This window comes from Pinus tabuliformis, chromosome 8 (assembly GCF_031772625.1).
Source record: "Pinus tabuliformis cultivar Carrire ecotype Pingquan chromosome 8, CPIR1, whole genome shotgun sequence".
Lineage (NCBI taxonomy): Eukaryota > Viridiplantae > Streptophyta > Pinopsida > Pinales > Pinaceae > Pinus > Pinus tabuliformis.
Window position 1 is genome coordinate 2,068,309,183 of NC_142294.1, and position 288,358 is coordinate 2,068,597,540.

Here is a 288,358-nt window from a genome sequence, read left to right on the forward strand (position 1 = left end):
CTCATTTTCAGCTTCTATGATGGGTTCAGGATCTCCTTTTTGATTGATGGTCATGGTTCGTGCTCCTTTTGAGTGAAGTTCATGAAGTTTGTCCCATTTATCATTTGCTGATGAATGTTTTCCTAGATTCTTCTTTACAGAATCAGGTAGCCCATTCAAGATTGTCTTTGCTGCTTTTGCATTGTACTCCTTGGATTCTCTATCCATCCTGCTATCATCAATCACTGATTCCCAAATTTCAATCCCTTGAGACTGTAAGAAAGTCCTCATTTTTGCTTCCCATATATTAAAGTTCCCATTGAGCCTTGGAGCCTCATCAAATTGATTGTCTCCTATTTTAGTAGCAGAGGGAGACACATCCTTAGGAGGATTGGAGACTTTCTTCCTTGACCTCGCCATTTGTGTTCTTGGATTTTTTTCTTGACTAAGTCTTCACTCTGCTGGAGAAGCTTCTGTAGTAAGAAATCTTTCCTTCAGTTTCTTTGACACCTTCAAAGAGCCTGGACTAGCTTTGATACCATGTTGGGAATTTCTGATGATTCCAAACAAAAGTGAATAAACTGAACAGAGATCAATGCTCTGTTTTATCATAGGATCTTAACACAGGGAGGCGAAAATTTGTTTTCTGAAGAATAGAGTTTCAGCTTGCTGAAGATAGAGTTTCAGCAACACACACAAAAAAAACTTGTATTCATAAAAAAAAAAATTGTTGTTACAAAATGGGTCTTCCTCTCACAGAGGGATTACACAAAAGACTGCTTCAGATGCAGTTCCAAAACCTCACTCTGTCTCTTAAGAAAAATTTACACTACCGCTGTGTAAATTTCTTCACTCTTCTGACATTCACGCTGCTGCGTATTTCTCTACATTACATTTCATTCTAAAAAATGACATTAGCGCTGCTGCGCATTCCCATTACATATGTTCAACAAAACATATTACAGTCGCACTATTGCGTGCTCCCTTTCTCAACAACAAACCACACTAAAACATATTCACACTGCTGTGTGCTGTGTTTCCATATTCACCAAGCGGGCTGCATATCAAAGTTTTAAGAACTGACAGAGGAGGTGAGTATATCTCCAAAGACTTTCTACGGTTTTGTAGAGAAAATGGAATCCATAAGCAGTTTACAGCTAGGTACACCCCGCAGCAAAATGGAGTTGCTGAAAGGAAGAACAGGACAATCATGGACATGGCGAGGAGTATGTTAAAGGAAAAGCATTTGCCAAATGATTATTGGGCTGAAGCTGTACACTGTGCAGTATATATTTTGAATAGATGCCCAACAAAAGCAGTCATGAACAGAGTGCCGGAAGAAGCATGGAGTGGGAGAAAGCAAGGAGTCACCCACATGAAAGTTTTTGGTTGTGTGGCTTATGCACACATTCCAGATCAGCTAAGGAGGAAGTTGGAAAGCAAAGGGGAGAAATGTATTTTCATTGGATACAGTGAGGAATCCAAAGCTTACAGGTTGTATATCCCATCTACCAAGAAGTTTTTTGTGAGCAGAAATGTTCAATTCATTGAGGAGGAAGCTTGGGATGGAAGCATAGAGGAAACAGTGAATGTTAAAAACTATTTGTCTCATGATGAAGATGATGAGGAGATGGCTAAAATACATCCCCAAACAGCAGCGCCAACACAAGGGCAGCAAGAGACATCCTTGAGAAAAAATGAAAGTGCTTTTCCAAGCACACCACAAGGAGGAAATTCAAGTGCGTCTTCAAGCACTTGTACACCAAATGAAAGAGATAAGAAATTCAGAAATTTAAATGACATTTATGATGAAGGTATGAACTCTTTGTTTGCTTTATATTGTCATGTTGATGACCCTATTCATTTCGAAGATGCAATTAAAGATAAGAAATGGATAGAAGCTATGGATGAGGAGATCAATGCCATAGAAAGAAACAAGACATGGGATTTGGTTGAACTACCAAAAGGAAAAGAAGTCATTGGAATCAAATGAATCTACAATACCAAGAGTAATGCTGAAGGCAAAATAGAAAGACACAAGGCAAGGCTGGTTGTCAAAGGATATAAGCAGCAGTATGGGAGAGACTATGAGGAAACTTTTGCACCGGTTGCTAGAATGGAAACAGTGAGAGCAGTGTTGTCCATAGCAGCACAAAACAAGTGGAAAGTTTATCAAATAGACGTGAAGTCAGCATTCCTAAATAGAGTGTTAAAGGAAGAGGTCTACATTGAACAACCTCTAGGCTATGAAAAGAAAGGCCAAGAGCACAAAGTGTGCAGATTGAAGAAAGCTCTTTATGGGCTGAAGCAAGCACCAAGAGCATGGTACAGTAGGATAGATTCCTATCTACTGGAAAATGGATTTGACAAATGTGAGGGAGAACCCACCCTCTACATCAAAGAAAATGATGGTAAATTACTAATTGTTGTGTTGTATGTTGATGATGTTATTTTCACAGGCAATGATGTTTATCTTATTGAAAATTTCAAAACAGTCATGAAAGAAGAATTTGAAATGACTGACATGGGTTTGTTGAGATACTTCTTAGGAATAGAAGTAGATCAAAATGAAAATGGGATTTTTATCTCACAAGCAAAATATGTTAATGAAGTATTGGAGAGATTCAATATGCAAGACAGAAAAGGCAGCAATCACTCCCATAGTGATGGGATTAAAACTCAGCAAAGAGGACAACAACAAGGATTTTGATCCTAGTTTGTACAAGAGCATAGTTGGCAGCCTCATGTATTTAACTGCAACTAGGCCGGATATAATGTTTGCTGTTAGTTTAATTTCCAGATTCATGGAGAGGCCAAAAGAAGCACATTGACAGGCAGCAAAAAGAATTTTGTGGTATGTTAAAGGTACTAAAAGGTTTGGCATTTTATACACTGTCTCAGAATGTTCAGATTTAATTGGATACAGTGATAGTGATTGTGCTGGAAGTGTAGATGATCAGAAAAGCACATCCAGTTATGTTTATCACATGGGTTCAGGAGCTATTTCATGGGCTTCTAAGAAATAACCTATTGTAGCACTATCTACATCAGAGGCTAAATATGTGGCAGCTACAGCAGCAGCATGTCAAGCAGTTTGGATGAGAAGAATGTTAAGAAGCTTAGGCCAAGAGCAGGCAAAAGGAACGGTGATTTTTTGTGACAATAGCTCAGCTATTGCATTATCCAAGAATCGGTGTTTCATAAGAGAACGAAACACATTGGCACAAGGTTTCATTACATTAGGGAATTGGTATACAGTGGAGAAATTGTCTTAGAACATTGCAGGACTCAGGAACAGGTTGCAGACATTCTGACAAAGCCATTGGATCAGAAAAGTTTTGAATTTTTGAAGAAATGTCTAGGTATGACTAATAACCCAGCAGTTGAAATTAAAGGGGAGTGTTGAAATATTAATTTCAACTGCCGTGCTGCATTTAATTCAGAAAACCGCTGAACCTTATCGAACCGCTTATCGCTAAAAGGTGGTTTTCTTCCGAACGGACGCGATAAAACCCTGTGCTGACACGTGTCCTCAGTATGTTTTGCAAAACAACTTTTCATCGGGAGGTAACGTTCGTTTGGTTTGGGCGAGCGATAACCGTTTGATTAAAGTGAAGACTGTCCACCGTTCGATTAAGTCAAAGTTGATATACAGGCCTGCAACAAGGATTTACGTGAAGTTTTGGGTTTGAGCGCTGTTTGTTTCAGTGAAGAAATTAATGGTATTTACTCATGTTCGTAGATTGTAGGTAAATGTTTTTTATTTTTTAATTTTATTATTTTATTATTGTTCGTTGAGCAATGAAAGAAAATTCGAAGCCGCGAATATAATGTAATGTTTTTTTTCGAAATGTATTGTAAAAAAAAAGTACAGCAGTGCGTATGTGTAGTTTTGAATATGCAAAAAAAAGAACACGCAGCAGCGTGAGAAAAATCTATGTGTAATTTCCACACAGCAGTGTGTTGATCTCTCTAGCAGAGAGAGAAGTTTTCTTTTTATTTTGTAATGCAGCAGCGTGAATGAAACAAGAGGATTTTTTTACGGCAGTAAATGTAAGAGATTTTTACACACAGCAGTGTAAAATCTCAGGAGGAGACAGTAATTTTTTTGTTGAAATGTTCTTGGTGTAATCCCTCAGGCAGAGGAAAAATATTTTTGTAACAGCAATTTTATTTTAATGAATACAAAACTTTTATAGGTGTGTGTAATATTCTGTTCTTAAAAAACAATTGTAGCTTCCCTGTCTTAAAGATCGAGAAACAGAGCATTCTCTGTTCAATCTTTTGTTTGAAATTACCATAAATTTCCAACAATTTCCAATTGAATGTTCTAATCTGACAAACCTAAGATATTTAGATCTATCTGGCTGCACCAATCTGACCAGTCTACCTAAATCTTTCTCTAAATGTTTGGGTCTCCAATATCTAGCATTGAGAGAGTGCAAGAATCTTTCCATCCCCACAGATATTCTCGGGGAAATATCGACGCTTCAGTATGTCGACTTCAGAGGTTGTGCTCAATTGATACAGCTGCCCAATGGAATGGCATATCAATCGTCTTTAAAATGCCTCAATTTACGCGATACTCGTGTATCACGATTACCTGAGAATTTAGAACTGCTCGACAAATTAGAAGAACTCAGATTAGGGAGTGCACTCTTGACAGAGTTACGGTTAGTCATAAATAACCGGCGATTTTCCTCATCACATATGCAGGTGGAAGCCTTCCCATCATCACTGGTAAAACTGATGCTGGTCAATTGCAGCAATTTGAAGGCACTCACAAATATTTCAAATCTTGTAAATCTTAAGGTTCTCGGTATCTTTTCGTGTCAAGAGCTGGAAACCGTGGATGTTGAAGGTTTGATACAACTGGAAGAATTTCTTGTGTACGGATGTCCGAAGCTGCAGAGAATAGAAGCATTGAGTCAGCGGGAACGGTTGAATTGTCTACGCATTTCAACCTACAATGAAAATGAAATCATTCGCAATGACTTTCTCCAATTTTTGGTCAGTATAGGTCAAAATATCATTTCTCCTTTTTTGTTTCCATGAAGAAAAAATGGGAAGTTTTACCGTTTTCGAAATTTCGAACCAACTAATATATTCATTCTCAAAACCAAATTTATATCCTGTAAAATAGACGAGTGATGCTTAAAGCATAAAATATGTTAAGATAACTCTATCATAATTGGAATTTGAAAACGATATGTTCTACATCAAGTTGAGTTTGCATTTGGGAAATGTGTGCAGGCATCCCCCTCTCAAATATCAACTGCTATCTTTAGTACAACAACTGTCAATCAGAAGGTGGGTGCAGTTGTCCACAAAGAATCGTCCAGAGATTTGAAATAATAATCAAAGGCTTTGAATTTCATTTGAGCATGAACTGAATTGACTTTATGGTATTTGTGCAGATCGAGTTCCAGGAAGTGGTGCGACGTACTCTGAGTGACATTGAAAATATTACCATCATAAATGTCCCTGCAACAACCACATGTGAAACTCCCGTGAAGGTAGAAAATCTCCACTCATTTGGTGCAATATTGATGTGCTTTATCCCTTGCACAGTGAGTTTTCATGTGAGATTCGAAGCTGATAACAGTTCTGGAGAATCTCTGGAATATCGAAGCGAAAATGGTACGGAATCAGATATGCTACACATATTCATGTGGACAGAAGATTCGAAATTGTTTGACTACGAAAATTTCTGCAACAATGTCACTGTATATTGCCCTTCACATGATTGTGCTTCTCGGAGGGATCCGGGTCAGGGGTGGATAGTGACTCTGCCAAAGAAAGAGAAGGGTTTAGAAATTTTCAAACAATTCATGGTTGAGTTAAGATCAGTGGATGGCACATGAGGGCAAAACTCAAAATATTAATTAATGCCGAAACTCCCCACTCCCATGTTATCGCGTTAATCAGCGTGCATATCCCCAGGCATTAAATACCCTGCAGATAGGTGGTTGTTATCGCGTTAATCAGCGTGCATATCCCCGGGCATTAAATACCCTGCAGATGGGTGGTTAGGCGTTGCTGCACATGAGACTCTCAAATTCACGGGTTACCGTACATATTTTTCTTTAATTTAATAAAACGTCCTATCAGTTGTTGGACTTCTCCGATCAATCTTTTTGAATAATTTAGGGGAATATGAAAATTTCAAAAATTAATGTTCGTTTTGTTTTCTAAGGGTGTAAAAAGTATTATCATTTGTTATTTGTAAAAGTAAGTTCATTTATCACAATTATTTGATAAAAATAGTGGTTCGTTTGGTGTTTTTAAGTTTTAAACCATTGACTTGTTGTGTTGTTGTTTTTATTTTTTTAATTAATATTGCGAAGAGATGAGCATTTAATCAATAATAACCGTTTTTTTTTTTCGATCGAGAGAGATACCACGTAGAATTTGTTTCGTTCTTCATTATATTGTTTCCTTTGGTTTGGTTGCTTTATAATATTGTATGAAGTTTGGTTATATTAAAGTTCATTTTCTATTATATTCTTTGTAACCTTAACTTTGTATGATATGGTTTAGTTTGGTTTTCATTGTATTGTGTATTTTTATTTTTTAATTTATATGTATTTAGAGAGTTTATATGAATATTGTTGAGATTTAATATATATTTTTTTATTAATGTATGAGTTTTAAAGAGTTGATTTATGTGTTAAATGTTCTAAGTTTTACATAAAAATATATACAAAATATTATGATAAAATAGAAATTATATGTTTTTCATTAATATAAGAATTTTTAAGGTGACGAAACGTTTTATAATTTTTTTTATAGAAATAATTTATTTCTATTCATTTGCCTTATCGCAGAAACAATTTTTTAATCTACTAAATTCCAATAATAATAATCTACCACACATTTTATAAGGAGTTTTCTATCTTTATTTATAATTATTAAGAGTGATAAAAATGACAATGTTGTATTAAAAGAAATAAAACTCATTGGTCAGCTCTACGAAAGAGAGTTTGAACCAGGAGAGTCTGGCTCTGCAGAATGCTCTACATTGCTCATGTACATTACACAATATATAGTAATCACAGATTTAGGGAAGTTAGAACCATAACCTAAAAAATAGAAACTAATTCCTATCCTGAGGTCTTGTGAACCAACTCACTATTCTAAGATATTCTCCATTATCTCTAACACTCCTCCTTAATGGAGAAGGGGTTCACAAATATGCCTAACATCTCCCTAAACATGTCAAGCTTGATTTTTCCAAGAGGCTAGTGAAAATTTCTGCAACATTATCACATGTATTACAATATACCAAATGGATTTCTTTTGATTGCACTTTCTCCCTAACAAAGTGGAATTGTGTATCAATATGTTTAGTGTTTTTGTTGAACATCGGATTATTAGCAAGTTTGATTGAACTCTAATTGTCGCATTTGATTGTTGTTGTGTCAATCTGTTCTTCCCCGACATCCTGGAAAAGTCTCCGCAACCAAACTGCCTCACACGTTGCTGCACACATGGCTTGATACTCTGCTTCCACTAAGGACAAGGAGACTGTGTTTTGCTTCTTGCTATTCTATGTGATCACCCCGCATCCAATGCTGAATGCATAACCTGTTATGGATCTGCGATCATCTAAATTTCCATCCCAATCTAAATCTGCAAATCCTTTCAATCTAACATCAGAAGAGTCAGTGTAAATAATACCGTAATCTACAGTACCTTGTAGATACCTCAAAACACTTTTCGTTGCATTTCAATGGCTTTCAAGTGGCTTGGACATATATTGGCTTAGTACACTAACTGCATAAGCCAAATCTGCTCTAGTGGTGGTTAGGTAGATTAGACTCCCAACTAGCTATCTGTAAAGTGCCGCATCTGCCTCCTTTAAGCCATCTTCACTTTGCAGTTTGATGTTCTGTTGTAATGGTACTGTTGCAGGCTTACGTTGATCCATACTAAATCTCTCTAACAGGCCTTTAACATACTTTCCTTGGGACAAAAATGTTTGTCCTAAATCTCTCCAGATCTCAAGACCCAAACAGTATCTTAATTCACCAAGGTGTTTCATTTCGAATACTTGTGACATCTGTTGCTTGATTTCTTTGATCAGATATGTAGCATCACCTGTAATGATCAAATCATCTACATACAGAGAAATCATCACTATGCGCCCTTGTTCATCTTGCATGGTGTAAAGATTAGGGTCATTTTTGCTTCTGTTGTAGCCAGCTTGTAGAAAAAATGAGTCAATCTTTTCATACCAAGACCTGGGTGCTTGCTTTAGTCCATAAAGTGCTTTCTTCAATCTACAGACTAAATGTTCTTTCCCTTTCTGGACAAACCCTTCAGGTTGCTCTAAATAAACCTCCTCTTTTAGTTCTCCATTTAAAAATGCAGACTTTACATCTAGTTGGTGTATCATCCAATGTTTCTTAGTAGCTAAAGAAATTAACATTCTGATAGTGTTTAGTTTAGCTACAGGGGCGAAGGTTTCTTCATAGTCTATACCTTCTTTTTGTGAATACCCCTTTGCTACCAATCTAGCTTTTAATTTTTCTATGGTTCCATCTGCATTAATCTTTGGTTTGTATAACCATTTACAACCTATGGTTTGTTTTCCTTTAGGAAGTTCAACTAGTTCCCAAGTGTTGTTCCTAATTATTGATTCATATTCCTGTTCCATGGTTGTTTTCCATTCTCTACCTTCATTTACTTCTTTATAAATAGAAGGTTCAACCACATTCATCATACTAGTTATAAAAGCATTTTCCTTATATCTTGCAGGCAATTGAGCTTTCCTACATGATCTCCTGAGAGGCGTGGTAGCTTAAAACCTTGTTTGATCATTATTTTCTTCCTGTTGTTGTTGTTGTTGTTGTTGCTACTGTTGTTGTTGTTCATCTTCTGCTTTTGTCTATTGCTGATCCTGATTGTTTTCTGCTTCTTCTTCCACCAAGTACGAAATATCCCATTCCTCATTGTGCTTATCAGATTCTTCATGATCCTGCTCATGGAATATGACATCTCTACTAACAAAAATCTTGTGAGTAGAGGGATTAAATAATCTATAAGCTTTATATTGTGAACAATACCCTATAAAAGTACATCTGATGGCTTTCGAATCTAGTTTTCTTCTATCTTCCTTTGGAATATGGGCAAATGCTTTAGATCCAAATACTCTTAAGTGTTTTACTGCAAGCTTAAATCCATATAATGCTTCATAAGGATTTTTAAACTCAAAACTCTTTGTAGGACTCCTATTTTTCAAATAAACTGTAGTATTCACTGCTTCAGCCCAAAAACCATTCGAAAGATTCTTACCTTTCAACATGCTCCTAGCACATTCCACCAGTGTTCTGTTCTTTCTTTCAGTTACTCCATTTTGCTATGGAGTATGGGGTACTGTGAACTGCTGCAATATTCCATGGTCTTTACAATACCTGATAAGCTCATCTTTCCTGTATTCTCCCCCTTGATCAGACTGGAGAATTTTTATCTGTTTCCCTGTTTGCCTTTCAATCATGTTTTTGAACTGCTTAAAGTATTCAAATGTGTGACTCTTCTTACTCAAGAAATATACCCAAGAAAACTTTGTGTAGTCATCAATAAACAGTAAAAAATATAGTGCACCTCCTAATGATTTTGTTTGCATGGGTCCACACAGGTCTGTATGCACTAATTCAAGTATATCCCTCTGTTTCTTTTCTACTCGAATAGGGAATTATTCTCTATGCATTTTTCCTAATGTACACGCATCACAATCATTATGTACTTGCTTTAGCATAGGAAGATCTCTTACCATTTCCTTCTTATATAGTAATAGAAAATCATTGTAGTTGATGTGACCAAATCTCTGATGCCATAGCTCTTCTGTAGTCAAACTCATAGCTGTCAAGGCTCGAACTAGTGCAGGTCTTACATCCAACTTGTACAGACCTCCTGTTCAGATTCTTGTAGCAATTGTCTTCATGCCATCTAGCAGATCTTTAATATAACAGTTAGATTTAAAAAATTCAACTTTAAGATCTTGATCTGTGATCATGGATACAGAAATCAAGTTCTTTGTTACACCAGGCACATACATGACATTATGAATTTGTTTTACATTACCATTAGGTAGAATGACAGAAATTTTCCCACACCCTTTGATCTAATGACTTCTATCATCACCTAGGTAAATTTGTGCTCCTTCGTTGATTTCTTTAAAATCTTCGAACCAATGCTTGTTCCCTGTCATATGTGTTGATGCTCCCGAATCTACATACCAGATGTCTGCATCAACATTCTCATCAAAATCTGCCATGAACAATCTGAAATTCTGCACATGATTTTCATTCGCGAGATGACTTGCATGTCGTTTCTACTTTTGTTGTTCTTCATGATATTTCTTCTTCTTGCACTCCCTGGCAATATGACCAAATTTTCTGCAATAAAAAACATTTAATTTCAGAGTTGTTTCTATTCGGATGCATACCTTGGGTCTGATTCGATCTTTTTTGTGAATGTCCTTTGTTTTGCTGTTGCAGATTTCCTTTCCCTTTGAAGAATTTCTTCTTCGCCATCAACGCAAGATCGACACTCTAGGGCTTCAGAGTCAATCTTCATTATTCTTCTTGCATCAGTATTCCTGTTAGCTCTTAAAACTTCAGGATTTTCTCTCTCGCATTTATCCCAGTGATGAACATTTGGTAGTCATCGGTCACATCATTCATGGTAATTGTGACAAGATCTGTATCGTCAACTGTATGACCAATGTCTGCCAATTTATTCTTCAGATCTTTGATCCTTGCTATGAAGGCAACAACTGTTTCATTCTCCTCCATCTTCAGGGATAAGATCTTTCTCTTAAGAAACAGAAGATGATTTGTATTCCTAATCTCATACAGATCCTTCAGAATTCCCCAGATCTCATTAGTTGTCTTACACTCTCTGATGTGTGGTATGATGCAGTCTTTCACTGACATCTTCAACAACGTCTTTGTTTTACTTTCTCACTTCTCCCAATCTAGGATCGATGTTGATCCAGTCACTGGCTTCAACTCATCCCCATTTATAATCATCCAAGCACTCTACACTTCTAACAGAGTCTGCATCTTGAATTTCCAATTTGCATAATTGGAACCATCGAGCTTGTTATGCTCATTCAGGCATGCTTCAAACATATTATTATTCATCTTGGCAATTTAGACAAAAAAATTCGACAGGTAAAAGAAGATGTTAGATTTACCCCAGATCTGTGACAAAGATAGATCAATGATCTTCAATGTTGTTTGATCTCACAACACACTGGCAGATCACCGTGGCTTCCTTCACAGCCTCCAGACAACCTTCTGTTGTCAGCCTCTGCAACCTTCTCCAGGATGTATCCTTCTCTCGGCCTCCATGGAGGCTTTTTTTGTTGTTTACACGATCGTCGTAGATGTACACCACTTATCTGAGACGTCATCGCAAGTGTACACCACTTATCTACGACATCGTCGCAGCTATACACCCAATATCCGAGATGGTGATGTTAAGTATGCTTTCGTAATCGTCGCGTTTATTCTCTTGAAACCTGCGACAATCTCCATTTAGTCACACCCTCCTCTCAGCGTATAGGTTCCTCAGCCCTGACGCTCTGATACCATGATAAAAATGGCAATGTTGTATTAAAAGAAATAAAACCCACTGGTCAGCTCTACGAAAGAGAGTCTGAACCACGAGAGTCTGGCTCTGCAGAATGCTCTACATTGCTCATGTACATTACACAATATATAGTAATCAAAAATTTAGGGAAGTTAGAACCATAACCTAAAAGATAGAAACTAATTCCTTTCCTGAGGTCTTGTGAACCAACTCACTATTATAATATATTCTCCATTATCTCTAACAAAGAGAACTATGACAAACTCTAATCATAAAAAACTCCTAACTATCAAGTGGACTTTCATTAATGAGGTCCCATTACATTTATTTAATACTGACTATAAAGTGGACTTTATTTAATAATATAGTGGACTTAGTCCACCTTAAATTGAATGACCTCCCTATTATTCGTTTTGAGTACCTCTCTAGGTACCCCTTTGTTGTCGCTATGACAAACACCCTCCAAAATTTGGTTTACACTTGAATTTTAGAGCCTACTGTGGATCTTATAATCATTCATTCCATAGTCACTTTATGGTCGATCGGTGCTTTGTTAAGTATTCTAGTCTTATTCTCAGTTTGTAAGTGTCAAAGTCACCTCCTCACACATGCTTAGTCAGCAACAAGTTCATGGGTGCACTCTTTTATATAAGCTTGAATAGGCATATCACAAGTCCATCAAGACATTGTTTGTGCAATGTTCAACCTATGTCAACAGTCAGTGCACACTCTCATCAACAGTGTCTCACTTTTGGTCATGGTTGTTCTCTATTTCGATGAGTTTTTCAAACTATAGCTTTTGCGTACCTTCGCTTTCACAAGTATAGCTTTCATGTTTACGACTTTCGTTTTTTCTTATTTTCACTTTAATAAGTGTCATTTCATGCTATCTTCATTCTGACATGTGTCGCTTTCAATGTCATTTGCATTTTGCAAGTGTCGTTTACACTTTCCTCTTACTGTAGCAAGTGTCGTCTTTTAGCATGGCAAGCGTACGATATCACACAAATGTAGTTTTGGTTTGTTTCAAGGGGTGACCTTGGTGCTAATGATTCATTATTATTATGTAGATGTGTATCACACTCATCCCCAAAGTTTCAAGCACTATCACACAAGTGTCATCACTATCGTCGTAAAATGTACCTTTGGTGTCACACTTGGGGAAAAAGGTCACAATGTCATCATATTGAGGGTATTATGTTGTTCATGTGTTCTGAGTGATCAATGTTATGTCGTCAACTATTCTAAGTATGTGATCATACTCAAGTTTTCTCTTTGTTCGCTTTGGCCTTACTAATCCCACACTTAACCAAATCTGGAAAAGTGTCTTCCCGAGCAACTTGACCTCACTCAACCTTCCTGAACTACGCACTATGCAGTCTCAACCCTCAGGCTTAGATCTTGTCTCTTAGAACTACGTAATGTGTAGTTGTTGCCTTCGAGAATTGTGCATTGTGTAGTCTCAGTGCTAAACCTTGACCCTTAAGCTCTAAAATTGCACAACCCTTACATTTGATTCACCTTCTTTTGCATATTTCACAGTGTCAAGCAACAAGCCTCCATGTTGACCTCTTGAATTGCGCAACTACGCAAGCCTTATGCCTCTATCGCTCTAGAACTATGTAGTAGGCAACCTCAAGCCTCAAACCTTAAGCCTGCCTCCTTGAGCCCCTTAATTACAAAGTTACCTTTCCCTAGCCTGCCTAAACTATACATTGTGTAGTCTCAGGGCTAAAAACCTAAACCCTAACCTCTTGATTTGCGTAACTACGTAATCTGTGAGTCATTCTCTTAGCCTATCACCCGATTGTAGCTCATTTAATGGTTTTCATGAAGCATGTTAGACTAGGGGTTTATCGGACTAATGTCATCTTTTCATGAGTGGATTTGGAGGTATTCTATCATCTTATGATAGGATGATGATGAAGGAGACAAAGAAGGAGACCTTGTTAGAAGACACCTCTGTAGCTGCAACGACAAGTTGATCAATCAAGAAAGATAAAGGGGCATTAGATTGCAAAAACACCTAGAAATCAAGGTCACATTTAAGACTCCCTACCTTCAAGCCTTATGGAGGAGGAAGAATAAGAACATGTTCCATTTTTTAAGAAGACATATGAGGCGGTTTGTGGTTTTAGGCAGAGGGTGTTAGGTCCCTATAATATTAGTGATTCCCCCATTAGTATTGTCATTGTAGCCCTTATTGTTATTATTGTGCCCCCATTGTCCCCATATTGTTATTATTGTGTCTCATAGAAGCCCACTATTGTTATTGTTGTGCCCTTATATTATTATTATTATGTCGGCTTTGATTATATTGTGATCCCCTAGACTCCTATATATAGAAAGGAGGTTTTGTCATTTGTATCATCCAAGAATTGTTCATTTGTGTAACGTAAAGGAGGTTTCCCCCTCGAAGAGGCTGATTTCTAAGATGTTGATCTTTCTTTTCTATCTTTTTGTGAGATGGTTTCATAACATTTGGTATCAGAGCTTTGGATTCTAGGGTTTTGCTACTCCAAATAGGTCATCGTGGAATTTTCGCTATAAGTTTTCTTCTGCGATGTTTCAGAAGCTGAAAACAAACCCATTTGAGCCGAAATCATTATGAACCTCGAGTCTGAATTTCAGATATTGTCTCGATATATATTCAGTGATACAGTCTGAGGAAGTTGGGGTTTTTGCAGACTCTTGAATTACATTCCAAACAGGTGACCTTAGTAAAATCGTCATAATCGTCTCTCTAAGCATCAGATTGAAATTTCGTAAGAAGTTAAAAAAGGAGGATGAACTGTAGTTTTTTGTGTATATTTTTCGGATCTGAAGGTTGAAACACTGACACGTCGCATGTCGTACAAGTTCTATCTACTGAAAAATTATATAATCCGGCCATCTTAGGAGATTGGGCATAACTCTTTCTTGGAAAAGCCAAATTTTATTAGACTGGTGGCATTAGAAAGAGGATTCAGAGGGCTACCACGGGAAGAAATTTCAGACCTTGGAGATCCGCAATTACAGAGATACAGAATATTCAATATCAAGCTTCTACAAAGCAAAAAAAGGTGTGTAGTCTTTTTAAAATTTTGCATAAGTTTGGGTTGAAAAATTAGTTTGAAGTTCAAAGGGCATAGTAAGGCGTAATTATCATTAATTGATGCCCCGAAGAAAGAAAATGGAAACACCTAGTAAGCAACCTAAAAGCTCTAGCATGACTCATGAAGAAGAGGAAGAAATGCAACATGATATATCAAAATTACGAGACCAAGTGCAACAAATTTCACTCTCACAAAAGGTAACAGAAGCTAAGATTGATGGTTTAAAGAAAGACGTGGAAGCTACGATGAATGGTGTGGAAGCTACGATGAATGGTGTGGAAGCTAATATGAATGGCGTGCAAGTTAAGATGGATGGTGTGGAAGCTAAGATGGATGGCATGGAAGCTAAGATTAATGGCATGGACGCTAAGATGGATGGTATAGAAGAAAAACTGAAAGGCAACATGGAAGATTTGAAGATAGATTTGACTAAGTTGCTAGAGTAAATGCTTACTAATGGTGAAAGGGTAGTAAAGGAAACCCATGATGAGAACAAAAGAAATGTTAATCATGATTTCATGGACTCTAATTTTGGATTGAATACCCACCATGTTCCAAAGATCAATATGAGGAAGTTTGATGGCGAGGTGATCCAAATTTAAATAGGAACACAACAAATTACAGATATAACCATAAATACAGAGATGCAACAGAAATAATACTTCATTTCATTAATGTAAAATACTGAAATATGCTTATAAACAGAAATTGAAATAAACCAGCTAGGGCAATGGTAGCTTATCTCTAAGAAGAGATGTGGCGGCTACATGCCTCTGAACTGTCTTACAATGAGTCTCGAAGACCTATTTATTGTTGAGAAACAATGGAAAACCTTAAACATCCAAAAACCTAACCCTAGGAGATGAAACGTCAAACTGTGGGCCCCGTTTTGGGTAAATTGGTACATCAACTTCCCAGGGTCGTAACTTTGGCATACGATCTCTGTTTGACACACACAATACTTCATTAGAAATATCTATCCCAAAAATTGTCGTTTAGGGCCTCAAAACGGCTCTGGAAGTTTAGGACCCAAAAAACTGATAAAAATAGTAAACTGTGCTATAATTAAGGAAACTGAAAAATTGAAAGAGACAATTGTGGAGATCCAAGTGGGATAGGTGGGTGGCCACCAACATCCACCTGGATCACAAGGATCCCGCAACATGGATACTACAAATGGAGCAATTTTTCAATCTCCATGATGTGAAAAACACACAAAAGGTACGCATTGCAACTTTATATTTGGAACCAAATCAGTTTGTATGGTATCAATGGATTTACTCTCGTAAACAAATTGTCACTTGGGAAATTTTTATGGGAGAAATGATAGCACATTATGCGGATACAAACACAACACTTTTTTAGCCAATTGATAAACCTCAAACAAAAGGGTTCAATGATGGAGCACATTGAGGACTTCCAAAAATTGAATATAAGGGTAAAAGATATTACAGAGGAGCATAGGATTGATGTGTTCATAGGGACTTTAAAGGATAACATCCAACATGAGGTTTTCCTTTGGGAACCTGACTCATTGGAGAAGGCATTCAGGTTGGCAAGAAAAATGGAAAGCAAAATTATGGCAACAAGGAATCCTACCACTCACAACTATAAGGATGGAAGTGTTGTTTCCCCTAGCTTGCCACAACCTATGTTGGCTTATTGGGGCCTAAACCAGGTTTAGAGTTGATTTAGCCAAACAAATCCCAGTACTAATGGCCCTTTCGGCAACAACCCGCGGATTGTGGACTGAGGTCTCACCTAAAGTAGTATGGAAGGGTGCTAAAACTAGGTTTCCGCACCCTGGAGATGTTTGATGGGTTCAAGTGGTCCGCGGTTTGGCCCTACGCCCACGTCATTGTGCGCACCTTCCCATACCTCACAGCCTGAGATACTATCTTCACGCAACCCTACTTGGGGGCCGAACGTTGTTATTACCCAAGTTCTTACTAGTAGTCCACTTTTAGTTGATTATTTTAGCCTACTTGCATGCTTTAAGTTATACTTAACAACATAAATCATTCATACAAGTGCGCGCAATAAATAAATAGTATATTTGCAAGTTACATCAAACATGCATTAACCCAAGAACAAATACACAAAATTATGATAAAACTTCTCTTTATTAATCTCTTCTTCAGTTACAGACTCGACTTCGCCCTGCGCACTTAGCTGCAGGGGTCCGCGCACTCAACTGCGGACTACTAGGCCTCTGCGCACTCAGCTACAGAGCCTTCTCCTACTCTACGACCCAAAGACACACTTAGTCACTTAGACTCTTTCTCTTCTTCTCTACTTCGCTTTCTTTTACACTTAGAGCCTCGCTCTATTTATACAATCCCATAGTCCATAGACCATGGGTAGGCCAACATTTCATTTCAAGACTAGGGTGGGCAACCCTGTGACTCTTGTGTGGTTCCAATTGATGATGTCAATTAGAGCTTAATTTAATGTCAACCCGGGAAGGTAAACTTAGAAGTGCCTATCTAAAATATATAGATCTAGAAAGATTCCTAATTTGTCCAAGATCTTAAAGTCCCCTTACAAGAACATATTCATTAAGATCTCTTTCAATAACTAATCAAACCTAGATCTAACAATTGTTTGAGATCTATGATTCTCTTACAAGAACATATTCTACAAGATCTCTTCCAAAAATTAGATCATCTAATAAGAATTTAAAAGCTGAAATGAAGTAAACCTAGATCTAATCATTGAATGAGATCTTATGGTTATTTTATAAAAACACTTTCAAATAAGATCCTTCCAATATTAGAACATTTAATAAAACTTGAAAGATGAAATCAAACAAAAAAACATAAAACAAATTATACCTAAAATAAGCAAATAAGCATGCAAGTGAGGCCATGGGGGCCCTCCATAACTCCACAAGCACACCACTTCAATGGAGACTCAAATGTAGAAGAAAAATAGAAGTATGATCCTTTATTTCAAAATCTCCATGACAAACCAACTCTAAGATTACAACTCTAAGCTTCTAAGATTACATACTCCAAAATTCTAAGATTACAAAAACTTCAAGATTCTAAGATTACAAATGGAGGAGATTGTACTCCTATTTATACAATGGGATGAGTAACAAACTCATAATGATCATCCACTAATCTCTCATTTAGTTCCATAAATCTCTCAACCATCTAGACACATAACCCCCTTTTGTCCTTGATCTTCTCCATGAGATCATAATCTTCTCCATGAGGTTTATCTCTTCAAATTCGAATTTGATCCTTCAAGGCCACATAAAGGTGTCTTGGAAGCTTCCTTGGCACCTACACATGTCACAAAAACAACCCACTTTCCATATATAAAGTAAAATATATTATTTTCTAATATTTAATCAAGAATTTCTCTTAAAAATGCTTAAAAATAAATAATATTTGGAAAATATAAATGAGACCCATTAATGGTGAATAATAGGGAAAATGAAGTGACATGGTGGTGAATAATGGGTGATATAATGGAAGCATAGGTGAAAAATGTATGGTAATGAGTGAAATTTCTATGACATTTTGAAGTCCAAACAACTCTATCATACATTTTGCACTCTGTGCCCACAATTCGCGGAGTCTTTACAACAATATTAGGTCAAAATTTGGGCTTTGAGTCCCAAACGATGCCTTGGGGGGGATTCCATGCCCAACAGGCCCCCAACACAAACATCGTGACTAACCCTCGAGTCACTCTGTCGACGCGGTGATCTTTGCACGGAGTCCCTCCAACTGTTCTCGAACTGTGCTGAGGTCGGCAACGCACTGAGCTGCTACTTTCTGAATCTGCTGCATGCGCTGTTCCGAGACTTCTGTATCCAAAGTGCTTCTCTACATCCGTACCGGTATCTATGGTATATGTTTATAGTCTCGCGCATTTGTCCGACTCCTTGGAGCGAGAAGGCAGTGCTTTTGCTAGCTAGTCAGATATGCGACCCACTCGTGTAGGGCTTCAAGCGACTGCCATTCACTTTTCCTAGGAAAGGTTCACCATTTAGTTTGACCAGCCGTACTGCGCCTCCGTCTGTGACTTCCTTAACCATGTATGGTCCCAGCCAATGCATTCTGAACTTTCCCGGGAAGTTTTCAAACTTACTGTTATACAATAGCACTAAGTCATTTACCTTGAAGGTGCGTAACTTAATATGGCGATCATGCCAGGCCTTTTCACGCTTCTTTTATACCTGCTGATGAAAACCAGCGAGGAACCATTCCTCCTCAAGTTCCTCCAATTGTGCGAGCCTTTCTTCGATAGCTTCGCGGTCCATCATACCTATGAGTGCGGCTATTCGTAGACTAGGTACAATATACTCCATCGACATGATAGCTTCTATGCTATAAACTGACTGAAAAGGTGTTTGTCCCGTTAGTTTCTTGCACGTTTTCCTATAAGCCCATAGTACTGCAAGTACGCGCATGTTCCAATTGTTTCGCTGCACGTTGCACACTTTGGTTAGCACAGTCTCCATTATTTTGTTGAATGCTTCTACTATCCCATTGGCTTGTGGGTGATATGGTGTGTTTTTCTGATGATACACCTGGAACTCTTCTATGAGCGCACTGATGGTTTCATTCAGGAAATGCGTACCGCGATCACTCATTAAGATCTTCGTACAGCCAAATCAGGTCAACATGTGTTCAAACAAAAACTTCGCAACCATAGCAGCCGTGTAGTCTTTGACCGGCTGTGCTTCTGCCCAGTGCGTCAGGTACTCCATCGCGGTGATGATGTAGCGTGCACCCATTTTTCCCATGAACGGGGTCGGAAATGGGTCATGCACACAGGCATCATTTAATTTCCTGAGGTCCACGTATATTCTTATCTCACCCCTCTGCTTCTTTTCCTGTACTACCATAGGGCTTACTCAGTCGGATTCTTCCACCGATTCAATAATTCCATCCACGAGCATTTTGTATAATTCTACATGGACCTTTTCCTTGTACTTTGGATTCAAGCAGTACGGCCTCTGCTTAATTGGCTTTGCGTCAGGTTTCAGGGTAATCCTCATCATCCCTAAATCGCCAACGATCCCTTTTAAATCTGTGATCTTGGTCGGGAATAATTCGTGGTACTCACGAAGTAAATCAACGACCTTATCCACTGTGGCTTTGTCCCAGTAGTCGCCGAGCATTGCATACTTCAGTTAAGCCTCCATCCTAATGTTTACCTGCTTTGTTTTTACTGGCGCGGTGACGTCAGGATCTTCAATCATTGGTCCTTAAACCTCCCGATATCCTTCAATTTCTGGAATTTTGATTTTTCATGGGTCTTCATCATCCTACTCAATGTTTACCTTGTAACACTCCAACACGCAGCTCAGCTGAGTCACCCATTCCGGCTGCAGCACTTCCATTGGCTCCTGAGGTATTTTGAAGTTAGATGCTTTTACAGCTTGTAGTGCATCATCAACAGTGTCCCACTAACGATCCTCAAATGTGAAGGTTAATAGGAATCCTTCGCGTAAGAGATCCCATTCGCTTTTACCATGGCGGAGCTCTGTCTCAATATACTAATTCATGGGTATGATATCCAGGGTGTGACAGAACAGATGCACCCATTCAAGTTGTGGCTCTTCCCCGTAGACCTTGGTCCATTTCACAGGTGTGCACGTGGATCATCCTATCTGTCATACTTGTCTGTTAGTCGTACCTAAGGCTTTCCAAACCGCATACGCATCATCCTTCTTCATTCGCGCCAATTCTCAAAACTTCTTTGATGCGTACCCCACCATCTTGCAGGTGTAGCATGTAGTTCCCACTTCAGAGAATTGAAACGCTGTTGTTCTCGCACTTCTCTTTCAAATATGTTCAGGAAATCATCTACCTTGGTGAGCCCATCATACATAGGCAGATCTCTTGCTCTGTTTCCACGCAGCGCAGCGACCTCGTCATCGTGTTGCAATTGAACGTGGTTACCTCGTGTAAATGGTTCTACCATCATTCTATCTCTTTGTCTGAATCTGAGGTGCAGGAGCTTTTTCACTCCCATGAAATCCTACCATACGCTGTTGGATTCACCCAGTCCTGATCCCACACGGTTATCTTGTAGATACTGTATAGATCGTCGTCGCTCTCGTAGTCGCGCACTAGCTTTGTGTAGCACGATCCTTCCACAGGGTCTAAAGGTACCACTATGCGCAACGACTTTTTTTCAAAAATCATCTTGCGCTTCTTTAGATTTATCATGCCATTCATGACAGTGGCCCAGTCTATTCCTAGTAGTGCGAGATAGGGATTATTGTCATCAACAATCTCTATCACTTCGAAATTTGAAATCACGCTCGCACCTTCGATATCCACCATTATTCCCTGCAATCTTCCCATGGCTGGGATCTTTTGCTGGTTCACCATTCACAATTGAATAGGAGACCATTACAATGCGGGCCTGCCCATGCGCTCCCATGTATACTTTGGCAAGACGTTCGCGTCCGATCCTAGATCCTAAATCACTTGATCCATTTCATAATCCCCGATCTGCGCTGTCAATCTCATCTCCCTTCCTGTTCACATTGTGTGCTTCCCAAGCTTTCGAACTACGTGTGATTCTCCTGGTCCAGCACATCAAGTGATGAGTTCTTCCAGTCCCTTCACCGCTTTGCTGTTGTGTAGCAGCGTTATGCATGTCTCCAGAAAGGTAGTGAGCATTGATGGGTCCATCGCTAGTTCCAGATTGTCTTTACTACCTGAAGTGGAGGCCTCCGTGAAGCTCTTCTTAGCTTCCATAAATGTCTCCTTCATGTGCTCCAAATCGAATTCTGGTTCCTTTGTTGGAGCCTTGCGAACCCAGGCACTTTCTTCAAGCTGCTTACCTTTGTCATCTCCTGTCGTGATACCACTCCGGAGCACGATATTTACATTCGGGTCTTCCTCGCACAGCTCAGACCTCATCATTTGCAGGTTTTGAGTCAGGGGAGGTTGGAGCGCTCCTTTATCGCGCAACTTCACTTTCAGCATGGGATAGTCCTCCGTCTCATGATCAAACTGGGTACAATATAAGCATGATGGTCTTGTCAGATTTGTACAATCGTGGGCATAATACCCTGGCCCTCTGCAATTGTAATAGATCAGCTGTCTGCGACCCCTTCCTGGTCCCATTCCACCTCGACCTCGTCCACGCCCCTGAAATCCAGTGCGCGCCATCCCTACATTTTGATCGAGGGCTCGAGTTTCGGTCTGAACGCTGTAGGTAGGATTCTGATCCATCATCAGTTCATAACTTCTACAGGTATGCTCGTCATGGCCTACTGACCTGTAGAAATTAAAGAAAAACAGTTGGGACGTCTGCGTATACTTCTGCAATAGATGGTTGTTATCTATAGCATGATTCCCTCCTATCTAACAAATCGCGCACCATAATACAGGTGTCGCGCTCGGTCTTGCTTGTGCCTCTGGTCTCGGCATCGACCCTCCTCCCGCCAGGTAGTTCATGAAGACTGGACAATGGTCCTTGTCATGTCCTTGGCCTTTGCACTTTATGCACCATACCTCCTTGTGCGCTTCTTAGTGAGTTGTCATGTCTTGTTTCAAACTCTGCATCTCAAGACACAAGTTCTTTAACTGCGCGTGGATCTGTTGGACTCCCAGGTTAGGATCTTGTATCGGGGTCTCGTGCAGTCTCATTGTGATCTCCAAGGCCTCAGCTTGAGTGGATAGCTTCTGCTGTGACAACGCGGTCCTTAGATGCGACGTTAGTGACGCTACAAACCATGTGTGGTGTTGCCCATCCATCAAGGTCATGTTGGCTTCACGAATCATACACTTCAGTCTTTGATCTAGCTCCCAGGGGGTCTCACCTGGAAGCATCATGATCTCCTTAAATCTAATAATCGACTGCGTCTCTGATTTTGGCCTGCTAAATTCCCTGTTTAGCGCAGCTTGGATATCCACGATCCTTGCGTTTGGATTGTCATTGGAATGCTTAATATACCACGTCAGTGCGCGATCCTGCAACGCACTCACCAGCGTTGCCTTCTTTATATTGTCATCCGTGACTCCTTGTGCTTCCCATACAGCCTTTACCATGAACCAAAATTGGTCCAGATCTTCATTCCCTACTCCTTTGAACACTGGCAATTTTATTGCACTTGCCATATTGAACTGTGGTGGTGGCGGAGGTGGTGTGGGCGAAGATGGGGGTGAAGATGGTGAAACTAGTGGTGGTGTAGGTGGGGGTGGTATGCACGGAATTCACTGTCTTATCAGACTGATCACACTTCTTGGTGAAACTTTCACGAACTCCTCCTCGCTCTCTTGTGGAGGTGAAATCAAGGAACTAGTCTCTAATTCTTTGCTACCTTTGTTTTTGTAGATCCTCCCACTTCGCGTAGACCCAAACATCAATTTATTCGCATAACCCGCTTTTCACACGGTAGCATTTTAATCCAAGTGTTCAAATATTTAACATACTTACCTCGCGGTCCTTTGAGGAAGCGTCGTTCTGCCTCGCTATAAATGACTAAAGTATCTACTGCAAACTAGGTGATAAACCCTCCAATAATTAGATCAAGCCAATGGTCCACGGTGCGCGTGATCTTATCTTCTGATGCTTCTAGTCTGCGCACCAACTCTGGAGTCCACACAATAGGTTTGTTGAGCGTACACCTTCCCTAACTGTCTGCTAGCTTCTCAATCCACTCGTATAACTCAGAGGGGAAGGCTGCAAATAAAATTTCATGGATTTCCGTATATAAGTAGCATTCTAACCACTCTTCCTTTGATAACCACAGATTCTTGTTTTCCTGTGCCGCGAACTTGTGAATTTTTCTGTCTAACCACTTTTCAATTTCTTTCTTTATCGGATTCCAGTGACATGACATCAGACATCCCTCATGCAGATCCCCGTCTCGGCAATTGAACCATTTGTTGGCTTATTGGGGCTTGACCCGGGTTCAGAGTTGATTTAGCCAAACAAATCTCGGTACTACTGGCCCTTTCAGTAGCAGCCCGCGGAGCACGGACTGAGGTCTTACCTGAAGTAGTATGGGAGGGTGCTAGAACCAGATTTCCGCACCCTAGAAATGTCTAATGGGTTCAAGTGGTCCACGGTTCAGCCCTACGCGCACCTTCCCATACCTCGTGACTTGAGATACTATCGTCACGCAGCCCTACTCGGGGGACGAACGCTGTTATTACCCAAGTTCTTACTAGTAGTCCACTATTAGTTTATTATTTTAGCCTACTTGCATACTTTAAGTTATACTTAACAACATAAATCATTCATACAGGTGCGCGCAGTAAATAAACCGTATATTTGCAAGTTACATTAAACATGCATTAACCCAAGAACAAATACATAGAATTATGATAAAACTTCTCTTTATTAATCTCTTCTTTGGTTACAGACTCAACTTCGCCCTGCGCACTCAACTCCAGGGGTTTACGCACTCAGCTGTAGACTACTAGGCCTCTACACACTCAGTTGCAGAGCCTTCTCCTACTCTATGACCCAAAGATACACTTAGTCACTTAGACTCTTTCTCTTCTTCTCTACTTCACTTTATTTTACACATAGAGCCTCGCTCTATTTATACAATCGCATGGTCCGCGGACCATGAGTAAGCTGACATTTCATTACAAGACTAGGGCAGACAACCCTGTGACTCTATCATACATTTTGCGCTTCGCGCCCACAATTCTCGGAGTCTTTACAACAATATTGGGTCAAAACTTGGGCTTTGAGACCCAAACCATGCCTTGGGGGGGATTCCATGCCCAACAACCTACAAGGTTGATACCCCAACAATTGGAAGAAAAAAGAGGAAAAGGGCTTTGTTACAGTTGTGATAGAAAATACACTAAAGGTCATAAGTGCTCAGAATAAATTATTTTGCATAGATTGTGAAGAGGAGGAAGAAAAGGAACAAGAAACGTCAAAAGAAGAGGATATACACCATGAACAAACCTTAGAGAAAGAAGAAATGAATCCGACCATATCTTGTAATGCCTTGGCAGGAATTACCACTCCTCAAACTATCAAGATAGAAGGACATATCAAGAAGAAAAAGGTAATATTGTTGATTGATTCGGGAAATACCCATAATTTTATTCATTGTAAGATAGCCAAGGAATTGAATTGCTTCCTATATCCAGCACTAGAGTGTCAAGTGATGGTTGCAAGTGGAGGAACCATAAATTTCTTTGGAAAGTTCCATAATATCAAGCTATCCATGGGAGAATAGGTATTGAATAGCCCAATGCTTTCCATTGCAATGGGTGGTGTTGATGTTGTACTAAGAGTCCAATGGCTACAATCCTTGGGTACAATAACTTTTAATTTTCAAGAACTTTTCATGAAATTTTATTCGGAAGGAAAGGAAGTTGAATTAAGAGGTATCGCAGGGAAACTGGGAAAGACAATCAGCTCTAATGGAATGACAAATCTTCTAGATAAAGAACAACGAGACGTAATTGCACAATTATGTTGGTTGGAGGTTCCTACATCGAAATCATCTATTTCTCCAGATCTCCAAAAACTCTTGGACAATCATTCCAAGGTATTTGAGACTCCCAAAGGTATCCCACCTATTCGTGATCATGATCATGCCATTCATTTGGTTCCAAGAAGTGTTCCTCCAAACATCAGGCCTTACAGATATCCCTATGCCCAAAAGAGTGAAATTGAGCGTATGGTTGCATAAATGTTAGAGGTTGGTATAATTCAACCTAGTCAAAGTTCTTTCTCTACTCCAGTAGTATTGGTGCACAAGAAGGATGGATCATGGTGAATGTGTCCAGATTATAGGGAGCTCAACAAGCTCACTATTAAAGATACATTTCACATTCTTGTCATTGATGAACTATTGGATGAATTGCATGGATCAATTTACTTCACCAAGTTGGATCTTCGTTTAGGATATCATCAAATTAGAATGAAGACTGAAGACATTTCAAAAACAACATTTAGAACTCATGAGGGTCATTATGAATTTTTGGTCATGCCTTTTGGCCCTACCAATGCACCTTCTACATTCCAAGGTTTGATGAATTCCATTTTCAAACCCTTAGAAAAAATTTGTGAGTATTTTTTTATGATATACTAATCTATAGCAAGTCTTGGAAGGATCATGTTCAACATATTAATAGGGTGCTCAAACTATTGGAGGAGAAACAATTATATGTAAAAAGCTCCAAATGTTTCTTTGGAGTACAAGATGTGGAATATCTGGGCCATATTGTATCTCATGAAAGTGTTAAGGTAGACCCTAGCAAAGCTAAAACCATTAAGGAATGGAAAATCCCCACATCCATAAAGCATCTGTGAGGATTTCTCAGGTTGACAAGGTATTATCACAAGTTTGTTAAGAATTATGCGAGAATAGCAGCACCTCTAACAACATTATTGAAGAAAGATGCATTTTTATGGACTCCGGAAGCAACGAAGGCCTTTAAGCATCTTAAAGAGGCAATGTGTCAAGCACCGGTATTAGCTACACCGGACTTCACAAAAACATTTATTATTGAATGTGATGCCTCAGGAAATGGAATTGGTGTTGTTTTAATGCAAGAATAAAGACCCATTGCTTTCGAAAGTCGTCCAATCAAAGGAAAGTATTTGCATAAAGCTAATTATGAGAAGGAAATGTTGGCAATACTACATGCACTTAAGAAATGGCGACCCTACCTAATGGGAAGACACTTCAAGGTAAAAATGGATCATGATAGTTTTAAATACTTTTTAGAACAAAGATTATCTTTAGAAGAGAAGAAAAAATGGGTCACAAAGATGTTGGGTTATGACTTTGAAATCATATACAAAAAAGAGAAGCAAAATGTTGTGGCAGATGCACTCTCAAGAAAGGATGAGGATGTGGATGCATTGCTTTGTGCCATTTCTATTATCCAACTAGATTGGATAAACGAAGCAAGGGATGAATGGAAGAATGACGAAGAAGTGTGGGCACTCATTCAAAAGATACAACAAGATCACAGTAAATCTTATAAATTTAGGTGGAAAAATAATTCGTTATGGTACAAAGATTGCTTATACCTATGTCATAATTCCCAACTCAAACAAAAGATTCTTATGGAATTGCATGCCTCTCCCTTAGGAGGGCACTCAGGATTTTTAAAAACTTATCACAGGGTTAAGAAGGAATTTTTTTGGGATGGCCTTAAATCTGATATTCAAAAGTTTGTGGCGCAATGTTTGGTTTTCCAACAAAATAAAGTTGAAGCAATTAAGACCCCACATCTATTACAACATTTATCCATTCCAAGTCAACGTTGGGAAGAGGTTTCAATGGATTTTATCATAGGTTTACCCAAGTCCAAAGGAAAGAGTGTCATCATGGTGGTAGTTGATAGACTTACCAAGTATTAACACTTTTGTGCATTATCTCATCCATTTAAAGCTAGTATAGTTTCTACTGCATTTATGGAAACAATTCAAAAGCTACATGGAAACCCAAAGATTATTGTAAGTGATAGAGATCCCATTTTCACTGGAAATTTTTGGACAAAATTATTTTCTTGTATTGATACTCAGTTAGCTCATAGCTCATCTTATCATCCTCAATCTGATGGGCAAACTGAGATAGTAAACAAATGTTTGGAAGGATATCTTCATTGCTTTGTATCTGATAAATAGAAACAATGGGTCAAATGGTTGCCTCTGGCTGAATGGTGGTATAACACTTCCTTCCATACTGTAGCAAAAATGACCCAATTTATGGCACTTTATGGATATCGCCCACCGTCCATCACATCATATTTAAGAGAAAATTCTAAGGTTCAAGCAGTGGAAGATCAGATCGATCATCAACAACAAGTTTTCCAACTCATAAAGGATAACCTAACTTTGGCACATAATAGAATGAAACAACAGGCAAATCAACATTGCAGTGAAAGAAGTTTTGATATAGGTGACTGGGTATTTCTACGGCTACAACCATATAAACAAATGTCCCTCAAGAAAGCTAAGAAGGATAATAAATTATCACCAAATTATTATGGTTTGTACAAGGTGGTTCAAAATATTGGTTCTATGGCATACAAATTGGAGCTTCCCGCAGCTTCCCGAGTGCACCTAGTTTTCCATGTTTCATGCTTACAGAAGGTTATTGGTGACAAGCTCCCAGTTCAAACAATATTGTTGGAACTTGACGAGGAAGGAAAAATCATATTGGAACATGAAGCAGTCATTGAAACAAGAACTCGACAACTGCGAAATCGATCAATTTCAGAGTATCTTGTCAAGTGGAAGAACTTACCTGCTGAAGATTCCACATGGGAGGATGAGAATTTTATACAGAAGCATCCATAACTACTCAAGCATTGAGGACAACACTTTTTTAAAGGAGAGGGGCATTTTAGGTCCCTATAATACTAGTGATTCCCCCATTACTCTTGTCATTGTAGCCCTTATTGTTATTGTTGTGCCCCTATTATCCCCATATTGTTATTATTGTGCCCCATAGAAGCCCACTATTGTTATTGTTGTGCCCTTATATTATTATTGTTATGTTGGCTTTGATTATATTGTGACCCCTTAGACTCCTATATATAGAAAGGAGGTTTTGTCATTTGTATCATCCAAGAATTTTTCATTTGTGTGATGTAAAAGAGGTTGCCCCCTCGAAGAGGTTGATTTCTAAGGCATTGATCTTTTTTTTCTATCTTTTTGTGAGTTGGTTTCATAACAGAGGGGTACCACAATCCCTATGAGGGTGCCACATATCCAAAAGCGGAAGCAAGAAGACTTCTTTGCGGAACCTCCCCCCCCCCCAAAAAAAAAAACTTTTGTTAATGTGAGGGGTCCCGCAATGTATCTAGGGTCGTTGATCTCGGCGAGCCCAATCTCGTCCATTAAAAACTGTGTGAAATTTAATTTCTCAACAGCAATCAATCAGATAAAATTATTGCAATAAAATAATCTATTTAAATATGCTAAGGATAAAAAAAATGAAAATGTGGCATTTAAATGTGCTCTCTATTATTAGGGATATGTAGGTTTCAACCCTGTATAGAAATTACCTATAAACGAATTCTTAAAAAAAAAATACAATGGAAAGAAACAAAAACAAATACACAAAGATTTTACCTTGGATCCAAAAATGGGGATTACCAGATTGATTTTTCATTATGTTCCTTTCAATGTTACAATGCATATATATACATGCTGAAGCATTCATAAACCCCAATCCATTAACCATGGATTAGAACATAACCGTAGTTCCCTTGTGTAACGGCTCAAAAATATCTAATTAACATTAAATTTAAAAAAGAGTGGCACTTACCTAGCCAAATAAACATGTAATTAATTAACTAAATTCCAAATTAATGAATAGTGCTTACCTGTTACTTGTGATAGAAGTAGGCTTACCGCAACAAGGTTTTGGGGACGACTCTCCACCCAACCGTAGGCTCAATTGTGCAACGTCTTGCTACAACTGGCCACCCCCGAGCCCTCAATCAACGTTCTACTGCCAGTGACTCCTAGGTCTTAGTATACCATTCTCCCAAGAGAATGAAAGATAGAATCTTGGAAAGATGGAATGCCGGAATCCTCTCATCTTCCTCACCATCTATTAAATAGAACAACATTGGAAGGGGAACCACATGCACACACTCCATGTGTCTACATGCAACTTTCTTTTGATTTTTAGCTTTCTTGTTTTATTTCTTTACTTTTCTTTTGATTTTTAGCTTTCTTGTTTTATTTCCTTCTTTTTGATAGTTTTCTTGTTTTATTTCTATTTATTCTGATTTATAGTTATTACTATTTTTATTTATTTTCTTGTATATTTTTAAATATCATTTATTATTTATGAATTTTTATTATTTATTATTATGTGATTTATTATTTATTATTTATTTGTATTATTTATTATTTGTATTATTTATTATTTATTATTTATTATTTTTATTATTTATTATTTATTATTAAGGGAAGGGATATTACACCTTGACCGGATCTACAAAATACCATGGCCAAAAATCCATCATGCCAAAAACCATGTGTGAAACCCATGCACAAAAACATAGGTAGGTCCGCCTACCTAATATAGGGTCCAAAACAATTTCCTAGGGTGTTGCGCCCGACGCAACAAATGGGGGGCTAGCCTTGCCCCATCTAATCCCCCGACTTCACACATAGGGCTTGTCATGGAAAGAATATAACACACACCCAACATGATATAATAATTTTTGTATTCTTTTATTCTTTTCTCCCTTTTATTTTATTTATCTTTTTATTTTCTATTTCTTTTTATTTCTTTTTCTCTATTTTCCTTCATTTTTGAAAATGAAGGAAAACTACAAATTATTACAAGGGTAAAATAAGTTACAACAGGCAGACCCTATCTTAGTTCACCATTCGATGCAAAATATTCCCAAGTAATATTCTCTGTTATATCCTAGGAATATTCGAATAAGGAAACTATTTTAGAATATTTTAGATTCTATGAGGGGCTAGAGTTGTAGGTGACAAAATATAGTCAAGTTTATATGCAAAATTACTCAAAATTTCGAGAGGATTTCACTGGTGCAGTCTGTTTTTGGAGCTGAGAAACCCATTTTTAGGTCACTGCCATGATTGGAGGTATAATGATGTATTTTTCCATGTACTCATTTTGATTTTTGTTGAGATGAATGAAGAGGCTTCCCCATTATTGAAGTAGGCTCAGAGATGTAGTCCACACTGAACGAACTACATTATCATTTTTTTTGTTGCATTGTCTATATGGTCTCCTTTATGTTTTCTTTTCTTTAAGTGTTTGCACAAATGGTTTTACATGCTCTTTTCATGCAATTCTAAGAACATCAATGAAGTAAATATCCTCGATCACCAATCCACATTGTGATATTTGTTTCGTTTCATATGAAAACAAAAATATATAAATCCCTCCTCCATTATGGAGCTAGAGACTCCTAATATCTTGGATATATTATCAACCATTTCCATCATAGCAAATGCATATATAAGTGATGGCTTGGAATATTTCATAAATGAACCAGATGCATCCCCAAAGTTCGAGATAATTTGTTGAAGATAATTATGTTGTTCTATAGAAACCTCACAAAAGATGAGCACATCATTGAAAAACATAAGATGTGTGATTAAAAAATTCCTTGTATGATGTAAACTAGGAAAAATTCTCTGTGCTCTAGCAACTAGAATATGTCTATTGAGTCCTTCAATGACCAACAAAAACATTAATAACATTAATAAATACCCTTTTCTGAGCCCACGAAATGCTCGAAAGAAACTAGATGGAACACCATTTATTAAGATTGCATAGCTAACCATCGTAATGCATACCATTATTCATCCCACCACTCCAACTAATACTTGTGCAATACGAGTCTTAGAAATGATATATCCATGATGTGATATTTCTTTAGTTTCATATGAAAACCCAAATATGTGAATCCCTCCTCCATTGGGGAGCTACAGACTCCTCATGTGTTGGGTATATTATCGACCATTTCCATCATAGGAGATGCATATATGAGCGATGGCTTGGTAGAGTTCATAAATAAACTGGAGGCATCCCCAAAGGTTGAGATAATGTGTTGAAGATGAGTTCATTATTCTATAGAAAGCTCAAAAAAGATTAGTACATCATCGACAAACATAAGGTGTGTAATTGAAACTTGCCTTGTAAGATGTAAAATAGGAAAAATGCCCTATGCCTTAGCAACTTGAATCTACCTATTGAGTCCTTCAATGACCAACAAAAACATTAATAGAGATAAGAAACAACCTTTTCTGAGCCCATGATATGCTCGAAAGAAACCGCATGGAACACCATTTATTAAGATTGCATAGCTAACCATCGTAATGCATACCATTATTCATTCAACCACCCCAACCCATAACACAATCATGTGGAAGACCAGTCTTACTGTTGGGCATGGAATCCCCCCACAACATGTTTTGGGGCTCAAAGCCCAAGTTTTGGTCAAATATGTTGCAAGACTCCGCGAATTGCGGGCGTGGAGTGCGAAATGTACATTGAGTCATAGGGTTGTTCGCACTAAGTTTTGTAATGTAATGTAATGTCATGTCGGCCTACCCATGGTCTGCGGACCATGGGATTGTATAAATAGAGTGAGGCTCTAAGTTGTAAGAAAAAAATGAGATGGATTAATGTAATGATCTAGTAGCGGATAGAGAAGAAGTCTATGTGTATTGGGACGTAGTAGTAGGAAGAGGCTCTGCAGTTGAGTGCGCAGAGGCCTAGTAGAGTCCGTAGCTGAGTGCGCGAACCCTTGCAGCTGAGTGCGTAGGGAAAAGTTGAGCCTATAACTCAAGAAGAAGAATAATAAAGAGAAGTTTGATTCTAAATACTATGTATCCGTTTCTGTATGATTTTCTATGCATTTATATTGTTTTGATTATCGCGCGCACTTATATGAATACAGAACATTATTAAGGGTAATTGGGCTCATACAAATAAGTTAGTAATCAGATAATATCAGGTTAATAGTAAGCAACTTGGGTAATAACACAGAATGTACCTCGAAAAGAGTTGCGCGAAGGCAGCATTGCAGGCTACAAGGTACTGATAGGTGCGCGTAGGGTCAAACCACAGACCACCCAAAAACCATCAGACAACTCTAGGGTGCAGAAACCTAGTTCTAGCACTCTCCCATACTACTTCGGGTGAGACCTCAGTCCGCGCTCTACAGACTATTGCTGAAAGGGCCAGTAGTACTGGGATTTGTTTGGCTAAATCATCTCTGAACCTGGGTCAGGCCCCTATAAGCCAATAAATGGTTCCATTGCCGAGAGCAGGATCTGTATAAGGCATGTCTAATGTCGTGTCACTGGAATCCAACAAAGAAAGAAATAGAAGGGTAGTTGGACAAGAAGATTCACGAGTTCATGGCGTAGGAAACAGGAATCCGCGAGTATATAAGGAATAGTGGTTGGAGCCTACTTATATACGGAAATCCATGAAATTTTATTTGCATCCTTTCCTTCTGATCTATATGAGTGGATCGCGAAGCTAGCAGACAGTCAAGGAAGGTATAGGCTCGACAAAATGATCGTGTGGACTCCGGAATTAGTGCACAGACTAGAAGCATCAGGAGATAATATTGCGTGAGCTATGGACCATTGGCTCAATCGAATTATAGGGGGATTTATCACTAAGTTCATGGTATATACGACCGTCAGCTACAGTGAGGCGGAGCGACGCTTCCTCAAAGGACCGCGAGGTAAGTATATTAAATCTTTGAACACTTGGATTAAGATGCTATTGTGTGAAAAGTGGGTTATGTGAATAACTTAATGTTTGGGACTACGCGAAGTGGGAAGATCTACAGAAGCAAAGGTAATGAAGAATTAGAAACTAGTCCCTTAATTTCACCCTCGCAGGAAAGCGAGGAAAAGCTCGCGAAAGTTTCTCCGACAAGTGTGGTTAGTCTGATAAGGCAGGGAATTTCACACTTGCCACCTCCACCTACACCGCCACCCATCTCACCCTCCTCACCTCTATCTCCACCCACCCCGCCTCTACCACCAATACAGTTCAGTATGGCGAGTGCGATCAAACTACCAGTATTAAGAGGAGTAGAGAATGAAGATCCAGGCCAATTCTGGTTCGTGGTAAGGGCAGTATGGGAAGCACAAGGCGTCGTGGATGACAATATCAAGAAGGCTATACTAGTGAGCGCGTTGCAGGATCGCGCATTAACATAGTACATTAAGCATTCTAATGACCATCCAAACACAGGAATCATAGAAATGCAGACCGCTCTAAACAGGGAATTTAGCAGGCTAAAGGCCGAGACACAATCAATTATTGGGTTTAAGGAGACCGTGATGCTCCTGGGTGAGACCCCCTGGGATCTGGACCAAAGAATGAAGGGTATGATTCGTGAAGCCAACATGACATTGACGGATGGACAACACCATGCATGGTTTGTAGCATCACTAACACTACATTTAAGGACAACGTTGTCACAAGAAAAGCTTTCCACCCAGGCTGAAGCTTTGGAGATGGCAATTAGATTGCATGAGACCCCTATACAAGACCCTGGTCTGGGAGTCCAACAAACCCACGTGCAACTGCAAAATTTGTGTCTGGAGATGCAAAGTTTGAAACAAAACAGGACACCTTGGCCAGAGGCGCGCGAGGAGGTATGGTGCATAAACTGCAAAGGCCAGGGGCATGATAAGGACCATTGTTCAATGTTCACGATTACTTAGCGGGAGGAGGGCCGATGCCGTTAAGGACCGAGGCACAAGAAGGACCAAGCACGGCACCTGCACTATGGTGCACGATCTGTCAGATAGGAGGAAAACACACTACATATAATTGTCATCTATTTTAGAAGTATACGCAGACATCCCAGCAATTGTTTTGTAACTTTTGTATGTTGGTAGGCCATGATGAGTGCACTTGTAGAAGTTAGGAAGTAATGATGGATCAGAATCCTGCCGACAGGGTGCAGACCGAAACACGAGCCCTCGACCCAGATACAGGAATAGCACATGCTGGATTTCAGGGGCGTGGATGAGGTCGAGGTGGAATGGGACTAGGAAGGGGTCGTGGACAACTAATTTGTTACAATTGCGGGGGGCCAAGGCATTATGCCCGTGATTATACAAACCCAACAAGGACATCATGTTTGTACTGTACTCAGTTTGATCATGAGGTAGAAGATTTCCCTACATTGATAGCGAGGTTGCACGAAAAATGGGTACTCCAGCCTCCTCTGACTCAGAATTTGCAGATGATTAGGTCTGAGCCGCGCGAAGAAGACCCAAATGTAAACATGATGCTCAGGAGCGGTATGAACACTGGTGATGATAAAGGTAAGCAGTCAAAAGAAATTGCATGGGTTCACAAGGATCCTACAAAGGAACCCGAATTTTATCTAGATCGCGCGAAGGAGATATTCATGGAAGCTAAGAAGAGCTTCACGGAGGCCTCCACTTCAGGTAGTAAGGATCAACTAGAACCAAGGATGGATCCTTCAATGCTCACTACCTTTTTGGAGACATGCATGAAACTGCTACATGATAGTAAGGTAGTAAAATGATTACAGGAAATTATCACTAGGTGCGCGGGGTCAGGAGAACTGCGCGTGGTCCGGAAACGTGGAAAGCATGCATTGCACAGAGGAAGGCAAATGAGGTTGACTGCACAAATCGGAGGGTATGAAATGGATCAGGTAATCCTAGATCTCAGGTCGGACGTGAATGTACTACGAACGCATGGGCAAAACCACGCTACAATGGTCTCTTATTCAATTGCGAATGGTGAACCAACAGAAGATCTTGCCCATGGGAAGATTGCAAGGGGTAACGGTGGATATTGAAGGTGCGAGCACGCAAGCAAATTTTGAAGTGATAGAGATTGTCGATGATAGCAATCCCTATCCCACACTACTAGGAATAGACTGGGCCACCGATATGAACAGAGTCATAAATCTGAAGAAGCGCAAAATGATTTTTGAGAAAAAGTCACTATGCGTAGTAGTATCGTTAGATCCAGCCGAAGGAACGCAATACACTAAATTGGTGTGCGATGATGATAGTGACGACGATCTCGATTGCGTCTACAAGATAACTGCACGAGAACAGGATTGGGTGAATCCGACTGCAGATGGAAGGATTTCATGGGAGCGTGAAATCTCCTGCACTTCAAATTCAGACGAAGAAGTAGAGCGATGGCAGAATCAGCTACAAGAAGTAACAACGCTTAATTGCAACATGATGGTTAGATCACTACGTTGCGTGACAACAGAGGCAAGGGATCTGCCTACATATGATGGGTTGACAGCATTGGATGAATTCTTGAACAAATTTGAAAGCACAGCACTAGAACAGTAGCGGTTCAATGCTTTGAAATGGGAACTACGCACAACGCCCGTAAGGTGGTGGGGTACGCATCATGGAAGTTTTGAGGACTGGTGCAGATGCAAAATGATGATGTGCCTACGATTTGGGAAACCGCAGATGCGGCTAGTACACAAGTATTACAGATGGGATGATCCACGTACACACCTCGCGAAATGGACCATGGTCTATGGGGAAGAGCCACAGCCTGAATGGGTACATTTATTCTATCATACCCTAGATGTCATACCCATGAATTGGTATACGGAAACAGAGCTCCGCCATGGTACGAGCGAGATTACTATTAACTTTCATATTTGAAGATCGTTGGTGGGATACTGTTGACGATGCGCTACAAGTAGTGAAAGCAGCTATCTTCAAAATACCCTAGGAGCCAATGGAGGAACTTCAACCAAAATGGGCGACACAGCTAAACTGCACGCTAGAGTGTTACAACGTAAATGTTTAGGAGGATGATGAGGACCCACGAAATATTAATATCCCAGAAACGAAAGGCTGTCGCGAGCTTCGAGGACCATTGATTGAGGACCCAGACATCACCGCATCGCTAAAAACAAAGCAGGTAAACATTGGAACGAAGGCGTAGCTGAAGTACGCAACGCTTGGGGATTATTGGGACGATGCCATGGTGGACAAGGTTGCTGAGTTACTCCGCGAATACCAAGACTTGTTCCCGACCAAAATTACGGACTTAAAAGGGATCGTTGGCGACTTAGGGATGATGAAGATCACCCTGAAACCCGACGTGAAGCTAGTTAAGCAGCGGCCTTACCGCTTGAATCCGAAATATAAATAAAAATTCCATGAAGAATTAGACAAAATGCTCGTAGCCGGAATTATTGAGCCAGTAGAAGAATCTGACTGGGTGAGTCCTATGGTAGTACAAGAAAAAAAGCAGAAGGGCGAAATAAGAATATGCGTGGACCTTAGGAAGCTGAATGACGTATGTGTACATGATCCATTCCCGACATCGTTCACAGATGAAGTACTCAAGAATGTTGGCGGTCAGGAAGCATACTCATTCACCGATGGGTTCTTAGGGTACCATCAAATCAAGATCACGCCGAAAGACAGGATCAAAACAACCTTCACAACAGAATGGGGTTGCTTTCAATACACCGTTATGCCATTTGGACTGAAGAACGCATCAGCCATCTTTTCGCTCATCGTTGTGGCTGCGTTCAAAGAATACATCCACAAGTTCTTGGAGGTCTATTTGGATGATTAGACTGTCTTTAGATTAGTTAAGCACCATGTAGCAAGCTTATGCTTGATGTTAGATACTTGCCGCTGACACCAGATTGCATTGAACCTTAAGAAGTGCACATTCCTCATCCCTTTTGGGAACCTGCTGGGACATGTGGTCTGCAAACAAGGACTGATGGTGGACCCCACGAAGATTGTCGTTATTCTAAATCTAGAAGCACCGCGAAGTGTTAAACAATTGCGCACTACTTTGGGACACACCGGATACTATAGGAAGTTCATCAAAATTTATGCCCAAATAATAGCGCCGATGGAAAAGCTATTGAAAAAGGATGTTACATATTGTTGGAATGATGATTGTATGAAGAGTTTGGATGTCCTAAAGGGGAAACTGGCCTCTGCTCCAATCCTAGTCTTCCCAAAATGGGATGTAGAATTTCATGTACATGTTGATGCTTCGTGTATTGTGCTGGGAGTAGTACTCACACAGGAGGGCACGGATCACCGGATCGCATTTGCAAGTCAAAGATTGTCCAAAGCAAAAAATAACTATTCCACCACCGAGCACAATTGTTATAGACATTTTTGTGCCTTACAGCTATAAGCATGAAATGTCCATAATCTAAGGGATCCAAAGTCCCTAAACATGTTGTTCCTACCCCTAGAGGAACAAGGCTAACAAACCACAGCAATTCACAGAAGTTCTCCACCAGAAACTGCTCAAAAACAAGTCAATTCAGGATCAATTCAGTGGCTCCACTAGCTGTCTGCGCTGAAATGCAAAGTCTACACTGGCTACCTGCACTGCAACGCAGGTAGAAGCACTACCAGGGTGCGCTGAGCGGGAATTGACAAATGGCAAGTTCATTCAACGAGGTGTCAAGACCCTGGAAGCTTCCAGAATCTTCCTCAATGACACTTGCCTCAGTGAATTCGACTAGTGATGAGTAAGAGGTTCTCAACCTCCAAGTGGAAGCAAGAACCTCCAAGTGGAAACAAGAACTGACAGAGAGAGAGGACACTAGTCAGATCTCAAGCTGACTCATCCTCTCTCCAAACATCTATATATGGATCTCTCACCCAGAGGATCTGGAGGCTAGAATTTTTTTATTGCAAAGAATTGCTGTTGGTTTGAGATTGGAATCATTGGGTGCTTAATGCTTTGAAGGGAGGTGAAGATAGGAATTTCATTTGCTGGGAAGGAGATGCTGGATTGGAACTCTCTTGGTTGTATCTCCTCCTGAACCTTGTTATTCATCAATAAAGCTATCTTGGTTTCTCCTATATGCTGATGTGTCTTTGATGTATGATTGCATTAGTATATTTGGTTTATTTCTAATCCTGAACTAGTTATGAATATGAATCTATGTCTTTGTGTAGTGTTCCCTTCTTGAGATCTTGCAGGAACCCGTTGAAGTTGGGCAAGCGAGAAGGCGAGTAGCTGGGAACTCCCAAAGAGAAGAGAAATCAGATCGGGGGACAAACGGAAGACACCGGTTAGTCCATCTATCTCTCTTCATTCTCATTTCATAAAGGAAGAATACTAGAATAGCTGTCTTTGTTTGTTGCTAAGGCACTGTCACACCTTAGGTGGATAGGGTCGTCCTACATAGGCATTTTTCCCCACAACAAATTGGTGACTCCGCTGGGGAGATCTATTTAGTCATTTTATTTGTGTCTCTATCATTGTTTGTTTCATAGACTCAACAACAACAATCGAACTGCATCTGCTATTCTCAGATGCAAAGTAGACAGCTGCTGCTTTGATCCAATCACTGGATTTGTCTATGATCTGAACAATGGACTCACAAATGATTTGATGATCCTTTGTGATAGATCTTAGTCCTCCCTCAAAGCATCCCTTTGATTGTACCTTGCTTGTTGCTTTTATTTGGCCTGAAAACGTAGATTAATCAGCAAACTGTGACCCAGAACCCAGTGAGGAACTCTCGTTTCTCCTTCAGCGCAGACTCTGTGAAGAGGTTCTGCATTTCAACGCAGGTTCCGTGAAGGCTACCTGCGCTGAATGTCAAAACCTCTGCGTTGAGGGTGCGTTGATCCAGTTAGGCCTTGTGCAGCTGGAGTTCTCTGCTCTATTTTGCCTTGTTTTGATCTCTGATTTTTGCAGCCTATAACCAGCATAGGTACCTGTCTGATAACTCCTTTTCTCTGCTTAAATTCCGTCTCCTTTTGTACAAAAAGACTGTGAGTGTTTTTATGTGTTTGTGGCGTCATTTACAGTTTTCCTTTGCAAGAGTGAAATAATCATCCTGTAGCCCTTGATTCAGATCTGTTGATTGTGATCTTAGGAGAGAGTTCATTGGTTGTTTACAGTTGATTATACATTTACTTTTGCTTTTGGTTTGAGTTTGTCTCTTTTAAGTGTCGAAACAAGTGTTCATTTTGAAAGTCGTAAAGTGTTGTATTCTCTTCTACCCTTTCTGATTTCGAAAAAGTAAACTTGTTTGTATTTTTCATTTAAAAGCAAATTCAAAGTTGTACAAAAAGCTTTCTTTTTAGGCATCAATATTAAGAAAGCGGAAAACAAACACCTGCATTGTGCATTTGCATCTTGATAGTTTGCATGCTTGATTTAGGAAAAGTACATTAGAGTGCGCTGATTGCTCTTTGAGAAAAGATGGTGTCTTTCTTTTCCCCTTGTAGCTAGGATTTTCATTGTTGAAAAGATATAAAGCTTGCTTATCATCTTTAGACTGCATTTAGGAATTGTACCATACATCTCGTGGTGATCCAAAAAGGCAAACTTCTAAAAAGATCAACCTAAAATAAATTGAATGAACTTAACAACGCTTTGCAACATAATGCACAACATAGAGGTCTAGGCTAGAGACGTGTTCCGGCGTCGTAAAGCCTGGTGACTGTCGATCTCGCTGATGGTGGGTGATTCCTCCTGAGGGACGATAGCGCCAGTACGGATTGTGCTCCCATGTACCGTCGAGTATATATTGGGAGACCCCTATAGGCATAAAACCTTTATCCTTAGGAAGCCGTGTCGGCCGCCCTACTGATCGCAATGCACTGAACACAGCATTCAGGAAGATCGACCGCCCGTACCCTAAAAATTATTCTGCGGTTTTGTGAAAAGTTTGGCACACCCTCTGCCTAGAACTCCAGAGCAGTTCCTTTTGGCCTTTTTCAGACTCTATAACGAAAAAAGTCCATCCGAGCATTTGTCACTTCGGGCTCGTTAAAACATCGAAGGAGACTAGAGTCATCTTTAGCTTTTTCTCGACTCTTTAAAATTGAAAAAGCAAGTTGTGTCTAAGTGTCGTTAAAATTTATTTTAAACGGAACAATCACCCTTTATTCTGGCGTTGATCTTTAGGTTGAGAAAATGGAGCCCACCAACCAAGGAATTCCCCTTGGTGGAAATCCTAGTCCCTTCTCCTCTTGGGGAGATGTTGGTGCGCCCCATATGGCCACATTGTCGCTTCCAGGACTGACAATTGGCCTGTCAGTCTGGCTCTTTTCAACCAATGTCGTTCAGAACACCACTATTCCTGAACAGTCGAATCAACAGTTAGACCATACCAGAGTTACCCACCAGCCTTCTACTTCATCTAATTCTTCCTCTCCTCCTTCCTCTTCGCTTGACGGAACTGGTAAAACAAAAAACCAAGTTCCTAAGGAGAAGAAGGAAAAGAAGAAGAAAGAGAAGAAAAAGAAGGAGCCAAAAGCGACTGGGGGCAAACAAGTGTCGTCTGACAAAAATCCACACACAGCACTGACTAGGCCTAAATCGCCATGTGTCATATGCAAGGGAGACCACTTCCACAGAGATTGTCCCTGCATCCCTCGGATACTAAGGGACTGGTCTCCCCATTTGCACAATTCGGTGACGTCAACCTCTGATAGCCATGTTGACAGCACACCGTCAACTAGTGAAATTGAAGCCACAGGATAAAGAGGGAAAGCTAGATTTTCCTGCAAACTGTGTGAAGGCGACCATGCCATCCACCGTTGTCCCTTCTTAGACGAGGCTAAAAGAGTTTTGGAAGATCGCCCGGTTTTACCAGCGCGACTCCCTCCTGGATATCAAAAACTCCTGCCAAGTCCTTCACCAGTTGAGAACCCGGCTGGCCCGCTCAGGTGGTCAGCCGAAGCACCTATCATTGAGGATGAACCATCCGAATCCATACCTGACGAAAGTCAAAAGGTTGAGGCGGCAGTTGACCCGGTATTGCCTTCAGAGGATTTATCTTCAAATGGTACAGTCACCGAAGAGGATAAGGATGACACCATCCAGATTCTTTTCATCAACAGAGACTCTGACGAGCATGGGGGCAATGCACCCATTCCTTTATCGCAGGAAGGAAGTTCGTCAGAGCGATATCCGGCCGTCTATTCGGTCCCACCGCCAAGCAACCTGGTTGTGTCCTTCGACTGGAACCAACTAGGCAGACCCCGGTTGCCAGCCAGTATACCATTCAGAATTATCATTCAAATATACAGAATGGTAATGGCTGGCACCATCATTGATGAGGGGGCATCTGTGAGTATCCTTTCCTCTATTGCTTGGAAAGCGCTTGGTTCACCAACGCTTTTTCCTGAAATGAGAAATCTGACAGGCTTCGATAAAGGAACCAGTCGACCTTTAGGGATTCTTCCCAATGTGCCAATCACATTGAAAGGGAAAACCGTTCAAATGAACGTGATGGTCGTTCAAGGACCCTTGGATTATAACCTACTCCTTGGACGAGACTATATATATTGCATGGGAGCCATCGTCTCCTCACTCTTTAGAGTAATGTGTTTTCCGCACGAAGGAAGAGTGGTCAAGCTCGTGGACCAACTTTCGTTTCCCGGATCACGCATCGCAAATAGTCATACACCATCCCTAAATGGTCTCTTCACGCAAGAAATGTCTCAACCCATGGTCCGTCCTCCCGATGAGCGCGAGTGATTCGGAAGGATGTGACTGGAACCCAGGGGTCATGCGTCCTGGTCTGCTTCGGCAGGAAAACTTTGGGTATAAGGTAGGTTTCCGCGGGAGAAGATGACTAGTCCGTACCCCGTTCGGCATGGAAGAGGGGTTGTTCTAGAATAAGATTTTTTTGTCAAAGTTATGTGAGTTGACAGACGGAGTCTCTCACCTTTGTCTATTTCGGTAGACATTGCCGAAGAAGTGTTTTGTTTGAAAGATTAATAGAACAATCTTTGGGTAACCTGAAAGACGTAGGCCTTTCCTGGTAAAACAATTGTTTTATCTACAAATTGAGGGGTAACCTTGAAATCGTACTTTATGCCTGGGGGCATGCAAACCTTTTTGAGTGCAAGCAAGGGGCGGCTATTTATTTTTTAAATTTTTAGGTCCTCCCTTTAAACCTGTAGGTCTAACCCTTTAAACTCGTAGGATTATTCGTTTCCGAACTTGCATAACGAAAGGATCCGGAGCAAAGCTTTGTAAGATCTAAGCTCCATAAAAAATAGCATCTTCCATGAGACATTCTTATCATATGACTAGATTAATCAAGCAGTTTTATCGTATAGTTCATGCTCGTTAAAAAATAAACATAAAATCGAGCAGTTTTATCGTATAGTTCATGCTCGTTAAAAAATAAACATAAAACTGAGCAGTGTTTTTCCGCGTTTAAGCTCGTTAAAAAATGAACTATCTTCTGGTAAATAACCACTGTGAATGTAACATTATCAGCCATTAAAGCCTTGGTCGTGTTTGCACCGTTACCTCCACTTTTCATTGGCCGATCGTTCACCTCCATATGATTGTTTACCCATTTTGAGGAACAGCTGCGAAGAGTGATTTCACTAGCCATCCTTGTGACACTGCTGTGCTTGGAAAATTCCAACCCTTACCTGGAATCAGCTGCTAACCCGTTTTATCACTTGTTCCTCAAAAGACGAGTCTTCTTTAAGCTCTTTTCATCTAACTCGTAAAATGTGAAAAGATTGCCGAGTTTTGGCCTTCCAGCTCGTTAAAGCGACCGAAAGTGCTATCCCTCCTCTAGATTTTAATCTTTTTGGACCTGAGGGATTATTGCACAAAAAGATCGAGCGCTTGTTTTGTTCGGCTCGTTAAAACTATCGAAAACTCATCCCTTCTATATTGTTTTATACTTTTTCGGACTTAAGGGATTAGATGACGAAAAAGGACTTTTCGGAGTTGACTTTACGTACCTTTTCAGACTCTCTAAAATTGAAAAGGACCGAGCTATCTTTGTCATTAGACTCGTTAAAATCATTAAATAGCGACAAACTTGTCTTTAGACGAGAACGAGTTTCACTATCGCTAGGCTCGTTAAAACATAGCGATGGGCTTGCCCGAAGGGCAAGTTATAGAACAAGCATATGTTATCCTCCTCAAGCTTGACAAAAATAAAGAGGTACTGGTCAGCAATGACTGGGGAAAATTGGGAGAAACTCAAGAAAACTTTGATGGTAGCAAGTCGCTCTTGAACATGACACTTTTCCTCCGTACCACAATTGGGTTGGGTTGTTTCATTCACCGATCACATCACCATGGTCTCACCATACCATCCATATTTGGGGTAATGCTACCGATCCATCGCATAAGTGTCGCCATATGTTCAAGAGAAGTCGTTCAGAGAAGTCAACCGTGTCCCATCCACTGCCGTACATTATCCTTCATCCTTTCATGACCGCCACCCTGAATCATATGTCATCAGATCGTTTTCACCTCCATCAAAATCATTAACTCTGTTCCGTGTCACTGATGTGGGATACATCAAGGCCCTCCTTTGACGGATCGCTTCTTGTCGACATCAGCTCATTATCCAAGAAGTTGATCTAGGAACACCCCCTTCAGTACTTTGAAGCTTGCATGCCTCAATGGCAAGTTTCTCACTTCCGGTGACTGGTATACATCAATGACCTTCGACCGAAAGATTTTGCGTGGTGTTCGACGCCAAGTCCTTTATTCACACCACGTGAATTGTACTGCAGTACCTTGAGGGTCATTATCATTATCGGTGATTCCTCTCGCGCTTGTTAACGGTTTACCTCATTGACCGGTAATCAAGCGATGTCTTTCCATGTTCGACTTCAGAACATTTCTCGCATGGATCGACTTGTACTTAGAGTGAAGATCGAATGAGTTTGAAGACCCCGGATCTAGTTTCATCCATCCAAGCTGCGATATATATTCAGGAAAGATAAAGACATTGACATGTACATCATTGCAGCAGATAATCATCCTACCCAAAGGATGATAATTTCATCAAAATTATCAGTCTACCATCAGACGATTGTCTGTTCTATGTACAGAAAAATGAATTTACAAAGTTGAGCATGGGAATGCCCGCCTCAGCTAAATCATGAAAGCAGTATGAAAAATAATGTATTGTATTGTATCTTATTACAGGTCTCCTCCCAGCATTGGATGAACTTCGGATCCTCCTAATAAAGCATTTCACCCAATAAACGGCCTCATACTTTAGGGGGCAACTGTTATAGACATTTTTGTGCCTTACAGCTATAAGCATGAAATGTCCATAATCTAAGGGATCCAAAGTCCCTAAACATGTTGTTCCTACCCCTAGAGGAACAAGGCTAACAAACCACAGCAATTCACAGAAGTTCTCCACCAGAAACTGCTCAAAAACAAGTCAATTCAGGATCAATTTAGTGGCTCCACTAGCTGTCTGCGCTGAAATGCAAAGTCTACAATGGCTACCTGCACTGCAACGCAGGTAGAAGCACTACCAGGGTGCGCTGAGCGGGAATTGATAAATGGCAAGTTCATTCAACGAGGTGTCAAGACCCTGGAAGCTTCCAGAATCTTCCTCAATGACACTTGCCTCAGTGAATTCGATGAGTGATGAGTAAGAGGTTCTCAACCTCCAAGTGGAAGCAAGAACCTCCAAGTGGAAACAAGAACTGACAGAGAGAGAGGACACTAGTCAGATCTCAAGCTGACTCATCCTCTCTCCAAACATCTATATATGGATCTCTCACCCAGAGGATCTGGAGGCTAGAATTTTGTTATTGCAAAGAATTGTTGTTGGTTTGAGATTGGAATCATTGGGTGCTTAATGCTTTGAAGGGAGGTGAAGATAGGAATTTCATTTGCTGGGAAGGAGATGCTGGATTGGAACTCTCTTGGTTGTATCTCCTCCTGAACCTTGTTATTCATCAATAAAGCTATCTTGGTTTCTCCTATATGCTGATGTGTCTTTGATGTATGATTGCATTAGTATATTTGGTTTATTTCTAATCCTGAACTAGTTATGAATATGAATCTATGTCTTTGTGTAGTGTTCCCTTCTTGAGATCTTGCAGGAACCCGTTGAAGCTGGGCGAGCGAGAAGGCGAGTAGCTGGGAACTCCCAAAGAGAAGAGAAATCAGATCGGGGGACAAACGGAAGACACCGGTTAGTCCATCTATCTCTCTTCATTCTCATTTCATAAAGGAAGAATACTAGAATAGTTGTCTTTGTTTATTGCTAAGGCACTGTCACACCTTAGGTGGATAGGATCGTCCTGCATAGGCATTTTTCCCCACAACAACAATGGGTTAGAAATAGTGTACGAGCTCCAAAAATACCGACACTATTTACTCGGTGGACTTTTGAAGATGTATACCGACCATTCCGCGTTGAAATACCTGGTGAATAAGCCTGTGTTGGGGGGGCGCATATGCAGATGGATCTTATTGTTCCAAGAATATGATTTTGAGGTCATAGTCAAGTCGGGACACCTGAATGCAGGACCAGATCACTTGTCACGAATTGAGATGGGCGAGGAACCAATGAATTTGGAGGAGGGACTACCTGATGCACAACTCTTTGTAGTGCACATCGCGGACGGACACTTCGAAGATATAATCCATTTTCTAACAACAAGTATTACGCCAAAGGAATACTCAATCCAATAGAAAAAGGAATTGGTGGTGCACATGACGGACTTTTCTGTCATCGCAGGGCACCTATACAAAATGGGCAATGATGAGATATTGCGAAGATACGTACCTGAATTTGAACGAGGTCAGATCCTCGCAGAAGCACATGGGGGTGCTGCAAGAGGACACTATGCAGGACGCACGACCACACAGAAGATTCTTCATGCAGGGCTATGGTGGCCAACCCTGCACCAGGATTCGAAAGCACACTGTAAGACCTACGATATTTGTCAAAGGACTGGAAAACCATCACGGAGGGATGAGATGTCGTTAAATCCACAAATGACACTGTAGTCGTTTGAAAAATGGGCAATCAACTTTGTGGGGCCGATCAAACCTCAGGGAAAGACGGGCGCACGCTACATCATCACCGTGATAGAGTACCTAACGCGATGGACGAAAGTGCAACCGGTTAAAGACTACACAGCCGCTACAACTGTGAAGTTTTTGTTCGAAAACGTGTTGACACGATTTGGCTGCCCGAAAATCTTAATGAGTGATCGCAGAACACATTTCCTAAATGAAACCATCAGCGCGCTCACAGAAGAGTTCCAGGTGTATCATCAGAAAATTACACCGTACCACCCACAAGCTAATGGGACAGTAGAGGCATTCAACAAAATACTGGAGATTGTGCTGACCAAAGTATGTAATGCGCAGCGAAACAACTGGGACCTATGCATACCTGTCGTACTATGGGCTTACAGGACAATGTGCAAGAAATTGATGGGACAGACACCTTTCTGGTTAGTCTATGGCACGGAAGCTGTCATGCCGATGGAATACATCATACCTAGTCTGCGAATAGTAGCACTCACAGGCATGATGGACCACGAAGCTCTGGAAGAAAGGCTCGCGCAATTAGAAGAACTCGAGGAAGAACAGTTTCTGGCTGGATTTCATCAACAGGTACAAAAGCAGCGTGAAAAGGCCTAGCACAACCGCCATATTAAGTTTTTCACCTTTAAGGTAAACAACTTAATGTTGCTGTATGACGGTAAGTTTGAAAAATTTTCGAGAAAATTCAAAATGCACTGGGTGGGACCATACGTGGTCAAAGAGGTCACAAACGGAGGAGCGGTCCAGCTAGTCAAACTAAATGGACAACCCTTCCCAGGCAAAGTAAACGACAGTCGCTTGAAGCCCTACACGGGTGGGTCGACTATCTGACTAACCGGCCAAAGCACAGCCTTCACAACCCGAGGAGCCAGAAAAGGGTGCGTGACTATAAAAATACGTAATAGATGCCGGTACAAAGGTAAGGACACAATTCAGACACGGAGGGTTCAGAAGCAAGAATGCAGCAGGTTTAGTAGGCAACGGCGCAGTGCGCTGCAGACATTCAGGCCGTTCGAGACCAGTTGGAGGGACTCCACACCAAGATCGTCGTGCCGACAGAGTGACTCGAGGGCAAGTCACAATGTTTGTGTTGGGGGCTTGTTGGGCATGGAATCCCCCCACAGCATGTTTTGGGGCTCAAAGCCCAAGTTTTGTTCAAATATGTTGTAGGACTCCATGAATTGCAGGTGTGGAGTGCGAAATGTACATTGAGTCAAAGGGTTGTTCACCCTAAGTTTTGTAATGTAATGTAATTTCATGTCGGCCTACCCATGGTCCGCAGACCATGGGATTGTATAAATAGAGCGAGGCTCTAATATGTAAGAAAAACAGGAGATGGATTAATGTAATGATCTAGTAGCAGATAGAGAAGAAGTATAAATGTATTGGGTCGTAGTAGTAGGAAGAGGCTCTGCGTCTGAGTGCGCAGAGGCCTAGTAGAGTCCGCAGTTGAGTGCGCAGACCCCTGCAGCTGAGTGCGCAGGGCGAAGTTGAGTCTATAACCCAAGAAGAAGAATAATAAAGAGAAGTTTGATTCTAAATACTGTGTATCTGTTTCTGTATGATTTTCTATGCATTTATACTATTTTGATTATTGCGCGCACTTATATGAATACAGAACACTGTTAAGGATAATTGGGCTCATACAGATAAGTTAGTAATCGGATAATATTAGGTTAATAGTAAGGAACTTGGGTAATAACACAGATCACGCCTCGAACAGAGCTGAATGAAGGCAGCATTGCAGGCTGCAAGGTACTAATAGGTGCGTGTAGCGACGTGCGTGCAGGGTCAAACCGTGGACCACCCAAAAACCATCAAACATCTCTAGGGTGCGGAAACCTGGTTCTAGCACCCTCCCATACTACTTCGGGTGAGACCTCAGTCCGCGCTCAGTGGACTGTTGCCCAAAGGGCCAGTAGTACAGGGATTTATTTGGCTAAATCATCTCTAAACCTGGGTCAGGCCCCTATAATCCAACACTTACAAATGACCAGTAAATGCTCCCATATGCTCTAGGAAAATTCAATTTAAAATAAGCACCTCTTTCCTTCTTGTTTTCATTGAATTCAATTCCTCCTATGTGATGGTGACTGCATCTTATATATGTTCGTTTGTCAAGAAACCAAATTGTTCTGATGAAATGTGGGATGAAAGGCATGCCTTCAACCCGTTTTCTATGATATTTGATATTAGTTTGTCAACGATATTACACAAGGATATTGGTCTGAAGTCCTGGAATTCCTTAAGGTTCAAATTTTTTGGAATCAATGCTATGAAGGTAGCATTTACTACACGAGATATACGCTTGAAACGTTGGGACTCCTCAACCATATTCAACATTTCAAAACTCATAATCTAAAATAAATGTAGAAAGATCTCCACCGTCCATCCGCCAAGGCCTAGGTACTTTTTCTTCTAGAAATATTTGGGAACTTTATGTATCTCCTCTGTGATTGACCCCCCAACCATCTGGTCATCTGCCTCTAAGAAAATCTTGGGATAATGTCTAATGTAATCCAAATTTTTGTCAATGCCTACATTTTCTTGTGCCAAGAAGAAATTCCCAAAATAGTTCACTGCCTTCCTGTGTATTTCCACTAACTTTTTAACCTTATCTCCCATGCCATCATTGATCTCCCAAATAGTATTGGATTTCGTCATGTTTATTGTAAATTTCTGAAGAAAAAATATATATATTATTATCACCACAGTTGACACAAATCCTGTGGCTCTTCATAAGCCATTCATTTTCCTACATCCACAGAATCTCCCATTTACAAGTTTCTAGTTCCATAAGCCTTCTGTGTAAAGCCTCAGATAAAAATGTCAGCTTTTTAGGGTCATTTATCAGGGCCGTCTCCGAGTCAATCCTATGTAGTTCCCTTCCGTGCATTTCGTTTTTTTCACTATCCATCGCCCAACCACCCATTTTATATTATTCAACTTTGAAACCACCACTTCCATGTCATATAGGCCCTATTGCAAGGCATGTTTCGTCCACATCTCACGAATCAGTTGGCAAAGTCTCGTGTCTGTGTTGTTGAACTGAAATGGGATACCTTTCTAAATACTATCACCCTATCATTGCGATATGGTTGGGGTGTGATTCGATAAGATCGCATGAGAGACCCACGATTGGATGACCCCCAATAGATCCAATATATTCTCAGGAATCATAAAGTAGTGTAATAACTTTGCGATATTGTGTGGATATAACTAACCATTCCTCCAGGTTGGCACTAAAGGACTTGGGCATATGTCTACCAAGTTGTTTGTGTTGAATAGTTTCGAGAAATATTTTCCCATGGGATCATTCCTACTCCATGTACCCCACACCTCTGTTACTTTAATCATGAGATTCATATCTCTAGCCATGATCATCGAGTCCATCTTCAATATGTCACATGCATCCATCTGATTCTAGAAATCATTCTTATGTCTGTATGGAGCATAAATGTTTAGGAAGTGGATACAGTTTGCATGACCTCGACGAAACGTACAATAAGATACATGCAAAAAATTTAAAAGCATAAACATTAATCATGGAAGGACCCCAGATTGATGCCATGCCACCCGATAGACCATTTGAATCAATCGTGACAATATTCCAATAGATAGGAAACATTTTTGGGTGTTCTCCCCAATTACCATGGTTTCCTAAAAATGAATGACAAAAGGTCCTATCGACCGGATAAGCGATTTGAGGGAATTTCTCTTGCAAGAATCCCCCAGACCTTGAAAATTCAGTGATAGAATCCTCATCATGAACACAACGAATTGGGCATATCCCCTCTAAGCACTCTAGAAACAATACCATTATAAATAACAATGTCATGTAGGTTCGTGCCTTTAGAAAAATACGGAGCCTATTCCACCATATTACGAGTAACCTTCTTGGATCTTCCTCTTCCCTTCCTGGGCTTTCGAATGGTCACATTCCTCATCGAGCCCAAGCTAAGAGATAAGCTAGTGCATGAGCCAACATCTTTGGGAATGGTCAGAGGAATTAGTTGGGGTTTTGAGCCAAGAAGTCCAGATCACTCCCTATAGAGTTTGTCGAGGAAAATGTCCCAATAACAAGGACATCACAAGTAGGAAGAACTGATGCCATGCCGGGGGGGCAGGATCACTAGGAGGGTTGGCGCCCCCCAACCCCCTCCAAATCTGGGATGGAATGTATTATGGAAACCTACCTGTCACCTAATTTGGATAATGTTTTATAATAGGGAGCATGTTTCTCTCACCTAGAACAAAGCCTTAGGTTTAGTCGTTCATGATTTATGCCTCGAGTCTTAGTTCATACCTTTCCCTTTGGGGCCTCCAAGAACTCAATCTGACTTGGATCATATAAAGGACAATGTTGAGGGGAAATGGGAAGAATCAAATTCATTTCTTGAGATTTGGATGGAGTCTGGTGCCTCCCCAACGAAATCTTAGTAATGAAAGGAGAGTTTCCTAGATCACTTTCCCACTGCTTAACATCATCTTGTTCTCTATGCTTCCCATCAACCCTAAAATTCCCAAGGAATTTGGCCAATACATGACTCGTTTTATGGCATATCAAACACCTAAATGGTATTCCCCAATAGTAAATTCTTTTCTAGTGAATAGTCATCCCCATACAAGGTCCAATTCTGTTGGCAATCCCTCGGTGAATTTTAGTTCCTACAATACCCAAGCCACTTGTTTGTCCATCGCTACTAAACCAGCTTTATCCACGAGTAGAAAACGTCAAATCGTATCTCTAATATCTTTCAATACCTTCCTTGTGTTGAGTTTGAGGGACAACCTAGTGAGTTTAACCCAAATCATCGTCTGACTCAGAATTGTCGACAACAGATTAAATCCTATAAGCCAATGGCTCAGATTAAGGAAAATATGACCTACCACCCATGGGGACTTGAGGATTTGTATTGCATTCTCCTCATACAAAAAATGAATGCTAAACCAATCATCCATGAGAATACTAACTTTTGGTTTATAGGTCAGTATTGGTGCCCATCCTCTCTCCACCCATCTCTGCATTTTTGGCCCATCAATCTTCGAAAAATCCAATCAATCAATGTGAGTTATTTTTTCATGCCTACCACACGATCCTAGAAGACGTCCTCCCCAAACAAAAACTTTCTTATTTTTTATGAGACCTTTACTGGCTTTGCCTATTTTGGAAGTCATGGCTCCCTCTCCATCCTCACATCATCTCTTATAGATGTTGAAAAGGAAAAAAACAACAATTAAGAGGAGATCGAAACATCTCGAGTTCTCTTATGAATAACCCCTAGTGGCTTGTACTCCCCAGAAGGACAGGTGTGTTTTAACTCTACTGCAATAGTTGCACGAATGAGTTCAAACCTCTGACATATCATGGGTGTGTTTTAACTCTGACATATTGTACGAGTGTGTTTTAACTCTACTGCAATAGTTGCAATAGTTGCATGAACCTTTGACATATCATGTATTTTTGTGACATACTAAACAATACCCTTAATTTGACTACATATTAGGAAATATCTCTAAAAATCACATTATTTAACTCGCTACCAATATGAACCCAATACACCTTCCCAATTTAATGACTCCCTACTAATATGAACCTAATACACCTTCCCAATTTAATAAACTCCCTACTGATATGAACTCAATACACCTTCCCAATTAAAAAAAACCCTTAACCATATTCAATAATGTAATTGTACTAATTTTATACTTGACTTATTATTATTATTATTAAATTTATCAATTATAAATTTAAATTATTAAAAAAATAATATAAAAGTTTAAATTATTCAGGGAAAATATAATTGTTTTAAAAAACTTGCGGAAAGGGAAAAAACATAAAAATAAAAATAAAAAAATAAAAATTCATATATTTAAAAGTATTATTTAAATTCTCCAAAATTACAACTCATTTCTGGAGACAGTTCAATGGATTGCAGCCCTGTTCGGCATTAACCAGGCATCGATTAAGGAAGGCTTTAAATATTTGGGTTTTATCCTGAAAGCAAAAGGAAATCACAAACAGGATTGGCAATGGTTGATAGATCGCTTCTACAAAAAAATATCAGGATGGGAGACGAGATTCCTATCTTTGGCGGGGAGGTACATCTTGGTACAGGCGGTTCTATCTCAATTGGTGGTTTATTGGGCCCACCTATATCTTCTCCCTGCTCCTGTTATAAACAAAATGTGTTCTTTAGCTGCCAATTTTTTATGGGGAGGAAGATCTTATCAGACCAAGATTCACTTAGTAAAGATGGATTTTATCACAAAATCGAAGAAGGCGGGAGGCTGGGGTCTTATGCACATGAGGACTTTTGGGAAAGCCCTCCTATGTAAATCTCTTCATAGAGGCATTTATGGTGAGGGTCCGTGGAGCAAAGTCATCAATAGAAAATATCTAAAAGGTAGAAGCATGGTATTCTGGTACAGGAGGAAATCTCTGGGCATTAAAAGAGGATCAGCTATCTGGCAAAGTTTCAGGAAAATTCAGTCTTTCTTCATGGGAAATTTACGGTGGAGAATTTTCTTGGGCTCAAGCATCTTCATCGGTTTCGATTCAATTGTAAATGGTTTGGATTCATTGCTCTCCCCTAGACTGATCTCCTTTTTCCACTCAAAGGGCATATTTACGTGGGACAAGCTGATAAAATCTTGGTCCTTCTCATCTCCAGTATGGAAGGACGGGGAGGATTTATCTTTGCCTCTATCTTTGCGGCCCTTATGGTTGTCTGTTGCTCAGAACCTTATCAGCAAGGGGATCCATCGATCTGGTTCAAAGGACGTTCTGGCATGGTCTCTACAGAATTCTTCTCAGCCTTTACGTGTTAAGGATTTATATACAGCAATGTCAACAGGCCTTACGTCTTACTCCGATCCGATCTTTCCACCCAGGCTTTGGAAGGCGACATGTCCTCTCAAAATGATTCTATTTTCATGGCTGGTTTTTTCAAACAGGAATCTTACATGGGAGGTCCTTCAAAAGAAGGGTTGGCAGGGTCCGGGCAGATGTTCCATGTGTCAGTTTGCGGCTGAAACTAACGCTCATATGTTCTTCCAATGCGCTTCAACTACTCATATCTGGTATGAACTGTCTTTGTCTTATGGTTTTCCTTACCGGGTTTTCTCCTCTGTACAGGATGGTTTCAAATGGTGGAGTGAACAGTGTTCATCTTGGCGAACCTTATTTATCCTTGCCTGCTGGTTTTTATGGAAATGGAGGAACGCTCAAATCTTTCAAGATTCCAGGGCGCCCCTTGCCTCCATTCTGTTTCACATATCGGCATATCTCGACCTTTCTGGATGACTTTGGTCTATGGTTTCTTTAAATAGGTTATCTGGCCTTCATGATCTCTGCTTTTTGTGGGAGTCAACATTTTTTATATTATCTCTATGCATTATGGAATATGTTTTTTTTTGGTTTCCAAAATTAAAAATCTATAAGTAATTTGGACTGACAAAGTTTTCTGCTTTATGGTTTTTCTATTTATCTGCCGCTTACTTTCCTAAACTCTTTTTCAGGATTTGGATGGTCTCTTTGTAATGTATTCAGAATATTATATTTTCTTAATATAATCTATGATGATTTTCTCTCTGAAAAAAAAAAAAATACTTACATTTTCAAATTTCAATAAAATAGGCATTTCATTATCATCATAGGTGTTTCATTACTCGTTTACAAACATTTAAGATATGGTCTCCACTTGCAAATGTGAGTATCCATCCCCTTTCCCCACCCTCTACATCGATTTTGTCCTCTTTGTAAATACTCACATTGTTGTACACATGGTCTTCATCTTTAAATGATTTCCAATCGTGTGTCCACATATACATGTGTAACCACAATCCTCCGCCTCCGTCTCCACGGCCGGTTTCAAACACCTCATATTGAGAACCACTATTGTAGGCTTCAAATCTTACCTTAAATTTGTTCCACTCTATGGACGGACCTGTCTCCACTGTAAGAAAGCACATCAATATTGCTCTGTGTAATTGTACATTCTTTATCAACATCGGAGATGCAGGTGTGGCTGTAGGAGGGACCTCCAGCACTGTGACATCATGAAAACTGTTCAGCAATTTCTCGAACTCCTGTACAAATTTCACCATACAATTTTATGTCCCTAATTTAATTTTAATAATATAAAAGTATTCATATTTAACCATAAAAATAAATTTCAAATAAATTTATTATTATTATTTTATATATAGTAAAAAAACAATTTGCTTACAGTAAAATGTTATTATCAAATTTAGGTATTATAAAAAAATAATTTAACTATAATAAAAATATTATCATCAAATTCAATTCACATTTTAAAATAGTTTAATTTCCCAGATAACTTCCATTGTTATCCCCATACAAAAATTCAAACTAAAAGCAAATAAAAACTAACCCCACTCAAACTAAATACTAAATTTCAAGCTAAATGTTAATAAAAACTAACCCCATTCAAACTAAATACTGCACAACTAAATTCTATTTGAAAAAAAAAAAAAATCTATTTGAAAATTAAATTAAAGAAAATAATAATAAAATAAAATAAAATTATTACCATTGCATATACAGCCTTGTCGATGTTCCTCCCGCTTATCCCTTGCATACATAAGCATGTGATGAGCATGTTCTTCATCACAATGGAAATGTGTATATTTAAAATTATTAGCTACAGCTCCCCCAAGAAAATATTGTAAACATGTTTTTTTCATAAAGAAAAAGAAGTGTGTTTATTGTCATGTTTTAGATTTGTGAGTGTTTTAATTCGTTGAAAAAATTAAGGTGAAATCTTGATTTATGTTATTTAAATTGGTTTTTTTTATTGTATATATGGATTCAGCACACTGAAAAAAATTTGTGGCATTTAAATTGTGCAAAGTTACCATCAAACTTGTGATTTCAATAAATTTCTATTAAATTTTAGAAAAAATAAATAAAAAATCCAAAAAAAACTTCCAAAAAATCACACTAAAAACCATTGGTAAAAAAAATTATATAAATAATTTTCGTAAAAAAGAAGATTCCATAATTTTAAGAGGTACGCACAGCACTGAAAAGAAATTTATTTGAAAAGCTGAAAAAATTTAGCCGTTCCAACTGATTCCATGCTTCGTCTCTCATCCGCAATAGCCAACATCTCTCCGCCATAATCTCCTCCAATGATCTCCAATCTTCAACATTCAGGCTGACGACGCCACATCCATTTATGCTGAGAAATTTAAGGCGTACAAGTGTTAAAGAAGACAGATTGGAGCAACAATCCAGATTTAGTTTTACAAGGGTTGATTGGAAGACTTGAACCTGACTCAGCTGAGGGTTACATGAAAGATCAACAATTTCCAGCCTAGGGCAAGCACCGGCAGGAATGGTTATATCGGATATGGATGTGTGTAACAAAGACAAATCTGTTAAAGCATCCATGCAGACATTGTTATCCAAGGCAAAATTTTTTATTGGACAACTGTATATAGTCAAAACTTTCAGATGTTTCAGCCGTGCAATTCCTGCTGGTAAAATGGGCACGTTGGAGCCATATATTTCCAACCTTTCCAAACATGTTAGCTGTTCAATAGGTGTGCTGATATGCTTTAATCTGAAGCATTCGACCAGAATCAACTCTTTCAAGTGCACAAAATAGGCCACAGAATATGGTAGCTCTGTCAAGCTTGCGCTTCCTAGTCTTAGTTGTTCTAACTCCTCTAGTGGTTCTAAGTTCAAGGGAAATTCTCGTAAACGAGTATGTAGTAAATTCAAGTATCGTAAACGCCTCTGAGAGGTGATTCCTTGTGGCAAGTATACCAATTGAGCACAGCCTTTGAAGTCGATATGCTCCAGTGTGGAAATTTCTCCCAAAATATCCATTGGGATGGATAGATTAATGCAGCCTCGCAATGCCAAATGTTGAAGTTGCAATAATTGAGAGAAGGAATTGGGCAATGTGGTTAGATTAGTAGAGCCAGATAGATCTAGATGTCTTAGGTTTTTAAGTTCCGAGAAGTCAAAAGGGAGTGACTGTGCAACTATGACACCTTTCAACACTATCTTATTCAAGTTTTTCATCAAACTGCCTATCGATTGAAGAAAACGGGAAAAATATGGCACGACGCTTTTTCCATCAAATGATTTCGACGAATGTTGAAGATCAACTGGCTGGGCGCTGCTGGAAGTACTTGAAGATGCGCCCTCTTCCGTCACATCAATGTTGACCTCACGCAATTCCAAAGGTATCTGCAACAACGATGATTAGTTAATTAATTGAGTGCATGAATGTTACCATCACGGATGCACAAAATCATTGAAACATGACGAATGTTGAAATTATAATTTCAACTGCAGTGAACAGAACAACAGCAGCTACTTTACTTATTTGTCCTGATCCGGCGCCCCACATTTATTCCCGATCTTTTAAATCACCGCCATTACCATCTTTTCACTCTTTAATTATTTTTGTGTTTCCAGAAGGAGGAAAGATCAGATCGAGTGCTACACCATTACTTCTCAACAACCATATTAATGAGTAGAATGGCTGAAAGAGAAAAGAACCAGCCTCGAGCCGACGCGGCATTTATCAGCCATAGATTTCACCACCACCGACTCAAGAAATACAACAAAAGATCAGATTTTGTTCATTATGAGCAACATAGTACAACAGAGACTTCATCAGCAAGTTAAAGCGGTGATGACCCTTTCCCACACTATAAAATGCAGACACAGCAGTGTAGAAAACATAGAAATAGAAGTAGAAGTAGAAAACAGAGGAAATAGATTGAGAGTTTTTTTTGTATTGCACAGCAGTGCTGAAATTGTAATTTTCTGAGATAGCTAGTTTGTGGAACTGAAGCGTTCCTGCTGTAATCCCTCTGTCAAGAGGAAGATGCTCTTTAGCATAATCTTTTGTGAAAATCCCTCTATGTGAGGAAGACTTATTTTTATCAGTTAGTTTATCATTTATAAATAGAAGTTTTTTTTGTTTTGTTGTTATACCATAAGTCAAAAATAGGCTTGACGTCAAAAATCACCATTGTTGTTACACCAAAAGTCAAAAATAGTGTTGACTTAAAATCACCGTTGCTGTTACACCAAAAGTAGTGTTGACGTCAAATCACCGTTGTTGTTACACCGTAAGTCGAAAAATACTTGACGTCAAAAAAATTACGTTGCTGCAACACCACGAACAACAACTAAAAATTTTACGTTGCTGCAACACCAGTTACAGCAAAGCAATTTTATTTTTTTTCTGTTTTCGCTATATTAAAACAGAGTATTATTTTGATCAGTTTTTTATCCTGTGGCAAAGTAGAGTATTATTTTATGCTCTGTTCTTTTGTTTTTGAATTATCAGAGATTCTGAAAACAAAGTATTACTCTCTGTTCATATTTTTTTTGTTGTTTCGGAATTTATCAGAAAATTCCCAACAGTGGTAACAGAGGATTTTTCCACTGTATTTTGTTTGGAATAACCAGAAATTCCCGACATGGTATCAGAGCTTGTCCAGGCTCTTTGAAGACATCAAAGAAGCTGAAAGAAGATTTCTTGCTGCAACAAATTATCCAACAGAATGAAAACGTTGTCAAGGTATTTTTCAATTTAGTTTTTGTAGCTGTTGAAGACAATTAAGTGTTTTTTTTTACACAGTCAAGTATTGAAAGAATGGCCAGCACCAATGTGGGTATCTTTAATACTCAGCTCCCACAGTTCAATGGGAAAAACTATGACTACTGGGCAATAACCATGAGAGCCCTATTTGTCTCACAAGATTTATGGGAACTTGTTGAATATGGATTTGAAGAGCCAGCAAATAAAGAAGAGTTTATTGGATTAACTCAAGCAGAGAAAGAGTTGTTGAAGCGCAATAAGAAAAAGGACTCAAAATCCCTTGTATTCTTATATCAAGCAGTGCATGAGAGTGTGTTTCCAAGGATAGCAGCAGCCAAGACATCCAGGGAAACATGGCAAACTCTCAAGATAGCCTATCAAGGTATGGAGAGAGTGAAGACAGCAAAACTACAGTTGTTGAGGAAATATTTTGAGAACCTGCGTATGAAGGAGTCAGACAATATTGACTCATTCTTCACACAAGCAATTGGTTTGGTCACACAGATAAGGTCTCATGGATAAACTCTTGAAGAAAGGAGGATTGTGGAGAAACTATTGAGGTTCCTACCCTCAAAGTTTGATGTGATTGTCACCACAATAAAAGAGACAAAGGATCTCTCAAATTTTTCAGTTGATGAACTTCATGCATCACTGATAACACATGAGCAGAGGTTGAGTAGAAATGAAAACTTATCTCTAGAGCAAGCTTTCAAGACCCAGATGTTATTTGGAAGAGGAAGAGGTCAAGGCAGAGGAAACAAGAGAGGAAGAGGCAGAAGCCAATACAGAGGTGGAAGAAATAGTTCAGCAAACATTCAAGGAAGAGGCAACAATTCAAATCAGAACCAAGGCCATGGCAGCAGCCAGCAAAGTGGACAACATCATGCTCAAGGACAAAGGTATGAAAAATCCAATGTCCAATGTTATTATTGTAAAAAATATGGGCACTATGCAAATGAATGTAGGAAGAAGCAGCATGATATGAGTAATAGATCTAGTGCAAATATCACTAGAGAAAATATCAGTCAAGATAATGTGTTGTTAGTTTGTAATATGGCTGAAACAATAGTGAGGATATATGGTTTCTAGATTCTGGTTGCAGCAACCATATGACAGGAAACTTAGCCCTGTTTTTTGCTTTAGATCAGAGTGTGCAGTCACAAGTCACCCTTGGGACTGATAGTAAAATTTATGCTATGGGAAAAGGAGAAGTTAAAATATTTACAAAGAAAGGTGAAAAGAAAACCATAGAAGATGTTTATTATGTTCCCGGAATGAAGTGTAACCTCTTGAGTATTGGACAGCTTGTTCAGAAGGGTTACAATGTTTTCTTTGAGAATGATGTATGCACCATCATGGATAGATTACCCAGCAAACGTTGTATTGCTAAAGTGAAGATGACAAGGAATAGGATGTTCCCTCTCAGAATAAAGGCAGATTTGAAAAATAAAGAAGTAATTGCAGCAGTGACACAAGAGGCTCTCCAAAGCATACCAAAGGATGAAAATTGGTTGTGGCATTTGAGATTTGGACATCTCAACTTTGGAGGTCTTAATTTATTGAGTAGAAAAGGAATAGTAAGAGGATTACCATTGATAGAAAAACCAGACAGCCTTTGTGAAGGTTATATATTGGGGAAACAACACAGAGAAAGTTTTCCAACCGGAAAAAGCATAAGGGCAAAAGCACCCTTAGAAATTATCCACTCAGATTTATGTGGACCGATGCAAGCTCCATCACTTGCAGGCAGCCAATATTTTCTAACATTTATTGATGACTTTACCAGAAAAACTTTGGTTTATTTTCTGAAGAATAAGAGTGAAGTGTTTGAAAATTTTCAAAATTTCAAAGCACTTATAGAAAATCAAAGTGGGCTGCGTATCAAGGTTTTGAGAACTGACAGAGGAGGTGAGTATATTTCCAAAGAATTTTTACGTTTTTGCAGAGAAAATGGAATTCATAAGCAATTTACAGCAAGGTACACCCCGCAGTAAAATGGAGTTGCTGAAAGGAAAAACAGAACAATCATGGATATGGCGAGGAGCATGTTGAAGGCAAAGCATTTGCCAAATGATTATTGGGCTGAAGCTGTACACTGCGCAGTATATATTTTGAATAGGTTTCCTACAAAAGTAGTAATGAATAAAGTGCCAGAAGAAGCATGGAGTGGGAGAAAGCAAGGAGTCACCCACATGAAAGTTTTTGGTTGTGTGGCTTATGCACACATTCCAGATCAGCTAAGGAAGAAATTGGACAGCAAAGGGGAGAAATGTATTTTCATTGGATACAGTGAGGAATCCAAAGCTTACAGGTTGTATATCCCATCCACCAAGAAGTTTTTTGTGAGCAGAGATGTTCAATTTATTGATGAGGAAGCTTCGGATGGAAGCATAGAGAAAACAGTGAATGTTAAAAATTGTTTGTCTCATAATGATGAAGATGATAAGTTGGCTGAAACACATCCTCAAACAGCAGCATCAACACCAGAACAGCAAGAGACACCCTTGAGGAGAAATGAGAGTGCTTCTCCAAGCACACCACAAGGAGGAAATTCAAGTGCATCTACAAGCACTTGCACACCGAATGAAAGAGGTAAGAAATTCAGAAATTTAAGTGATATTTATGATGAAGGAATGAATTCTTTGTTTGCTTTATATTGTCATGTTGATGACCCTATTCATTTCGAAGAAGCAAATAAAGATAAGAAATGGATAGAAGCTATGGATGAGGAGATGAATGCCATAGAAAGAAATAAGACATGGGATTTAGTTGAGTTACCAAAAGGTACAGAAGTCATTGGAGTTAAATGGGTCTACAAGACCAAGAGTAATGCTGAAGGCAAGATAGAAAGGCACAAGGCAAGACTTGTTGTCAAGGGATACAAGCAGCAGTATGGAAGAGAGTATGAGGAGACTTTCGCTCCGGTTGCAAGAATGGAAACCGTGAGAGCAGTGCTGTCCATAGCAGCACAAAACAAATGGAATGTTTACCAAATGGATGTGACGTCAGCATTCTTGAATGAAGTGTTAATGGAAGAGGTTTACATTGAGCAACCTCTAGGCTATGAGAAGAAAGGCCAAGAGCACAAAGTTTGCATATTGAAGAAAGCTCTTTATGGGCTGAAGCAAGCGCCAAGAGCGTGGTACAGTAGGATAGATTCATATCTACTGGAGAACGGATTTGAGAAGTGTGAGGGAGAACCCACTGTTTACATCAAAGAAAATGACGGTAAAATTTTAATTGTTGTGTTATATGTTGACGATGTGATTTTTACAAGTAATGATGACTACCTCATTGAAAATTTCAAATCAGTCATGAAAGAAGAATTTGAGATGACTGACATGGGTTTGCTGAGATACTTCTTAAGAATAGAAGTAGATCAGAATAAAAATGGAAATTTTTTTTTCACAGGCAAAATATGTAAATGAAGTGTTGAGTAGATTTAACATGCAGGACAGCAAGGCAGCAAACACTCCCATAGTGATGGGATTAAAACTCAGCAAAGAGGACAACAGTAAGGATTTTGACCCTAGCGTGTACAAGAGCATAGTTGGCAGCCTTATGTATTTAACTGCAACTAGGCCAGACATAATGTATGTTGTTAGTTTAATTTCCAGATTCATGGAGAAGCCAAAAGAAACACATTGGTAGGCAGCAAAGAGAATTCTGAGGTATGTTAAAGGTACAAAAAAGTATGAGATATTTTATACTGTTTCAGAACGTTCAGATTTAGTTGGATACACAGATAGTGATTGGGCTGGAAGTGTAGATGACCGGAAAAGCACATCTGGTTACATTTTTCACATAGGTTCAGGAGCCATTTCATGGGCTTCCAAGAAACAGCCAATTGTGGCATTGTCTACAGCAGAAGCAGAGTATGTGGCAGCTACAGCAGCAGCGTGTCAAGTAGTTTGGATGAGGAGAATGTTGAGAAGTCTATGCCAGGAGTAGGCAACAGCAACAGTTATTTTTTGTGACAATAGCTCAGCTATTGCATTATCCAAGAACTCTGTATTCCACAAGAGAACAAAACACATAGACACAAAGTTTCACTACATCAGAGAATTGGTGAACAATGGAGAAATCGTTTTACAACACTGCAGGACTCAGGAACAGGTTGCGGATATTCTGACAAAGCCATTGGACCAGAAAAGTTTTGAGTTTTTAAGGAAACTTCTGGGTATGACTGATAACCCAACAATTGAAATTAAAGGGGAGTGTTGAAATTATAATTTCAACTGCAGTGAACAGAACAGCAGCAGCTACTTTACTTATTTGTCCTAATCCAGCGCCCCACATTTATTCCCGATCTTTTAAGTCACCGCCATTACCATCTTTTCACTCTTTAATTATTTTTGTGTTTCCAGAAGGAGGAAAGATCAGATCCAGCACTACACCATTACTTCTCAACAACCATATTAATGAGCAGAATGGCTGAAAGAGAAAAGAACCAGCCTCGAGCCGACACAGCATTTATCAGCCATAGATTTCATCACCACCGACTCAAGAAATACAACAAAAGATCAGATTTTGTTCATTATGAACAACAGAGTACAGCAGAGACTTCATCAGCAAGTTAAAGCGGTGATGACCATTTCCCACACTATAAAATGCAGACACAACAGTGTAGAAAACATAGAAATAGAAATAGAAGTAGAAAACAGAGGAAATAGATTGAGAGTTTTTTTTGTATTGCACAGCAGTGCTAAAATTGTAATTTTCTGAGATAGCTGGTTTGTGGAACTGAAGCGTTCCTGTTGTAATCCCTCTGTCAAGAGAAAGATGTTCTTTAGCATAATCTTTTGTGAAGATCCCTCTATGTGAGGAAGACTTATTTTTATCAGTTAGTTTATCGTTTATAAATAGAAGTTTTTTTTGTGTTGTTGTTACACCGTAAGTCAAAAATAGGCTTGACGTCAAAAATCACCGTTGCTGTTACACCAAAAGTCAAAAATAGTGTTGACTTAAAATCACCATTTCTGTTACACAAAAAATAGTGTCGACGTCAAATCACCGTCGCTGTTACACCATAAGTCGAAAAATACTTGATGTCAAAAAAATTACGTCGCTGCAACACCACGAACAACAACTAAAAATTTTACGTTGCTGCAACACCAGTTACAGCAAAGCGATTTATTTTTTTTCTGTTTTCGTTATATTAAAACAGAGTATTATTTCGATCAGTTTTTGATCCTGTGGCAAAGTAGAGTATTATTTTATGCTCTGTTCTTTTGTTTTTGAATTATCAGAGATTCCAAAAACTACTCTCTGTTCATATTTTTTTAGGATTTTTCCACTGTATTTTGTTTGGAATAACCAGAAATTCCCGACAACGAACTGACTACATGATCTAACGAGAGCGTGGAACAAATACTTCTATAAATGTTTTTAGTTACTTACCTCATCATTGCACATAAAGAACTCTTCGAGGAGGCCAGCTTTAGGAGTCTGAAGTTCCAAAACTCTTAAACTTCTTAGTGAAATGGTACGAGAAAGGGAGATGAATCGAGAATTACGCCAACGAAGCCATACCAAATCCCCGTAGATGGCCGAACAGGGAAACCACGACGAGTCGGCGGGATGTTCAACAACCAGAAGACGTACACCCCTGAAGTTTATGTTATTTGGGAATTGAGGTGGTGGTCTACCATCTTCACGGATGCAAATGCCTCCACACAATACTGATCCACTCTGTCAACCACATTCAAAAACAAAGTCAGTCTTCTGTTACCACTTTTTCCGAATAAATAAATAGATGAACGGTACGGTCACGCGCAGGGATGGAATTTGATGGGGGTCATGGGTGATTTGCAAATTTTGAAAGCCTGTTAAGATCGTTTTTTTAAACTTTAAAGATGGTATGTGGAGGTGTGAAAACTTTTAAATTTGACGGTGTCTTGTTTGAAAACTCCAACCCAACCCTGATCCCTGATTTTATATGATTAAACTTTACTAAATCCTGTGAGCATACCTGAAAAAAAGTAGGCCTGTGGCCTTGTAGAATTGTTTTATGTTTCGGCTTTTATTAATAATTTTTTACAAAATTTCAAATCAAATTCATCAATCAATTTATTGAAAAACAAAATGTAATCTCTGATGGGTGCGAACAGGCAGCAGATGGTAGTTGTCTAGTGCTCAACGGTCGTGTCAGTTCTTCGTCTATGTTGCTTTTGTGCACGTTAGTTCAGGCCTTTTTAAAAATGTTGACCTTTGTGTTTTTTATATAAAAATGATCATGGGAAGTATGTTGAGTAACTCATATTATATGTCAGTTATTTTTGGTACCGTGGCATTGTGTTATGATTTTATTTTTATCAGCTGACACAACTATAGGTTGGTTTTTTATGCACTGTGGTATTCTGTTATCATTTTTTTTTACGTTAGTGTATGTGGTGTATTGTGTGTTTTTAATTTGGTTGATTGTTTTTCATCTTTTATATTGTTTTTTTATCTGTGAAAAACAAGCTATATAGTAGTGAATACCAGCATACTTGAGGCTTAATTTAAATATATCTAAATTAAAGTAAAAGACTTTGAAGATTTGTCAATATGGAAGTTTATATAAGTGTATGCAGAAACCATAGCCTAAAATTAGAAAAAAGAAAAGTAAAATTGGAAAACAAGAAATTAAAAAAGAAAAAAGATTATTCAATTGTTTATAAATATTGATCAACTAATTATTAAATGGTTACTGGGTTATCAACCATAAAATCTAATAAATAGTGTTAATACAAATTGAATAAATAGTTAAGAAGTTTGTAATATGAATATATGTGATATAGATATTTTCTTAATTTTATAAATTAAAGCCCAAAACAAAACTGGTTTCAATTTTAGCAAAATTCTTAATTATATTGGATTTAATTTTTTGTTGTTATATGAAAATTAAGTAATTTTTAAATGGTTATTAAATGTGTAAATTTAAAACCTAACATATTTTTCAAAGTTTATATTCTAGGTTGTAATTTGTGCATTTTATTTCAGTGTAATTTGTTATATGTATGTTTTTATTTATTATTTATTTTTGAATATATTTGTGAGTCAATTTTGTCTAAATTTTAGTAAGAATTTGTTGAAATTGTAAATTTAAGTTATATAGTTTTTACCATTCAAAAGTTTCAATTTTTTTGGAGTTAAATTTATTTGTACATTAAAAATGCAATTTAAATAACTAAAAATTATAATTAAATTATCATACCATCAAAAATTGTGTTACCAAATTTCTATTAAAAATTAAAAAAAAAAACATAAAAGAATTAGACTATATTTTTGCCTTTTCATGAAATTCAATTTTGGAATAACAAAGTTCACTGAAATTGAAATTGTATATGTTTGGTAGGAAAACATAAACATTATATCATTTATAAATATATTATTACATAGGACTACATTATTATTTCAACATAAATGTAAGTTAAAATATGGTCCATTATTTTACTTGCAAAAATATATGTGAAATGATCTGAGGTTGATGACATTGCGTGTACTATGGATAGTAGACTATTACACTGTAGATGAAAGAATCCCCAAAAGAGATAAGCCAATAGTTGTGTTTGTTTTTCTTTTAAGAAAGAGATCTACCTGATCTTCAGCTCACTAGTATTAGTATTTGAAAAATACTTTAAATTGTCAAAATGACAAGTTCTAGTCTTTGATTAATGTGGGCAGAATGGTTAAGAGCATGTGTTTTCTCCCTGCGGTACCCACAAACAAGAGGGTCTTATTCACAAACAAAAGGGTCTTATACACCAATTTGGTGTAGATAATGTGCCCACAAACAAGAGGGTCTCATACACCAATTTGGTGTAGATAATGTGCCCACAAACAAGAGGGTCTCATACACCAATTTGGTGTCTCCATACACCAATTTGGTGTCTGCCTTATGGCAGGAATTGCATAGACAATGTGCCCACAAACAAGAGGGTCTCATACACCAATTTGGTGTTTGGATTGCAACATGCCCACAAACAAGAGGGTCTCATACACCAATTTGGTGTTTCGATTGCAAAGACAACGTGCCCACAAACAAGAGGGTCTCATACACCAATTTGGTGTTTGGATTGCATAGACAACGTGCCCACAAACAAGAGTGTAACGTCCTGTGGTTCGTAAACAACCGGGCGCGCGCTCCTTCCTCCACAAGATGCGACTAAGGCATGAAATAACCAAGGCGAGCGACCAAGAACGGAATACATGCGATATAGACGGTATGGGCGCTCCATTGTTTATAGGGCGAGTCGAGGGGAGCTCGTCCACGAGCCAACTAAGGAGACGATGGCAAACGGTGGGTGAACCGGTGGGGCGGTCCCGCGCCATGGGCGAGCCGAGCACACGATGTTGTTGCAAATCGTTTGAAGGCGCGTTGGTTGGTGATATGTGGGAGAGTCGGCCGAAGGCATGACCGCCACGCATTGAAGAGTATAAACTCATGGAGGAGTTGGTCATTCGAACCATCAACCTTCGCTCATCTTCTATCACTCTAACAAGAAGTGCGAGTGAGTAAGGCCGCAGCTCAAGGCGCAAGGGATGTGCCCGCTAGCCGTGCGGTAGGCACGGTCGCACGAAGAGTTGGAGGGCGGTTGGAGGTGCGGGTGGAGGGCGTACTAAGGCGCCCGCCTGCCGAGTGATGTGAAGGAGTTTCAGTTGTGGTTTGTGCGGGTGTGCACGGGCACGCCCGCCTGTTCGGGCAAAGAAACTTGTATTGTTGTATTTCGGTTGAGGTTGAGGTGTGACCACCGTGCGCTCTTGCACGGGTGGGCGCCCAACCCTGGTGTAAACGCTGGTTGAGCCTAGCTCCCGGTCATTGTACAAAATCTTCATATATAATAAAATAAGTTCTCTTGCATATGACTGTATTCTTATTATTGTTCTATTATGTTGTTATTAATGGTTTCCGCACATTAATAATATAATCCATGTTTATAATGAACGTTAAGGCGTAGTTCGCAAAGTGGGCTAACAATGGAGAATGTTGGTTACTTAGGTGGTGCCGCACCCGGCCAATTCAAGGAAAAAAGAATTGAGGGCGTGACAGGTGGTATCAGAGCAGGTTCACGACGAGTGAAGCCGGTGTATGATGAAGCTGATACACACCTGCACTTTGTGACAGGTGGTATCAGAGCAGGTTCACAGGGAGTGAAGCCGTTGCTGGATGAACGCAGAGAACAGACATGTATGCAAGGAAACGTTACGGAGAAATCATGGATGAACAGTCTGGGTTTCGTGGACTTGATGGTTAATGGCAAGACCATTCAAGCTCTGGTGGACACGGGGACCACTCATAACTTCATGATGACACGGTTGGCAAAAGAGGTTGGACTGATGATCTTCCCCTCGAATGTGGAAGGCAAGGCAGTGAACTCGAGAGCTAAAGTGACGGGTTTGGCACACAAAGTGCCTGTGCAGATAAAAGACTGGAAGGGTCAGTTGGACTTCACAGTGATGGAGATGAACGACTTCGATATGGTACTCGAATAGGATTTCTTGAAGGGAAACAAGGCTATTGTTGTCCCCTTCTGTGATGAGATGGTGCTGGTTGGACAGACACAGACTTGGACTTTGCCCACTCATAGGCAAAGGAGGGAAGTCAAGGTGCAGCATGTTTCTGCACTAAGTTTGGAGAAGGCTATGAAGGAGTCACATATGGAGACATATGCGGTGATGTTCAAGGGAGTCGAAGGTGATGGATTGGGGACGCTTGTTCCAGCTGAGATTTCTGAGATGCTGACCAAATATGCAGATTTGATGCCTAATGAGCTGCCGAAGAAACTTCCACCAAGGCGTGCAGTGGACCACAGCATTGAGCTTGAGCCAGGAAAGAAACCCCCGGCTAAAGCACCTTATCGGATGTCAGGACCTGAGTTGGAGGAATTGAAACGACAGCTAAAGGAGTTAGCTGATGTAGGTTTCATTAGACCTTCAAGGTCCCCTTATGGAGTTCCGGTATTGTTCCAGCGGAAGAAGGATTCGAATGAGCTACAGATGTGTTGTGATTACCGTGCATTGAACAAGTAGACGGTAAGGAACAGATATCCCTTTCCATTGGCTGTTGATTGCTTTGACAAGCTTGCGAAAGCCCGAGTGTTTTCCAAGCTGGATTTCAGGCATGGGTATTATCAGGTGAGGATAGCTGAAGGAGACGAGAAGAAGACCATGATACTAACAAGGTATGGTAGCTTTGAGTTCCTTGTTATGCCATTCGGGTTGTGTAATGCTCCTGCTACGTTTTGCACTTTGATGAATGATGTTCTACGACCATACTTGGATTTGTTCGTAGTAGTGTACTTGGACGATATAGTGGTGTACAATGACAACATGGAGGATCATAAGAAGCACTTGGCAATGGTGTTCGAGGCACTGAGGGCAAATCAGTTGTTCTTGAAGAAGTCTAAGTGTGTGTTTGCTCAGACCGAGATTCCGTTCCTTGGGAATATTGTTGGTCAAGGGTACAGACGGATGGAGCCGAGTAGAGTGAAGGCGATCAAGGACTGGGTTGAACCGAAGAATGTCCATGAGATGAGGGTGTTCTTGGGCATGACCAACTACCAACGGAAGTTTTTAGAGGGGTACTCCAAGGTGACATCGGCACTGACAGACCTATTGAAGAAAGACAAGAGGTGGAGTTGGACGAACAAATGTCAAGAGGAATTTGATAACTTGAAGAGGAGGATGGTTACAGCACCGATACTGAAGTTGCTTGACTTCGAGAGACCGTTTGAGGTGCACACTGATGCTTCGAATTTTTCCATAGGAGGGGTTCTTATGCAGGATGGGCATCCGGTGGCGTACGAGAGTCGGAAGTTGCAGGATAGAGAACGAAGGTATCCGGTTCACGAGAAGGAGATGAATGCAATCATTCACTGCCTTCATGTGTGGAGGCATTACCTGATTGGGAATCCGTTTATTGTTAAGACTGACAACGTTGCAGCAAGTTATTTTGCATCACAACTGAAGCTTTCTGCGAAGCAAGCTCGTTGGAAGGACTTATTGGCAAAATTCGACATGACTATTGAGTATAGACCGGGAAGACACAATGCACTAGCAAATGCCCTTAGCAGGAAGGGTCAACTTGCAGCATTGGAGGGTGAAGACCGGGCAGAGAGGAGTAGGAGTCGAATTCAGATGTCAGAAGAGATGCAGAATAAGCTCAAGGAAAGTGTTGAAACCGATACTTTGGCGCAGAATATAGTGAAGCAGATAAAGGAGGGGAAGACACGAAAGTTCTTTCTACGGGACAGGTTCTTGTTCTTTGGAAACCGACTCTATGTTCCAAAGTCATCTGGACTCAGGAGGCACCTTTTGAAGGAGTGCCACGACTCACCATGGGTTGGCCACCCAGGGCAGCATCGTTCTTTGGCATTGTTGGAGAGAGGATTCTTTTGGGAGAAGATGCGGGAGGATGTAGAGGAGTATGTACATACGTGCATCATTTGTCAGCAGGACAAATCGGATACTTAGAGACAAGGAGGACTGTTGTAGCCTTTACCGATTCCTGAGAGGCCATGGATGAGTGTCTAGATGGACTTCATCACTCAGTTGCCACAGGTTCAGGGGTATAATGGGATTATGGTCGTGGTTGATCGTTTTTCCAAGTATGTCGTCTTTGTTCCTATAAAGATGCCTTGTGGAGCCGAGCGGACTGCGGAGTTGTTCTTTAAGAACATAGTGAAGTATTGGGGGATGCCATTGAGCATTGTGTCGAATAGAGATCCACGTTTTACAGGCAGATTTTGGACCACATTGTTCAAGCTAGTCGGGACAGAGTTGTTGATGAGTTTGAGTTACCATCCGTAGACAGATGGGCAGACCGAGAGGATCAACGCATTGCTGGAGGACTACTTGAGACATTATGTGACGGCTGATCAGAAGAATTGGCCTGAACTCTTGGATATTGCTCAGTTTAGCTACAATATTCAAAAGAGTTCTGCGACAGGGTATATTCCATTTGAGTTGGTGAATGGACAGATGCCGGTTGTACCACATACCGTAGTGACGGGAGGCTTCTTGAGGAGTCCTCATGCGAAGAAGTTCATGAAGGCTTGGGAGGAGACCTTGGAGTTAGCACGGTTACGCTTGCACGATGCTGCAAGGAGGATGAAGAAATGGGCTGATCGTGGAAGACGAGATGCACACTTCAGTGTGGGAGATATGGTGTTTCTCAGGATTACCGAGGAGCAGTTTTAGCCAGCCAAGGGGACTGCAAGCAAACTGACATGGAAGTATGAGGGACCATTCCGGGTGAAGAAGAGAATAGGGGAAGTTGCTTACGAGCTGGAGCTTCCGCACCATATGCACATGAAGCATCCAGTTCTTCACATGAGTCAGTTGAAGAGATGCAGACTTGATGCTGATCATCCAGAGAGAGATGAACCGCCAAGAGGACCAGCCGGAATTGTGGACAAGCTAGGATTGGAGTTGGAGAAGATTTTGAGCTTCAGAACTATAGGGATTGGTTGCCACATGAAAAGGGAATTTCTTGTCAGATGGAAGAATGCACCGGAGGAAGAAAGCTGGGAATCGGAGGACTCACTTTGGAGATGGAAGAAGAAGATTGAGAAGTATGACAAGAAGCTGTTGAGGCAGTCTAGATTGTCGAGGGCGACAATGATTTCACGTGGGGGAGGATGTAACGTCCTGTGGTTCATAAACGACCGGGCACGCGCTCCTTCCTCCACGAGATGCAACTAAGGCATGAAATAACCAAGGCGAGCGACCAAGAATGGAATACATGTGATACAGATGATATGGGCGCTCCATTGTTTATAGGGCTAGTCGAGGGGAGCTCCTCCACGAGCCGACTAAGGAGACAATGGAAAACGGTGGGTGAACCGGTGGGGCGGTCCCGCGCCATGGGCGGGCCGACCACACGATGTTGTTGCAAATCGATTGAAGGCGCGTTGGTTGGTGATATGTGGGAGAGTCGGCCGAAGGCATGACTGCCACGCATTGAAGAGTATAAACTTGTGGAGGAGTTGGTCATTTGAACCATCAACCTTCGCTCATCTTCTATCGCTCTAACAAGAAGTGCGAGTGAGTAAGGCCGCAGCTCAAGGCGCAAGGGATGCGCCCGCTAGCCGAGCGGTAGGCACGGTCGCACGAAGAGTTGGAGGGCGGTTGGAGGTGCGGGTGGAGGGCGTACTAAGGCGCCCGCCCGCCGAGTGATGTGAAGGAGTTTCGGTTGTGGTTTGTGCGGGTGTGCACGGGCGCGCCTGCCCGTTCGAGCAAAGAAACTTGTATTGTTGTATTTCGGTTGAGGTTGAGGTGTGACCACCGTGCGCTCTTGCACGGGTGGGCGCCCAACCCGGGTGTAAACGCCGGTTGAGCCTAGCTCCCGGTCATTGTACAAAATCTTCATATATAATAAAAGAAGTTCTCTTGCATATGATTGTATTCTTATTGCTGTTCTATTATGTTGTTATTAATGGTTTCCGCACATTAATAATATAATTCATGTTTATAATGAATGTTAAGGCGTAGTTCGCAAAGTAGGCTAACAATGGAGAATGTTGGTTACTTAGGCGGTGCCGCACCCGGCCAATTTAAGGAAAAAAGAATTGGGGGCGTGACAAAGAGGGTCTCATACACCAATTTGGTGTTTGGCTTATGGAAGGAATTGCATAGACAATGTGCATTTTAGGTGCAATTTATTTAAATTTAATTAATAAAAATATAAAAGCATGATATACTCTATACAACAATAACATTTCATAACTTTAGAATTAGTACATAAAAACTTAATACTTACAATAAACTCTTCTTTTATATATGTATGTAAGCTATGCATAAAAATAAAAATAAATAAATAAATAAAATATATATAAAAAAAACATCTTATATTTAAAAAAAAAATTAATATATCATATAAAAATATTAGTATTTCTCATATTTTGAGAAATTTATAGAAATTTTAATATGTCTTATAAAAATATTAGTATTATAAAAAATTTAATCTATAGTAAATTTGTAATTAAAATAAATCTATACTAAATATATATTAAGCATTAAAAAAACTTGTTCATTTTCCTAATTGAAAAAAAAAAAAAAAATTATAAAATTTTATAAAATAAATTTTAAAAGGTAATTTTTGTCATTTTGATGAAAATGACAATAAGAACTCATTTATATGTTATTTGAAAAACCATATTTATTTATTATTTTATTTTAAAGAAAGATAAATATGTTTCTTTGGTTTAAATGTTACTTATGTGATACATATATGTATATCCTTTTCTTGTCTTTTTTTCCTTTCTTTTTAATTATATAGCTGAAAATTGATTATATGATAACTCTATAGTATTTTATGTCAATTCTATTAGCTATGAGGTCCATTGATATTTTATGTCAATTCTATTAGCTGGGAGGTGCATTGATAGTTTTAGTAAATTAATTTGATTAGAGTTAAAAGATATATATTTAATTATAATTATAATAAAATAGTGTATGACAACCCAAAGTTCAAATAAATTGAACTTATTGTTATTTATAATACTAAAGGCCTTGCATGTAAACATATATGTCAACAGTTGCACACAGAAGATATGAATTGACAAACAACACAAGAGGAGCTCATAGGTGCGGATCACCGGGAGCTTCTACAGGCAAATATGCCACATCAACTTCACATTAAACTCCAATATTAAATAGATACAATTTGTTAGGGACAAAAAATCATATCCCTGAATGATAGGAACATAATGACTAAGAAAAGTAGAATAACAACTACGTAACAAGAATCACCTAATCTCCATTAATTCTAACACTCCCCCTTAATGGAGAATGGGTTATTAAACACACCTAATGTGTCCCTAAACAACTCAAACTTCAGTCTTCCTAGAGGCTTAGTAAATATATCAGCCATATTATCACAAGAATTACAATATTCAACACAAATCTCTTTGGACTGCACCTTTTCCCTGACAAAATGAAATTGAGTGTCTATGTGCTTAGTGTTTTTATGAAACACAGGATTGTAGGCCAGTTTGATGGAACTTTGATTATCGTAATTGATAACCGTAGCTTCTGTCTGTTCTTCTCCTGCATCTTGGAGAAGTCTGCGCAACCAAACTGCCTCACATGCTGCTGCACACATAGCTTGATATTTTGCTTCTACTGAGGATAAGGCTACAATATGCTGCTTCTTGCTGCACCAAGAGATGACCCTAGACCCAATGCTAAAGGCGTAACCTGTAATTGATCTTCTATCATCTAAATTTCCCACCCAATCAGAGTCTGTATAACATGTCAAACTAACATCAAATGAGTCAGAATACAAAATACCAAAGTCTGAAGTTCCTTGTAGATACCTCAGTACTCCTTTCACTACAATCCAATGATTCTCATGAGGTCGAGTCATGAACTGACTCAAAACACTCACTGCATAAGCTAGATCTAGTCTCGTTGTAGTCAAATAGATAAGACTACCAACCAATTGTTTGTACAATGTTGCATCTGCATATTTCGAACCATCATCTACCTGAAGTTTGTTATTCTACTGTAAAGGCACAAATGCAGCCTTGCACTCATCCATTTTGAATTTAGTCAACAAACTCTTAGCATACTTACCCTGGGATAAGAAAGTTTGGCTTGAATCTCTCCAAACTTCTAGACCCAAACAGTAATGCATTTCTCCAAGGTCCTTCATCTCAAATTTCTATGATAACTGCTGCTTGATTTCTTCAATGAGATTGTCTGCACTCCCTGTCATGATCATATCATCTACATATAAAGAAATCAACACTATCTGCCCCTCATCATTAAACACAGTATACAAATTAGGATCATTTTTGCTCCGTTTATAACCATGCATGAGGAAAAATGAATCAATTTTTTCATACCAGGATCTAGGAGCCTACTTTAAACCATATAAATCTTTCTTTAATCTACATACTCAGCGCTATTCTCCTTTCTTAACTAAGTGCTATTCTCCTTTCTTAACAAACCCCTCAGGCTGCACTAAGTATACTTCTTCTTTTAAATCACCATTTAAGAAAGCAGATTTAACATCTAATTGATGTATTTTCCAATGATGCTTAGTGGCTAAAGCAATAATCAATCTAATGGTATTTAGTTTTGCCACAGGGGCAAACGTTTCCTCAAAATAAATACCTTCTTTCTGGGAATACCCCTTTGAAACCAACCTTGCTTTATGCTTATCAATAGACCCATCTGCTTTAAATTTCAACTTAAATAACCATCTGCAACCTATGGGTTGTTTACCATGAGGAAGCTTTACTAGATCCCAAGTATTGTTCTTAATAATAGATTCATATTCCTCCTTCATTGCTTCCTTCCATTCAGAACTCTTACTAGCTTCATAAAAATTAGAAGGTTCTGCAATGTTTAACATACCAGTCATGAGCACACAATCCCTATATCGAGTTGGTAACTGTTTCGGCCTGCTAGATCTCTTGAGTGGTGGGCGTTCAACTATTCTACTATGTTCTTCTATTTGTGGATTGAACTCAATTTACTCCTCTTTATCCTGTTGTTGCTTCTGCTGTTGATGTTGCTGTTGATGTTGCTGTTGCTATTGCTACTATTGTTGCTGACTGATCCCTGTTTCAATATCCTCATCTGAAAGTAAGGGTACATGTCATTCTTCATTATCTTGAACAGGATTTCCATCATCAACATGTTCATGGAATACAATGTCTCTACTAACAAACACCTTGTGAGTAGAATGATCAAACATTTTATAAGCCTTATACTCACTGCAGTATCCAATGAAGGTACATTTAATGGCCTTTGAATCTAACTTCTTCTTGTTTTCTTTGGGAACATGTGCAAAAGCTTTACAACCAAATACTCTAAGATGACTTACTACAGGCTTGAAGCCAAACAATGCTTCAAAAGGAGTTTTATAATCAAGACTTTTAGTGGGACTCCTATTCTTCAAATATACTACAGTATTGACAACTTCTGCCCAAAAGCCATTAGTTAGATTCTTACCTTTCAACATACTGCGAGCACACTCCACCAGTGTTTTGTTTTTCCTCTCAGCTACTCCATTCTGCTGAGGAGTGTAAGGTGTTGTAAACTGTTGTTGTATCCCATGCTCTTTACAGTATTTGTTGAAATCCCCTTTCTTGAATTCTCTGCCTTGATCTGATCGAAGAATCTTGATGAACTTTCCTGTCTGCTTCTCGATCATGTTCCTGAACTGCTTGAAATACTCAAAGGCATGACTCTTCTGTCTAAGAAAATACACCCATGTGAATCTTGTACAATCATCAACAAAGATTAAAAAATAGTAGGCCCCACCTAACGATCTTGTCTGCATAGGGCCACATAAATCAGTGTGTACAAGTTCGAGTATATCCCTCTATTTCCTATCTTTAATAGCAGGAAATTCATCTCTATGTTGTTTACTAAATGCACATGCTTCACAATCAATATGCAACTTTTTCAAAACAGGAAGACCATCTACCATACCTTTGTTTTGCAACAGAAGAAGGTCACTGAAATTGATGTGCCCAAGTCGCTGATGCCACAAATTTTCAACAGACTTATCTGATGACATCAATGCTTTCTATGGCATACTCTTCACATCCAGTTTGTAGAGTCCTCCTATACAAATACCTGTAGCAATAGGCTTCATCTGGTCCAACAAGTCTTTAATAATACAATGAGATTTAAATAATTCTACCTTGAGATCCTGATATGTAATCTTTGATACAGAAATCGGGTTCTTCTTAATACTAGGAACATACCACACATTAGATATATTCCTGATCTTTCCATCAGGCAGAGTAACAAGGACATCTCCATGTCCCTTGATCTCATACCCTCTATTATCTCCAAGGTATACTTTTACTCTAGTGTTGGATTCTCTAAAATTTCTGAACCATTGCTTTTTACCTGTCATATGTGAGGAGGCTCCAAAATCTACGAACCAAATATCTAATTCATCCTCCTCAGTAGCTAAAGCAATCTCAGCCTCAGCCATAAACAATCTGACATCCTGATTCTAATCTGCATCTGCATCAGCCAAATGACCTGCATGTCTTCTCTGCTTGTACCTCTCCCCATCTGCCTTTTTCTTATGGCAAAATTTAGCAATATGGCCTATCTTACCACAATAAAAGCATTTAGGAGCAGAGTCATGTTTATGCGAGGTCATACCTTGTGGTGTCATTTTTCGTGATGAACTACCTTTGCTGTGATCAACCACTGAATTCCCCTTCAGCTTGAACTTGGTCATCAATGCAAGATCTAAATTTTGAGGTTTGAGAGACAACCTCCTTTCCTCTTCTTGTAGCAAAATCCCAGTGAGCTCTTCAAAGCCTGGAGGCTTTTCTCTTGCATTCAATCCTGTTATAAACATCTGATAATCATCTGTCATGCCGTTCATGGTAATTGTCACCAGATCATCATTTGCCATGATCTGACCAATATCAGTTAGTTTATCTTTAACTTCCTTTATCCGGGATCTGAATGAAAAAACAGACTCATTTTCCTCCATCTTGATTGAGAGAATATTCTTCCTAAGGTACAAAGTTCGACTGGTATTCTTGATCTCGTACATCTCTTTGAGAATCGTTCAAATGTCATTCGTTCTCTTGCAATCCCGAATGTGAGGGATGATGCAATCTTTGATTGATAACTTAAGAAGAACCTTTGCCTTCATCTCCTTTTTCTCCCAGTCTTGAATCATTGTATTCGATCCACCAGTTGCAATAGTCGGTTTGACCTCATCACCAGTGGCAATGCCATAGGCATTCTGTCCCTCAAGCAGAGTCTGGAGCTTAAATTTCCAATTTGTGTAATTGGAACCATCAAGCTTATTACTCTCATTGAGACAAGATTTAGTGATTTGATTATTCATCTTGAATGAATAAAATCTTCAACAATTTAAGCAACCCTCGAATGTTAAAAAAAATACCTTGATCACTGAGAATTTCCTTCACCAAAAAAATTGCCCTGAATGATAATAATTCCTCAAATTTCAATTAAAGGAACTCCAAATCCTTTTTTTTTAAATAGATCACTCCAAATTCTCTTAAAAATACGCACCCTTTTTTTTTTAAATAAGGAGCCCTCCAATTAAAAGAAATCCAAAGATTTTTTATTTTTTTATTTTTTTAATTAAAGCTTTGAAAATAAAACTTCAATTAAAAAAACTATAATTATCTGAACGATAATTGCAAGGGGCCAACGTTCACCATACTCCACGCTCACCGCACCAACATGGAAGCCAACGTCTGTCCAACGCTACTCCCTCAATGAGACAGTGGGCGACTCTTCCACGTGGCCTCTTAAACGTTGTTACAGTGTCCTCCTCGCAGCTCTGTTGGCGATACCGAGTCACCACGCAGCTACCAGGCAGCCCTCACACTACAGCTGGCAATTCACTCCTCCTTACGGCTGTGCTTGGTGATCCAGCCTCCTTCTCAATGCAGGTCCAGCACCCTCGGCTTCCATGCAGGATCCAGCCTCCCTCTCAACACAGGTCCAGCTGGCCACGTCCACGCAGCCTCTATTGACCTCAACACTGCCTTGATTAGCCTCCACCGGTGATTAGGCCTCCTTCTCCTCAACGCAGGTCCAGCTGGCCACGTCCACGCAGCCTTCTCTAGTCACGCGCAGCTTCAGTCCACGTAGCTTCCAAACCACCTACGCAGCCACCACGTAGTCATCGCACTGAGTTACTTTGACAGTCGCGAAGAGTCGCAGCTATACAAGTCAGACTCGCGCCGGTCAACCAAAGACTTGCGACAGGCCGCCAAAAAAACAAATGTGGGAAGTGTCACAGTGCAGACTTCGTGCTTGCCCACTGAATACTCGCGACGACTCCGTAGTAGTCATGCCCTTGCTCAGCTTACAGGATTCCCAGTCCTGTGCTCCGATACCATGTCAACAGTTGCACATAGAAGACATGAATTGACAAACAACACAAGAGGAGCTCACAAGTGCGGATCACCAGGAGCTCCTACAAGCAAATATGCCGCTTAGGCTTCACATTAAACTCCAATATTAAATAGATACAATTTGTTAGGGACAACAAATCATATCCCTGAATGATAGGAACAGAATGACTAAGAAAAGTAGAATAACAACTACGTAACAAGAATCACCTAATCTCCATTAATTCTAACAATCTAAAAAACCATATTTAATTATTATTTTATTTTAAAGAAAGATAAATATGTTTTTTGGTTTAAATGTTACTTATGTGATACATATATGTATATCCTTTTCTTGTCTTTTTTCCTTTCTTTTTAATTATATAGCTGAAAATTGATTATATGATAACTTTATAGTATTTTATATCAATTATATTAATTATGAGGTGCATTGATATTTTATGTCAATTCTATTAATTGGGAAGTGCATTGATAGTTTCAGTGAAATAATTTGATTAGAGTTAAAAGATATATATTTAATTATAATTATAATAAAATAGTGTATAACAACCCAAAGTTCAAATAAATTGAACTTATTGTTATTATTTATAATACTAAAGGCCTTGCATGTAAACATATATGAATCAAAGAGTTCGAGTGTCTCTTCCAAGAGAGTGTAATGTTGTATTGAATTTTAAGCAACCAAAACTGGGTTTGATGTTGCCCATCATACCAATTTCACTTCATCAATCTTTTAGTGAAACAATAGCATAAAGTATGGAGTTGTGAGTTTATTGGTGATTGCTTGCACCTATTTCCATCCTGTCGTTGTTTGAGAAAAACTCATTTCAATGTCCACGAATATTCTTTAAGAGATTACAGTGCATTTGTCAACATCAATGTGCGGGAATGCTTTTAAAGAAATTAGATATGTAAATTTTTATTAATTAAATTGAAAAAATCAATAACTTAAAGTTTTCTTTTTACTTTGTATTATATTAATAATTAATTTTATTCACTTAAAATGTATATTTTTTATTAATATGAATAAAGCGAATGTTAAAATTAAAACATGTTTTATAAATAAAAATAACATAAAAATAGAGAAAAGATAATAAATAAATTACAAAGATATATATATTATGATTTGTCGTTTCATATTTTGGTTACACTATCAGATGCTTCCATGTCCGCTATTTTGTAATTTTAGAGATTGCGTACATAGCTGGACTAAATGTACAATGGGCGATCCAAGGTGACTTTAATAAAGATGTTACGTATATGATATGTGGAAATTACCAATAAGTAAAATAAGCCATCAAAATAAAAGTGTCAGTGGAATTTAAATAATTAATTAATGTTGGTATGTACAATTAAAATTAATGATATAATTATGTAATAAATATATTAAAAAATAATTTTTAATTTTTACTGTTAAATTATGGAGAAAAGTAAAAGAAAAATTGGTTAAAGCAAACTAATACTTAGTCAAACAAAAAACTGAACACAATATATATTATCTGGGTAATATGATAAATTATATTAAAAAATAGAATCTAATTCTTAAATTGTTGGGATGGGTGACCTCACGGGAAGTTCTGGTTATCGGATGCAAGCCCCAGAAGTGATGATTGAAGCTATATGATTCATTTCACTAGTTTCAATCCCACTTCTTCACCCCTGTGAGAGGTAATGAGTGCTAGGTGAACTGTTCAAAAATCATGAAAAATTACTCAGTTATGACTACCTCTCATGGAAATGGTGATACATGAATGACTTAAACACAGTTGAATCCCAAAATGATATCTAATATAATGCATTGGGTAACCCCCCTAATACTTAAATTCAAAAAGAGTGAAGGGATCTCCACTTGAATGCTTCATGAAGCACAATACTTGCTAAGGTTTTGCAAATGGGGTAGCAAGCTAAGTGGGCTTGATTGTGGGGAATCCCAAAATGATATCTAATATAATGCATTAGGTAAACCCCCTAATACTTAAATTCAAAAAGAGTGAAGGGATCTCCACTTGAATGCTTCATGAAGCACAATACTTGCTAAGGTTTTGCAAATAGGGTAGCAAGCTAAGTGGGCTTGATTGTGGGGAAAACTGATGATTAAAGCTATGTGATTCGTTTCACTAGTTTTAATCCCACTTCTTCACCCCTCTGAGCATCTCCGCATGCAATGAGTGCTAAGTGAGCTATTCAAAAATCATGAGAAATTAGTCAGTTACAACTACCTCTCATAGAAATGGTCATAGGTGAATAACTGGAAATAGACATAGGTGAATGACTTAAAGCAATTGAATCCAAAAATGATATCTAATATTAAATTCTCTTTGAACATCAAAACAAATTAATACTTAGTCAAACAAAAAACTGAACACAATATATACTACTAGCCACCTACATAATAAATTATATTAAAAAAATAAAATCCACTTCTTAAATCGTCCTGAAGAATCTAGTTTGAAATTTTCCTGAGATGTTAAACTCTCTTTGAACATCAAAGTAACACTTTTTTAAATCATCAAAATTATTGTCGCTTAATAAAACAGAACATAAACTATTTAAAACAATAAACCAAAAAATAAAATATCTAAGCTGCACCCAAAAAATGTTATTTTTTTAATTTATGTTACCCCAAACTTTTCAGGCTTCTCGATTGTCTAAATGAATCGAAAGAGCATCGCAGTAACACATTGTGTAACTGGATTCGAAGACCGACACGTTGAGGCGCGCAATATATCGCAGGGCTCAAAGTTTCATTGCGCCGCATAATGGAAAATTAGTTCTCCGATGGCGCTTCACTTCATTATTTTTTCTGAACATTATTGTTCTCACCCAGTTTACATTTATTTTAATTTCTATTTATCCAGAGTTAGAAAATCAAATTAAATTATCTGATATGCAAAAAAAAAATTGAATTTTTAAGATGTGATGCATTAACCTCTGATTTAGCCAGCAATGTGATTGTATGTTCACATGTTGTCTCTAACAAGAGATGAATTTCATTGTCTTGAGTGATCAAAATCAGTTTTAGTAAAGAGAGTTGGATCTCTCGAATTTATCTGTACTTTAATTATTGTAATAATTAGAATACTGTATTATTTTTACACTAAGAGATAAGTTGTTAGTATAGGTGTGTCTCAGAAGTTGGAAACACTGATAAAAATATAGAGATTGAGTTGTCAATGTAGTTAGGATAGCATTTGATTCAGATGCGATAAGGTTTGAACTGGATTTTAATTTGTTTGACATCCACGCAAGAGATCGGGGTCTAATAATTTGACAAATAAAAAATTTAATTAATTTAAATTCCAAATTTATGAAATCCGTACAGCTTCACTTAATTATTTAATTTATGTGTTTAAATAAATTATATACAAAGTAAATGCTATACCATAAATTCTTATCCAATTGAAATATAAAATTAAATTTATTTTAACTATTTAATAATAAAATATATTTAGTTTTCTTTTTAATTTAAATTTATTTTTATTTTAATATAAATTTATTTTTATTTTATTTTATTTTAATAAAATTAAAATGATTATCTCCACCAACTCAATTGAAAAACACTTTTAACATAATTACTTAAAATCAAGCGCCTCTCCACACCTACCCAAAAAAGTAAGCTCAACCTGTGATATTTTAAACATATAATGGAAAATATATGTCAGTGGTTCCCGAGGGCACTTCATTTCATCTTTTTTAACATTGTTGTTACCATTACCGCAAGCCTAAGTATGAACATGTCATATTTTAAACTTTTGTCGGCCACATCACATGTGATGTTTTGAACTTTTCTTGCCCGCCTCTTCGAATCTGTTTTGTTTAGACGACGGTTTACATTTTCCTATCCGTTTGGTTAACACTTCGGTTAGAAATTCAAAATAGTCATTGAAATTATAAATAATTCAAATTGTTTAATTTTAATGCTTTAAAGTTATAATGTCCAACATAATATTATGTAAATTATATTATAGCATAGGATTATTAGTTAAATTGTTATATTTAATTTTTAAGTTTGTTTTATTAAATTTGGGGTTTGTAATTTTATATTAGCTTAGATTCATTTAATTTTAGATCATGTGTCAAGAAAACTCAAAATCTCTTGAGGTACAAATCTTTTCTTAAATTCTACACTCTAAAAAAATTATACCTCTAAAAATTTGATCTCTATAAACATATAATAAATCTGATGACATTAAATAAATCTAAACTAATCAAAATTTAAAAATTAATATAATTACTTTTTTATTTTCAAAATAAAAGATAATATTATTAATTAAATATAATTGATGATGATGATGGTGGTTAACAGCTAAGACCAAACATTGGTCTATTGGACCTAAAGAAACAAATTATTTATTTTGATTTAAGATTTTGTTCCTATGCTCAAAAAGCTTGGAGAGAAGCCTCCCGAGCTCACTATAATTTTGACATTGTAGAAGGTTAGGAAGGTCAGTTTTGTAACAAAGATTGTGAAACTGAAATCTAATGTGGTTGTACACGGGACACTCTAAGAGGAAGTGGTTTTCATCCTCGATGTTCCCATTCTCACATAGATCGCAGATCCTTTCCATCCATGATGTTTTAGGAACTGCCCAACGACCTGTTTCACTATGGAACTCATGAGAATCCGTTCTAATATTTGCTGTATTAATTTTCCACTTTGGGCTAGTTAAAATAGAGAGATACTTTTCAAGCTTTTAAATTATATATAAAATAAAAATATAATATATTTTATATATATAAAATTTAAAAAATCAAATAAATGTAAATATTAAATTTATTTATATTGATTTTAAATTTATTAAATGCGGAGAAAAATCAAATTTTTAAGCATCTGATTCCAACCCATTTTTAAACCTTCATCAATTTAAATAATAAAATATATATACAACTAAAAAAACATCCAAATTATATATATGATTAGTTTAATTTTCATAATTTGTATTTAAAAAAATAAAAATTAATTTAATTAAAAGAAAAAGCATGGACAAATATAACTTCCGGCTGTCGCTCATTGGCGCTACGCTCCTGAGTGGGCGGGTTGATTCACTATTGAAAACGCTACCCACCATCGCACAAAATATTTAAGAAACCCATTTGACAACATTTTTGGACATCTTATAGTGGTGTGTGGTTCGAATCGAAAGCTACTCGTATTATGAGAAATCTATCACTGATTGAACAGTTATTCTTTTACCTTTCCTCTATATTCGACCACCATTTGTAAGCTTCCTGTAAGATATTATATAGAGAGTTCCAGATTTTAAGCTCTCTATTTATAGTTTTATTAACCACCATAACAGTGAACATAGTTTTATTAACCACCATAATAGTGAGCATAAGCATATGCTAAGTTTGAATTTATGTTTGCAAGTCTAGCTCCTATAGAATCACATATTTAAGATGGGAAATTACTAAGAGGGGTGAATCAGTAATTTAATTTTTTTTATTTTTCTCAACTTAATTTACTTAATTTTCTTATGGAGTTAATGATTTATGTTTCTACTCAATAGTTATTGAATTCTTTTTGCAGATTTTAAGGAGAGAGTTATTGAATTCCTTTTGCAGATTTCAAGGAGAGAGGTTTGCAGATTTGTTTATCAAGAATTCAAAGCATTCACGCAACATGCAAGGATTAAATACATGAATACACCGGATATAAGTGGAAACCCTCAAGGGACAAAACCACGAACTTTACACTGAAAGTGATGTGAAGGAAAATTGCTACTCATTCTTTTACATCAAATTTTTGTAGGCTCGAACTTACAAAAGGCTCATATCTCAAAGGAAGCTCAAACTCTCACAAGTTTTCTGCAGGCTACAACCCACAGGAGGATCCTACCTCAACATGCTACCACATGTTCTTTTTCAAACTGCAACATAGAAAAGAATAGAAATTCCTCAAGTCACAAATGTTGGTTACCTCATATCCAATTATGTTGTTAAAATTTTCGCTGAAATGTATCTTCTTTTCACTCTTTTTCTCATCTGCTACTGTTCATTCTTTCTCTGATGCAGACCACTTCAATTCAAAAAAAAGCTCACTAGTTTCATTCCACATTGTATGTTTTATAAGCAAGCCCACTTGGTTGTTTGTATTATTTGGAGGAGTATGAAATGAAGCATAGTCTCTTGGACTTCCAAAAATGCTCACAGTATCTTCATTTTCAGTTCAGAAAATCAATAAAAAAAATAGAGCTGAATTAACAACTCATTAATCAGATTTGGATTATCTACATTTCATGTTCAAACAAATATATGTATTACAGCTTTTGTCTCAATGTTTTGCCTTCACATTGATTAGCATAGCCTTTGCTCTTCACATCACTTTCAACCTTGTATATTCAACATTCAACATTTATGTACACTTTCTATTCAACATAAATTATCACCAATGTGCTTAATGACATCAATAACATTTATTGACATTTACAACTTAATCTTGACATCAATGCCAATATTGCCAATAATCTCCCCCTTTGGCATTGATGGCAACTCATTCATCCTCCTCCTTTTGTCTTGAAAGATATTTCTCCTTGCTAGCCATAACCTCTACTTATTTCTCATTGCTGCCCATAACCTCTGCTGACCTCCCCCTTTGACATCAATGGAAAGGGTTTATAGATGTCTTGTAGCCTGTAAAAGCGTTCTTAGTGTAGCTTTCATCATTTCATTAATGATTATAACCTGCAATTTCTTGTTCTGCATAAACAAAGTTGAGACTATCATTGAATGAATGCCACTCCAAATGGCTCATTAGGGCTCCTCCAGATTGAAAATTGGTCCAAAATGAATGTTGCTTCAAAGACGCTCAATACCAGCGCTGCAACACATTGTTGTGAGAACACTGTGAAAGAATACTATTGAGAGAACACTTTATAAGAAAAATATGGTATGCACGAGAAAATGTATTATATTGAGCATTGTTTGATATAAAAAAAAATTGCAACATATTTAATATGCACTCCTTTCATGATGCCTCTTCAATTTGTTGCTAATCAACGTGTCAATGAAGCTGAGCAATGGTGTTTTTTTTCTTTTTCTTTTGCAGAAGTATTTGTATCAAAGCACACTTCTTCAACCGAACAATGATCCAAGAGTATGCCAGAAGCTAAGACCAATGCAATTCTATTCAAACTTGGAATTCCTTTGTCAGATCTGTAATGTTTCCCAACCTACTTCAATACTGTTGATTATGATGCAAGAATGTCACACTACCAATCTAACGCCTCAATCATGCCAGGACACTTGTAAGACAGATTATTGTCAATTACATAGGCTTGAGTGATAACTTTTTTCTTTTGAAAAGGAAACCTATACCTTGATCCAAACCTCAATTGGCAGGAAGCGCCAGTGTCTACAAACCAAATACCTGAGGATGTGACACTAGTGGTACGAATCACTACTAAAGCGAACTATGTGTTAAACTTAGTGGAAAACTCATCCACCTCTTCCAAAGCTACTACGCCCTTCTTCCCCTTCTTATTAGGGAACTGAGAGGCATAGTGACCCATCTACTAACAAGCAAAGCATCTCACTTTTCTCATGTGTTTACTTTTGGCCTTCTTCTTCCCCTTCTTTTGCTTGGCCCCCTTAGAAGACCCCTTCGTGGCCTTCCTATTTCCCTTAGCAGTGAGGGAAACATTATCCTCCTCATCTACCCCACAATCTTGGCTTCTACTCTCGACAATCATCCTAGTCTCCTCCTAGATGAAATCATCCCACATCCTCCCCCAATCAGGAAAATGCTCTTTGGAAATAATGCCATCTATGAATCCATCCCATTACTTGGGAAAACCATCCAATGTCGTCCTGACCAACTAGTCCTCAAGGATAATCTTACTCATTACAACCAACTCATCTCTCACTTATGTGATCTTGGTGAGGTATGAGGTCATCGTGTCAGTCTTGGTCATCTTGGTGTTTCTTAACTTCTGACGCAACACCATCTTCCTATTCTCATTAGAGCTCTAGTGAAGTGTTACTAGGGAATCCCACATCTCATGGGAAAACTTCTTCCCTGTCACATGAGGGAATAGATGGTCTTTAATAGCATCGAGAATGATTCTCCTTGCCTTCACATTCCACTTGTTGAAGTCTACCAATTGAACTAGATCAATGGGAGGTTGTATTGTATTCTCTACAATATCCCACACCTCAACTTCCTCAAGCAGAAATATCATTCCCTCCTTCCACGGGGCAAAATCATCAACCCCTTTCAACTTATCTTCCAAGCTCAAACCAATAGCCATGACCCTCTTAACCAACACTACCTCTTAATCACTAAAAAATAAGGGACAAACAACCTCCCTCTCAACCATTGTTCTCTAGTATATAAGGCAGGTTGTATGCTTGTTATAGGTTCATTGTTTATCAGTTGAAAGTCTCACTAGTTGTTATGATACCATGTAGAAAAATTTTGGTTTCCTATAGCCCTCCCTAGTTTCAGTTTCTTTGCATATGGATTAAAGCCTACAACCCCAAATCATGTTGATATATAAACTTAATGCAAATTTAAAAGAAACATTAAAGGCTACTTCTAATTTTGTTTTCCTTCCATTTTACAGCAAATAAAATAAGTAAACAAAATGCACAAAAATTTAGGATACTTAGTTTATAGCCAAACTCTGTCCCTCAAAAAACCCACAAAAGGAAAACCAGACTAGAAGAGGATTTTGTTAGCTTATCTCAGAGAAAATAATTACAAAACAATACTTAACTCTCCAAAATTTGAACCACTATCCAACCACGAACAACCTTGGTTTTTGAGCCACTATCAGATATTATATTCTCAAAATTCATGCCACATTAAGTAGTATTCCTCTCTCGAATTTCATGTAGTAGTTATGCCATTGTTCCTTGAAATTTAGGCTAGACAACCCTCAATTTTCTCCTCAAATTTTGGTTGTTGTATTGAAATATTCTCCTTGGAACTTGTGCAAAGAATCACCTCAAACTCTGTGTAGAGAATGCCTTGTTTTCTATGCTATAAATTTCCAGAAATCACACCAAAATATTGGTCTACAAACTCAGAAACTTTCATCTTGCTACAACCTCCTTATGCCTCCAAATTTGCGTTAGTAGTCTATTGTATGTGCCTCAAAAAACATACAACTGCTCACCGAGGGTTGCATGCCATTCCAAGCCTACAATCTCAAGCCCGTGGAATGGTCTTCTCTTATTGTTGTGTTTCTCCTTAAGCAAGTTCTCTCTAAGCCTTCAAAGTCTCTTCACCTTCCTCTACTCTTCAACTCTTCCCAAGTAGAATAATGAGCTCCTTTTTCCATTTTCCCTTTTTAGTTCCTCATAATGAGGAGAAACCCTAACATGTTTGATCAATGGTTGAGATTAGATCTCAGCTCTCATAAATCAATGGTGGAGATCTAATCTTCACTTGAACCCATTTTCTTAGGTGTCCCCTAACTTTAATGACTCTACCTAGTCAAATTGTAACTTTAAGTTGCACCTTGTATTTTTTTCACATAAAGTGACTTTACCTCATAAAAAAAAATTTATCACATGACTTTAATAACTCATAAAATTACTTACTAAAAAGTTGTTTTAATGTGTTTTTCTAGGGAAAATGACTATAAGAAACACCTCCTTGGTACTTTTTTTCAACACTACTATGTGCGTTCCTCTAAAAACAATAAATATGTGTGAAGTCAGTGGCGAGAATAAGGAAATGTATCCACCACAATCACCTTTTCTTTCTCTAGAAATGCCTTATGACAATTCTTCAAAAGCTTCATATAATGATCATCCCTCCCATCATGCATAATCCACTTCATAGAAAAATTTCTTAGTCGATTGGTATGTTATGAAACATGTCTCTGCCCACATTCCTCACAACAGGATAAAGACTCGTCCAACACATGGAGCATCCATTACTTGTATGCCTCAAGAGGCGAATTGATGAGACTTTATCCACTGGTGCCTTTAGCCATTCACTGGTATATTTTTGCTACCACAAAATCCAATAACACCAGGCTGCACGTTCCACTTTCTTGCAGACCACTTCACTTCAGACAACACAGGCTTTACCAGGTTGGACAAATTGTGACGGATTACCATGTTGGGCGGGCTTACCTACTCACTAGATCGAACTGCAGACATAATGGAGGGAACACAAATTGGTTAAAAAACACTTTATAGGAATCCACAGGATCGAGCCGCACATGCTTCACATTCTAACACCACCCACTACGCACTTCTTTATTTTTCTTGATTCCACCAAGCAATCAAAATACCAAGCAGACTACTAGAAAATCAACTTTCCACGCAAATTACAGTCAACAAGTGAAATCAAACATGGATTGGGCATTTGGGATCGCCACAATATACAATCCCCACAGCGAACATGACTCACGCATGGCTCACATGGCCCTCGGTTCACACGGTCCTCAACTCACTCGAATCACAAGACAACAGTTTTCACACGACAAAAGCTCGCACAACATGGCCCCCGTAGCCAATACATTACATGCTTAGCTCACATGGCCCTTGGCTCTCACTTGGTCAGATGGCCCTCAACTCAGCTTAGCGCTTAACATTCAATAGCTTCACAATTTCAGACATCTCCACATGGCTCAAACTCACAATACACAATTCTTAAGGCCAAGGAGATTCACGCAGACAATGATTGCCATTTTCGTCGAGGTCATCAACACCAAACACGGATTCAATGCATTCAACAGCCTTATGTCTCACAAGCAACTCCATAGTCCTGATACATGGTCAAACTTGTCAGCTCGGTCTCCTTAGCGACAATAGGCACGACAACAATCTCACGTCTCAGAGGGAGCTCCACACAACACTTTATTCTTTCAACACTTCAGCAACCCACACTTTTCTCAGTCTCATACCTCAATCTCCTCTTCTACTCTCTTGGGTTTCACCCCGACCCTCTCATGATGATGGAGCGACCCATGCTCTAATACCAAATTAAGTTGAGAGGACACTTTGATTAATCAAAAAATGTTATAAATATTAATATAAAAAATTTAATTTCAAGATAGGAGATCTATTAGAGGGCTAACTAGAAGAGAATCTTTCAACCAAGTACGCCTTAACAACCTCCTAACTAATAAGAATATACTCTTTCAAATAAAACCTAAAACTCTACCAATAATGACCAACTTATACATATAGAAAACTAATAATTACATATTCTATCAATTTTATAGTCAAAATATTTTATATATAATTTACTTTCACTTATATTTATAACAATTTTTAATTAAATTGAAAGGCAAAAAAACCAATTTCTTTAAAATATCTAATTTTTTATTAATCTATAATTATCTGGTAAATATTCTTTCTGGACTAAATCTCTGCCATCTACTCATTAATTACATTTAAATTCAAAAATTTAATTTCAAAATAAATCCTAAACAAAAATATCAACCTATTTCAAAATAACAAATAAACAGATAACTTAACCATAATTTTCCAATACTTTTTCTGTATTTCGCAATACTATGTTCTCTTTTTTTTCTTATTTTTCTTGTGATTTTTTTCATTTTTCTTTTGTCAATACATCACTTGAATTAGAAACATGAATTGGAAACATGGTTATTCCAGGCTTTAGTCTAATGGATAAGGTAGCCCTCAGTTTCTCTTCCACTCTTACATCTTTAATCGAACTCCATTTTCTCTTGCAAAGATAATTCTATTAAGTGAACTCCATTTTAAAAAATTAAATGGTCCTTTCGAATTAAAATGGTCCTTTCGAAAAAACTTCACTATAGATGGTGAAGCCTTTGACGAGAACTAGAATTTGTAACAGCATGATTTCAAACAATACTCTCTATTATATGCAAATTCAATAAGAAATGTAAGAAAATGTAAGGAAATTACAAAATTGCACGTACCTGCAACTGCAGCATTTTTTCCATTTCAATTGAGCAACTAAGGCGTAGTGGCTTATCCATTGTGCGTAGATCCTGTCTAGCAATACGTCGTGCCAATTCCCTGACTTAATTTTGCATTATAATTTTTGAACTACGCTGTGGTAATACTGGCGGCAGTTTGCACATGTCGTGCATGTTATGACGGCTGGGGCGGTTGGCTTTCGCACCCCCTAACTTTGTTCGAGTCCTGCGGTGGCTCCTCGCTTGGCGATTTGTAACGGCTATGCCGTATTCTGCTGGCTTCGGCCACTCATTCTGCCGTATTCTGCTGGCTTCGGCCGTAAATTCTGCTGGCTTTGGCCACATTGATTGTAAAAAAATATCTGTAGGCTTCCGCCATATGAAGATTTCTCTCAGAAAAAAAATACTGGCGGCAGTCTTAAATGCCTTCCATTTACAATTTCAATATCTTGCCCTGCCTTCCCAATATGGTTTTGAGATTCCACATCGTTACTGAAGTCTAGAAGGCATTTTTGACGGAGACTTTCGAGGCAGTCCCGAACGTCGTTATGATAACCTAATCCCTCTGCTAGGTCCACATCTTCTCCCACGAAGAAACAACCCACGTCCAAAAGCATCTCCTGCTGTTCCATCTCCATAGCTTTGTAACTCCATTTTAGTGCATTAATTACAGTGTCTGCTTCCATGAGTGGCTGTCCTCGAGAGAATTTTTCCAACTGCCGCTTCCAATACGTTCTGTCAAGTTTGCCAGCAAGCTGTTCCCCAAAAACTTTTAAGCATAGAGGCAATCCGCCGCAAATTTTCAAAAACCCCTCTACCAATTCTTCGTATCCTTCAAATGGATTTGATTGATGGAAAGCATGACGGCAGAACAGCTCTCGGGCATGGTTCTGCTTCAATGGCTTTACATCATACAACAAAGTGTTTTTAAATGAGCCCCTAAGTATATCTTTATCACAAGATGTTATGAAGATCAGACTACCAGCCTCTACCGCATTCATATCCAGTAAACATTTTATTTTCTCGCTGTCATCCACCCCATCCAAAACAATCAAAATTTTTAATCCTTTTAGACTATTTCGTAAAATAGTCCTACCAATATCAGTATTCGGAATGTCCATATCTTTGCCCAGCAAATCACGAAAGAGTTGCCGCTGCAAATATGTTAAATCGACTTTTTCTCTGACATTAAATAAATAAGAAGCCCTGCTAAACTTTGAACGTCTCAAGTTGAACATATGTTTCGCTAGAGTTGACTTCCCTATTCCGCTTACTCCGGCAATCCCTACCACTTTTGTGGAGCGTTGTTTTTGAATGTGATCATCCAAATCCTTCAACGCCTGATCGAGTCCAACTGGGTGAGTAGCGACCTCTAAAGGGTCCCATTTTACCTGTTTTGTTACAACGTTTTCAATTTCCCTCACAAACTCCCCGTAGTCACTGTAGACAAAAAATATTTTCAGGCTAACATAGTTTAGGAACGGATGATTCAAGATCCACAAAGATGATAGATGATAAATAAGTAGAGTATGTGTATTCACCTTTCTTTGGATTTGAACTGCAGACCAGAAATATCTGCGGCTTCTCTGAGTGCTTCCTTCCATCCCTCCACGACTTCCGGGGAGACTCTTCCGTTTTGTTGGTGTTTGTGAAAGGCATCGGCATAACATCCCCTCTCAGTGTGACGAAGTTCCCAAGGCTCAACGTCGCAGAATATGGGTATAAACTTGCGCTCATGAGATGATCTCAACATCCAACACAGCTCATCTAAGCACCAGCGCGAATGAGCATAATTCTGAGAAAAAATTACAAGGTGAACTGAGGCACTGCTAATGGCTCCTCGGATTGCAGGGGAAAGACTCATTCCGGTGTGCAGTTCTTCCTTATCCAGGAAGACGCGCAACCCATAGGGTTTGAGGTTATGGTAGATGAGGCTGGCAACATTATTCTTGGTGTCTGGTCCGCGGTGGCTGATGAAGACCTGGTATTTTTCTGCTTCCGTGACTTGCTCCATACTTGATACCTCTCACCGATCCGATCAGACTGGAAGACGAAGGAAACGCTTCTTCAACCAGAGAAATAAAGGCAATGCAAATAAAAACGAAACCTAAAGGAATGCCCAATAGTTGCGAAGGGGCAGGGTTACTTATGAGGCGATCGAAAAGTCGAGTCATGAATATAGTTGCGAAGGGGCAGGGTTGGTTATGAGGAGATGGAAAAGTCAAAGTCATCAAAATAATTGAGAAGGGGCAGGGTTGGTTGTGAGGAGTTGGAAAAGTGGAAGTCATTTTGATTTTTTTTTTTGAAGTTTTCGGTGTTGGAATTTGGTGGAAAAAGTTAAGGTAAAATTTTAATTGGTGTTTTTTCTTTTTCTGAAGGTGGCAAAACCTATCAAACTCAGGTGTCAAACCAACAGTGAGGACAGCCATCTCTGGCTGCGATCCGCGAATGTCGGTTTGACTCATCACTGTTATCAAGGAAAACCACGCCACCTGTAATAACCCGCTGGTGGTTCGTAAGGGAGCAGGGTTTCACTCCTGCCAGATGCCTCTGGGTCTTGGGCCGTTAACCTGTTTCCTTACGTCCGAGGAAGACGAGCTCTTAGCCAAGCAGAAGCAGTTTTACGGGATACTCCAGGCCGAAAATTTTAATTGGTGTTATTTACATTAGTTTTTTGATTATATATATAAATTAAACAATATGAAAAACTTTTAAAATATTTTTATTATACAGTATTTATCCATAATCTTATGATTTTAGTGAATTTTAATTAGATTTTACCAAAATTAAACATAAAAAATCCAAAAAATCTTAAAAAAAACTTTCAAAAATGACACTAAAGACAACTTCCAAAATAATTGCAGAGCGCAGAGTAGGCACGTTGGTGGCTTTTACGCTGAACTTAACTTTATTATCGAAAATTTCGGCAATCGAGATAAAGATGTTTGTATGCATTATGATCGGCTCCTACAGTGATTTCCACAAAATTCGGTGATGTGGTCCCACTAGGTTTGCGACGCAGGTTTGTTGGTGGCTTTATTTGTCGTCGTATGATGACCTGCGCGTAAGGGTAATTTTAAAAGTGGTATGCTGCACCACCCTGGCGGTTTCTCCGTTGAAAATATTATTAGTGGATGGCCACGATTTCTTCAGTTTCGCTCTCATTTTTCTTAATTAAGTGGTTGTGATATTGTTGATGTTGGAATTTAAAAACAGAACCACTCGACCGTTTTCATGTTTCCCCAAACTTGCGGTTGGGCAAATTTATTAACACTGTTTATATAGGTGTGGTAAATTTGTTTAGAAGATAGAAAATTGTTGGAATTTAGTTAATTTTTCTAAAAAAATATTGATATTAGTTTGAATTTAGTTTTTGATAGTGGAAATAGATTTAGTGTCATAAAATATTTGAGGGGCCTAAATTTATCAAAATTTTATTAGAAATTTCATTATTCTCTGAACAAATTTGAGACCTTGTTAAATTTGTTAAATTATGCATATTACGAATCATATCACTTAGTCAAATTCCATCAGTAATTCTATATCAATGATTTTGTTGCAAGTTGTCTTTGAAGCTTTTTGGAAGCTTTTCTGGTGGGTTTTTCCCTGTCTAATTTCTTTAAAATCCCACAAAAATTTATTGAAATCACAAGCTTGATAGGTAACCGTTACAATATATACAATAAAAATATCAGTATAAATAACAGTCAAACTTTTCTTCCGAATTCAAAATCCAAAAATCTCACTAAAAACAATTTCATTTTCATTTTGATGTCTTTGCGCTCCATTTTGATGTCTTTTTCGTGGCAATTGCATCACACCTCAAGCTCCGACATGTTCAGTGTGTTGTTCATTGCCGACGTACCTCGTGCTTCTCCATGTGGCATGCTTAGTCGCGTCTTTGAGGGAACTTTTTTGTAACTTTTGACGAACATGTTTCTCTTTCTTTTGGAGATTCGCATCTTCAAACTTTCTTCCACCTTAACTTTGGTGTTTGTAAGAGTGTTAAACGTTGAGTTCCAAGCTGAATTGCTGCGTGGGTTGTCCTATGCTGCTAAGTATTGTGCATTAAAGCATGCCGTTGAGAAACAAAAAGCTGTATTTTGAACTGTGTTGCAGTGGTGAAAGATGCTGGACTGTGAACGCTATTGAAGTCGCCAATAGGTGTGATTCAATACGTAAAAGGGAGTGTCATTTTCTTCAAGCAGGTTCGCGGAAGATAGTTGAAAGGGCTTTGTTTTTGTTTTTAAAAGTGTAATTAAAATGACTAATGTTTTTAGTGGACTCTTATTAAATGAATCAACCAAATCAGATGGGGATCAGATGGTGAAAACTACTCACGCTGTAAATTTAAGATGTAAACATTAATGGAAGGATATAATGTTTTGTAATGTTTAGTCAATTGCTTCTGGTGACGAAGTTAAGCAAGAAGCCCAATGAACTACAACAATTTCAATTCAAGACTAGGAGCTATGATAGATAAAGTCAAAAGTTTGTTGGGAGCTTAACAACATTGTGAGGGGATGTGAATTATGTGAATTAATATTGTGCTCAATGGATTATTTGTAAAACTTTTTCTTTTTTTATTTGATTTTCTAAATCATTAATAAACAACACAATATATAAATAGCATATCGAAACACAAGCATAGTCAATGCATAAGATCAACAACACACATGAATAAATAAACCATGAGAGCAAACACCATCAAAGACATGAGAACATCAGATGTTAGGTGGAAAACCTTATGTGAGAAAAACCAAGATATTGTTTGTCTTATTCTTCTACTTATTTCAAAATATTCTTTTACATCAATCATTGGCCACCACTAATGTGCAAGCTCTGACTTGTGATATATGAGAGAAACCACTCACCTTCGGCCACTACTTCATGGAAACCACCACTTTCGCAATTATGCAGGCTCCAACGTCTAAATAACTTCTCAAGCTACTACCTAAAAGAAGTCTCCATTCCCTAAATCAACAAGCCACCACTTTCCAACAAGCCATCACTTGCCACTGAAGGCCTCAACTTTCAAACCTTTCTGGATTGTGTTTCATATATTTTCAAACAAGGCCCATGAATCTTAGCTCAACAATTGTGGACCACGTTTCATCAATTTTCACACGAGACGCACATATCTCACTCTACTCATAAACAATACATAAAACTCTACTAACCTAGCACTCAACAATATATCAAACAACTCTTCTCTCTACTCAATCTAAATACTTAATCTTTGACAACCGTAGTAGCAATACTAACTCTACAACATAAAACCTCTTTGCTACTCAAACCCTAGAATCAGTACATAACAATGATAATATCATCAAAACCTAGTAGTATATCAATCCTTGACCTTTGTATATTTTGTCCTCATACTTACTAGAACCATCAACACATAGTAGTAGCATATACGATAATGGATTGTAGATTTCTGTGGTTAGGTTTTTTAGTATTTTCACTCGGATATTCCACAGTTTTCATTTTTGCTTTGTCGACGTTTCGAGTCTAGACCAAGACTCATCATCAGGACTTGATTTACAAAAGAGAGAGCCAACAGTGATAAATAAGGTTAAGGTTGAGATGTCAAGTATGTGAGCCGACCAACTTACTGATTTGAATTAACTAGAATTTATTATTATTATTATTATTATTATTATTATTATTATTATTATTTTGGTTGATATTTAAAGTTCTTTTTTGCTTTTATTCAGTATACATGTATACTGAATAAAAGCAAAAAAGAACTTTAAATATCAACCAAAATACTAATAATAATAATAATAATAATAAAATATAATAAAATAAATTCTAGTTAATTCAAATCAGTAAGTTGGTCAGCTCACATACTTGACATCTCAACCTTAACCTTATTTATCACTGTTGGCTCTCTCTTTTGTAAATCAAGTCCTGATGATGAGTCTTGGTCTAGACTCGAAACGTCAACAAAGCAAAAATGAAAACTGTGGAATATCCGAGTGAAAATACTAAAAAACATATACGATATTCACTCAACCAAACTATGATCTCCACAACATACTAAAGCAACAATACACTCTCAGGTACATACATTGACATAACCCCAACAAACTATCATTACATCCATACATACAAATTCTCTTTGACAAACCCTGACACGAGATAATATAAGGCAACTACAACATGTAAACATAACATCTCACTCAACTATATGAAATACTAAGACATGCTACTTTACTCAACCATAAAATAATTTGTAGAAACATATTAAACACATCAAGGGCATATGACAATGCGAGGCATTTATAACACATACACATAGTTATAGAAACATATAAAACAATGGTAACCATACTAACTCTTTGCAATAATGTAAAACAATATCCCTTGCTACTATATCCTTTGATGTCAACAACCATGCATATGTTGTCATCTAATCTCAACTTTCATCCAAACTCTGCCCAACACATTACACAAACAATATTGACGCAAGATTTCTCCATCGCTCTCACATAGTAGTATTAATTTTCCTCTAAAATACATAGCACCTCATCCTCTGTTTCACACTAATACAGGCTATCAATGATCTAAGAATACCTTAGGTAGCACACACCTCTAAATACATGGGCCAACATTACATGTGTGCACTACATCTCCAACCTCATCAACATGCACACTTAGCTCGATTATTCTAGAACTAATGGCACTACAAGATACACATTTAGGCTTTTGGCGCACTTCACATAGCACTTTAGCATCTAATCATACTAGGTTATGGCCATATACATTGCATACACACCAAATCGCATTTTCCATATGCATGCACTTCCAAAACAACATTCTCATATAATGCTCAATCAACCAATGCTACGAAAACATGCACGGATCCATTATTTGCAACACAACCTTCAATCCATCTTGTTTCCTAAACAGTCAATGCTCAACTAAACTCATTTTCCAACGTTTTGGTTTATTGGCCAAGTTCTAATAAGTGTCATACACATAGTACTTTGAGGTTCATTGCACACAATCTAATACATAGTAATTATCCTGAGCACTTCATCATTCAATTGATCCCATGCAAATCAAATCGAATCTTAAGAATATTGATTGCAATGTAGGACCATGTACACACTCTAGGTTGATCATATTCTTTGCACAAAATGACACATTGGTTGCCAACGATTTGATACATAGGTATATTCATTTTGGAGCTTAATCGACCTCTCTCTTACCTCAGTTCAATATATATCATGGAAATTTAATCTAATATTCTTGACTTACTCATTGGACTAGATCCACAAACTAATTTCATTGCATTCCACTAAGATTATGATGAGATCAATTAATTATTTTGTTCCACTAACACCACGAGACCAAATCAAACCTTCAATGCATTCAAAATTGACTTGGTGACCAAATCCATGATGCTTTCGTTGCAAGACACTAAGTCTCATTATTTTTTACTCAATCATCGTGGACTTTGTATACCAAATCAATCAAATCCATTGATGCCAAAACCATAGGAAAATTTGTTGGTAGGAGCATGTAGTTTTCATTTTGTCACCTACAAGAAGCAAGCGTTGTTTCTCCACCTTTAATATGAATTTCAAATGCTCTTTTTCCATTAGAAATATGGGCTTTCAAACATACAAATGCAGATTTCTCCCTTTGAATATGAATATGTAACTTCACAAGTTTTCTCATTTTTTTACATTAACGCCAACACCATGATGCCAACAATTCCCCCCTTTGGCATTGATGGAAACACCACATCCAAATCACTAAACTTGTTTTCTTTACTAACCTTCATCCTTTACTAGTTGGCTAGTCTCACTCTCCACTAGTAGTTGGTAACATTCTCCTCCTTTTACATCAATGGAAAAGGGTGACCTAATTTCTTCTAGAAATCCATGCTAACACCAATTGTACTATGCTATCACCAATTGTTTTATGATGGCATACTTTACAGTAATGACCAACTACAACACATCTATAAAATAACATTAGAAACCAAACAAAAGTAGATGCTTACACTTGTGACTCCTGCAACCAATGGAGCATCAATGATAACAAGTCCAACAACGACATTCCTCTTGCTAAACATGCTCCCCCTGAAAATGTGATAGGCTACCTGTTGTAGCGACTACAACCACCCTCCAAAATTTTTCCTTAGCTTCGTTTTGGAGCATCCCTAACAACCATCCTTAGAATCATGTCTTGCATTGTCCAAAGTACATAGGCTTCAGTTGAGTTTCATTTCCCTACCAGCTTGTGCATGTCAACTTGTTTTCCTCTCACCACAGGCTATCATTTCGGACTTAGGCAATTTTTTGGCTGAGATGCTCCCCCTAAAAATTGCGCAATTCTAGAGGGGAACCAACCTTCCCTCCATAAATTGCGCAATATTGTTGGGTTGCCTGCTAGGCTCAAGAAATGCACAGTTCAACCAAGCACCTTTCCCCTTGAAAATTGTGTAGTGCAGCGCGACACCGGGCTTCAGCTCAGGAATTGTGCAATTTTGACTGACAGCCAGGGCTTTAGTCCAAAAATTACACAGTGCATGACAGGTAACCAGTCTTTCTTAGCCCAGAAACTGCGCAAATCTTATCCAAAGGCTTGCAGACTATTGCATGTGCTTTCAGGTTGACCGGTTCCCTCGAGGACTGAGCAATCTAGATTTTCATGCATGGGCTTCTTTTCCCGAAAAAGTAAAAGAAAAAAGAAAAAAAGATCCCTATATTTTAGGGATCCATTTTTAGCAGCTGGAGGTCACATGCAAAAGCCATTTTGGAAACCTCCCGCCAAGTGTTATTGTTTCCTAGATTTGTGGCATGCACGTCATCCTATCAAAACTCATTCATTCGACATTGTAGAGCTCATTCCTCACATCGATCTTGGAGCTCTGACATCCCACATCACATCTAGGAGTCTTCAGCACATTCGACTCAGCTTTTCTGGGTAAGTTCGATTTTCATGTCTTTTGTTGCTTTTCTGGCGCTTTTTGTATTTTGGCTTGTGTGAGTGCTGTCTGCTTGGTTTCAATGAATGCTTATTGTCGTTTTGATGTATGTTATCTTGTAGAAGCACTGTTTCATTTTTCCTTTGCATCTCACTATTGTTGCATGCATGACATTGTTTCTACACTGACGGTTGTCATTGCGGTGACTCGCTTCACACACATGCTCGCTTTCCCATTTTCTAAATCTTGCACTCACTGTTTGCATGCATGATCATTCACTCTTGCTTACACTCAGTCTCGCCATGCATTCAAAACTTCTCATGTTTTTAGTTTCCCATTAGTGAGTCTGGGCTACCTTGGCCCGGACCTTGCCTTGCCCAGCCAACAATGCACATCCCTGAGAATTAAGGCTCTGCCTTCCTCCCAGAAAATGTGCAAAACTAGCCAGAATTGACCCCTAGGCTTTCTCTGTGCAATTCTTGGAGGAAGTGCTGAGCTGGCCTCGAAAACTGTGCAACGCAGTTTACTGGGTTTACATGCCCTTGCTGACTGAAACTTTGCATTGTGCATTTTCAGTCCTTAGTATGCCAGGCTGGACTGTGCATTGTGCAGTTCCAGCAGTCATGGAGCTTCCTGACAGCCCTAATTGTGCCTTGCGTAGTTTTGGCAGTTAGTCTCCTAGCCTTCCAATGGAAATTGCACAATCTTACAATCAGTCACATAGGTATGTTGCAAGTCAGTCAAGTTTTTTTTGGTTTTCAACTGATAAATTTATTGCCATGAGTGTTGCTATGTCTCTAGGTATCATAGATGTTCATCTTCCTCTCAGCAACACAAGTACAGTGGCCTCAAGGAGAGTAGAGTCAAAGGACATCATTGAGAATGCAACTGGGGATGTAGTTGAGAAAGTGTCTATGAGCTTGCCTATCTATGAAGACATCAGGTTGTTCATAGAAAAGGATATCAAGATGAAATTTTAGTGACATCACAATGAGCAGCACCATCAACAACAATAGAGGGTAGTAGACCTACGTGCGGCAAAGGCAAGAGGAAGGTTCTTGACAACACAAAGACGGAGCAAAGCTGCAAGTTCAAAGAAGATCCACTCGTGATGAAAGAAGCTTTGGAGATTGAGGCTATGAGGCGACAGTGCGACAGGAATATCGTGTAAAGGAAAAGAGAGAAACAGAAGATGGAGGAAATGAAAAATGAGTTGTAGGAGTTGAAATGACAACTCAGGGAAGAACAGGCACTGCGCAAAAGAGAGAAGGAAGTGCAGCAGGAACAAGTATAGTAGGAGGCGCAACATGCACAGATTGATGAAACTGCGCCCATACAGGTTATAGGCCCATCCCAATAGCTAGCACAGAGTAGATAGGGTGAGGAGTGTTTTCGATCACATTCGCGGGTGTTTAGGAGCATGAATGTCATTGTGCACACGCATGTGATCCCATCTATTGGCACACTCAACAAGGCAAAGGCAAATAACCAAGTCTGATTGGAGTTGTACATGTACTTTAATGAGTTGATGCACATAGCCACGAGCGCACACTTGGAGATCAACACAGACACTATGCTTCAGTATGTTGCTGGTCCGGCTGCACTCAAGACTATGATGTGCATGTTATCAGACGAGGTGGACATAGGTGCCAAACCAGTGTACCCAGATACAATGGAGGCAAGAGTTCACTTCCAGAAGGATGTCACAACAAAGTACACAGAAACCATCACAGACTACTAGGCTTGGCATCGGTTCGCCATCGTCGATCATCGCGAGGATGTCGAAGAGTTAGTCTTTCCACAACTTTCAGAGTCTTAGTGATGTCTTGCATGGCTTAATCAAGCCTATTTTGTCTCACATGGGTACATGTGCAGATTGTAATGTAAAATGTTGTAAAAATGAAAGACCAAGTGTCGATCGTAGAATGTAACAGTCATGTACTAGTTGAAGAGTCATGAGGGTAGGTGAAGAGTCACAAAGGGGGGGATTTCAAGGGTCAACCCACCCTTTTCTATTTATAGAACCTCATAACTCATTGTAAGGGATTTTGGGAGCCAAGCTTCCGATAGGTGTATCTTAGAGAAATCTTGGAGTGTATTGTAACGAGCCTTGGCTTCTCCACAGTGCAGAGATAGTATATCTTTTTGGAGGAGCAAGTGATAGTGACTGTAACGTTCTATTGTTGGGACTAGTGGTTGGTCCTAGTTGTATGTATGATTGGAGCTTTCACTTTCTTAATATAACAGAGCCAACACATTTCATGCATATGTTGTTATTGTATTTCAACTATCTTGGTTACTCTAATGATATATGTATTTGTTGTTTATGCATCTATGTATGGACTTTTCTATATATGTTTGTATGAATCTAATTGAGATGTGTCATTGGTTTAACCATCACTTTGGATCGTTGGCTGACCTTCGAGCTTGTGATATATCTCTCTCATGTGTTCCCTTTCAAGGTGTGTGTTGTCATAGGTTTCTAAGGGGCACACTCATACCCCTGTTATGTGTGTTAGACCCATTCATGCACCTTCCTTGACTTGTTGTGCATGTCGCACCCTTGCTACCAACAGGGACATCTTACTCACCTCTGTGTGCAACCATGGCCAAGGCGATACTATACTACCCCACTGTTGGGACTCCTACACCAAACGGTTTGAGGTCTAGTTAGGAATTCTTACCGGGGAGATCCGCTAACATGTTGGCGGGTCCAACACCGTCAACGTTTTGGCACTAGAAGGAGGGACAAATGACAAGTTGAGTTCTCACATCTTGTTTTGAATTTCTGCACATTTGTCATTAATACCATTAGACTCATCCCTCCGCGATATCTCTCTAATGTTGAACCTCTCGACATCACAAGGGATTTTTATTATCTCTTGTCAGAATTCAGGTATGAAGGTGAAGGCAAAGTAGCCTGGCCTGAGCACAGACACGACTTATTTGCATTCCTTGAGGATGCAGATGAGTTCTATGAAGAGAAGGTTAGCTTGCTACTTTCACACACACTTCATGAATCCCCCCAAAGATGGTGCCACAACTTGCCTCACGATTGCGTGCACTCACTTTAGCAGTTTTGTGATCTGATTAAATCTACTTTCCATTATTTTGATCCTAAACCTCTTGACAAAAAACTGTTAAAACAATGAAGGTCTCCGCATGAATTGCCTATGTATTTTTGGCGATGCTTCCGTGTACTACAGTTTGAAGCCCTGAAAAGTCAGATGAAATTACAATATCTCATAGACATATTTGAATATTGTTTTACCAAATCAATTTTTCCCGAGATGAAGTTGAAGTTCAAACCCCGCTCGACATACTTCGGTGATGGAGATGCGCAATCACAAGCGGACACAGTCGCTGTCACAAGTGACTGTCTGCCTTTTCCTCATCAAACAACTCCACCACCGCAGAGTGATGCGGGAAAACATGCACACACATTTGTTCAGCTATCATATCCTTCTAGCATCACTTCTCTCAATTTCGGCGCATATTTGGTTGCGAATCCCATGGGTTGTCACACGCATTTGTTACCTCAACCTTTGTATTCATGTTCTACTGATCCTCCAGAGTGCACTGTCTTGTGTTCTTCCATTCTGGACTCTACACCTGTTGTGAACGAGGAACAAGCCACCGACAGAGTTGGTGTTGCACAAACAACCTACATTGTCATTCATGATGAGTATGTCTAAGAACCTGAAGATCAATCGATGACAAAGGATGATCTCCTTCTATCCGTACCTCCTCTACTTTTTCCTGAAATCTTTGGTGATTCTGCTATCTCTAATTTTCCTTGTGTAAATCCTTCCAAGGATGAACCTACTACTGATCATTTGCAGAATAGATCCAATTTCAGTCCATCATTCGACAACGGAGAGGACAAATCATTCATTGAAAATCCACTTGATTCTTCATCTTCTTTTTCTGGAAACATAGAGGGTGAACATTCTTGCTTCTCATCCACCCCTCTGCACGATTCATCAAATCATGAGGATGCGACGAACATCCCAAATTTTCTGATTATGGCTGTCGTGGTCTTTGTAGTTCTTCATCCGATCATGATGATGATTCACTTGTTGTTAATATGTCTAGGCCACTAGTCTCTGATGATCTACCTATTGACGAAATCGAAATCCTGTTGGCTGTCAAGGCACTTCAGTGCGAGCTAATGGTTATGTCAGTCCCTCACTGTCCTAAGGTTGGTTTCACTTCTGGTTAGGAAATTTTTGAAACACGCAAGGCTCCTCATCACTCTCTGCTTCACATTGAAGAACAACCAAACACCCAGATTTTTCTTCCCACACTTGAATCACATGATCCCATCGCTCTTGAATTGGAGGAATCTTATACAACAAGCACACTTGTGTGATGTAAGTGGTCTACCTTTCTCACATTCTCTTGCATGTCACAACTAAGAGAATGTGTATTCTTAACATCTGCATGCAGTGTAGCACAACACCATGGCAAGTCCACAGAGTGCATGTCATGCGCTTTCACCCATTTCTTTTCTGTGGACTCATTTAAACTCGGAGTGTGTTTGTCTTCATCGTTATATCTTTCACGTTTGCGGGTTCGCACGACTGTGTTGTTCACGAACCCCGCCTTCACCAACATGGGTCGACCAATGCACTAGTGGCTACATTAGAAGTATCACTTCACAAGAGCAGACCCATGCACCGTTAGCTTAGGATTAGGAGTATTGTTTTCTTCTTATTGGTTTGCTTGCATGCATGTTTTCTTTCTTGCTTGTTTATTTGTTTTCTTGCATGTTTGTTTGCTTACTCGCTTTTCTTTCACTTTTTTCTTTTTCTCTTCGCTCTTTATTTGTTGTTTTCTTGTTTACGTTCGTAGGTTAGTTTCACATGAACCATGTGTGACTCTTGAAACAAGCAGGGTAAAGTACAAGAGGACTTGTGCAGTTATCAATACTTGGTTATCTGTCGTCCTATCTCTGTATGAAGAATTTTTTATCTTCATTCCATGATACACCAATTGAAAATACGTTCTGTTCAAAGTGAACCTTGATAAAAACACAACTCTTCCGCACTAACTAGTATCACCTACTCTAGTCAGTTTTTTTTGGGTTAACCCTTGTCAGCTCAGTCAAGTAGAGTAAGGTGAGGGGGAAAAGCTTAACAAGTATGTCAGAGGTATATAAAAAAATACTTCTTTAAAGGAACAACCTCTTCTTCTCTCAATAAGTCAGGATCCCTCTTCCACCTCTGAAATGAATAAGTATTATGCACAATTTTGAAAAAATGAAAAAAAAAGGCAAAATAAGAGAAAGGCTTCCTGCACAGAGAGGTGATGCAAGTAACTCTGTCAGGGTAATGACTAGGCTCGCTGGCATTGAAGCAATGCTTGTGTTCCTTTGTGAATCCGCCGGGGTACTGTCTAGGCTTGCTGGAAGCGAAGCGACACGAGAGATGAACACTTAAACTCTGACTATCATATTGCTTGTGTACCAGTATACCCCTCATCCCCAATTGAAACAACTGCATTGACTTGGCTTGGAATGTGTTCTGATCAACCAAGAGCATGGAAAGTGCTACATCTTTCAATCAAGCTATTGTGGAAACCAAGATGATCATAGAACTGAACAATACCTCCAGAGGAGTTAGACTTGCTTTTCACGAAATAAGGTCCATTCGAAGAGCTGGAGTTCTACCAATGTGTCACCAAGTGTTGTAATGGCTACAACCACTCTCCATAATTTTTCGTTAACTTCATTTTGGAGCCTCCCTACCAACCATCCTTAGCATCATGTCTTGTACTGTCCAAAGTACATAGGCTTGAGCTGAGTTTTAGTTCCCTACTATCCTGTGCATGTCAACTTGTTTGCCTCTCACCACAGGCTGTCATTCTGGACTTAGGCAATTTTCTGGCTGAGATGCTCCCCCTGAAAATTGCGCAATTATGGAGGGGAACTAACCTTCCCTCCAGAAATTGCGCAATCCTTTTGGGCTGCCTGCTGGGCTCCAAAAACGTACAGTTCAGCCAGACATCCTTCCCCTTTAAAGTTGTGCAGTGCATCCCGGCATCGGGCTTCAGCTCAGGAATTGCGCAGTTCTGACTGATAGACAGGGCTTCAGTCCAGAAATTGCACATTGCATGAGGGACAACCAATATTTCTCAACCTAGAAACTGTGCAAATCTCATCGACAGGCTTGTAGACTACTGCATGTGCTTTCAGGTTGACCGGTTCCCTCTAGGACTGAGCAATCCTAATTTGCATGCATGGGATTATTTTCCCAAAAAGGCAAAAGAAAAAATAAAAAAACATCCCTAGATTTTAAGGATCAATTTTTAGCAACTGTAGGTCACATGCAAAATCCATTTTGGAAACCTTCCGCGAAATTTTGTTGTTTCTTAGATTTGTGGCATGCGCGTCATAATCTTGATCTTATCAAAACTCATTCATTTGATGCTGCAAAGCTCATTCCTCACATCGATATTAGAGCTTTGACATTGCACATCACATCTAGGAGTCTTCGGCACATTCAACTCAACTTTTCCAGGTAAGTTCGCTTTTCATGTCTTTTGTTGCTTTTCTGGCTTTTTTTGTATTTCAGCTTGTGTTGGTGCTGTCTGATTGGTTTCATTGAATGCTTGCTATCATTTTGATGTATGTTAGCTTGTAGAAGAATTGTTTCAGTTTTCCTTTGCATCTCATTGTTGTCATATGCATGACATTGTTTCTACATTGACAGTCATCGTTGTGGCGACTCGCTTCACACAAATGCTCGCTTTTCCATTTTTTGAATCTTTCACTCACTATTTTCATGCATGACCATTCACTCTTGCTTACACTCAGTCTCTCCATGCATTCAAACCTTCTCATGTTTTCAGTCACCCGTCAGTGTCTGGGTTTCCTTAGCCTGGACCTTGCCTTACCCAGCCAACAATCCACATCCCTGAGAATGAAGGCTCTACCTTCCTCCCAGAAAATGTACAAAATTGGCTAGTACTGATCCCTAGGCTTTCTCTGCACAATTCTAGGAGGCAATACCCAGCTGGCCCCAGAAACTACGCAATGCAGTTTTTTGGGTTTGCATGCCATTGCTGACTAAAACTGCGCATTGTGCAGTTTCAGTCCTCATTAAGCTAAGCTGGACTATCCTCAGTCAGCCTCATAACAACCGAGACTATGCCTTGTGCATTTTTTGCAGTCAGTCTCCTAGCCTCCCAGTGGAAATTGCACAATCTTCACAATCAATCACACAAGTATGTTGCAAGTCAGTCCTCAAGTTTGTTTTGGTTTTCAACTGACAGATTTATTTTCATGAGTGTTTCTATGTCTCTAGGTATGACAGATGTTCGTCTACCACTCAGCATCAAAGGTACAATGGCCTCCAGGAGATCAGAGTTAAAGGACACTATTGAGAGTGCAATTGGGGATGAAATTGAGCAAGTGTCTATGAGCTTTCCTATCTATGAAGACACCAAGTTGTTCATAGACAAGGATATCAATATGAAATGGCAGCATCATTGCAGCAAAAAACAACATCAGAAGCAACAGAGCGTAGTAGACCTGTGCACGACAAAGGTAAGAGGAAGGTTGTTGACAGCGCAGAGGCAGAGCAAAGCTTCAAGTTCAAATCATAGCCACTCATGATGCTAGCAACTTTGGAGATTGAGCCTATGAGGCGACAACATGACAGGAGGATCGTGCAAAGGAAAAGAGAGAAACAAAAGATGGAGGAAACAGAAAAGGAGTTGCAGGAGTTGAAATGGCAACTCAGGGAAGAACAGGATTTGTGAAAAAGAGAGAAGGAAGTGCAATAGGAACAAATACAACATGAGTTGCAACATGCACAAATTGATGAAACTACGCCCATATAGGTTATAAACCCATCCCAACAGTTGGCACAGAGAAGACAGGGTGAGCAGTGTTATCGATCACATGCGCAGGTGTTCTGGAGCATGGATGTCATTGTGCGCACACATGTGATCCCATATATTGGCACACTCACCAAGGTGAAGACAAAGAACCAAGTCTGGCTAGAGCTGGACATGTACTTTGACAAGTTGATGTGCATAGCCACCAGCGCACACTTGGAGATCAATTCAGACACTATGCGTCAATATGTTGCTGGTCCGGCTGCACTCAAGACATGCACATGTTATCAGATGAGTTGGACAGAGGTGCCAAACTAGTGTACCAGAATGCAATGGAAGCAAGAGTTTGCTTCCAAAAGGATGTCACCACAGAGTACACAGACACCATCACGGACTACCAAGCTTGGCATTGATTCCCCACCGTTGATCATCGTAAGGATGTCGAAGAATTGGTCTTCCCATGACTGTCTGAGTCTTAGTGATGTCTTGCATGGATTTCTCAAGCCTATTTTGCCTTACATGGGTACATGTGAAAATTGTAATGTAACATGTTGCAAAAGTGAAAGACCAAGTTTCGATCGTAGAATGTAATAGTCATGTAGTTGTTGAAGAGTCATGAGGGTAGGTGAAGGGTCACAAAGGGGGAATGTCAAGGATCACCCCACCCTTTGCTATTTATAGAACCTCATAACTCATTGTAAGGGCTTTTGGGAGCCAAGATTCTTATAGGTGTATCTTAGATAAATCTTGGAGTGTATTGTAATGAGCCTTGGCTTCTCCACAGTGCAGAGCTAGTATATCTCTTTGGAGGAGAAGGCAGCAGTGACTATAACGTTCTGTTGTTAGGACTAGTGGTTGGTCATAGTTGTATGAATGATTGAATATTTCACTTTCTTAATATAATGGAGCCAACACATTTCATGCATATGTTATTATTGTCTTTTAGCTACCTTTGTTACTCTAATGATTATATATGTATTTGTTGTTTATGCATGTATGTATGGAATTTTCTATATTTGTTTGTATGAATCTTATCGAGATGTGCTAGTGGTTTAACCATCACTTTGGATCGTTGTCTAACCTTCTTTCCAGCTTGTGATGTCTCTCTCCCGTGTGTTCCCATGCAAGCCACGTGTTGTAACAATTTTCTAAGGCGAAAACACATACCCCTGTTACGTGTGTTAGACCCATTCATGCACCTTCCTTGACTTGTTGCGCATGTCACACCATTGCTACCAACAGGGACATCTTACTCACCTATGCACGCAATTGCGGCTAAGGCGATACTATACTACCCCATTTTTGGTACTCCTACACCAAACAGTCTGAGGTCTAGTTGGGACTTCTTACCAGGGAGATCCCCTGACATGTTGGTGGGTCTTGCAACGTCAACACTACCATAATCAACCCAGTGTTGCTGAACAATAATTTGTTGTTTCTCTACTTCAAGCATCCTTTCCACTTGCAAGAGACTACACAAATTTTGGACTTCACAACAAGTGATCCAGATTCTCTCAACTACCAGAATTAACCATGATCTTTTACTTCTGTGATGTTAGAAGAATTTCATGTGAAACAGTATGAAAAACCACATGTGTGTAATTTAAATAAGATGAAACATAAATGAAACCTTCAAATCAAATAGCATTCATAACTTGATAACGAAGTTCGTCCAGTGTGTAATAGGTCTCCAGGCCTGGTGTCAAGAATGGGGAAGCCACTTCATTAATTGTTGCAAGATGATGATAAATACATTATGTGTTCTTTGTCAATACAATGAAGAATTCCCTTAACTAGAATGACATGCCTCTCCATGAGATGTTATCCTATAAGAACTCTCACTCATATAAGCTCTCCTTCAGCATGAAAAAATATCGAACTCTCACATAAAGTGGCATAAAAGGAACCTCCAACAAAATGGAAAACAAGTATCTCAACATCGAATCATCATCTTAGAAAATAACAAAAGAAGACATGGCATCAATGCATATTATGGCTCCACTTATAGGTATGGATCGAAAATTCACACCTCTGATGAAGAAACAAACTGCATGATTGAATTCCTGGCAAAAATTGTGAAATCTAATTGTAAACTTGACCCCTTTCTAACTTGGTCAAATCTGGGCTCCTCAAGAATATTAAAGATTCTTCAAATATTCTCTTTTGCGGCTGAATGGAATTCAATTTCTTAGATGAGGAAACTGATCATATCATCGCATTATTTGTGAAAATTTGAGTAAAATGAGTATAAATTTGGCCGAGTCCTGAAATTGTCATTTTCAGGTCTCTAGGGAATGTTAAAGATTTCTCAAGATTCCATAAAGATTCTTTTCTACAGATTGACTAAAATTTTGCTGCTCAGATGAGGAAATTGATTACACCAGCAGAATACTTTTGAAAAACTGAGAAAAATAAGTATAAAGTTTGCATACTTCTATCACCTTCAAAAATTGGCCTCAAGGGAATGTTTCAGATTCCCATGTCATGGTTCCACCTTCATGGTTCTGCCTTCAACATTTTATCTATGGAAAATTTATTATTCAAATCAAAAAACCATTTGTACCATCTGAATCCTGGCGAAATTTTGAATATTTTGAGTATAAATTTGGAATGATTCTGCCACTATAAAAAATCAGCTCCAAGGGAATCTTTTAGATTCCTCATTATTCTCCTATGTCAGGAATCCACCTCGTTAACTTTGTCAAATCAAGGTTCCATTGGGCGATCTTTGTTATGTCCTGCATTGGTTGAATGGTAAAAAAATGATTTTATATAACCGTTGGTGGGCGAACTTACCAAGTCCTACATGTTTGGCGTAATGGCAATTTTGGAAAGCAAATGGTGGGGAGGGATGGGTTCAAAACCCACCACACCCATACATAGTTATTCATTTTTATATTATTTTAAACGTAGTGTGTGGTTATGGGGCTGCCACCGGTGAACTGTCACACTAGACGATGTGGGTTTGACACCTGTCGACCCCGCAATATATATATGGTGTTACAGTTGGGCAGGGTCCGGATCACCAACGACCCTAACTGGTTATGTTATATATATATATATATATATATCTGTCAAGTGGTGGGTCCATTGAGTCGATCACTCGTTAATTTGTTTTTAGATTTAAAAAAATAATTGTTTGAGTTTCTCGAGCGGATTTTTAGGGGTCACTAAAAAAATTAAGTAGGCAACAAATTCGTGCTTTAAGTTATACTTAACCATATAAAACATGCATACAGGTGCGCCCAGTACATAAACAGTATAATGGAAAATTATGTCAATCATGCATTAAACCAAGAACAGATACACAAAATTATAACAAAACTTCTCTTTATTGATTCTTTCCGCAGTTACAGACTCGACTCACCCTGCGCACTCAATTGCAGGGGTCCGGGCACTCAATTGCGGACTACTAGGACTCTGTGCACTCAGCTACAAAGCCTTCTCCTACTCTACAACCCAAAGACACACTTCACACTGCAACTCAATCACTTAGACTTCTCTTGCTTCTATTCTTCCTTAGTTTTTCTTATACACTTAGAACCTCGCTCTATTTATACAATCCCATGGTCCACGGACCATGGATAGGTCTATCTAGCCGACATTACATTACAAAACTAGGGTGGACAACCTTGTGACTCTATTATGACTTCGCACTCCGCGCCCGCAATTCGTGGAGCTTTACAACAAGATTCGGTCAAATCTTGGGCTTTAAGCCCCAAAACATGCCTTGGGGGGGATTCCATGCCCAATAGGCCCCCAACACAAACATCATGACTCACCCTCGAGTCACTTTGTCGGTGCGGCAATCTTGGCACAGAGTCCCTCCAACTATTCTAGAACTGCGCAGAGGTCAGCAACGCACTGAGCTGTTGCTTGTTGGATCTGTTGCATACGCTTCTCCGAGACCTTTGTGTTGGGAGTGCTTCTCTACATCTGTGCAAACATCCCCTGTATTTGTTTATAGTCCTGCGCCTTTGTCCGGATCCTTGGAGCACGAAGACTGTGGTTCTGCCAGCGAGTCAGATAGCTAGACCCCTTGTGTAGGGCTTTAAGCGGTTGCCATTCACTTTGCCTGGGAAAGGCTCTCCATTTAGTTTGACTAGCTGTACTGCGCCTCCATCTGTGACCTCATTAACAACGTATGGCCCCAGCCAATGTACAACCCTGAAAAACTCCTACATGATTCATGTTGAATTCAGGCATACCTGTGACCATCTTCCTTACCCCATGTAAGGCTTTGTAATGAAGGTGCGAAAATCTTCGATGCCATAATTCAAATTGAAGAGAAGTATCGCAATAAATGGCTCCCAAAGGACTTCCTCCAACTTGATAAAGACTATCAACCCTAAATCCAAGTGTAAATGCATCTTTAGGGTTTCTTTGCAAAATATGTACATTTCCATCAATGAATGCTACCTCGAAGCCTTTATCTTCCAGCGCAGAAATAGATACCAGGTTATTCTTCAAATCGGGCACATACAATACCTCTTGTAGAGGATGGTTTGACCTTGATTCAAGTGAAGAGTGATAGTACCTATTCCTTTTACGGAATAGGTGGCATTATCTCCAAGTATGATCTCCAATTTAGCCTTCTTTTTAATCAAATTTGAGAGGGGCCTCTTTGTACCCATTGAAGTGCCTTGAGGCTCCACTATCAATCAATCAATGATCCAACGTATCCGGAGGAGAGATAGTAGATAAAACGGAAATAAGATAAAATTCATTTTGTTTTTCTACAACATTATTTTCCTCATACCTAGAATTTCTTGATCTTTTGGGAGGTCGACCATTTCCATATCAAGCAACGGGAACATTCCTCTTTCCTTTATTATTGAACTTGTTGTTCCTTTGATTTCCATTGCCTTTTTAATTGTTGTGGTTGTTGTTATTATCATCCCTTGGAGTATCCTTCTTGTGAGGACACTCACTAGCATAGTGGCCAAACTTGTTGCAATTGTAGCATCTTCCTTTTCTTCCTTCTTTGAATCCCTGCTTAAATACTTGGCCTTGTTTCCTTGGACCAACATTGTTCTTCCTCTTAGCATGAGTAGAGAAAGCAGTATGATCATTTCCATTTGAAGGCTTATCTCTCTCCATAATCCTTGTTTCTTCTTGAGTGCATCTAGCCAATAATTCATTGAAACCAGGAATCCTGTCATTGTTGAGGATTTTGGTGTTAAACCCAACCCATGCCCTTGTAAGACCTCCAAGTGAAATGAGAGTGAGCTCCCTGTCAGCAACAACTTCTCCAATATATAGAAGGTCATTCTTGATTTGTGTGATTCTCATGAAGTAGGATTGGATAGACTCCCCTTTGTCCATTTTGATGTCCTTCAACTTGTTCTTGAGAAAGAGGATTTGATTTGCATTGTTCATTTTGAACATCCCAACCAACTTGTCATACATCTACTTAGGTGTTTCCAAATCAAATATATAGGCAACCAAATGATTTTGAATGGAGTCTACGATAATTCTCTTAGCTTTGACCCCACCTTTCTTGTACTTTGTTTTTTGCAGCAGCAAGTGAATTTGAAGGAGGCTCCACCACTCTTCCCTTTACATAGTCCATTGCATCATGCTCTTCCAAAGTCAAGTCCAAAGTCATCTTCCATGCATGATAGTCAGATTTTTCCTTGAGCTTATCCTCAAATTTGAAGTAGGATGTAAAAGCCATTGAAGCTAGACCAAGATTCTTGACTAACAACTTTCCATAGTGAATTATTTTCTCCCTCTTGGTTGGGATTTGTCTTCACTTGGGCTTTGATACCATGTTAATTTTAGTTAACAATGGTATGTTCTATGCTTAGCACAATTACTTCAATGTTCCTTTAGCAACCCAATGACAATTTCCAATTTAGTTTTCCAATAGAAATCACATTAACCATAAATCACATTGACAGTAACTGTAGATAGAACATAAAATAAAATGCAGAAGACAAGCCAAGACAAGAGGACACCAGATTTGGCAGATGCCAGGGAAAAACCCCAATGTGGGGAAAACCCTTTGATCAATTCTTCTTATTATTATATCAAATGTTCAGCAGAGAGAGAGTATACGATAATACAAAGTTAAAGTCAAAATTGCCTTGCCAAATCACTGTCCAAAATAGCCCTGCAAAATCTGTAGCCAAATTTAGCCCTAACCAGAAAGTCAACGCTAGTCAAAGTAGTAATAGAATGTCCTCAAAACAGCTTGATCTTCCCCAATCAAACTCGGCCTAATCAAGAGGTCAAATTCAACCCAATATAGTGACAAAGTCAATAGTCAAACTTGGTCAAACTGTTGTCTTCAAATCTGCGGTCAATCTGTAATTCGGTCTGCAGTCAAAGTGCTTAGAAAACCTCAGTTTCTGTGCCAAAAGTTGCGGCCTGTTGAGACAAAAATATCCCCAAAAGATCAAAGTCAAATGATGCCCATAAGGTGTTGGTCAAACAATAGTCAACTCTGTAATTTCGGCCCTGTAATTTAGTTTCTAAAATTCATCCTTCTTGATCCACACATGTGAGGGAGAAGAATGCCCAATGTAGTACGAACCAATGAGAGGAGAGAGAATGTGTGAGTAATGAAGATGCCAAATGAGGTGGAGGGACACTTGTATTTATACAAGTCGATGAGGGTGAAGAGTCATGTTTATTGGGCTTCATGAACCTACATGATGATGTGGCTGACCTGAACAAATTGTACATGAGTGGGCATAAATTCAAAATAATACTTTTGCTTGTCCAAATGAGATGATCTTTATATCAATCTTGGTCCTCTTGAAAAGAGGAACCTAATGCAATCATCATCTCCGTCAAAAGAGATGTCCCAAGGTGGAATTTGGCCCTAGTTGCCAATTTTAATAGGATGCCTTAGCCTCATCTGCAACCTCAGTAGTAGCACTACCACCAATAACAATATAAATGGACCTAATGGAAGCACGAGTTGGTCGAGTTACACGACTAGTACCTTGCATTAGTTCTTTGCCTTGGTTTGTTGCAACTACTAATTCTGGTTCCTATGGCATTGTTGATACCAAATTTGCTTCATTCCCGCCTAACGCCATGTCAATATCAAAATCAACGTCAAACTTAGGATCTTAAGTCTCCTCCACCCAAAAAAGCCATGAAAAAGCCTAAAAAATTGCTTATAAACTACAAAAAATCCTCCCAGTGGGTCCGCAGTCGGTGTGGCAATGAACCGGCCAATTTATGATGGAACTGGTTGGTTCCATCATAGACCGGCCAATTAGGCCCGTTTTTTGTGAAAAACAAGTGATGTCGGCCCTCTAACCCAGTTTTTTGCCCAGTCCAGCTGGTTTAGCGAGTGAAATGGCCGGTTTGACCGATTTTTGGTTTAGGCTGACTGGTTTTTAAAACTATGGTTCCACATAGTTTATTCTTGGTTCCATAGCATTCCAATGATTCTCATAAAACGGGTTATTATCAACATATTTTAAGTAAAAATGCTAAAGGTGTTACGAGGAGCAGTTTATTTGGAGGAACACCTTAGTTTAATAGCTCATTGGAATCGATATGAAGAGATCTACAGAATGAGATGATGAAAATTGACTTTCAGTGGCTGGGAAAAATCACAGAGGTAGATTAACCATTTTCCGGGATTAAAAGTGACTTTAATTAGCAACTTTATTAATTAAAAGAGGGGGAAAATGTTTAATTGGAGAAAAAGGCCAAAAGAGGAAAAGTGATTTAAAATGTCACTTAAATAAAATAAAGGGGAGAATCTTCTAGAATGGAAATAAAATAATAAAATAAAGTGCTTCTAGAAGGGTGGAGAGAAATCCATCAAGTCTTTAAAAGAGGGGAAAGCAAGTCGTTTGGGAATATGTTGGATTTGGAATATTTTCTATTTGAAGAGGTTTTGAGAACGTGGTTCTCAACTTCAGTAAGCCCCAAGATGAAAACCCTTGGATATTTTGGTGAGATTGGACGGAAACCCATCTCATCCCTTGGTGAATTCATTCAAAATTCACAAGAGCACATATTGGTTCAGTTACACTTTTGGGAGGCAGATATGTGGATTAGAGTGGGGATTATCCAGATCTCCAATTGGAGCTTCATTTCTATTTACAGTTGGGAGGCCAAATTAAGTGTTGCAGCAGATTTTGGAGGCCATCTCAGCTATTTTCTAGCTCAACTATTCGTAGTTGTATTGGCATATATTGTATTATTCCAATTAATATAATACAATTGAGTTCGTTGTTATTTCTCATGTGTGTTTTGAGTTTCTACATTTCTAGGTTTTGTAATGAAAAATTATTTGCATGTCGATGATTTCGTGGTGACAATTGTGAATTTCAATTAAAGAAATTTATGGCATAATTTCTGAAGCAAATTTCCGAGAAAATTGGTCAAATAATTTTTTGATACATTACAGGGGTACATGTGTCAAAAGTTGTTGCTGCTAGGAGGCCCAAAAGTCTCAACACTTCACTTGATAGTGCCAATACTTCTCTAATGGCCTTGGGTATCTATGAAAAGGTGCCCAAGACATGGGCTGCTGAACCACCTGATAATCATAACATATATTCTAGTGAAAGCAACTAGACATTAGGGACAAAAATCATTATGCATCCAAGTGAACCAATCTTGAGTGTCATGGGCTATTTAAAATTTCAAATAAGGATCCCCTTCTAAAATCAAGGCCTTGAACTTGCAATGGTGTTTCCTCCCTAGGTAGGAGTGGCTCAGGGAAAACCCTATTAGGTGTTTCCAGCCCTTAATTGGAAATAACATTTCCTAAGTCCAACCTTCAATTGACAGGTGTTAGTGAATAATAATGATGGTACGAAGGGGATAAGGCTTCATGGCCAAGAGTCATGGTCAAAGGGACCAATTGATGGGGGTATTTACATCCCAAGTCTATAGATGTGAGGAGGGAGCAATCATGGATGCATGGGTTACCAACTCGGCCTTTTTTCCACCCCTCTTGTGCGCCTTTTACTTTTTCTCGATTTTTCTTTGTATTATTGCTCATAGCTCAAGCGTTATAGCTTGCTTTAAATGATATAGTAGTTGTATTACCCCTTAATGATGAGTGTTTATCGCTCATCAGGGTTGGGACATGGAAGGGTTCCTTTTTATGACATAATGGAGCAACATGTGATCAAGAACCGGGTGATGGTCATAATGAATGAGGTAGAGCTCATGCTAGGATTTCTCCCATATGCTAATGTGTATGTCTCTAGCCATCTTTTGCTTATTGATATTCTTTCTTTCAGTTTTTCTATGGCCATGATATGCTCTTTCTATTTCTTTTAACTATATCAACCTCCTAGGGCAATGTTTCCAGGCCCTACCTAGGTATGTGGATGTATGGGTGCCAAATCCCAAAGAATCGATGGTCAGTTGAACCCAAAGAATGGAGGTGAGATAAGGGCTTGTAATGTATGATAGAAAGTGTTAAGTATGGCATAGGGATAGATAGAACTATGCTATCTCAATCAAGGCTTCCCAAGTAGTGCCCCTCCTAAACCCATTGGGTCATTACGGGAGGTCCCACTGGACTAGGATTGAAGATTAACCCCCCATTTAAGGTGAGAGAACACGATCCTGGTCAAACCCCATTCTTCTTCCAAATCACCCCATATTCCATATCAAATTCCCAAAACAAACAAGCATAAGCATCTGATTTCAAAATGACCAAAGTAACTTTTGAGTGGAAGCCCACCTACGTCCATGTGCTCATGTCGAACGTGTGAGAATCACATGGCTGATGTAAGTGGTGCAGATGTAATGGCATATCATCAGCTAGTGTTGGCTATCAGGGGCAATTGGCTATGTGGCCGACTAGCTAGTTGTCGAGAATAGGAGGCAAGTTTTCCCTATAGGGTTACCCATTTTGGTGGGTAACACATCCTTAGCACACAATATACATTGAGGAAAACTAGCATTTTACCTCCAAACGAAATTTTCACATTTTCTTTGCCAATGATTGTGTAATCCTCCCCATCCTTGAAAATCACTAAATCCTTGGAAGAAGAAGGCATGTACTTTGTGAATCAATCTTACTTGTTGATAAAATTACATGATGCACCTAAATCAATGAACCAAGCAAATGACCTAGGCTTATCTCTTTTTGTTGTGGCCATAAATGCATATAAGGATAACCCCTCCCCTATATTCTCTATAATATGAGTCTGCTACTAAGGCCCTACTTGTTGGTTTTTTGGTCAAACAACCCATTTCTATAGTTCTTCTTCATATGGCCTAACTTGCCGCAATAATGGCATTTGATGGTCTTTTGATACTTTGGTGACATCCTCACTATTGCTTTGTCCTTTCTTCTTGGTCCTTTCTTTTCCCTTTAATTTGACAACAAAGGCTTGATCAAAATCCTCTATCTCACTACCACTACCAAACTATTTCTTCCATCTATCCTATTGTAAAAGCTTATTGCAAAGCTCATCAAACTTTAGGTCAACATTCATAGAAGTGATGTTGAGGGTCTCAATAAAGTGTTGATGAGCATATGCTAAACTTTTCAATGTGATTACCACCATGTCTTCCTCCTCCTTTCTCTGACCAATGACCATCAACAATTCTCAAGTATATTTGATCTTGAGAAAATTCTCCTAGAGGGATGCATGCTCATTTGTCATCATCGAAAACAACAGATTCTTCAAGAAGGCCCTGCCCTTGTATGATGTCCTATGCAAATCTTTCAAATGTTTCCAAGCCAGTATGGAATTTTTACCTATGTGTATTGTTACCAAAAAATCTAGCAAGCCCTGGAGAGGGAAACCCTACAATATGAAAAGCTAGACTAAGTGCTAACAATGGGGCAATGGCCCATTATCACCACAGCCAAGGCCCCCTATTCTTTACAGATTTTCACCAAGGGGAGGAGTTCTAGTAGGATAGGATCATGTATGAATGGTATTCTAAGGTTAACGTATAAGGTGATATGCTAGAATCTCTTAACAAAGGTGAAAATGAGAGACATAGGAAGAAAATGCCCAAGACCTAGGGTTTTCTTATTTTGCTTGAGTATAGAGTTCCCAAGGTCAAGGAAATGGAGAGAAAATACTTCTTAAGATATACTTCAACAAGTACTAAGCTCATACGACTTTCAAGGAAGCCCTCAAGTTGAGGAGGAACAAGCTAGGGTTTCCCTCTTACGGAAACACCTAGAGAAAGAGATTATCGGAGGAAACTTAAGTGGATACCCACCAAATTTATAGGTTATGTAGCCAAGACCCTCCACTTGATGTTTAGGCTCTCAAGCCTCCACAAAACCTCTCCCATAAAATTTCACTCTAAGCCCTAGTTTGTCATCCTAGCCTTAAAAGGGCTGAAATTTCAAGAGAAGAATTTATGGATGAAAAGTGAGAATGATCACCAAGGACTTGGACAAGTGCCTTGTCCTTTGGGCATATGGAGTCAAATATGTGCTAGATAATATAAATATGTTTCTAAGGAGGCCAAAAATCGATGCCCTAGATATCAATTTCCAGCAATTAGCCAATTCTAAGGAAACAAAATTTGATGGAGTTATAAGAACTCCTCTACTAGGAACATTCATTACATGTTATACAATGAGTAACATATGCAATTCTCAACTAGATAACATTCACAATTTATTTTCAACATTAGGGCATAAACAAGCATAATCTAGAAGTAACAATGCAATACATTAGACAAATTCAAAATGATAATATTCAACAAAAGGCAATTACAAGATAACATGTAGTATATCCATCCATTCACCAAAGAAATAGCTCCAAAGACAATCCAAAATAGCTTCCAACATCAAAATGCATCCAAGATACTTCAATAGCCAAAAAGAAGCAAGTGTGAGTTCCTTTAAGAGGTATGAATTCTCCAAGTGCGATGACGATGTGAGATGAAATTATGTCTCTCCAGTATATACATGCCCAATTATCTATCTAGGAAGGGCTAAGAGGATTCTTAAGCCTAAGTTTGAAGGATATGCCTTGACAATGGTCTACCTAGACCTAAGGATCCTTATGGATAAGAGGCTTCTATGTAATCCTTGTGGAATTGGAGTTACAAAGTCGCGGGACCACACAGAGCCAACTAGACCCAAAACTAGGTCAAGGATATGGAGTTGATCAACAATTAAGGGGTTTAACCTAATTAGGGTAGGAAATAGGATCAAAGGACTAGTTTTCTTTGAGATTTTGAATGCAAAGATCCCAATGAGGACACTAACCCAAATCAACCTAGGGAAATAATTGGTCTTGTGGCTAGGGCTTGCTATATCTTGGGATTCCACCATCGGATTTGCTTGAAACTTGGAGGACCTCTAGAGATAACCCCAACGTAGTAGTGGACCAAAAATTGACATGATTGGATGGCTATAATAAAATTCGTTGGATGCCCTAGGTGACCCTCTAGGGTTAGGCCTAGAATTTGGAAAAGTGAAGATAGAAAGGTAAATTTGACCATCAAGGGGTTACGAGGATCAGTGCCTTATTGCTTGGACCTAATGGAGTCAAGATACACAGAGTGAGAATTTTCGTGAGCTAAGGAGCCCTAATTGATCTTTGCTAGCCTCTCTAAGGGCAGGAACGAGGTCAATAGGGATTTATACTTCAAATTTGCAAAGAAGACAAAGTTTCGAGGTCTTCAACCTAAGAAGTGCCTCTAGGAACATTCACCCAATCCCTCAAAGCTCAACACATGTATTTAATCACTTGTTCAAGGTCCCAGAAGAATTTCACATTACATTAACCCATACAAGAATAATGATAACAAGATACATGCATTTGATAAGTAAGATAACAAGAATGGCATCAAAATTTCGACTTACATGAGAGAAGGAGAGAGTATATCCATTCATCAATTTCACATTATAAAGAAGCTCCAAAGACAATAGTGAAAATCCAAACATCATAGTGCATCAAAAAAGCTCCAAAAGTTAACCCAACAAAAAGTGTGAAAATCTCTCAAGAGATACTAATCCAATCCAAGTGATGATGAGAGGTTAGAATGAGCCTCTCTCATATTTATACAACTCTAAAGGGGATTGAATTTTCCTAATTGGCCTAATTTGGCCTCAAATAATAAAATAATACATAATAATGACATGACTTAATGACAACCCCACCAAGATAGCTCAATAAAACAAAGAATAGCCTCTCAAGAGGGAAAAATAATGAATATGATGAGTCGTTTGACCATTGAGGAGGCCTAATGGAGTTCAAATGTGTCAAGTTGAGTGAAAAGGCTCCAAACATAGTCGACAAGGGGTTGGCCCCTTGATTTCCAAGCAAGTCACATGTAGTGCACCCAAGTGGGTGTGGGGGCACGAAGACATCCTCATGGGTCTCCAAGTGGATCGATAATGCCTATAAAGCATCTGTAAGGGCTAGGATGATGACATAAACCCTTGAGATACATCCTCATCTAGACCCTGGAACATCTACCATGTGTATGGTACATGTGTGGAGTCGACTGGTGATCATGTTCTAGGTGCATCATCCTCATCCAAAAAGGTGGAACATGAGCAATCACTAAATGGTGTTGGGGATCCATGAAGTGCTCTCTACTATGGTGGAGGTCCATGGCTCTCAACGCTCACCCAACAAGTGCCAATGTGGCCCTTTGGAGGGCTTGGACCCTATATAGAGAGACCAAACCCAAAATGGAGACCCACCTGCAATCCTACATATAATCCCCTTGCCCTCCAATACAACAAATCATTAGAGTAATCAAGTAAAAGAGCTTACAAATCATGGAATCAAATGGACACTTCATGGTGGCATGCCCTTCCATAGTGGGCTTTGGCATGTACAGGTGTCTCCAAGCTTAATAAGGGGGTTAACTGAGGACCCTATTAGGTGTTTTCAGCCTCGAAAGGGGGTGACATATCCATTGTACATCCATCCAATGGTAGGTGGCATGTGCTAGATTGATGGAACGGAGTGGGGATGCGGGGAAGGATCCAAGCCACATGTCATGGTACAAGGGTAGCTATAATGAGAGAAGCCCACACTTGGGTATATGGGTGTAGGAGGGAGAAAATCATGGTACATGAGTTACCCCGACCTTTTTTTCCCACCCTTCTTCCTAATCCTTTTTCCTTTGATTGATTTTTCTTCATAATAGCTCGGGGATCCAGGAGATGAGAGCATGATTTGTAGGATATAGCAGTAGGAACCCCCTTTTAAGGTGGGGCATTTCATTGCCCTCTAGGGGTTGGGACAATCACGGGTTCCTTAATGTGGAAGGGACTCATCTAAGGCCCATAGGAACCAGGGTGATGGCCATAAATAAGGGATAGAGCTCATGTTTTGCTTTTTCCCATGCACTAAATTTGTATGTCCCAATTATCTTCTACATTTTGTGCTACATTTCTTGTTGAGAATGGCCAAATTATGCTTTTTCTTTTATTTTTACCTACATCAACCTCTGGGGCATCATTCTAGGCCCGACCCAAAGTGTGGAAAAGGGGAGGGCGAGGCTAAACCTATGTGGACCCAATGAACACATGTGGACCCGGATGGGAAAAATGATCAATGGGGTTAGAATGAGCGGAAGGGAATGATGAATATGGTGTTGGGAAGTGTTACACAAAATATTGTCACCACGACTATTTGTAGTCAGTATGGGTCTATCATCATTCATACTGTCCTCCTAAGCAAGTCTCAAACCTCAGCTCTTCATGTCAAGCTTTGAAAATGAGAGAAAGACCTTAAAAATCAATAAAGCTCTGGTTCCGCACTTTCTCTCACTGTTGCATGCGGTCCCGCACCCCCTGTTCATGTTACCTGCGGACCTGCCCGCTCTGTCTCTAAAGGAGTGGGTGTGGACCCCTGTGAAAGTCAAAAAGGCGCAAGTTTATTCTTAAAAACTCACTTTGGGTTAATTCTAGATGATTCTAGAAGGAATCTTGACGTGGATGGTTCGCTCCTAGGTGGTTCATGCATCCCAAAAGTGAAGGAGCTAATCCCTTGATGAGAGGAGCTTATCCCTTTGAAGGAGGGCTTTATCCCTTTGAATGAGGACGTAGTAACTTCCCTCCATTGCACTGTAAATTAAGGCATTGGGCTGGTTGCTAGGGAGGTTAGAAGCTGAACATTTTTGAGGGTAAATTCTATTGGAATTGAGACTTCCTAGTTAAGCTTGAGAGGAGAGATCACATACCTTTTGGCTTCATTGGGAAGAGAGTGAAACTTGTCAAAGTAGAGGAGACTTCTTGATGGACCCTGGGAGGAGCTTGTACAACATCAAGGCATAAGGTTGTAAAGTTCTTCTTTTATTTAAGTTAATACAATCATATTCATTTTTCTCAACAAATTGTCTTATGTGATTTGTTTCATGAATTCCTTGATCATCATGATAAGTATGCTTTATTATATTGGCTTTTCAGGTGCTATTTAATTTGTGTGCTTGTTTGTGTTTGCAGATTCTCTACAAGGGAGCTCATTTGGATCAACGGAGCGAGGCTTCCACAAACTTGCATTGGACCCAAGGTAGGCCTAAAACACTTGTTTGCCTTTATTTATAAACTGCATATTTAGAGAAAGATAGAAATTGATTTGTTTGTTTGTCGCTAGATATCATTAGATACTAGGCAGGTCGGTCTTGTCTGCAAGAATGACTCATCCGGTTGACAAAATGGCGACTCTGCTGGGGACTTGATTTTTTGATTTACTTTTACTTTGAATTGAGAAACTGTGTTTTTGTTTCTGTTTTTGGCTTGATGTGTGTGGGATTGGGTAGGTTTTGTTAATCTTGAATTATTTTTTGTTTTTCATACTTTTGGGAGAGGACCGCAACCTCTGCTTGCAACACAGTGCAGACCTATCCGCACTTTTGCTTTACACACAGAGTGGTACCGCACTTGTGTGAACTGCGGGCCTACGGACCTTGTCAAAATTTTGAAAAACTTAAGATTTTCTCTTTCAGTCAGCTTAGGATTTGTTTAGGTGTTTTTATGCTCTGCCTAGATCTGCACGTGACTTGTCAGGAACTTTTCTTAGGTTAATTCCATTGGCATTAGGGTTTTAGGTGAAATTCCTAGAATTTTTGGTTACCGGGCTTGATTTTCATTTTGGTCTTGTAGTAGCTCAGAGCTTAGAAGCCTTAGAAGCCTCAGATCACCTTGGTTTTAACTGGCCTTCTTATGAGTCTGACCGTTTGCAAAATCTGCCTTTGCTGAGGAACCCATCTTGTTGTTTCTCTTTGCGAAACTTCGAAAGGACTTGTGTTAAAAGTTTTGGATTTAATTTTTAGAAAAGAAAACAAAAATTGGTTGTTTTTTGACTGATTTGTGATTCTAAACAAATTAGTCCTTAGTTTGCTTATAGCTAAGTAAAACATCGTTGAAAAGAAATCTTGTAAGCTTTTACTTCAAATAGTTTTTGGAATTTATAGATCTCAAGATTAGATTTTTCCATAGTTTTGAGTGTTTTATAAAAACAATAAAAAATCTCTTTTGAAAAAGTTTGTTTTTGTAGTATTTGAGTGTTTGAAAGAAAAGGGAAATTTTCGTGAGCATAACTAGTTGTCTCGTTTTTGAGTGTATTGGAAAAGACAAAAAGCTCTTCTTTTGATTTGTTTGTTAAGAAAAGATTTGTTTTTACAAGCATTTGCATTCTCAACACTTTTCTAGCTAGAAATTCATTGAAGGGAAACGATTTCTTATCATATTATGTGCATTTTTTAGTGATTTGAAGTCGAGTCTTCATACCATAAGTTTCATCTCCGCACCTTTTGACTTAAGAAAAAACCAATAAAAATAACGCTTAAAGTAAAATCTATCTAGTAATCTTTTTATTTCTAGGGCTCTATATCACCAACATAGCTTAGGCTAGTATCTTGGAGTAGGGAGTAATTAACTCTCCAAGATAGTAAAACAAACAAGTAGTTGTATCTTGTGGTAGGAGATAAAATCCAATTGTTACATCTATGCTCTGGGAAAGCTCCTCTTATAGGAGAAGCACGAGATCATATCTGAACCAGTGTGGGAATCAATCCTTCCTCATTGGGAACGATAGAAGATATTCACGTATTAAAAATGGTAAACCTCGGATTAACCATTGTCGAGGAGCATGGGGTCACTTGTTGGTAAACCTTGGATTATGTCAAGGAGCCTTCAAGGGGATTGAGCTTGTTACTCTGCCCTTGCGTGTGTATCGGATCATAGACTATTCCCCTAGGTATATTTGTTTCCGTTGGTAACCATAGTGACCATATTCTATAGGATTCTTTCCTAAGGTGATGGTGGAGGGAAGATCCCACTGTACCTGGAGTAGACGTCGGCTAGACTCACTTGGATTTTCTAGGGGTTTCTCTTCACTCGAGACACTTTAGTGGAGAAACTTGTGCCAGCCTATTCATTAAGCAGGTTGTTGGGGTAATTGTTCCAACCGCCATTTCTGTATTGAACTCTGCGACATTGGATTTCATCACCAACTAGTGTTTTCAGTACGGAAAGTTACTGTTTGTGTGTGGTTTGATCTCCTAGATTCTTTAGGCGTGTGATTCAAAATTGTTTGGTTCTTTAGAGGATTTAGGTGGTTTTCATTGAGATTTTTCTTTGTTTGCGTGTGAAGTAGTTAAAATATTTAATCGTGGCTGAATTACCAAGGAAGTCCTGTAGACTTCGGGGCCAACCTCTTGAGTTTTCACCGAGCTAGCCTGAAGGGTTACGAGCCCTTGTAACTCCTAGAGACAGTAGAGTTGGGTCACCTGAAGAAGGAGAGTCTTCATTGGTTGTACATCCTGATTATCAAGCTCTAGTAACATATTATAATCCGCAATCTATTTCATTTTCCGAAATTACTGGTAGTTTTTCATCTACTAGTGATTTAGGTGAGGAACCTAAAATATCTGAACCTGAAACTGAATTTGCTGCTACTCCAACATCAGGATTTGCCTCTCCAACTTCTAGTGGTCCTGGTTCACCCAGGGTAGAAAGAGTAATTACCCAAAATCTTCCTTCTGGACTTATAGCTATTGAAGAACTTGCTACTCCAGAAGAAGGTATCCCTGTCCCTGAAAATCAACCAACTATAGAACTTAGGGAGCGTGAATCAATATTTTACAGTCCACCTAGGAGCAACGCTTGGTATCTTTCATTGACCAATTTTTTGGAAAACCCGGGACTAATTTTTTCACCACCTTGCATTCCTTTTCACCCAACACCTAGGGGTTATTATCCTCTGTTAAATATGTCAAGATAGTCATCCATGTTTTGTCAATCTCCAGAAACCTTTTTATACGGCGGTCCTTCTGTTCCCTCTGGGTATCAGTCACTTACTGGTACTTTTTCGGGAGCATCTCCTCAACCTATTGAACAAGGGTTATTGACTAGAAATAATGGAACTAAGCCGTTGAGTGTAGAAGATATTCTTATGATGTCAGGTACTATTCCTAATCCTCAACCTCAAGGTGGCTAGTTACCGCCTGGGGGGCAGCCTCAAAGTCCTCAAGTATCGCCTGGGGGGCAACCTCATGGTACCCAATTTCTGCCTGGGGGGCAACCCCAAGGACAATACATACCTACGGGACAATACGTTCCTCAAGGAAAACCCCAGACTCAGTATGTACCTCAAGGTCAACCCCAATATCGGTACGTGCCTCAAGGTTATCAACCTCAAGGTTAGTACCCAACCCAAGGTTTCCAACCACCTTCCGGTCAATCATATGTCCAAGGAGCTGGAAATGTACCTTTGAATTATCAACCCTACCCTCAACCCGGTTATGGTCCTCAATATTCTCAACCTGTTATGGGTCCATACCCCGGAATGAATTTAGTGTGGGATCCATCTCAATCTCAACAGACCTTGCAATCGAATGTGCAGTTGTCATCTCAAACTGGACAACCCTTGGTTTCTAGTTCACCCCAGCAACCTGTCCAGTCTACTATTCAAACTTCTGCACCTTCTGTAGTTTCTCAGCCTGGGCCTAGTACGCCTCGTACTCCGCCTCAAACGACTGCTGCAACTGCTGCAACATCTGTTCAATCTACCCCACCTACTTCTGGAGTATCGACAGCTCCGGTTTCTACTGTTCCTGTATCAACTCCTCAGACATCTTTACCTCAGTCTGGATCCACAATTCAGACTTCGGTTCAAATGCCTGTAGGACAACTTGGTTCAAGTATGGTTGTCACAAGTCAACCTCAATTTACTTATCAACCGTACCAGGGACAGTACCAATTCAGTCCTGCTGTGCAGCAGCCAGCCTATCAGTATCAACCGTACCCTGGTGTTGAGTCCCAAACTTGCATCTTCCCTATACACCTTTTCAGCCTTCTTTTCCATTTACTTTACCCACCAAGTTGTCAAATCATTGCATATTAGTTTAAAAAGAGCTTATTAAATGGTTTCCTAACTATGTTTGTGACTGGTGTTTGATTTAGATTTTTGTTCAATCAGCTGCGGAAACTTGTCACTTTCCGCAGCCAGTTCAAGTTTCCGCAGCCATTTTGTTGAAGCCTATGTTACAGGTGTCCAATGGAGAATCCGGCCACATGGGCAAGCTGCAAATGACATGTACATGAAGCGTGTCCCCTTGGTTCAGCTGAATCACTCACAACCAGCCATGGTCAAGGACGATCAAAGGAGTGGTCAAACTAAGAGTTTTGCGATGGCACGACTCTGTTTTGCCCACGTGAAGTTTTGCGTGGCAAGTTCCTCAATCTCCGGAGGTGTGCTAACACCTGTGGATCAATCCGTGAACCAAATCGAATAGCCACCACTCCATAGATTTATTTGTCACGGCTACCATACTACTAGATCTCAGGACGTGGAGATTTACATGTCTATTTGGCAACGTAGAATTTAGGAATCAGTTATAGCATCTTCAATTATAAATAACGCGTTATCATACGCTTGATAGCTAGATTTTACATGTAATCTTGACTGTGTTTACGAGCCCACGGTGCCGTGCTCTATCTTTATGTTTTGACTGCACTTTAATATATGAGAAGACAACATTCTTAAGTTCAATTTGTGACTGAGTATTGATTGGCCGAGGTTGCAGAGGGCCCCTGTACACCAAGGCTCTGTATCTACTGTATAGTTTCTCGCTTTCTTTCATTATGTCACTTCTTTCATAATCATTTACTTGTATATTATTCATGTTAACTATTGTCCATATTTCCTTTTATGCTTTCTCATGATTGTTAGCTGATCAGTGTTTTTCTTTCAGGTTCTTGCAGGCAGCCTGGGCAATTTACATAGTTTTAATGACTAATGACATGAGATCATCTTGTCATTTCTGTTGATTCATTTTCTGAGTTTTAATTCCAGCATTGTCATTTCTTTCAGTTTTGCTTTGCTTATTTACTTTTATGCAATTTAGATATCATATTACTCATTTGTTTATGATTTCCTTCCTATAGCCAAGAGACTCAAATAGTGAGGAATCATAATATTACTTGATGTAGTATGATTTAGTTTAATTTCTTGCAAGTTAGTGATTAAATTACTTATGTTATTTTTAGGGATTGAAGTATGAATGAGTAGTTTAAATCTTAGTTTCATTTTATGCAATTTCATTTCCTGCAATTTAGATATCATATTACTCAATTTGTTTATGATTAATTCCTATAGCCAGAGCGAGTAGAAAGGTGAAGGGTCAGAATATGAGTTGAAGTAGTGTGATTTAGTTTTCTTTGCTTACATTCTTTGAATTGCTTTGAGTTCAGTTTTTATTTTCTTTTTATACAACAGTAAGGATATTGGGCTTCATTGTCACTAGTTCACTATTTTGGTACATTTTTATTTTCTTTTGAGAATTGATTTCATCACAGCCAGTTTGAAACCTTTTTTAGAACTTTAAAGTTTGGAAAATCATTGTAGAAATCACCATTATCATCCATACTTGACTTTCAATTCTGCCATCTCACATTAGGGAATCAACAGAAGATAAACCCAAAAACAAACCAAAAACTCGAAAACGAAAAAGAACTAAGAAATCGGTTATCTTGCATATACAGTGCACTTCACTTCAGCAGTTTACGACTCTCTGATTGACATTTTAAATAGCAATTTAGGACACACTAAATTGACCAAACATTTTGGTGCTGTTTCCGGGGAAGTGAAACTAGGTAGCCAATTTCTTAAAAAAAAACAAGAAAATTTCAAGGAAGGTAAAAATTGATAACTTCTCAAAGTATGCTCTCCTCTTGCACCCAGTGTGATTTGGAGGATCAGAAAAGAGAGTTATTGGTTTAATAATTTCTTGAGTATGCTCTCTTCTTGCACCTAGAGTGACCTGGAAGATCAGAAAGAGAATTATTAGCCTGACTTGAAGAAAAATAAAAAAAATGACATGCATAGAGCAAGAGATTCTAGGGGAAGGTTTTTAGCTAGGGCCAAGAGTTTGATTTTTACAACTCCATCTACTTCAAGGAATAGACAAGAAACACCTCCATCATCTCCAACTCACACTCCTAGCCTTAGGATTCCTGGAATTCAAGAGGCAGTAGTTGAATTAGGAGACTCTCTCACACCATCCACCGAATCTGAATTAGGAAAAGACCCTTTCTTTACTTCTACAGGAAAACACATTGTAATTGAAGAAGTAGAATCACCTGAAGAAGAAGATGGAGAAATTCCTCCTCGTTCGCCATTAGTAGAGGAACCAGAGGACTCTGAATTCTCTAAGGAAACTATCATGACAGAGGAAGTAGTAAACGGATTTGGTATAGGTAGAGGTAGAGGAGGAGGAGGAAACAATGGAGGAGGTAGAGGTAACAATGGGGGAAATAGGGATGGAGATAACTCATTCAGATTTCCTATAGTTGATGAGGATTCTCGAGCAACAATGAAAAACATCTCACCATCTGTCCTCCCAAACTTTCATGGGTTAAGAAATGAGGATCCTTAAACATTTCTATTTGAGTTTGAAGTCGTGTGTCGAACTTAAGATTATCTGGAAGACTCTCAAAAACTCAAATTGTTTCCTTCAACATTGAAAGGAGCTGCTTTGAAATGGTTCATGGGATTAGTCACTCAATCCATTAGGACTTGGAATGATATGAAACAAACATTTTTGGATAGATACCTGGACTATTGTATACCCACCAATCACAAGGATGAGGTATTCAAAATGGTGCAAAGAGAAGATGAAAACTTGGAGGATTTACTTGAAAGATTTCAATACAACCTGAAAAGAGAAAAAATGAATAACTTAGATGAGGAAACCTTGAAAGCCCTTCTATTAAAAGCCATTAGAGATGAATGGATAGACATTTTGAACATGATGGGAAAAGGAGATATATCTCAACTTCCACTTCATGATATAGCAGAGCTATGTGTTCATCTTTCAAGGGGAAAATCTAAAACTGGAAAAGGGCCTAGAGATCCTTCTCTCATTAGAGCAAACAAATCTGCAACTGGATCAGTAAGTAGGGCTGAGATTGGCAACATGCTTGATGAATTCAAAACTGATATCTTAGGGAGTCTTAGTGAGCAACTAGACACCCTTAAGATACAAAAAAAGCAAAAAGTAGAAGCTGAAGCTTTGGCCATATTTTGCCCAAAATGTAGAAAGAAACATGCTCTAAGGGAATGTCCCTTGGATGCAAAAGTTGTAGAAACATGTGTGATTTTTTCAGAAAACCATGAGACCAAGGTTTGTCCTTCAATTCCTGGGCTCAAAGATGTGTTTCAAGAAGATCCAAATTCAATTGAGTCTCTCTGTTTTGTTGCAAGGATACCTTGGCAGGGGCAACAAAATCAAGGTTTTAACAACTCTATGAACTTTCAACCCCCACCAAATTGGAATCCTCGGCAACAACCTTGGTCCCAACCTCAAAATCCTTTTCAATCATGGGTACAAGGTATGCAAAATCCTTATGGGAGATTTGCTCAATTTTATCAATATCCTCCATATTTTCAAAATCAACAAGCTCCAAAACTTCGAAATCAAAATCCACAACTATCATTGCCATTTCCACAACAACAACAACCTTCTCAACAGAATCCAAATTCTCAACTCTTGCTTCCATTCCAACAGAAGACAAATCAACTACCTTCCCAGCCATTGCCGAACCCCAACAATAAAAACCCTCAAAATGCTTACATGGTAGAAGGACAACAATTTCCTAACTATATGATTGTTCCTCTCAATGATGTACAACTCAGATCTGTTAGAGTTTTAGATAAGCCTTCTATAGATGCTCAAAAGCAAAGCATTTCTGAGGAAGATTCTCTTAAAGCCAATAAAGGCTCTGAAGCATCTCTTCAAAACCCAAGCACTCAAAAAGAAAAAGAAAAAGAGTCAACCCCCACAACTCCTATAGTTGAGCAGCCTGCATCTTCATCCACACCTCCTTTTCCTAAAAGATTACAAATTGAAAAAGGGGTGGAAAAACAAATCTTGTTGCCTGACTATGATTTTCTAGATGAATTAAAGAATGTCTGTATCAAGATTCCCTTGTTACAAGCCATTAGAGAGATTCCTATTCTAGCAAAAACAATAAAGGAGTTGAGTCTTAAAAGACTAGGAAGGAAACCAAGAAATACAAGAAGAATCCACCTGGTAGGAAAAATTGCAGATATCATGATGGGAAAAATTACTATGCAAAAGTATGTAGATTTCGGTAGTCCAATTGTCAAAACACATATCAATGGGGTAGAAATTTCAAATACTTTGATTGATTTAGGGGCTGCTATCAACATTATGAGTAGACAGACTATGGAACAGCTAAAACTTCCTAATCTTCTTTTTACACCTACTTTACTGCAACTTGTAGATCGATCAATTATCAAACCAAATAGTGTATTAGAAGACATTTCGGACTCCTTATATTCTTGGGAATATCCAGTAGATTTCATGATTTTAACTCCCAAGAGTAATTTAGGAGGATACCCTCTCATCTTAGGAAGACCTTGGCTAGCTATAGCTGATGCTTTTATCAGTTGTAGATATGGGGATATGTATATTTCTGATGGTAATTCGACAAAGAAGTTCAATCTGTATCCTCCAGCAAAAGAAATTACAAAAATAGGAGATAATGAGTGGGTTGATGATGAGGATACTATACAACCTGTCTTTACCATTTCTGAAATCAGTGAAGATAGTCAAATTCTGAACACATTAGAAAACTTTGAAACATCTTCAGAATATGACCACACACAATTTCAGTTAGATTCTGACATTGAGTATCTATCATCTAGACAAATGTCTCTTTTCTCTATGGAAGAGTTTGGTAGTTCCGCCATTGAGATCTTTCCAGGTAAAACATTGAATATCAACAAAAACTTGGAAAAATCACAACAGGGAGCGCTAACCAAAATCTTGCAAAACAATTCTACTGCATTTGCATGGGAGTATACTGATATGAAAGGTATTGACCCTAAGACTTGCATTCATCACATCTACATCGAGGAAAACAATAGACCAATTAGACAACCTCAGAGAAGGATGAATCCAAACCTTAGGGAGATAGTGAAAGAAGAGCTCCAAAAACTACTCAATGTAAACTTCATTTATCCAATTTCTGATAGCCGATGGGTTTCTCCTTTGGTTATAGTACCTAAAAATAATGGTAAATGGAGGGTATGCATTGATTACAGGGAATTGAACAAAGCAACTTTGAAGGATCACTTTCCTTTACCCTTTATCAATCGGGTATTAGATACTCTAGCAGGCAAGAAGTACTTTTCATTCTTGGATGGTTTTAGTGGCTATAATCAGATTCAGGTAGCACCTGAAGATCAATATAAGACCACATTTACATGTCCATGGGGAACTTTTGCTTACGGAGTACTTCCTTTTGGATTATGTAATGCACCCGCAACATTTCAAAGGGCAGTACTAGGAATCTTTTCTGATCTAATCCATGATTGTGTAGAGGTTTATATGGATGATTTTACAGTTTATGGTGATTCATTTGAAGAGGCATTAGAGAATTTGGAAAAGGTCCTTATAAGGTGTAAAGAAACAAACCTTTCATTGAGTCATGAAAAATGCTTTATGATGTTTACTGAAGGTATTGTTTTGGGACATCATATTTCAGGGGATGGGTGTTATAGACATTTTTGGGCACTACAACCCCAACATGAAATGTCCATAAAACAAGGGCTCCTAAGTCCCTAAAAGTGTTGTTATAACCCCTCAAGGAACAAGGTCAACTGATTACAGCTTCTCCCAGAAGTTCTCCATGAAAAACTGCTCAGAATTGGTCAAAATAGGATCATTTCAGCTGCTCCACTGGATAAGTGCGTTGCATCTCACCTAAATACACTGTGTGGGTGCGTTGCATTTCAAAAAGCCCTTCTATGGGGTGCGATGGGCGAGAAATTTCAAATGGCAGTGTCATTCCACGAGGTGGAGAGGCAATGGAAGCTTCCAGAAACTTCTCCTGTGACAATTGCCTCACTGAATTCGACCAAGGATGAGTAAGAGATCATCAATCTCCAAGTGGAAGCAAGAACTATCAGAGGGAAGACACTAATCAAATCATGAGCTAACTCATCTCCATTACAGATATCTATATATGGATCTCTCATCCCAGAGATCCAGAGGCTGGAATTTTGCATATTGTAAGGAATTGCTGTTGGTTTCTTGAGACAAACATCAGATTTTTGGGTGATCTAAGCTTTGTATGAGGTGAAGAGGGGCTTCTTTGCTGAGAGGTTGATGCTGGGTTAGAAAAACTGGTTGTAACTCCTCTTGGCTCTTTCTTGTTTATCAATAAAAGCTATTCAAGTTTTCCTCCATGCTCTTGTGTCATTCATGTTTGCTGCATTTGTATGGTCAATTTACATCTGATCCTAGATTTTTTATGATTATAGATCCGTGTCTTTGTATAGTGCTATGCTACTGTGATCTTACAGGTACTTTGTGAAGCTGGGCGTGCAAGGGAACAAGTAGCGAAAGACTATCAAGGAAGATAGGAATCAAATCAAGGGATTAGTGCAAGACAGAGGTTGGTCCTTCTGTTCCTCTCTATCTATAATTCATAAAGTAAAAACGAAAGTAGCTTTAATCTGTTTGTTTCTAAGGCAGCTGTCACACCTTAGTGGGATAGAGCAGTTCTATATAGACACTTTTCCCTGTAACAAAATGGCGACTCCACTAGGGAAGAATTAGTTTGTTTGTTTATCATTCTTTGTTGTCTGTTTTATAAACTTACAGGTAGCATTCGAACTGCATTTGCCATAGCAAATGCAAAGTAGATAAATTCTATTCCAGTCCATCTACTGGATCTGTTTATGATTTAAACAACTGATTCACAAACTCTCTGATTTCCATTGTGATAGCTCTTAGATCCTCCTTAGATCTACCCCTGATTGTTGCATTACTGATTACCTTTTGCTCGGCCAAAACCCACGAATTGAACTGCAAACTCTGACCCGGAACCCAAAAAGAGTCTCGTTTCTAGCCCAGCGCAGGTACTGTTCAGAGAATCTGAACTTCAGCGCGCTTCCCGAGTGGAGAAGTTGCGCTGCATTTCAAATTCTCTGTGTTACAGGTGCGCTAATCAGACTAGGCTTTGTGCAGTTTTGGTTTCCGTGATTCATTCTTTCCAGTTCTATTCTTGAATTTTGCTGCCTGTGATCAGTATATGTCTCTTTGAAACCTCTTTTCCTTGCTGTTATTCCGCCTCCTTTGTACAAAAGAACTGTAAATGTTTTTGTGTGTTTGTTGAGTCATTTTCAGTTCTCCTTTGCAAAAGTAGCATAATCGTACTGTCGTCCTTTGATTTGAAACTGTCGCAAGAGTCGATTTCGATCATAGGAAAGAGTTTGATTGCTGTTGATGGTCGATTATCCCGTTACTATTATTTTTGGTCTGAATTTGTAATTTTCTAGTGTCAAAAACAAGTATTCATTTCAAAATCGTAAGGTGTTGTGATCATCTCCATTTTTTGATTTCGAAAAGAAACTTGTTGATATTTGTCGCTTGAAAAGAAATTCAGATTTATGCATCAGCTTTCTTCTTATCATTCATATACTAAGAAAGTCGAAAACAAATACATGCATATGCATTTGCATATAGACAATCTGATTGGTTTGATTTAGGAAAGTGCATTTAGAGTGTGCTCTTTGCCCTTTGTGAAAAGATTCTGTCTTTCTTTCCTTATTAGCTAGGATTTTCATTGCACAAAGAAGATAAAAAGATTGTTTATCATCTTAGATTGCATTTTAGGAATTACATCTACATCTCGCGGTGAACCTGAAAGGCAAACTTCATAAACAAGATCAACCATAAAATAAATTCAATGAATCTAACAACGCTTTGGAACTTAACGCACAACATTTAGAAGTCTAGGCTAGAGACGTATTCCGGCGTCGTAAAGCCTGGTAACTGTTGTTCTCACTGATGGTTGGGTGATTCCTCCACTTTGAGACGATAAGTGCCAATACGGACTTGTGCTCCCACGTACCGTCGAGTATATTTTGGGAGACCCCAATAGGCTTAATCCTTTATCCATAGGTAGCCGTGTCTGCTGCCCTATCGATCACAATGCACTGAACACAACATTCGAGAAGATTGACTGCCGTACCGTAAAAAGTATTCTGCAGTTTTGCGATTGGTTTGGTAATCCCTCTACCTAGATTTCCAGAGCAGTCCCTTTCGTTCCTTTTCAAACTCTTTAACAGAAAAGGTCCATCTGAGCACTTGTCACTTTAGGCTCATTAAAAATCGAAGGAGACTAGAGTCATCTTTTGTTTTTTCTCGACTCTTAAAAATTGAAAAAACAAGTTGTGTCAAAGCGTCTAAAATTCATTTAATTCGGAAACATACTTCCCCTTTATTTTTAGTTGATCGAGTAATCCGCAATCGTGGAAGAAAGTCAATTGAAACCCCGTCGTTTGCAGAGGCTTACGAGTCAACCGTCTTTGTCTCCGGAATCGAAGCTAGTACGGACAAAGCGAACTCGTTTAACCGGTTCCAAATCTCCTGTTAAAGTTAGAACAAGTGTTCCAACAACATCAGAGACTCCGGTTACTCCAAACATTTCTGGTATCCCTGCCTCTACAGAAGAAGTTCAGCAGCCACAGAAGGACAGTAGTACTGATCCTAGTCTGAGGGTAAACACTTGTGTTACCGAACCAGTTCCATTTACAACCGGTTCGAAGAGTCTTGCTCCTCAAACATCTGTCGTTGCCGATTCCATACCTTCTTCGGCACCAGAAATATTTTACGGACCTGACGGTCTACCCCTTCCACCTGGTCTGATTGCCATAGAAGAGATTGTGGAAGATCCTCCAACTAGTACTCCATCGCAATTTGGAGTCGGGATCACTCTGTATCCTTCTTCATCAGAAGTTAGTCTACCGCCAGCGGAAGCTCTTGTAGAATCGCTAGGTAATCTTTTGGATAGACTAGAAATGTCTGAACAACCGTCGACATCTAGGACTGTGTCGTCTGACACAGCGACGGCAGAATCCCCTGTTATCACTCCAACAATGTTCGCCGGTATACCATCTGTCCCAACTAGCTCTCAATCGCTAGAAGGAGCCCACTCAGGGGCCATTTCGACAGTATGGTCTATTCCTGTTTGTTCATCCAGAATAATATCCGGGAACTCTTATGTTGAGTCTCAATAAATTGATCCATTTGGAGGTCAATTTGGGCAGTCCGGTCCTCAAGGGCAAACCATTCCCTTGAGCTCTGAATTACCACCGTATGGGGGGCAGTATGCCCTTTCATTATCCCCTCCGGGAGGACAACCATACGGGAGTTCACAACAAAATTCGGGTTATGCTGGAATTACTTCGACCGGTTGGGTACCGATACTACCTCAATAACCAAGAGTTGTATATTCAATGCAACAATGCTTACCTATGTCAAATATACCAACTACGCCAGCTATTGTGACGGTGTCGCAAGTTTAAGCGCTGCCTGTTGTATGCCAACCTCAGGTTTCTCAGGTTGTAATGCAACAACCCCTTGACCCTGCGACTCAACCACAATCGCCGACTGGTGGAATGACACAGGTTCAAACGGGTACAATTACCCCTCATCTTGGTCAAACAGTTAGTATTGGGCAACAACACATGGCTTCACAAACATGGCTAGTACAATACCAACAACCGCAATTCCAACAAGTATACCAAGGTTCTGAGCAACAAATCTTTGCAAATAGTGGACAGCCGTATATTCAAAACAGTCAAAATCAACCATTTTACAATGGTCATGCCCACCAACCTTACCAAAGTTACCAGCATCAAATGCATTATGCTGGTATGCAAAGACCAATTGCTCAGGCAATCCCATCTTATCCTGGGTATGCTTCACCTAACCTGAATCAGCAGTTACCCTTTGTGGCAACTTTAGAGTTACCTGATTTAAATCGGTTAACAAACGATCCAATCGCTTACGCCCCTTGGTGGCCAGCAATTCCGCATAAACTTCCATCAGATATTCCTAAATTTAATGGAAATCCAGGTGAAGATCCGTCGAATCATGTGATGACCTTTCATCTGTGGTGTTCATCAAACACCCTAAATGATGATTCGATAAGGCTTCGCCTTTTTCAGAGGATGTTAACTGGTCCAGCGGCAAAATGGTACATCGAATTGCCTAGAGCTTCATTCGACAACTTCAGTACCTTAGCCACAACCTTTTTAACCCATTTTCAATTACCAATAAGGTACGAAACGGGAACGGAACTCCTTACCAACTTCAAACAGACGACGGCCACTCACATATCTGATCATATACATGAGTGGCGACGTCGTCGTAGAATGGTAAAAACATATGTTCCCGATCAGCTCTTAGCTGAATGGTTTATCAAGTCGTTACTACCTTCCATCACGGAAGATGTGGCAAAGGGGGGGGTCGTAACAGAAGAGCAAGTTATCGCTCGTGCGCAATATTTGGACTTGATTTACACTCAGTTCGGCACGCTCTACGATAAAATACTTGACGCCCTTAGACCGGAATTCTCGATTCCTCCTCCTCCTAAATCAAACAATGACTCTCACGCCGACGATGGTGTGATTGGCGCAACAGACACGAAATCGACAAAGGCTACATCCAAAAAGGCCCGTAAGATTTCATGTCAAAATGCAAAAGATGAACTTCTTGCCTCGGAAGTAAATGTCGTATCGACAGATAAAGGCAAAGAAACCAATCAACGAGGGGGCAAGAAGAAAGGCAAAGGGAAGAAGAAGAAACAGGAAGAATCATCACCTGAAAAATCTTCTGCAAACCCTCCTGGAAATAGGAAACCAAAAAATCCATGCTTTATATGCGATGAGGATCATTGGATTGCAAATTTCCCACACAGAGCTGAGCTTAAGAAATTCTTCAAGAATTCAAAAACCTCCGCAGTGTTAACTAATCCGTTTCCAAATCGAGGAACAAATCTAGTTGAAAGTGGAAATGCTTACCCATCCCAAGTGCTAATGTTGTCGGTTTCAAAACAGCAAAATGATGCTTTGATATCGACAAGGAACAAAGATTATGGGAATCCACAGCTGTCGAACAACAAGGATAAAGATCAACCTAGTAGTTCGACAACAACTTCAATAGAAGTTGCACCACCCATCATTCCTGAATTGAAAATAAAACCGCCAAAAGGAGTAGTACACAATTCGACGTTTAATCCCTGCGCTAGAGCGGCACAACATTATAATATAGTAGAATATTTGGCCCAATCGCCATCCGCTATGTCGACACTTGAGGTACCGCAAAATTGCCCCTCCCAAAAGCAAGCTTTATTATCAGCAATAGGTGGGATTGACCCAATGGATTCCAATCTTGTGGCCTTTGATCATAAAGGATATGACCCTCAGTTACCAGCTCAACTAGCTTTCCTTATTCAGGTGAAAGCCCTCAACAAAACTGTTCATCGAACAATTATTTATGAGGGGGCATCTACATGTATTATGTCGATGAGTTGCTGGAAAAATTTGGGCTCACCACCCTTGTCGCGATCGTCAACAATGTTAAAAACATTTGAATGACGATCATACACTCCATACGGGATTTTAAGTAACTTGCAAGTTGAACTAGGGGGCAAAACAGTAGAAATTGATGTTGAAGTAATCGACGGAAACCTCGATTACAACATCCTATTGGGAAGGCCCTGGATATATGCCATGGCCGCAGTTGTGTCAACCTACTTCAGGAAGATTGCATTTCCCTTTCAAGGAGGAATTACAATCGTCGACCAACAAACATTTCTCCCAAACAGTTCACAATTTATGGGAAGCATTCCAATGATCCATGGAAGCAAACATTCGCTTCAAAATATCGGAGTAGGCCACCTAAAAGACCCTGCCTTAATGGGTACTTTTTCCCTACTGCCTCCGAGCAATCTAGCGGAAGTGGCCACAGTGGAAACCTGCAATATGAAATCTTCTATATCTAATGGATTCAGAAGATTCCTAAACATTTTGTCAGCATGGATCATCGCCATTTTAGAAATATTGTAGCAATCAATTTTCTTGGCCTGGGGGGCAAACCCAAATCAACGCTCATCGAGTGTTTGGATAGATAGGTCTAAGGAATATGGCACCTCTTCAGATCCTTGGTCGCATGTACATTCTACAGACGAAGGAATCATTCAATCAATGATGATAGGAGAGGCACCATGGGAAGATTACCACCATCGCTCCCATCTTCCAAATTGTAAGGAAGATAGTTCCAGTGACCTTAATCATCCTTCAGTTTTTGATTTTTTATCGAATACAGTGGATTCTGAGGACAGTTCTTATCTCGTGTCGACCTCATTAAAAAATGAAACAAGAAGTCATGAGGATAGTTCTTTTACTGTGTCAACCTCATTAAAAAAAATAAAACAACTCCCTTTCCAAATCGAGTCTTTGATTACGATCTCGTAAAATCAAAGTCGAGTCTTTCGAAGATCTCGAAGGTAAACCTTCATTCCAACCACCGAGTTGAATGCAATGAAGCTTTGGGGGCATGCACCTCGATTTGTGTTATTATGCTGGGGGCATGCGAACTTATCACGAGCAGTGTTATTGCAGGGTTCAAGCTCGTTAAAAAATAAACCCTCCACGAGCAGTGTTATTGCAGGGTTCAAGCTCGTTAAAAAATAAACCCTCCACGAGCAGTGTTACTGCAGGGTCCAAGCTCGTTAAAAAATAAACCCGCATCAAGCAGTTTTAGCACATAGTTCAAGCTCGTTAAAAAATAAACATAAGCCATGAGCAAATGTTTCCCCCCGTGTTTAAGCTCGTTAAAAAATGAACTATTCCTCGGTAAATAACCATCGTGAATGTAGTACTTCAGCCATTAAAGCCTTGGTCATGTTTGCACCGTCACCTCCATTTTGCATTGGCTGATCATTCACCTCCATTTGATTGTTTACCCATTTTGAGGAACAGCTGCGAAGAGTGATCTCATTAGCCATCCTTGTAACACTGTCGTGATTGGAAAATTCCAAACCTTACCTGGAATCAGTTGCTACCCATTTTATCACTCGTTCCTCAAAAGACGAGTCTCCTTTAAGCTCTTTTCAACTGACTCGTAAAATATGAAAAGATTGTCGAGCCATTGGCCTCTCCAGCTCGTTAAATGGACAGGAAGTGCTATCCCTCCTCTAAATTTTAATCTTTTTTGGACCTGAGGGATTATTACACAAAAAGATCGAGCGCTTGTTTTGTTCGGCTCGTTAAAAGTATCGAAAATTCATCCCTTCTGTATTGTTTTATACTTTTTCGGACTTAAGGGAATAGATGACGAAAAAGGAATTTTGGAGTTACCTTTACGTTCCTTTTCAGACTCTCTAAAATTGAAAAGGACTGAATTATTTTTGTCATTAAGCTCGTTAAAATTTTAATAGCGACAAACTTGTCTATAGACGAGAACAAGTTTCACTATCGCTAGGCTCGTTAAAACATAGCAATGGGTTTGCCCGAAGGGCAAATTATAGAACAAGCATATGTTATCCTCCTCAAGCTTGACAAAAATAAAGAGGTACTGGTCAGCAATGACTGGGGAAAATTTGGAAGAAAACTTGAAAAAACTTTGTTGGTAGCAAGTCGCTCTTGAACATGGCACTTCCACTTCGCGTCCGAGTCGGGTTGGGTTGTTTCATTCACCGGTCACATCACCATGGTCCCATCATACCATCCACATTTGGGGTTAATGCTACCAATCCATCACATCAGTGTCGCCGATATGTTCAAGAGAAGTCATTCAGAGAATTCACCTGTGTCTCACCCACTACCATACATTTATACTCCATTCTTTCATGACCGCCACCCTGAACCTTATATCACCAGATCGTTTTCACCTCCATTAAAATCATTTGCTCCGTTCCGTGTCATTGATGTGGGATTCATTAAGGCCCTCCTGTGATGGATCACTTCTTGTCGACATCAGCTCATTATCCAAGAAGTTGATCTAGGAACACCCCATTCAGTACTTTGAAGCTTGCATGCCTCAATGGCAAGCTTCTCACTTCCGGCGACAGGTTTACATCAATGACCTTCGACCGAAAGATTTTGTGTGGTGTTCGACGCCAAGTCCTTTATTCACACCACGTGAATTGTACTGCAGTACCTTGAGGGTCATTATCATTATCGGTGATTCCTCTCGCGCTTGTTAACAGCTTACATCATTTGCTGGTAATCAAGCGATGTCTTTCCATGTTCGACTTCAGAACATTTCTCACATGGATAGACTTGTACTTCAAGTGAAGATCAAATGAGATTGAAGACCCCAGATCTAGTCTCATCCATCCAGGCTGCGATATACATTCAGGAAAATAAAAACATCAAATGTACATCATTGCTGCACAAATAATCATCCAATCAAAGGGATGATGGCTCTATCAGGATCATCAGTCTACACTCAGACAATTGTATGTCCTATGTACATGAAAATGAATTTATAAAGCTGAGCATGGGAATGCTCGCCTCAGCTAGATCATGAAAATAGTATGAAGATAATGTATTGTATTGTATCTTATTACAGGTCTCCTCCAAGCTTGAAAGAACTTTAGATACTCATAATAAAGCATTTCACCCGACATCAAAAGATTAACGACCTCATGCTTTAGGGGGCAACTGTTATAGACATTTTTGGGCACTACAACCCCAAGCATGAAATGTCCATAAACCAAGGGCTCCTAAGTCCCTAAAAGTGTTGTTCTAACCCCTAAAGGAACAAGGTCAACTGATTACAGTTTCTCCCAGAAGTTCTCCATGAAAAACTGCTCAGAATTGGTCAAAACAGGATCATTTCAGCTGCTCCACTGGCTAAGTGCGTTGCATCTCACCTAAATACACTGTGTGGGTGCGTTGCATTTCAAAAATCCCTTCTATGGGGTGCGATGGGCGAGAAATGACAAATGGCAGTGTCATTACGCGAGGTGGAGAGGCAATGGAAGCTTCCAGAAACTTCTCCTGTGACACTTGCCTCACTGAATTTGACCAAGGATGAGTAAGAGATCATCAATCTCCAAGTGGAAGCAAGAACTATCAGAGGGAAGACACTAATCAAATCATGAGCTGACTCATCTCCATTACAGATATCTATATATGGATCTCTCATCCCAGAGATCCAGAGGCTGGAATTTTGCATATTGTAAGGAATTTCTGTTGGTTTCTTGAGACAAACATCAGATTGTTGGGTGATCTAAGCTTTGTATGAGGTGAAGAGGGGCTTCTTTGCTAAGAGGTTGATGCTGGGTCAGAACAACTGGTTGTAACTCCTCTTAGCTCTTTCTTGTTTATCAATAAAAGCTATTCAAGTTTTCCTCCATGCTCTTGTGTCATTCATCTTTGCTGCATTTGTATGGTCAATTTACATCTGATCCTAGATTGTTTATGATTATAGATCCGTGTCTTTGTATAGTGCTATGCTACTGTGATCTTACAGGTACTTTATGAAGCTGGGCGTGTAAGGGAACAAGTAGCGAAAGACTATCAAGGAAGATAGGAATCAAATCAAGGGATTAGTGCAAGACAGAGGTTGGTCCTTCTGTTCCTCTCTATCTATAATTCATAAAGTAAAAACGAAAGTAGCTTTAATATGTTTGTTTCTAAGGAAGCTATCACACCTTAGTGGGATAGAGCAGTTCTATATAGACACTTTTCGTTGTAACAATGGGATTAAAGTTGATAGATCAAAAGTTGAAGTCATCTCCAAGTTGCCTATTCCAAATTGTCAAAAAGATGTTAGAAGTTTTCTGGGATTTACTGGATACTATAGAAGATTTATAGAAAACTTCACCAAAATAGCATCTCCACTCTTCAAATTACTTACAAAAGACTGTGAATTCAAATGGGATCCTGATTGTCAATCTGCGTTTGAAACTTTGAAAACAAGAATATCTGAAGCACCCATTTTGAGAGGGCCAAATTGGAAACTTCCTTTCCATATTTCTACAGATGCTTCAAATAAAACTCTAGGAGCTGTGTTGGGTCAAAAGGACTTAGTTCCTTATGTCATTTACTACACCAGTAAAAATTTGACTGAGTTGAACTATACTGTGACTGAAAAAGAGTTCTTAGTTGTTGTTCATGCAATCAATAAGTTTAGACATTATATAACAGGCTATGAAACTTTCATCCATACTGATCATTCTACAATTAGATATCTAATGAACAAACCTGTTACTAATGGCAAAGTTACAAGATGGCTCTTACTTTTACAAGAATTCAATATTACTGTATTGGATAGACCAGGGAAAAAAAATACAGTGGTTGATTTCTTATCTAGGATCCAAAATACTAATGAAGATTCTCTTGTAGAGGATAAGTTTCCAGATGAATATTTATTTGCTGTAACTACTAAAACTCCTTGGTATGTAGATATTTCTAACTATTTGGTTACAGGGAAGTTACCTCCACATTTATTTCCTAGTGAAAAAAGAAGAATTATTCAGGAGAGTTCGAATTATTCATGGATTTCTAACGAATTGTTTAAAACAGGGCTAGATTGTGTGATCAGAAGATGTGTTCGGGAAGATGAAATGCCTAACATCCTCAAGGCATGTCATGATGAACCATGCGGTGGACACTTTGCTGACAAAAGGACGGCCTATAAAATCCTTTCTTTAGGATATTATTGGCCTTCCCTCTTTAAAGATACAAAACAATATGTCAGAAGGTGTGACAACTGCCAAAGAGTTGGGAGACCGACTCTTTCAAATGAAATGCCATTACAACCATAGGTACTCATCGAACCCTTTGAAAAATGGGCTTTAGATTTCATTGGACCCATTAATCCACCATCTAAATAGAATAAGTATATATTGGTATGCACTGATTATGTCACTAAATAGGTAGAAGCCAAAGCATTGCCTTCTGCCACTGAAAATTCAGTTATTAATTTTCTTTATGAGGATATTTTTACTCGTTTCGGAGTCCCAAGAGAAATTGTGACAGATCAGGGAAGTCAATTTACATCTAACTTGATGGAGAATCTGATGGAAGAATACAAAATCAAGCACAGAAAATCTACTCCTTACCATCCGCAAGCAAATGGCCAAGTGGAGTCTACAAACAAAGTTCTTGAGAGCATCATCACCAAAACTGTCCATCTACACAGAAGAGATTGGGCAGAAAGGCTTCCTGAAGCCTTGTGCACCTACAAAACTACATGGAGGAATACAACAGGACATTCTCCCTATGAACTCGTTCATGGGAAAGAAGTCCTACTCCCCATTGAGTTTCAAGTCAAGACTTTCAAGATGGCAGTTTAGTTGGGGACGAATCTTTCAGAAGCTCAAAAGCACAGAATGGAGCAGTTGAATGAGCTAGATGTGATCAAACAAGAAGCAATCTTAAGAACTGATCTAGTTCAACATCAAAGAGCTAAGTGGCATGACAGATACATCAAAGAGAAAAAGTTTCAAGAGGGAGATTGGGCACTACTGTTTGATTCCAAGTTTAAAGACTTCAAAGGTAAATTTCAGACCCATTGGCTTGGGCCATATGAAATTGACAAAGTCTTTAGCAATGGAGCGGTAAGAATCAAGACCATTGATGAATTTCAAACTCCTCTTATTGTGAATGGCCACAGATTGAAAATTTATCATAAGCCACTCTCAAAAGAGGAATTTGTCAAAATATTTCAAGAGAATTCTGCAATAAGGCTGGTGAAGAAGAATCCTTCTTCCCCACCAGCCTAGCCTTTGTTTCTTTCAGTTAAAAAAAAAAAATAATAAATAAATAAATAATTGTATAAGCCTGAAAACCAATCACAGATTGGCGGTCTTATACAGAAAATATAGAGTGAAAATCAGAGACACCTGACACTCTATATTTTCCAAAACAAAATTCTTCTCTCCTTCTTTTTCCATCTTCGCTCCACTTCATTTGCCATTCCACTCCATCTCCATCTCATTTTCATTTCACTTCACTCCACTTCATCTCGCTCCATTTCATTCATTTCATTCCATTTCATCAATAAATGTCCCTTTTAGGACCATTTTCACTCAGTTAGTTATTATCTAACTATCTTTGTTCAACTAAGTGGGTGTTGTGTCAGTTTCCGTAGCTGGTAGCAGTTTCCGTAGCTAGAAGCAGTTTCCGCAGCCAGAAGCAGTTTCTGCAGCCACCACTCTGTTTTTCAAAATTTACAGTCAAAATGTTAGTGCAATAATCATGAAAATGCAGGTGTGATTGAGCATATGCTATGAAGATATGGAGCATCTCCAGACATCAATAAAGAGCATTTGGTTAAAAGCTAATGGACAACAAATGACAAGGTTCCCAAAGGTATGAGCAAAAATTTCTTTCAAATAGCAATTAAAGTCACGATTTTGCATAGTTGTCAAACCATAAAAGCTCTACTATGTGCAATGATTGTCACGATAGCTCCATTACCCATTACCATCCCACGATATTATTCCGCACACCATGCATTCATTTCTTAACAGTCTCATGATTGATTTTCGGGTTTAAACTCATAGTCGACTGCACTTTCATACACCACCTGTAATCATGAGATGTGACCTATCTCATTACGGATCCTCTCCACCGCATTTTCCGCAGCCATTCATTAAACGTGTAACATTTCATACACAACCGTTCAATTCAAAATCCCGACTCCTCTTCATTTCCTTACCATTCTATTAAGATCATCTTCTTCACATACATTTGCACTTCATCTTGTGAACTCACCACGGCTGTTCATCCTTTGTTCCACCTGTAATTCCGAAACACTCCCGTTACTTGCTATCCATCTACCGATTGCAGCCACTGTATTTTTGCCATAAACCTTGCAACCGAGCCACCTTCCCTCTGCTAAACCCTCACATGCAATTGAATTTTCAGTTGAAATTCAAAACAGAGGAAAGAATGGGACGATTACTAAGGGCAGAACCAGAAGGACCTAAATATTTAGAAGGTTACCCTCAAGAAAAAGATTTGCTGAAGAAAGCAAAATGGTTACGCTTCATCCAAAAATTTAAGGGCCATAATAAAGAGGTAACCAAAGCCTTTGCACGGTCTTTCGATGGCCAGATGGTGGAAATTGGAGACTTAAAGCTCACGGTCACTGAAGCAATAGTAGCAGCTGCCACAGGCATACCCCAGGAAGGTGAGCGATGGTTTAAAAACAAAAGCGTGGACGAACAGGCATGGAGAATTATGCTACGAAACCCAGGTATGGACGTTACTGTGTTTACAAAAGGAATTCCTGTTCATGCATTGAAAGAAGAATGGGCCAGCCTACTATTAGTTATCCAAAAGTTCATCACTTGCGAAGGACGATTTGGTTCAATGTACATGTACCATGCTAGGTTGTTGATGAACTTCTTAGAGAGTACAACTCTTAATTTGCCTTATTTCTTACTGCTGAGTTTGAAAAAGATGAGTACCACAGTCCAAAAGTACATAGGAAATATAGAACCTCATCTATATCATCATGGACTTGTAAAGATTCTCATTGAAGACCAACTGAAGAAAAACAAAGATACCTGGGAAAAATTCTTAATAAGAAATTACTTTCAAGAGCCATCTGAGTCACCTGAAAGTAGTACACCAAAGACACCGAGAAGGAGTAGGAGAAAAGAAAATAGTGCCATAGTCCAAGACTCTCCTACTACCGAAACTCAAGAAGTTGGTCAAAAAGAAAAAGAGAACAGAACTAAGGATAAGAAACAGATAAAATTGAAAGGCAAAAGAAACATAGAAGAAGTCTATCAATCACCTGAGCCATCTATAGAGGAAGACTATCAAACATTGTCTGAGAGATTAGTGCATCTTCAAGAATAGGCTGTTACAGCAAAGAAGAAGGAAAAATGAAAACAGAGCATAGAAGAAGGGAGTACTAGTCCACCGTATTTAAGAAGAAGCAACAGACTTAGAGGAAGGGGGAGTAAAACACAAGTAAAACGACCCCACTTCATTGACTTGGGTGGGGAAACACCCGAGAAACCTCCAGCTGGCCATAGTCCACCTTGTCCTCAGCCAAGTATTGAAACTAGTCCTCCACATGTTGATGAAAGCCCTTCTCGGACAGAGCTAGAAAGCAGTCCTCCTCCTCCACAAGGCTTTGAAGTCAGTCCAAGAAAAACACCCGAAATAGATCCCAGTCAACAAGAGGTGTATGACTACCTCGAATCTTTAGAAAAGACAGCTGCAGGCTCGAGTACCTCTCTGCCCCACATGACACCAGATGCACAAGTTCAATCCTTAAAGCAAGAAGTGTTTGAATTAGAGGTTCTAAACAGGCATATTAAGCAAGAAAATGAAGCACTTAGGAGCAGAGCAAAGTAGATAAAATTATTCATGATAATACTATGCTTCATTTAGGACTATGGCAAAAGAAGAACAAGAAACTAAAGAAAAAGTGCAGAAAGTTGAGCAAAGAATTGATCAATCTCAAATTCAGATGTCTGATAAGGAAACCTAGGATGGTGGTAGCACCAAGAAAGAAGAAAAGAGGACTAGATGTCCTAGCATAGGCTTCAGAACATATGGATTAAAGAGGAATGACTAAAATTTTGGTTGCATGAGGACATGCAACACCTTCACAGTGGGGGTATGTTGAGTCCCAAACTTGCATCTTCCCTATACACCTTTTCAGCCTTCTTTTCCATTTACTTGACCCACCAAGCTGTCAAATCATTGCATATTAGTTTAAAAAGAGCTTATAAAATGGTTTCCTAACTATGTTTGTGACTGCTATTTGATTTAGATTTTTGTTCAATCAGCTGCGGAAACTTGTCACATTCTGCAGCCAGTTCAAGTTTCCGCAGCCATTTTGTTGAAGACTATGTTACAGGTGTCCAATGGAGAATCCGGCTACATGGGCAAGCTGCAAATGACATGTACATGGAGCATGTCCCCTTGGTTCAGCCGAATCACTCACAAATAGCCATGGTCAAGGACGGTCAAAGGAGTGGTCAAACCAAGAGTTTTGCGGTGGAATGACTCTGTTTTTCCCACGTGAAGTTTTGTGTGGCAATTTCCTCCATCTCCGGAGGTGTGCTAACACCTGTGGATCAATCCGTGAACCAAATCGAACAGCCACCACTCCATAGATTTATTTGTCACGGCTACCATACTGCTAGATCTCAGGACGTGGAGATTTACGTGTCTGTTTGGCAATGTAGAATTTAGGAATCAGTTATAGCATCTTCAGTTATAAATAACGCGTTATCATACGCTTGATAGCTAGCTTTTACATGTAATCTTGACTGTGTTTACGAGTCCACTGTGCCGTGCTCTATCTTTATGTTTTGACTGCACTTTAATATATGAGAAGACAACATTCTTAAGTTCAATTTGTGACTGAGTATTGATTGGCCGAGGTTGTAGAGAGCCCCTGTACACCAAGGCTCTATATCTACTATATAGTTTCTCGCTTTCTTTCATTATGTCACTTCTTTCATAATCGTTTACTTGTATATTATTCATGTTAACTGCTGTCCATATTTCCTTTTATGCTTTCTCATGATTGTTAGCTGATCAGTGTTTTTCTTTCAGGTTCTTGTAGGCAGCCCGAGCAATTTACATAGTTTTAATGACTAATGACATGAGATCATCTTGTCCTTTCCGCTGATTCATTTTCTGAGTTTTAATTCCAGCATTGTCATTTCTTTCAGTTCTGCTTTGCTTATTTAATTTTATGCAATTTAGATATAATATTACTCATTTTTTATGATTTCCTTCCTATATCCAACCGACTCAAATAGTGGAATCAGAATATTACTTGATGTAGTATGATTTAGTTTACTTTCCTGCAAGTTAGTGATTAAATTACTTATGTCATTTTCAGGGATTGAAGTATGAATGAGTAGTTTAAATCTTAGTTTCATTTTATGTAATTTCATTTCCTGCAATTTAGATATCATATTACTCAATTTGTTTATGATTACTTCCTATAGCCAGAGCGAGTTGAAAGGTGAAGGGTTAGAATATGAGTTGAAGTAGTGTGATTTAGTTTGCTTTGCTTACAGTCTTTGAATTTCTTTGAGTTCAGTTTTTATTTTCTTTTTATACAGCAGTAAGGATACTGGGCTTCATTGTCACTAGTTCACTGTTTTGGTACATTTTTATTTTCTTTTGAGAATTGATTTCATCACAGCCAGTTTGAAACCTTTTTGAGAACTTTAAAGTTTGGAAAATCATTGTAGAAATCACCATTACCATCCATACTTGACTTTCAATTCTACCATCTCACATTAGGGAATCAACAGAAGATAAACCCAAAAACAAACCAAAAACTCAAAAACGACAAAGAACTAAGAAATCAGTTATCTTGCATATACAGTGCACTTCACTTCAGCAGTTTACGACTCTCGGATTGACATTTTAAATAGCAATTTAGGACACACTAAATTGACCAAACACCTGGATATACATATCAGCAACCTCAACAACCCTAGTACGGTCCGGTTAATCCTGGGTTTCCGGGAGGATATAATATCCCAAATGCAATTCCAATTCCTAGTTATCCTAGATATCCTCCTCCTGGGGCTGGTCTCATGACCCGGGGTTTCAGGGACCCTAATCGTTAGTTACCATTTATTGCAACTTTGGACTTGCCTGACTTGTCGCGCCTTACGAACGATCAAATTAACTATCTTCCGTTTTGGCCACCAATGCCGAATAAGTTGCCTAGTGATATTGCTAAGTTTGAAGGCAAATCAGGAGAGGACCCGTCGAACCATGTGATGACTTATCACCTCTGGTGTGCATCTAATTCCATTTCAGATGATTCAATTCATTTAAGACTTTTCCAGCGCACTCTAATTGGTCTTGCGGCCAAGTGGTACATTGAGTTACCGCAAGCCACTTTTTATAACTTTAGTCAGCTAGCTACTTTGTTTTTAACTCATTTTTCGTTGCCAGTCAGATATGACAATGGCACGGAATTATTAACTTCATTAAAACAGTCAATGTCCACTTACATTTCAGATCACATTCATGAATGGAGACGTCGACGGTGTTTAGTGAAGGTTTTTATTCTGGATCAGATCTTAGCCGAATGGTTTGTAAAATCTTTATTACTGAAGATCACTGAGGATGTAGTTAAGGCAGGAGTCATTACTGAAGAGCAAGTAATTTCTCAAGCTCAGTACCTTGACTTAGTTTATACGCAGTCAGGGACGTTACATGAGAAAATCCCCGACCTTCCTAAACAAAATCAAATAATTGTAGCTCCTTCAGGGTCTCATGCCGCTGATGGTATGATTGGTACGGTTAATACCAAAAGTAAGAAGAAATCTTCCAAGAATTATTCTCCTATCATAACTTTACCAGATTCCCCGACAGGAGATTCTTTTGCGAAAATTTCCACCAATATTCATGTTGTAGAGTCATCTACAGCCAAATCAAAATCCGACAGTAAGAAGAAAGGGAAGAAGAAAAATAAAACAGATAAACATTCGAAAGAGAAACTAGAAAAAATGAAATCAACTGATGAGAAACGCAAACCTCGTTATCCTTGTCTCATTTGTGACGAAGATCATTTTACAAGAGACTGCCCTCATCGTGCAGAGGTTGCGAAAATCGTCAAAGGTTCCCAAACGCCTGCTATTTTGAAGGATCCTTTTCCTAGTCAAGATAGTAAGATGATAGGTTCTTCCTCAAATGCCTCTAAAGAACCCATAATGATGATGTCCCATGTTAGGATTGCTACTCGATCACATGATTATGGAAGTAAAAGTCCTCTTGATGGTAAGGAAGCAGAATCTTCTCATTCGAACCCATCAACTTCAACTCCCGGTTCCGATCCACTACAGATCGAGAAACCTAACCCAGACTTAGTAATAAAACCACCCGCCAAGGGTATACTTCGAAAGTCAACTTTCAATCCACATGCGAGAGCGGCTTAGAACTATAACATTGTTGAAGATTTGGCTATTTCACCTTCAGTAATGTCAGCTTTGGAAGTGCTGCAATCATGTCTAGCACAGTGTAAATTTCTATTGTCGGCTATAGGAGCTGTTGATGTTCAGGAGTCAAACCTTATAATTTTCGATCTAGAAAATAGTACACTGCACTTACCTCATCAAATGGCTTTCCAGATCCCAGTGTTAGTAAAAAACAGACCTTGTTATAGGACTGTGATTGATGAGGGAGCCTCAACGTGTATTATGTCGATACAGTGTTGGAGATCGCTTGGTTCTCCTATGCTAAATCAATCCCCGACGATTCTAAAGGCCTTTGATGGCCGTGGGTTTCATCCTTTTGGAATTTTACACGATTTACCTATAGGGGTTGAAGGCAAAACTGTTAATCTAGATGTGGAGGTGGTTGATGCCCCTCTAGATTACAACCTTCTCTTGGGTCGTAGTTGGTCTTACACTATGACAGCTGTCGTTTCATCGGTCTTTCGGCTTATAAAGTTCCCTCATAATGGAAAGATCGTAACTATAGACCAGCTGACTTACTTTTCATCTGACCCAGCCTCTTCTGAAAGTATTCAGCATGTCGGCAAAAAAACTATCCCGTATAAGGATGTTGGAGTAGGACTAATTAAAGATTTTGGTTTACTAGGAACTTTTCCTTTTCCTCCTATCAACGCATCGTCTTCTACTGCAACCATTCATATGATTTCGTCAGACACTATTGTTTATGATGATCCTTGGATCATACCTTCCGAATTTGAGATAGATTCATTTGGTGATGTTATGCCTTTGAGTCCATATGAAATTGTGTATCAGGCTGTGCAGTCATTTCCGACCCTTCTTCAACCGAAATTGACTTAATGAATGTGGTCCATGAAGAATCACTTTCAACATCAAACTCAGACTCAACAACGTTTTCCGAACTTGTCCACACTGATGAGAAAATTTGTGAAATCCTATGTGTCGATGATTTACCATGGGAAGATCTTCATCATAGATCTTCGTTTTTACCTGAGATTGATCACTTTGAATATGATTTTTCATCTATTTTTACGACTGAATATGTCAAGGAACCTCAGAATCCCATGAAAAATCCTGATTCTGAGTTAAATTTGGGAAACATTTCTCGAACTATTCCTATTGATATTTCTGTTAAGCCTAGAATTGTTGAAAACATTCATATAGGTTCCTCTTGTGCGGAAGATGAAATTCAAACATATAAGGCCCTATTTCAAGAATTTTGTGATGTGTTTGCCTGGTCATAAGAGGAAATGCCAGGAATTGATCCAGCAATTGTTGTTCATGAAATCAAAACTTACCCGGATACTAAACCCATCCGGCAATGTTTGCGTCAGATCCACCCACGAAAAGCTGCTGCTATTAAAGCAGAAGTTGAAAAATTACTCAAAGCAGGTTTCATTTATCCGATTCCGTTAACGGATTAGGTATCGAATATTGTTCCTGTTAACAAAAAGCAAGTGACAATAAGAATATGTATCGATTATAGGGATATTAATCGAGCCTGTCCAAAAGACAATTACCCAACTCCCTATATCGATCAAATCATTGATGATTGTGCCGACAGTGAAATATTCTCCTTCATGGATGGTTTTTCCGGATACAATCAAATAAATATTCTACCTGCTGATCAACTAAAAACGGCTTTCATTTGTCCATGGGGGACATTTGCTTATTGCAAATTACCCTTTGGGCTCAAGAACGCCGGGGAAACTTTTCAAAGAGCTATGTCTTACACGTTTCATGACATCAAGCACATTGTGCAACCCTATCTCGATGATTTACCTGCTCATTCATTACATCGAGCTGATCATCTCATCCATTTACGAGCAATCTTTATGAGGTGTAGGAATTATCGAATTAGGTTGAATCCACACAAGTTTGTTTTCTGTATAGAAATGGGTCGGTTACTGGGGTTTGTTGTTTCGAAGGCCGACATCTGCGTCGATCCCTAGAAGGTTGAAGCTATTTTCAAATTGCCTCCTCCTTCGAGTCTTCGCCAACTCCAAAATTTGCAAGGGAAAGCAAACTTTTTACGTCGATTCATTCCTAACTACGCCAAGATCACAAAGGGTTTTACCCAGTTGTTGAAACAGAATACTCCATTCTTTTGGGATGAGATAGCTGACAAATCTTTTGATGCACTAAAACATGTGTTGAACCATGCACCGTTACTGCATCCTCCCAACTACACCCAGGACTACTTCTTGTATCTCGCCGCCTCCCATTCCACCATTGGAATGGTGTTAGTTTAGGAAGATGAATTCGGTAGTGAACATGTGATATATTACCTTAGTCACACTTTAAATCCAACTGAGCTAAAATACTCACATGTGGAGAAATTGGCATTGGCAGCTGTTCAAGCTGTCGAACGTTTTCGTCATTACATTTTACTATGCAAAACTACAGTAATTTCTGATTGCAACCCTATGATCTATATTTTGACCAAACAATTGCTAGGGGGCAAGTACTCCAAATGGATTGTAATCCTGCAGGATTTTGACTTGGAATTTCAAAAATCTAAGTCGAAGAAATCTTTAGTTTTTGCGGAGTCAATGTGTGACTTCCTGCGTGCTGACACGGAAACTGTGGCGGAGGAGCCCATTGCGGACGAATCCTTGTTTCTAATAAGCACTTTAGATCCATGGTATGTGGATATCATAGTTTATATCCAGACCCAATCCTTTCAGCCAGAAATTTCAAGGTCAGAACATCGAAAAATACGATTCCAGTCCCAACAATTCAAAATTATTGGAGATACACTTTATCGTCATGGGGCGGAATCTATTTTTCGACGTTGTTTAACTCATGAGGAAGCTGAAAGGGTTCTAAATGACTGTCACTCTGGAGCGTGTGACGGTCATATGTCTGGGTTTTCCCCAGCCCAAAAGATATTGCGCGTTGGCTATTTCTGGCCGTCTTTGTTTAAAGATTGTATTAACGCGGTCTGAAAATGCCACAACTGCCAAACTTTTGATCGAAAGATGCACGCTCCACCTGCTCCTATCCACCCTATAATCGTCGTCGGTCCTTTTGCGAAATGATGTATCGATTTTATTACATGTAACCCTCACTCGGCCAGGGGGCATGCGTATATCATCCTTACGGTAGATTATTTTACCAAGTGGGCCGAGGCGATGCCTACATTTGAGGCAGATGACAAAACTGCTGCGATTTTCATGTTCAATCATATAATTTCTAGGTTTGGTGTTCCACAAGCGATTATCACTGATCATGGGCGTCATTTTCGAAACATTATGATGACTGAACTTACAGACCAACTTGGCTTACGTCATGATAGTTCAACTCCATATTATCCACAGGCTAATGGTCTGGTTGAAGCCATCAACAAAGTTCTAGTCATCATGATCCGACGAATCATTGGTATTCATAGGTCGAATTGGCATAACATGCTATTTTCAGCGCTTTGGGCGTATCGAACCTCAGTAAAAACATGAATCGTGTTCACTCCTTTCCAACTAGTTTATGGTTTGGAAGCTGTGTTACCCATTGAATGCGAAATCCCGTCATTGCAAATGGCCATCAAATTACTTCTAGCCACTTCCGAAGAGGAAAAAAATTTGTTATACTTGGCTCAGCTAGATGAGAATCGACGTGATGTTGCATTAGCGATCGAAACTCATGCCAAACGTATTAAAGCTCAGTATGATCGAAATGTTACCCCTCGAAATTTTTCGGAAGGAGACCTAGTCTTATTGTACGATCAAGCAAATGATAAATTAGGCGCTAGGAAATTCGTACCCATGTGGCATGGTCCTTATGTTGTTAAGCGAAAGCTAACAAAAGGGGCCTATGAATTGGAGACTTTGATGGGGTCTCTTTAGGTAAACCTAGAAATGGTCTTTACCTGAAGAGGTATTATGCTTAAATCTGGGTGTGGAGATTTTTAGTTAGGTTAGTTTTCTTTCTAGCGGGTGTGTTTTAGATTAAAAAGTGTGCTTAGCTTAGAGAGTGTTTTTGTCATTATTCCTGCTTATATTGATTTTGCTCTTGATATTGCAGATGTCGACGCCTCTCCAAACATACATTGGTTTTGCTGATGGTGCTTGTCGTAATACACGGAACATTTCTCCTGCAGCTTGGGTTATCTATTCACCCTCTGATGAGTTGGTATCTATGCATGGGGTAAGCCTCGGTCAAACAACGAATAACATTGCCGAGTATAATGCAGTGATTGAATTATTATCTGAATCTATTTCATTTGGGATTCGGAGTTTGATAGTGAGGTTAGATTCTGAACTTTTTGTATTGCAGCTTAATAGAGTATATGCCATTAGAAATCCAGTGTTATTGAGATTATTTTTGAGAGATCATCTCTTGGAACGTGAATTTGACTATATTGAATATCAGCATATTCCAAGATATTTAAATACATTAGCAGACGCAATTGCTTCTCGAATGTTAAGTAGACATTTGCAATAATCATACAAGTAAATTTAAAAACATTCCATAACATGTTTTGCAAGATAAGCCGGTAATAGTGATATAGTATAGCATAGAAGTATGTCAAATATACATTGTCTTCGATCATAGGTTGAAAAACACCTTATGATCGGCAAAAATGATAATACAAAAAGAAAAAAATGTCATATGTGTCTACAACAGGCGATCATCCTATCATTGGTGATGATCACGATAAGAAACCACTGTACGAGCCACCTTACAAAGGAACCTCCTGAAAGGTCCTGGGACCCCAATTGCGTAGCGTTGTAGCCTAAGAGGAATGTCATCTATGTTGGTCTCCAGAATGTCTACTGTCAAACGCTCTAGATGGCTCTCCAATTCGGCCAAAGTCTCTATAGATTCGTCCTGTGGGGCTGGTGCTGCTACAACTGGTTGTTCCTCTCATAGGGCTGGAGAGTGGTTGGTCGCCGTGGACCTACATCTGCATTTGAAACTTTTACTATCAATTTTGGGACGAGATAAAAACAAAAAGATTAAATTAGAAAATGTTGAAAATGATTTTACCTAAGTCATCCCATTGCTCTCCTGGTGGGAGAGCCATGTCTGGGTCACCACGATAATCTACCCCAACATAAGGAAAGTCCTAAATAGCAAAAGCTTGGTTCTCCAACCAATGGAAATACTCAGGAGTGAATCGAACAACCTCTGTCCCCTCCTCAGGATGACGGGCCATAACTGCAACCCAACGCATCAGTTTGGGCTCTCGAGGAAGTCCAGCTCCGACAGTGAGATGTTGGGGGACCAACATCGGGATCCTCTCCAGACCAAAGCTCATGACTAAAGCACCATATCCAAAGGTCTTCAGTTGTCTGTTCTTTGCTCTAGTCAGTTGGCCTTTTATATTAGCCAACACAGCATCGCACCAGTTGAAGATGGTGCCTCAAAAGCAATCTACTGCCATCCGCATTTGGGATCCAGTGGCTATATGTAGTGCTGCGCTTCCGCAGAGCCTGGTCACAGTAAACGCAATCACTTTGAGCAAAGGAAGGGATATGGTTTTGATATGTATCCCTTTGTCTCTTGTTTGGTCGTTGCAAAACTCTAGTCGGAGGCTATCGACAGACTGGCCACCTGGCCTAGTCCCGAATAGAGTCAAGTGTTCACCTCTCTTAGGAAAACTAGTCAAGAAGTAAATGTCTTCCGGCTCCATTTCGAGCTGGTGACCACCAATAAAGAAGCACTGGTCCTGTATGTTCCACCTGTCTACCAGCTACTGCAAAAAGTCCACCTGGGCCCTGATGCCAGGTATGGCCCAGAATTTGTATAAGCCGCATGCCTTCAATGCATCAATCGAAGGTTGATGATTTATCGTGGCGAGATCTACATCCTCGTGCTCCCGTTCTCACCAATCAAGCATGATGTATACCTTACATTCAATAAAAAGGCGAATTAGAATATCTAAAAGCAAAATTTTTGGGTGAAATTTGAGAAATTTAGGTTTAAAAACCCTTGCTGCGGGGACCACACCCTCCCTGTTAGAGACAGTGCGTGGGTCCGCACTTTGCCTTCACGGCAGGTGCAGACCCCTGACTTTTTTCCTTTTACGAAAAATTTGGGGTCCGCAGGTTACCTGTGCTATGCCGGTGGACCCCCGCGCGCGGGTTTCTAACCTAAAAATCCCTTAAAAAATGAAATAAAAGCCTAAAAACAAATTTGAAACAGATGAAATTAAAGAGTAGGATTATGTAGATTACCTGGAGGAGACGACATTCAAATCCAATGGAGGGATTTTCCGCAATCTTCATGTGAAGCTTCTGACCAAAAGCTCTCTTTTCTCACTCTAAAGTCAAACGGTAAAAATGAATTTACAAAAGCCCTTTTAATAAGTTTTTTGAATAAATGAGTTTTTAATTTGTTTATGTTTCACTTTAAAGAGGTAACTTTTGAAGCATTTTTATCTATTTTAAACAGGTATGAGTAATGTTTGAGTTTTTGTGCAGGATAACGGATTTTTCAGGCAAAATTGGTCATTTCTGACAAAAAACATTAGAGTCACCTTTAAGCTCTTTTATGACTCCTAAAACATGAAAAGATCACCGAGTTTTTCTTTTTAAACTCGTTAAAACGGAACTAAAAAGACGGTCCACTTACAGCCCTTTTCTGATCGTACATGAAAAGATTGCCGGATTTTTGTTGTTTCAAATTCGATATTGGTTATAAAACGATGTGTCATTGATCGCTTTTTTACTTTTTCAGATTAGAGGCACTAATTATGAAAAGTACTCCTTGGTCGTAATGATCAAGCGGTTCTCTCAAGTATTATTTTATACTTTTTCAGGCTTGGGAGACACAAATTTACGAAAAAGGACAACCATGGAGTCTTCTTAAGTTTTTTCAGACTCTCTAAAATTGAAAAACACCGAGTTTCTCCTATACTGGACTTGTTAAAATTTAACAGTAAAGGACCTGTTCAATTACAAACAGGAACGGACCACTCCTTCTTAGGGTTTGAATTTAAACTAAGTTGGACTCATCCGAAGGATGAGCTTATAATCAAGCAAATGTTATCCTCCTCAAGCTTGTCAAAAATAAAGAGGTACTTGCCAGAAATGGTGGGGGAAAAGAGATAAAAATGAGCATGTTTGTCATACTTTGTAACCACTCTTGAACACGACACTTTTATTCACCTGGGTTGGGAAATCCTTTGCCTAACAGTTGATCAAGCCATATTGAAAGTCTTCAGCCGGTTTCTAGGTATTAACTTTGAGTCAATTGTCACCAAACCATCTGTTGTGTCATTATGTGTTCAAGAGGTCAGTGCAAATAAACCATTCATCTGCAAAATATCTGTCATCCATCTTAACCATCCATGAGTCAGTCCTTGCAACTAAATTTCTTCAAACTTGATCTATGATTTCGTGTTGTGGGCTTGCCTACGACGGATCGCTTTCTATCGACTTCAGCTCATTATCTAGAAAGATGATCTAGAAATCGTCAGTACCTTGGGATCTGCATGCCTCAATGGCAGGTTTCTCACCTTCGACGATAGGTTGCATCATGGACCTTCGATCAAAGGATTCTGTGACATGTTCGACATCAACACATCTATTCACATCTCATGGATTGTACTGAGTACTTTGAGAGCCATTGACATTACTAGTGGTTTCTCTCACACTTGTTAATAGTTTACATCATTGACTGGTAATCAAGTGGTTTCTACCATGTTCGACTTCGACACATTCATTCACATGGTTAGAATCGTACTATTTCGGGAAGTAGAAATCAAGACCCTGGATCTAGTTTCCACCATCTAGGCTGCGAGGAATTTTGTATTCATTATACAGTGGACTATTCATAAATAGATGGTTGCATCCATACTGTGTCTACATGTGTATATACTTGTGATGTATTACAAGATCATTCCTATATTAGAGTAGTAGTTAGTTTTCTAGTCAGTTTTGATCTAAGTATGGGAATGCTTACCTCAACGATGATATGATCTCATATATATATTTTGCATTGAATGTTTTTTACAGATTCCAACTGGGCTCTCCATAAGATGATCCTCGAAATGATAAAGTACTTCACTCTTCTTAGATGATAAATGAAATCCTCATCTACTACAGACTTCGTACTTTAGGGGGCAATCTGTTACACAAAATATTGTCACCATGACTATTTTCAGTCAGTATGGGTCTATCATCATTCATACTATCCTCCTAAGCAAGTCTCAAACCTCAGCTCTTCATGTCAAGCTTTGAAAATGAGAGAAAGACCTTAAAAATCAATAAAGCTCTGGTTTCGCACTTTCTCTCACTGTTGCCTGCGGTCTCGCACACCCTGTTCATGTTACCTGCAGACTTGCCCGCTATGTCTCTAAAGGAGTGGGTGTGGACCCCTGTGAAAGTCAAAAAGGCGCAAGTTTATTCTTAAAAACTCACTTTGGGTTAATTCTAGATGATTATAGAAGGAATCTTGACGTGGATGGTTCGCTCCTAGGTGGTTCATGCATCCCAAAAGTGAAGGAGCTAATCCCTTGATGAGAGGAGCTTATGCCTTTGAAGGAGGGCTTTATCCCTTTGAAGGAGCACCTAGTAACTTCCCTCCATTGCACTATAAATTAAGGCATTGGGCTGGTAGCTAGGGAGGTTAGAAGCTTAACATTTTTTAGGGTAAATGCTATTGGAATTGAGACTTCCTAGTTAAGCTTGAGAGAAGAGATCACATACCTTTTGGCTTCATTGGGAAGAGAGTGAAACTTGTCAAAGTAGAGGAGACTTCTTGATGGACCCTGGGAGGAGCTTATACAACATTAAGGCATAAGGTTGTAAAGTTCTTCTTTGATTTAGGTTAATACAATCAGATTCATTTTTCTCAACAAATTGTCTTATGTGATTTGTTTCATGAATTCCTTGATCATCATGATAAGTATGCTTTATTATATTGGCTTTTCAAGTGCTATTTAATTTGTGTGCTTGTTTGTGTTTGCAGATTCTCTACAAGGGAGCTCATTTGGATCAACGAAGCGAGGCTTCCACAAACTTGCATTGGACCCAAGTTAGGCCTAAAACACTTGTTTGCCTTTATTTATAAACTGCATATTTAGAGAAAGATAAAAGTCGATTGGTTTGTTTGTCACTAGATATCATTAGATACTAGGGAGGTCGATCTTGTCCGCAAGAACGACTCATCCGGTTGACAGGAAGCAAGATCACATAACCAAAATCAGGATTTCCCATGTAGTGCCAACCCTAAAGCTAATGGCTAGTAAAGGAGATCCCACGGGACTAGGGTACAAGGGTAACCACCAATCCATGCCCAAAAGTGTCCATGATAAGTAAGGAAATTTACTCAACTATACTAATGAAAAGCCATACCTTCAGGGTCGGGAGCCCCACTTTCAAACATACGATCATAATAGATGGGCGAGGAACCACATGGCTGGCTTAGGTGGTGTAGATAATGGAACATTGAGTTATCTGGTGGCTGCAAGGGATTGTTAGCTACCGACCGAGGACCATCTAGGAGAAAAAAAGTTCTCCTATGCATATTACCTATGAATGGTGGGTAACATCTGGCTCCAACTGGGACATGAGCTCTCAGAAGAGTGCCAAACAGACTCGAACGGGAAGTCATGAGAACACCAACAATCTCTTAGGACCACAAACATTTTACCTGCACATACCAAAGATCAAGCACACAGGGCAACATGTTTTCGTGGTGTCTTATGATAACCCATGCTTAGTATTAGTCCGTAAAATCAATAAGAAATAACATTTTATTCTAAATGCAAATTTTGATATAAATGTAGCTATTCTATTATGATAATATCGTATGATGTTTAGTTCTAATGAGAAAATCAGCGTGCAATGCATCCTACTCTAACATGCATAAGATACAAGGCTAATGCTAAGTGTAATCATAAAGCCAGTGCAACCAACATATTATTAGATCAATATAAATATGCCTGCCTATATGATTACTCATGTAGCAAACCCCAAAGCGAATGCGGACACAATCACATGGAGGATGAAGCGGGTGTGAGGTGGGAAAATATGATCTCCAGTCGAGGTAAAAGGAAGCCTTAGAAGAAGTAAAATAAGCCAATCTAGAAGTGAGGAGTTTTCCCTCTAAGCACATAATGGAGGAATGAATGATCATTCTCAAGAACTCCCTATCACAATCATTGTTCATAATATTATGCTTTGTAGATGCCACAAGGTCATGATGGGAGAGGAAAGGAGGGGTGCAACAAATGGGTTGCTTAATGGAATAATTGCATTCACAATCCAGAGGGTATCTAGTGGATGGTTCTTCCTCAACATCATACCTAAGAGGGGAGAAGGGATCGTCAATGATGTTGATAATGTGAGACTGGGCAAGGCAAAGGCTCGTGGATAATGTAGCTATGATATTGGGATCCTAGAGAAGGTAGGGGAAAGTAAGGCCTTTGTCAGTGTCATCATTGGTGTCATAAATAGAGCCTTCTCTTTCCAATAAACCTTCTTCATGTGCAGGAAAACAATGATCCTCCCTTTCCATGGCGAGGGTAGACAAATCACTAGGAGTAATGTCTGGGAGAAAAGGAGAGTCAATTTCAACCTCATTTTCCGTATCAGTATCATAAATAGGTCTATTGTTGAAATGATAGTTGACATCCCATTCTCTTTTTTTAATGAATAAGAAATCAAAAATATCATTTTCCAAGGGAGCCACAATATCCATATCTCCAAGAACCCTCCCTTGAATGAGAGACCCTTCTTCGTTATGTTCATCCTTGTGGATTTCAAAGGGGCCTTCATTCATATCAATTCCCAAATCAGGACCTTCCGGAATTTCTTCACTTGTTTGGTTATCCTGATTGCTAGACAAGTGAGACTCTTCCTCTGGTCATGAAGAGTACTATCTTTACTTGGGATGCCACCCCATCTTCTTAAAAACATATCTTCAAAACTATCATAACCAGTGATACTTTCATGAGGGAGTCTAGCATACCAATCTTTAACTTGACCTTCAAGTGACAAAGCAAATAACCTCATAATTGTGTCACCATTCTCAATCCTTAATCGGGCTAGCACCCAAAAGAAGTCATCGATGTGGACATGGGCATCTTGATTGGGACTCCCTTTGAACTTAGGCATCCAACTCCTAATCCATCCCTTTATTTCCGGAAGCTCTAGAACTTCATTAGGATCAAGGTTATCATAGGGAGATGGAGGGATACCACGCTCTTGATAGAAGTCCATTTTTCATGTTTCTGCATACCAACAAATGTAGAGTGGCCAAGGTGAATTTTAATGCCTTGATAGATGCTTGCATATAAAGAATAATAATCATAATTAATGATTAATTAATTAAATAGTTAGTAATGAAGAGGTATGTCCCTAAGGGCATAACCGTTGTGAAGAGGTACTTGCCTAGGATACATAAGCATGGCCTCAACCTCATTGTAATCATATCGTCAATTATTTTATAATATTCAATATACATTACTTGTCCTACAATGGATGTCTTTGTCTTTGAATTATTATGAAGATTATTGCAGTATACGAACTTTGTTCGTTACATTAGTATCATAGCCATTTTCTCCGATCACTGGCCTTTGGCCATCAACTATTTGTCAACCTTGTTGTCGTCACAATCAAAGCATTTTGTTGCACTGCTTTAGAGTTTCTCCATTCTACTAGTTTCGTCATTTAGGCCTTTGGCCATTTAAAAAAAAAAGTGTGTATATATATAGAAAGAAGAAAAAAAAATTATAGAAAAAAAATAAAAATAAAATAATTATAACATAATATATCTATATATATATATATATATAGATATATATATATATATATATAACAAATCAATAATTACGACTGTCCACATCCATACGCAGCACCGTCGTCGACCAATTCTTATCCGAACGTGCCTTCACTCGACTTAACTAGCCAACGCAGGCCACCGATATGCCACTATCGTCTAATCCTTCCGCTGCCATCATCACCGTTGTTGTCTCCACGTCAGAAACCTTCTCTTCCGCCAAACATCCGCCATCTGACAACAAGCCAATATACCTCATTGAACCACACTATAGCCACAGTTGTAGCCCACAGTGCTCACGTCTGACGTTGCTACAACCAAATTCCTTCACTGAATTTTTTTGTCACGATGTATTTATTCGTTTGGACATCACCCTGCTATTGTTGTAGTCGTTCCATCTGCCACTGATTACAATCACCACACCACACTGCTACCACTATCAAATCCATATTCACACAATCACGATTCTTAGCAACATACGTGTCCGTAAAATCGTCAGTATATCCTCACGTGTAATTTGGGTTAACGAACTGTCATCAATATATTCCTATTAAAATAAAACAATTGCAATCAATTGTTCAATTGATGGTATTCTAGGCGTAGAAATGTTATCAAAACCCTAGGAAAAGGAAATAGGAAATTTGGCAAGGGAATTAAAAAACAAAGCTAAATTGGTACACCCAAGCCTATTCATTTTTGTCGAATAGCCGTCAAGAAATAGTCGTGACCATTCTTCAACCATTTCAAAAGGGAGAGCATAGTTCAAGAAAATAGTATATTAAAAGGAAATTAAGTGGGACATATGTCATAAAGGAAAATCGTAATAGGTGATACGATAAAAAGAAACCTAGGGTACTTTTTCAATCAATCAAAAGATGAGTTAGTCTCAATCCAAGTTAAGGGTTATATCTAGAAACTTATAAAAATAATTATTAAAAAGATAAAAAGTATAAAAAGGGATTATTTATTAAAAAAAAGGAAGTTATACTTTAAGGGGTTTGAAGAATTAATAAAACCTAATATCATCTAGAAAAAGTAAAATGGAGACTAATTCGAAGATAAATGAAGAAGCTATGGATTCCATACATAATTCTACATTTTGGACCAGATGTTCGTTTTGTCAAACAGAATATCAGTATTCGTTGATTTTTAAAAATCGCACAATATTTTGTCCAACATGTAGGAAATTGTTTACCTTGGAAGAATATCAAGGTAATCCACATACACAAATTAAAAGATTAAAAGAAGAGCTCATGGAACTTCAGCAAAAAAATGAGGCATCGGAAAAGAAATATAAGGATCTCGAAGATCGATTTTATGAAGAATCAACAGAAAGTAATGAAGAAATTTGGCGTCTAAGAGACCATAATAAAAAATTACTTGAAAAGGTCAAGAAGTCTAAAGATACAAGGAAAAAATTAGAAGGAGAAAAAGAATGTCTCGAGAATAAATTCAATGAGAATCTATCCGAGAAAGAAAAAAAATTTCACTTAAAAGACCTGAATCAAAGGTTATTAGAACAAATCAAGTGTTTAAAAGATGAGAAGTTTGAATACCAAAATAAAGTTGACTCAGAAAATGAGGAACTCTTACGTCTCAGAAACCATAATCAAAGTTTACTCACTCAAATTAAGAAACTTAAGGATGATAAGAAATCATTGAAAAACAAATTAGAAGAACTTTTCACGAAAGAAGTATCGAAGTCTTTAGTCCAAGTTGAAGAAAAAGGAACAAACACAGATCCTATTAATCTCACAGTTCAGACAAATCCAAATCCAATTGCAGTGAAGACGTACTCATAGGTTGCAGTTCAAACAATGGAAATTCCAAGTGATGACTTAGTAACCAACTCAACAACAACAGTACCTGAAGTAAATCAGGAAATTGCTACACACTTCATAAAGGAAAGTCCGACCAAAAGAACTCCTTATCGACATCTGAATCACAAGAGCAGAAAACTAAGTCAGTCTACATATTTGAACCATTCAGAAAAAAAAAAAAAAACAAATTTATGTTCGAAAGGATACTGAAGTTAGCATAATCCAATCATATGATAAGAATTCATTACAAATTTCCAGAGGTCAGAAGATTCCACTAAAGATTAATCTAGGATGGTCAAATCCATTCTCAGTATGAAAATTTTGTTTATTACTTAGAGGATCATATCATCTTGTATCAATGAAGATAAAAGTATTGAGACGAGAAGATATCCAAAACAAGAAAAGAGATCAAGCCTTTCATCAATAAGCTTTGAGGACAAAGCTTTTTGAAGAGGAAGGCAATGTTATGAATATAATTTATAGTAAAATAATATAAAATAATGTAAACAATAATAATCATAATTAATGATTAATTAATTAAATAGTTAGTAATGAAGAGGTATGTCCTTAAGGACATAATGTTAGTTTTTGTAGGATTAGATGTGTTCTAGCAACAAAATTTGGTGGAGAGGCTAGAATACATGTATTCTCCAAAACCCAGAAATCATTTATGGAAATTACACTTAGAAGCGACTTAATTAAAATAATTTATCAGTTTTTAATATTTCCTAAGTCTAAACTTAGGAAATATGATTAATTAAAGGGTATTAATTAAGCCATGGTGAGAATCTTTTAGAAAAAGACATGGATCGAATTCTAGTAAATCTTAGCCATCGATTAAGTTTTAATAATGATTGTTGATGTCTCAAAGAGAGATTATAAGAAGAAACTTGATGAGGCTTGGAGAAGATACACCAACAGTTCGATTTCACTAGCAGATCGATTTCCAGAGTAGCAGCACTGAGTTGCTGGAAGAGAGCTAGTGAGCTCAAACCAGTGAGAGAGGGGTAGGGATAGTAAAGTCGAAGGAAGTTTTTCCAGCTTCGGTCAATGCACTGTAGATAGGCAGTGAGTGCCACAGAGAGGTAACGCAGAGCCACGCAAAGGCAGCGTAGTGCTTCAGAGGGGATTCCAAATTTTGTTGGGGATAAGCAGTGATTTAGTACCAGATGCCGGAGAGAGTTTGAAGGCCAGAGGCATCCATCTTCTAGATAGAAGTTGATTAGATATCGACAGGGAAAGTAGTTCCAAGTTGTGGGGATGCAGTACTGCGTAGGCTGAGGCAGTGATTGCGCAAAGGCAGTGAAGAGCAACTCAACTTGAGCTAAGGTCACTGTCGGATCGCCTGTGGGAATGAAATTTTTCTCACTAGATTTATTGTCAGTCATTTCTCTGTATGGATTGCTAGATTTGAGCATCTGTAGTCTTGTACTCAACAACTGCATAATATTAAAACCCTCAGTTGTTGCACCAGTTTTCCCGAGTTTGGTTTTTCTGAGGACTTAGTCCAAAAATAACTGTGTATTTGTGTGTGTGCATCTATTCTTCCAGCATTTTTATTTCTTCTGCAGTATTTATATTTTGAAGGTTGTAGTGTTATTTAATTTGATATTTTCCGTAACACAAAGCATGTAAATTGTTTAATCAAATTAACAATTAGAAGAATTAACATCAGTTGCTACAATAGGATTCAGGGTTTGCCAAATTTTCACATGGTATCAGAGCATAGATTGTAAGTCAGAGAGCTCAGTAGCAGAAGGGAAGAGGAATTTCATAGCTTTGCGTAGGCAGCAATTCAAAACCCTCAGAGGCAGTGCAGTTCTTGGCCAAGAGGGTCAATTTTTGAGGAAAAGTTTATTTCTCTGAGAGAATCAACAGAGAATAAATTTTCCACATCAAAGATTACCAGAGGCAGAGGGAGAAGCAATATTTTCCTTGTAGAGAGGATCTTCAGCTCGGACGCAGTTATTTTGTAGTAGTTTGCTGGTGCAGAATAGTGTTGGGAGGAAGGAAGAGCACACACAATGAGAATTCTTTCCTCAAGGAACTTCTAGTCCAGAAGTTCGATTTTTCATTGTAGAGCAGCAGTAGTTGTGAGAAGATTTTCCCACTCTAGTAGGGAGTGCGTAGAGCCAGTCAGTAGCTGCACAGAGGAGAAGAGGAGTAGTTCAACTTTTTGCAGAGATGGCATCAGCAGGGCTGAGAGATCAGGATCGGTTGGACAGAGCCTCCAACTACGTGATCTGGAAGGCAAGAATTTCCTATCTTCTAGATGAATACGAGATCAACTAAAGGCCTACAAGAAGGAGATGGTGAAAGCAAAGAGGCTGATTCTCGATGGGGTTCGAGATCATGTGGTGTCTCACATAGCTGGAAAAGATACTACCAAGCAGATGTGGGAAGCTCTCGCTACGCTATACCAGGGATCTTCCGAGCAGTGGAAGATGTATCTTGAGGAGAAGCTTATATGTATAAGGACGCAAAAAGGAGAGCGCATATACCCCTTCCTCACTAGGATTCAGGATGTCTGAGACCAACTATATGTAGTAGGATCAACGCCCCAACCCACAGAATTGGTGCGGTTAGATCTAAACAATGTTTCCGAAGACTGACAGGTCTTCTTCCAGAGTATTCTAGGCATAGACAAGTTGCCAGAGTGGGATCGAATGTGGGTTGATCTGCAACAAGAGGAGATGAGGCAAAATTTGGTGAAGAGCACCATCAGCAGCAGTGGGAAGAAGCAAGTGAAGGAAGAGGAGAATGTGGCCCTCGCATCAAAGGGGCGGGAGGAAGAAGGACCTTTCCAAGGTCAAATGCTTCAGATGTGGTGAGTTTGGCCACTACAACACCTAGTGTCCTCTCAGGAAGAAGGACAAGGAGGAGAAGCAATACCAGGCGGTAGCTCATGCAGAGATTGACAGGCTATCCTCCAGATTGGAGGAAGATTTTTCCATGATCATTGATATACCTCCAGGAGTGAGGTGGGGTGATTTGGTTTTGTAGCCCCAGAGAGCTACAGGATGGGTAGGATTCTTGAGGAGGTCCACTTCTTGAATCAGAGCCTTGCTATAGGAGCCCAGAGTATTTTAGCAGCAGGATGGATCAGTGGCAGATGTTGCAGTCAGATGCTAGAGTGACAGATGCAGTGACTAGTAGTGGTGAGACACTGGGCAGCGCAGTGTAGAGTTGACAGCAGTGCAGTTGGCATAGAGCAGAGTCAGCAACAACACAGAGGCTTCAGTGACAGCGCAGAGGCTAGCAACAGTCAGAGAGTGGGGAGACAGATGCATCATACTGATCAAAGTTGATTAAGTATTTTGGATGCTTTTCAGTTGCGGTTGTTGCAGTTGCAGCAACAGCAAATGGAGAGGGAGTTGCAGTGCAAATGCAATGTTGGCAGCAGTTCAGTAGGGCCAGAAGCAACACAAATGCATTGTATATCAGAGTTGCGCAATAGTTGGTGGGCAGCAGCAACCAGACATCAACAGCGTAACAAGAGGTGGTGCAAAGATAGGGTGTGGGTTGCAGTGGTAGAACACATTCCTCGCTAAGAGGGAGTGTTAGTTTTTGTAGCATCAGATGTGTTCTAGCCACAAAATTTGTTGGAGAGGCTAGAATACATGTATTCTCCAAAACTCGGAAATCTTTTATGAAAATTCCACCTAGAAGCGACTTAATTAAAATAATTAATCAATTTTTAATATTTCCTAAGTCTAAACTTAGGAAATATGATTAATTAAAGGGTATTAATTAAGTCATGGTGAGAATCTTCTAGAAAAATACATGGATCTGTTGATTTGGGTAACATCAGATGTGCTCTAGGCACAAAAATTGGTGGAGACGCTAAGGCACATGAGATCTCCAATACCCAGAAAGGGTTTGGGCAGATTCTAAATATTTTGGGAGATATTAAAATAATTAATATTTTTAATGGACTCCCTAAGTCTAAACTTAAGGAAATTAAAATATTAATGTGAATTAATATAAAACTGTGTTATAATGGTCCAAAAGTCATGGATTAAGTGAGATCTAATCTTATTCGTTGATTAGGGACTTAATCTCGACAGTTGATTTGTCAACGAGAAAAGTATAAGAGGAGGCTTGAGGGTCACTAGGAGAACACATTGAAGGAGACCAGTTAGTTCAATTTCTGGAGCGGGGTTAGCTGAAAATTGAACCAGTGGTCTGGTGAGCAGTTAGGAGGCAGCAAGTACAGAGTAGAGAGGCAGGATCAGCCACTAGAGATCAGCGCTGACGCAGGAGAGGTAGACATAGGGATTTTTAGGCAGACGCAGAGGCAACAGAAGACTGCACAGTCACTAGCTGGGCCTGCATGGGTGACACAAAGAGGCCCAGGGCTAACGCAGTCAAGCAGGGACTAACGCAGAGGGTTTGAGAGCCATGCAAAGGTCAGTTGGGCTGACGCTAGGATTGGGAGAAGTACTGGAGAATTATTTCTCTCCGTGGGTAAGCCAGTTTGGCTCCCTGTTGTACTGAAGAATTGTTGAATAATAAAATCCTCCCTTGCTGCACCGGTTTTCCCACATTGGATTTTTCCGGGCACTTTTTTCCTAAATATCTGTGTCAATGTGTTAATGCTTATGCATATGTTTGTTTTTGTATTACAGTGTGATATCTACAACAGTATTTATTTTAATGTTTTTTGAAGTAATTTCATAAACAACTTATTGTGGAATAAGTAGGAAAAATAAATTAGTTGTTGTAGTGATAGAATTTTCACATGGTATCAAAGGGAGTAATCGGAGATAGAAAGGGAAAATTAGTTATGGGTCGAGACCATGATGCTGAGGCATCCATGTCAGGGGACTCACACAAATTTTCAGAATATTTCACAAGAGAAAGAAATTTCGATTTCTCTATGTTGGCTTCCAGGCTAGAAGAAGAAGTGGCGTGTATGACTAGTGCTGCATCATCAGAAGTATGGTATATAGATAGTGGAGCTTCATGGCATATGACAGGGATCACGGAGTGTTTCTCAGAATATCAAGAAGAGAATATGAACTTTCAGGTCACCATGGGGAACAAGGAAAAGTGTACTCCAGTAGGGAAGGGTACCATAGTTTTTCAAACAAAATCGGGAGAACGGTTTCGTGCTACAAATGTGCTGCAAATACCAAGATTGGGATGAACTTTATTTCTATGTCACAACTAAAAGGCAAGGGCTATGACATCTACTTCATCAAGGATAAGGTATATGTCAAACACCCGAGCTGGAAAAATAAAGTGCAGATCGGGATCAAAAGTAATCGGTTGTATAGATTGCAACTAGAATCACCAATGGCACTAATAGGCAATCATGGAGACAAGGACTTGAAAGAAATATGGCACAGAAGAATGGGTCACTTGCACCATGGAGCTTTGAGAATTCTCAGGAGCACCGTAAAAGGAGTTTTGGATCTAAGTACGAAACAAGATGATGTATGCAGGGGATGTGCTCTAGGAAAGTATGCCAAGGCAGCGTTTCCTAGGAGCAAACACAGGGCCAAGGGTGTACTAGGATTGATACACTCTGATATCTGCGGACCTATGTCCATCAAAGCTCTCAGTGGTGCCAAGTATTTCCTTACCTTCATTGATGACCACTCAAGGAAAACTTGGATTTATTTTCTGAAAACCAAGGATGAGGTTTTTTGTCGATTCAAGGAGTTCAAGGCTCTGGTGGAGAATCTGATTGGGAAGAAAATAAAAGTTTTGCGCTCAGATAATGGTGGAGAATATGTCGATAAGGACTTCACTGATTTTTGCGCTAAGGAGGGCATCAAAAGAGAGTGGACAGCTCCATATAATTCGGAGCAGAATGGGGTAGTAGAAAGAAAGAACAGGGCTATTGTAGAAGCAGCTAGGGCCATGATGTACGATCAGCATATGCCAAAATTCCTGTGCGCAGAAGCATGCAACACAGCAGTCTATGTTCAGAACAAGACTCATCATCAGGCAGTGGGCAAGATTACTCCAGAGAAAGTCTCACAAGGAAGACACCTGAAGCTATTCATTTCAGGATATTTGGGAGTTTAGCATATTGTTGCATACCCAAAGAAAAAAGGAAGAAGCTGGATCAGACTACGGAAAAGGGATATCTGGTAGGACATAGCGAGAACGCTAAGGCATATAGAATCTATCTTCCAAGGAGCAGGAAGGGAGTAGTACAACGAGATGTAAAGTTCATGGAGGACAGGGCTTTCAGAAGATCTCGCGAGATGCCTTCCAAGGAGAAATTGAAAGAGGAGTCGTTGGTTAAGCCTCTTCAACCAACAGAAGTAAATAATTCTTCCTCGGGACAGGAAGATTCTCAAGATGAGAAGGAGGAGCGAACAGAAGCACCTGCTGGCAGAGGAAGAACTAGCAGGGAACTTCATTAGATTCTGCGAGATGCAAAGGACTTCATCGGTCCGCCAAGAAAAAATAAGAGGGAGTGAAAACAACCAAATAGATATCAGGCATTAGTAGCTCAGGATGGAGAGCCTGCTAGTTTCAAGGAGGCAGCTCAACATCAGGTTTGGCTAGATGCAATGGTAGAGGAATACAACTCCATAATGGTAAACGATGTCTGGGAGGTGGTTCCAAGGCCTCAAGACAGATCAGTGGTAGGTTCAAGATGGATCTACAAGATCAAATACGTTGCAGACGATAATGTTGAGAAATACAAGGCCAAGTTTGTGGCTAAGGGGTATGCTCAAAAAGAAGGGATTGACTATGAGGAGACCTTCACCCTGGTAGCTAGGTATACATCTATTAGGACTGTGATATCTCTTGCAGCCCAGATGGGATGGGAGATCCATCAGATGGATGTCAAAATGGCATTTATGAACAGGGTAATAGAAGAGGAGGTATAGATTGAACAACCAGAGGGCTTTGAAACTCATGAGATGAAGTCTCATGTATGCATATTGAAGAAAGCCTTGTATGGGATGAACAGGCACCGAGAGCATGGTATGGTCAAATAGATGGCTTCTTGTAGAAGATGGGGTTTGTCAAGAGTGACGCCGATCCAAATCTCTACTATCTAGTCGTAGACAATGAGCCACTAATCTTAGTATTGTATGTGGATGATCTCTTTCTGACAGGATCATCCAGACTCATTGGGGACTGCAAGAAGAATCTAGCCACAAAATTCGACATGAAGGATTTGGGACGAATGCACTACTTCCTAGGGTTGGAAGTTTGGCAATAGAAGGGAGGTATGCTACAGAAATCCTGAAAATATTCGAGATGGAGAACTATAGACCTATGGCTACGCCAATGATCAGCAACTAGAAGAAGATTGATGCATCAGAAGACAAGGATGTCGATCCCACCCTATATAGGCAGCTCAAAGGGTCCCTGATGTATTTGGTCAATATTAGGCCAGACATTTGCTACGCTATCAACACCCTCAGTTAGTTCATGGTGGAACCGAAGAGGGCATACTGGGCAGTAGCCAAACATGTTCTCAAGTATTTACAGGGAACAGTCGATTATGGACTCTTGTACACCAGGAGTAAGGATATCAGATTGAGTGGATTTACTGATGCAGATTGGGCAGGAAGTTCAGTGGATTGGAAAAGTACCTCTGGGTACTGTTTCAACATTGGATCAGGAATGACCTCCTGGTGCAGTAGGAAACAAAAGTCCGTGGCTCTGAGCTCATCTGAGGCAGAATATATGGCGGCAAGCACAGCTTCGTGTGAGGCCATATGGCTTAGAAAACTGCTTGTGAACCTATTCAGAAGGAATATGGAGGCGACCAGGATCATGTGCGATAATCAAAGTTGCATCAAGCTCTCTGAGAATCCAGTGTTTCATGATAGGTCGAAGCATATTGATATCTGGTGTCACTTTGTTAGGGACTGTGTCCAACGAGGAGTTGTACAGTTGAGCTACACTCCTACAGGAGAACAGGTGGTGGACATCCTCACCAAGGCCCTTGGATGGACAAAGTTTGACTACTTTTGGGAAAAGATGGGGATGATAAAGAACTTGTTTTAGTGGCAGAAATGGGAGTGATAATAGCAAGAATGCAGAGGGAGTTGTAGTGCGGATGCAGTGTTGGGAGAAAGGACCAGCAGCAGCACGGATGCAGAGGGAGTTGTAGTACAGATGTAGTGGTGGGAGTAGCAGAGCCATGGGTAGTAGTACAGGATGTAGCAATGCAGAGGATGTTGGGCAAGGAGGCTTAGCATCAACACAGGGACCAATGCCGAATGATCAGGGTGATACTCAGTGAGGAGTATTACTAGAGCACAGCCCTCGCTAAGAGGGAGTGTTGATTTCGGGTAGTATCAGATGTGCTCTAGCCACGAAAATTGGTGGAGAGGCTAAGGCACATGAGAACTCCAATACCCAGAAAGGGTTTGGGAATATTCTAAACAGTTTGGGAGATATTAAAATAATTAATATTTTTAATGGAGTCCCTAAGTCTAAACTTGGGGAAATTAAAATATTAATGTGAATTAATATAAAACTATGTTAGAATGATCCAAAAGTCATGGATCAATCCAAATCTAATCTTAGCCATTGATTAGGGATTAAATCGCGGCCATAGATTTGTCAACGAGAAAAGTAGAAGAGGAGGCTTGAGGGTCACTTGGAGAACACACTGAGGGAGACTAGTTAGTTCAATTTTTGGAGCGGGGTTAGCTGAGAAATTGAACCAGTGGTCTAGTGAGCAGTCAGGAGGCAGCAAGTACAGAGCTGAGAGGCAAGATCAACTAATGGAGATCAGTGCTGAGGCAGGAGAGGCAGACCCAGAGGCAGCAGAAGACTGCGCAATCACTAGCTGGGTTTGTGTGGGTGACGCAGAGAGGCCCATGGCTGACACAGTCAAGCAGGGACTGAAGCAAAGGTTTTGAGAGCCACGCAAAGGTCAGCTAGGTTGATGATGGGATTGGGAGAAGTGCTGGAGAATTATTTCTCCGTGTGGGTAAGCCAGTTTGGCACCCTGTTGTACTGAAGAATTGCTGAATAATAAAATCTTCCCTTGCAGCACTGGTTTTCCCACATTGGGTTTTTCCGGGCACTATTGTCCTAAATATCTGTGTCAATGTGTTAATGCTTGTGCATACATCTGTTTGTGTATTATGGTGTGATATCTATAGCAGCATTTATTTTAATGTTGATTGAAGTAATTTCATAAATAACTTATTGTGGAATAAGTAGGAAAAATAAATCAATTGCTGCAGTGATAGAATTTTCACAGGATCGAGTTCTAGTTAATCTTAGCCATCGATTAAGTTTTAGTCATGGTCATTGATGTCTCAACGAGAGATTATATGAAGAAACTCGATGGGCCTTGGAGAAGATACACCAATAGTTCGATTTCACTGGCCGATCGATTTCCACAGTAGTGGCGCTGAGTTGCTAGAGAGAGAGCTAGTGAGCTCAAAGCAGTGAGAGAGGGGCAAGGATAGTAAGGCCAAAGCAAGCTTTTCCAACTTCAGTGAGTGCACTATAGAGAGGCAGTGAATGCCACAAAGAGGCAATGCAGAGCCACACAAAGGCAGCGTAATGCTTCAGAGGGGATTCTGTATTTTGTTGGGGAGAAGAAGTGATTCAGTGCCAGACGCTGGAGAGAGTCCGGAGGCCAGGAGGATCCATCTTCCATACAACAGTTGATCAGATAGCGAGAGGGAAAGAAGTTCCGAGTTGTGGAGATGCAGTACTGTGTAGGCTGATGCAGTGACTGCGTAGAGGCAGCAAAGAGCAGCTAAACTTGAGCTAAGGTCAGTGTCGGATCGCCCGTGGGAGTGAGATTTTTCTCATTAGATTTATTGTCAGTCATTTCTTTGTATGGATTGCTAGATTGGAGCATCCATAGTCTTGTACTCATATTTACTACTGCATAATATTAAAACCCTCAGTTGCTGCATCGGTTTTCCTGAGTTGGGTTTTTCCGAGGACTTAGTCCAAAAATAACTATGTATTTGTGTGTGTGTGTGCATCTATTCTTCCAGCATTTTTATTTCTTTTGCAATATTTATTTTGTGAAGGTTGTAGTGTATTTAATTCGATATTTGTCGTAACACACAGCAAGTAAATTGTTTAATTGAATTAACATCAGTTGTTGCAATAGGATTCAGGTTTTTCCAAATTTTCACACATAATTGTTGTGAAGCGGTACTGCCTAGGATATATAAGCAGGCCCTCACCCTCATTGTAATCATCTCATCAATTATTTTATAATATTCAATATACATTACTTGTCCTACAATGAATGTCTTTGTCTTCGAAGTATTTTGATGATTATTGTAGTATATGAACTGTGTTCGTTATAGTGTTTGGGATCCATGAAGTGTTCTCTGCTATGGTGGAGGCCCATGGCTCTCAACGCTCACCCAAAAAGTGACAATGTGGCCCTCTGGAGGGCTTGGACCCCATATAGGGAGACCAAACCCAAAATGGAGACCCACCTACAATCCTACATATAATCCCCTTGCCCTCCAATACAACAAATCATTAGAGTAATCGAGTAAAAGAGCTTACAAATCATGGAATCAAATGGACACTTCATCATGGCATACCCTTCCATAGTAGGCTTTGGCATGTACAAGTGTCTCCAAGCTCAATAAGGGGGTTAACCAAGGACCCTATTAGGTGGTTTTAGCTTCTCAAGGGGGTGACATGTCCATGGTACATCCATCCAATGGTAGGTGGCCTGGGATATAGTGATGGAATGAAGTAGGGATCAGGGGAAGGATTCAAGCCACATGTCATGTTACAAGGGTAGTTATAATGAGGGAAGCCCACACTTGGGTATATGAGTGTAGGAGGGAGCAAATCATGGTACATGAGTTACCCTAACCTTTGTTTTTCCACCCTTCTTCATATGCCTTTTGCCTTTGATTGATTTTTCTTTATAGCTGCTCGGGGCTCCAGGGGATGAGAGCATGATGTGTAGGATATAGCAGTAGGTACCCCTTTTAAGGTGGGGAATTCCATTGCCCACTAGGGGTTGGGACAATCAAGGGTTCCTTAATGTGGAGGGGGTTCATCTAGGGCCCATAGGAACCAAGGTGATGGCCATAAATAAGGGGTAGAGCTCATGTTTGGCTTTTGCCCACGTGCTAAATATGTATGTACCAACCATCTTCTGCATTTTGTGGTACATTTCCTTTTGAGAAGAAAAATTATGTGTTTTCTTTTCTTTTTAGCTGCATCAACCTCTTGGGAATTGTTCCAGGCCCGACCCAAGGTGTGGACAAGGGGAGGGGGAGGCTAACCCTATGTGGACCTAGTGGACGTATGTGGACCCGAATGGGAAAAATGATGAATGGGGTTAGAATAAGCGGAAGGGAATGATGTATATGGTGTCAGGAAGTGGGACCTGTTGATTTGGGGTAGCATCGGATGTGCTCTAGCCACGAAAATTGGTGGAGAGGCTAAGGCACATGAGATCTCCAATACATAGAAAGGGTTTGGGCAGATTCTAAATAGTTTGGGAGATATTAAAATAATTAATATTTTTAATGGAGCCCCTAAGTCCCTAAGTCTAAACTTAGGGAAAATAAAATATTAATGTGAATTAATATAAAACTTTGTTAGAATGGTCCAAAAGTCATGAATCAAGCCAGATCTAATCTTAGCCGTTGATTAAGGACTTAATCTCAACCGTTGATTTGTTAACGAGAAAAATATAAGAGGAGGCTTAAGGATCATTTGGAGAATACACTGATTTGATCAATAATTCGATTTTCTGGGGCAGCGTTTGCTGGGGAAATCAAAGTAGTGATCAGAGTTGCAGCTGAGGGGTAGTAAATACGGAAGCAGAGAGGCAGAGATAGTACTGGGAGGATCAGTGCAGAAGTCGGGAGAGAGGGACGCAGAACCAGCTAGAGGTTCATGCAGAGCCAACCAGGGCTCACGCAGAGGCAACCAGGAGTTGTGCAGTGCCTCAGAGAGCCAGCATGGGTGACGTAGAGGCTCTAAGGGCTGATGTAGTGCCTCCAGAGGCTGACCCAGGGCGAGCTAGGGTGACGTTGGGCCAGAAAGGCTTGACGAAGTCCCTAGAGGCTGACACTAGGGTTTTCGTGGGGTAGATTGGAGTTGGGAGTTGTTGGAGTGTTTATCCAAGGTTTCAGCTGGAACATCTATCTCCGACTGAGAGGTACTACTGTCGAGATTATTCTCTATTGGGTGAGCCGGTTTTGGCACCCAGATTGTATTCTAAAACTGGTTAACAATACCAACCCTCAGATAGTTGCATTGGTTTTCCCGCATTGGGTTTTTCCGAGGACATTGGTCCAAAAACAACGATGTCACTTGTGTGCTTGTTTTGTTTCCTGCAATTGATGATATGTAATGTTTTGAGCATGTACTTGTATTTATTTTCAATATTTACATGGTAAATAACTTGTTAATTAATCAAAACAAGTAGGCAGAAATAAATCATAATGTACATGAAGGGTTTCTAACGGGTTAGACTTAGAAATTCCAACATGGTATCAGAGCCAGGTTTCAGATCACAAGAGAACTGAGGACATCAGTCGAGTAGAGCAGCATTAGTAGAAAACAGTTGTCCCGAGTGACAGAAGTTGTTCCTAACAGAGTAGCAGCAAGGAAGGGGTGACGTAGTGCCTGCGTCATCAAGATTGATCCAGGAAGAGGCCAGCACAGAGACCGAGGAGGGAAGAAAAGGCTCACGCAGAACCAACAGGAGACTAGGAGGGTTGACGCAGTTGGCTAGGGGAGCATTTCAGCCAGTGCATGATTGCGCAGAGCCTAGGAGCTCTAACCTTCAGTTTGCAGGGGTTTAGGGGGCTATGGGTAAGTTGCAGAGTGGAGCTGGTGGGGTACTGTAGTCAAAACAATACCTAACAAGGAAAGGCCAAGGAGGAGGGAGTTGCTACTGAGGATTTCTAGCCAAGAAACCTAGATCAGTGGTGCAGCTGCACTTACGATTGGAGTGGGGGCATCTCGACATTGACAGAAGGGTTTCTAGGAAGGAAATCGAGGCTTAGAGCGAGTCACACCAAGAACTTCCAGGAGGGAAGTAAAGGAGTAGCGAGATGGCAGTTAACGGGGTAAGAGACCAGGATAGACTGGATGGAGCCTCAAACTTCGTAGTCTGGAAGGCCAGAATCCTATCTGTTCTAGACAAGAATCGTGTCAAGCACTTCGCCTTAAGGACAATAGCTATCCTAGTTGACCTAGCTAATAACAACAAGTATGAGGAGGCAATGGCAAGGGCCAAGAGCATCATTCTTGACAGGGTCAAGGACCATGTAGTACTACATATTGCCGAAAAGGACACAACAAATGAGATGTGGGAGGCCCTAAAGAAATTGTACCAGCATACTTCTGTGCAGAGAAGGATGTTACTAGAAAGTCAACTGCGGTCATACCAAATGCAAAAGGGAGAATAGATCAACCCCTTCCTCAGTTGATTGAAGGATATTCAGGATCAGCTGACTTCCATAGGGGCCACATTGAATCAAGAGTTGATGGTGAGAATAGCCCTGAATGTAGTCTCAGAAAACTGGGAGGTGTTTTTTTAGAGCATACTGGGTAGGGCAACCCTTCCAGATTGGGAGGAAATGTGGGTGGCTCTTCACCAAGAAGAGATCAGAAGGCTGAGCAAGGTGGGAAGCAGCGGCAAGGGGATCAGAATCAAGAAGGAGGAGGAGGTGGATGCTGCCCTAGCATCTGAGGGAAAGCAGGAGAAACAGAAGAAGAAGGACCTCTCCAAGGTCAAATGCTTCCACTATGGGGAGCTAGGTCATTATGCGACCCAGTGTCCAAGGAAGAAGAGCAAGGGAGAGGCCTCCGAGACCAAGGCTGCACCAGCAAGGGTAGAGAAGGAAGTGGAGACAAATGATGATTGTGCCATGAGTGCACACATGCCACTTGAGCAGAAGTGGGGAACCATCAAGTTGTAGTCAGACATACTACAGGCGATGAGGGGCAAGATCCTCGAGGTACCTAGCCTCTTGGATTAGACCTTTCTACGGGAGCCCCGAAGAGGAGTAGCAGTACTGGTGGATGTCAGTAGAGACGGATGCAGATGGAGCAACAGAGGGAGCTATAGTGCAGGATTCCTAGGACACCGTGAGACAGTAGTGCGAGAAGCACGGGAGTGTTGCACCAGTGCACGATGGCACAGAGAGGTGTGCAACGGTGTGAGATGCATGGAGTAGTACAATAGTGCAGAGGTCAGAGAGGGAGCACTTGTCAGTGACAGAGGGAGTTTCAGCATCGTGGGTATCTCTAGCTTGACAGAGATGTCAGATTTGGGAGATCAGTTACTTACTTCTCAGTAACTGAGTTGCAGTGCAGCAATTATGGGTGGCACTGCTATGGGTGGCACAATGCAGCATGATGAGAGGAATTTCAGTGCAGATGCAGCAATGGAAGTGGCAGGGCCATGGGCAGTAGCACGGATGCAAAGGGAGTTGCCATATAGATGCAGCAGTGGCAGTAGAAGAGCCATGGGCAGTAGTATAGGATGCAACAGTGCAGAGGATGTTGGGCAGGGAGGCTTAGCATCAGCATAGGGACTGATGCTGGATGATCAGGGTGATACTCAATGAGGAGTATTACTAGAGCACAGTCCTCGCTAACAGGGAGTGTTGATTTGGGGTAGCATCGAATGTGATCTAGCCATGAAAATTGGTGGAGAGGCTAAGGCACATGAGATCTCCAATACCCAAAAAGGGTTTGGGCAGATTCTAAACAATTTGGGAGATATTAAAATAATTAATATTTTTAATGGAGTACCTAAGTCTAAACTTAGGGAAAATAATATATTAATGTGAATTAATATAAAACTGTGTTAGAATGGTCCAAAAGTCATGGATCAAGCTAGACCTAATCTTAGCCATTGATTAGGGACTTAATCTCAGCCGTTGATATGTCAATGAGAAAAGTATAAGAGGAGGCTTGAGGGTCACTTGGAGAATACATCAAGTTGATCAAGAATTCGATTTTTTGGGGTAGGGTTTGCTGAGAAAATCGAAGGAGTGATCAGAGTTGAAGCTGAGGGGTAGTGAATACAGAAGCAGAGAGGCAGAGATAGTACCGGGAGGATCAACGCAGAATCGGGGAGAGAGGGACGTAGAACCAACCAAAGGTTCATGCAGAGCCAGCCAGGGCTCACACAGAGGCAACCAGGAGTTGCGCAGTGCCTCAGAGAGCCAGCGTGGGTGACGCAGAGGCTCTAAGGGCTGACACAGTGCCTCCAGAGGCTGACGCAGGGCGAGCTAGGGTGACATTGGGTAGACATTGGGCCAGAAAGGCCTGAAACAGTCACTAGAGGTTGATGCTAGGGTTTTCGTGGGGCAGATTGGTGTTGGGAGTTGTCGGAGTGTTTATCCGGGGTTTTAGTCAAAACATCTGTCTCTGACTGAGAGGTACTACTCCCGAAATTATTCTCTGTTGGGTGAGCCAGTTTTGGCACCAAGATTGTACTTTGAAACTACTTAATAATACAAACCCTTAGATAGTTGCACCGGTTTTCCCGCATTGGGTTTTTCCGGGGACATTAGTCCAAAAACAATGATGTCACTTGTGTGCTTGTTTTGTTTCCTTCAGATGATGATCTGTAATGTGTTGAGCATGTACTTGTATTTATTTTCAGTATTTACATGCTAAATGACTTGTTAATTAATTAGAACAAGTAGGCAGAAATAAATTAGAAAGTACATGAAGGGTTTCTAATGGGTTAGACTTAGAAATTCCAATAGGACCACGCAACCAAAATCAAGATTTCCCATGTAATGCCAACCCTAAATCTAATGGCCAGTAAAGGAGATCCCATGGGACTAGGGTACAAGGGTAACCACCAAATTGAGTGTAGGAGACAAGAGTATAGACCTAGCACACTCTTTCCGTCGAATCCCCGCACCAATCCATGCCCAAAAGTGTCAACGATAAGTAAGGAAATTTACTTAACTATACTAATGAAAAACCATAACTTCGAGTTCGAGAGGCCCACTTTTAAACATACGATCATAATAGATGGGCGAGGGACCTAGCTTAAGTGGCAACGATAAGGGAACATCGAGCTATCTAGTGGCTGCAAGGGGCTGCTGGCTATCAGCCGAGGACTATTTAGGAGAAAAATATTTCTCCTATGCATATTCCCCACAGATGGTGGGTAACAAGGACCACACTATCTCAATCAGGGTTTCCCAAGTAGTGTTCTTCCTAAAACCATGGGCCATTAGGGAAGGTCACACTAGACGAGGATCGAAGATTAAACCCCTATTTAAGGTGAGGGAACAAAACCTTGGTCGAAACCCCTCCCTTTTCCAAGTCACTCAATAATCCACGCCAAATGCCCAAATGAAAAACAAGCATAAGCACCCATTTGCATAATGAATAACGTACCTTTTGGATCAGATTTGCTACCTTCTAACATGTGATCTTGACAAATGGGTGAGGAAACATATGGTTGGTGCAGGTGGTGGAGATAAAAATGGCACATCAAATCAGCTACAAGGTGGTTGTCAAGGGCTGCTGGCTGCCAACTAGAAGAAGATGATTAGGAGTAAGGTTCTCTTAGGGGTACCCACTTTTGGTGGGTTACATGGACCTCTAGAAGCATCTCATCTGTCAGAGACAACTTAATCAGTATCACAACTACTAAGTCTTTCTCATCAAACTCATCCCTTTCTTTACATGCAACTGTAAACCGAATAACTTTACCAAGGACAATATCTGCCAAGCACTTGTACTAAAAAATGGTCCACATCCCCTACTTCCATGTGTTGTAGTTCTGGCATGTGAATCTCTAACTCCCTTCCAGCATAATGTTGGGTAAAGATGCCACAAGTGGAGGTTAAAAAGAACTCAAGAATAGAGAAATATGATGAAAATTTGCATATTTATAATAATTCTCCCCACAAATGACCCAAAAATAGTAGAACCAAGCAAATCTGCTCACCACTAGCCCAATAAGACTTAGATTTGCTCTCAACCACCTGAAAAACACAGATCTAGGCAAATCTTCTCACCAGCAGCTTAAAATCACTCAAATCTGCTTATAAATAGCACCAGAACAATCAATTTCTCCTTAAATCTGTGGAAAAAATAACAAATCAGCATACAGATCTTCCAGATCTGCAAATCTGAGCAACAATATAGGGAAAAAACAACTTTAATCTGCTTCTAATTCATCTATACTATCAAGAAAACTGAGAAATAAAACTAATCTGGGTTCTAAATTAATTTTTATAGCTCTTTTCAAGCAATTCTATACATAATCCATATGATTTCGTACTATTATACAGATTCTATACAATTGTACTAATGATTGTTCTATACAATAGCTGGGAATGGCAGCTGGAAACCGGTATATGGTGACTGAAATGAACTTTCAATTTAAAAAAAAAAATAAAAAAAAAATAAATAAATAAATAAATTGGCATTGCTTCATAATTGAAAAGACAAAACAATACATGGTTCCAATGAAACACTTTAGCTCTTCAATGTGCTACACTAGCAATCCCTTGATCTATCTCTAGTGGAAGTAGTTCCAAGGTCTTCACACTCTCACAAACTCTGTGGATCTAATTGAGCTGTGATACCGTATTATGGAAATTTAGCACATAAATAAACCAAGAAAACCTAAAAGAGTTCTTTGTATTGTATTATTCAATGAGAAAGGCAAAGATTTCTTATATAGGATTGCAAGCAAGTTGAGTCAATCCACATTATAAATGTGGGATAGGCCGAGAAACACAATAAAGTAAAATAAGATAAGATAAGATAAATGTATTGATGTCCAACAAATGACCACTGAAGTATGTCAATGGGACTATTGTAGGTACAATGATGTCTGCACAAAGCAAGAGCGCTAAAGCGGCTCCTATATAAAAGCAAGAAGCAGGAAGTAAAATAGAATTCTAATCTAAAAACCTACAAGCCCATCTCCAAATAATGGAAAGATGATCCAAGAGAAAGATGTCGAAGATGATTGGATCTCTAGTCTATGGATCCTATGGTAAGAGGCTACCCTGGTCCACTAGAACCATCTCTCCTATCATTCAAGGACGAGTGGAGAAAACTCAAAATAAGACATAAAAGCATAAAATGGCATGAAGTTGAACTGACTTTATTAATGCCTAAGTCTAATATTTAACTGACCATTACAAACTAATATTTATTTTAACAAAAATTGAACATTGTTTTATTTTCTATATATGCAATGCTCGCAAAAATCAAATTCAAGAGTACAATCATTGAATCCATCAACAAGATTTTTGTTTTTCAAGGCCTATAGACCCTTCTCAACTACATGTCCCAATCTTCATTTTCATAGCATTTTCTTCACTACAAGTAACTTTCTTCTGTAGCAAGAGATTTTTTACGAGGTTTCAATTGTGAATTTGTAGATCCTATAGATCTTTCTGCTACAAAACTTGAAGAACTATTTCACTCAATAGTGCATGCATCAACATGGAACAAAGTTTGCACATGAACACCCTTAATGAGTACCATAGCTACTTGGCGCATCTTACACTGTTTGTCAAAGAAAAACATCTACACACCTGCATCATTAAGTGTGCTCACTGATAGTAAGTTTTGTGCTAGACTAGGAATATGCAAAACTCCACTAATCCACTTTACTCTACAATCAAGGAATCTAATAAAGACTCTACCACAATCAATTACGTTGAGAGGAGGATCATTACCAAGGTATACCATCCCACCATCATGTTTCTCATACACCAAAAACCAATGTCGATGGAAGTCATATGGAAGGAAGCTCTTGAGTCTATCAGTCATGCACTCTAGCCTGTACGGGTTGCCAAAGCTGCAATGAAGGCATCTCCACCATCCTCTTGAGAAGTTTTTTGTTATGAATAAAAAAAATTATAAATAATATAAATATAAATAATAATGATAATTGTAATAATGATTAGTTAATTAGTAATTAGTATTGAAGAGGCATGTCTAAATGGGACATCACCTTCCATGAAGAGGTACCTGCCTACGGTATATAAGTAGGCCCTCACTTTCATTTGTATGATTGTATCACATTCTCATTCATACATTTTAATACATATTATTGTATCTCAATGGAGATCTACATATTCCAAGTCTTCTGGAGTATTTAACTTGAAGAACGAACTTTGTTCGTTCCATTTGGTATCAGAGTTGTTTGATCCTCTAGCCGCTCAACCGCTGCACAGAGTTGTGTTCTTCGATCTAGGTCTTTGACTGTCAAATTCGTCAACATTGTTGCTATTGAAGCGTTTCGCTACAAGAATTTGGAGTTTCTCCATATCGCCATTTAGGCCTTTGGCCATTTAACAAAAAAGAAAAAGATAATTTTAATATATATATATATATATATATATATATATCAAAAATAAATAAATAAATAAAAATTTAAAAAATGAGGGAAAAAAGGAAAGTTAAAAACAAAAATCTAAAAACATTTACAAAAAAAATATATAATAAAATAAAGGAAAAAAAAGAAATTAAATATTAAAAAACAATTAAAAAAAAGATATATATATATATATATATATATATTAGAAAGAAAAAAAAGAGTATATATTTTTACAAAAAAAATAAAAAAGGGAAAAAGGGGGAACATCATTGTTGGGCTGCACAACTCCCTGCTCTATCGTTGACGCCCAATAGCACCACCGCCCAACCATCCTCCTAGCAGCTGCCATATCTGTCGAATGCCACTCAACCCTGTATGGTGATAGCCCATAGATCTCAACACTAACGTTGCCGCCCAACCATCCGCCTGGCAGTTGCCATATCTGTCGAATGCCACTCAACCCTGTATGGTGATAGCTCGTAGATCTCAACACTAACGTGGCCACTATTGTCCCAACCACAATAGCCTCCTCCACTTTCAAGTTTTTCCATCAACCGCAACATTCACTAGCCATTGCTCCCACAACAACAGCCACGTCCCACCTGCAACATTATCCAAACAACCAACCACTGTTGCGACAATGATCCAAATTTAAACAGGAATGCAACAAGTTACAGAGAACCATAAATACAGAGATGCAGCAAAAATAATACTTCATTTCATTAATGTAAAATACTGAAATATGCTTACAAACAGAAATGGAAATAAACTAGCTCGAGTGATGGTATCTTATCTCTAAGGAGAGATGTGGTGGCTATATGCCTCTGAACTGTCTTACAATGAGGCTCGAAGGCCTATTTATTGTTGAGAAACAATGGAAAACCTAAACATCCAAAAACCTAACCCTAGGAGATGAAGGACCAAACTATGGGCCCCGTTTTGGGTAAATTGGTACATCAACTTCTCGGGGTCGTAACTTTGGCATACGATCTCCGTTTGACACGCACAATACCTCATTAGAAAGATCTATCCAAGGACTACAACTTTGAAACAAGAAACATTGGTCCATGGACCCATGTTGCTCCTAGTTTTCACAAAAAATGTCGTTTAAGACCTCAAAACGGCTCCGGAAGTTCAGGACCCAAAAAATTGCTAAAAATAGTAAATTATGCTACAATTAAGGAAACTAAAAAACTGAAAGAAACAATGGTGTGGGTCCAAGTGGAATTGGTGGGTGGCCACCAATATCCACTTGGATTATTCCTCCCCCCTTAGGAAGCAATGGTCCCCATTGCGTTGAGTTCCTCCATGAGATGAGGAAACTTCTGCTGAACCTGGTCCCTGGTGAGCCACTTGCCCTGGTGAAGGAGTTGTCATACTTTGACAACTCGATACAGTTGGATCTTCTATTGGCGAGTGTGCTTGATCTGTGTGTCCATGATCCGATCAGTTGCAGCTTGTTCCATGCAATCTATATTTAACTCTATTGGTGTGAGTTGTTCTGCAATGTCGGATGTGTCTAGTAATGGTGGAAAGTATGGACGAAGGTGGTCAACATTGAATACTGGGTGCAGGCCAAGGAATGGGGGAATGCTGAGCTCAAATGAATTGTCTCCCACAACCTTGGTAATGGTGTAAGGACCGTATCAGAGTAGTCTGAGATTTCGATAGGCTCCGGTAAGGTGTTCCTTTTGCAAATGCAACCAAACTTTGTTGCCCACCTGAAACTTGTGTGGCACCCGATGTTGATCATGTCGCTGCTTGTACTTGGCATTTGATTTCTCTAGAATGTCATGGACCTACTGGTGGATATGTTGGATGTACTCAATGAAGTTGTTTGCCTTATCTGTTTTAGACTGGACATGAGCCGAATCTACCTAAATAGTTGCAAATGGTATGGCCACATCAATGGGACATAGTGGCTGGAATCCCAAGCCCACCTAAAAATGACTGTGGCCAGTCGAGCTATGGAGAGCCCGGTTATAGCTGTGCTGAACATAGGGGAGGTTGTCATCCCTTGTGCGTGGATGCTTTGAGTTGTGCATGCACAAAATGTGTACGATCATCCTGTTGACAACCTTTGTCTAGCCATTAGTTTGGGGATGGAAGGCTGTGGACTTAGTGAGTTTGGTGTCTAGCATTGACCAGAGACTGGACAAGAATGTACTGAGGAACCTGCTATCTCGATCTGAGATGATAGAGTGTGGGATCCCAAAGTGTACCCACACTCGTTGAAAGAAGAGTTTAGCAGTGGCTTTTGCTGTGATATTCTTCTTGTAGGCCGCCATAATGGCCATCTTTGAGAACCTATCGATGACCACAAAAACACAGTCGTTTCCATGCTTAGTAGAAGGAAGGCCCGACATGTAATCCATGGAGATGGATTCCCAAGGTCGGCTAGGGGTAGGCAACGGAGTATAGAGGCCTTGCTTCTTGATGGTCAGTTTGGCAATGGTGCAAGCAGTGCAGGATTTGATATACTTCCCGACATCCTGTTGAAGATTCAGCCAATAGAAATACTTCTACAGTACCGCCACTGTTTTCTCGACCCCGAAATGCACAACAGCTCGACTGTAGTGTGCTTCCCAAATCATCTTGGCACGTTCGCTTGAAGGAACACAAAGGTGACCCAGGTGGCATAACAAGGCATCCTGGAGGTGAAAATATGGAATATGCTGACCCTCCAAGAGTGTCTCTTATGTGTGGCTGAATTCTAGGTCGCTTTTGTAGAGAAGTGGCCAATCAGAAGTCTTGTGCCCACAAGAGTTGAGCATGGTGGTTAATGCCATGATCAATGGTCGGCTGAGGCAATCTGCAACATTATTGGTGCTTCCCTTCTTATACTTGATATTCAAATGGAACTGTTGCAGGTATGTTGACCACTTATGATGGCGATCATTATGCAACTTCCCTTGCGTCTGTATGAACTGCAGGGGCCGGTGGTCTATGTGGATGACTGTTTCCTTCCCCAAAATGTAATGCTTCCATTGTCGGCAGGCCTGTACAATGGAATACATCTCTTTGACATAAATGGGATACTTCCGGACTGTGTCTGAAAGTGTCTCACTGGGATATGCCACTGGATGCCCGTGCTGAGTAAGGACTACCCCAATAGCATAATTAGAGGCATTTGTCTTGATCTCAAATGGTTGTTGCAAGTCTGGTAATGTGAGCACTGGTGCCGAGAAGAGGCAATGTTTCAACTATGTGAATGCCTTCTGTTGAGATTCAGACCAAAAGAATTTTTCTTTTGCTTCTCCCTTGGTGACTTGACTCAAGGGCCAAGTGATATGAGAAAATCCCAACACGAACCTGCGGTAGAAGTTGGCAAGACCCAGAAAGCTGCGGAGCTCTGTCGGAGTGGTTGGAGATGGCCAATCCCGAATGACTTAGATCTTGGCTGGATCCACATGCATGCCCTTTTCATCAATAATGTATCCTAGATATTGAACTTGGGTCATGCCAAAAGTGCACTTCTCTAAATTGGCACATAACTTGTGTTGTCGCAATGTTTGGAGAACCTGTCAGATGTGGTGGAGGTGCTCTTCCCAACTCTAGCTGAAGATGAGGATGTCATCCAAGTATAACACTATAAATGAGTTGGTGAATGGCCACAAGATGTCATCCATTAGCCTCATGAAGGTTGCAGGAGCATTCGTCAACCTGAAAGGCATAACCAACCATTCGAAAAGGCCCTCCTTGGCTTTGAAGGCAGTCTTCCACACATCGAAGGGTTCAATTAGTACCTGGTGATATCCTGACTTCAAATCGATTGCTGAAATATTTTGCCTCCTTCAGTTGGTCCAGAAGGTCATCAATTCGTGGGATCGGGCACCTATTCTAGACCATGATCTTGTTTAGCGCCTGATAGTCAATACAGAGTCTCCAAGTCTCATCCTTCTTCTGTACCAACACGATCGGGCTTCCACAGGATGATGAACTCGGTCGAATGTGACCTTTCTGCAGCAGCTGCTGAATCTACCTCTTGATTTCATCGTTCTCTAGAACGGAGCACCGATAGATTGGTCCATTGGGCAGCGACACACCTGGGGTCAGATCGATGGAGTGCTTGACTTGACAGTGCAGAGGAACCCCTGCGGGGGAGGTGAAGATGTCCTCATACTCCTCCACGACCTTGTCCATCTGTAGTTGTCGTGCAGAGGGGCCCTATCTAGAGGTCGTGGCCACCGTCTTCTTCTTTCCTTAAGGGTGTATCATTAGGAAAACAAATTTCTCAGTTTTGGAAATGAGCTTACTGCATTGTTTTGCAGTAACCAAAGAGATGGTGGTAGGCGGTGCTACCTCCGGTATCATGTACAACTTATTTCCCAAAGTAACAATAACAGCATGAGGCCTTGACTCATACACAACATGTCGCTTCCACAAGTATGGTTGGCTTAATAATACATCACAAACATCAAGGGGAGCAACATCACACAATACCTCATCCGTGAAGGGCTTCATGTTGTATGGAAGGCGACACTGCTGGCTCACGCAAAGATCTCGTCCTTGGTGAAGCCACCAGATGGTGTACGGTTGTGGATGTGCTGTGGTTGGTAAGCCCAACCGCTTCACTACCTCTGCCGAAATGAGGTTCTTTTGGCTCCCGCTATCAACAATGAACTGTAGCAGGGAGCCCTTTACCCACATCGGGGAGTGGAAGAGGCACTCCTCCTCCTCTAGATCTTCGGGTTCCTCCTTATGGATCTTTGTGGTAGCAACGGTGGCATTGGATTCCACATCGATAATCTGCTTCCCTTTGTCATTCCCATTATCGAGTTTTGACTCAGAGTCTGAACATGCATTTGATTCCGAAAACTTTAGCTCAGCCACCAGTGATTCCTTGGCCCGACACTCGTGTTGTGAGTGGAGCTCTTATGGAACTCACACCACTTTCTCGTGTCCTTCTTCGGCTTCACGGTGTTGTCCTTTGCTTGTGGCTTTGGCAGGTTGTCTCGGGCCACCCTGTCTTGGCTTTGTCCTTTTTTCAATGGTTTGGGGGCACCTTTCCCTTGCTTCGAATTTGTAGATCCAAAGTCTCGCTTCTTCTGTTTAAACTTCTGCTCGATCTTGACAGTGTCTCGGTACACCATGTCAAGCAAGGAGATGTCCAGGAACTCCATCTCTTCCTGTATGTACCCGTGTAGGCAGCTGCGGTATTTGAGTACCAAATGCAGCTCGGAATCCTTGATACCCAACTTTGTGCGAAGGGTATGAAAAATATTGATAAACTCCGGCAGGTCTTGGTCCCTGCCCTGCCACAGCGTGGTCCACCTTATGTATTTATCCTCATAGCTTTTGACAAGGTAATACTACTCCTTGATGGCATTCTGGAATGAATTCCAAGTGGGTGCGGCTGAAAAAAGTGAGGCCGTACTTTCATCCTTTTGCTCGCAGTAGGTTTCCCACCAGTCCTTGACATGGGGGGCGACTTTGAGAAGAGCGAAAGTAATCTTTTCCCGGACGGAAAAATCATGAACAAAAAAATATCCTTCTAGCAGATTTAACCATTTATCTACAGCATCTGCATCTATCTGACCCTCAAATATGGGAATGTCAAAGTTAACTGGTGCCTTAAAGGGTGTGGTGCTTCCAGAGTAGCTGCTAGAAGTAGATGTGTCACCCCTGGGTAGCCGTTGAAGGATCTAGGCAAAGTTGTCCATCATCGCATTCGTTTGTCACTCGAGGGCTTCTTCGAGCAAGATTTTGATAGGATCTCCTGCCTCCTCATATTTCTTTTCATCCACCATGGGAGGCCGTCGGGATTTGCGAGGCTGGTCTTGCAAAGGTTTGACCAGTTCAAGCCCTAACTCCTTATATCCTGACCTCATTAGGGACATGCAAAGAAAAACAAAGAAAGAGCAAACCGCTCTGATACCACTGATCCGGATTACAGGAACACAACAAATTATAGAGATAAGCATAAATATAGAGATTCAACAGAAATAATACTTCATTTCACTAATGTAAAATACTAAAATATGCTTACAAACAAAAATGGAAATAAACTAGCTCGAGCGATGGTAGCTTATCTCTGACGAGAGATGTGGTGGCTACATGTCTCTGAACTATATTACAATGAGGCTCGAAGGCCTATTTATTGTTGAGAAACAATGGAAAACCCTAAACATCCAAAAACCTAACCCTAGGAGATGAAGCGCCAAACTATGGGCCCCGTTTTGAGTAAATTGGTACATCAACTTCCCGGGGTCGTAACTTTGGCATACGATCTTTTTTTGACACGCACAATACCTCATTAGAAAGATCTATCTGAGGACTACAACTTTGGGAAGAGAAACATGGTCCATGGACCCATGTTGCTCCCAATTTTCCCAAAAAACCGTCGTTTAGGGCCTCAAAACGGCTCCGGAAGTTCAGGACCCGAAAAACTGCTAAAAATAGTAAACTATGCTACAATTAAGGAAACAGAAAAACTAAATGAAACAATGGTGTGGGTCCAAGTGGAATTGGCAGGTGGCCACCAATATCCACCTGGATCAGACAACACATTGAGTCTTCCACGCCACCGCCGCCTTATCCGCTGAGTTCGGATAACCATAGCATCCAAACACTACCGCTCTACCTCCCCCATCTGCCAGTCGCGTTTCGTCATGCACACTCGGCCCTTGCATTTCTTGTCACCCACCCTACTCCATTGCAGTTGTTCAACAGCAGGCCAAACACTCAGTGCAAGTCGTAGTCATTTGTCTGTCATCTTTCAGCCTTCCATCCACCATTACTTCTTCCTTGAGCCTTTCGTTGTTGCCACCAGCAATCCAAAACGCCATCATGTGGCTGCCATCATGTTTACACATTTTGTCATTGTCTCTCCTCTGTTTGTGCAATGGATATTGACCGCCTATTCGAATCGTTCCATGAGAAGAGAAGGGCCATGACTCTTTTTGTGACCTTTTATGCATGTTTAATTCAAGGTTTAATTGAAAGTTTAAGCTACTAAAAAGGTCGAAAGTCGTATATATATATAAAGGGACGAAATAATTATTATAATTAAACAAAGGATCCTTTTTTGAAATATGAGGAAAGGTTCCACTAAAAGAGATAAGAGTATTGAGCTTAATTATAAAGTCTTTGAGTAAAATTTAATATTAGGAAATAAAAGGGCAAGTATTACTAAAAATAAAAGGTGAAAATTAAATTGAAGCATTTTAAAGAAGAAAGAATTATTAAAGATTTATTATTAAAGTTTTGAAGGGTTATTATTAGGGTGACTAAAAATTCATGTGGCTAAATACTCACTAAAAAGACAAAAGTGAAGAAAAACAGAAAGATGGCATCCACAAGAAGTAGTGGGTTTTTTTCAAAATGTCCGTTTTGTTCAGAGGGATATTCTAATTGTCAAGAGTCATTCCGAAATCAAAATGTGGTTTGCAAAAAATGTTACAAAACTTTTACCTTAGTCGAATCTCTAAGTGATGCACAAAAACAATCAATCGCAAGAGATATAGAACAATTAATGGCAATATTTAAGCGACAACATGCAGATTTTAATAGGGAAACAAAGAAAACGGAATTCAAATTGCAAGTGGAACACTCATCATCACTGCTACAAAAAGATGTAATCCAGTGTATCGAGAAAGTGCAGTTGGAAGATCAAGAGAAAGACAAAATAACCAAACTTCGGCAAAACAAGAAAGCGTTACAACAGGAATATGAAGATCTTGCGGATATGCATTACAAAGAAGTAATGGAAAAGGACGAAGAAATTTCTTGCCTCAAGGACCACGTTGAAAAATTAATTGCACAAGTCAAGAAGACTAAGGTCACAAAGAAGGAACTCAAGAAGCACCTATCCGAACAAGAAGAGGAAATTTACATTTAAAGAACCTTAATAAAAATTTATTAGAACAAATCAAAATTTTAAAAGATGAAGAGAAGGATATTAAGGCTAAAGTCAACAATTCAGAAAACAAAGAACTTTCACGTCTAAGGAATCACAATCAAAACCTTCTTATGCAAATGAAGAAGCTTAAAGTGACAAAAAGTCGCTAAAAGACAAGTTAGAAGAACTTATCACGAAATAAGTGTCAAAGTCGTCAGTCCAAATGGAAGAAAGAGGAATAAATATCGATCCAGTCAATATCACATCTCAAGAAGAAGGCAATCCAGTTGAAGAAAAGACACACTTAGATGTTGCAATGTAGATGATGAACATCCCAAGTGAAGGTTTTGTAACTAACTCAACAATACTGTCACCTGAAGTAAATCAGAATATTGCCACATACATGATAAAGGGAAATCAAACCACAAGAACTCCCTATCGACATCTGAATCACAAGAGTAGAAAACTCAATCAAACTGCATATCTCTATCACTCAGATCAAAAACAACAAACTTTTGTTCCGAAGACTACTAATGTCAGTGCAATTCGGTTTTGTGATAAAATTTCACACAAAGTATCCAGTAACCGTAAGATTCCACAAAAGATTGATTTAGGTTGGTAAAATCCATTCTCAGTCCAACAATTTTGCTTATCACTAAGAGCATCATATCAACTTATATCAATGAAGATGACAGTCCTGAGATGAGAAGACATTTGAAACAGAAAAAGAGATCAAGCCTTTTCATCAGCAAGCTTCGAGGACAAATCTTTTTGAGGAGGAAGGCAATGCTATGAATAAAATATATATAAATAATAATGATAATTGTAATAATAATTAGTTAATTAGTAATTATTACTAAAGAGGCATGTCTAAATGGGACATCACCTTGCATGAAGAGGCCTAGGGTATATAAGCAGGCCCTCACTTTCATTTTTATTATATTCTCATTCATACATTTTAATGTATATTCTTGTATCTCAATGGAGATCTACATATTCCAAGTCTTCTGAAGTATTTAACTTGAAGAACAAACTTTGTTCATTCCATTTTTCTAGTCTCACCATCAGAATCATTCTTTTCCTTCTTATTCTTCTTCTCTTCCTTTTAGTCTCTTCTAAAAAGCCCAACTTTATCACAATTCCAACATTTTTCCTTGGACTTTCCAAGAGACTTATGTCTCCTATGGGATTTGGATCTACCCTTTTCTCTATGCTTCCCTTTCTTCTTTGATCTTCCATGAGCAACCAAGGCCTCATTGGTAGATTGAAAAGCTTTTAGCCTCACCTTCTATGAGAATAAAGTAGCCATAACCTTATTAAGCACCAATATCTTTACATTGCTTACAATGGCAATTACCAGGTCATGTTAGCTTTCTAATACCCAACTGCTAATTTAATAAAAGTTCTGAGATGTGGAAATCAAAAACTAAACTCCAAACTCTTTTACTAAATATGTCGAGTATTCTAACAAATAATAGCAGCAGAAAATAAAATCATGAAGACACAAGCACACAAAAAAAATACGCCATCATTTACCCAAGAAACCCCAACTAGGGAAAACTTGCCAGCGTATGTTTTCTATTATTATTCTCCTTAGAAAAAATCTCAGAAAACAGATTACAAATACTGGGAAAAATTCCCTTTCGATTTGTTGTCCCTCAACACACTGATCTGCACACTCTTATCCAACTCAGCCTCCATGCCTACGCAGTTGTTACAAGCTCATCTACACAGCTATTATAGGCTAACTCGGCCCTGAAAAGATGTACGTTGGCTGAAGAATTCGTTGAGGCTATTTAGCCTCTCTTTCAGCCCTAGCAAGCTGATCTGGAAAGCCTTCTTCGTTGAACTGAACACACAAGTCTCTAGTGCATAATGATTTGATTAGCCAAGTCTACGCCCTTCCCTTTTTATAAAATCAAACTGGCCCATTAGCTCAAGTCGTTAACTCATGCCGAACTACTAAGATCGATTTAATATTTTTGACTATAGGAAAATTAGAATTTTCTTAAGTCAAAATTAAGAGAAAGTCTAATTGTGCCTTAGCTTCACTTGTGGGTCCCTCTGCCAAATTTAGCGTACTTCTAAATTTAACAGAACCCTTCCATCTCTAACTTCAAATGGGGTAGCAAGCTAAGTGGGCTTGATTGTGGGGAAAACTCCACAGTTAAGCGCGCTTGAGCCAGAGGAGATCTGGGATGGGTGACCTCCCGGGAAGTTCTGGTTACCGGGTGCAAGCCCCGGAAGTGACGATTGATGCTATGTGATTCATTTCACTAGTTTCAATCCCACTTCTTCACCCCTGTGAGCATCACCCGATGCAATGAGTGCTAAGTGAACAATTCAAAAATCATGAGAAATTAGTCAATTACGACTACCTCTCATGGAAATGGTCATACGTTAATGACTTACTTAGCACAGTTGAATCCCAAAAACAATATCTAATATAATGCACTGCGTAAACCCCTAATACTTAAATTCAATTAACATGTCAATTGATGAATCTAGCAAAGAACACAAAAGGGTCATACAATGATTCTCCTCATCCATCTTCAGTCCAACTAAAATCAACTAGGTCACAATACTACTAAATGCATTCAGGTCCTTGGCTACAGAATCACCATGACCCATTGTTAAGGCAAACAACGTTTTCCATATACAAAGTTTATTAACCAAAGATTTAGCCTAATACAAATCCCCTGACTTCTTCCAAACAACTACTGCAATTTTTTCTTCAAAAACATTCCATAACACCAAATTGGCCAAACAAAGCTTGAGAAGGCTTCTTGCTTTTCTCTCCGACACCACCCACTTCTCATCTTTCATACTAGTGGGTCTGGTTCCAAATCATGTAACCCATAGATATCAATCTACAAGAAAATACTCCATCTTGAGCTTCCACAATCAAATCCAGTGCCATTAAACATTTCCATTTCTAATCTAGATGTGCTTACCATTTCCCAACAACAGGATTTCCTTCTACACAAGCTCCCACTGTAACAAAGATTAGATCAAAAAATATTGTCCCTAACACCTTGTATTTGAGATGATGAAGCTTTCATTCCAAATGAAAAATAAGCAAAGGTGTAAACTACACTTTTTTCACTAATCCATGAGAGAAGACTGTACAAAAAAAGTTTTAAAACAGAATAGTTGCAAATAAAAGCAAGAAACCATTAAGTTTTAACACGATTTCCTGGAAAAACTCTTACAGGAGAAACACCCCATAGTATAAAGAACACTCAATGTATTATTTAGCAACTAAATGGTTACAATGCAGAGTCTTTGTGCTCTCAACAAGAGTGTTTAGCATTAGCATAATTTTGGAGAAATTTTGGTAGCATAACAATAAGATCAAACTCACACAAACTGTTTTCCTCCATTGCTAGCACTGCTAGCACTGAATAAATATGCATAATAAAACCATAAACCATTTATTCTTCTTCCATTTCTACATATTGAAAACCACTACCAAGTTATTCCTTGCCACAGCTCAACAATTATTACCAAGTTATTCCTTGCCACAGCTCAACAATTATTCCCTGCTACTGCTCTGCATTTATTCTCTACCACTGCTCTACATTTATTCTCTGCTACAGCTCTGCATTTATTCCTTACTCAACTACAGCACTGCAAAGTGTATGACACACCTGTACCAACAAGGTCAACTATGTATTTCAGATATATAATCAGTTGAATGTGCCTTCCATTCAAGTGAGGGGGCATGAATGCTATGTTAACTCGCTGGTGTTGTTCCTTAGTGGCAATAACATCTACAACCACTTATGATGATGACAGTTCCATATACTCATCTTATTGTGATTTCTTAGTTGTGAAGCCTTGACAAGGAAAAAACCATATTGCGCTATTAGATTGCTAGAATGAATATAAAAGAGAAGGTGTAATGTTGAGTGACTGCTATGTATGCACATTTGAGCAGCAGGATTGCCATCCCCACATAGCAATCTTATATTCTCGGTCATCCAAACAAACCAAGCGTTGAAACCCAAAGATGAAAACAGAGCTTTCATTCTAGTATAAAGGACGCAGAACAGAAGCATTAAAATCAAATCTGAAGACAAAGATCTTTGCATAATTCCAAGAATAATAACGAACTCTCATTTCCATAGAAGATCCATGTTGTGAGATGTGTGGGCTATAAGTCCCACGTTTAGGGATCAAAATTAAATTTATACTAGCACACAAACTCTCATCTATTTGTGAATAGTATCTGCTCTTCTAACAACCCTGCCTTAAAGCTATTATTGCTTCAGGCAGAATTTATATTAGATATAGCTTAAATCGAAGGGATCTGGCCACACTACAGAAGAAAAGAATGGTATTTTGGAAGGAAGGTTCCAACTAGTATTTTCAGGTTGTATCTTCAAGCTGTAATTGCTTATTGACAGATTATGAAGTTATTTCCTCTCTTAGTCATGTACATAATCCAGGTTGTACAGTTTATAGTATTGTTGTTAAAACTAGGCCCTAGTAAATCAAAATAAATGGATCTGATTACTCCAAATAGTTGTTTCAAAAAGTACTCTAGTATTGCAAGTATAAGAGACGTTTTAGATGGAAGAAGCAAGTCAATCTTCATTTTGAACTCTGTTAATCACAACAAAGGAAAAACCCAAGCTAGCAGCCTTTAATTAGTTTTGCTTACAGGTTAGTAATGCAAGCTTTCAGTCTTACAGGTTGAAATTTTCCTGTTTGCATGACCTGATAATATTCAATAATATGTTCAAAATCGAGCAGGCTAAGAATTGAACTCATGAGTCATGACCTCCCCCTAGCCTACAGTCTTCCCTACCTTGCATGAGGGCATCGAGACCTGAGCTCAGGCCTCATAGCCACCACCAACCAACTAGCCTCCGGTACCATGTCAAGAATAGGTGAAAATGGGATTCAACACAGGACCTGCCCCAGGCCCATAGGCTACTCTACCTTTCATGACAGGTATCCACATCTTGGCTTTGGCCTCAGGCCCTGCCAAGGATTTGATACCATCATAAAATTAGACAGACTATGAATTGAACCCAAACCAGCCTGTGGCCAATAGGCTGCTCTATCAGACTATCGTTGCGCTACATGCCCCGTTTATGATGGGAATCCCTACCGGTTCAATCTAAAGGTGTGGAATGCAACCTCCAATACAATAACTATGATAAAAATGAGGGATTTTAGGCTGAAATTTTTATATGGGCAAAATTTCCTAATCACAAAGAAAACGACTCTTTTGGACTGAAAGTTTCATATGTAAATTACCTCATAATCGCGATTGTAGACAGATGGTGAACATTGGGCTTCGGTCCCAATCCTGGATATTTAATTGCTAATATATGGTTTATTATAGGGTCAATTTTGTTTAGTTTGGCTGACACTGTAGACTGGTGGTTTAGGATTTGAAGCATGTGGCCGTCCTCTGTTGTCTACTTTCTGCAGAGTTTGCAATATCCATGAATCCGTGGGGTGGCTGATTATATCTATGTAAAATGCTCATTTTTATTACTAGTTGTAGCATCATTTTTAGTTGAAATAAAATGATAATTGTGCAGAGAAATAGAGGACTAATGCTGGAATTGCCATTTGTTGAAATATTAATTTCAAACTGCTGTGCGTATTTAATTCAGCAAAACCATCAGTCTTCCATCGGACCGCTTTTGCTGAGGTAGTGGTTTTCCTCCGAACGGCTCCGCTACTGTACACCTTTCGACGCATGTCCCCAGTACGTTTTGCAAAACAACTTTTTATCGGGACGTAACATTCGTTTTGTTTGGGCAAGCGATATTCGTTCGATTGCAAGGATGGATGATGTCTGTTGATTAAAGCCAAAGTTGTGCACAGGCCTGCTGCAACATTACGTGACGTGAAGTAAAGTTCTGTTGACCGCCAGTAAAACAATTAATGGATTAATATGTATGTACTGTGGTCGTAGATTTTAGGTATAAGATTTTAATTTTAATGTTTTTAAATTCACAAGAATAAGTTTTATGTTTTACCGCAAAATTCAAACAACATATGTAATTTTTTTTTTGTTCATTGTCATATACGCATTGTAATGCAATGGAAGAACTGCATAGCAGTGCGAAACAAAACCAGAGTAGAGGGCGAATGTAACTTTTGTTAAATAGGGAAATGCAATGTAAAAGCAGCAGCATGAGGGAAATATATGCAGCAACGCATATGTATTTTTGTTGATTGAAATGTAATGTGAAGAATGGATGTGTAAGAATTTCTTTTATTTACAGCAGTAAATGTAAATGAAAAATTTACACACAGCAATGTAAATCTTTTCAAAAGAAGGCAGAGTAATTTTTTGTTGAAATGTTCTTGGTGTAATCCCTCAGGCAGAGGAACAATAATTTTTGTAACAGCAGTTCTGGTTAATGAATACAAAGATTTTTTTTTATGGGTGTGAATCTCTGTTCTCCAGCAAACAATTTTTTTATGCTTCCCTGTGTTAAACGTCCTGTGGTAAAAACAGAGTATTACTCTCTGTTCAGTGATTTTGTTTCGGAATTTATCAAAAAAGTCCCAACACTGGTATCAAAGCTTGTCCAGGCTCTTTGAAGGTGTCAACGAAACTGAAGGAAGGTTTTTTTGCTACAGCAGCTTCTCCAGAGTGAAGACTCAGTCAAAAAAGGATCCAGGTATTTCTCAAAGTTTTTTGTGTAGCTGTTGAAGTTGAAGACAGTCAATGTTTTTTAAATACAAAGTCAAATATTTGAAGCATAGCTGAGAATGAAAGGAATGGCTGGCTCCAGCACCAGCACTAGCATGGGTATTTTTAATATTCAGCTCCCACAGTTTAATGGGAAAAGCTATGACTATTGGGCAATAACCATGAGAGCCCTGTTTGCCTCACAAGATTTATGGGAACTTGTTGAAGATGGATTTGAAGAACCAGCAGATGAAGAAGAGTTTAATAACTTAACTCAGGCAGAGAAAGATCTGTTGAAAAGATATAGGAGGAAGGACTCAAAAGCCCTCTGTTTTTTATATCAAGCAATGCATGAGAGTGTGTTTCCAAGGATAGAAGCAACCAAAACATCCAAAGAAGCATGGCAAACTCTCAAAACAGCCTATCATGGCATGGAGAAAGTGAAGACAGCTAAACTACAGTTGCTGAGGAGAGATTTTGAGAACCTGTGCATGAAGGAGGCAGACAATATTGACTCATTCTTCATACATGTGATTGGTCTGGTCACACAGATAAGGTCTCATGGAGAAACTGTTGAAGAAAGGAGGATTGTGGAGAAACTATTGAGGAGCCTACCCTCAAAGTTCCATGTGATTGTCACCACCATAGAAGAGACAAAGGATCTCTCAAACTTTTCAGTTGATGAACTTCATGCATCACTGATAACACATGAGCAGAGGTTGAGTAGAAATGAAAACTCATCTCTAGAGCAAGCCTTCAAGACCCAGATGTCTTTTGGAAGAGGAAGAGGTCAATGCAGAGGAAACAAGAGAGGAAGAGAGAGAAGCCAAAACAGAGGTGGAAGGAACAGTCCAGCAAATGCTCAAGGAAGAGGCAGCAATTCAAATCAGAACCAAGGCCAAGGCAGCAGTCAACAAAGTGGACAACATCATGCTTAAGGACAAAGGTATGAAAAATCCAATGTCCAATGTTATTATTGTAAAAAATATGGGCATTATGCAAATGAATATAGGAAAAAGCAGCATGATATGAATAATAGATATAGTGTAAATATCACTAGAGAAAATATCAGCCAAGATAATGTGCTTTTATCTTGAAACATGGCTGAAACAAACAGTGAAGATATATGGTTTCTAGACTCCGGTTACAGTAACCATATGACAGGAAACATAGCCTTGTTTTCAAATTTAGATCAGAGTGTGAAGTCACAAGTCACACTTGGGACTGATAGTAAAATTTCTGTTATGGGAAAAGGAGAAGTAAAAATATTTACAAAGAAATGTGAAAAGAAAACCATAGCAGATGTCTATTATGTTCCTGGAATGAAGTGTAACCTCTTAAGTATTGGACAGCTTGTTCAAAAGGGTTACAATGTTTTCTTTGAGAATGATGTATGCACCATCATGGATAGAGCACCCAGCAAAAGATGTATTGCTGAAGTGAAGATGACGAGGAACAGGATGTTCCCTCTCAGAATAAGGGCAGATTTAAAAAATAAAGAAGTAATAGCAGCAGTGACACAAGAGGCTTTCCAAAGCGTACCAAATGATGAAAATTGGTTGTGGCACTTGAGATTTGGACATCTCAACTTTGGAGGTCTTAACTTGTTGAGTAGAAAAGGAATGGTAAGAGGATTACCATTGATAGAGAAACCGGACAGCCTTTGTGAAGGTTGTATCTTGGGGAAACAACACAGAGAAATTTTTCCATCAGGGAAAAGCATAAGGGCAAAGGCACCCTTAGAGATTGTCCACTCAGACTTATGTGGACCGATGCAAACTCCATCATTAGCAGGCAGCCAATATTTTCTAACATTCATTGATGATTTTACAAGAAAAACTTGGGTTTATTTCCTGAAGAACAAAAGTGAAGTGTTTGAAAAATTTCGAAATTTCAAAGCACTTGTGGAAAACCAAAGCGGGCTGCATATCAAAGTTTTAAGAACTGACAGAGGAGGTGAGTATATCTCCAAAGAATTCCTATGGTTTTGTAGAGAAAATGGAATACACAAGCAATTTACAGCAAGGTACATTCCGCAGCAAAATGGAGTTGCTAAAAAGAAGAATAGGACCATCATGGATATGGCGAGGAGCATGTTGAAAGCAAAGCATTTGCCACATGATTACTGTGCTGAAGCTGTACACTGTGCAATATATATTTTGAATAGATGCCCAACAAAAGCAGTCCTGAACAGAGTGCCGGAAGAAGCATGGAGTGGGAGAAAGCAAGGAGTCACCCACATGAAATTTTTTGGTTGTGTGGCTTATGCACACATTCTAGATCAGCTAAGGAGGAAGTTGGACAGCAAAGGGGAGAAATGTATTTTCATTGGATACAGTGAGGAATCCAAAGCTTACAGGTTGTATATCCCATCTACCAAGAAGTTTTTTGTGAGAAAAGATGTTCAATTCATTGAGGAGGAAACTTGGGATGGAAGCATAGAGAAAACAGTGAATGTTAAAAACTGTTTGTCTCATGATGAAGATGATGAGGAGGTCGTTGAAATACATCCCAAACAGCAGCACCAACACAAGGACAACAAGGGACACCCTTGAGGAGAAATGAAAGTGCTTCTCCAAGCACACCATAAGGAGGAAATTCAAGTGCATCTTCAAGCACTTGCACACCGAATAAAACAGGTAAGAAATTCAGAGATTTAAGTGATATTTATGATGAAGGAATGAATTCCTTGTTTGCTTTGTATTATCATGTTGATAACCCTATTCATTTCGAAGATGCAATTAAAGATAAGAAATGGATAGAAGCTATGGATGAGGAGATGAATGCCATAGAAAGAAACAAGACATGAGATTTAGTTGAGCTACCAAAAGGTAAAGATGTCATTGGAGTTAAATGGGTCTACAAGACCAAGAGCAATGCTGAAGGCAAAATAGAAAGACACAAAGCAAAACTGGTTGTCAAAGGAGATAAGCAGCAGTATGGGAGAGACTATGAGGAAACTTTCGCACCGGTTGCAAGAATAGAAACAATGAGAGCAGTGTTGTCCATAGCAGCACAAAACAAGTGGAAAGTTTACCAAATGGATGTGAAGTCAGCATTCCTAAATGGAGTGTTAATGGAAGAGGTTTACATTGAACAACCTCCAGGCTATGAAAATAAAGACCAAGAGCACAAAGTGTGCAGATTGAAGAAAGCTCTTTATAGGCTAAAGCAAGCACCAAGAGCATGGTACAGTACGATAGATTCCTATCTACTGGAAAAAGGATTTGAAAAGTGTGAGGGAGAACCCACCCTCTACATCAATGAAAAGATGGTAAAATACTGATTGTTGTATTATATGTTGATGATGTTATTTTCACAGGTAATGATGATCATCTTATTGAAAACTTCAAAACGGTCATGAAAGAAGAATTTGAAATGACTGACATGGGTTTGCTAAGATACTTCTTAGAAATAGAAGTAGATCAAAATGAAAATGGGATTTTTATCTCACAAGCAAAATATGTTAATGAAGTGTTGGAAATATTTAACATGCAGGACAACAGGGTAGCAATCACTCCCACAGTGATGGGATTAAAACTCAGCAAAGAGGACAGCAGCAAGGATTTTGATCCTAGTTTGTACAAGAGCATAATTGGCAGCCTAATGTATTTGACTGCAACTAGACCAGATATAATGTTTGTTGTTGGTTTAATTTCCAGATTCATGGAGAGGCCAAAAGAAGCACATTGGCAGGCAGCAAAAAGAATTCTGAGGTATGTTAAAGGTACAAAAAGGTTTGGAATTTTATATACTACTTCAGAATGTTCAGATTTAATTGGATACACTGATAGTGATTGGGCTGGAAGTGTAGATGATCGGAAAAGCACATCCGGTTATGTTTTTCACATAGGGTCAAGAGCCATTTCATGGGCTTCTAAGAAACAACCTATTGTAGCATTGTCTATAGCAGAGGCTGAATATGTGGCAGCTACAGCAGCAGCATGTCAAGTAGTTTGGACGAGAAGAATGTTAAGGAGCTTAGGCCAAGAGCAGGCAAAAGGAACGGTGATTTTTTGTGACAATAGTTCAGCTATTGCATTATCCAAGAATTCTGTGTTTCATAAGAGAACGAAACATATTGACACAAGGTTTCACTACATCAAGGAATTGGTAAACAATGGAGAAATTGTTTTAAAACATTGCAGGACTCAGGAACAGGTTGCAGACATTCTGACCAAGCCATTGGACCAGAAAAGTTTTGAATTTTTGAGGAAATGTTTGGGTATGACTGAACGCCCAGTAGTTGAAATTAAAGGGGAGTGTTGAAATATTAATTTCAAACTGCTGCGCGTATTTAATTCAGCAAAACCACCAGTCTCCCATCGGACCGCTTTTGCTGAGGTAGTGGTTTTCCTCTGAGGGGCTCCGCTACTGTACACCTTTCGACGCGTGTCCCCAGTACGTTTTGCAAAACAGCTTTTTTATCAGGACATAACATTCGTTTTGTTTGGGCAAGCGATATTCGTCTGATTGCAAGGATGGATGATGTCCGTTGATTAAAGCCAAAGTTGTGCACAGGCCTGCTGCAACATTACGTGACGTGAAGTAAAGTTCTGTTGACTGCCAGTAAAACAATTAATGGATTAATATGTATGTACTGTGGTCGTAGATTTTAGGTATAAGCTTTTAATTTTAATGTTTTTAAATTCACGGGAGTAAGTTTTATGTTTTACCGCAAAATTCAAACAACATATGTAATTTTGTTTTGTTCATTGTCATATACGCATTGTAATGCAAGGGAAGAAATGCACAGCAGTGCGAAACAAAACCAGAGCAGAGGGCGAATGTAACTTTTGTTAAAAATGGAAATGCAATGTAAAAGCAGCAGCGTGAGTAAAATATATGGAGCAATGCATATGTATTTTTGTTGATTGAAATGTAATGTGAAAAATAGATATGTAAGAATTTCTTTTATTTACAGCAGTAAATGTAAATGAAAAATTTACACACAGCAGTGTAAATCTTTTCAAAAGAAGACAAAGTAATTTTTTGTTGAAATGTTCTTGGTGTAATCCCTCAGGCACAGGAAGAATAATTTTTGTAACAGCAGTTCTGGTTAATGAATACAAAGAGTTTTTTTTATAGGTGTGAATTTTTGTTCTCCAGCAAACAATTTTTTTATGCTTCAGAGTATTACTCTCTGTTCAGTGATTTTGTTTTGGAATTTATCAGAAAAATCCCAACACCATCTGGGTGTAATCTCTAACAACAATTGTGAAAAAAAAAATGGAAAATTCTTTTGAAAGTTTCATATACGATAACAACAATTGTGGACATAAATGTAAAATGTCAGGCCCAAATCTTCATGTGGACATGACCGGATAACAATTATTGTGTTAAAATCAAGGATTACGGACTGAAATTTCGATGTGAGCATAATGTAAAAGCTCCATTTGAGAATGAAATTTCACAGTTATAATTCTGGTTTGACTCCAAATCAAACTTCACACCAAATCTCCACGCCCATTAAAACGAACATCATCAAATTAAGTAAAAAATAACTAAAATAATAAAATCTGTGATTTAATCAAATACCATTCGCCGGTTCTCTTCATGGCATCGGATAAGAGATGCTTCTTCATTGTCGGTACAGCCCGCACTGCTTCTTGAAGTGCTCCTCCGACCATTATTATCAGTTATTATTGGCCTGCTAATGCTGATATGAACAAATCCCCATTGCAAATTTCTAGGAATCTGCACAAGTATACGTACAAGTTTGGCAACTCATAAGACTTTACTGGTAGCCGGTGTTAAATTGTTTGAAGTGTTAACACCCAGGTTGTTCCCTTTGACTCCCAAGGGAATACGGCCGGGGTAACCACTAACCAAGCTTTGGATTACAGCTTCTAGCCAAACTGTAATCAGAGAGGGCTCTCTCTTTAAGATTTGTCTATGTTTTATGAAGATTTTAGGCTAGTTATGAGTTTAGCTTTTGTTTAATGTTTTGGTTGTGAACTGTTGATTGAGAAGGGCATGAAATGTTTGAGGAATTGTTATTCCATTGGGCATATGGGGTCAGAAATTGAGTAGGTCCTGATATCTGTGATGGAGAAAGATTTACTGCAGAGCTAGACAGCTATTCATGATACAAATTTTGATTTATAAATGAAACAGAGTGATATGGAAACTTATACATAGGGTGACTGTAAGTTAAGAAAGGCCATTTCCATTCAGTAGCATCTAAGAATTACTGCATAGAAACTTTCAAAGATTTATAGTAAGTTGGAGCATTTAAGAATTCCAATTTAACAGATAAACCTGAAGAAAACATTTATAACAATGAAAGATTGAATTCAGGGTGTCTCCATGGACAAATCCTGAGTTATTCTTCTTCTTTCTTGTTGAGATTTAGAACACATACAAGAGAAATGAAAGGACCAAACTAAACACAGACAGAGATAGAGAAACTTATTGTATCAAGCCATAGCACTAGAGTTCTGCAACATTCAATGGTTCCAACACAGCAAACATCAGAAAAGACAATCTCTGAAATCCCGAAAGCTCCTTTGTATTATCTCTCAAAAAATACAGCCGAGTTCTCTTTTTTAACAAGTAACAACAACCCCCTGCAAGCTTATGCGGGGGGGAATATATACAATCGGTTCTACAAAAATATCTGAACCGCTGAGTCATCTGATAATTAAATACGCTCACCAACTTTACAAAATAGCAGATAAAGAAGTTATTACTGCTGTAAATACAAAATGAATGCTCTTTAATTCTGTCAGAAATCTTTTTGACCTTTGGATGCCACTGAGTCGGTTTGAGTGTTCTGCATAAATGCTGAATGATGTGTCTTTATCCTCTGTCACGCTGTAGCTTTTTCGGCCTTGTCATTTGCAGCTGTCAGTATTGCTTTGGTGGCCGAATCTTTCTGCTGAGTTGGCTCAGTCCATCTTTCTCATGCTGGATGCATCAAATTTTCCTGTACATGATGACTTATGTTTTTTGATGAAAAACTTGACTAAAGGCCCTTTGATTACAGGATCAACTGTATCATTTTGGTCCACCATTCTTGTGTGGGCAATTGATGTCTCAAAATCGCATCTAGGGTCTCATCTGCCTCTGTATATTTCTAAAAGTTTGGAGGCACCTCAAACAAATGCTTGATCTCATTCATAATAAAAAATAAATTCTCTACTCTGTCATAGAGATTTTGCCCAGATGCTGGCCCTGTTACCTCTGAAGTACTTGCTCCTTGAGTGATCTGATTGGTAGCAAATGTGTTGACCCTTTTAGCATAGTTCTCATGTGAAAGTAATTTCCCTGCACTGTTCAGTAAGCCAGGGAGACCTCTGCTCTGTAATGCTGCAAACTTGTCCATAAATCTATTTACTTCTGTCTGCATGTCCTGGCTTCTCCTTTCCAGTGTTTGTACCAGGCTTCTCAATGTAAGGACGCTCTTTACCAGCTGGATGGTTTTAGTTCTGTTGGAGATCCCTATTGCTACCAGCTGAGGACTTGTACGGTTATTTAGCACATTAATCATTCTGTTTGCTATCTCAGGCATATTGCCTAGAGATGCCCTTGATCTTTGCACTTCCTTGTGTGCTTTTCCTATGAGCTCCATTTGCTCATGAATGGTCTCTATGTATTGCCATTGATCTGTGATAGATTGGCCAATGTTGGCCCATAAAACTGTTTTGAGCTCAGCTATCACTTTGTCAAGGGTGAGCTCCTTCTCCAGCTCCTTTATCTTCTCTTTAAGGGCTTTTATTTCCCTTCCTTTTTCTGCTACATTCTGCTTGGATTTGTCATATTTTTCATTGAGCTTAGCCAAATTCTCCCTGGCTTCATTTAGCTCTGCCATTTGGGCCTCTAAGGCCTGAATTTCATTCTTCAGCTTTTGCATATCAAGGCTTGGAGCCTGCTCTGTTGTTGGGGCTGGTGCTGATGTAGATGGTGCTGCCTGAGCTGTCTGTTCTGTAGGAGGAGAACTAGTTTGAGGGGGTTCCTCAAGGTTGATTATTTGTGGAGGAGGCTGAGATGTTTAGCCTACTTCCCTCTGTTGTAGGGCTGCCTGTAGTGTTGCCTCTGATTCTCCTAATTTCTCCTGTGTCTGGATCAGCTGTTTGTATAATGATACCAGCATGGCTGCTGCATCCTGGTCATGTCTCAGCTGGGCAACCTCTTCTGTCTGAGGATGAAGAGTTGCTGGGATCTTGATCATTTTTCTTAGCGCTGCCATATCTGCATCTCTTAATTTTAGCAGTGCTTGTACAGCCTTGATGTCCTTGGGATCATGCCCAAGTTCTATGATGATGTCCTCCAAAGCTTTGATTTGGTTGTCCTTTGCCTGGGATGATGCTTTTTCCAACTCAAGTTGAGCAGCTGTGTTGTTTAGGCTATTTTCCAGCCTAAGATTTACCAATGTTTTGTCTTCCAAGGTGGCATACACCATCTCACCCGTTTTCTTATGCAATTCAATCTAATTCATAGGGTGGATGTCTTTTGCAAGGACCTCAAGGTTGGTCCTTAGGTAGTCTGCAGCTGACTGTGGCTGCAGCGTAGTTGGCATGAAGTGACTCATTACCATTTTGCCCTCATGTACATCGTATGCAGACATTAACCTTTGTTGGTTTGTAGGGGCCATCTTCAACAAGTGATTGTAGAGCTGTATCTTGAGTGGCTCATTCCTCTTTTTGATAACAATGAATTGCTGTTTAATACCTGCTTCAGCTCCCCTTTGGTGGCTTGAGGAGCTGACTTCTCCTCCAACTGTCCTTTCATGTTCCTGGTGGAAGGAACTTGCAGATGCTTCCATGCTTGGTGGGCCCATGCCCAAAGATTGCCCCATAGGAATTTCTTCCTCAGAGAGGGGATTCATTCTGTGCCTTTTCTCCCCTTGACTTATAGATGTGGTGAGGTGAGTCTCTTGCTCTCTATCCCTCTTCTTTCCCTTTTCTTCCTTTTGTGGAGTTTGTAGCACTGAGACCTCCACTGTCTTTTCTTGCCTAGGGGGCAGATTCTCTTGAGCCTGTTGCTCAGTGGATATTGGGGCTTCAGGTATTTGTTCTTGCTGCTGCATTTGCTGCCCTTCTTTTTGCCCTCCTTCTTGCTGTTCTACCTGTTTTTCTGCTTGCTTTTCTGCCATAGGAGGTGGCTATTCTTGCTGATGTGCTGTTGAAGATGATGCAGCTGCTCCAAGTTGCCTTTGGTATGAAGAGGAAACCTGTCCACAAGTTTCCAAGTCAGCCTCCTTTTCAACATTCTTTGCTTCTCTTTGTAGCATTTTCTCTCTAGTCAGTGGCTCTTCTAGAGTGCCCTCTTCCAAACTTAATAAGTTGGCATATTTCTAAATATGAGGCAATTTAAGGTGAGCATAGCCACCCAATTTATGTTTTATCCTCCTGAGAGAAATGAAATGATTAGGGTCATAAGGTACCCATTTGAAACTAGTTTCTAATCGGAGGCCCTCTAGGATCATATCTGCTTCCCTCCATCCCTCCTCCCTTATGTTGTAAAGAAAAGGGCCTAGCTAGTTCCTGACTTTTAACTGCACTTTCTTGTTTTTACTATGGAAATGGATTTGGTCTGCATTTCCAAACTGCCTGAAATATTCCAAGGCAAATAGTCTCATAGGGACATATCTTGGCAGCCTATAAGGGTTCAGATCACAGCCATATACTCTAATCATTGTATGGTGTTGGTAAAAGTACCAATCAGCAATGCTGTAAGACTTAGAGAGATGGATAATTCTTTGCATTTCCTCAGTTAATCTTGGAGGAGGAACACCATATAACAAAGTCATTGCTGGATGAATGAAAAGGTCTATGAATTCACAGTATGTGTATGGTGAGCGGGAGGTGCAATGAAAGACTGAGGTCCAAAACACAACCGACCTTGGATTTCCCTAGGCATCAAGTTTCTTGAGAGGAATAGGGAAACTGTCAGGTTGATAAAATAAGAACAGATGATATATGTATGAGGTGTATCTGAACACCTTTTCCCTTTCTAGATTCATCAGCTGCTCATGAATCTTGTTTGCAATATATTCAGCATAGTCATAGTGCACAACAGGAGGCTTCCCAGGAGAAAATATAGACAGCATGGCCATTATGGTATCATCAACATCTTCCATTCCCTTGTAGCCCAGGACATAACTAATCAAATCTACCAGCACCCTCCCCAAGTCATTGAGATATGGATGTCCAATAGGAGGGGTTCTCAGAGCTTCAGAGCTTGGCTGAATGAATAACTGATTAATTTTGATGATTTGGGCACTGGACAAGTTGCCCCCTTTCTTTAGTAAATATAACATGGAGAGAGGAGTCAATGGTCTTGCAGAATGGAAGTTGAGCATTTGATTTATGGCCTCAGGGGTGATATGGAACAAGACTGCACCTGAGGGATTGAGAACAGCTCTCTGGCATGGATCATAGCATTCACAACATCTATGGATCAAGTCTGGAAGGGCATTGACTTGAGGGAGGTTGTAAATGGGCAAGTTGGAGTCCCAAATCCCTAGAATATCAGCTCCACTGAGGTGTTGAGCTTTCAATTCATTTATCATATGAATATTATACTTAGAATTTATTGGGAACCAGTCTAACATCTGATAATCAATATCTGCTAGAGCCTTCCATTCTAACTCTCTTTGTGGGGCATTCAGAGGTTGAATGTTCAGGGCTACTGGTGTTTCCATGGTTAAGTAGTAGAATGATTTGTATTAGAACTGGTGTTACTAGCAGAGCAACACAGAGGAGTATTTCTGGAACAGATAGGTGAATTGCAGAGGAAAAGAGGGTGAATGGCAGTGACAGCAATTGAAATACTGTACTGAGGACTGATAGAGCAAATGGCAGGCCTGAAAAGCTCTCTTCACGGTGAATTAGAAAAGCTCGGGTCTTTAGTTCACGAATGCGCGAACTCACTGTGAATTTAGGTAAATTTGGTGAAATGCAGGTTCTGCAGAGGAGCTTTCGACCCAACAGTTGAAAATAGGTACTAGTACCGGGGATTGACTGGTAAATGCAGTGTTTTCACTCGTTTTTAAGCTACACTTGGAGAATTATGGACAAAACCAGGTTCAGAGGGAATAATTGGATAAATACCTTGTGAATTGCCGGCAATGGTTTCAAATGCAGGTGGTTTGGATGCGCCGACGGTCTCTGTAACGATTTCTGCAGGTTGGCGCTTGTTTGGTCGTAAAATGCATGCAACGCAGAGCAATAGTTGTTTTGCAAAAAGTGAGAAAAACACGGTTTTTTGGCGAAAATATGGATTTTTGGAACATTGGCGCCTTTTTTGGATGACGTCAGCATGATGTCATCAGGTGGGGTCAGGGTCGGGTGACGTCAGCATGACGTCACCGGGTGATGTGGCAAGCTGTGAGTGGTCCACGGAGATGCATAGGTGGCGGACATGTCGGAGTGCTGGCGGGCGGGGGCGCTGATGCGGCGGTGAGATGGCCTGACGTGGGCATGACGCAGCAGTGACGCGGGCGCGGCGGGACCAGCGGTAAACCGGAAGTGGTAAGTGGATTTTCTCGGACCGCTTTTGATACGGCCGTGGATTTGTCAGAGGGAGACCCGAGAGATTATGGGGGCAACGCGTGGCGAAGGCCTGACGTCACCCTCTGACAATTTCTCGGGCTATAAAGGTAGTACATCGGGACCAACCCGATATGCATATGGGCCGTCGGATGAAGATTGCCAGATCTGACGGTCGACGGGTTGATGAGATGTAAGGACAATACGAAATGCGGGGCCAATAAAATATTATAATTCTCCGAAATGTGTGCTCGGCGGAACTTTATAAAAAGTGGGTTTTTATGGTTTTTTGCAGTGTTACGTGTTAAATGGGTTTATACACAGATTTATTTACAAAGCGCGCTTAGGTTATTAATCCAAGCAAATCCCGGATTAATCCCACAATTAATTTTCCAGCGCTCTTAGGGTCGGGCCTAATGTTTTAGCGCTTTAAAAACATTGAAACTGTACATAGAGCTATAATGCTTCGGGGAAGGGGATATATAGGTATTTTGGGTTTTTTGTGAAATTTACATAGTAATAGGGGGAATAGGGGGTATAAGGAGTTACATAGTAGAAGTTAGGGGTTAATATGAGTGAAAGAGGTGGATTTAGAAGTGGAAACACTAAGTTTTGTATGGAATTAACTTAGTTTAGGAAGTAGATCAAAATGAAAAGAATTTTAGACAAGAAATGTGGCTTTTAAAGGAACAAGAACCAACACAAGACCTTGGTTACTTTCATGAACACAACTGGTGTAGGGATGTTAGCAATGAATGTGAAGGGGGGAAATTAGGAAGTTAGACATGCTCCATTGTGTTGCTACAAAACGATAGAGAAGAGGAGCTTTTCTATCCATTGATGCTTCCTTTATGTTAGAGCAGCGAAATTCAGTTGAAAGGAATGACATTTCTGCAACCCCATCTACCTACCCATCTACTTGCCTAGCATTTTTTGTTTCTTCCTGGAGGGTGCACTTGGACTTGCAGACCCTCATGTGCCTTTTCTTTTCTTTTGGCTTTTTCTTTTGATTTTCTATCTAGAACTACCCTTATTGCTTCCAAGGCCCCAGATTAAGCAGTTGGGAACCTTAATTCTCTACCTAACTATTGGTCTGCCAAGTTTAAACAGTTTGGACAGACTTCTTTCTCTATTCAACAACAGAAAATTGAAACATGGCATGATCCAGATTAGGCTGTTGGACCATCCATCAAAACTGAGTCAGCCTCAAGCTATGTACATACATTGTCTTCTTTTGGAAATATGGGATCTTTGCATCACCAAAGCAGAGCATATTTGGCACTTCCATTTGTCAATCATGAAATATGAAACCTATTGGTATAGGTATCTAACACTGGCTCCACATGGGGATGGTTTTTCTTTTTGAAAGGCCAAGAACAGCAGGTTAGAATGCCTTGGCCCTTTGACTTCCTTTTACCAAAACTTGGAGTTTTTCTTCCTTGAGACCTCAAAATTGGAAACTGTCATACTTGTGGAACTTACTGAACTAAAGCCTTTTCCTGATTCTGCAAGACCTTTCAAACTGAGCTATTCACATGCTGAAAGAAAACATTATATACAGCAAATTATGTACAGGGCAACAACCATGCTATATACATGGAGAGTAGTCAAAATAGTGCTTCAACATCCTGCCATTCACAGGACCTTCATCCAAATCAGTTTCATCCAGATTTTTTAGGAAGTAAGTGTTGTTTCCTTGCACTGCTTGGATAACAAATGGTCCTCTCCAAAGGGAATCAAACTTTCCATGTTTTCCTTTATCTTCCCTTCTTGAATCCCACTTGAGGACTTTGTCCCCAATGTTAAAGTCTTCAGCCTTAGTCCTTCTGTCAAAAGCTTTCTTTAACTTTTCTTGTAAAACTTGAACTCTGTTATAGACTTGGTCTCTAGTTTGCTGCAAGCATATTATTTGATTGATCCTTCTCTGTATGTCATTGGGTTCAGCTTGACTTTCTTGAAGTAGTTTCATAACAGGGATCCCTAGTGATGAAGGAAATTTGGCTTCTAATCCATAAACTAACTCATATGGGCTGACCCCAATAGATCTCTTGGTTGTTAGTCTGTCTGCCCATAAGGCATTGACAAGCTTCTTATGCCAGTTCTTCTTATTTTCTTCCAACATCTTCTTTATGATGTTTATGAGGCTTTTATTTGATGATTCAGCAAGGCCATTTCCTTGGGGATAGTATGCAGTAGAATGGCCCAAGGTAATATGAAATTTGTGGCAGAAGTTCACCATCTTCTTGGATCTAAAGGCAGCAGCATTGTCTGTTATGATCTTATCAGGACAACCAAATCTAGACAATATATTATTTTCCAAAAACTGAATGATTGTTGAATCATTTGCCTGTCTACATGGGATGGCCTCAATCCATTTGGTGAAGTAGTATGTGGCTGTGAGGATCCATCTATGTTGGCCTGAGGATGAGGGATGAATTTCCCCAATGAAATCCAAGCCCCATTGTTGAAAAGGTCTCTCTGTTGCAATAGGTCTCAAAGGAAGTGGCAGTAACTTTCTCTTTCCCTCAAACACTTGGCATTTATGACATGAAGTGGTAAATTTTTTGACATCAGAGAACATAGTGGGCCAATAGTAACCAGCCCTCAGTATTTTGTCCACAGTGGACTTCCAATAGAGGTGTCCACCACAGTCACCTGCATGAAATTCTTTTATGACATTGTTAGTCTCATTCTCAATTAAGCAGTTTAACAATATACCCTCATGGTTTTTCCAAAGCAAATTGCCATCCATGACATAAAATCTTGAAGCTTTCATTTTTAGAAACCTACATTTAGTTCTGGACAATCCTGGGGGAGCACACAGGTTTTGTAACACATAACATATTTCAGAATACCAAGAAGATTGTTCAAAGGCTACATTGATCTTTGGAGTCGCCAGCTCCGGTTCACTGTCAAGTTGGTTGATGTCCAAGGCTTGGAAATTTGTTTCAGACATTAATTTGGCCAAACCTTGCCCTTTTATCAGTTTTGTAGGTTTTATTTCAATGTCAAATTCTAAAATGTTGGCAATCCATTTTCCTCTTCTACCCTCTAAGTTCTCTTGAGTAAGTATGTCTTTTACAATAGGACTTGGCACATAAGCTATAACGTGGGAGTATAGGATATAAATCCTAAAGTCTTTGATGGCTTTGACTAAAGCATATGCTTGCTTTTCCATGATCTGATATTTCAGGGGTGCATCTCTGAGAGCTCTGCTAAAGAAAGCAATAGGCCTCTCATTTCCTTGGTCATCTTTTTGTAATAAGACAGCAGCAATAGTATGTTGGGAGGCAAAAGAGAAAATGATAAACTCTTTGTCAAATTGTGGATTTGTTAAGACTGGAGTTTGGGTAAGGGCCAATTTTATTCCTTCAAAAGCTTGATTTGCTTCTACTGTCCATTTTACTTTTGAATCCTTTTTAAGCATGTTATTGAGTAATCTGCTCAATTCTGCCAAATTTGGGATAAATCTCCTTAGGAAGTTGATCTTCCCCAAGAATGCTTGTAATTCTTTGATGTTTCTTGGGTGGGGCATTTGCAAGATAGCTTGTATTCTGTCTGGGTCAATCCTAATGCCATCCTTTGAAATAATATGACCCAATAACTTGCCTTCTTCCAAACCAAATAGAGATTTCTTAGGATTCAAAGAAATCCCATATTTTCTACATTTTATGAATATTTGCCTTAGGTGTTTCAAATGTTCTTGGTCAGATTTAGAGAAAGGTGTGAGGTCATCTAAATAAATAACCAGGAAGTCATGAATCTCTTTGGCAAAAGCAATATCCATTGCTCTTTGAAAGGTAGCTCCTGCATTTTTTAACCCAAAAGGCATTTTGACATATTTGAAGGTTCCCCATGGGGTTGTGAATGCTGTTTTGTCCTGATCATCAGGGTGAACTAAGATTTGGTTGAAACCTGAGAATCCATCAAGTAATGAGATCCTTTAGGCCCTCACTACTCTTTGGAGAATGTGATCCATCTTGGGTAAGGGATAATTATCCTTTAGGGACACTTGATTTAAGTTCCTTAAATCAACACAGAGTCTTATCTCACCAGTTTTCTTTCTTGTGGGCACCAAATTTGAAATCCAGTCTGAAAACCTGATAGGTGCTATGATGCCAGCTTTAAACATCTTTTGTACCTCTTTCTCGATTGAAGGGAGAAGCATAGGATTTATCCTTCTCAATTTTTGCTTGAATGGCTTTTGATTAGGCTTGAGAGGGATGGTGTGTTGGATAACAGAGGTGTCATAGGATTTTAAATCCTCATAACTCCATGCAAAGACATCTTGAAACTCTTTGAAGAGGTCAATGTATTTAGGCTTCTGATCAGGAGGTAAGGATGCAGACAATTTTATTATCTTGGGCTTTTCAACAGTTCCAATGTTGCATTCTTCAATGGCAGCATTAAGGGGCTGCATTTTTGGTTTTCTAGGGACATCATTTGAGTCAAAAATATCCTCCAATGGAGTTAGGCCTGTTGGAAGAAAATTGTCTTTCAATTGTATCACTTCAGCTTCAGCATCAACCACTTCTTCACATCTGATTTGTTGAATTTCTTGTATATTGGCTTTGTTAAAAATGGTTGGATGTAGCATTTGGTTAGCTGTTTTGGGTGATATTGTTGTTTGGTTCTGTCCACATACTGTTTGTGACTCACTTACAACATTTGTATCAATGTTTAGTCCTGAAAATTCTTGCTGCAAGGTCAAGAAATTGTTTATTTGTGTATCATCCTCAAACACTTGCCAATCCTTGACATTATTTGGGACAGAAGGTCTGTGTTTTATCTCTGCTGTAAAGCAATGGTGGGGCTCAAAAGGTAGTTTACAAGTGCTTGCAAATGTAGCCAAACTATGAGCATGAAGATTATGGGTCCTAGGAATTTTGGTAATTTGAAATTTAGTGAAGGTTTTAAGCATTTCAGTAGCAGCAAACCTATAAGATCTCAGTCTTTTGTCATTAGTGACAAAATTTCCCTTTACTTGTTGGATAATTAGGTCTAAGTCTCCTAGGATTGAAACTTTTATGGCTTGTAAGGATTTTACTAGCTTGAGGCCTAGTAAAAGAGCTTCATATTCTGCCATATTGTTAGTGCACCTGAAGTTTAACCTGTAGGCTCGGCCCTCGGCATGACTGTTTTGTTTGTTATGTATCCAAACCCCTGCTCCTGCCCTTAATTTGTTGACTGATCCATCAAACTCAAGGAACCATAAGATCTCCTGTTTTAAGGGATTTCAACACTCTTTCTATAATTTTGGATTATAAGTTGGAGTTCTTGTTTTTCATCTGGTTTGTTTTTTGGGAGAGACTCATCAATTGGTTTCTCAATTTGGGTCTCCTGGGGACTTGGTTGCTTACTCTCATGCATGTTTTGTTCAATTGTGACTGATTTATTATCACTCTCAGGGCTTGTATCATCATTAAACAGAATAAAGGAATCCATATCTAAATGGACTGCATAAATGGGGAGATTTTGAGGCTTTTCTTCACTGCTCACCATGTATTTCATAAGTGACTCTCTATATAGCCTCTTGGGTTGACCAAAGACTGAGATAGTGGCATATGACATGTCTAACTGTAGGGAACCTTGGAGTTTAGTCCCCCATGATTTTGATAACAACATTCCATATTTGGGTGGGATATCAGCAACTATAACATCCATTAAGATTGTTTTGTTTGGATACTGGACCAGGGATACACATAGATCCTTTATCAATCCTAAACACTTAACTTGGCTGGAGTCAAATGAAAATAGGTCCTTATAGGGTCTTGTGATGTCTAAGTTGAGTCTCTCCATCACTGATTTAGGCATAAGGTTATGAGATGCACCTGAATCAAACATTGCATTGTGTAATATTTTATCATGAACATGCAAGCTGACATAAAAAGGTAAGATCCCTGTAACTGCTGTCTTTCCATCAACCTCTGGACCGAAAAGTAGTTCTGGGGTATCATCCAACACATTGACATCATCTTTATTATGGGTAAGTTGAAGGGACTTTTTGATTTGTTGTTTGTAAATGTCATGCTTGGCTAGCTCTGAAAGAGGAATGGCTATCTTCAATTTTCCTATTTCAGCTTCTAAGTCAAAAGGTTTTTCAGCTTGGACCTTGGTGTTGTGGTTGACAACCCTTTCTTTATTGTTCAAGTTTTCCTCTCGGTTTTCACTCTGATCTTGAGGCTTGTCCTTCTTACTCATCTTCTGCGTAGTGATGCTTGGATTAGGCTGCAAGGGTGATGTAGCCATTGCTTGTTGTTTTGGGGAAGATGTTTCAGTTATTTCTTCAACTGTTACTTCCTTTGTAATAGAATCAGTTTTGTCAATTGGCTCTGTGACAATGGTTTTCTTAGGCAGAGGAGTATCCTTTGTTTTCTCAGGTTGTGTCACATTTATAGTTCTGCTCCTTAGCTTGTATTGTTTATGAACTTCATAAACAACTGTGTCATAGCCTTGTTTAAAGTCAAATGACTCTCTTGACTTGGTTTGAAACTGTTTAATATCATCATCCTTATGATCTTCTTGAGTTAGGAAAACTTGTTGATCATCATTCAGGCACATTAGGTTAATGTGGGTGTCATCTATTTTTTCATTAGAAGTGGATGCTTCTGTATAGTTTTCTTGGAACGGAGGTCTGATCTCTGGTTCAGAATTGGCTTTACCAACATTAGGATTTTGGTTTCTTCTGAAATTAGGATTCCTAACAGGGTTATTCTGTGGTGCTTCCCATGATGATTTCCTCTCAACTGATTCAACTCTGTCACCTAATCTCTGCATACCAGTGATTATTGCATCCAGTTTTTGATCCCAGCCTGAAGGCTCTTCTTTAAAGGTGGTCTTTCTCTCAGTCCTTGTCCTATTTCTCTTGGTTATCAGATTGGCTTCCACACTTACTGCTATATCTTGCATTTCAGCTAAAGTTCTGGGAGCCCTTTCCCTTAATTGATATGCCATATCTGAATCAAACCCATCAGGGAAGGTATATAAAGCTAGATCCGGTGGGGGTCTAAGATTTTGAGGAATAGCATTGTAGACATTGTTAAACCGGGCACAGTAGTCCAGGACAGTTTCTTGGGGACCTCTTTTGATAGTATTGTATTCAGATAATATATGGAGTGGATCCTTCTTCTTCTCCCATCTGTTGATAAATGTTTGATAGAGGGCTTCAGGGTCAGCTATGGAATTTGGTGTAAGTGACCTAAACCATGTTCTTACATCCCCTGTTAAGCTTTGCACAAAAATTTTCATCCTAACCCCATCATCATCTATTTCATAGTTTTCAAAGTAGTCCTGCATTTTCTTAGTATGCTGCAGGGCTGGATATGAGCCAGTACCATCAAAGTATGAGATCTTGCTTTGGTACTCTTGAGGCAGAGGAGCTGGATTGGCCGGTAACTGCAGTGGGGCATATCTATTAGCCATGTTTGGTGGGACAACAGGGATAACAGGGATGAATGGGACTAGTGTAGGGAATGGGATGACAGGGGTGTGTGTATTTGATGGAGTGGTTGAGAAGATACCTTGTGAAGTGGACGAAGAACTAGGAGATTGTGGGCCAGTAGTATGAGGATGTAAAGAAGCTTTAGCAGGGGTTGGAATGTCAGTTTGGAAACCTGCTTCCGAGCTTGAATCTGATAAAGTGCTTTCTGATTTATGTCTCTTGAGGATTCTTGCAATCAGGTTTGGATTCTGAAACTCAGGTGCTGGCTCAGGATCTGGGTTTGATCTTGTGTAACGAGTTTTCTTCTTAGGAGCCAACTTCTATAACTTTCTTTTTGAGAATTTCTAAGGAGGTAGTGATCTTTTGACAAGGACTGGTCAGCTATAGCATAACTATATGAGAATTAATACTGAATAAAGATTGACTGAGGAAGATTTTATATACTCCTGCAAATGCAAAGTAGAGGCAGTTTCTAAGGCTATCTGGTTGTCACTCAGGCTTTATCTACAGCATTAAGAATCAGATAGGAGGTTGCAAAATTCATCCAATTCCCCAGCGGAGTCGCCATTTATGTTAACACCCAGGTTGTTCCCTTTGACTCCCAAGGGAATACGGCCGGGGTAACCACTAACCAAGCTTTGGATTACAGCTTCTAGCCAAACTGTAATCAGAGAGGGCTCTCTCTTTAAGATTTGTCTATGTTTTATGAAGATTTTAGGCTAGTTATGAGTTTAGCTTTTGTTTAAGGTTTTGGTTGTGAACTGTTGATTGAGAAGGGCATGAAATGTTTGAGGAATTGTTATTCCATTGGGCATATGGGGTCAGAAATTGAGTAGGTCCTGATATCTGTGATGGAGAAAGATTTACTGCAGAGCTAGACAGCTATTCATGATACAAATTTTGATTTATAAATGAAACAGAGTGATATGGAAACTTATACATAGGGTGACCGTAAGTTAAGAAAGGCCATTTCCATTCAGTAGCATCTAAGAATTACTGCATAGAAACTTTCAAAGATTTATAGTAAGTTGGAGCATTTAAGAATTCCAATTTAACAGATAAACCTGAAGAAAACATTTATAACAATGAAAGATTGAATTCAGGGTGTCTCCATGGACAAATCCTGAGTTATTCTTCTTCTTTCTTGTTGAGATTTAGAACACATACAAGAGAAATGAAAGGACCAAACTAAACACAGACAGAGATAGAGAAACTTATTGTATCAAGCCATAGCACTAGAGTTCTGCAACATTCAATGGTTCCAACACAACAAACATCAGAAAAGACAATCTCTGAAATCCCGAAAGCTCCTTTGTATTATATCTCAAAAAATACAACCGAGTTCTCTTTTTTAACAAGTAACAACAACCCCCTGCAAGCTTATGCGGGGGGGAATATATACAATCGGTTCTACAAAAATATCTGAACCGCTGAGTCATCTGATAATTAAATACGCTCACCAACTTTACAAAATAGCAGATAAAGAAGTTATTACTGCTGTAAATACAAAATGAATGCTCTTTAATTCTGTCAGAAATCTTTTTGACCTTTGGAGGCCACTGAGTCGGTTTGAGTGTTCTGCATAAATGCTGAATGATGTGTCTTTATCCTCTGTCACGCTGTAGCTTTCTCGGCCTTGTCATTTGCAGCTGTCAGTATTGCTTTGGTGGCCGAATCTTTCTGCTGAGTTGGCTCAGTCCATCTTTCTTCAGTCATGCTGGATGCATCAAATTTTCCTGTACATGATGACTTATGTTTTTTGATGAAAAACTTGACCAAAGGCCCTTGATTACAGGATCAACTGTATCATTTTGGTCCACCATTCCTGTGTGGGCAATTGATGTCTCAAAATTGCATCTAGGGTCTCATCTGCCTCTATATATTTGTAAAAGTTTGGAGGCACCTCAAACAAATGCTTGATCTCATTCATAATAAAAAATAAATTCTCTACTCTGTCATAGAGATTTTGCCCAGATGCTGGCCCTGTTACCTCTGAAGTACTTTCTCCTTGAGTGATCTGATTGGTAGAAAATGTGTTGACCCTTTTATCATAGTTCTCATGTGAAAGTAATTTCCATGCACTGTTCAGTAAGCCAGGGAGACCTCTACTCTGTAATGCTGCAAACTTGTCCATAAATCTGTTTACTTCTGTCTGCATGTCCTGGCTTCTCCTTTCCAGTGTTTGTACCAGGCTTCTCAATGTAAGGACCCTCTTTATCAGCTGGATGGTTTCAGTTCTGTTGGAGATCCCTATTGCTGCCAGCTGAGGACCTGTACGGTTATTTAGCACATTAATCATTTTGTTTGCTATCTCAGGCATATTGCCTAAATATGCCCTTGATCTTTGCACTTCCTTGTGTGCTTTTCCTATGAGCTCCATTTGCTCATGAATGGTCTCTATGTATTTCCATTGATCTGTGATAGATCGGCCAATGTTGACCCATAAAACTGTTTTGAGCTCAGCTATCACTTTGTCAAGGGTGAGCTCCTTCTCCAGCTCCTTTATCTTCTCTTTAAGGGCTTTTATTTCCCTTCCTTTTTCTACTACATTCTGCTTGGATTTGTCATATTTTTCATTGAGCTTAGCCAAATTCTCCCTGGCTTCATTTAGCTCTGCCATTTGGGCCTCTAAGGCCTGAATTTCATTCTTCAGCTTTTGCATATCAAGGCTTGGAGCCTGCTCTGTTGTTGGGGCTGGTGCTGATGTAGATGGTGCTGCATGAGCTGTCTGTTCTGTAGGAGGAGCACTAGTTTGAGGGGGTTCCTCAAGGTTGATTATTTGTGGAGGAGGCTGAGATGTTTGGCCTACTTCCCTCTGTTGTAGGGCTGCCTGTAGTGCTGCCTCTGATTCTCCTAATTTCTCCTGTGTCTGGATCAGCTGTTTGTATAATGATACCAGCATGGCTGCTGCATCCTGGTCATGTCTCAGCTGGGCAACCTCTTCTGTCTGAGGATGAAGAGTTGCTGGGATCTTGATCATTTTTCTTAGCGCTGCCATATCTGCATCTCTTAATTTTAGCAGTGCTTGTACAACCTTGATGTCCTTGGGATCATGCCCAAGTTCTATGATGATGTCCTGTTGTGCCCTACAACAACCTCCCCATTTCATATCATCTGTATTTACAAATGATCAACATATGAAATGGGTCCCTTTTAAAAAATTAATTGGTATTAATGAATTTGTTCGAAAAAGCCATGATAATCAAATGAGTATGTAAATTGAAGCCTTTTTCGAATAACAATGTTTCCAAAATAAAACAATCTTTTGTTATTGCGATAAAGCGATCGCAAGATCGCATATCGCAATGACAAGAGAGACGCACTTAAACGGCACTTTGGCCTTTGCCGATGCGATATCGCTATCGGCAATCGGCGGTATTCATTGCATACACAAAAAGAGCACATATCTCATACCCCGATGCGACGCTATATCGGCGATCGGCTATCAGCACTGCCTCTTATGAGAAAACGCTTTAAGTTATAAACCCCGACCCGATGCGATATCGCTATCGGCCGTCGGCGGTATCCCACGCATTTTTATAAGGCGCCCAGCTCTTTCCCCGATGCGATGCGAATTCGCTATCGGAGTTCGGCAAATCACTTAAATTGCATCTGGTAATGTGTTCACATGCTAGTCCGATGCGATATCGCAATCGGCGTTCGCCAGGGCTACTTTCAAACGATAATGTAACACTCTCCCCCCATGCGATGCGACATTGTTCATCGGTAATCGGCATTTTCAAAAAACGATTGCTTTAAGCTTAAAAGTTATATTTAAATCCGGTTGATAAGGCGCAGATTTCAAAAAACCGTTAAATGCAGGGATAAGGTAATCCATGCGTATTTAATAACTTTGCCCCTTCGATTATCGAATACTTGCGTCTAAGGCATAGCATATCTGTTGCACGCGTTGGGAGGTCATTCAACTGAATAACAGCGTAAAGGTCATTTAATGGGTAGCAGGCCTTAAAATCACCATTAATGCATATGCGATCTCTTACTAGTGATTGGATCCGCAACCACTTTTTGAAAATTAATAGCACCACGCTTCAAGTGATATATACCTTTCCAATTATGCTTTGTCTTCATTATTCCTCGTGTTACGATTTCTCTTGCACTTGTGTAGAGTTCGTTTGTTGAAGAAAGCCTGAACATGATGGGGAAGAAAAATAAGAGGAGTTCTGGTTCTACTACAACATCTGTTGCAGGTCAAGCTACTCCAATTTCAAAGAAAGGCTTAATCTCGGACACTACGTGCACTGGTCTTGCTAGGACCACATGGCAGGGCACATATAATCTGTTGGAGGCCGAGCAACCAAAAGTGACAGTGAGAACGGCTAGTGTAGATGTATTAAGGAAGTCTGATGCAACGCTCAAAGACTTGGCCGACTCCTTTTTACACAGAATAGCGGCCAGAGAGCAGGTTCTCCCTTACACAGATGTGGTGCGCTGGGCAATTGAAGAAATCCCCATTACTGATAGAACTTTCCATACAAGGGACGGAAGGATTTTCGGGTCATTCAAGCCTGATGACCTGAGGCGAATGTATCATCTGCCTGAACCGGAGCTAGTCTACAACAGAACTTTCGTGGAGAAATTCGCAAAAGAAAATGAATCACCATCCGAACCCCTCCGAGATTGGAGGCAGAACCCAGCCAAGCACAAACATGAAAGTTCAGGTAAGTACTCCAACGTTTCTTTGGCTTCTCCCTATTGCTATGCGGGGATTATGATGTGTAGATTGTGGGGATTACATGACTCTGTTAATATCAATATTGACATGGTTCCCCTAATGGAAGCGGCTATCAATTCTATAATCATGGACTGGGCCACTATTCTTTCTGATAAGTTGGTCGTAGCTGTTCGTGAATTTAGAAACAAAACTATAGTCACCGAAAGGAAAATCCCGCCATTTTATTATTCTGCTTACATTATGGATACCCTGTGTCTTAATTCTGAGTTTCCTGTCCTCGGTTGGAGATGGACCACCCAAGACCCAACACCCATTCATTTATACCATCAGAAATTGTGGAAGTCCTCTTACAAGGACTATTTGTACCAAATTTGTAATGGTTTCATGGTACCCATTTACTATTCTATTTATGACAGACCCATTTCCAGAATTTCTTATGAAGCTTCCTTTGATTTACCTGCCGTAGCGAGTTGGTTTGGGGAAGAGTATTTCTCCTATATCAGAGTTTTTGGGAGTAAGGCTAGGCCACATATCCTCCCTTTATATATCCCAGACAAACTGTTAGCCCGGGAAATCTGCTACCAGATTATGGCCGAGAGTGTCACACAAACTCTCAAAGAGGAGAAGAAGAAAGGTTGGCCCTCGTTTCCTTTAAGAATTGGGGTTTTTACTCTGCTTAATTACAAGCATGCAAAAAAAGAAGCGACAAAACTCCAAGCTTTATCCCTGGCCACTCTCCCAAGCAGACTCTATGATCCAAAGCAAACTGCCTACACTGCCCTAGAACAAGCAAAATTAACAAAAGTTGATCATCAAGAGGATATGTTTGATGACCTGTTCGTAGGTACTGAGACAATAAGCCAAGCCAAACAACTTGCAATAATGAAATACAATGATGAGGCGTTGACAGAGTTTAATAAACTTAGGGAACAGAGGTTGCAAACTCTGCCCCTAGAGTTATTATCCACAACCCCAGCGTCTTCCTCAAGCGACCCTGGTCAGCAACAGATACATTCACCTCCTGTTACAACTAAAGAACAGGATAAACAATAGGAGGAAAGGCAGAAGAAGCTGCAGGCTGAGAGGCAGAAAAAGGAGCAGATAGAAAGGCAGCAAAAGGCAAAGAAGGAAGAAGAGCAGAGGAAAAAGAAGGAAGAAGAAAAACTGAAGAAAGAACTAGCAGATAGGCAGAAAAAGGAATTAGAGGAGCAGCAGCGGAAAACGCAAGAAGAGCAACAGCGAAAAGCACTTGAAGAACAGCAGAAGTTAGAACAAGAAAAAGAACGGAGCAGAGCCCATACTGAGCAACATAAGCAAACTTCCATTGATCCTGAATTGATTAAACAATGGAACCAATTTGATTCCATTATCAGTGGTAAGGAAGGCTCCAAAGACACAAACACCTCTAAAACAAGCGATGCGCCCGATACCACTTCTTCTCAGGTTCTAGGAGGAACCAGCGGCCCACCCATTTCACAGGATGTCGAGGTAATCAATAAGGACCCTTCCGATCAAATTGTTCTCCAGGTGGAAGAAATTCCTCCCCTGGATATTTTCTACAGCCCAAAGCATAGAGCCGTTATCAAGCGCTCTAAGAAAAGACGAAGGCTTGATCAACCTTCTATCTTCCCTGAGCAAACAGTCACGGGCAATATGGTCTGGAAGGAGGATTTAGATCCCTCCGATGATCTAACTAAACTGTCTCAATTCGCGGGAGCTTATTCCGCAGCAACTATTGACAAAGCGTCAGAGGTAAGTCTTATGTTGAAGACTAAAGATCATGAAATATATGCATTGCAGGCAGAGGTGATTGAAGCAAAAAATAAAGCAGCACAGGTGGAAGAGCAGTTGCTGGCTCAACAGCAAGAAAACAATTTGTTAACCCAGCAACTGCAAATTGAGAGGCAAAGGATAGACCAAAGTGAAACTCAGAAGGCAAAAGAATTGTCAGAGGCATTGTCACAGCTGAAAGCATCAAATGAGCTGATGATGAAATCGAAAGATGAGCGAATAGCTCAACTATCAGCACAGCTCGAAGGTATCAAGAGCACACAGAATGTGAAAGTTTTCAGAGCAGAAGCAACTCAAATAAATGGCGCATTACTGTCTCAAATCAGACTTCTATGTCAACAACTTGCTAAGGCTGAGCCATTATGCGAAATATCTACAACAGTGTGTGAGCAAATAGAGAAGGCCAGGAATGAGCTAGATCAGGCTGAAGAAGCCATATCAGATTATATTGAGTGGCAAGACACTGACGAAGGGAAAGCGACGAATTTGTCCCGAATCCATGAAGCGTACAAAGACATCCTCTTCACGGAATGGAACACTCAGGTAATGAAAGCAGAAAGGGCGGCTTCCAGGTGTAAAATAATTGCCAGCAATATGATCGACCTAGTCAATGATACACTTTATTTGGCAAACATGAGCTCCAAGTGCACACCTGGAAGCATAACAACAGCAGGTATGCTTGAACAAGCAAGTTATCCTGGCTTAGAGGAACATAGGAAGTTAATTACCGGAGTAAATACTTTAACCTCTGAAGCATATTGGCTCTTTCTAGTTAAGCCACATACTCAAAGGTCTGCTCTCAAGTGTTTAACGGATGCCCTCGGATGCCTGATCCCCGACATTCAGGATGCTACATATGATGCTCAGCTGACTTCGCGTCTCAACACTCCACCAGAAGTAGAGCCAATGCTGGCGATATGTCAGCTAAGGAGTAAAGGAAAAGAACCCACCGAATGAAGCATTTCCGCCAACTGCCAGATCGCGAGGAAAGATGGAACAAACATTTATTGATGCCAATTTAATAGCTTTTCAGTTGTTTAGATATTTAGATTAGTATAGTATTTATAGACCCTTTCATTGTTTTGGAAAGGGTCGTAAAAATTTTGTAATAAGACTTAAAGGCTGAAGTTTGCACTATTGTGCTTCAGTCTATATTCTTTTTGTGAAACTCGACCAACGGTCCTTAATTTTGATTTGAAGGCTGTTTTATACAATTGCGCACGACTGTCTGTTGTTTGGAATGCTTTCCGATTTGAAGGAAGGACTGCGACATAGTGATTGATATACTGGATTGATCGATCAGCTTACATGGTACTATTATCTGTATCTGTGTTCTTTCTTATTATATGAATTGCTGTGTTATTATCTTTGCTATTGTTGAATGCATGTATGCGATATAACAGTGAATCGTCATTTCGCTTCACTATTGAATGCTTGTGTTGATTTGTTATCCCTTTCACTCATGCATGTATCAATGATATGAATGATTAAGCGTAGTAATTCGCTCTAATCGCTCTGCATAACTAATTATGCAGAGCAATGTTTAAATGGTTTAAACGTCTATGCTTAAAGTGTTAGAGTCATCTATATGCCTGCCTTAAAGCACAGATCATCAAACGCTACGCTTTGCCAAGTGATAAGTCCCGGGATCCGATTATAGTTATTACATTTTGTTTATGGTTTAGCTGTCCGCTCATTACCATCTTATCTCATAAGTCATTCATCCATCCCATTCACTTATACTTCTTGGGAAACTGGTCCCATTATCCCCAGTCGGAACCACTATTCCAAACGGAAAAGGAGCTGCATTAAGGTCCGGACTAGGTGGTATCCCCTTTGTTGTGGCAACGATTTTCGAGGCCTCAACATGTCCTCCAAAGCTTTGATTCGATTGTCCTTTGCCTGGGATGATGCTTTTTCCAACTCAAGTTGGGCAGCTGTGTTGTTTAGGCTATTTTCCAGCCTAATATTTACCAATGTTTTGTCTGCCAAGGTGGCATACACCATCTCACCCGTTTGCTTATGCAATTCAATCTGATCCATAGGGTGGATGTCTTTTGCAAGGACCTCAAGGTTGGTCCTTAGGTAGTCTGCAGCTGACTGTGGCTGCAGCGTAGTTGGCATGAAGTGACTCATTACCATTTTGCCCTCATGTACATCGTATGCAGACATTAACCTTTGTTGGTTTGTAGGGGCCATCTTCAACAAGTGATTGTAGAGCTGTATCTTGAGTGGCTCATTCCTCTTTTTGATATCAATGAATTGCTGTTTAATGCCTGCTTCAGCTCCCCTTTGGTGGCTTGAGGAGCTGACTTCTCCTCCAACTGTCCTTTCATGTTCCTGGTGGAAGGAACTTGCAGATGCTTCCATGCTTGGCGGGCCCATGCCCAAAGATTGCCCCATAGGCATTTCTTCCTCAGAGAGGGGATTCATTCTGTGCCTTTTCTCCCCTTGACTTATAGATGTGGTGAGGGGAGTCTCTTGCTCTCTATCCCTCTTCTTTCCCTTTTCTTCCTTTTGTGGAGTTTGTAGCACTGAGGCCTCCACTGTCTTTTCTTGCCTAGGGGGCAGATTCTCTTGAGCCTGTTGCTCAGTGGATATTGGGACTTCAGGTATTTGTTCTTGCTGCTGCATTTGCTGCCCTTCTTTTTGCCCTCCTTCTTGCTATTCTACCTGTTTTTCTGCTTGCTTTTCTGCCATAGGAGGTGGCTGTTCTTGCTGATGTGTTGTTGAAGATGATGCAACTGCTCCAAGCTTCCTTTGGTATGAAGAGGAAACCTGTCCACAAGTTTCCAAGTTAGCCTCCTTTTCAACATTCTTTGCTTCTCTTTGTAGCATTTGCTCTCTAGTCAGTGGCTCTTCTAGAGTGCCCTCTTCCCAACTTAATAAGTTGGCATATTTCTCAATATGAGGCAATTTAAGGTGAGCATAGCCACCCAATTTATGTTTTATCCTCCTGAGAGAAATGAAATGATTAGGGTCATAAGGTACCCATTTGAAACTAGTTTCTAATTGGAGGCCCTCTAGGATCATATCTGCTTCCCTCCATCCCTCCTCCCTTATGTTGTAAAGAAAAGGGCCTAGCTAGTTCCTGACTTTTAACTGCACTTTCTTGTTTTTACTATGGAAATGGATTTGGTCTGCATTTCCAAACTGCCTGAAATATTCCAAGGCAAATAGTCTCATAGGGACATATCTTGGCAGCCTATAAGGGTTCAGCTCACAGCCATATACTCTAATCACTGTATGGTGTTGGTAAAAGTACCAATCACCAATGCTGTAAGACTTAGAGAGATGGAGAATTCTTTGCATTTCCTCAGTTAATCTTGGAGGAGGAACACCATATAACAAAGTCATTGCTGGATGAATGAAAAGGTCTATGAATTCACAGTATGTGTATGGTGAGCGAGAGGTGCAATGAAAGACTGAGGTCCAAAACACAACCGACCTTGGATTTCCCTGGGCATCAAGTTTCTTGAGAGGAATAGGGAAACTGTCAGGTTGATAAAATAAGAACAGATGATATATGTATGAGGTGTATCTGAACACCTTTTCCCTTTCTAGATTCATCAGCTGCTCATGAATCTTGTTTGCAATATATTCAGCATAGTCATAGTGCACAGCAGGAGGCTTCCCAAGAGAAAATATAGACAACATGGCCATTATGGTATCATCAACATCTTCCATTCCCTTGTAGCCCAGGACATAGCTAATCAAATCTACCAGCATCCTCCCCAATTCATTGAGATATGGATGTCCAAAAGGAGGGGTTCTCAGAGCTTCAGAGCTTGGCTGAATGAATAACTGATTAATTTTGATGATTTGGGCACTGGACAAGTTGCCCCCTTTCTTTAGTAAATCTAACATGGAGAGAGGAGTCAATGGTCTTGCAGAATGGAAGTTGAGCATTTGATTTATGGCCTCAGGGGTGATATGGAACAAGACTGCACCTGAGGGATTGAGAACAACTCTCTGGCATGGATCATAGCATTCACAACATCTATGGATCAAGTCTGGAAGGGCATTGACTTGAGGGAGGTTGTAAATGGGCAAGTTGGAGTCCCAAATCCCTAGAATATCAGCTCCACTGAGGTGTTGAGCTTTCAATTCATTTATCATATGAATATTATACTTAGAATTTATTGGGAACCAGTGTAACATCTGATAATCAATATCTGCTAGAGCCTTCCATTCTAACTCTCTTTGTGGGGCATTCAGAGGTTGAATGTTCAGGGCTGCTGGTGTTTCCATGGTTAAGTAGTAGAATGATTTGTATTAGAACTGGTGTTACTAGCAGAGCAACACAGAGGAGTATTTCTGGAACAGATAGGTGAATTGCAGAGGAAAAGAGGGTGAATGGCAGTGACAGCAATTGAAATACTGTACTGAGGACTGATAGAGCAAATGGCAGGCCTGAAAAGCTCTCTTCACGGTGAATTAGAAAAGCTCGGGTCTTTATTTCACGAATGCGCGAACTCACTGTGAATTTAGGTAAATTTGGTGAAATGCAGGTTCTGCAGATGAGCTTTCGACCCAACAGTTGAAAATAGGTACTAGTATCGGGGATTGACTGGTAGATGCAGTGTTTTCACTCGTTTTTAAGCTACACTTGGAGAATTATGGACAAAACCAGGTTCAGAGGGAATAATTAGATAAATACCTTGTGAATTGCCGGCAATGGTTTCAAATGCAAGTGGTTTGGATGCACCGACGGTCTCTGTAACGATTTCTGCAGGTTGGCGCTTGTTTGGTCGTAAAATGCATGCAACGCAGAGCAATAATTGTTTTGCAAAAAGTGAGAAAAACACGGTTTTTTGGCGAAAATATGGATTTTTGGAACATTGGCGCCTTTTTTTGGATGATGTCAGCATGACGTCATCAGGTGGGGTCAGGGTCGGGTGACATCAGCATGAAGTCACCGGGTGATGTGGCAAGCTGTGAGTGGTCCACGGAGATGCATAGGTGGCGGACATGTCGGAGTGCTGGCGGGCGGGGGTGCTGATGCGTCGGTGAGATGGCCTGACGTGGGCATGACGCAGCAGTGACGCGGGTGGTGAGCTCCAGTATTGTAGCAATAATGCTACAACTCCTGGGGCTTCCTGTCTCTTAAGTTTATCAACCCGGTAGTTCGTACAAACTTGGAAGCGACGGTGCTGTATGCACAAGTACTAGCCCTTGTCGCAGCTGTCACTTGGTCAGCTGGCACAAGTCCGCTAGGGCTTAAGCCAACTTCTATAGGCTCACAGAAGAAGCTTTATCAATGATGGACGAAAGTTAACTTCAAAGAAAGGCTACTCTACTTGACAAACTGAATCAAAAGCAACTTAAAGCATGTAAATCTATGAAACCCTAATTTAGCTAGTCTATCCTCTATAATGCAAAGAATGTGGGTGCAACTCTTATGAATGCTGTCATTGCCTCTAACAAGTATGAATGCATGGGTCTAAGCTACTGGCATCATGAGAAATGTGTTTTTGTGTTTTTCCCTTAAGTGTGTGGAGTGATTGTGACCTTGGCCTAACTAGGGTTTGATTGTGCAGGTGGGATGGAGATGGAAGGAAAGTGTGGGACAGGTTGGGGAGGCTTGGAGAGGTTCCTAAGGATCCTCAGCACCCATCCACAGAGGTCCCTCACGTTCAGAAGCTTGGCAACGAAGTGAATGGCCTCCTACAGGAAGGCTGCTGGGAATTCTACAAGATACTCTGTTTTCTACAGGATGGCTGTGCACGTCTACAGGATGGTTGGTCGTGGAGATTTTAGGAGTGGATGGAGTGTTGGAGTGGTGTGGGAGGCTAAGGGAGATGGAGATGGACCTAATGATGTCTTAGGAAATGGCAAGTCAGACGAAGGAAGGGTGCATGCAATGGGTTGATGTTTTGGAAGGGTGAAATCAACGAGAGTGAAGGAAATGGAGCGGTACGTGGAATGAGAGAGTTGGAGGGCAAGTGAGTGAGGTAGAGGATGAATAGAACTTGCAGGTGGATGGAGAAAACGATGAAGGAAGTGGCTTGAGAAAGAGTAGTGTAAATGAAACAAATGACCTGTGCATCAAAACGAGAGATTCATTAACCTATTATGCCATGAAACCTACAAATCCGAAATGGAAAACAAGAAATGAAACTAATGCGTGAGAGTGCAATATGGATCAATGTCAAGAATATATGAATGGATTTTCAATAAAAACGTTCATGTGGCAACTTGCGTGGAGATGAAACGACTGTTGTTCTTTTTGGTGGCTGATCATGGTCTACACCCCAATCCCAACGGTGAGATGGCAGTGAGCCTTTTGCAACCTGTTTTTGATGGAGCTCCAAGAGATTTATTCTACCAACCTATCAAACTCGAATACTGAAAGCAAAGCATCATACCAGTCCTATCTATGCTAATGAAAACAACTAAACCAACAAGCTGGAAATCCGAATTGCATAGGAAACTAAACAAACGCAAGTGCTGGAACTAATGGTAAATGCATTACAACACGGAGGAGGACTATGGCTCTCAGGTTGGGCCCTCACCTGAGAGCTATAGCTCCTTGAGAAAACTCAGAACTAACTCAAAAGTGGCCTTCTTTATTCATAATCTGATAACATGCCAATTGGCTTACAAAAGAGAACGAAACTTGAGCTGTGCTTCAAAATTACAATAGTAATACGAGAGTTTCAACAACCTAACCAAGGCTAAGGCTTCTATACTTATACAAAACGATGCTCCAACAGATATCCATGATTCTAGGAGCTCGGCTGTTCAATCTATAGTTTAACTGCTGATCCTGTAGGATGGTCATAAATGCTGTTTCCTGTAGAGCAGTTTTGAACTGCTGTTCCTGTAGAACAGCTGGCCGTGTATTAAGCTCGGAGGGAGGCTGAAGTGGGCTCGGAGTTCTTGGTGAGGATCACGAGGAATGTCCCCCAAAACCGTGGACAACCTCTCCTTATGTCAGCAATGCCAACTCGTTGTCTCCTTGCCACCTTTTCGTTGTCTTTTGCTCCCTTTTAATGCCAAAACCTGGAATCACAATGCATTAGCTACGTGGATAAAGTGCCTATCCTTTCTCCTACAAACAACATGAATAAACTAAGAAGTGTATGCATAAACAATAAAAATGAATGGTTTGAGCAAGCAAAATAGGCCAAAAATGAGCCCAAATTGTACCAAAATTGGGGCTCATCATCACCCCCCAGCTGAACCATTTGCTCATCCTTGAGCAACCTTGCCCCTGCTCCTTGTCCTTGGCCGAGGACTCGGGACCGGAACAGGCTGTTTCTTTTCTGCTTTTGATGGTCCTGCCTTTTCTGCCCCTGATGGTGATGAGGGTGATGCTTCCTTCCCTTTTTCTATTTCCTTGAGTCGGGCTTCAGAAGGCGACTGGCCTATCTTTCGTGTCCAGGAAGTTATTTTTGGGCTCCCTTTTTCGGGGTAGCTGATTGTTTAGAGGGGGTTCTTGCAATGGCTGAAGTAGGTACATCCCCTGAAGTGGTATGGCCACTGGGTGAAGGCTGTGGCTTGCTTGGGGACATCCTCTTGCTTCTCGTGGCTTCAGGTGGCAGAGGGGTCTCCCTCTCCCTTTTCTCTTTCGGTTTTGGAGGAGTGCTGAGGACAGCCAGTCCCGCTGCTGCCTCCTTATCGAGGATGTCAGCCTTCTCTTCCTTGTGTTTTGCTTTCTCGGAGCTCCTTGTAGAGGGTCCCTCCTTTTTAAATTTCAGGCTTCCTGTGGAAGACCCTGCTTTTCCCGCTTTCGGGCCTCCTGTAGAAGATTCCTTCTTTGTCTTCGGGCTCTCTAGAGGAGGCTGTTTTTCAATGACCTTCGGGCCTCTTGTAGGAACCCCTCTTTCCAGCCTAGTGATTCTTGTAGGAGCCCCTGTCTCTGTCTTCGGGCTTCCTGTAGAAGCCTGTGGTTGTACTGTCGGGCTTCCTGTAGAAGCCTTTATCTCCATCTTTGGGCCTCCTGTAGAAGCCTGTTTCCCAGCAATTTCCGGGCTTCCTGTAGAAGCCTTGGTCGTTGCTCTTGGGCTTCCTGTAGAAGCCTGCTCCTTACTGATCTTCGGGCTTCCTGTAGAAACCTTTGCCTTTGTTTTCGGGTTTCCTGTAGAAGCCTGAGTTTGCATTTTCGGGCTTCCTGTAGAAGCCTGTGATTGCGTTCCTGCAGATGCAATTCTCACCACCTTCTCTTGCCTTGTTGCGTGGCTTTTGCGTTTGGCTTTGACTGCAGAAGCTGACGAGGTGCTTGGGCTGGCAGGGGCCACCTCAGCTTTGACTGCCCTGCTCTTCAACCTCTGTTCTCTTGCTGATAGGATGAGGGTGTCCTCTTTGACTTTGTCATCTTCTCCCTCCTCCTTCTTCTTTCGTTCCTTTTTCTGTGCTGGAGCCGGAACTTTTTGGCTTTTTCCTTTCTTACTCCCGGCTGCCGGCTCGTCTTCTTCTCCGTTAGAGGATTCCGCTTCTTCAAGCAACATTTTTATGTTCCCCGTTCTTGATAAGTTCCTAAATGATTCCCAAGCGAGGGGAACTTTATATGAGCAGAGAGCATCCTCCACGAGGAGCTTGACTAGCCCATGGTGGGCTATCTGGTCCGGAATTCCGTCCTTGAGCTTGGTGGAACACTCCATTAAGGATTGTAGTAGAAAGTAAGGAATGCTCAACCTCTGTGCTGCAGGGAGGTCAATCTGGTGTCTTAGTTCGTTAAGCAGCTTGAAGTGATACGCATATACAATGCTATATCGGCCCTCACAGGTGATATATTTCATAATTTGTAGACTGACTTCGTTTCATGGCGGCAACAGGCTTGCCCTTTTGACTCCATTTTTGTCTTCGGTGAATGACTCTTCCGGTGGGAAGAACTCCTTCTTTGCTTGCTGGCTCTGCTTCCGCTCTTCTTTGTCCCATGGCAGACCCATGGGCAACTCTGTAATCCGACTGATATGCTCGGGGGTGAGTTTGAGGCTGAGACCTCTGAAGGTTACCGTGGCCAACGTCTGTGATTTAGGCTGCAGAGCCTGCAAAAATTCCTCGGCTACTTCCTCATCGTAGCCCTGTAGTTTATCACAGAAAGGCATCCATTGTGCTCTAGTGAAGAGCTCAACCACTGCCGGGTTTCTCCTTAATGCATTTGAATTAGTGGGCTCTCGCCTGATAAACCCGCTAGGCATGATGAACACAGTGTTTGTACCAGAGGTGGTGGATACACAGGAAATTCGGTCTTAAAGACAGAACATGCAATGAATTTTCAGACCACCGTGTGATTATACAGCTATCCTGTAGGAGCGATAGTATAGGCACGGCAAACCAAAATTTTTTATGACCACACTGTGACTAATTGCCTTGCCACCTTTTAAAAAACCAATTGCGGAAGGAGTTGCAGGGTTACCTCTTTTCTACCACCTTTTTTACGTGAAGACTTCACCTTCCTGTAGAGCCGCGTGCCTGTAGAAACTGCTTCCTGTAGGACGGCGTTCCTGTAGGAACTGTTCCTGTAGGAGCAGTGTGCAGGCTTCGGGAAGAGCTTTTAGCTGGCTGGCGGTCGAGAGGTGCTTTACCAGCGTTCAGGTGGCCGAGAGCTCGGCGTGTCAACATGCAGAGGTAAGCAGAGGATCTACTCGAGTTTTGAAGTGAGGTTGATGGAGATACACGCTTAATCGAGCCGATTAGATTTTGAATCGGCGCAGCTCGTGGCGCGGGGGTGAGCTGTCCCCGCCGGACCGTTGGGTGACGTCACCCCTCATCCGCCTGCACATTCGTTTGTTGCCGCATTCATTCCCACAGATCTGCCGCCGCCCTTTTCGGTTAAACTTCACTTCTCGGTTGACGGGACTGATCTTCACATGCTTGCTGCGTGTGTCTCTCGTCGTGGCTGCCACCTCGTCCTCTGACTATCCCTTTACTAACCGACGTGGCCCATCACTGGCCTTTAGGCCGCTCAACCATTCACCTTTATGCCATGCAAAACAAATCGAAGTAATAATCATGCAGTTTGATGGAGAGAAGGATTAGAACACTTACCTGCGCGCGGCTGCACATGATTTCTAGATTTTTTTAGCGATGGATCCACCTGCCGCATGTGGCTGCACATTCCTGTAGGCTCGTGGTTACAGGATGCTGGCGATGGAGTGGATGGATCTGCGTTCATGCGCCCGTGTTTGATCTCAGATGGCGGTGCTGTGAACGGTCTTCACTTGAGCAGGTCGAACTGTTACAGGATCCCCGCGAGGGGTCTTGTCACCGTTCTTTCTTCTCGGGTGTATGCTGCATGCTGGCGGTTCTGGCTTCTCGATCATGATCCCAGCGCTTCTGATGTATCAACATGGATGTGGTATGGTTCTCGGTGCTTAGTTTCTCTTTGACAGGTGTTTTCTCACGAGAACTGATTACTTTGGTGTGCTGCTGCAGGGATCTGGGTTGCATGGCGACGAGGGTGGTGGAGGACGATAATGGCAATGTTCAGGGGTGCCATCATTGACATGCATGCATTCAATCCACTCCTCAGTCGCTAGATCTTCATTTGAAACACATTTCGGCCATCGTAACCTTCTACAGGAAGTTTCCTGTAGAACACAGAGCTTCCTGTAGAAATTTGGCACTTTCCTGTAGAAGATCCACGTCTTCCTGTAGATAGACTGTCTGTTCCTGTAGAAAAACTGTATCCTCCTGTAGAAGATCCAAAGCATGATAATGACTGCACATACCTTAAAAACATTGCTGTTCTTGGAGGAGGTGCTGATGACATCCTTTGCTAGCATGATGAAGGCCCCTGGCTTGGAGTGGAGAGGCTTCTTCTCCTCCATAGAACATCTGCATGCAAACCTTTTTATTGTGCTGATTGTTTTTTCTCTTTTTTTTTTTTTTTAGAAAGACAATAGGAGTGCCTCGATGAGGTTTTCACCCCCACTGCCTGCCTTGGGTGCCTCAGAGAGGTTTTCACCCAAGGATCTTTATTTTCCTCTTTTTTCTTGAAAGACAATAGGAGCGCCTCAATGAGGTTTTCACCCCTACTGCCTGCCTTGGGTGCCTCAGAGAGGTTTTCACCCAAGGATCTTTATTTTTTTTCCTTTTTTTTTTTTTTTTGTGTTTTAGATCCTTCAGGGTATGCCCAAAGTGGATGCAGAACCCTTCTCTATGACCAAAACAGATTTCTCCATAGTGCTGATAAACTCTTGTCTTGAGAGAGGTCTTCTATAGATCTTCAATCGGTGCCCATTTACAAGCATGGGAATGGATTCCTCATCAATGGTTCGAATGAGGACAGATCCATTGTCATGGCACTGTTCCACCACATATGGTCCTAGCCATCTGGTTCTCAACTTCCCCTTGAAATCTTTGAATCTGGAATCATACAACAAAGCCCAATCTCCCGGCTGAAATTGCTTGTCATGGAGATGTTGGTCATGCCACACCTTCCTCTGAAGTTGAACCACCTTTGAGTGAAGGAGGGCCTGCATGCGGAGTTCATCCAGTCCATTCAGCTGCAATAGCCTTTCTTGCTGTGCATGGCTGAGATCTAGGTCCAGCTGAGCTGCCAACCTCAAAGTGTTATACTCAAATTCAATGGACAGCAAAGCTTTCTTCCCATAGACCAGCTCATAAGGTGTGAAACCGGTGGTGGTCTTCCAAGTGGTGTTGTAAGCCCATGTGGCTTCAACTAGGCGATCTGCCCAGTCTTTTCTGCTGCTGTCTACCACTTTGGTCAAGATCCCTTCTAGAGCTCTATTGGTGACTTCCACCTGCCCATTGGCTTGAGGATGATAAGGGGTGGAAGTCCTATGCTTGATCTTGTGATGAGCCAATAGATCTTCAACCAAGTTAGAGGTGAACTGGCTTCCTTGATCGGTCACCAGCTCTCTTGGGTAGCCAAACTTGTAGAAGATGTTCTCTCTTAAGAACTCAACCACCTTTTCTTCAGTTTCTGCTTTGATTGCTTTAGTCTCTGCCCACTTTGTCAAGTAGTCAGTACACACTATGATGTAGGATCTTTGCCTCGAAGAGGGATTGATTGGGCCCACAAAGTCCATGCCCCACTTCTCAAATGGCTCGAGAGTCACTTGAGGTTGGAGAGGCATCTCATCCCTTTGGGTCGGTTTCCCCATTCTTTGGCATTGGTCACACTGGCTAACATATCTTCTGACATCTTGATGAAGTGTGGGCCAATAGTAGCCTGCCTGCAGGATCTTGAAGGCAGTTCTCTTTGCCGCAAAATGTCCTCCACAAGGACCATCATGACAGGTGAGGAGAATGTCAAAGACTTCCTCCTCCCTTACACAACGCCTTAAGATCTGATCGGGGCCAAGCTTGAACAGGTTGCCCCCAATCCATGTAAATGAGGCACTCTTTCTGATGATTTTGCTCTTCTCTTTTGAAGAGAGGTGCGGAGGAAACTGAGCTGAAACAAGGTAGTTTTCTATGTCAGCAAACCATGGAGAGAGTACTGAGATAGCAAACAGATGCTCGTCAGGCATCTGGTCATCCACCGTCCCATCTTCATCTGCAGACAAATCCAATCTAGACAAGAAGTCAGCAACAACATTTTCTTTTCCTGGTTTATCAACAATGGTTAGATCAAATTGCTGCAATAAAAGTAACCATCTAATAATACGAGCATTCACATCAGGTTTATTCATCAAGTATCTAATAGCAGCATGGTCAGTATGTACAAAAGTCTGGTAACCAGTAATGTAATGTCGGAACTTGTTCAGTGCATGAACCACAGCTAAGAATTCCTTCTCGGTTACAGTGTAATTCAGCTCTACTTTGGACAAGTTTTTGCTAACGAAGTAAATGGCATATGGAAGTTTTTGCTCAACTTGTCCTAAGGCTGCACCTATGGCTTTGTTCGAGGCATCAGTGTGGATGTGGAAAGGTAGGGCCCAGTTTGGACCTCTTAGGATTGGAGCTGACACTAACTTGTCCTTTAATTCATTCAAACTCTTCTGACAATCGTCAGTCCAATTAAACTCCACATCTTTTGCCAACAAACCAAACAACGGTGAGGCTAACTTGCTGAAGTCTTTAATGAACCTCCGGTAGTATCCTGCTAATCCCAAGAAACTCCAGACATCCCTTACTTTTTGAGGAGGTGGAACCCTCTTGATGAGAGCAATTTTGTTAGGATCCACCTGCAATCTTTGAGAAGAAATGGTATGGCCTAGCACTGTCCCTTTAGTCATTAGGAATTCACATTTCTCAGGGCTAAGGGACAAGTTCATCTCGATGCACTTGGTTAGGACCTTTCCCAAGTTGGACAATGCTTCCTGGAAGTTGGCCCCATAAGGGGTAAAGTCATCCATGTAGATTTCCACTGCATCATGGACCAACTCCGAGAAGATGCTCAAGACAGCTCTCTGAAAAGTAGCAGGAGCATTGCATAGCCCAAAGGGAAGGACTCGGTAGGCAAAGGTACCCCAAGGACAAGTGAAGGTGGTCTTATCTTGGTCTTCCGGGCTGATTTGGATTTGATTGTACCCGCTGAACCCATCCAGGAAAGAGAAGAACTTCTTTCCTGCCAGTCCATCCAACACTTGATCTATGAAGGGTAGAGGGAAATGGTCCTTCTTGGTAGCTTTGTTCAGCTCCCGGTAATCTACACAGATCCTCCACTTCCCATTCTTCTTGGGAACCAACACCAGAGGGGACACCCATTCATTATCTGAGATGGGGTAAATGAATCCGACGTCCAACAGTTTTTGCAATTCTTCCTTGACAATGTCCTTAAGGGCTGGATTCATTCTCCTCTGGGGTTGCCTAACTGGTTTACAATCCTCTTTGATGTATATATGATGGGTACAGACCGAGGGGTGGACTCCTTTCATCTCCTTATAGCTCCAAGCAAAAGCATCTAAGTGGCTGGCCAATAGGCTACACAACTCCTTCTCCTGGGAAGGAGACAGAGAGGAGCTGATCTTTAACGCTCTCTCAGGGCCGAACTCCACACTTTTGACTCTGGGAGTTACAGGGCTGGTTGTACAAAGGTCCACTAAGGGGCTAGCTTGGGCATCCTCCACCAACTTCTCTAAAGATAGTGCACTAGAAGGTGGATTTTGGATCAGGGTCTCAATTAAATCATCCTCGGTAGGAGAATTTCTTCTAGCGGTATCTAGGGTGCACAGAGGTGCAGAGTACACCTCGTCTTCCTCTCCGTCCTCCAACCAGAGTGGTAAATCATGCTCTAAAGAAGGTTGGGCAGGAGGGTATAGGACTAGCTGCTTGGACATGGGACCATTTTTTATGGTCATGTTCCCTGCCCGACAACTTATGTAAGCATCTGCAGTAGCTAACCAAGGCCTCCCCAAGATGAGAGGATATCCAGTAAGCTTGGCCTTTGGTTGCAGGACCAGGAAATCTGCAGGGTATTCCCAAGAATCAATTGAGACCAAGACATCCTCCACAATCCCTTCGGGAGTCACGGTGGAGCGATCTGCTAACTGCAGTACTGTCGAAGTCTTTCTCAAGGAACCCTGAAGATTGAGTTTAAGCATGGTATCCCTGGTCATCACATTGATGGCTGCCCCCAGATCAATCAAGGTGTGGGGGATAATGGTGCCATTGATGTGTACATCTACTACAGGACTTCCAGGATCTAGGTATTTTGGGCAGATGACTTGTCCTAGCATAAGGTCAGATAGTTGTCCTATGACGTTGATAGTTGAGGCATCTTTCTTCCGTCTGCCTGGGTGTTTGAAACACTTCTCCTTAATCAGCTTGTTATATATTGGCACATCCTTGATGGCTTGGAGAAGTGGGATTTTAACACACAACTGTTTGAGCTCACCCAAAAGCTCATCTTCTTCTGGGTTCGGTTGTGTGGTGGCGGTTAATCTCTCAGGAAAGGGTGGAGTAGGCTTTGGTTCACTCTCCTGATGGTTTTCCTCATCCTCTGGGGGAGGAGGTTGGCGATCTGGAAGAATCTTTCCAGATCTAAGATTGATTTCCTGGATCTCCATAGCATAGGTAGGGCACGAGGTCTCCCCAGTATATACCTGCTGAGCCTGTCTATTGTTGGGGTTCGGGTTCGGTTGAGCAGGCATCTGAGGTTGCCTTGGAGGAGCAGGAGGTAAAGGCTGAGGTTGAACTGGTGGTGGAGGCAAAATGGCGGGAGGAGTGTTGTATTGGGGCCTCCACCCCGACTGAGGAGCACTCCATTGAGGTTGCGACTGGGTATGTGAGTGATATGGATGAGAAGTAGGTTGAGTAGGGTACTGAGGTGGATAAGACCATGGAGGAGGCATTGACCAGGAAGGATGAGCAGGGGGACCCCAGGAAGGCATGGGAGTCAAGTGGTTGGGGTTGTAATAAGCTTGAGATGCCCCTTGCATCCCCTGCTGATAAGGTCTAGATCCTTGAGGCCTCCTTTGGTTGATGAAGTAGAGAGGTTCAGTGGGGGCTTCAGTTCCCTGGTACATGGCTTTAAAACCAGGCAAGGTTGGACACTGATTTGTTGGGTGGTCCTCCTCACAAACGAAACACACTTCAACCGAATGCAATGGACATTCGTTCTTAGGGTGTCTTTTGGTGCACCTAGGGCAGAAGACAGCCAAGGCTCTCTCAGCTTCCTCTTTCTTTTGCTGGATCCTGAATGTGTCCAGCTGCATGGAAATGGTATGTCTCACCTCACTCTTAAGATCTTCTAATTGGTTTGTAAGCTCATGTTTGGAGAAAGGGACACCGGTGGAGAGGAGGTTTCCTCTACCTCGTTTTCTAGCTGCCCTGGAATGATTTCGAAACACAGTTTTGATGTCCTCATAAGGCAGTTGGTAAATGTCCCCCCCAGCTAACATGTGAAGGGTGTCTAGGAGTTCTTCAGGGACTCCTCGGAGTAGAACCAACTTGAGGGATTCAGGGTCAAGTGTGCACCTGACCCATTTATAGCTAAGTTGGAACCTCTCCTCATAGTCCTCCAAAGACTCATCATTCCCCATGGTCATTCGAAAGATTTCCCCCTTGGTTTCCTTGGACCTACAATAATCCCTATACTTGGTATTGAAGGCTTGCTGCATCTGAGCCCAAGTGGTGATGCTATTCCCAGGTAATCCCATGAACCAACGTAGTGCTGCATCCTTGAGAGTGGAAGGGAAAAGCTTCAACTTTTGCTCATCCTCAGTATAGTCATAGGTTCGACAAAGGACAGCAAACTCAAACAAGAAGGTATCCGGATCCTCAGTGGTCAGTCCATGGAAGTGAGGCAAGGCAGAGGGGCTAATGTTTTTCATTTTCATATCCCCATTGGTTTCTGGGAAAGCTCCTTCTATTCTCTCATCTTCTCTCCCATTATCAGCCATGGCTTCAGATGGAGTGGTTTCTAACTCTTCTTCGTCTATAGGGTCTTGGTATATCTCGGGATGTTCACCTATAGGTTCCTCTGGGTCACTGTCACCAAAGAAGAGAGAAGGGTGACTTAGTGATGTGGTGGGGGTGTTTGGTAGGAATTTGCCTGATCTATCTCGGTTCCTACGAGGCATGAAAGGGAAAGGACTCTTCTCTGTTTTTAGTGCTTTTGCTTTTTTCTTGTACCTGCAAAACTGAAACAAAGTGATCTACAACTAACTAGATTGCTCAAATGAAATTTGCGGAATTGGAAATATTAATCTAGGAAAGCAGGAAATATTAATCTAGGAAAGCAGGAAATACTAATCTAGGAAAGCAGGAAATACTAATCTAGGAAAGCAGGAAATACTAATCTAGGAAAGCAGGAAATACTAATCTAAGAAAGTAGGAAATACTAATCTAAGAAAGCAGGAAATACTAGTCTAAGAAAGCAGGAAAGTCTATGCTACTTTTGCAGAATGGAAATGAAGCAAACTACTTAGTAGAAGGTAAGAGTAGGAAAGTAGAGGAAAAGCAACAGGTGCTAATACTCTGACGCTTCCCCGGCAACGACGCCAAAAAGATGGTGAGCTCCAGTATTGTAGCAATAATGCTACAACTCCTGGGGCTTCCTGTCTCTTAATTTTATCAACCCGGTAGTTCGTACAAACTTGGAAGCGACGGTGCTGTATGCACAAGTACTAGCCCTTGTCGCAGCTATCACTTGGTCAGCTGGCACAAGTCCGCTAGGGCTTAAGCCAACTTCTATAGGCTCACAGAAGAAGCTTTATAAATGATGGACGAAAGTTAACTTCAAAGAAAGGCTACTCTACTTGACAAACTGAATCAAAAGCAACTTAAATCATGTAAATCTATGAAACCCTAATTTAACTAGTCTATCCTCTATAATGCAAAGAATGTGGGTGCAACTCTTATGAATGCTGTCATTGCCTCTAACAAGTATGAATGCATGGGTCTAAGCTACTGGCATCATGAGAAATGTGTTTTTGTGTTTTTCCTTTAAGTGTGTGGAGTGATTGTGACCTTGGCCTAACTAGGGTTTGATTGTGCAGGTGGGATGGAGATGGAAGGAAAGTGTGGGACAGGTTGGGGAGGCTTGGAGAGGTTCCTAAGGATCCTCAGCACCCATCCATAGAGGTCCCTCACGTTCAGAAGCTCGGCAACGAAGTGAATGGCCTCCTACAGGAAGGCTGCTGGGAATTCTACAGGATACTCTGTTTTCTACAGGATGGCTGTGCACGTCTACAGGATGGTTGGTCGTGGAGATTTTAGGAGTGGATGGAGTGTTGGAGTGGTGTGGGAGGCTAAGGGAGATGGAGATGGACCTAATGATGTCTTAGGAAATGGCAAGTCAGACGAAGGAAGGGTGCATGCAATGGGTTGATGTTTTGGAAGGGTGAAATCAACGAGAGTGAAGGAAATGGAGCGGTACGTGGAATGAGAGAGTTGGAGGGCAAGTGAGTGAGGTAGAAGATGAATAGAACTTGCAGGTGGATGGAGAAAATGACGAAGGAAGTGGCTTGAGAAAGAGCAACGTAAATGAAACAAATGACCTGTGCATCAAAATGAGAGATTCATTAACCTATTATGCCATGAAACCTACAAATCCGAAATGGAAAACAAGAAATGAAACTAATGCGTGAGAGTGCAGTATGGATCAATGTCGAGAATATATGAATGGATTTTCAATAAAAACGTTCATGTGGCAACTTGCGTGGAGATGAAACGACTGCTGTTCTTTTTGGTGGCTGATCATGGTCTACACCCCAATCCCAACGGTGAGATGGCAGTGAGCCTTTTGCAACCTGTTTTTGATGGAGCTCCAAGAGATTTATTCTACCAACCTATCAAACTCGAATACTTAAAGCAAAGCATCATACCAGTCCTATCTATGCTAATGAAAACAACTAAACCAACAAGCTGGAAATCCGAATTGGATAGGAAACTAAACAAACTCAAGTGCTGGAACTAATGGTAAATGCATTACAACACGGAGGAGGACTATGGCTCTCAGGTTGGGCCCTCACCTGAGAGCTATAGCTCCTTGAGAAAACTCAGAACTAACTCAAAAGTGGCCTTCTTTATTCATAATCTGATAACATGCCAATTGGCTTACAAAAGAGAACGAAACTTGAGCTGTGCTTCAAAATTACAATAGTAATACGAGAGTTTCAACAACCTAACCAAGGCTAAGGCTTCTATACTTATACAAAACGATGCTCCAACAGATATCCATGATTCTAGGAGCTCGGCTGTTCAATCTATAGTTTAACTGCTGATCCTGTAGGATGGTCATAAATGCTGTTTCCTGTAGAGCAGTTTTGAACTGCTGTTCCTGTAGAACAGCTGGCCGTGTATTAAGCTCGGAGGGAGGCTGAAGTGGGCTTGGAGTTCTTGGTGAGGATCACGAGGAATGTCCCCCAAAACCGTGGACAACCTCTCCTTATGTCAGCAATGCCAACTCGTTGTCTCCTTGCCACCTTTTCGTTGTCTTTTGCTCCCTTTTAATGCCAAAACCTGGAATCACAATGCATTAGCTACGTGGATAAAGTGCCTATCCTTTCTCCTACAAACAACATGAATAAACTAAGAAGTGTATGCATAAACAATAAAAATGAATGGTTTGAGCAAGCAAAATAGGCCAAAAATGAGCCCAAATTGTACCAAAATTGGGGCTCATCAGCGGGCGTGGCGGGACCAGCGGTAAACCGGAAGTGGTAAGTGGATTTTCTCGGACCACTTTTGATACGGCCGTGGATTTGTCAGAGGGCGACCTGAGAGATTATGGGGGCGACGCGTGGCGGAGGCCTGACGTCACCCTCTGACAATTTCTCGGACGATAAAGGTAGTACATCAGGACCAACCCGATATGCATATGGGCCGTCGGATGAAGATTGCCGGATCTGACGGTCGACGGGTTGATGAGATGTAAGGACAATACGGAATGCGGGGCCAATAAAATATTATAATTCTCCGAAATGTGTGCCCGGCGGAACTTTATAAAAAGTGGGTTTTTATGGTTTTTTGCAGTGTTACGTGTTAAATGGGTTTATACACAGATTTATTTACAAAGCGCGCTTAGGTTATTAATCCAAGCAAATCCCGGATTAATCCCACAATTAATTTTCCAGCGCTCTTAGGGTCGGGCCTAATGTTTTAGTGCTTTAAAAACATTGAAACTGTACATAGAGCTATAATGCTTCGGGGAAGGGGATATATAGGTATTTTTTGGGTTTTTTGTGAAGTTTACATAGTAATAGGGGGAATAGGGGGTATAAGGAGTTACATAGTAGAAGTTAGGGGTTAATATGAGTGAAAGAGGTGGATTTAGAAGTGGAAACACTAAGTTTTGTATGGAATTAACTTAGTTTAGGAAGTAGATCAAAATGAAAAGAATTTTAGACAAGAAATGTGGCTTTTAAAGAAACAAGAACCAACACAAGACCTTGGTTACTTTCATGAACACAACTGGTGTAGGGATGTTAGCAATGAATGTGAAGGGGGGAAATTAGGAAGTTAGACATGCTCCATTGTGTTGCTGCAAAATGATAGAGAAGAGGAGCTTTTCTATCCATTGATGCTTCCTTTATGTTAGACCAGCAAAATTCAGTTGAAAGGAATGACATTTCTGCAACCCCATCTACCTACCCATCTACTTGCCTAGCATTTTTTGTTTCTTCCTGGAGGGTGCACTTGGACTTGTAGACCCTCATGTGCCTTTTCTTTTCTTTTGGCTTTTTCTTTTGATTTTCTATCTAGAACTACCGTTATTGCTTCCAAGGCCCCAGATTAAGCAGTTGAGAACCTTAATTATCTACCTAACTATTGGTCTGCCAAGTTTAAACAGTTTGGACAGACTTCTTTCTCTATTCAACAACAGAAAATTGAAACATGGCATGATCCAGATTAGGCTGTTGGACCATCCATCAAAACTGAGTCAACCTCAAGCTATGTACATACATTGTCTTCTTTTGGAAATATGGGATCTTTGCATCACCAAAGCAGAGCATATTTGGCACTTCCATTTGTCAATCATGAAATATGAAACCTATTGGTATAGGTATCTAACATGAAGTTCATGGCATTTCTCATGAGTATACAGATTGTGAATGATTTGCTCAAAAATTGCATGCAATTATCCTTGCTTTATTGGATAAGCCACGTGTGCTTTACGTTTGTGGTCAGCGCTGGCACCAGTAACCTCGGGTTGGAGCTCAGGTAACTAGTATTCTGCGAACAGGTCAAATGATGCATCACCGAGAAAGCTTGTGCAGTCATGCACTAGGATTGACACTCGTAAGAAATTGTCATAGCGTTCACCCGCCGCATTATAATTTTTCATTATTATTGGCGCTTACTGTTCTGTTCTGTGGGAAAGATGGCTGCACTCTAATTTTTCTAAGCTTGGGAAGGTTGTTTATTTTTTTCAAACATATTTCTCCAGCAATAAATTTGAAATTGGACAAAGATTTGTTACAACTAAAAGTATGATATATGAAATTTGCACCATCTAAGTGTTTCAAGGCTTGTTTAGTTACTTAATTTATTTATATATTTAAAATTAATTTTTAAACAACATAAAACATAGAAACAGGATGAACAAAAATTGTTGGGTTGGATTTTATTGAGAAATTCTAAACATAAAATAATTAAACAATGTTAAACAAATGCTATACGGGCTACGAAATAAAATGTTAAATCAACTAATAATCATAAGAATAATTAATTTAATAATAATAATAAATCAATTTAATTTAATTTATTATATTTATTATATTGTAATTTTATTTTTATTAGCGAGCATTGGTCTATTTGAGTCTTTGATCTATTGAGCATTGAGAATAAATGATATTTTAACGTCTAAGAGACTAAAAATAGTCTATGGGACTACCAACCTCCCTATTTTTTGTCAAATTGATGATCAGTTGACCCAACCTTCTAACAGTGCCCTCACTAAAAAGACAATGCCAAGGAATTGATGCTAACATAATATCGAATGAAATGTTTTTCCAATTCCACTGCCCTAGACGTGCAAAAATCACACACACGTTCTTCTCAAGCTTCTTTAGGTCTCTTCCACTCCCCGCAAGTGCAAAAAGTACACACCCGTTCTTCTCAAGCTTCTTTAGGTCTCTTCCACCCTCCTGTTTCACATCAAAGTTGATGTGAGTTAGTTCTTAATTTGTGAGAAGGATCAAATTTGTGGAAGTGTAAACTTTTTCTTTCAAGCACTAAGAGGGATCACATTTGTGGAGGTGTAAACTTTTCTTTCAAGTTTGCACTTTAAAAGAGGTTTGCACTTCAAGAGATTTGATCTCTTTCAACTCTTAATAGATTTGAGGTTAAGATGGATCTATGTTATTTAATAAAAACAAAATTACAATACACACACATTGTGTCAACTCCATGTTGTTCATGGAAAGAGTTACATATATCTTTCATTTTAAGTAGTCATCCTAGATCTATCTTAACTTTGGATTTACCAAGTACCTAGAGGGATCAAATATCTTCACTCTAAAAGAGGTTTGCACCATTTAATCCCTCGAAGCCCTTGGTAGATGAGTTAAGATGGATTTAGGTTGGTCATAATTATTAATTTTATGTTTTTTATTTTATTTTGATTTTTATATAATTTGACCAAATCAAAATGTTTTATCCATAATTATAATTATAATTATTAATTGTTTATTCTATTTTATTTTTTAATTTCTCTTATTTTTATCTGCGTTGTACCTTTTTGCTTATAGATTTAATTTTAAAAAATGCTATAAGATAAAAATAAAATAAGATATTTATAAAATATTTTGATTTTGAAATGAGTTATTTTAAAAACACTCCTTTAATTCAAAACACCTTTGATCAATCCAAAATCTTATCCCTTGTTCCATTTTACAACACTTTATCATCAAGGAAGCTCTAGAGAAACACCCCATAATTTCAATAGAGAAGATGGATTTATTGAGCCAATCTTGAAATCAAATTTCTCATTAAATTTCTTTCCCCCCTATCCATCTCTTCCCCTTTCCCTCATCTTTTCATTATCCTTATTAGTTATTCTAATTTATCAATGTCTATATATTTCTTTTAATCTTTCTTTCTTATTTATTTTATTTATCTTGATCATATTACCTTTGTTAATCAAGGTTGTCATTGATCTCAATATGGTAGTGTTTGTTATGGTAATGTTTGTGATGGAAAATTCTTTGATACATGATGTTTCTCATTGATGCCCATTGATCATAATGCTCATGTTGAAAAGTGTGCAACAAGAAATGCTTGTTGAGAATGCAACAAGATGATGGAGCTTGGTGGAAAGGAGTCGCCTTCACTAAGTGGGCCCGCAGGCAAATTATGGCGCAAGTTCTATTTTTGATCCCATTGTGGATGATCACAGTGTGGGTGATCACAATGTGGATGATCACTGTGTGGGTGACAACAGTGTGAGTGATCATAGTGTGAGTGATCAAAGTCTATTTTTAGACTGGCTGTCAAAAATAAAAAAGTCAAATATTATTGTCTCATAATAATATTTGGACTATAAACTTGATCTTATTCTCTTGGAGCACTTCAGGATGAGCTACGGATTTGGTACATGCAGATCCCAGAGGGAAATACGTGGTTACCTATGGGATAACTAATATTTGCATGCAAGACTTCAGTTAGAACTCAAGTGAGTTGAGTTTAGTGGGCTGAAGGTGCAGTTGATGGAGTTGTGTTCAGTTTAGCTTTGTTAAACTGCTTGTATTTAGTCTAACTGATCAATAGACTAGAGATGAGTTGGGTGAATTAATTATTAATTAATTCACAAGTTATTAACTCATAATGCAACTATAGAATACATCAGTTAACTCAGTTGCATGTCAGTGCATGTTCAGTTCAACAGGGACAGGTGTTAGAGGATCAGATTGCTATCAGTTGTGACTATAGTTGTGCATGATGATTTGCACAATCAGAGGGATTGAGTATGCCAATGAATTGGCCAATACCAAGAATTGTAGCCTGTGCTCACGTCCAACACAGTGTGAGTGATTATTTGCAGGTCAAATACGAGTTTGGTAAACCATTCTCATCAATTCTTGAGTAGGTATTGAGCTGTGGAGGCAGGCAAACAGTGGGGGAGATTTGGAGATCAGATCTGAGTTGTATTGTGTGTAGCATGAGGAGATAGTACTGAGTACTTGGGATGAGTATTGTACTATGTATTGTTACATGATTCAATCACTATAATATAAAGATAGTTGGGGTTTTTAGCGAGATGCTTTCCCCGGGAAAATACTGTGTTGATATGTGTGATTGATGCTTCTATGTATGCCTGTGAATGTTTCTGCTTCTGTAAATTGATGATCAACGTAGAGGAGCGTATGTATTGTGTATGTATTCCACAATAGTACATGATCAGGATAATCTCCATTGGATATGTGTCATATTATTCAAAATTTCTACAGCGCATAGTGATGAAAGTTTGATATATGATGATATGATGAGATGGAGGACCCAGGTGGATTGAATATATATATACAGACATAATAGAAGCAGTAGACCCAAGAAGGAAAGCCATCAGGGAAGCTATTGGAAGTCAAGAACAGGAGCCATCAAAAAAGAGCTATCAAAAAAGAGCTATTGAAAGCCATCAAAGAGTAGCCGTCGGAAAGCCACAAGAAAGCCAAGCCAAGAAGTGATACAAGATTGGCGTTTTTATAATGTATCACCACCCAAAACCTCTGATGTGTGATATAATATACAGACCCGATAAGACTATCGAAACAGGTTTATTGTAATATCGCGTCTGTCGTGTCAGATGTTATGTACTGCAAGTCTTAAAGGGATGTCACGAAAAAACCTTCGATTGCGATATGTATTACATACCCGCTGCACCATTATAACATAACTCAATGTAATATCGCATCCGCAGTAATTGCAAGTTTCAAAGGGATGTAAAACCGCCGATTGCGATAGAGTTGTTGACCCGATGGACCGTCGATTGCGATAAAGTTGTGGACCCAACGGACTGCCGATTGTGATAGATTTGTGGACCCAACTGATTTATCAAAAACAGGTTATTGAATAACGCATCCTCTTCTTCGGAAGTAGGGGAATCGGAAATTAATATCGGAAGACAGAGCATGTGCACACTTGTAAAACCTCTGATTTTCATGAAAGTTGTGATTGCGGGATTAAAGGAATGACGTGGCATGTGGGACCTCCAATATGGGTATAGCCTCTCTTATGATGTGATTTCCGTAAATAACAAGGCTATGCTATAATTGGTTCAATATTAGCAAATGGCCCTCCGATTAATGTGCCACCTCATGCATAAGTTGGCCTCTCCTCCCATTGAACGTGTCTTTTGGTTATTGGTGAGACTCGTATATATACAAGTTAAAATGCTTCACTTCAAGTACGTGAATCGGGCATCAATCGGAGGAGAAATACACAAGAGCATTAAAGAGTTGAAGAACGAAGAAAGTGGAGACTAATTGTGCATAGAGTCATTCATACAGCTTGGACCTGTGTTTAATAGTAGTTCAGATGACAGTTCAAAAGGACGTTTTGGGTATCTAAGAAGATATGTACTACCTGGCTGTGGAAGAATCTTAGTATTGTATTTAACAATACATATTACAGAACCTGTAATATATCCTTCGGACCCATGAGATTCAACATTCAGATCTGAATTAAAAGCTCTTGGATCTACTCTTCCAAATTATCTGAGTGTGAAAAAGATTATTTTTTGAACACACAATATGAAGCCACGACAGTCACTCCTATGAAGCAATCACTCCTGAAGTAGTTACCGCGATAGTAAGAACAGAGGCTTGAAACAAAGAATTGTTTTTATGCAGACATTGAGGCTTAGCGCAAATATCTTGTTGAAAATCTTCAACAAATCTTGGAGACATTATTGGAGATCATGATGCCTATTTGAAATCATCATGAGGTAATTTTTCAAACTCTGTTTGGACAATTTGAAAAGTTGTGAAGACTCCTTCATATGAAGACAGGTCATTGGTGTAGCAGTGAAGCTGAAGATTGACAAGGCTCGGTGAAGAAGACTTAGGGAGTCATGAAGTACAACCAAATATACCTTGACAAAGTAAAACTATAGGGTTGGAGCCCTTGGGGTTGGTGCCTCAAAATTGACAAGGTTGGTGCCTTGGAAAGTCCAAGTTAGTGCTTGGGAAATATAAGGTTGGTGCCTTGGAGAAGATAGGGTTGGAGCCCTAAAGGATCGGTGTCCTCAAGAAACCAGGTCGGAGCCTATACCAGAGAAGGGTTCATGCCCTAGGGGTTGGAGCCTCTAAACGCAAGGTCGGTGCCTTGAGAAGATAGGGTTGGTGCCCTGGAGGTTGGAGCCTCACAAAAGTCCAAGTTGGTGCTTAGCAACAACTTGGAACCTGGGAGATTGAAGATCGATGTATTCATCAAGGGTTGGAGCCCTATATACATTGTACTTGATTCATTACAAAGATTATATTAATAAAAAACATTTATTCCTATTGTTCATTTTGTGCTCTAAATTTAAGTGATCTAACTGGTAAAAGTAACAATTGAAAAGGAATACTAATTCACCCCTCTTCAGTGTTTCCAATAATTGGTATTAGAGCCAGTACCTTCACTCAAAGCCTAACAACTTGAAGGTTGATCATTTGAACACAAATGGAAAAGCCAAGGAAGAAATTCTACAATCCTCCAAAAGATGTGTTTCCCTCAACCACTAAAATTGAAGTCAATCAATTTGTGAAGGCTCCATTATTCAATGGAAACTTTGATATATGGGAAGCAAGAATGAGGAATTTCTTAAAGACTCAAGGCATTGAAGTCTGGAAATCGGTGATTGTTGATAGCATGATGGATGGAGAATCCAAGGAATAAAATGCAAAAGAGATGAAGGAAATCTTGAAAGGTTGTTGAAATTTGAAACTAGAGCCAAACTCCATGTGGGTCATCTTATTTATGGCAGCTAATACTTTTCTTGGATCCCTCTCATCGAGAGGTGTAGGATTGATTTAAAGATCATCCGATTCTGATAAGTACTCATGGAGTTATGAATTTATTTGCGTTATAAGACAATTCGTCAAGGTCGGCCAACAACCAAATAAACCCCACATGTGCTCAACGTTTTAGTATAAATAGAGGTGGCCTTCAAGTCATTTCAACACACTTGGGATATCTTCCTCTCTCTACCTATCTTTGGGTTTTAGTAGGAGGAGAGATCCTAAGGAATAACATTTCCGTAATCCAGAGGGCAGAAAGACGGAACTACCGGAAAAGCTGGAAATGCCGGAAAAGCCGGAAATGCCGGAAAAGCCGAAACTGTCGGAAAAATCGGAAAAACCAGAAAGCCGGAATTGTTGGAACTGCCGAAAAAGCCAGAACCGCTGGAAAAGATGGAACTGCCGGAAAAGCCAGAACAGCTGAAAAATCAGGAACAGCCGGAAAAGTCAGAACTGCCGGAAAAGTCGGAACTATCGGAAAAGCCAAAATTGTCGGAACTACTGGAAAAGTCGGAACTGCTAGAGAATTCGGAACTGTCGAAAAAGACGGAACTGTCGAAAAAGCTGGAAATGCCGGAAAAGCTGGAACTGCCAGAAAAGCCAGAAAAGTTGGAAAAGCCGGAAATGTTAGAACTATCAGAAAAGTTAGAACTGCCGGAAAATCTGAAACTGTCGGGACTATCGAAACTGCCAAGAACAATCGGAACTATCGGAACTGCCGAGAACAGCCAGAACTGCCAGAACTATCGGGAACTGTTGAAACAGTCAGAGCATTTGTCTCCGAAGGAGAGTAGCATGCAAGGGACAACTAAATAACATTGGGACATTTGTATGGTACTTAGCAACAAATACACCAAGCATGCAATGTTACAGCTAGCATGCAAGGGACAACTAGCATGCAACAACAAGCATGCTAAGGACAAAAAGCATGCTAGGGACAACAAGCAAGCAAGGGACAACAAGCAAGCAAAGTGCAGCCAACACATAGGTCAAGATGGCAACATGGTGCAGCAATGGCACATAATGCAGTACAATGATGGGTACAGTCATGATTAATGAAGCGTGATGAGATGCAGCATAGTGATGATGGGTGCAGCATGGTGCAGCGCGGTGAGGTGCAACATGATGACGAAATGCAACACAACAATAGGTGAAGGAGTCACCTTGGAGAATTAGTTGAAGCAGCATGTCTTCAACTGATCTCATGTATCATCTTCTTAGAGATGATCTATGCTCTTATCTAGATAATTCAAGTGTTGACTTCTGTTGTAAATGTACTATCTCTCTCTCTCTCTCTCTCTCTCTCTCTCTCTCTGCCGAACTATTGAAGAACATATAAGAAGAATTGATCAAGGGTTTCCCCACATTAGGGTTTGTCCCTAGCTAGTGCCACATCTTGTGTCCTCTTGTCTTGGCTTGTCTTCTACGATTTATGTCTATGTTCTATCTTCAGTTTAATTTAATGCTAATGTGATTGCTAATCTGGAAAATATATGGAGCTAACTGTGAAAATTGAAATAAATTTCTCTAAGCATAGAAAATACCTAAAATTAACATGGTATCAGAGCTGAGGTGAAGACAATGCCCAAGCAAGAGTGAAAGAGCAATCACCAAAGATAGTTGGGAAAGGAAAAAAGGATCAGTGGATTCCTCATCCCTCTTCAAATTCACCAAGGGTGAAGTCGAAGCAGAGAATATGATTAGAACGGCGCAGCGGAATATGACCTACCTAAAGATCACTTCATTGGAAGACTGGATCTCAGGGTGGAAGGAAAGGCAGATAACTAGTTCGGCCATTATGCGAAGTAGTGTCCGAATGACAGGGACACATCACTTGATGATGATAACAATCATCCCAGGGACATCTTCAATGATCAAAGGAATGACAGGTAATGCAAGTCATCAAGGAAATGGTCGACTCTTCATAGAGAGCAAGGAACCCCAGGTATGAAGAATCAAATGTTGTTTCTGATAAGATAAAGAAGTGTTATCTTGTATTGGCCCTCTCCTTTAGATTCTTTGGGAATCTGGCTTATAGATTGTAGTGCTTCAAGGCACTTTATCGGATAGATGGGTGCACTCTCTAATTTGGTAGAGATGGAAACAATCGTGGGATTATACTTGGAGCCAATGCCACCTATCCCAGAAAGGGTGTAGGGAATGTTAACTCTCAATTGAATAATGGTAACTCGATCATTTACATAATCTCTTTTATGTACCTGATCGCAAGAAGAACCTGGTGTCCATCTCGGAAATGGAAGTCAAAGGTTTCAGGGTGGCATTCATCGATGAAAAGGTACGTGTTAAAAAATATAATTTTCAAAGATGCTTTTTCTCATGGGTTCAAGGTTAGAAATTTTATCAAGTTGCGGGATGGTCCATTGGGGATCATGTCAATTGACATATTGCATCTATAACACTAGAGGTCTACCTATGGGGCCCTACCTGATGTGAGTCAAATGGTGATAGGGATGTCCGAATTCAAGTAGAGCATGAAGGTACACATCTGAGATGTACCGAAGGAAATTTTTATAAGGGGACCATTCCCCTCATGCAGCAGGTCCACATGTTTGGAACAACCTGAGGAGTTTGAGATTCATGATCGAGAATCTCATGTATATAGGTGGAAGAAAGCCCTCTATGGCTTGAAGCAAAACACTCCGGGCGTAGTATGAGAGGATTGATAACTGTTTGATGAAGCTGAGATCCACTAGGAGTGAAACCGATCTAAACCATTACTCGAAGGTTGTGGATGATAAACCTCTCATACCGGAACCTTATGAGGACGACCTATTTCTGACAGGTGCAAACCCTCTCATTTACAGAAGCAAGAGGGAGTTGGATTCTGGATGTGGAATGATAAACTACAAGCCTGTGACCACCTCGAGGATCTTAACTTTCAGAAGTTATATGGTAGTGATGTCGGACCAGATTTGGGAAATGCCTCTGAGTTTCATAAACTCATTCACACATGTTCTTGGTGAACTTCCGTCTGGACATATGTTTTGCAGTTAGCATGGTGAGCTCATATTTGGTTGAGCCTCACTGGATTGGTGCCAAGAATCTTCTGAGATATCTTCGGGGCACAATCTCTCATGGATTGAGATACATTGCCGGAAATATGAAACTGCATGATTATTCGAATGTTGACTGGGCAGGAAGTGTGGAGGATCACTAGAGCACTTCTCAGTGCTGGTTCTCTTTGGATTCTGCTTCGATATCATGGATGAGCAGGAAGCAGAAGTCGGTTGCTATAAGCACCGCCGAGATTGAATACATAGCTACGAGTATGATCTCGTGTGAAGCTACATGGTTGCAGAAGCTCTTAAGTGAGTTGTTTGTACACATGATGAATACCACTGTGACTCTCTGTGACAATGAGAGGGGGGATTCGATTATTGAGGAATCCCGTATTCGATGATTTCTCCAGCAAATAGACATCAGATACTACCTTATCTGTGATATGGTAAGTCGATGAGCGAGGAGGCTCCATCGCATTGAGACTGATATACAGGCCGCAGAGATTTTGTCAAAGCCCTGAGGAAAGGTCAAATCTATGACTTTCCCGAACGACTTGAAGTCATTGAGAGACCTTCTTATAAGGGTCTTGCATGTTGCATGCATTGAGCTCTGGGGGGCTTGGGGTACTTACTGGAGTAACATACGACCACAGAGCGACTTACCCTCCCATGGTGGTGCGCTATGAACAGGATGGCTAGTTCTTCTATGGGCCGTGATGATTAGTTCTCCCATGGCAACTGTGGAATAGGATGATTAGTTCTCCTGTGGGCCAGGATGATTTTTTCTATGTGGCAACTATGGAACAGGATGACTAGTTCTCCTGTGGGCCAGGATGATTTGTTCTCCTTGGCGACTGTGGAACAGGATGATTAGTTCTCTTATGGGCTAGGATGATTAGTTCTCTGTGGCATCCAATGACAGGATGATCTGATAATGAGATCTTAGACAATTATTAAGGTATTACAGACTCATGTGCATGGATTTGCCTATATTACTTAGTGCAATGGATCGATAAGATTGTGAATAACATAGACAATGAAGCAGTTAAAGAAACATAATAGACACACACACATAACACAACAAGATAATCAAGGAGTTCACCCAACACTCCTGGGCTACGTCTCCTGGTCCAACCTTCAGTGGTGACCTCTCTATTATGTCTTTGAAAACAGAGTTTTACAAAAGTGAGCTCAATTTGAGTCTCACACAACAGATACAAAACAACAAGGCTTTACTTGGATCCCCCAAGTCTTTCTGAGTACACAAACTCTCTTCACTAACTCTTTGTCTCTGTTTGCTCTATGTCTCAGCACTGCTTGTCTCTGTCTTCTGTCTTCTGTGGCTTTAAAGCCAATCGGCGTTGTCTGTTCGTTTCCCCTTCTTGGGCTCTCTGGCTCCCGACCTCTGTCCGCTCGAATCCCCTTCTGAGCGTTAGCAATCATGGCATAACGTCTTCAGGGAAGGTGGCCACCTGTTCTGCAACGAAAGGGACCATCGGGCCTTTGAAATCCCCAAAAATAGCGTTCTCTATTTACACAAAGAAATACACTAAAAACTATGAAAATCCGCCAATCTGTCATTTATCAGATTTGAAATATTATAAATTCTGCCTTATAACTCCTATCGGGTCTGCCTTTATATTGCCATCACATATCCACCGTTGATCTGAGAGATCTTGATCCAACGACTGAGATTCATTTCGGGCGGCTCATGCGTATGGGGGTTAACCACTCGAAAAGGGTGGTTTTCTCTCTTCGGTGCTTGGCCACATGGCAACCAGTGTATGGGCTCGGGCGAAGCCCGACCAAAACCACTTACCGCCTACAGCCCACTCGTTTCGTGGTTTCCCTTTGTATTTGAAAAATACATTAAAACATTAGAAATCCCGCAATATGGATCATATCAGACTTGAAATAATATAAAACTACATTAATAAACCCTTTCGGGTCCGGTTTCATCGCATCGGCGCATTTCCTTTGTATTTCATTCATTTTAGCAAAAATGCGAAATACACAGGAAAATGTTGTTTTTCGGGTCTCAAAATATACAAAATATCATTTGTAACCTTATCAGGTTCGACTATCGCAAGTTGCGTTTGTTATAGGCCCCGCTCCTTTGTAATGCTCCGACGTGATATTGCGATGTGATATATATCGCAATCCCACATCACATAGTCCCCAGGCTGTTGTAAGTGCTCCCTTGTATTCTGCCAATGCGATATGGCAGGTTAACCTGGGCCGTCGATTTGAACGCTTGATCGAAAGTCCTCGTTGACCTCGTTGATCGCTATCACAACATTTAAATGGTCACCTCCGATAGCCTCTGCTTGCCTTCGCTGATTGTGATATGCCAATCGGATCTAGACCGTTGATCGGCCAAATCCGACGACTCCTGTGCAAAGTTGTTTAAATCACCGATACTTTGTTTTTCCACTACCTCTTCATGTTTTTTCACTCCCGATAGTGTAATTAGCCATTTCTAAGAGTTCTTCTTTTGCGATAGTTTTGATCTTTAAAATACTTAGAGAGTTTTCTAGGATCCATTTTGGATCAAGCCTTCCCATGAAAAAAATCTTTTGGACCACCAAAAGTTGGTTTTTTAGCATCAATCAAGTGAGGATACAACTTCCTCACTTGTCCAATCTCTATTTATCTTGCACTGCTTGGTTTTGAACCTTTGAGTCTGATTCTGAGGTACTCAACATCCCCTCTGTGCGTAGTTCTCACCTTTCTGTCCAGAACTGTATCTTCCTGCAACTCATTGAGATATTCAAGCAACAGATCATCAATAGAAGGCAACTGACTTTGCTCTTCGGGATCTTCAATCAATGAAGGTTCAAATAGTCTCAAGTTCTCTACATTAACTACTGAATAGATGTGCATGTAAGCTGGCAAATCAAGGCGAAAAGCATTCTCACCAATTTTCTCAAGTATCTTGAAAGGCCCATACCTTATTGGCTTTAGCTTCTTACCTTCACCTTGCATTCTATCTTTGCTAATGTACAGCCAGACTTGATCACCAACTTGGAAGCTATGCTCAATTCGATGCTTATCATGCCTTTCCTTGTACTTGGCCTAGCTTCTCTCCAGTTGTTCCTACACTGGTGAATTTCTTGGATTTGTTCAATTAACTTAGTTGCTTTGTCCACATCACTGTGTCCATCAACTGTTATGTTTTTACTAAAGAAAAATCCAAGGGAGACCTTGGTGTAAAACCAAAACAAGTCTCAAAAGAAGATCTCTGTGTAGAAGAGTTTTTAGCACGGTTGTAAGCATGTTGCACATAACATAAATGTTCATCCAAAAGCTTGGGATGCTTGCTGCAATAGCCCCTGAGCAACTGGATCACTGTCCTGTTGACCACCTCTATTTGGCCATCTATTTTTGGATGAAATGTTGTGCTCTTCTTCAATCTGGTGTCCATCAACTCCCATAGACTTGACCAAAACTTCCCAACAAATCGAGAATCTCGATTAGATACAATAGAAGTGGGTAACCGAAAATGAACCCATACATGCTGAAAGAACAACTTTGTTGTTTGTTCAACTGTAATCTGCTTGTTACAAGGTATTCAAATACACATTTTGCTGAACCTATCCAAAATAACATATAAATAATCATGAACTTTTCTAGATTTTGGAAATCCCCCAACAAATTCCATGGAAACACTTTCCCAAGGATGAGAAGGAACTGGAAGTGGGGTGTACAAGCCTAGTTTTCTATTGCTAGGCTTGCTTTTAGGACACATGGTACACCCTTTAATATGTCTAGAAACTGTTTCATGCGTTCTTGGCCAATAACAGAACCTTTGCAACTGTGCAAGTGTTTTACTTACACCAAAATGACCTGATATTAGAGAAGTATGTGCTTCTCGGATTATGTTAACTCTTTTAGTTTGAGGAATGCATAACTTTCCCAAATGATATAAGAGTTGGTCCTTAACACGATAATCCAATTTTTCTACTTGTTTGCCATGACTTAAAATTGCATATACATCCTTAAAATCTATATCTTGAGCATATTGTTCAATGTAGCTTTCATGCAATACTGAGTTATGCTTAAGTATAGTAGATGCATTTATGATTAGTCTTGATAACATATCTACAACCTTATTGTGTATGCCTTTCTTATATATGATGACAAGATGAAACTGTTGTAGAAAACCCATCCACCTATAGTGTCTTGATTGCTGCAATTTAGTTTGTGAGTGAAAATATTGAAGTGGTTGATGATCTGTGTGTATAACTGTTTCTTTTCCCATTAGGTAATGCTTCCACTTTTTCACACTCTATACTAATGCATACAATTCTTTATCATATGTGGGATAATTAACTACTGCATAATTAAATGTCTCAGAATGATAACATATGGGTTTACCATGTTGCATCAACACTGCTCCCATGGCATAGTCACTGGCATCTGTTTCAATCTCAAATGGTCTTTGAAGATCTGGCAATGCTAGTACTGGTGTTGTACTAATTTTTTCTTTCAAGGTGTCGAAGGCTTTCTGTTGTTTTCCTCCCCATTGAAACACCTTGTTCAATCCTGTTAAAGCATGTAAGGGAGCTGCAATCAAGGAAAAGTTCTCAATAAAATTTCTCCAATATTGTGCTGCTCCTAGGAAGCTCCTAACTTCTGTAGCAGATTTGGGTTTAGGCCAGTTCACAATGACTTCAACCTTAGAGGGATCTATCTTCAATTCACCACCCCCTACAATATGACCCAAATAATTTAAAGATGTTTTGCCAAATTCACGTTTTGATAACTTCACATAGATATTTTCTCTTTTCAAAACATCTAGAGTCTGCTTTACATGCTTCAAATGTTCTTCCATGTTTTATTGAAAACAAGAATGTCATCTAAATATACAATTACATAATCATCAATAAAAGGTCTGAGTACATCATTCATAATTCTTATGAAAGTGGCAGGACCATTAGTTAAGCCAAAAGGCATAACTAGCCATTCATACAATCCTTGCTTTGTTTTGAAAGCAGCCTTCCATGCATCTTGTTTTGCTACTCTGACCTAATGATAGCCACTATGCAAGTCCAACTTGGAAAAGTAAACTGCTTCTTTCAATTGATTTAATAGATCATCTATGCGAGGAAGAGGATAACTATTACAACTGAATCTACAGCAGCAAACACATCAACAGAGAAAACAACAGAGCTAGTGAAAGTCATGGAGAAGATGTCAATCCAGGCAACAAAGCTCAAAAGGCTAAAGGAGAAAGTGGCAAGCTTAGAAACTAACTGTAAGCTTGCCCAAATTCAGCAGAGAGAAGAAACACAGAAAGCCCTAAGGATGGGTGAGAAGATCAAAGTCCTAAAGAAAGATTTGACATTGTAGAAACCACTAGGACAGACCAAAGAAATGCTCTGGGCCAATATTATTGACTCTATCAATGATATTTGGCTATCAATTCAAGTTATAGTTGAACAAACTAAATTGGTGAAAGTAGCCACTGAGGCTATCCAAAAAGTAAGGCAAGATTTAGGAGACCAACTTGAGGATGCAAATCGACTCATCCACTTCATGAACAATAAGAACAGACATGAGCTTAATGAGCTTGGTATAGAGGATAGGACCGAAGCCATCCTAGAGGTTAAAAAGGTTCTTTCCAAAAGAAACCTTATGCTCAATTTAGAAGAAAAGTGCCACATCATGTAGGTGGCCATTGACAGGTTCATGGCCAAATTTCAAATTTTGAGGGACAAAGGTCTTCCCAGTCCTATGGTCATCCATGATAAACTCATGACCCAATTGGATTAGATTGAAAGAATTAGGAAATTGGCTAAGGAACAAACCAATACTTCAGGTATAAAAGCCCCGCCAACTGGAAAAATATTGTATGATACTATGGAAAATCTATTTTTCCTAGAACATGAGGTGAAACATCTGTTTGTCACCAAGCCCAATTTTCCTAAATACATAGAGGCAGATGAAATTTACAAAAGAATGCTGAAAGTAAAGTTACCTAAGGATGAATGGTGGGAAAAAATGACAGATTTACTTTGAAAAGTTTTACAACAGAAAATTACCACAGTAAATATGAAGGCAGCCAGGTGAAACAGGTAAAAGACAGATCAACAGGTCCAAAGAGTATCAGTGAAAGATCAAAGTGAAGATGATTTGAGCGTACAAATATCAGCCAACTTAAAGGGCTCAAACTCAACTGCAACAGCCAACACTACCACAATAAAAGGGACAACATGATGCAATTTTCCATATGTCCCTACCTTCATGCTTGAAAATATTTTGATTCCCTAGATTAAATCTCAGATTGTTATGAGATATTTTGTAAATATTTTTTTTATAAATACTTCATATTTCAAAGTATTTAGGGTGGATTCCAAGACATTTCTATAGACTTTCTCTCTCAATTCTAAGTTCTATTGTATCAATGACTGGATTGGCTTGCTGGATCAAGGAATAAAGCTCATATATTTTACAAGATTCTTGTGTAAAGCAATATACAAATAAGTATTCTCTTTTGTTTACTATTATTTCTCTTATGTGTCTCCATAATCTTGTTTGTTTATCTAAAATCTAAATGTATAACATGGAATGATATTTCAGAAATTGCTTGAATGCACTCTGTCTTGACTGTTTACATTTTAAATGTTTTCTACTAAACTATCTTAGTTAGGGAATTCTTAACTGCTCCCTTGCTTCCATAGTTTCTCCCCCTGGTCTATAGCAAAGGATTCTTAATTTCCCTTTGTTCATGATCACCTGCTTTCTTTCATTCTGATCCTGATCTAAGGATTCTTCATTGCCCTTTCACCCTGGTTAGAACCATCTCATCCATTAGACCTGAAGATTTTCCTTTTGCTTTGCTAGCCTGCCCTGTGAACATTCCCTTTAATGATCTAGTCCAGTTATGCTATCCTTTGATTGACTCCATAGCCCAATGGCTTGAAGACCTAGCTATATCCATCTATTCCAAGAATTCCACCACCCAACCTTCAATCTAAAATCAAAATCCTCATGAAACACTAAGAACTAGCCTAAAATCTAATAAAAACAATGTTAAATCATAATGAGAGAGCCTCTCTGGACTTAAGTTGGCTAGAACCTGAGTCTAAAAGATTGGTTTGTGGTTACCTCAGATGATTCCTTCTTTTTATAAATTCTAGGTAAAACTTCTGAGTGATAACACCCTCAACTTGGGCCTAACCCCAAGCTCCCAAAGTTTAATGCCTTTCCTCCTCTACTATGGTGATATAGAAAGTACCGAAACCTTGGGCTGGGGCTAAGCCTAATCCCTTAGCTCCCTTTTTCCTATGGTCACATGGTTGTGGGGTGACTGGAGACCAGGGCATAGCCCCGACCCCATCCTCGATTTGCATTAAATGAAAGTTTCAATAAAACTTTCTAACTATGATAGTTAAGTCCCATTTGTAGCGTAACAGTAGAGCACTACACTGATATGCTTTAGGTCTCATGTTTGACCCCCATGGAGGCAAGTTCGAGCCATAACCAAAATTTTTGTTCAACCCCAAGGTGCCACGTGGCAGCCTATGATTGGGCCACGTGGCACCCAATCATTGGGCCAACAAAGCATTCAATCAATCAATCATAAATTGTCAATTCAAACCAATCTGGTGAGGCCACTTGGCAGACTACCATTGTCCTGAGAAACACAGTCAGCTTGCCCAGTCAGCATATGGATTGCCAAGTCAACAGTCCTGCACTTCACCGTACAAAAGTTTTAACTATTTAAGAAAACGATCAGAACGTGATATCAGGAGCATACAATATCGGTTTTGAGCGATTTAAGTTGTGTTGGATTCAAGGCAACGAGATCTATGTTTTGGCACCAATTTCGAGCACTTCTGAACACTTTGATTTTTGAGTACTTTACTAATCCATTGGATCACCCCTACACATCAAAAAGATTGTTTCCCGCATTATATTTTTAGAAGGTTGTAAAACCCAAGATGGACATTCTCTATTGAAAAAAGAAGACCTATCTTCTTCTTGTATTATTGATATGGGGATAATTTCCCCTCCTAAATTCAAGAAGATAAATTATTGTTGCATTACAATACTTGAAAGTAACCAGGCACAATCTGAACATTAAGAAGATGATTCATCCTCTTCTCTAGCCACCGCTTTTCCTCATAAACAACCCACTGCTTTTCAACTCAAAAGCAGGGAAATATTTAAACCCCTGGAGTTGCCCACAATCCTTGATGAATATTCTTCAAAGGTTTCAAGTTTCTACCAAATTTCTCTCGAGAAAGCAATGGTGTTACAACTAAATAACATGTTTTGCAATTTGAGTATTTCTTGGACAGATTTAAAATAATTCATGAAGATGTGGCTTTAAGGATGTCTGGCCATTCATTAAAGTGGGACGCTCAACAATGGTTCCAAAATTTAAGGTCTAGTTCAATTAGTTCATGGCAGGGTTTTCAAGAAATCTTGCTTAGATATTGGGGAGAGCACAAGTCATATGAAAAACATCTGTTAGTGATGGGGCCAACCCACGTGGTCCCGCCTCACCTCAGCTGATGTGGATTTTGCTTTGTGAACTGGATGGTATACGTTTTAATTGGTATTGATTTCTGTTTGATATGCAATCAACTTGCATGTACTAACTCTGTCTAATCGGTGGACACCTGTTCTCCTCGGGATCCTGGCAAATCCCGCCTTGATTTTCACTCTATTCGCGCCTTTGGGTTCATTACTATCTCCCGGTGGTTGGTTTCGGTGGTCTCTGCGTTATTTTGTTCTGCTGGTAGTTACTTGGCCTGTGATGAAACCCTATGTGGTTCCGCCTGTTCTGTAGTGGTATGGTGATTTTGTTTTGCTGGTAGTTGCTCGACCTGTGATGAAACCCTATGTGGTTCCGCCTGTTCTGTAGTGGTATGGTGAGAGCTCGACTGCGCTCTATCGTTCCTGTCTCGGTTTGTCTGCCCGGCGATTGGGTTTCCTTGGTAAGTTATCTCTGTCCTCTGTATGCTCGTTTCACTCTCTTTGCTGTAGGCGCTCTCCGTTGTTTGTTTGCTTTAGCACCGTCTGGTCTCGTCTTTCTTAACAGTCACTAGTGTTTGGTTGGTATGGTTTAATGGTGCTCGGGTTCGCTCTCAGCTTGACAGTCTCCCAGGTCGATGGATCTCCGGGGTCTTCCTTCTCCGGCTCTCGGCTATTTGAAAAGGTATGTACCCGTTCTCTGCTGGAGTTTCTTCACCACATCTCATACAGATTCTAATGATCTCGGCCCCTCTGTGAGCAGGGCTCTCTGGTTCGAGGTTTTCTTACCTGCTATTACGGCTCACCCTCAGGTATGGTCATCTCCTTTTGTTCGTTCTCTGTGTTTTTGTTTTCAATCTTTACAGCTCTAACTCTCACTCAAGGGTTTGGAGAACTAATTTCCCGCCCTTCGTGCCTTTTACAGGTCTGGCCATCCACTGTTTCGTTGTCAATGGCATTTGACAGTTCCGGTCTCTTTCCGGGTAGTCTTGCTCTTATTTTCTTGTCTGTAATTAGGTTCTTGTCTTTGTCATTGGCTCCGGTTGCTAGTTACAGAGATGTCTGGCCTTAGTCATGGCTTGGGTTTCTAGATTTGTCAAACCCTTGGCCGTAAACTAGGTAGGGTTTGGAAACTGCGGCAACGCTGTTAGGTTGTGCTGAGATGAACTGTTCTGTGTAATTTATGCTGAGATGAAATGTTGTAAAATTAAGCGGAAAGGAAACTCGTTCACTGTCGGTTTTGTTTGCTTACCTGGTAACTGTGTTTGTCTGACATGAACCCGCAGTGTGCTGGTCGGTTCCACCTCTTGTGTGCTTGCTTTCTTACTCTGCCAGTTCGTAGCTTGTCGAGTACTGTAATGGACTTTTGTATATGCGAATAAAAGTAAATTATTGACACAACATTTTACATACAGTCTTTTGTTCCTGAGGACGCATATAAGAATTATTTGTTTTTGTGCACTTGTAAAAAAAAATGAAGGAAATGTATCTTTATTTCTGTTACTCTTTTGTTTGCTCCGCTGCTGAACCCCTCTGGGTTTGCTTGCTCGCGTTCTTGTACATTGTTTCTATGCAGTTAGATAACTGCTGGCAGTTGTTCAATTTCAGTTCAACAGTTATTACAGATGTGACATTTCTTGATGGTTAACTAGTTTTACTTGGTCTGTTCTTTACAATAGTAAATTATTGTTAAGTGGCTAATGACTCTAACTACTATTACCATTCCTAGTTTGAACTTATTACAATACTTCTAACATCCTGGACAGAAACTAAAATAACAACAGATATTAATAAAACTAACCAAAAAGAAAAAGAAAGAGAAAACATAAAGAACGAGACAGACTTGCTGTCCGTTCTGTGAACTACTTCTCATCTCCCGTCCTTTTCAGAAACCTTGTCTGCCTTCTCTCTGACTTCACCCTGTCAACCAGATTCTCCTGCATCAGGCTTCCGGGGTAAAAGAGAACTCATGGCTCCGTTCCATGAGCTCCTCCACCGAGTAACCAGCCTTCTGAATCTGCGCTGCGTCGAGCCACGAGCTGTCCTCCATTGGACGGTCTCTCCACTTGACGAGGTAACGCAGATACTCCTTTCTGCGTGTCTTCTTGGCTACCTGGGTGCTGAGGATTCCTTCAATTTCATGGGTCCGGGCCGAAGGTAACTGCTTCTTCCAAGGGCTGCTCTCTAACTGGGTGTCCCGTTCTGGCTGTACCATACTATCATCTTCCACCTGGGCATGATATGGGAACAGGTCTGCCACGTTGAATATAGGTGATATGCCTATGTCAGGTGGCAGCTGAATTTCATAAGCGTTGGCTGAAAACTTTCGCAGAATCTTGCATGGACCGATTTTCTTGTATTTCAACTTGTTATATGTGCCCTTAGGAAACCGTTCCCGGCGCAGGTGCGCAAGGACTTCGTCCCCAACATCAAAATGCACCTCTCGTCGCTTTGTGTCTGCGTGCTGTTTGTATTTTTGTGTGTTGTCCTGCAATCTCAATTTGACTTTTTCATGAAGCTCGCTCATTGCTTCAGCAAAATCTTCCCCATCTGCACTTCTCCGTTCTAGCTGTCCCAAATCTCGCAGTTCATGTACTCCCCGAGGATGCATACCATATAAAATCTGAAATGGGCTAAATCCGGTGCTACGATTGGGCGAGTCGTTATAAGCGAATTCTGCCTGGGCAAGAGCTCGATCCCATAATCGTGAATTTTCTCCAGTCAAACTTCGTAATAAGTTTCCCAAGCTCCTGTTCACCACCTCTGTCTGTCCATCAGTCTGCGGGTGATACGCAGAGCTGAAATTTAATTGCGTGCCCAACTTTTTCCACAGGGTGCGCCAAAAATGTCCTGTGAACTTCACATCCCTGTCTGAAACAATAGTTCTAGGTAAGCCATGTAATCTAACTACTTCTGTGAAAAACAGGTGTGCCACGTATGTGGCGTCACTAGTTTTCCGGCAAGGAATGAAATGAGCCATCTTCGAGAATCTGTCTACCACCACCATCACTGAATCATATCCCCGCTGCGTTCTAGGCAATCCTAGGACAAAATCAATGCTGACTGAATCCCACGGCCTGCTTGGAACAGGTAGGGGTGTGTAAAGTCTCGTGTTTTGGTTGTGTCCTTTCGCCAGTTGGCAGAATTTACACCTGGTTACATATCTCTGCACGTCTCGGCTCATTTTAGGCCAATAATAAAAATGCCCGAGTTGCTCCAAAGTTTTGTTGACGCCAAAATGTCCCGCTAGTCCACCACTATGTTTTTCTCTTACTAGATTTTCTCTCATCGAACAGTCCGGAATACATAGCTTCCCACCTCGAAACAATAATCCTTCCTGTAAATTATAATCTAACCATGGGCTTGTGTTCCTCAATACGGGATTTTGGCAAGCTTCAAAAGCTTCCTTGAAATCCATTTCCATCTGGTACAAGTCCTTCAAATATTCGAATCCCATCACCTGTATTGTTATAGACAATTTTGTGCCTTACAGCAACAGGCATGAATTGTCAATAATCCAAGGGATCCAAAGTTCCCTAAACATGATGTTCCTACCCCTAGAGGAACAAGGTCAGCAAACCAACAGCTCTCAGATCAGTTCTCCACCTGAAAACACTCAAAAACAAGCAATCCTGAAATCAAAGCAGGTGCTCCACTAGGCTTCTGCGCTGAAACACAACTCCTCCATGGTGTACCTGCGTTGCAAAGCAGGTAGAACAAAGGCCACCTGCGTTGAGCGAGATTGGAAAAGTGGCACACTGAGTCATTGCTCTGGAATCTTCCAAAAATGACACTTGGATCAGGGATTTCGCCTTGTGATGAGTCAGAGGCTCTGTTTCTCCAAGTGGAAGCAAGGTTCTCCAAGTGGACTCAAGAACTGAAGATCAACTAAAGATTAACTGAAGAGAGAGAGGACACAAGGCAGCTACACATCAGTTGCAAGCTGACTCATCCTTTCTCAATTCATCTATATATTGAGCTCTCTCCTATGAGCTCAGGAGGCTGGAATTTTGTGCAAAGTAATGCTATGCTGTTGGTTTCACTATAGAGCTATTGGGTGATTGCTTGAGGGAGGTGAAGAGGAGAAATTCTTTCTGCTGGGAGGTGTTGCTGGATTAGGACCTTCAATGGTTGTAACACTCTCAGAACCTTTACTTCTTCATTAATAAAAGCTATTGAGGTTCTTCTATATGCATTTGTTCCAATGATGTTTTGTGATAATTGTATATTTGGTTTATGCTAATCCGTGAATCAGTTATGATTGCATGCCTCTTGTAGTCTCCTTCTTTGTCATTTTGCAGGATCTCATTGTAGCTGGGCCGGCAAAAGAGCAAAGAGCTGGGAGCAAGTGGCCATAGAGAAGAGTTTGGATTCGACATTAAGCGCAAGGCAACGGTTAGTGCATTTATCCACTCTCTTTTGCTTTCATAAAGAAGTAAACCTTAAGTAGTTTTCTTTACAGTTGTTGCTGAGGTACTATCACCCTTAGAGTGGGATAGGGTCATCCGAGTCGGATACTTTTCCCTACAAAAAACTGGCGACTCCGCTGGGGATCGTATCTGTTTGATTGTTTGTAGTATTTTGCTATTCATTTCCTGAACAAAAGAGTACCAAATCGAAAAGCTTTTGACTATATCAAAAGCGAAGTAGAGGGCAGCTACTCTAGCTCATTTCTGAGCATGTTCATGATTTGAAGAGCTGATCTACAAGGATCCTTGTAAGCTCTTAGTGATAGCTTTTCATCCTCCTAATCATCCCTTTGAGTGTGCTTGACTGATTGCTTCTGATTTGAGCAAAAACTGTGCATTTTTGAGAAAATTGTGACCCGGAAACTGTGAAAATGCAACTTTCGTTTTCCAAAGCAGGTAGTACACAGGCTACCTGCTTTGCAACGCAGGTCCCGAAGGGGCTACCTGCGCTGAGAGCCAGACTGGCTGTGCAGCACCTGCGTTGGCCCAATTTTGCCTAGTGCTGTTGGGGTTTCCTCCTTTTCTCTTGCCTGTTTTCACTATAGATTTGGCAGCCAGTTACCAGTCTTGTACCTGTTCTGAAACCAACCTTACTTGCCATCATTCCGCCTCTATTATATAACGAAATTGTACTTGTTCTTTGTATTTCTTACTCATTTACAATTTCCCATAACGAAGAGTAAACTAGTCTTGCTTTTGGCCTCTTAGATCTGAACCTGTGTTAGGCATTTTGCTGGTCTAAAGAGTTAGCTTGTTTGCTGTCCATAGCTGATTAGTCATTTTACTTTTGTCATTATGGTTTGATTTCATGCATTTCCAGTGATTAAGCAAGTAAATCTTAAGGTGTCTTTTGATTTTGGACAAACTTGTTTGTTTTCACTTTAAATCGAAATCAAAGTTATATAACAACTTTCTTTTTGTAACCAATCAACATTAAGAAAGGGAAAAGAAAATACATGCATTGTGCATTTTGCATTGGAAAAAGTTTGCATGATGATTTAGGAGAAAGTGCATTAGTTTGTGCTGTATGAACTGTGTGAAAATAATTTGCCTTTCTTCTCCCTCAGTAGTTAAGATTTTCATCAGTCAAAAAGATTTGAAAAAGCTTGCTTCTCATCTTAGGCTGCATTTAGGAATTTGTCATATACATCTCGTGGTGAACCTTGAAAGGCAAACTTTAAAAAGATCAACTTAAAATATACTGAATGAACCTAACAACGCATTTGAAACATAACGCAAACACATAGAGGTCTAGGTAGAGACGTGTTCCAGCGTCGTTAAACATAGTGACTGTCGATTTCTACGAAGGTGGGTGATTCCTCCTGAGAGTCGGTGGCACTAATACGGACTTGTGCTCCCACGTACCGTCGCGTATATATTGGGAGACCCCTATAGGCAATCATCCTTTATCCTTAAGAAGCCGTGTCGGCCGCCCTACTGATCGCGATGCAGTGAACACAGCATTCACGAAGATCGACCACCCGTACCGTAAAACGTATTCTGTGGTTTCGCGAAAGGTTTGGCACACCCTCTGCCTAGATCTCCAGAGCAGTTTCTTTTGGCCTTTTTCAAACTCTATAACTGAAAAAGTCCAACCAAGCATTTGTCACTTCGGGCTCGTTAATACATTGAAGGAGAATAGAGTCATCTTTAGCTTTTTCTCGACTCTTAAAACATGAAAAAGCAAAGTTATGTTTAAAAGCGTCTAATAAAATTCATTCAAATCAGAAACACAAATTTTCCCCTTTATATTTTAGTTGATCGAGTAATCCGCAATCGTGGAAGAAAGCCAATTGAATATCCGTCGTTCTCGGAGGCTTGCGAGTCAACCATCTTTGTCTCCGGAATCGAAAACAATCCGGACAAAGCGAGCTCGTCGAACCAGTTCAAAATCTCCTTTAAAAGTTAGAACAAGTGTTCCGACAACATCTGAGATTCTGGTTACTCCAAACATTTCCGGAAACCCTGCCTCTATAGAAGAAGTTCAACCGCCATAGAAGGACAGTAATACTGATCCTAGTCTGGGGGCAAATACTTGTATAACTGAACCAGTTCCATCTATAACTGGTCCTGAGAGTTTTGTTCCTCAAACATCTGTCGCTGTTGATACAACCCCTTCTTCGGCACCAGAAATCTTTTACGGACCTGACGGTCTTCCTCTTCCACCTGGTCTGATTGCGATAGAGGAAATTATAGAGGAACCGCAAGTATCCGCTCCAACTCATTTTGGAGTAGGGGTCACTCTATTTCCTGCTACAACAGAAGTTTGTCCATCACCAGTGGAAGTTCCTGTAGAATCACTAGGCGATCAATTGGATAGACTTAAAATGTCTGAACAATCGTCGACATATAGGACTGTGTCAAATGACACGGCGACGGCAGAATTACCTGCTGCAAATCCAACAATGTTCGCCGGCATACCATCTGTCCCAACTAGCTCTCAATCGCTAGAAGGAGTCCACCAAGAGACTATCTCGACAGTATGGTCTGTTCCCGTTTGTTCCGGAGTAATCTCTGGTAACTCTTATGGTGAGACTCATCAAATTGACCCTTTTGGGAATCTAATTAGGCCATCCAGTCCTCCAGGACAATCAATTGCCTTGAGCTCTGGATTACCACCGTATGGGGGGCAGTATGCCTTTTCATTACCCCCTCCGGGAGGGTACCCATACGGGAGTTCTCAACCTTATTCAAGTTATAGTGGAATTGCAACGAGTAGCTGGGTACCTATGCTATCCCAGCCACCAAGAGTTGTATATTCCATGCAACAGTGTGTACCGGTGACGAACATCCCAACTACACCGGCTATTGTAACCGTGTCGCAAGTTCAAACGATGCCTATTGTATGTCAACGTCAGATTTCTCAGGTTCTCATGCAACAGCCCCTTGACCCGGCGACCCAACCACAATCGCCTACTGGTGGGGCGACACAAGTACAATCGGGTACAACTACCCCACATCTTGGTCCAATGGTTAGTGTAGCGCAACAACCCATGGTATCACAACCGTGGATAGTGCAATACCAACAGCCACAATTCCAACAGGTGTACCAAGGTTCTGAACAGCAAATCTTTGCGAATACTGGACAACCATATATCCAAAATGGTCAAAATCAACCACTTTATAGTGGTCAAGTCCATCAACCATATCAATCATACCAACATCAACTCCATTATGCTGGTATGCAAAGACCAACTGTTCAGGCGATTCCATCGGACCCTGGTTACGCTTCACCTAACTTGAATCAACAGTTACCATTCGTGGCGACTATAGAATTGCCTGATTTACATCGGTTAACCAATGATCCAATTGCTTACGCCCCATGGTGGCCAGTGATCCCGCACAAACTTCCCTCCGACATTCCTAAATTCAATGGAAATCCAGGTGAAGACCCGTCGAATCATGTGATGACATTTCATCTATGGTGTTCGTCCAACACTTTAAATGATGATTCGATAAGGCTTCGCCTCTTTCAGAGGACATTGACGGGTCCAGCGGCAAAATGGTATATAGAATTGCCAAGAGCTTCGTTCGACAATTTTAGCTCCCTTGCCACGACATTCTTAACCCACTTTCAATTACCAATAAGGTATGAAACAGGAACAGAGATATTGACCAATTTCAAACAGACAACCGCAACTCATATATCAGATCATATACATGAGTGGCGACGTCGACGAAGAATGGTTAAAACATACGTCCCTGATCAGCTTTTAGCTGAGTGGTTTATAAAGTCGTTACTTCCGGCCATAACGGAAGATGTGGCAAAGGGGGGAGTCGTAACAGAAGAGCAGGTTATCGCTCGTGCGCAATATTTGGACTTAGTATATACTCAGTCCGGCATGCTCTATGACAAAATACCAGACGCCCCTAGACCAGAGTTTTCAATCCCTCCTCCTCCTAAATCAAATAGTGACTCTCATGCCGGCGATGGCGTGATTGGCACGACAAACGCAAATCCGAAAAGGACCCATCAAAAGAAGGCCCGTAAGGATTCGAATCAAAATGCGCATGAAGAAGTTCTTGCTTCGGAAGTAAATGCCGTATCGACCGATAAAGGCAAAGAAACCAACCAACCAGGAAGCAAGAAGAAACAAAACAAAGGGAAGAAGAATAAACAAGGTGAGTCATCCCCTAAGAAAAATTCTTCGAACCCTCCTGGGAATAGGAAACGGTATCCATGTCAAATATGCGATGACAAAGATCACAACACTAAGGATTGCCCATTCAAAGCTGAGCTAAAGAGGTTCTTTAAAAGTCCTCATACCTCAACTGTGTCAAGTGATCAATTTCCTAACCCAGGTCAAAATCTGGTTGATAGTGGAAACGCTTCCCCATCTCAAGTGCTTATGTTGTCAGTCTCAAAACAGCAAAATGATGCTTTGATTTCGACAAGGAGCAAAGATTACGGGAATCCACAGGTGTCGAACGATAAAGGTAAAGATCAACCTAGCAGTTTGACAACAACTTCGGCAGAAGTTGTACCCCCCATCACGCATGAATTAACAATAAAACTGCCAAAGGGAGTAGTACACAAGTCGACCTTTAATCCTCATGCCAGAGCGGCACAGCATTATAACATAGTGGAAGATTTGGCGCAATCGCCATCTGCTATGTCGACTCTTGAGGTACTACAACATTGCCCATCCCAAAGGCAGGCGTTGTTATCAGCAATTGGTGGGGTGGATCCTAAAGATTCCAATCTGGTATCCTTTGATCACAAAGGGTATGATCCTCAGTTACCAGCTCAACTAGCTTTCCTTGTCCAAGTGAAAGCCCTCAACAAAACAGTTCATAGAACGATTATTGATGAGGGGGCATCGACATGTATTATGTCGATGAGTTGCTGGAAAACTTTAGGATCTCCAACCTTGTCGCGATCATCGACAACATTAAAAGCATTCGACGGAAGGATATATACCCCTTACGGTATCCTTAGTAACCTGAAAGTTGAACTAGGGGGCAAAACAGTAGAAATAGATGTTGAAGTCATTGATGGTAATCTTGACTATAACATCCTACTGGGAAGACCATGGATTTATGCCATGCAAGTTGTTGTGTCGACTTATTTTAGGAAGATCGCATTCCCCTTTGAAGGAGGGATTACGGTCGTCGATCAACAAAACTTCCTCCCTAATGGTTCACAGGTTACAGGAAGCGTTCCCATGATCCATGGCAGCGACCGGTCGATTCAAGATATTGGAGTAGGTCTGTTGAAAGATCCCACTATGATGGGAACATTCGCGCTACCACCTCCTATTTGCATAGGAAATGTACCATTTGTAGCAACATGCAATATGGTATCCACCTTGAAAGTCACAGAAGGCAGAGTCGCTATGGATCATTCGATGGTTTTGCCACCAAGCCCCATTGAAATATTGTAGCAATCAATGTTTCAGGCCTGGGAGGCGAACCCCAATCAGCGCTCATCGAGCGTTTGGGTAGATAGATCTAGAGAATATGGTACCCCATTAGATCCTTGGTCAAAAGTGCATGGGACTGACGAAGGGATCTTACAATCAATGATGATTGAGGGGGCACCATGGAATGACCACCACCATCGTTCCCTTCTTCCGGAATACGAAGAAGATACTCAAAAAGATCTTTACCACCCTTCAGTCTTTGAATTCCTAACAAATACTGTAAACACGGTGGATTCCGAGCGAAACTTATCCAATATTGAAGAGACTATAGCCATAAATATCTCGACCAAAACAGGTGTTGTAGAGAATATTCATGTTGGCAAAGGTTGTTCCCCTTCAGAACTGGAAATATATAACGCTCTTTTTCGCGAATTTAGAGATGTCTTTGCTTGGTCATATGATGAAATGCCAGGCATCGACTCGAGTATCGTTGAACATGAAATTAAAATGTATCCTGATGTCAAACCAGTAAGGCAACGGCTTCGACAGGTTCACCCTAAGAAAGCCGCTGCCATTAAGGCAGAAGTTGAGAAACTTCTCCATGCTGGATTCATCTACCCGGTTCCTCTAACCGATTGGGTATCGAACATTGTTCCTGTTATGAAAAAACAAGGAACAATACGAGTGTGCGTCGATTATAGGGATGTAAACCAAGCTTGTCCAAAGGACAACTACCCTACACCTTTCATCGAACAGATAATTGATGAATGTGCCAGATGTGAAATCTTTTCCTTTATGGACGGATTCTCCGGATATAATCAAAGTAATATCCGCCCACAAGACCAGTCTAAGACTGCATTTATATGTCCGTGGGGCACATTCGCTTATCGAAAATTACCCTTTGGTTTGAAGAACGCAGGGGCGACTTTTCAGAGGGCTATGAATTATGCCTTCCACGACATCAAGAGCATTGTTCAACCATATCTCGACGATCTTCCAGCTCATTCGCGAAAGCGGACTGATCATCCGCAGCATCTAAAAGCGATATTTCTACGTTGCCGACACTACAAGATAAGACTCAATCCACACAAATGTGTGTTCTGCGTCGGTTCTGGCCGTTTACTTGGCTTTGTAGTCTCTAAAGATGGGATTCGTCTCGACCCTTGTAAGGTTCAGGCAATCATCAATTTGCCTCCACCTTCGAATTTTCTTCAGATTCAGAAACTCCAAGGGAAAGAAAACTTTCTGAGAAGGTTCATTCCAAATTACGCAGAAATTGCTAAAGGTTATACACGTCTTTTGAAAAAAGATGTACCCTTCGATTGGGACCAGGTTGCGCAAGCTTCCTTTGACGCTTTGAAAGAATCTCTAGTAAAAGCATCATTAATGTACGCCCCAGATTATCTTAGGGATTTTAACCTGTATCTAGCTGCAGCAGATACAACCATTGCTATGGTTTTAGTTCAAGAAGTCGATGGAGTTGAACATCCTATATATTATTTAAGTAAAAACTTAAATGATACAGAAAGTAAATATTCTTACGTTGAAAAGCTAGCACTCGCTGCTGTTCAAGCGGTACAGAGATTTCGACATTATATCCTCTTTAGGAAAACTACCATTTTGTCAGATTGCAACCCCATGACTTATATACTGTCGCGACAGTTGCTGGGGGGCAAGTATTCCAAATGGATAGCGATTCTTCAAGAGTTTGATCTGGAATTTGTGAAATCCAAATCAAAGAAAGCTCTAGTATTCGCAGAATTATTATGCGACCTACCTTCGTCGTCCAACGATGAAACCTCCAAGGAATCAATCGTGGACGAGAATTTGTTTCTGATATCTGCAAGCGATGAATGGTATGGAGATATAATTATATATCTCCAAACCCAAAAGTTTCGGCCAGACACCTCACACTCCGAACAGAAACGTATACGATACCAAGCAAAAGACTACATGATCGTCGGTGATACTCTTTACCGTCGTGGTATCGATACCGTTCTGAGGAGGTGTCTCACCCATGAAGAAGCCGAAAAAGCCCTGAATGAGTGTCATTCAGGAGCGTGTGGGGGGCATCAATCAGGTTTCGCTACAGCCCAAAAGATATTAAGAGCAGGATATTTTTGGCCAACAATGTTCAAAGATTGCATAATCGCAGTCCGAAGTTGCCATTCCTGCCAAATCTTTGATAGCAAAACCAGAAGACCGCCCGCACCCCTGCAACCAATAGTTGCAGTTGGGCCTTTCGCCAAATGGGGCATCGATTTCATGCAATGTAACCCCACCTCGACCGGGGGGCATGGGTATATTATAGTCACAGTAGACTATTTTACCAAGTGGGCCGAGGCGATGCCTACATTGGACAATACTGGTGAAACAGCTGCCCTTTTCTTTTTTAATCATGTAGTCGCCAGGTTCGGCGTACCCCAGGCTATAGTTACAGATCATGGATCACATTTCCGCAATCACATGATGGTCGAACTAGCTGCCAAACTAGGGCTATCTCACGACAGCTCTACTCCGTATTATCCACAAGCCAACGGACAAGTTGAAGCAATCAACAAGGTCCTGAAGCGTATGTTGCAAAGGATGATCGGAGTTCATAAAAGAAGATGGCACCTAATCCTGTATGCAGCCTTGTGGGCCTACCGAACCTCGGTAAGAAACGCGACCGGATTCACACCTTTCCAATTGGTGTACGGTCTAGAAGCAGTCTTACCGATCCAGTGTGAAATTTCGTCGCTTAAACTCGCAATTGATCTCCTCCCCGGAACTTCAGAAGAAGAGGCTCGTTTCTTGGAATTAATCCAATTGGATGAAACCCGTCGTGATGCCGCTTTGGCTAACGAAGCCCATAAGAAACGAGTCAAGGCTCAGTTCGACAAAAATGTCAAACCTCGTGTCTTCTCAGAAGGTGATTTGGTCTTGCTTTATGACCAAGAATCCGATAAATTAGGAGCAGGTAAATTCAATTCCTTATGGATGGGCCCCTATATTGTTAAAAGAGTGCTAGCAAAAGGAGCCTACGAGTTAATAGATTACGACGGAATTCCACTGGTGCAACCCCGGAACGGGCTGTATCTCAAGCGTTACTATGCTTAAATAGTAACCTGCATGCTTTTGTTGTATTTTGTTTTCGCCAAAGTTCTTGTTCGGGCTGAGTGATTCCCCTTTTTCATTCGTTGCAGATGTCAAACCTTATGGAGACATGTGTTGGATATGCCGACGGAGCGAGTCGTAGTTCACGGAACCTATCCTCCGCAGCATGGGCCATTTTTGATCCAAGTGGCGAGTTAGTAAGTTTCAGAGGTGTATGTATTGGGCAATCAACGAATAACATCGCTGAATATAGCACGTTGATAGAACTACTCTCTGATGCCATCACGCGAGGCATACGCCGACTAATTGTCAGGCTAGACTCACAGCTCGTAGTACTACAACTCAATGGTATATATTCTGTTCGTAATCCAGCTATTTATCGCATGTTCCTAAGAGTAAAGATCTTGGAAAGACGATTTGATTCAATTCAATATCAACATATTTCGAGAAATCTAAACACATTAACTGACTCATTGGCAAACTATGTGTTAAATAGACATTTGCAACATTTATAAAAAGGACACATCATAAAAAGTGTACATATGAATCACCCAAATCAACCAGAATGAGACTCGAAAATCAAAATATATATATAAGCTGTTCATAAAGTTCATACATAATGTTCTGTAACCAAGACAAAATTGGTCATGTGACCTAAAAACTCAAAAAATGCTAGGGGGCACCCTAGCTTAGTGATGCTCCTGATAGTAAGCCACAGTTTGGGCTATCATGCGTAGAAGACGGGTCCATCGTCTAGGTACACTGATAGTGTGCTGCTGCATCGGTAAAGGTAACTCGTCAATCTGTACATCCGGAAGACCACGGGTAAGGTTCTCAACCTGCCCCTGCACAGTTGTAAGGGTCTCAGTATCGCTAAGATCACGGATAATAACTCTCCGAGCAGGTTCCTCTGTCGGAGCAGCAACAGGTGGCCTCAGACGAACCGCCGGACGAACAGGGCCGACATCTGCAAGCACACATGAGTTCAATTAAAGTCTTGATAGAATAAAGCACAAGAACATTATAAATGAAAACAATGAACAGTAATATGGTTGAAGTTCTTACCAGTAGCATCCCACTGAACACCGTCTGGCAGTACCATATCCGGATCACCCCGGAAATCCATACCAACATATGGGTACTCGGAAAAAGACATCTCCTGGCGATCGAACCACCTGAAGAAAGCGGCATTGAAAGAAATCTGGGATTGACCTACATGTCTAGACATGTGATCGACCCATCGCTGCATACGTGGCTCGGTAGGAGAAGGCACTCCGAGATCAATGTACTGAGGTTGCATCAGAGGGATCTTCTCCAAGGTGAAGGCAGTCAGAATCGAACCAAAACCAAAGTTCTTCAGCTTCCCGTCCTTCACCTTGTTCAATTGATTTTTCATCTGAGTAAGCACTGCATCACTCCAGTTGAAGATCTTCGGTTGGAGACATTCCAAGGCATGCTGCATATGAGATCTGTTGGCAACATGTAAAGATGCGCTACCGGCCATCCTACCAAGAGTATACAGAATGGACCTGAGAGGCCTGCTAGTAACATCTCGGATAACCACCTTGCCGTCTCTGCTCGGCTGGGACCCCTCCCTGCAGTACTGGCGGACATAATCTCTCACGGAATCATTCCCCCGAACTGTACCGGATAAAGAAATGGGGGCACCCCGCCTTGACAAGCCAGTCAAGAAATAAATATCTGTCACGGTCAATGGAATAGGTTTGTTCCTGATCTGGAACACTTGGTTAATAGGATCCCAAGCATCAAGCATATACTGCAGTAGAGAAATCTGTGCTCTCATACTAGAGATACGGAAAAACTTCAGTAAACCACAGTCTCGCAATGCGCCCACCGTAACAGGATCATGAAGGGCGATCATATCTTCTTCTTCATGTTCTCGTTCTCGCCATGTTAGGGCCATCTTGATCAAGAATCCCTGCAAGACAAACAAGAGAATGAGTCAGCTCCTGAAATTGATGAAAAACTGGCGAAAATTTCATCAAAATCTGTAAACAATTGTTGCTTTTATGCACCAAAGCAGGTGCCCAGTGTACTACCTGCGTTGGGAGACAAGCTGCCTTCAAGCAGCTTGGATCCCAACGCAGGTTTCGAATGGGGAACCTGCGTTGATCAGAGGGCGCCCTGGCAAAACCCCAGAGGCTCAATAGAACAGCAAAACAGGCATAAAACAGGAAAATGAAACCATGAAAATGAAGAGCTAAGGTTTAGCTCCTACCTGGTCCAAACGGCGCCGAAAATCGTCCGCAGAATCTCCCAGAATCAGCTGATGAAAATCGAGGGGAAAGAGGCTCCTCCAAAGCTCCAACAAGCAAAATGCAAATGAAATGGTAAAGTGAGAGGTAAAAACCCTTTTTATTTGCTTTCTTACGTAATTCAAGGTAAATATTAATGGGTTAATCTCATTTTCAAGTAAATATTACTCATTTCTAATTAGTTTGTTGCAGCAATTTGAAAATGCAGTGCTATCAGTGAAAAAGAGAAGCTAGTTATGGTAAAAAATCAAAAGTAAACCATATCTTCGAGCAGTTTTAGCAATGTTCATGCTCGTTAAAAAATAAACATAAATTGTGAGCAATCTTTCCCTACAGTTCAAGCTCATCCAGAAAAAATGAACCGGTAAATAACCTTGAGAAATATAACCGTTGATAGCCATATTAAAAGCCCCTGGTCGTGTTTATATGCCATCACCTCCATCCATTCATTTGGCCAATCGTTCATCTCCATATGTTTGTTTACCCATTTTGAGGAACAGCGGCGAAGAGTGATTTCACTTAGCCATCCTTGTGACACTGCCGTGATTGGAAAATTCCAACCTGTACCTGGAATCTGTTGCTATCCCTGTTTATCACTCGTTCCTCAAAAGACGAGTCTTCTTTGAGCTCTTTTCACTGACTCGTAAAATATGAAAAGTTTGCCGAGTTTTGGCCTTCCAGCTCGTTAAAAGGACCGGAAGAGCTATCCCTCCTCTAGATTTTAATCTTTTTGGACCTGAGGGATTATTGCACAAAAAGATCGAGCGCTTGTTTTGTTCGGCTCGTTAAAGAAATCGAAAATTCATCCCTTTTGTATTGTTTTATACTTTTTCGGACTTAAGGGATTAGATGACGAAAAAGGAATTTTGGAGTTAACTTTCCGTACCTTTTCAGACTCTCTAAAAATGAAAAGGACCGAGTTTTCCTTGTCGTTAGACTCGTTAAAATGATTAAATAGCGACAAACTTGTCTTTAGACGAGAACGAGTTTCCCTATCGCTAGGCTCGTTAAAACATAGCGATGGGCTTGCCCGAAGGGCAGGTTATAGAACAAGAATATGTTATCCTCCTCAAGCTTGACAAAAATAAAGAGGTACTGGTCAGCAATGACTGGGGAAAAATTGGGAGAACCTCACAGCATTAATGGTAGCAAGTCGCTCTTGAACATGACACTTTGTCCTCCGTATCACATCGGGTTGGGTTGTTTCATTCACCGGTCTCATAACCATGGTCCTCGCCACACCATCCACAATTGGGGTAATGCTACCAATCCATCACATCGGTGTCGTTATATGTTCAAGAGATGTGGTTCTGCAAAGAGTCAACCGTGTCCCATCCACTGCCATACATTATCCTTCATCCACTTCATGGCCGCCACCCTGAATCATACATCACAGTTTGTTTTCACCTCATCACAATCACTAGCTCCGTTCCGTGTCACTGATGTGGGATTCATTAAGGCCCTCCTTTGACGGATCGCTCCTTGTCGACATCAGCTCATTATCCAAGGAGTTGATCTAGGAACAACCCCTTCAGTACTTTGAAGCTTGCATGCCTCAATGGCAAGTTTCTCACTTCCGGCGACAGGTATACATCAATGACCTTCGACCAGAAGATTTTGCATGGTGGTCGACACCAAGTCCTTTATTCCCACCATGTGAATTGTACTGCCGTACCTTGAGGGTCATCATCCTTATCGGTGATTCCTCTCGCGTTTGTTAACGGTTTACATCATTGACCGGTAATCAAGTGATGTCTTTCCATGTTCGACTTCAAGAAATTCTCACATGGATCGACTTGTACATCGAGTGAAGATCGGAAGAGATTGAAGACCCCGGATCTAGTTTCATCCATCCGGGCTGCGATATATATTCAGGACATAAAGACATTTGATATGTACATCATTACAGCAGATGATCATCCTTCTCAAAGGATGATAATTTCAGCAGAGAATTATCGGTCTACAATCAGACGATCATCTGTTCTATGTACGAAAATGTATTTATAAAGCTGAGCATGGGAATGCCCGCCTCAGCTAGATCATGAAAATGTATGAAAAATAATGTATTGTATTGTATCTTATTACAGGACACTTCTCAGCAGATTGAATGAACTTCGGATCCTCTCAATAAAGCATTTCACCCGATAAACGACCTCATACTTTAGGGGGCATCTGTTATAGACAATTTTGTGCTTTACAGCAACAGGCGTGAATTGTCAATAATCCAAGGGATCCAAAGTTCCCTAAACATGATGTTCCTACCCCTAGAGGAACAAGGTCAGCAAACCAACAGCTCTCAGATCAGTTCTCCACCTGAAAACACTCAAAAACAAGCAATCCTGAAATCAAAGCAGGTGCTCCACTAGGCTTCTGCGCTGAAACACAACTCCTCCATGGTGTACCTGCGTTGCAAAGCAGGTAGAACAAAGGCCACCTGCGTTGAGCGAGATTGGACAAGTGGCACACTGAGTCATTGCTCTGGAATCTTCCAAAAATGACACTTGGATCAGGGATTTCGCCTTGTGATGAGTCAGAGGCTCTGTTTCTCCAAGTGGAAGCAAGGTTCTCCAAGTGGACTCAAGAACTGAAGATCAACTAAATATTAACTGAAGAGAGAGAGGACACAAGGCAGCTACACATCAGTTGCAAGCTGACTCATCCTTTCTCAATTCATCTATATATTGAGCTCTCTCCTATGAGCTCAGGAGGCTGGAATTTTGTGCAAAGTAATGCTATGTTGTTGGTTTCACTATAGAGCTATTGGGTGATTGCTTGAGGGAGGTGAAGAGGAGAAATTCTTTCTGTTGGGAGGTGTTGCTGGATTAGGACCTTCAATGGTTGTAACACTCTCAGAACCTTTACTTCTTCATTAATAAAAGCTATTGAGGTTCTTCTATATGCATTTGTTCCAATGATGTTTTGTGATAATTGTATATTTGGTTTATGCTAATCCGTGAATCAGTTATGATTGCATGCCTCTTGTAGTCTCCTTCTTTGTCATTTTGCAGGATCTCATTGTAGCTGGGTCGGCAAAAGAGCAAAGAGCTGGGAGCAAGTGGCCATAGAGAAGAGTTTGGATTCGACATTAAGCGCAAGGCAACGGTTAGTGCATTTATCCACTCTCTTTTGCTTTCATAAAGAAGTAAACCTTAAGTAGTTTTCTTTACAGTTGTTGCTGAGGTACTATCACCCTTAGAGTGGGATAGGGTCATCTGAGTCGGATACTTTTCCCTACAACATGTATGCCACTTTCTTGTAAGAGCAAGGCTCTTCTGCTTAAAGCATCTGCCACTTTGTTGGCTTGCCCACTTATGTGTTTTAACACAAAAGTAAAACTCTGCAGGTATTCCACCCACTTGGCATGCTTATGGTTCAACTTGTGCTGCTGCGTTACATATTGTAATGCTGAATTATCGGAAAACAAGACGAACTCATTGCCTAGTAGGTAGTGTCTCCAATGTTTTAAAGCTTGGACCACTGCATAGAACTCCTTGTCATATGACGAATACTTCTGCCGACTCTCATTTAGTTTTTCACTAAAAAACGCCACTGGTCTGTCCTCTTGACTGAGCACAGCGCCAATAGCTGTCCCGCTTGCATCACAACGAACCTGAAAAGGTTTACTAAAATCGGGCAGTCTCAAGATCGGCCTCTCCGTTATTTTCCGCTTCAAAAGTTGGAAACTGTTTTCTGCCGCCTTGGTCCAACAAAAAGGTTGGCTGGCCTTTTTGATGGTCTCTAGCATTGGTGCGCAGATTTCACTGAAATTTTTAATGAATTTTCGATAAAAACTTGCCAGACCGTGAAAACTACGTACCTCAAACAAATTCTTTGGTGACGGCCAACTCATGATTGCTGCAATCTTCTCTGGGTCCATCTTTAACTCGTTCTCTGCAACTACAAATCCCAGATAGATCAGCTCCTTCTGCAAGAAAGTGCATTTCTTCAAATTTATCAGCAGTTTGTTCTGCTGCAGCTTCTCGAACACCTTTCGAATATGCTGAAGATGCTCTCTTTTCGTTCTGCTGAAAATTAAAATATCGTCCAGATAAACTATCACGAACTTGCCAATAAATTCTTTTAACATCTCATTCATCAGCCTCATAAAAGTACTAGGAGCATTACTCAGCCCAAATGGCATGACCAGCTATTCATACAACCCTTCATTGGTCTTGAAGGTTGTCTTCCATTCATCTCCTTCCCTAATTCTGATCTGATGATACCCACTCTTCAGATCTATTTTTGTAAAATAAGTTGCCCCACTAAGACAGTCCATCATGTCGTCCATTCTGGGCAAAGGGAACCTGTATCGAATCGTAATTTTGTTTATAGCCCGCGAATCCGTGCACATTCGCCATTCTCCACCCTTCTTGGGTGCAAGTACTGTTGGTACTGCACAGGGGCTCAGGCTTTCTCTGATCAGTCCCTTATCCAACAACTCCTGCACTTGTTTGCGTACTTCTTCATTGTCCCTCGGACTCATCCTGTACGCTGCTTTATTAGGTAAGCTTGCTCCTGGTATAAAATCAATGTGATGGCTGATACTCCTTTTGGGAGGCAGTTTATCAGGTAGCTCATCAACCACAATATCTCGGAATTCTTCCAACAGCTCCTGAATTTCTTTAGGCAGTTCTGACTTTTCTATGTTCAACAACACCAGCTTCATTCTCCTTACAACTGCATAATTAACTTCATTTTCCTCAACCTGTTTCACAAACTGTTTTCCTCCAATTAACAATGCCTTTGTTCCGCTTGGTTCTGCTGTGTCTTCCTCTTTGATGGGTACAAGTGTGTGTTTGACCCCATCCTTTGTAAATTTATAATAATTTGTCTTCCCATCGTGTGTCACCTTCCGGTCATACTGCCATGGTCTTCCAAGCAGTATATGGCACACGTCCATTGGCATAATATCGCAGACCACTGTGTTGTGGTACTTGCCAATGTGAAATTCTACCTCGCATTGTTCATCAACTAATAGCTGGTGGACTTTCTGTAGCCATGACACCTTGTAAGGTGTGGGGTGCTTTATCCGCTTCAGTCCCAGCTTTTCCACCATCTCGGTGGCAACCAAGTTGTCCGTACTTCCGCTGTCTATTATCAATTGGCAGCACATTCCATGTGATTTACAAACTGTCCGGAACAGTGCTTTCCGCTGTGTTGGTTCAGCCACCTCCTTGGCTGGTTTTGTCAGGCCAGGGTAACTCCAGGTTGAGCGGGAGAAAAGAACTGATGATCTTATTCATTAACTAACTCATGTTTATATACAAAAATAAAACGGATCAGTTCATCTTCTAGATGACTGTCCAGTTCACCCATCCGTTTCGGATTAGGTGTCAACATTCCCCCCCTTAATCTGAAGGTTGGTGAGTCCAAGCATCGTTCTGAATCTTTCAAGCTTTTCTCTTCCAAGCGCTTTGGTGAAGATGTCTGCAATTTGCTCGTTTGTGGAACAATGACGGAGATCGATTGTTTTGGCCTCAACATGATGTCAGATCAGATGATATTTAGTATTGATGTGCTTAGTACGATCATGGAACTTTGGGTTCTTGGCCAACTTTATTGCAGATGTGTTATCAATCATGAGTGGAGTTGATTGTATTTGTTTTACTTGCAAATCTTCAAGAATTTTCCTGAGCCACACAATTTCTTTCGTTGCTTCAGCTGCTGCCACATATTCTACTTCTGTTGTGGAATCTGCTGGTATTGATTGTTTGCGTGATCTCCAGGAGACAGCTCCTGATCCAAGACTCATAGCATATCCTGAAGTAGATACCCCAGTTTCTTTGTCTCCATCGAAGTCTGAATCAGAGTATCCAATCAAGTTGAAGTCGTCCACCTGTGTATACTTGATTCCAAGGTCTTGAGTTCCCTTCAAGTACCTCAGAACTCTTTTTGCAGCAGACAAATGTCCCTCACAAGGCTTTTGCATGAACCTGGAGAGGATTCCAACAGCAAATGAAATGTCTAGTCTGGTAGTAGTGAGGTAGATGAGACTTCCTACAAGCTGTCTATACTTTGTTGCATCCTCAAATTCCTTTCCTTCAATAGATGTGAGCTTCAAGTTTTGTTCCATTGGAGTAAAAAGGGGATTGCACTCTGTCATGCCAAATCTGTTTAACAAATCTCCAATGTATTTCTTTTGAGAAAGAAATATGGACTTTGGATGTTGGGTTACTTCAATGCCAAGATAGTAATGAACATAGCCCAAATCAGTCATTTCAAAAAAATTTCCTAATTCTTTCTTTATGGATGCAATATAGCTTTCATTGTTCCCTGTCATTAAAAGATCATCTACATATACCACAAGATATACAACTGTTTTGCCAACTTTTTTGACAAATAAAGTTGCATCATCAAGATCAAAATGTTTGAAGTTGAGTTTCAGAAGATGCTCAGTTAGTTTTTCATACCAGGCTCGTGGTGCTTGTTTGAGGCCATACAAGGACTTCACAAATTTGCATACTTTGTGTTCATGTCCTTTCACAGCAAATCCTTCAGGCTGGGACATAAAAACATTCTCTTTTAGGTATCCATTCAAGAATGCAATTTTTACATCCATTTGATGGACTTTCCAACCGTTCTGAGCAGCTAGTGCAAAGAGTGTCCGGATGGTGGCCCATTTTGCTGTGGGAGCAAAAGTTTCCTCATAATCGACCCCTTCCTTTTGTGCAAAACCTTTTGCCACAAGCCTAGCTTTGTGCTTGTCAAGTGAGCCATCAGCTTTGTACTTGTTCTTGTAGACTCACTTGCAGCCAATTGGTTTGGTTCCAAATGGAGGATCAACCAGCTTCCAAGTGCCATTCTTTATGAGGGCATCATACTCCTTCTGCATCGCTTCTTTCCATTCATCATGAGAAGCAGCTTCTTTGAAGGAAGTTGGTTCAAAATATGTAGACAAGTTCAATTCACAATCATAAGTAACATCCATATCAACAGGTGAATTAGAGTTATCTACATCACCTCCATCTTGTCGGTTTGTATTTCTGGTTCCTGTTTTTCCAATTTCATCAGGATGAACACTTTCAAGTGTCTTTGTCAGCCACTTTGGGGGACCTTTCTGAGATGGTCCAGGCTGTTTTGTTGATTGAGTTGGGACTGAATCAAGATTAAGTCTCCCAATTCTATCAATTACATCACTTAAAGCATCATCCGTTGTTGGAGTGTCATGCAGGGGAGATTGTTCTTCAGAAGGAGATTCCACATGTTGATCTAGTATAGGAATCCCCCCTTCAAGATGTGGAATCTGATTATCAAACTCTTGGAATGATTTTGGTTTTGTGAATCTATCCAAGCGATCAAGTTGCCGCTCAACAACACTGTCAGATTTGGATGATTCAAGAAAAATGACATCTCTAGATAAAACAAACTTTTTATTTACTTCATCATAGAGGCGGTATGCTTTAGATGTGTTTGAATACCCCAGGAAGATACACTTACGACTTCTAGCACCAAGTTTGTTTCTATGTACCTTTGGTATTAAAGCATAACAGGTGGAACCAAAAATCCTGAGATGTTTTACCGAAGGAACATGTCCATACCACAATTCATAAGGAGTCTTGTTTCTTATAGCATTAGATGGACATCTATTCTTTATATATGCAGCACATAGAACAGCATCAGCCCAAAACATTGTCTTTACATTTTTTAAGAAAAGCATGGATCGTACCATATTCAAAATTGTTCTGTTCATTCTTTCAGCTACACCATTCTGTTGAGCATTATAAGGCACAGTTGTTTGATGTTTAATCCCATGTTGGCGAAGATAGTGTTCAAATTCATTTGATGTATATTCTTTTCCATTATCAGTGCGAATAGACCCAATATGAGATTGTGCATCATTTTCAATCCATTTATGAAAATTATTGAATGTTTGAAAAGCATCAGATTTGTTCTTCAAAAAATAAACCCAACACATTCTGGTGTAATCATCAATAAATGTTATGATATATTTATTTCCATTTGCAGAAGAAACAGGCATTGGACCACATAAATCTGAATGAATGAGTTCAAGCTTCCTATGTGCTCTTGAATGTGAATCATGAAAAGACTGTTTGCTATGCTTTCCTAGAATGCAAGCATCACATTGCTTATGTTTTCTAGGAATTGTAGGCAAACCAGCAACACCATTTTTCTTCAACAAGCGGAGACTGTCACAGTTTAAATGTCCAAATCTAGCATGCCATAATAAACTTGATGGAAGTGCACCTTCTTCATGATGAGAAATATATGAGAAATGTTGTGCATGAGCAGAGGTTCCTTGCAGTTTAAGAAGTCTTTCTTCTTCTATACCCCTCATGACAAGTGAGTGGTCAGATGCCTTTCTTACCTCAAGCTTGCCATCAAAAATGTGAATGGAGTGACCTTGTTGGCGGATGTAGACCAGGGACAGCAAGTTTCTCTTGAGCTATGGGAGATATAGAACATGATCCAGAAGAAAGTCTGGAAGACCATGCAGTTTAAGCCTGATTGTGCCAAGCCCTGACGGCTTGATTTTTGACTGATCTGCAAAGTATACTGCTCCATCAACATTGTCAGTGAAATCTTCAAAGAAATCTTTCCTATGAGTCATATGACAGGTTGCTCCCGAATCAAGCAACCAGTCATTTTTCGAAGAAGCAAGTGAAGCATTAAACAAATCTTCATTTACTCCAATGTTACATTGTGCCTCAATATAGTGAGCGGATTCAGGTGCTTTACCTTTGTCTGTGTCATCAGTTTTACCTTTCTGCTGATTTCTTCTCTGCTCAATCTTGTCCCATGGTAGCTTTCATGTAGAAGCATCATGTGATCCATTTCATTTGCAGGGAATGCAATGCAGATCTGCCTTTTCTGCTTGAGGATGTCTACCCCCCCTGCCTCTGAAGTATCTTCCTCTTCCTCTTCGTCCACCTCTTCCTCTTGTAGAATCTTGAGCAGGATGTTTTTCTTTATGAGAAAGGCAAACAGTCTCTTCAGAAGATTCAGGGACTGTTTTCTTTCCAAAGGCTTTCTCTCTTTCAGCAAACTTTTTCACAAGAGAGTCAAAGGTTATATCTTTAAGATTTCCATTTGCTTGTAAAGACTCAAGATAATTGGAGTAGGTAGGATAGAGTGCTTTGAGAAAGGCAATAAGAGAGATATCCAGCTCAACCTTAGTGGATTTAATATCATGCATTATAGACTTTATTTCAGATGCAAGAGCAAGAGGATCATTATTTTTCAGTTCAAGAGTGAAGAGTTTAATCATGAGCTGAACAACTTCAAGTGCAGAATGTGTATCATAGAGTTCTTTCAGCTTTTGTAAAGCTTCAAAGGCAGTGGAATAGGATGAAATATGACGACTTACTTCTTCATTTACAGATGCTGTGATCAATTCATAGGCTTTGCTGTTCTTGTTTTCCCAAATGGAAAGTTCTTTATCTGAAGTAGGCTGCACAGGGTCTTTGTCTTCTTCTCCGACACACACTCCTTTCCACAACTCATTGTAGATGAGGGTGTGTTTTACCATCCGAGACCATTCTGAATAATTCTCCTTGCCAGTGAGAACTATTCCTACCATAGAAATGATTGAATGCATTTTGTAAAAAAAAAATACTTCTGCTGATAAAAAAAAAATATTCTGCTGATATACAGTGAAACTGTACTCAAAAGGGCACTCTTAAAAATTTCAAATCTCTTCCAATAAGTACCTCAATACTTCAAGCTGCAACATATTTTCTCCAAATTTATTTCTTCAAATCTCTCCAAAAGCATCCAGTATTTCAAATATTAAGTATTACATATCACTTCAAAATGTAGTAAATGCCCATAAAATATTACATATTACATCAACCTTTTAAATGTACTACAAGTCAGATTAACAAAATATGTAGGAGCTTGATGTCAATGCTCAGACACAACAAAATCGAAACGTGAATTCTTTCACCTTCGAACGCAGAATATGGAAACGTGTTCACCACCTCTCCTTTTCACCACCCAACTGTCGTACTTTGCAACCCCCAAGGCAGCCGCTTCTTGTCCTCCAACGAGAACAAACCAGTGGAAGTGTTGGCTCTTCGACTTCACACGGTCTGCTCCACGTTACTACCAAACAAATTTCACAACATTCAAAAATTTTGTAAATATATTTTTCGTAGATCGCTTCGTTGTTCCTTGTACCACAACCGTGGATTTGGGACTCAAACGAAGAGAAAACTAAGAGGAGAATTCGTTTCCCAGGTCCGGGAGTGCATTGTCGGTTATATTTGGAGCTACGACTTCATAAATTCTCTCATCGGAACCAATATTTTTCTGCAATTGTGTCTTGGAGAACACTCTCTCTTTCCCACAGACGGCGCCAGAAAATAGCAGATATAACCAATGAAGATCTGTACAATGGATCGGCAAGACTCAAAGCTGGGTGGATCAAAGACTCGTCCCTACTCTTAGACACTGAACACTACCTGGACGTTCTAGTGAACGTGGTGACAATTTGCATTTCTCAAAACCTGCATGAAGCTGCAATAGTTCATCAATATGCGAATTCCAGTTCTCACAATGGTACTGGACATGACGGAGCTATGGATATTTGTCAGAGAATATCAGACAGAGGCAGAGCATCGATGGTGGGAGGTTGGTGATGGTTCAAAACAGATGCGCAGAGAATTAATCAACGCATCTCTGATATGTTAGTCCAGCGATATAGGCAGAGCATCGATGGTGGGAGGACGTTGATGGTTCAAAACGGATGCGCAGAGAATTAACCAACGCATCTCTGATATGTCAGTCCAGCGACGGAGGTAGAAACACTCAAGTATTCAGCGTAGAGAATGAAACGCATGACAGAGGCAGCACTCAGATATGAGCAGCTCTCAGGACAGCAAGAGTTACAGCTATTTCTAGGACCTGTGCTCTGATACCATGTCAGGCCAGGGTAACTCCAGGTTGAGCGGGAGAAAAGAACTGATGATCTTATTCATTAACTAACTCATGTTTATATACAAAAATAAAACGGATCAGTTCATCTTCTAGATGACTGTCCAGTTCACCCATCCGTTTCGGATTAGGTGTCAACAGGTTTTAACAGCACTTTATTTAAAATCAAAGCTTCCCCTGTCTCCGCCATGTCTTCCACCTCCCAGGGTTGTGCTTCAGCTTCCTCAGGCTTTGCAACAAGTGTTCCCCTCTAGCCCGCATGTTCAACTTTTGGACATTCGAAGGATCTGTGCCCCCATTTATGGCACCTGTAGCACTGGACATTAGTCCCTCTTCCGCGGCCATTTCCTCGTCCTCGCTGATATGACCGACCTCCTCTAGTGCTTTCTCCTTTCTCTGCTGTCCCTGAAGCTCTGGAACTGCTGCCTTCCTCGCTGTTCGCGGCAGTTCTCCCTCTGCCGTAGGACTGTCCTCGTCCTCTGCCATTCCCTCTCCCTCTCCTGTTGTTCTGTTTTCTGTTAATTTTCTCTTCAGCCTTCACAGCGCTCTGAAAGGCTTCCTCAATATTCCGGGGAGAAAGAATACTGATTTCATCCAATATTTCCATCCTCAAGCCATTTACGTACCTCGCTGTTTTTTCTGGAGCATCATCCGTATAACTAGCACGTAAATTCACTCGGTAAAACTCTTCTGTGTACTCTTTGACAGTCATACCCTTCTGCTTTAAATTCTGTACTCGCTGATATAATTCAACCTGGTAGTCTTTCGGCAGAAATCTGCCTTTCAATTTTTCCACCATCCTTGGCCATTTTCGTATCGGCAATTTGTTCATTCGCTTTCTGTCCGCCTGGACATTGTCCCACCACAAGAGGGCGTGTCCCTTTAATTTAGTTGCAGCGAATCTAACTCTTTTATCCTCACTGACTTCCTCATTCTCAAAATACTTATCTAGTTCGCTTATCCAGTCCAACAGGACATCTGCGGACAGACTGCCATCGTAATTAGAAATCTCTGTTTTGGGTTTGTTGCTGGCTAATAGAACTGATCGCAGCAGTCTCAACTCTGGAGCTTCTTCGTCTGACCCGTCTGTAGCAGTTACTGCTTCCTCCTCACTGTCATCTCCAAGTTCCGGGTCTCTTCGCCTGCCCGCCTCCACTGCTTCCAAACGAGCTGTAAGAACTCTGATTTGTTCTCTCAATCCTTCATCTGCTCCTCTACGTGCACCTCTTCCACGTCCTCGTCTTGGTACTTCCATTTTCTTCTATTTCCTCAAAACACTGCTCTGATACCACTTGATGGGGCCAACCCACGTGGTCCCGCCTCACCTCAGCTGATGTGGATTTTACTTTGTGAACTGGACAGTATACGTTTTAATTGGAATTGATTTCTGTTTGATATGCAATCAACTTGCATGTACTAACTCTGTCTAATCGGTGGACACCTGTTCTCCTCGGGATCCTGGCAAATCCCGCCTTGATTTTCACTCTATTCGCGCCTTTGGGTTCATTACTATCTCCCAGTGGTTCGTTTCGGTGGTCTCTGCGTTATTTTGTTCTGCTGGTAGTTACTTGGCCTGTGATGAAACCCTATGTGGTTCCGCCTGTTCTGTAGTGGTATGGTGATTTTGTTTTGCTGGTAGTTGCTTGACCTGCGATGAAACCCTATGTGGTTCCACCTATTCTGTAGTGGTATGGTGAGAGCTCGACTGCGCTCTATCGTTTCTGTCTCGGTTTGTCTGCCCGGCGATTGGTTTTCCTTGGTAAGTTATCTCTGTCCTCTGTATGCTCGTTTCACTCTCTTTGCTGTAGGCGCTCTCCATTGTTTGTTTGCTTCAGTATCGTCTGGTCTCGACTTTCTTAACAGTCACTAGTGTTTGCGTTGGTATGGTTTAATGATGCTCGGGTTCGCTCTTAGTTCGACAGTCTCCCAGGTCGATGGATCTCCGGGGTCTTCCTTCTCCGGCTCTCAGCTATTTGAAAAGGTATGTACCCGTTCTCTGCTGGAGTTTCTTCACCACATCTCATACAGACTCTAATGATCTCGGCCCCTCTGTGAGCAGGGTTCTCTGGTTCGAGGTTTTCTTACCTGCTATTACGGCTCACCCTCAAGTATGGTCATCTCCTTTTGTTCGTTCTCTGTGTTTTTGTTTTCAGTCTTTACAGCTCCAACTCTCATTCAAGGGTTTGGAAAACTAATTTCCCGCCCTTCGTGTCTTTTACAGGTGTGGCCGTCCACTGTTTCGTTGTCAATGGCATTCGACAGTTCTGGTCTCTTTCCGGGTAGTCTTGCTCTTATTTTCTTGTCTGTAATTAGGTTCTTGTCTTTGTCATTGGCTCCGGTTGCTAGTTACAGAGATGTCTGGCCTTAGTCATGGCTTGGGTTTCTAGATTTGTCAAACCCTTGGCCGTAAACTAGGTAGGGTTTGGAAACTGCGGCAACGCTGTTAGGTTGTGCTGAGATGAACTATTCTGTG

General features: G+C 40.1%; 1 long non-coding RNA gene across 1 annotated transcript; it reads right to left on the reverse strand.

Moving 5' to 3' along the window:
• Positions 1-53,752: 53,752 nt before the first annotated feature.
• LOC149244772 (uncharacterized) lies at positions 53,753-202,324 on the reverse strand. The gene is made up of 2 exons (XR_016245849.1): positions 202,100-202,324; positions 53,753-54,027 (listed from the first exon to the last, which is right to left on the reverse strand). It is a non-coding gene; the product is annotated as an uncharacterized LOC149244772 (long non-coding RNA).
• Positions 202,325-288,358: the final 86,034 nt, after the last annotated feature.